The sequence below is a fragment of the Amblyraja radiata genome, chromosome 4, assembly GCF_010909765.2.
Source record: "Amblyraja radiata isolate CabotCenter1 chromosome 4, sAmbRad1.1.pri, whole genome shotgun sequence".
Taxonomy (NCBI): Eukaryota; Metazoa; Chordata; class Chondrichthyes; order Rajiformes; family Rajidae; genus Amblyraja; species Amblyraja radiata.
Genome location: NC_045959.1, coordinates 93,722,486 through 94,010,843, shown reverse-complemented (window position 1 = coordinate 94,010,843; position 288,358 = coordinate 93,722,486).

Here is a 288,358-nt window from a genome sequence, read left to right as displayed (position 1 = left end):
GACATCTTTGCGAAGTACGAAGAAATAGAAGCAACTGAGGAAACTAAGTAGTCTCACACAGAATGTCCAAACACCACAGAGGCAGTATGCAAGATATGATTCAAATCATTTGACCTAAAATCCTTGGACCTAAATTAGTAACTGATAAGAAAGGAATTTTGTGTGCAAAATTTATGAGAGGAATAGATTGGGTAAATGCACAGTGTCTTTAGCTCAGAGTAGGGGAATCGAGAACCAGAGGACATAGGTTTAAGGTTGGGAAGGAAGGATTTGATACAAACCTAAGGGGATACTTTATTACATGAAGGGTAGTAGGTATATGGAGTGACCTGTCGGAGGAGGTCGTTGAGGTAGCTACTATTGCGACATTTAAGACATTTTTAAACAAGTACAAGGATAGGAATAGGTTTAGAAGGATATGGGCCAAATGCAGGCAGATGGGACTCGTGTAGATGTGGCATGTTAGACGGCGTGGGCAAGTTGGGCCAAAGGGATTGTTTCCATGCTGTATGACTCAATGACTCAAAATATTGCCTCTTCTGGAATTCTGTTGTAACTTCATCCATTAAGGCAAGTGAAGAGTTTGCCAACATAGTCTGGATTTGCACCTTGCAAATTATTGAGATATTTGAGGGGGAAATCAGGTGTCTATGCAACTTAATTTTCTTAGTTATTCATATTTTTTAATTTTTTGTCTGAACCTATCAACATAATAAATTATGTCAGGATTAATAACTATATTTTGATAATCTTTCATCAAACCCACTTAGGAATGATGACAATGTGGACATATGCAATACATCACCACACCAGTTTAACTGCCACTGGGTAGGGCATTATAGATAATATTCCAGATAGAGGTATTGGATAACACAATCTTGTCTGCCTGTGTCTGTTTCAACTCTGCACTGATGCCTCTGAGATTTTAGTGATGACTAGACTAAGTGGGACCCGTTGGGTCCCATGTTCAGATGGGAGGGCTGGTCCCCCGACACAATATTCCACCTCTCCTCCAATTCCAATATTGGTGGCCAGTGGGGGGGGGGGGCTTTCTGGAGTGCTGGTATGCGTTCTTGGGGTGGCTCCCTCAAGCCTGATCTGCTGGCAGCTCACTCACGGTTGGTGGGCTAGCAGTTGACTCATGACTATTCCTTGAAATTCCATTTCAAGCAGGGTGCAAGGCCACCAAATTCAAATCCATGTTCCTACCATTCCAAGCAGGGTGCAAGGCCACCAAACTCAAGTGCAGTTTCCAACCACTTCAAGCAGGGTGCAAGGCCACCAAATTCAAGTGCAGTTTCATACCACTTCAAGCTGGGTCCAAGGCCACCAAATTCAAGTGCAGTTTCATACCACTTCAAGCTGGATCCAAGGCCACCAAATTCAAGTGCAGTTTCATACCACTTTCAGCAGGGTGCAAGGCCACCAAATTCAGTGCAGTTTCATACCACTTCAAGCAGGATGCAAGGCCGCCAAATTCAAGTGCAGTTTCATTCCACTTCAAGCAGGGTCCAAGGCCACCAAATTCAAATGCAGCTTCATACCATTTCATGCAGGGTGAAACCATCATAAAACCACACAAAACACCAAACTCACAGTTCAGTAGACATTCAGTGTGTTCAATTGATTCACAGCTCTGACAGAGTCATGACCTCTCCCTCCCCCATCATGCAGAGACTGAGCCACACCCACACTTCCGGGTTTTATAACCCGTCCCCCTCCCACCGGAAAAGGAGTGGCTTTCAGGGCGTGATTGACAAGAGAGAGATTTTCAACATTTTTTAAACACTAATAACACTTTTATTTTTCATTGATGGGAAGAATTCTCTGCACCTGCTCAGCGGAAGGGGGACTGAGTAAGATGGCAAAAAAAATCACAGCTGTAAGTGGTAGCGTTTTATCTAAAATCAATATAGAGTGCAGGCAGGAAGTAAGTGCATTTGCAGTGGTGCCTTTCAACTTCAAGCCAAAGCACCCAAGCCACCATTTGCAGTAAGTAGTGCCTTTCAACTTCAAGCCAAACCACCCAAGCCACCATTTGCAGTAAGTAGTGCATTTCAACTTCAAGCCAAAGCACCCAAGCCACCATTTGCCGTAAGTAATGCCTTTCACTTCAAGCCAAAGCACCCAAGCCACCATTTGCAGTAAGTAGTGCCTTTCAACTTCAAGCCACATCACCCAAGCCACCATTTTCAGTAAGTAGTGCCTTTCAACTTCAAGCCAAAGCACCCAAGCCACCATTTGCTGTAAGTAGTGCCTTTCAACTTCAAGCCAAAGCACCCAAGCCACCATTTGCAGTAAATAGTGCCTTTCAACTTCAAGCCAAAGCACCCAAGCCACCATTTGCAGTAAGTAGTGCCTTTCAACTTAAAGCCAAAGCACCCAAGCCACTATTTGCGGTAAGTAGTGCCTTTCAACTTCATGCCACCATTTGCAGTAAGTACTGCCTTTCAACTTCAAGCCAAAGCACACAAGCCACCATTTGCAGTAAGTAGTGCCTTTCAACTTCAAGCCAAAGCACCCAAGCCACCATTTGCTGTAAGTAGTGCCTTTCAATTTCAAGCCAAACCACCCTAGCCACCATTTGCAGTAAGTAGTGCCTTTCAACTTCAAGCCAAAGCACCCAAGCCACCATTTGCAGTAAATAGTGCCTTTCAACTCCAAGCCAAAGCACCCAAGCCACCATTTTCAGTAAGTAGTGCCTTTCAACTTCAAGCCAAATCACTCAAGCCATCATTTGCAGTAAGTAGTGCCATTCAACTGCAAGCCAAAGCACCCAAGCCACCATTTGCAGTAAGTAGTGCCTTTCAACTTCAAGCAAAGCACCCAAGCCACCATTTTCAGTAAGTAGTGCCTTTCAACCTCAAGCCAAAGCACCCAAGCCACCATTTGCAGTAAGTGGTGCCTTTCAACTTCATGCCACCATTTGCAGTAAGTAGTGCCATTCAACTTCAAGCCAATGCACCCTAAGCCACCATTTGCAGTAAGAAGTGCCTTTCAACTTCAAGCCAAGGCACCCAAGCCACCATTTGCCATAAGTAGTGCCTTTCAAATTCAAGCCAAAAACCCAAGTCACCAGTAAGTAGTGCCTTTCAACTTCAAACCAAAGCACCCGGCACCATTTGCAGTAAGTAGTGCCTATCATCTTCAAGCCACATCACCCAAGCCACCATTTGCAGTAAGTAGTGCCTTTCAACTTCATGCCACCATTTGCAGTAAGTGGTGCCATTCAACTTCAAGCCAAGGCACCAAGCCACCATTTGCCTTAAGTAGTGCCTTTCAAATTCAAGCCAAAAACCCAAGTCACCAGTAAGTAGTGCCTTTCAACTTCAAACCAAAGCACCCGCCACCATTTGCAGTAAGTAGTGCCTATCATCTTCAAGCCATATCACCCACGCCACCATTTGCAGTAAGTAGTGCCTTTCAACTTCAAGCCAAAGCACCCAAGCCACCATTTGCAGTAAGTGGTGCCATTCAACTTCAAGCCAAAGCGCCCAAGCAACCATTAGCAGTAAGTAGTGCCTTTCAACTTCAAGCAAAGCACCCAAGCCACCATTTGCAGTAAGTAGTGCCTTTCAACTTCAAGCCAAAGCACCCAAGCCACCACTTGCAGTAAGTAGTGCCTTTCAATTTCAAGCCAAAGCACCCAAGCCAACATCAGCGGTACGTAGTGCCTTTCAACTTCATGCCACCATTTGCAGTAAATAGTGCCTTTCAACTTCAAGCCAAAGCACCCAAGCCACCATTTGCAGTAAGTAGTGCCGTTCAACCTCATGCCACTATTTGCAGTTAGTGCCTTTCAACTTCAAGCCAAAGCACCCAAGCCACCATTTTCAGTAAGAAGTGCCTTTCAACTTCAAGCCAAATCACACAAGCCATCATTTGCAGTAAGTAGTGCCTTTCAACTTCAAGCCAAAGCACCCAAGCCACCATTTGCAATAAGTAGTGCCTTTCAACTTCAAGCAAAGCACCCAAGCCACAATTTTCAGTAAGTAGTGCCTTTCAATCTCAAGCCAAAGCACCCAAGCCACCATTTGCAGTAAGTGGTGCCTTTCAACTTCATGGCACCATTTGCAGTAAATAGTGCCTTTCAACTTCAAGCCAAAGCACCCAAGCCACCATTTGCAGTAAGTAGTGCCGTTCAACTTCATGCCACTATTTACAGTTAGTGCCTTTCAACTCCAAGCCAAAGCACCCAAGCCACCATTTTCAGTAAGAAGTGCCTTTCAACTTCATGGCACCATTTGTAGTAAGTAGTGCCATTCAACTTCAAGCCAATGCACCCAAGCCAACATTTGCAGTAAAAAGTGCCTTTCAACTTCAAGCCAAAGCACCCGCCACCATTTGCCATAAGTAGTGCCTTTCAAATTCAAGCCAAAAACCCAAGCCACCATTTGCAGTAAGTAGTGCCTTTCAAATTCAAGCCAAAGCACCTGTCACCATTTGCAGTAAGTAGTGCCTATCAACTTCAAGCCACATCACCCAAGCCACCATTTGCAGTAAGTAGTGCCTTTCAACTTCATGCCACCATTTGCAGCAAGTGGTGCCAATCAACTTCAAGCCAATGCAACCACGCCACCATTTGCAGTAAGTAGTGCCTTTCAACTTCAAGCCAAAGCACTCAAGCCACCATTTGCTGTAAGTAGTGCCTTTCAACTTCAAGCCAAAGCACCCAAGCAACCATTTGCATTAAGTAGTGCCTTTCAACTTCAAGCCAAAGCACCCAAGCCACCATTTGCAGTATGTAGTGCCTTTCAATTTCAAGCCAAAGCACCCAACCAATCATTTGCGGTAAGTAGTGCCTTTCAACTTCATGCCACCATTTGCAGTAAGTAGTGCCTTTCAACTTCAAGCCAAAGCGCCCAAGCAACCATTTGCAGTAAGTAGTGCCTTTCAACTTAAAGCCAAAGCACCCAAGCCACTATTTGCGGTAAGTAGTGCCTTTCAACTTCATGCCACCATTTGCAGTAAGTACTGCCTTTCAACTTCAAGCCAAAGCACACAAGCCACCATTTGCAGTAAGTAGTGCCTTTCAACTTCAAGCCAAAGCACCCAAGCCACCATTTGCTGTAAGTAGTGCCTTTCAATTTCAAGCCAAACCACCCTAGCCACCATTTGCAGTAAGTAGTGCCTTTCAACTTCAAGCCAAAGCACCCAAGCCACCATTTGCAGTAAATAGTGCCTTTCAACTCCAAGCCAAAGCACCCAAGCCACCATTTTCAGTAAGAAGTGCCTTTCAACTTCAAGCCAAATCACTCAAGCCATCATTTGCAGTAAGTAGTGCCATTCAACTGCAAGCCAAAGCACCCAAGCCACCATTTGCAGTAAGTAGTGCCTTTCAACTTCAAGCAAAGCACCCAAGCCACCATTTTCAGTAAGTAGTGCCTTTCAACCTCAAGCCAAAGTACCCAAGCCACCATTTGCAGTAAGTGGTGCCTTTCAACTTCATGCCACCATTTGCAGTAAGTAGTGCCATTCAACTTCAAGCCAATGCACCCAAGCCACCATTTGCAGTAAGAAGTGCCTTTCAACTTCAAGCCAAGGCACCCAAGCCACCATTTGCCATAAGTAGTGCCTTTCAAATTCAAGCCAAAAACCCAAGTCACCAGTAAGTAGTGCCTTTCAACTTCAAACCAAAGCACCCGGCACCATTTGCAGTAAGTAGTGCCTATCATCTTCAAGCCACATCACCCAAGCCACCATTTGCAGTAAGTAGTGCCTTTCAACTTCATGCCACCATTTGCAGTAAGTGGTGCCATTCAACTTCAAGCCAAGGCACCCAAGCCACCATTTGCCTTAAGTAGTGCCTTTCAAATTCAAGCCAAAAACCCAAGTCACCAGTAAGTAGTGCCTTTCAACTTCAAACCAAAGCACCCGCCACCATTTGCAGTAAGTAGTGCCTATCATCTTCAAGCCACATCACCCACGCCACCATTTGCAGTAAGTAGTGCCTTTCAACTTCAAGCCAAAGCACCCAAGCCACCATTTGCAGTAAGTGGTGCCATTCAACTTCAAGCCAAAGCGCCCAAGCAACCATTAGCAGTAAGTAGTGCCTTTCAACTTCAAGCAAAGCACCCAAGCCACCATTTGCAGTAAGTAGTGCCTTTCAACTTCAAGCCAAAACACCCAAGCCACCACTTGCAGTAAGTAGTGCCTTTCAATTTCAAGCCAAAGCACCCAAGCCAACATCAGCGGTACGTAGTGCCTTTCAACTTCATGCCACCATTTGCAGTAAATAGTGCCTTTCAACTTCAAGCCAAAGCACCCAAGCCACCATTTGCAGTAAGTAGTGCCGTTCAACCTCATGCCACTATTTGCAGTTAGTGCCTTTCAACTTCAAGCCAAAGCACCCAAGCCACCATTTTCAGTAAGAAGTGCCTTTCAACTTCAAGCCAAATCACACAAGCCATCATTTGCAGTAAGTAGTGCCTTTCAACTTCAAGCCAAAGCACCCAAGCCACCATTTGCAATAGTAGTGCCTTTCAACTTCAAGCAAAGCACCCAAGCCACCATTTTCAGTAAGTAGTGCCTTTCAATCTCAAGCCAAAGCACCCAAGCCACCATTTGCAGTAAGTGGTGCCTTTCAACTTCATGGCACCATTTGCAGTAAATAGTGCCTTTCAACTTCAAGCCAAAGCACCCAAGCCACCATTTGCAGTAAGTAGTGCCGTTCAACTTCATGCCACTATTTACAGTTAGTGCCTTTCAACTCCAAGCCAAAGCACCCAAGCCACCATTTTCAGTAAGAAGTGCCTTTCAACTTCATGGCACCATTTGCCATAAGTAGTGCCTTTCAAATTCAAGCCAAAAACCCAAGCCACCATTTGCAGTAAGTAGTGCCTTTCAAATTCAAGCCAAAGCACCTGTCACCATTTGCAGTAAGTAGTGCCTATCAACTTCAAGCCACATCACCCAAGCCACCATTTGCAGTAAGTAGTGCCTTTCAACTTCATGCCACCATTTGCAGCAAGTGGTGCCAATCAACTTCAAGCCAATGCACCCACGCCACCATTTGCAGTAAGTAGTGCCTTTCAACTTCAAGCCAAAGCACTCAAGCCACCATTTGCTGTAAGTAGTGCCTTTCAACTTCAAGCCAAAGCACCCAAGCAACCATTTGCATTAAGTAGTGCCTTTCAACTTCAAGCCAAAGCACCCAAGCCACCATTTGCAGTATGTAGTGCCTTTCAATTTCAAGCCAAAGCACCCAACCAATCATTTGCGGTAAGTAGTGCCTTTCAACTTCATGCCACCATTTGCAGTAAGTAGTGCCTTTCAACTTCAAGCCAAAGCGCCCAAGCAACCATTTGCAGTAAGTAGTGCCTTTCAACTTAAAGCCAAAGCACCCAAGCCACTATTTGCGGTAAGTAGTGCCTTTCAACTTCATGCCACCATTTGCAGTAAGTACTGCCTTTCAACTTCAAGCCAAAGCACACAAGCCACCATTTGCAGTAAGTAGTGCCTTTCAACTTCAAGCCAAAGCACCCAAGCAACCATTTGCATTAAGTAGTGCCTTTCAACTTCAAGCCAAAGCACCCAAGCCACCATTTGCAGTATGTAGTGCCTTTCAATTTCAAGCCAAAGCACCCAACCAATCATTTGCGGTAAGTAGTGCCTTTCAACTTCATGCCACCATTTGCAGTAAGTAGTGCCTTTCAACTTCAAGCCAAAGCGCCCAAGCAACCATTTGCAGTAAGTAGTGCCTTTCAACTTCAAGCCAAAGCACCCAAGCCACCATTTGCAGTAAGTAGTGCCTTTCAACTTTAAGCCAAAGCACCCAAGCCACCATTTGCTGTAAGTAGTGCCTTTCAACTTCAAGCTAAGCACCCAAGCCACCATTTTCAGTAAGTAGTGCCTTTCAACCTCAAGCCAAAGCACCCAAGCCACCATTTGCAGTAAGAAGTGCCTTTCAACCTCATGCCACCATTTGCAGTAAGTAGTGCCATTCAACTTCAAGCCAATGCACCCAAGCCACCATTTGCAGTAAGAATTGCCTTTCAACTTCAAGCTAAAGCACCCAAGCCACCATTTGCAGTATGAAGTGCCTTTCAACCGCAAGCCAAAGCACCCAAGCCCCCATTTGCAGTAAGTAGTGCCGTTCAACTTCAAGCTAAAGCACCCAAGCCACCACTTGCAGTATGTAGTGCCTTTCAACCGCAAGCCAAAGCACCCAAGCCACCATTTGCAGTAAGTAGTGCCTTTCAAATTCAAGCCAAAGCACCTGTCACCATTTGCAGTAAGTAGTGCCTATCAACTTCAAGCCACATCACCCAAGCCACCATTTGCAGTAAGTAGTGCCTTTCAACTTCATGCCACCATTTGCAGCAAGTGGTGCCAATCAACTTCAAGCCAATGCACCCACGCCACCATTTGCAGTTAGTGCCTTTCAACTTCAAGCCAAAGCACTCAAGCCACCATTTGCTGTAAGTAGTGCCTTTCAACTTCAAGCCAAAGCACCCAAGCAACCATTTGCAGTAAGTAGTGCCTTTCAACTTCAAGCCAAAGCACCCAAGCCACCATTTGCAGTAAGTAGTGCCTTTCAACTTCAAGCTAAAGAACCCAAGACACCATTTGCAGTATGTAGTGCCTTTCAATTTCAAGCCAAAGCACCCAAGCCATCATTTGCGGTAAGTAGTGCCTTTCAACTTCATGCCACCATTTGCAGTAAGTAGTGCCTTTCAACTTCAAGCCAAAGCGCCCAAGCAACCATTTGCAGTAAGTAGTGCCTTTCAACTTCAAGCCAAAGCACCCAAGCCACCATTTGCAGTAAGTAGTGCCTTTCAACTTTAAGCCAAAGCACCCAAGCCACCATTTGCTGTAAGTAGTGCCTTTCAACTTCAAGCTAAGCACCCAAGCCACCATTTTCAGTAAGTAGTGCCTTTCAACCTCAAGCCAAAGCACCCAAGCCACCATTTGCAGTAAGAAGTGCCTTTCAACCTCATGCCACCATTTGCAGTAAGTAGTGCCATTCAACTTCAAGCCAATGCACCCAAGCCACCATTTGCAGTAAGAAGTGCCTTTCAACTTCAAGCCAAAGCACCCAAGCCCCCATTTGCAGTAAGTAGTGCCTTTCAACCTCAAGCCAAAGCACCCAAGCCCCCATTTGCAGTAATTAGTGCATTTCAACTTCATGACACCATTTGCAGTAAGTGGTGCCTTTCAACTTCAAGCCAAAGCACCCAAGCCACCATTTGCAGGAAGAAGTGCCTTTCAACTTCATGCCAAATCACCCCCCCCCCCACCACCACCATTTGCAGTAAGTAGTGCCTTTCAACTTCAAGCCAAAGCACCCAAGCCACCATTTGCAGTAAGTAGTGCCTTTCAATTTCAAGCCAAAGCACCCAAGCCACCAGTTGCGGTAAGAAGTGCCTTTCAACTTCAAATCAAAGCACCCAAGCAACCATTTGCTGTAAGTAGTGCCTTTCAACTCCAAGCCAAAGCACCCAAGCCACCATTTGCTGTAAGAAGTGCCTTTCAACTTCAAGCCAAAGCACCCAAGCAACCATTTGCTGTAAGTAGTGCCTTTCAACTCCAAGCCAAAGCACCCAAGCCACCATTTGCTGTAAGTAGTGCCTTTCAATTTCAAGCCAAAGCACCCAAACAACCATTTGCTGTAAGTAGTGCCTTTCAATTTCAAGCCAAAGCACCCAAGCCACCATTTGCGGTAAGTAGTGCCTTTCAACTTAATGCCACCATTTGCAGTAAATAGTGCCTTTCAACTTCGCCGAAGTACCCAAGCCACCATTTGCAGTAAGTAGTGCTGTTTAACTTCATGACACCATTTGCAGTAAGTGATGCCTTTCAACTTCAAGCCAAATCACCCAATCCACCATTTGCAGTAAGTAATGCCTTTCAACCTCAAGCCAAAGCACCCAAGCCCCCATTTGCAGTAAGTAGTGCATTTCAACTTCATGACACCATTTGCAGTAAGTGGTGCCTTTCAACTTCAAGCCACCATTTGCAGTAAGTAGTGCCATTCAACTTCAAGCCAATGCACCCAAGCCACCATTTGCAGTAAGAAGTGCCTTTCAACTTCAAGCCAAAGCACCCAAGCCACCATTTGCAGTAAGTAGTGCCTTTCAACCGCAAGCCAAAGCACCCAAGCCCCCATTTGCAGTAAGTAGTGCCTTTCAACCTCAAGCCAAAGCACCCAAGCCACCATTTGCAGTAAGTGGTGCCTTTCAACTTCAAGCCAAAGCACCCAAGCCACCATTTGCAGGAAGAAGTGCCTTTCAAATTCAAGCCAAATCACCCCCCCCCCACCACCACCATTTGCAGTAAGTAGTGCCTTTCAACTTCAAGCCAAAGCACCCAAGCCACCATTTGCAGTAAGTAGTGCCTTTCAATTTCAAGCCAACGCACCCAAGCCACCATTTGCGGTAAGAAGTGCCTTTCAACTTCAAGCCAAAGCACCCAAGCAACCATTTGCTGTAAGTAGTGCCTTTCAATTTCATGCCAAAGCACCCAAGCAACCATTTGCTGTAAGCAGCGCCTTTCAACTTCAAGCCAAAGCACCCAAGCCACCATTTGCTGAAAATAGTGCCTTTCTACTTCAAGCCAAAGCACCCAAGCCACCATTTGCAGTAAGTAGTGTCTTTCAATTTCAAGTCAAAGCACCCAAGCCACCATTTGCAGTTAGTAGTGCCTTTCAACTTCAAGCCAAAGCACCCAAGCCACCATTTGCGGTAAGTAGTGCTTTTCAACTTCATGCCACCATTTGCAGTAAATAGTGCCTTTCAACTTCGCCGAAGCACCCAAGCCACCATTTGCAGTAAGTAGTGCTGTTCAACTTCATGACACCATTTGCAGTAAGTGGTGCCTTTCAACTTCAAGCCAAATCACCCAATCCACCATTTGCAGTAAGTAGTGCCTTTCAACCTCAAGCCAAAGCACCCAAGCCCCCATTTGCAGTAAGTAGTGCATTTCCACTTCATGACACCATTTGCAGTAAGTGGTGCCTTTCAACTTCAAGCCAAATCACCCCCCCCCCCCCCCCACCACCACAAATTCCAGCTCAGACAAAAAGAGGTACCCTACATATGTCATCTGCTCACGGCCGAGGGACTGAGGGTTGACCCGGAGAAAGTACGGGCAATCAGAGAGATGCCAAGGCCAACGGACGTGAAAGGGGTACAGAGATTAGTTGGGATGGTCAACTATCTTTCTAAGTTCTATGACCACCTTTCAGATGACTCTGAGATTCTGAGACAACTCACGCTCAAGGAGAACATGTGGGAATGGACGGACATCCAAGAAGGGGCGTTTCAAAGACTGAAAGTCAAAATCGCTAAAGCACCAGTTCTACAGTACTACAACAAGGAAAAGGAGTTGACACTTCAGTGTGATGCATCTGACACGGGACTGGGGGCTGCCCTGACACAGAAAGGTAAACCGGTAGCATTTGGTAGTAGGGCACTCACACCAACTGAATGGGGCTATGCCCAAATAGAGAAAGAATGCTTAGCCATAGTGTTTGGGATGGAAAAGTTACATCAGTATACTTATGGTAGAGAGGTCACAGTACAAAGCGACCACAAGCCTCTAGAAAATATACACAGAAAGCCATTACTTAGTGCACCTAAGAGACTGCAGAGAATGCTACTCAGGCTGCAGCAGTATGATATCAGTGTGACCTATGTTCCAGGCAGGGACATGCTACTTGCAGACACGCTGAGTAGAGCATACTTACCAGAGAGCACTAAGGGAGAGAGTGAGACAGATATAGAGACTGTGAACATGGTCAGCTACCTATCCATTTCAGCAGAGAGGCTGAGTGCCATCAGGGCTGCAACACAAGATGACACAAAGTTTCAGAGTGTGGCAAACATAATACTGGCAGGGTGGCCCAAGAGAAAAAAGGACTTACCAAGTGACATCAGGCACTACCACACTTTCCAAGATGAACTGAGTTACCAGGACGGCATAGTGTTCCGAGGAGACGGAGCCGTGATACCTGACGCACTCAGGGTGGACATCACTCACAGGATCCACTCCTCTCGCCTGGGAGTAGAAGGATGTCTGAGGCGAGCGAGGGAGTGTGTATACTGGCTTGGAATGAACGAGGAGATCAAGACCTTCATCGCCAAATGTGACATATGTAGGTCAGTGGACCCAAAGCAACAAAGAGAGACACTACATCCACATGACATTGCTAGCAGACCCTGGGCCAAGGTAGGAACGGACCTTTTCTCCTTTCACAATAAAGACTATCTGATAACAGTAGATTATTATTCAAACTTTTGGGAGGTCGATTATCTACCTGACACTAAGAGCAACACAGTGATCAAAACACTCAAGGCCCACTTTGCCCGACAGGGGATTCCTGACGTTGTTATCTCGGATAACGGACCCCAGTATGCATCACAAGAGTTTCAGCACTTCAGCCAGAAGTGAGGCTTTGAACACAGGACATCATCGCCGGGATACCCGCAGAGTAATGGGAAGGCGGAGTCAGCGGTAAAGACAGCCAAGCGCCTGATGCTGAAGGCTGCAGCAGCGAGACAGGATCCGTACTTGGCAATGCTGGATCATCGCAACACACCGATCCAGGGCCTTCAACACAAGCCCGGCACAGAGACTCCTAAGCAGGAGGACCAGGACCCTGCTTCCCACAAAGGACACTCTGCTGAAGCCAGAGGTGACACACGACGAACAGGGACTGAAATACAACAGACAGAGACAGGAAAAGTACTACAACCGCACAGCAAAAGACATGGACACTCTGAAAAGAGAGGACAGTGTGAGAGTACAGCCCTGTGACACACACAAGGGCTGGAGACCAGCGAGAGTGGTCCAACAGGTGAGCCATAGATCGCATGAGGTGGAGTTAGAGTCAGGAGGTGTTCTGAGACGAAATCGTCGCCACCTCAGACACAATCTCACCACGCTCACACCAACACAAAACACACCCACACCAACAGTGACTGAGGCGGCCATACCGCCAGAGGGCCCAGCAGAGAACCAAGACACGGTCACCAGGTCAGGTCGACAAGTTGTCAGACCCCGCTACCTGACAGACTATACTCAGTGATTAGAGTATGGACTATGGAAAAAAAAAAAAAAAAAAAATGAAAATGAAAATGTGTTGTTGATGCACTTGTTGGAAAAAGGATGTTTTGAACTGTTGATTTATTATTGCTTATGTTGTTAGATCTGTTGTAAATGAGCAGAACATATGGTACAAGTTTGTTGCACTAGAATACCTAAGGGAAAGAGACTAACTTGAAAAAAGAAAAAGAAAGATGTAACAATAGGATTGTTTATTTAAGTACTGTTGTACGGGGGACTGTTTTAGAGGTGACACCGGGCTCGTGACACAGTTCGGATGATGACTGCACAAAGACAATAAAGGTCTAGTAAGCAAGACTGCTTTAATCGTCCATTATGTATAGTCCAGAAAGAGCCGGAACATAATGAAACACCTTTCAACTTCAAGCAAAGCACCCAAGCCACCATTTGCAGTAAGTGGTGACTTTGAACTTCAAGCCAAAGCACCCAAGCTACCATTTGCAGTAAGTAGTGCCTTTAAACTTCAAGCAAAGCACCCAAGCCACCATTTTCAGTAAGTAGTGCCTTTCAACCTCAAGCCAAAGCACCCAAGCCACGATTTGCAGTAAGTAGCGCCTTTCAACTTCAAGCCAAAGTACCCAAGCCACCTTTTGCAGTAAGTAGTTCATTTCAACTACATGCCACCATTTGCAGTAAGTAGTGCCTTTCAACTTCATGCCACCATTTGCAGTAAGTAGTACCTTTCAACTTCAAGCCAAAGCACCCAAGCCACCATTTGCAGTAAGTAGTGCCTTTCAACTTCAAGCCAAAGCTCCCAAGCCAGCATTTTCAGTAAGTAGTGCCTTTCAACTTCAAGCCAAAACACCCAAGCCACCATTTGCAGTAAGTAGTGCCTTTCAACTTCAAGCCAAAGCTCCCAAGCTCCCATTTGCAGTAAGCATTGCCTTTCAACTTTAAACCAAAGCTCCCAAGCCACCATTTGCAGTAAGTAGTGCCTTTCAACTTCAAGTCAAAGCACCCAAGCCACCATTTGCTGTAAGTAGTGCCTTTCAACCTCAAGCCAAAGCACCCAAGCCACCATTTGCAGTAAGTAGTGTCTTTCAACTTCATGCCACCATTTGCAGTAAGTAGTACCTTTCATCTTCAAGCCAAAGCACCCAAGCCACCATTTGTAGTAAGTAGTGCCTTTCAACCTCAAGCCAAAGCACCCAAGCCACCATTTGCAGTAAGTAGCGCCTTTCAACTTCAAGCCAAAGTACCCAAGCCACCTTTTGCAGTAAGTAGTTCATTTCAACTACATGCCACCATTTGCAGTAAGTAGTGCCTTTCAACTTCAAGCCAAAGAACCCAAGCCACCATTTGCAGTAAGGAGTGCCTTTCAACCTCAAGCCAAAGCACCCAAGCCATCATTTGCAGTAAGTAGTGCCTTTCATCTTCAAGCAAAGCACCAAGCCACCGCCACCATTTGCAGTAAGTAGTGCATTTCAACTTCAAGCCAAAGCACCAAAGCCACCTTTTGCAGTAAGTAGTGCATTTCAACTTCATGCCACCATTTGCAGTAAGTAATGCCTTTCAACTTGAAGCCAAAGCACCCAAGCCACCATTTGCAGTAAGAAGTGCCTTTCAACTTCAAGCCTAATCACCCGCCAACATTTGCAGTAAGTAGTGCCTTTCAACTTCAAGCCAAAGCACCCAAACAACCATTTGCAGGCAGTGCCTTTTTACCTCAAACAAACCATATTTTCATTTTCAAACCACATTAAGGGTACTCACAGTTGTGCAGACATTCGTTCAGTGTTATTCAGAGCTCAGAAAGACGTGACCCTTGGCTTCATCCATCTTGCAGAGAGTGAGTGAGGCACACCACTTCCTGGTTTTATAGTCCCTCCCACTCCCTCCAGCAGGGGCAGCAGAGAGAATGGTGAATTAAAAAAAAACATTAATATCTCTCTGATTTGTCATCAATGGGAAAAATCCTCCGCACCCGTAAGGCAGAGGGGGGCTCTGAACGAGGTGGCCAAAAATGACGGCCGTAGGTGGCGGAGTTATGTCGGAAATCACAGCACAGTGGGCCAAATGCGGTCAAGATCAGAGATTTAGTAATATAGATAATCTGTTACTAAATGACTGCACAAGCATTTAAAATCAAAAACAATTGATTGGACAAAAGCATTCAATTAGCTTGACCTTTCATCTGCATTTTAAGAACCTCTCCCTTCTGCAAGCACCCATCCTTGTACCATTCTTTGGAAACTATTTTATTTATGACTTTTCCTGTCCAATTAAGAAAAGATCCTTCTGTGTGCATTCCAGATTAAAAGCTTTGCAGCTCAAATAGTTCTACAATTGGTGTGAATACCAATTGTGCTTTTAATTACAGTTGAATTTCAGTAGAAAGAAGGTAGCTGCTGTGCTTATTGAGTCCAGCTGCAGCAAAGGGTTGGCTGCAGCAGCAGTGAGTTTAATTTTTAATTAATAATGATCTTCATTGTATTTCTTTAAAAACGGGACATTGGAGTACAGGGATGGGTTTTACACATTATTCATTAGTTCAAGGAAGAGTAGGCTGCAGCTCAGTGTGAATTAATACCCTGGAGGAACGAAGGTGCTCAGCACCAGAAACCAGTTAATTTGAGAAGGGAGGCTCAAAGCAGAATATGTAAATAAGGTGTTGCTCAGCTTCGCTTCAGCCTGCATATAAATCAGAGGATTGATGGGAGAAAGTAATGAAGCCTTATTTTACGATCCCCTTCGTGAGAGGTGATCATTTCTCTCCCTTCTTAACATGAAAATACTAACGTGGACAGATCTGCATCACCTCACCCAAACACACATTACCATATAATAACCATATAACAATTGCAGCACGGAAACAGGCCATCTCGGCCCTTCTAGTCCGTGCCGAACACTTATTCTCCCCTAGTCCCATCTACCTGCACACAGACCATAACCCTCCATTCCTTTCCCGTCCATATACCTATCCAATTTATATTTATATTATAAAATCGAACCTGCCTCCACCACTTCCACTGGAAGCTCATTCCACACAGCTACCACTCTCTGAGTAAAGAAGTTTCCCCTCATGTTACCCCTAATCTTCTGTCCCTTAATTCTCAAATCATGTCCTCTTGTTTGAATCTTCCCTACTCTCAATGGAAAAAGCTTATCTACGTCAACTCTGTCTATCCCTCTCATCATTTTAAAGACCTCTATCAAGTCCCCCCTTAACCTTCTGCGCTTCAAAGAATAAAGACCTAACTTGTTCAACCTTTCTCTGTAACTTAGTTGCTGAAACCCAGCCAACATTCTAGTAAATTACCTCTGTATTCTCTATTTTGGTGACATCTTTCCTATAATTTGGCAACCAAAATTGTACACCATACTCCAGAATTGGCCTCACCAATGCCTTGTACATTTTTAACATTACATCCCAACCTCTATACTCAATGCTCTGATTTATAAAGGCCAGCACACCAAAAGCTGTCTTTACCACCCTATCTGCATGAGATTCCACCTTCAGGGAACTATGCACAGTTATTCCTAGATCCCTCTGTTCAACTGCATTCCTCAATTCGCTACCATTTACCATGTATGTCCTATTTTGATTTGTCCTGCCAAGATGTAGCACCTCACACTTATCAGTATAAAACTCCATCTGCCATCTTTCAGCCCACTCTTCCAAATGGCCTAAATCTCTCTGTAGACTTTGAAAATCTACTTCATTATCCACAACACCGCCTATCTTAGTATTTTCTGCATACTTACTAATCCAATTTACCACACCATCATCCAGATCATTGATGTATATGACAAACAACAGTGGACCCGATACAGATCTCTGAGGCACCCCACTAGTCACCGGTCTCCAACCTGACAAACAGCCATCCACCATTACTCTCTGGCATCTCCCATTCAGCCACTGTTGAATCCATCTTGCTACTCCACCATTAATACCCAACAATTGAACCTTCTTAACAACCTTCCATGTGGAATCTTGTCAAAGGCCTTACTGAAATCCATGTAGACAACATCCACTGCTTTACCCTCATCAATTTCCCTGGTAACCTCTTCAAAAGATTCCAGAAGTTTAATCAAACAAGACCTTCCAGGCACAAATCCATGTTGACTGTTCCTAATCAGACCCTGTTTATCCAGATGCTTATATATATTATCTTTAAGTATCATTTCCATTAATTTTCCCACCACTGACGTCAAACTAACACATCTATAATTGCTAGGTTTACTCTTAGAACCCTTTTTAAACAATGGAACAACATGCGCAGTACGCCAATCCTCCGGCACCATTCCTGTTTCTAATGACATTTGAAATATTTCTGTCATAGCCCCTGCTATTTCTACACTAACTTCCCTCAATGTCCTAGGGAATATCCTGTCAGGACCTGGAGACTTATCCACTTTTATATTTTTCAAAAGTGTCAGTACTTCCTCTTCTTTGAATCTCATAGTTTCCATAGCTACTCTACTTGTTTCCCTTACCTCACATAATTCAATATCTTTCTCCTTGGTGAATACCGAAGAGAATAAATTGTTCAATATCTCCCCCATCTCTTTTGGCTCTGCAGATAGCTGTCCACTCTAACTCTCTAATGGACCAATTTTATCCCTTGTTATCCTTTTGCTATTAATATAGCTGTAGAAACCCTTTGGATTTACTTTCACCTTACTTGCCAAAGCAACCTCATATCTTCTTTTAGCTTTTCTAATTTATTTCTTAAGATTCTTTTTACATTCTTTATACTCCTCAAGCACCTCATTTACTCCATGCTGCCTATAATTATTGAAGATCTCTCTCTTTTTCCGAACCAAGTGTCCAATTTCCATTGAAAATCATGGGTCTTTCCAATTAGTACTATTTCCTTTCAACCGAACAAGGACATAAAGATTCTGTACTCTTAAAATTTCACCTTTAAATGTCCTCCATTTCTCTTCCACATCCTTCCCATAAAACAAAATGGCCCAATTCACTCCTTTTAAATCCTTTCGCATCTCCTCAAAGTTAGTGTTTCTCCAATCAAAAATCTCAAGCCTTGGTCCAGTTCTGACCCTCCATAATTATATTGAAACTAATGGCATTGTGATCACTGGACCCGAAGTGCTCCCCAACACATACCTCCCCCACCTGACCTGTCTCATTTCCTAACAGGAGGTCCAGCAATGCCCCTTCTCTAGTAGGTACCTCTATGTATTGCTGCAAAAAACTATCCTGCACACATTTTACAAACTCCAAACCATCCAACTCTTTTACAGAATGTGTTTCCCAGTCTATGTGTGGAAAATTGAAATTTCCCACAATCACTACCTTGTGCTTACTACTAATATCCGCTATCTCCTTACATATTTGTTCTTCCAATTCTCGCTCCACATTAGGCGGTCTATAATACACCCCTATAAGTTTTGCTACACCTTTCCCATTTCTCAGTTCCACCCAAATAGCCTCCCTCGACGAGCCCTCTAATCTATCCTGCCAAAGCACTGCTGTAATATCTTCCCTGACAAGCAATGCAACACCTCCAGCTCTTGCCCCTCCAATTCTATCACACCTGAAGCAACGAAACCCTGGAACATTTAGTTTCTAATCACAGCCATCCTGCAACCATGTTTCACAAATCGCCACAAAATCATACTTCCAGGCTCTAAGCTCGTCCACCTTTATAACAATGCTCCTAGCATTAAAATATATACATTTAAGAAACCCACCACCTCTTATTCTCTTTATTCTCTTTTTCTTCTTTCTCCCCTACATGTTGGGTCTGAGTGCTTCCCTTCTCTGCCTCCTGCCTCACACACTGTCTACTAGCTTTCTCTATTTGAGTCCCTCCTATCTGTTGAGACTAAACAGCATTTAACAATTCAAAGCAGAGCCTCACCCGTTGTCTGTTGGTAACTCATCTGTTTTAGGTGAATGGTAACAATCAATATTCACAATCTCTTCTCTATTTTTGTTATCCTCCTCCCAGTTCACAGTACACCCCCTGAAGCTCTGCCTGCTCAGATTTGATAACAGTACCAACCATGAATTAAATCTAGGATCTCTTGTTCTTGATGATTTTGTACTCGCAGGAGAGTGTCTTTATCTGCGAAAGCACTGGTTTTATTTTTGGCAGTAAATGTTATGCTTGATTGCAAAGAACTACAGTTATATAGATTTCTATGACCTCAGAATGTTTCTTGATGCGAATGAAATATGTTTGGATGTAGTTTTTGCTGTAACTCAAAAATTACCACAGAATGATTATAACACAGAAGGAAGCTATTTGGCTCCCTGAGTTAATGCTGGCTAAACTTTAAACAATCCAAGCCGTCTTGTTCCCCTGTTTTGTCTATGTAGCCTTTCAAATATACTCCTGATGTGCCTATCCAAATAGAAACATAGAAAATAGGTGCAGGAGTAGGCCATTCAGCCCTTCGAGCCTGCACCGCCATTCAATATGATCATGGCTGATCCACATTCCACATTCCAAATTCCACATAAAAATCATCGTACTCTATTTCCACCGTCTTAGTAAGTAGTGAGTTCCTGGACGTATGCTAAAATATCAATTTCTCAATACTTTCCTGTGTCTTGCCTAAAATTTAAAATATAAGTTTCCTGGTTCTTGCTTCATCTGCTAATGGGACAAGCTTTGTTAGTTTAGTTTAGTATAGAGATACAGCATGGAAACAGGTCCTTCGGCCCACCGAGTCTGCACCGACTGGCGATTACCCATACACTAGTTCCATCCTACACACCAGGAACAATTTACAGAAGCCAATTAACTAACAAACCTGCAGGTCTTTGGAATTTGCTAGGGAACTGGAGCACCCGGAGAAAACCCAAGTGGTCACAAGAAGAACGTACAAACTGAAGTCTGGATCGAATCCGGGTCTCTGACACTGTAAGGCAGCATAGCTACCGCTGTACCACTATTCTGACCTCACAGTTTCTTTGTCTACATTATTAAAACGGTCATAACGTGTGCTCCTCTAATGTGTGCTGCTATATTTAAATGCAGGAATAAAGATGCCAAGGTAGAATTATAAAGGTTCTTGGTGATGATGCGCTTTTTGTTTCCTTGCCTATAAAAAGGATAGGCTTGCTATAGAGCGAATGCGGTGAAGATTCACTAGACTAGTTCTAGGGATGGAGAGTTTTACTACACTAGACCCATATTTTCTTCAGTACCACCAGGGGTGCCGTATGATTGGCAGCCCCGCCAACAGTCAGTGTGTTTTTTTTGTCTTTTTTCTATTTTTATTGTGTGTTAAAATTGTAAATGTTCTCTGGTTTGTTTTATGTGGGGGGGGGGGGGGGGGGGAGGGGGGGGGGGGAAGGGTCGGGGGAAACATTTTTTTTCAGTTTCTTACCTTGCTGGAGCTGCGATTACTTTTCGCATTGCATCTCCGGGCGCTCTGCAGCCTACCATTGATGGAGTTGGAGGCCTCCTCGGACTGACTTTGAGCCTCACGGCGGGGCGTGGACTTACATCGGAGCTGATCCCTTGCCTGGGATCGCTCCAAGCGCGGTCTGCGGACTTACCATCAAGAGCTCGCAGTCTCGAGAGAGGCTAGTACAACGACGCAGAGGCTCGACCAGCACTGACGAGGGGCCCAATTGTCCGGTGCGGGGGAGCTGACATCCCTCCGATGCAGGTGCTGATCGCCTCGATGCGGAGGACTCAAAAGCCACTGGCTACATCCCGTCAACGGAGGGCTCGAGGTCCCCCTCCACAGGAGAGCTAAGGGAGGAGATTTGAACTTTTTTTCGCCTTCCATCACAGTGAGGAATGCGGAGGAGGCAATGTGGTGGATGTTTATGTTAAAATGTATTTTGTGCATTCCGTTGCTTTTTATTTGTATGACTGACTTGACAAATTAAATTCCTCATATGTTACAAAACATACTTGACTAATAAAGTATTATTGTGATTGTGATTGTGAGATTTGAAGAATGGGGAAATTATTATGAGGACAAGGGAATGGCAGAAGAGTTGAACAGGTACTTTGGTTCTGTCTTCACTTAGGAAGACACAAACAATCTCCCAGATGTACGAGAGGACAGAGGATCTAGGGAGACAGAGGAACTGAAAGAAATTTGCATTAAGCGAGAAATAGTGTAGGGGTAGACTGATGGGACTGAAGGCTGATAAATCCCCAGGGCCTGATGGTCTGCATCCCAGGGTACTTAAGGAAGTGGCTCTAGAAATTGTGGATGCATTGGTGATCATTTTCCATCGTTCTAGAGATTCAGGATCAGTTCCTGTGGATTGGAGGGTAGATAAGGTTATCCCACTTTTCAAGAAAGGAGTGAAGAGAAAACAGGGAAGTATAGACCAGTTTGCCTAACATCGGTGGTGGGGAAGAAGCTGGAGTCAATTATAAAAGATGAAATAGCCACACATTTGGATAGCAGTAACAGGATCAGTTCGAGTCAGCATGAATTTACGAAGGGGAAATCATGCTTGACTAATCTTCTTGAATTTTTTGAGGATATAACTAGGAAAATGGACAAGGGAGAGCTAGTGGATGTAGTTTACCTGGAATTTCAGAAATCATTTGATAAGGTCCCACAGAGGACATTAGTGGGCAAAATTAGGGCACGTGGGGGTAGACTGCTGACATGGATAGAAAAATGGTTTACGGACAGGAAACAAAGAGTAGGGATTCAGCATCTGCAGTTCCTTCTTAAACAAAGAGTAGGGATTAATGGGTCCCTTTCAGAATGGCAGGCAGTGACTAGTGGGGGTACCGCAAGGCTCGGTGCTGGGGCTGCAGCTATTTACAATATACATCAATGATTTGGATGAAGGGATTCAAAGTAACATTAGAAAATTTGCAGATACCACAAAGCTGGGTAGCAGTGTGAACTGTGAGGAGGATGCTATGAGATTGCAGGGTGACTTGGACAGGTTGGGGGAGTGGGCAGATGCATGGCAGATGAACTTTAATGTGGATAAATGTGAGGTTATCCACTTTGGTAACAAAACAGGATTACTATCTAAATGGCGTCATGTTGGGAAAAGGGGAAGCACAACGGGATCTGGGGTCCATGTTCATCAGTCTATGAAAGTAAGCATGCAGGTACAGCAGGCAGTGAAGAAAGCGAATGGCATGTTGGCCTTTAAATCAAGAGGAGTCGAGTATAGGAGCAAAGAGGTCCTTCTACAGCTGTACAGGGCCCTAGTGAGACCACACCCGGAGTATTGTGTGCAGTTTTGACCCCCTAATTTTAGGAAGGACATTCTTGCTATTGAGGGAGTGCAGCGAAGGTTTACAAACTTAATTCCCAGGATGGCAGGACTGTCATATGCTGAGAGAATGGAGCAGCTGGGCTTGTACACTCTGGAGTTTAGAAGGATGAGAAAGGATCTTATTGAAACATATAAGATTGTTAAAGGTTTGGACACGCTAGAGGCAGGAAACATATTCCAGATGTTGGGGGAGACCAGAACCAGGGGCCACAGTTTAAGAATAAGGGGTAAGCCATTTAGAATGGAGACGAGGAAACACTTTTTCTCACAGGGAGTTGTGAGTCTGTGGAATTCTCTGCCTCAGAGGGCGTTGGAGGCCGGTTCTCTGGATACTTTCAAGAGAGAACTAGATAGGGCTCTTAAAGATAGCGGAGCCAGGTGATATGGGGAGAACGCAGGAACGGGGTACTGATTGGTGATGATCAGCCATGATCACATTCAATGGCGGTGCTGGCTCGAAGGGCCGAATGGCCTACTCCTGCACCTATTGTCTTTTGTCTATTGTCTATTGAGAAGGCAGACACGGTTACGGATCATGGATGATCAGCCATGATCACAATGAATGGCGGTGCTGGCTTGAAGGGCTGTTTGGCCTCCCCCTGCACCTATTTTCTATATTTTTATGTTTCTAATATTACAATCTTATCATATTGGTTGAAACAAGAATGTTTTCCCTAGCTAAGGGGGTCACGATCTGAGAATAAGGTTAGAGCCTTGAGGACTAAAATGGGGGGAAAAAAAGTTATTTATGCAGAGGGGTGGTGAATCTTTGGAACTCTCTACACTGGAGGGCTCTGGGGACTGGGTCATTAAATTCATTCAAATCGGGTCAATATATTTTTGGAGATTAAAGGCATCAAGGAATATGGCTTGTGTTGCCCATTTCTCTACTGGTCATAAAACAAAAGTGCTGTAATGAGTTGGGAGCTCGGTTTAATTCTATCACAATTCTTATTCCCATGAACTTCCATAGAAATAAATATTGGAAGATGTATAAAGTGGACTGCTGACACCATTACCACTGAATACCATCTTGTGTTATCGTAGAAAATGAAGATCTACTACGTTGCATGCAGAAATGTTAAGTCTACTGGGCATCTTTGAACTAGCTATAGTACATTATCACCTTCACATTTTCTAAGAATTTTCCATCCTGATGTGATATTTTAAACTTCCCAAACTTATATTTGTTGTTTTTTTCAGAATTTGATAAATAATACCTCTCCCAGGCATCAAGCAATAACATCAAGCCCTCTGAGCTCATTAAATGTCTTCTATTCTGCCCCAACAACATATGTGAGCCCCAAATCCTGAAGTGATCGCTTTACTGCAATGTGCCAGAGTTTTCCCATTCCTGAATTTTAAAGGACGGCATGGTGGTACAGTGGTAGAGTTGCTGCCTTACAGTGCTTGCAGCGTCAGACACCTGGGTTCGATCCCGACCACAGGTATTGTCTGTACAGAGTTTGTACGTTCTTTCCATGACCGCGTGGGTTTTCTCCAAGATATTCGGTTTCCTCCCACGCTCCAAAGACGTACAGGTTTGTCGGTGAATTGGGCTTAGTGCAAGTGTAATTGTCCTTAGTGTGTGTATCTTAGTGTTAATGAGCGGGGATCACTGATCGGTACAGACTCGGTGGCCCGAAGGGCCAGTTTCCACACTGCATCTCCAATCTAAACTAAATTAAAACTACAATATCCTCCGCCTTGAGTTATGCTTGTGATGTCCACTGATTAACAGCACATTCAGGGCAGTTCAAAGCCATGGGCCCATGAAGCTCTTATCACCAATTACTGTACTGCCGTCCATCTCCTTAAAGCCATTTAATTTTACAGGGTGAAGATAAAACTACACATACTGGAAACTGGTATGTTGAAAATATTCCACACATCTGTCTGGAGCTGAGAGCAAAACATGAGTGGCACAGGGGTATCAATTCAGCTCTGATAAATGATGAAACCCCTTGAGGTGGATGTAAACAAAAATTAGCCCTGGTACACCAAGGTAAGAAGAAATTGCATTTATGTAGTACTTTCCATAAGTTTACAGTCCCAAAGGAATATAACAAAATTTAGATTTTCAAAGCCACTGATTAAATATTAATATTTATTTTTATTAAATCCTGTAATTGACCAATTAAACCAACATAATCAGTGAGATAAGTATACAATAGGTCATTCAACTAAGACCCAGAGCAGATATTTAGCTAACATTTATTACTTTTGATGCAACAAAAATTGGGGTGGGGGTGGGGGTGGGAGTGGGAGACTGAAAATTAAATCAAACATTTAAACAAAGTGAAAGGTGGGGGGAAGGGGGAGTAGGGTGGAAGCTGTGCAGAAACTGAGTGCCCTGCAATATGACCTGTTTCCTGACTTCCCAAAGTCTAATATGTGCAGGCTAGGAGCATAATAAAGTACTCTCTACTTGTGTGGTTGGGTGCAACTAAATAAAAATGGATAAAATCCAGAATCAAAATACTGCATTTGATTTTCATCTGTTTCATCACCTACATATTAGGGGCAATTTACAGCGGCCATTTAACCAATCGACCTGAACATCCTTGGCATGTGGGAGGAAACCAGGGCAAACAGCGGAAACCCATGATATCACAGGAAGAACATGCAAACTCCACACAGACAGCACCTAAGGTTAGAATTAAACCTGGGCCCCTGACACAGTGAGATAGTGGCACTACTAGCTGCAGACCCTCAAAAACTTACTGTTGACTTCCTAAAATTTATTTTTCCAGTTTAGATCTTTTTATCTATCTTCTATATTATTACTAAAAGTCTCATCTTGCCCACTTCCTGTCTATGTTGTAAATACATTTTAGAAAAAACACTACCCTATATCGCTATGATTTTTTTTGCCATCTTACTCACCATCCTCCTCTCCTCCAACTGCCCCAAGGTTTTTTCCGATCGGTGAAATAATAAAAAAGTTATGAATGTTTAAACAATCGTGAGATCAGCAGATTGGTCTTCTCGCCTGCCAGTCACCATGAAGGTAACGCCCCTTTCGGCACCCGAATAAAGTCTCGGAGGCGGGGCTGAGTCTGTGAGCTGCGTGCGAGCAGAGAGCAAGTTGAACCTGAAGCCTCTGAGTGAAGTCGGAGTGGGACCGGGGAGCTGTGCGTGAGGCTGAAAGCTGAAGGTGCGGGCTGAGCTGCATCTGCTGCGACAACCCCCTCCCCTTCCCATCTGTGTTCGCGGGCTAGAGTTCGTCTCAACTATGATTAATACAACCAGAGTACCCTCACCTGCTTCAGTTGAAATTAGAAAAATAAGTTAAATACTGGAAAAAATTTAATTGTGTTTAGTTTAATTTAGTTTAGTTTAATGTAGAGATACAGCACAGAACCACCCACTCACCCACACCCCGCTTCCCCACAACCCGTCCCCAGAGTGCTGGAACATTGCTTTGGGGAAACAGGTTGCATTGAGGGAACAGGTGAGTGGTGGAATATTGCGTTGGGGAATCGGTTGCGTTGAGGGGGACCAGACCTCCCGTGTGACTGGGACCCAACTTGGTCTTGTATAATTTAAACTTCTCAAATATCTGAAATTTCAACCTCCTTCACCAAATAAATTGGTATGGTGGCATGGTGGCCCATCGATAGAGTTGCTGCCTCACAGTAACAGGTTCAATCCAGACTATGGGTGTTGTCTGTACGAAGTTCGCCCGTTCTCCCCGTGACCTGCATGGGTTTTCTTCGGGAGCTCCGGTTTCTTCCCACACTCAAAGACATACAGATTTGTAGGTTGATTGGCTTGGTAAAAATTGTAAATTGACCTTAGTGTGTGTAGAATAGCGTTAATGTGTGGGGATCGCTGGTTGGTGGGCTGAAGGGCATGTTTCTGTGCTGTATCTCTAAATTAAACTAAACTAAACTAAATTTTTTCCAGTATTTAACTTTATTTCTAAATAAATTTTCAACTGAAGCAGGTGAGGGTATTCTGGTTGTATTAATCATAGTTGAAACAAACTCTAGCATGGGCAGGCTGGTATAGAAATGTATGTTCATGCCTCAGTAATTAAAAAGAAAGCCATCCACGTTTCAGGCTGGGTTCAGGCAGGAAAGCAAACAATGTAGAAATTGAATTCTGTTCCACGTTGAATTGAATCCTAAATGTAAATACAGAATATCAAATTCAAATCAAATTGGAAAATTAATTTACTGCAAAAGTTAATGTAGACACAAGCTGCCTTCAAATCTTACTGTCTTTTTCTGCAGCGCTACTTATTTATATCATTCAATTTATTCTTTTCATGTATATGATCGTCACTGACCAATCTAGTATTTATTGCCCATCCTCAGGTGAATAAGGATTGGGCCTCCTCAAAAAGCCATTAAGAATCAACCATGAAGTTGTGTATTTGCAATCAGATTTAGGCTTCACTTTTAGACATTAGAAATGCAGCCTGGAAGCAGACCCTTCCGTTCACTGAGTTCACGCTGACCAGCAATCACTCCATACACTAACACTATCCTACACATTAGGGATAAGTTACAATTTTACCAAAGCCATTAACCTACAAACCTATACATCTTTGGAGAGTGGGAGGAAACCACAGAGAAAACTCATTTGGACATAGGGAGAATGTACAGCTCTGTACAGCACCCTCGGTCAGGATCGAACCCGGGCTTCTTGCGCTGGAAGGCAGCAACTCTACATGCTGTGTCACTGTGCCACTGTTGCCTATACTGATTAAGGATAATACATGTCCTCTCCGAAGGACACTAGTGAACCAAATATATTTTTACTGCAATCTCGCAGCCTTATTATTATGAATACTAGCTATTTGTTATCTAATTAATCAAATTTAAATATCTACGCTGATGTTATAGGATTCAAACTCATCTCTTTGGATCAAGACACTGGGCTGCCTTATTTATTATGGAGAAACATTTGTAGATGGTAAAGCAAAAGGAACAAATGGAAGATGTAGTTTAGTTTGGTTTAGTTTATTATTGTCATGTGTACTTTGGTGCAGTGAAAAGCTTTTATTTGTGTGCTATCCAGTCAAAGAAACAGCTCTACATGGAATACAATCATGTCGTCCACAGTAAACAGCCGTCTACAGCCGTCAATGTAAAATTTTGTGGAGCAATTTAGATAATAATTGAAGAAAATATTTAGAGGAGGATATTGACACGAGGACAATCGGTAAGAAGGAGATGTATCTGGGAAGATAGTTCCAGCTGAATTCCTCTATTAATTCTTTAATGGATGTAAATTATTCATGTGCAATAAGGATTGCCTGGGAATAATCTATAAATTAAGTTATCTGGTCAGTGAGCTGAGAGGCGTTAGGGAAAGGAAACACTGGCCTTTATTTGTTAAAGTTATGAAATGGTGGCAGTTAACGAGGAAGTTCACAGATAAAGGTTGGGAACTGAAGGGACACAGAATATACTCAGCAAGTAAGGCTGAGGAGATAACAAAGATCTAATGTCATGGATGGATGTCCTAGCTCATTCTGGCTATAATATGGAAAGTAAAATACTTGAAGTTTTAGATTTCAGTAATAAGCTTGAAAGGCTGCATTATGTGTTGCTGGACACTGAGAGGCTGTTTCTCAATCTTACGTTGGGCCTTGCTATAACAAAGCAGGTGGTCACGGGGTGGGGATGGAGAATTTAAGTAGTAGGCCACAGAAATCATAGTTGCCCCAATGGACTGAACATGGGTGTCCCACAAAGTGGCCAAAGTGTGTTTGGTCTCTCCAATGTGGAGGAGATAACATTAGCATAAATGCAGGATACAAGATGGGATGAAATGGAATTGAATCTCTGCTTCACCTGAAATTACTGTTTGGATCCTTGGATTGTGGGAATGGAAACGATAAAGGAATAGGCATTTCATAGGAAAGTGCCAGAGGTTAGGGAGCACAGTATTATACCACAGCAACCCTGACAACATTAATATCTTCATCATCAGCAATCTCATAATAATTGTCCGCGTCTAGATTTTAAGCCTTGTAATTGATTGGTGTAAAGAGCTTCAATAACGCACTGTTGTCTTTACTACTTTTATTAGTAACTCACAAACAATACTGCACTAGCTGTACGTGGTCCGTCACACGAGCTAGAGAGAGATCAAGGGGTGGGGAGGTTACATTTATACTTGTGATATAGGGAGTGGTTAGTAGTGGTGAGGTCACTATGTTAAAGGCACATCTACATCCTTTCCTTTGGAAACAAACAATACAGTAGTGACATAGCGACCACGTCTCATGCGCTACGAGCAGGTAGGCAAACAGTTAAACAAGCAGAGGAGCATACAGCTAAGCAAATTCACCATAACGGACAGGCGGCTTAACCAGTCGGCCGGACCGGGTCCGCAGCTCGCCATCTCCTCCCTCTGCAGGAAGAGCAGTAGCCGGAGCGGTGGAAGGAGCCGGGGAACCCGGAGGAGAAAGAGCCGGCGGAGGCAGAGGCGGGGACATAGTGGTGGAATCGGGTGGACGGGCAGGCGAGCCAGGGGAAGCAGGCGGCGAGTGAGGCTGAAAGAGCTGGGAAGGCAGGGACCGAGGCATTCGCGGGGCGGCAGGCAGTGTTTCGTTCAGGGGAGGGGAGAAAGGGACGGCAGGCGGCGGAGGAGGCTCGTTGACAGGCCGAAGATGTTGGCGGGTCCGCCGGTAAATGGTCCCGTCGTGGTTGACCAGGTAGGAGCGTGGCGATCCCGCATCACCGACAACGGTGGCAAGCTTAGAGGGACCTGAGGGGGACTGCATCCGGACGACTTGGCCGGGGAACAGACGCGGAAGGGGGCGGCAGGACTGGTCGTGGGAGCGCTTCTGCACTTCGTGCTTGTGAGCAATACGCTCCTGGACAGCAGCAGGCTGGAGGGCAGAGGGCACGAGGGACCGCTGGGTCACAGGGAGCGGAGGTCTCGTGGTGTGAGACATCAGCCGTTTGGCTGGCGAGCCCAGGGCAGTGTCGCGGGAGATGTTACGGATATTAAGAAGGACTAAGTAAAAATCGGATTCGGACAGTCTACAATGTTCCAGCAAGTCCTTGGCACTGCGGACAGCGCGCTCCGCCAGGCCGTTACTCTGCGGGTACTCTGGACTGCTGGTGTAATGACGAAAGTTCCAGCTGGCAGCGAATCCCCGGAACTCGGCACTGGTGAACTGGCTGCCGTTGTCAGATTGGAGGGTCGCCGGGGAGCCGAAGGTTGCGAAGTGGCGGCGCAGCTTGCCAATGACGGCCGAAGAGGAGAGGGAGTGCAGCTGATCAACTTCGAACCAGCTGGAATAAGAATCAACAAGGACCAGAAAGTGCTTGCCACGCCACTCGAAAATGTCAGTGGCGAGGGCCATCCATGGAAGTTCAGGGGCAGGCTGTTGCAGAAGTGGCTGGCGTTGCGGACGGGGAGCGAGGCTATTGCAGGTAGCGCAGGCGGAGACCCTGTCCCGGATGTCTTCGGCCATGCCAGGCCAGTAGAATTGACTCTGGGCGTGTGACAGAGTGGCTTCGGCCCCAGGATGACCGCGGTGGGCGGATTCGAAATAGTGAGCGTGCAGCGCAGCGGGCACGACCACCTTGTGTCCCTTCACCACCACGCCGTCGTGCAGGACAAGCTCATCGCGGACCAGGAAGTACGGATCAGCACCGGCAAGTAGAGATGAACGACGGTCTGGCCAGCCCTGCCTGATGACGTCGGCAAGCTGCTGCAGGGCAGGATCCAGGGCAGTGTGCTTGACCAGGGATTGCATCTGCTGAGAAGGCACAATGTTAAGGTTAAGCACCATCAGGTCGGACGACTCATATGGGTGTTGGGCAGTGGATAGCAGGGGTGCCCGGGACAGCGTATCGGCCACAAACATGTCCTTGCCTTTGCGGTACACAATTTGAAAGGTGAAGCGTTGGAGCTGCAGCATCATACGCTGCAGGCGGGATGAGGCAGCGTGTATCGGCTTGTTCAGGTTGGTGACCAGCGGCTGGTGGTCAGTCTCGATAACGAAGTTGTTGCCTAGGATGCAATCCTTGAACTTCGAGCAGGCAAACACCACGGCAAGGAGCTCCTTCTCGATCTGAGCATAACGCTGCTCAGCAGAGGTCATGGTGCGGGAAGCGTAGGAGACGGGTAGCTGCAGCTTGTCGTAGAGCTGCAGGCAGGCGGCACCGAGGCCGAACTTCGAGGTATCGCAAGTGAGGACGATGGGGCGCTTCAGGTCGAAAAATTTGAGAGTGGGTGCTCGGACCAACTGGGACTTCAGGGCTTCGAAAGCCGACTGATGGTGCGGGAACCAAACCCAGGCGGCGTCCTTCTTGGTCAGTTCCCTCAAAGGCGCGCTCATTTCGCTGAGGTCGGGGATGAACTTCCCCAGGTAATTAACCATGCCCAGGAAACGCTGCAGGCTGGGCACATCGGTGGGCGAAGACATGCTGGAGACGGCAGCCGTTTTCTGCGGGTCGGGCTTCAGACCCGAGGCAGTGAAAATGTGCCCCACGTACGTGACCTCCGGGACGCGGAAACGGCACTTCTTGGGGTTGAGCTTGAGGTTTATATCACGAGCCCGGTCGAGGACCTGGCGGAGGTGGAGGTCATGCTCGGCTACGTCCTTCCCATAGACCAGGATGTCGTCCACGATTATGGCACACGGCAGACCGGCAAACAGCTGCTCCATGGTCCGCTGGAACACCTCGCTGGCGGCAAGCTGCAGAGAAATGGTTTAATTTCCTGCAAAAATTACATGTCTTTCCCAAAGCTGGGCACACATTAAACTGGTGGGAGGAAAAGTTGCAGTTGGGGCAACGCCGTGGGCTGCCGACGCCGGGTGCAGGTGAGACCTGTTGCCGTGGCGGGCCAGTGTACTGCCGGCGGGCAGCAGCACTGGCAAAGTTAATGTCATGACCGGCAGGCGACGATGCCGAGGCGACAGCCTCAGCCATGCGGGCGGCGTGTAGAGCCTCGTCTAAGGACAGGTCGGGCTTCCGCAGAAGTTCAGCCCTAAGCTTATAATCTAAAAGGCCATACACAAGAATATCCCTGGTAACTTGGTCTGGTGTGAGAGCGTCCAGGCGACAACGTCTGGCCATGTGTCGCAACGCGGCGATGTAGTTGTCAACGGACTCGTCAATGATCTGACGCCGATTGAACAGTTTGAACCGCTCTAGAATACAGTTAGTGGGGATGTCGCACATCGCGGTGAACTTAGCCATAAGACATACCGGGTCTCGCGCATCTTCACCTGCAGCATAGACAAACGACTCGGATCGTTCCAGGGCAGCGGGGCCGGCTATGTTGAGGAGGAGAGACGCCCGCATCTCGGCGGTGGCTGCGGGATGGGCAATCGTCACGTAGTGCTGAAAGTCGCGTCTAAAGACATCCCAACGGTGGGCAATGTCCGAGTCGAAGACAAGAGGATCTGGTTTGCGGCACGAGGTAGCCATGGCACGGGAGATAGAAAAGGGATAGGGAACTGGGTCAAATAAAAAAACAGGAACACAGGAGGCGCAGTCACGTTTCTGACACCATGTAAAGATTTCAATAACGCACTGTTGTCTTTGCTACTTTTATTAGTAACTCACAAACAATACTGCACTAGCTGTACGTGGTCCGTCACATGAGCTAGAGAGAGATCAATGGGTGGGGAGGTTACATTTATACTTGTGATATAGGGAGTGGTTAGTAGTGGTGAGGTCACTATGTTAAAGGCACATCTACAATTGGATACAATTTTATTTCAGACGAGACTAAGTGGGACCCGTTGGGTCCTATTCTCATATGGGAGGCCTGGTTCCCCAATGCAATATTCCACCACTCACCCATAGCCCCCAACTGCGCAGGCGCGGCTGACTCACAGCTTTCTGGACACTCACTCACTGAATTACGGATTTCTGACATTCACTCAGTGACTCACAGCTTTCTGGGCTCAATCACTTGGGTGGGGTGGGGTGGCATTGGGTGGGGTGGGGCAGCGTTGGGGGGTGGGGAGGCATTGGAGTGGTGTTGGGGGGGTGGGGTGGTGTTGCATTGGGGGGGTGGGGGGGAGGAACGGGGGAGTGATAAAGGGGGATTATGGGTGTGTTGGGGGAGGGGTGGTGTGTGTGTGTGTGGATGAGGGGGAGGGGGGAAGGGGAGAGGGGGAGGGTTGAAAGGGAGAGGGGGAAGGGAGAGGGAATGCACAGCGGCCATTGGCCGCAGCACCACACTGCAACTTTCCCGACACCACACAGCGACTTTCCCGACTACACTCTTGCGGGCTCAATCAGCACTTGTTTCATCAGCCCCGCCTCCGGGACTTTATTCTCCAGCGGGTGCCGGAAGGGGCATTATCTTCACGGTAAAAGACAGGCGAGAAGACCAATCTGCTGATCTCACGATTTGTTAAACCATAACTTTTGTATAATTCCACCGATCGGAACAAAACTTGGTGGGTGGGAGTAGAGAATGGTGAGTAAGGTGGCGAAAATATCCTATTGTTAAAAGGTGCCGTTTTTGCGCAAATTTAAAAAAAAAGCAAACTGGAAGTGGTCAAGATGAGAGTTTTAGTAATAGTATGGAAGGTATATTTATTTATGGACAACCTTGCTCCTTGAATGTGCTATGTTTTAACAGAATGATCTATTAACTTAGCCATTTGAAATTGTTACTGGGGCTCAATTGGTAATTATTATTTGTTAATATTTGGCAAAAGAAACCAAAACATGAGCAATATTTTAAAATATCTAATGTGCAGGTATTATTTATTAGTAATTTGGAGTTTGTACGCACTCTGTGTGGGTAGGTTTTCTCCTGGTGCTCTGGTTTCCTCCCACTTTCGAATGACATGCAGCTTTGTAGGCTGAAGATAGACACAAAATGCTGGAGTAACTCAGCGGGACAGGCAGCATCTCTGGAGAAAAGGAATGGGTGACTTTTTAGGTCGAGACCCCTTCCTCAGAAGGACTGAAGAAAGGTCTCGACTTGAAACATCACCCAGTCCTTCTCTCCAGAGATGCTGCCTGTCCTGCTGAGTTCCTCCAGCATTTTGTGTCTATCTTTGGTTTAAACCAGCATCTGCAGTTCCTTCCTACACAGGTTGTAAGCTGATTGGCTTCACTCAAATGTCCCTAATGTGTAGGATAGAATTACTGTATAGATGATTGATGGTTGGCATGGATTCGATGGGCTGAAGGACGTGTTTCTAACCTGTATTTCTAAACTAAACTAAACTAAACTAAAAAAAGCTGGTCATATTAGCATATGATTCAAAAACTAGGATACACTAATGCCGTAAGAATTTGTCTCTGAACAAAATAATGATGTTATCGTTTTGGTTTAATTTAAGTTCGCTATAGTCCATTGATCGAGAATGGAAGGTATTTTCTTAATTGATGTTACAAACATGGATTAGGATCCATTTCACATTGGTTGTCATCTGTGTCTTGCCTAAGAGGTCTCTCACAATTCCACAGAATAATCCGTGCACAAGAACACAGTATGACAATGACTTCAACTATCAAGCGAAACTGTTCAACAAGAACGATTTATATTGTTCTTCTTCACAAAAGTCAAGATGTCACAAAGTACTTAATGACTAATGAAGTAATTATGTTAATGAAATGCTATCATGGTTGAATTGTAGTAAACATGGCAGCTACGTACTGAAAGGGCGCAGCAAAGGGATAAATAAATGGAACCTCTGGTTTTACAAGGGATCAATATTGGGCCTTGACTTAACATTTTGTAGCAAGACAGCACCTCTGAAGGTGCAGGATCCTGTCACTGACTGAAGTTTCAGAACACATAATACGATAAATGCTGGCCTTCCCAGCACTGCCCACATCCTGAAAAATCAATGAAGATAAGTCCCTGGGTAGGAATTTAAAGCTTCAAACATCTGACTCCTGAGTGCTACTGCTGAGACTGGATTGATTCTAAATAACATCAGGGACAGTTTTGTTTGTGTTTGTTTCACCCCTGATTTGACCAGGGTGAAGAGGAGGGGGAGAAAACACCCTATCTAGAATCTGCGCCTCTACTTTGCTCATCCAAGAAAGATGAGGAATCAAGCCTAACACTTACTGACTTTGTTAATGAGCTGTCAGGTGAGTCATTGCTTAAAATAGACTTGAAGCTGTGAGACACTTGTACGTGATGCAGTCTGCAAGCGTGGTGTGCATTACGACTTTGGATGTTGTTTGCAGAGATTACATTCCTGGACCAGTTATATTGAAGCAATAGCCAAGAAAACACACCTATTTCCTTAGAAGGCTTAGGAGTTTCGGCATGTCTCCAACAATTCTCACCAACTTCTACAGATGCGCTGCAGACAGCATTTAATCGGGATGCATCTGAACATGGTTTGGGAACAGTTCCATCCAAGACCGCAAGAAATTGCCGAGAAATGTAGACGCAGCCTAGACCATCACGCAAATCAACCTCCCTTCTATTGACTCCATCTACACTTTACGCAGCCTTGGCAAGGTCACAAGCATAATCAAGGACAAATCTCAACCCGATCATTCCTTCATCTCCCCTCTCACACCAGGCAAGAGTCAAAGAAGTGGGAAAACACATACGTACCTCCAGATTCACGGACAGTTTCTTACCAGCTCATTATTATCATCATTATCATCATCATCATCATCGTTGAAAACATTAGCGATGCAGTGGTGCTGGTTTTCAATGGGAACGTTGATGGACGCACCACACACCTTTGTCCTCCAGTTCCTGCAGACTTCAGCCGCTGGATGTATAGGATTTTGGTGTGTGTGCTTTATCATCATTCCTTACAATGCTATGTACGACAGTGATTGCAACTTCCACTGAAGTGTGGATGGCCGTTGGCTCGCTAGAATCTCATCCGCCCTTTGACAGGTCTTGTTTTTGGTCCTGCTGGGGGTCCACAGTCCCCTCCTCACCTGGCAAACCAGGTAGAGGAGACGGTTTAGTCAATGACTATCCGACCATGCAGCAGGTGGCCATCAGGAATTAGCATGATCAACATTTGATGACTGTAAGCATTTGTTTGCTCCTGAAATATTTAGGCGGTCCCTGGAGAGAATGAAATAACATAGAGGGAACAGAGATACATCATCACTGGTCTATGCATATATTTTCTGTACTTCTGTATTTTGGCAGCATGGTGTCATAGTGATAGAGCTACTGCAGCACTAGAGACCCGGGTTCAATCCTGACTACAGGTACTTGTCTGTACAGAGTTTGTACGTTCTCCCCGTGACCTGCGTGAATTTTCTCCGAGATCTTCGGTTTTCTCCCACTCTCCAAACAAGTACAGGTTCGTAGGTTAATTGGCTTGGTATTAATGTAAAATTGTACCTAGTGGGTAGGATAGGGTTAATGTGCAGGGATCGTTGGTCGATGAGGAGTGGATGGGCTGAAGGGCCTGTTTCACGCTGTATCTCTAAACTAAACTAAACTAAACTAAACTAAACTAAACTTGGAGTCTGTTCAAGGTTCCTTGGCAAAAGTCTGCTTTGATCTGTGTTTTCACAACCTACCCTTGCATATCTCTATGTCTCCCTCTCCCCAGACTCTCAGTCTGAAGAAGGGTCTCGACCTGAAACGTCACCCATTCCTTCTCTCCAGAGATGTTGCCTGTCCCGCTGAGCTACTCCAGCATTTTGTGACTTATCACAAATGTCTTGTTGCAACATTTATTACATTAGCTTGCATATTTATCCAGAGAGGTATTGTTTAAAACACTTTCCTCTTCACATTTAGAAGCCAGAAACTGTTGTTGCTGATATTACAGAATCAAACTGCGAAACTTTGCACTTCCCCATCTTTTTCTTCCTCCTGTGGGCTTCTGAAAGTCAGCACGACAGCTTTATCAAAAAAAAGTGTTTTGTTATTGTTATAATAAAAAATAAGCTGGAAATACCAGTTCTGATGAAAGGTCATTGAATTGAACGGTTGATTCGGTTTCTCTCTCCACAGAAACTTGTTAGTTAGTTTATTTATTTTCACATGTACAGAAATAAAGTGAAATGTTTGTTCTGCAGACTAAAAAATGGTTCAATGGTGCATTATTATCATGTGTACCATGGTACAATGAAATTATTTTTTGCGTACAGATTAGTAAGATTATCGCCGCACATAAGTATAATCCCTGATATAGTGCAGAAAGCATAGAAACAGCCCACTGAGTCCACAAGCAAGTGTCGCCAGGATTTGGCGCCAGTTTCAAAGTCCCAGCTGCAGCTGGCCATGAAGGCCCATTGCTACTGTTGCCTCCTTCCAGATCGCCAGTGAGCCATCGTCCCTCGCCTTCAGCCTTCGTGCCCCAGGAGGTGCTTCCCATAGCCGACCTTGAGGTGGTGGAAGTTAAGACTCCCAGTTGTTTTACCGGCCCTTAGTCCAGTATTCGCTGCCGTCACCGACTCGTTGCACCCTCCGGTTGCCGGTTCTCGGAGGCGAGCAGGAGACGAGCTGCAGACCGATTCCAGGCATGTTCCCTGTTTCCGCAGCGGGCGAGCCAGGCCTACTGCCAGCCGGGGTATGGCAGTGACTCAGGGCCCGTCGACAGCTTCGAATCAGACGGAACGTGAGCACAATAGATCCTGGTTGTGAACAGCTTGCAGAGTGTCACCACATACCGGCGCCATCACACAACTTTCAAGTCTCTGAAGAGCCAGATCTTGGCCAAAGGAGATATGCGATTTCTTACATTCTGAATTTAATGCTTGGCGTCCTGGTGGCACTGGATCAGGTGCTGTCTGTGTGGAGTTTGCATGTTCTCACTGTGACTGCATGGGGTTTCTCCCGGTGATCTTGTTTTCTCTGACATTCCAAAGAGTTTGGAAAAATATTTTAAACAGAGAAAAATACAGGTCTCTGAATAGAAGTCAGCAGGATTAGTTTTAATTGGTTCCATGCGTATCTATTTCACACACCCGGGCAAAAAACAAAGCATCATTTTACAGCACATCAAGTTTTCTGGGCTGTAGTTATTTAATATGGTGGCCACATTCTATTTAATGACATTTACTTTAATATCTAACCCATAGGCATACTGAACTTTAATAAGTAGCTTACATAGGTTAGTACGGATGTCAGGGGTTATGGGGAAAAGGCAGGAGAATGGGGTTGAGAGGGATAGATAGTTCAGCCATGATTGAACAGTGGTGTAGACTTGATGGGCCAAATGGCCTTATTCTGCTTCTATGAACTTATAACCTTATGCTAAATTCTGCACATCTCATTCTGTGAAACCAGAACAGATGTGATGAGTCTGAGGTGTCTATCTTTCTTCTCTGTTGATGACCTACCCATCCCATCTCCAACCTGCCATGTTAGTTTCCTTAGGCAAGCTCTTAACAATGAATCCACTCAAGATAGAGCAGGTTTAGCTGTAAGCTTGTGGCAATGTAGCTGGCAAGCTGGTTGAGGGAATTCAAGTCCCCTGTGAAAGATTTCTAATTCTTCCTTTATTATTCTCCCAATTACCCTCAGTTTATGTACCCTTGTTACCAATTCTCTTAGCAGTAGAACCGATCTTTCCCTATTTACCAACTGACATGGCCATTAGATCCTCTGTCAGGCTTCTCGTTCTGACAGAAAAGCCCAATTTATTTTTCACCTTTTCATCAGAGCAGTTAATCTCTCTTCCCTTGTACCACTTAGAAACTGGAGGGGACCAAAGGGATTTAGGTGTTCATGTCGAGAAATCACTAAAAGCTACCGGACAGGTACAACAAAGTAATCAGAAAGACTAATGGAATGGTGGATTTTACAATATCTCAAGAGTGTTGGAATCCAAGAGGGTGAAAGTTATGCTTCAGTTGTACAGTGCCCTGGTGTATCCCATCTGACAAACTACATTCAGTATTAGGCATTGCAGCTCAGGCAAGCATTTATTGGGTGTAACACAATCATCCTAAATGTCAGAGTGCTTAAACGGTTTAGGCTTAGGTTTATTATAGTTACGTGTTTAGCATGCTATCGAAGCAGATCAGATGTTACCATACCATCAAGTCACACTCAAGTGCAATACATAAAGCAAAGGGGAAGATACAGAGTGCAGAATATATTCTCAGCATTGTAGTGCATCAGTTCCATAGACAAAGACCAATGTCCACTATGGATCAAAGATCATTCAGATGGTCCCCTAGATTATGGAAGGACCTTTCAGAAATATGATAACAGAAGGGAAGATGCTGTTCTATATTTTGGCAGTGCTCACTTTTAAGATTTTGTACCTTCTGCCGGACGGAAGCAGGGAGATGAAGGAATGAGCGGGGAAGGGGTGGGGGGAGGGGGGAGGGGGTGGGAGGTTGGGGGTGAGTGACATTTCTTTGATTGTGTTGGCTGCTTTTCAGAAACAACATGTAGTATTACATGTATAGTTTGGATTGGGTTTCTTTGAATTTAGAAGTGTTGATCTATTGATGAGTTAAACATGATAAAAGAATTTGAATTAATATCTACAAAATTTGAAGGAAAATGGGCCAAATGCAGATAAATGGGACTAGCTTCGATGGGAATCTTGTTTGACGTGGCAAGTTGGGCAAAAGGGCCTGTTGCTGTACTGTATGACTCTATGAGTCTCCAATTGAATCATATCATCATGCCCCATCTATACTAGTCCCACCTGCCTGCGCTTGGGTCATATCCCTCTAAACTGAACCTATTCATGTACCTGTCCAAATGTCTCTTAAACGTTATGATTGTACATACCTCAATGAACTCCTCTGACAGCTAGTTCCATAGAGGCACACATAAATTATTTCTTCCATTGAAAAGAGGGTAGTATCTTAAAAATAGGGACGCATGTGAGAAATGTCGGTCGGCAGTTTATGCACAAAGGGTTGTGGAAATTTACAACTCTATCTCCGAAAAGTGGGATGGTGATAGTGGGATATTTTATTTTTTCCAACTGGGATAACTTGCTCTTTGTTAGATGAGAGTATTAAAGGGCAAAGATCAGAAAAGGGTATCTGGAACTCTGGCACAGATCACGTGCATTTCATGAATTGCAGAATGGCTTCCTCTTGTTTCTGTGTTTCCAATTTCAAATCAATTCCACTGGTTTTTCCTTGTTAATTATATGCTTCCCATAATGGATTACCCATTTCCACTTTCCATGTGCAAATTATAGCCTAACTACGGGTCTTACATAGATTCACCTTCACAAAATGGTGAGTCTAATTCCTCTTTTTATCATCTTTTATCTTTTCCACTGCTACCTTGAATGATTGGTGTATTGCTACTCTCAGGTCACGAAATACACCATTCTATTTGGAATAAATAAAATGCATCCTAATAATAAAATTCTAAAATTATTTATGTTTCGCTGAATTGGAGTGTCTCTTCCACTTATCTGCCCAATCTTTCGTCTGTTTGTGTACAGCAGCATTCTCCAGACATCTCATTTGGGATCACCAAGACTATTATCATTCTGTGGACTTTGTTGTCCATATAAGTAAAGAGTGGTGAAAATGAACCAGAACAGGTCACTGGAAACGCATGACTTAAACATGACTTAAACATGTCCCAACAATTTGCCTCTTCTCATTCCTTTCTATCCATGGTTAGATTCTTATTTGTCTTTATTTTTCACAACAGGTTTACTGATTGTTCCTTAGCCTGTCTTTCTGAAAATCTAGATGTACTACATCCTTTGTATTCCCTTCATGAAGAGAACAGATAGAGTGAATGCATAACCTTTTACCCAGGGTAGGGGAGTCAAGAACCTAGTTTAAGCTGAAATAGGCAAGATTTAATACAAACTTGAGGGGCAACTTTTTTACTTAGAGAGGAGGTAGTTGAGGTAGATGCTACAGCAGTGTTTAAAAGATAATACTTGGAAAGATACATGGATAGGAAAGGTTCAGAGGAATATGGGCCAAATGGGACTAGCTTAGATGGGGAGTCTTGGTCGGCATGAACAAGTTAGGTCAAAGGGCCTGATTCCATGCTGCATGACTCTGACTGTTATCCTTACACACCATCTGAGCCAGAATTCTACAAGTGCTTGCTACAAGATATTTACAAGATGATGCAGAAGATAACAGTTTCAATTTCGAATAACTTTATAGGGCGTCACGATGGTGAAGCAGCGCTGCCTTATGCCCCTGTCCCACTTAGGTGATTTTTTAGGCGACTACAGGTGACTAGGCTGTTGCCACATGGTCGCTGGGATGTCGCCTGTAAGGTCTTCTCAGTCGCCCAAAGATGCGTAGCGTTTTTCTGGTTGTCACTGGATTTTGAAATGTTCGACAGTCGGCAACCATGTGGTTATCATAGCTTGACTTCTGCTGACGTAGGTGCTGTCGTAGGTTGTCACCAGGATGACGTAGGTTGTCGCCAGGATGACCTAGGTTGTCACCGGTGCTGACTTCGGTGAATACCATTGTCGACAACCTACGTCAACCAGCAACATGTACCGGTGACTGAATTGTCCTACCTTGTCGTAGCTTGTCGCGGGTGGACGTAGGTTGTCGTAGGTGTGGTCGTAGGTGGACGGCCTAATGGGTCCCTGGTTGTCGGTAGCTTGCCGTAGCTTAACGTCGAGTAGGTGGTAGGTTGTTGTAGACATTGTCGTAAGGGGGTCGCCTTTTCTTCAGCGACCTGCTACGCCTATGGCAGTCGCTGGCAATCGCCGAAAAAAAATCGCTTAAGTGGGATAGGCCCATTACAGTGACAGAGACCCGGGTTCGATCCTGACTATGGGTGCTTGTCTGTATGGTTTGAACGTTCTCACCATGACCTGTGTTAGTTTTTTCCAGTATCTCCGGTTTTCTCCTACACTCCAAAGACGTACAGGTTTGTAGGCTTCTTGGCTTGGTATAATTGTAAATTATCCCTAGTTTGTGTGTGATAGTGTTAGTGTGCGAGCATCACTGCTTGGTGCAGAGTAGTGGGCCGAAGAGCCTGTTTCCACACTGTATCTCTAAATTAAGCTAAACTAAAAAAAAGATACAATTTTAAAGAGAGGTTGGTAGCTATGTTAAGAAATTATGATACATTCATATCAGGATGCATTTTAATAATTTCATTAATTCCTTCCAAAATCTTTCCCCTGTGTATTAAACATTTTCAAATTGTGTAAGGAATGAAAGAATAAGAAAACAGGCCAGTTTTGAGGTTCTGGAATTGAATGGGTCATATTTTTGGAAATACAGGCGCCTGCAGACACTGGAATCTGATGCAAAAAAAACAAGTTAGTGGGAGAACTCAGTGGGTTGAGCAGCCTCTGTGGAGGCAAATGATTAGCATACATTTCAAGTTGCAAAGCCCTGATGCAGGGTCTCGACCCAAAATGTCAACCACACCTTTACCTCCACAGACGCTGCTTGATCCATGGAATGCTCCAGCGGTTTACTTTTTGTGTCATATTTCAATTGATTAGAGACGTGTTCTCATGATAATGTTGGTAAGTAAGTGCGTAGGAAGAAACTGCAGATGCCGGTTTAAACTGAAGATAGACACAATATGCTGGAGTAACTCAGCGGGACAGACAGCATCTCTGGAGAGAAGGAATGGGTGACGTATCGGTTAAAGACCCTTCTTCATGTAAGTAAGTGTTTGATTCATAAGATGTCAACAAAATAATAAACTCAGGGGATATCTTGACTTATTTAAAGTATAATTCTGCAAATAAGATTAAGTATTTTGGAATTAATCAAACATGAATCAGGGAAATAAGTGTACAGTTCAGCTGAATAAAAGTCGTTGTTGTTGCGAGCAGATCTTGCTCGTTTGGTAGCATCCTCTGTTCTGAATCAGAGGTTACGAGCTGTCCAATCCAACAGCTTGAGCATAGTACCGTTCCTGTTTCTTGCTGTACCCCTGATTCATTCTCAAGTTACATTTCCTCCCATTCTCTTCCACCATGACCATGGTGTCAGTCATGCAGGCTTCACAGCTCGCAAGGTGCATGATATTAATACATTTCCAATGAATTATCTTGACAACAACTGACAATGTTGGGTTAATATTTTTTCAAGATTTTTTACAATGTCCTTGCAAGAGATTTTGTTTGTGTTTCATGTCATTCATGGATTCACATTTAAAACTATTCTGTCAGTAATAATATCCCTTTCCACTCTTTGCCTGTCAACAGTTCTTTGTTCTATTTCCTTTCTTGGGACATCAATTATGTTGTTCGCCTTAAAGAACAACTGCAGCAGGTGCATTTATGGCTGACTGTGCTTGTGCCTCTTACACCTCAGTGTACTGCAGTCATCGATTTACTGCTTTACTCACCGCAAGTCCTCTTGCTCAAAAACCCACTCTTTTGTTACACAGGATCTCTAATGGGGCTTTTTCACGGGGCGAGTTGACGCAAGATGTCACCAGAGTGAAGTGGTCGTGGTCCAGCACGAGTCTCGCACGATATAACGGGGGGTAGATAAAGAGTTCTCACGGTACTCGGCATTTCTGTTATTTGTGCGAGTGACTTGTCCGTCTCCCGAGCTTTCTCGTTAAATCTTGAATGAACATCGTGAACTACACGTGACACAAATGATGTAACTTTTTTTTTCACACACTATAAATATCCTCCCTTGGTTGAATTGGCTCATTTGGAGACATGTTTTACTGTGTATGTGGGAGACACAGATGGACTGAGCACAGTACCTCGGTCTTACTGTGTGTGGGAGAGGGGGAGAAAGAGACGTACACTCACAGAGGCAGAGTCTCTCAGCCTGTGTAAGAGGGAGGGAGAGAGAGAGAGAGGCACGCACAAGGTGGATGTGAAATCTCACCTGCCTGTTTCAGTGACAGACACCCGCCGCCAGTAAATGAAGACACCCCCATCTGTCTCCCCCTCCTCTCCCTCGACTATAATCTTTAAAAGGGACTTTAAAAGGGACTTTACTGAAAGGTTACGCATTTATCGACCATAGGCAGCATATCAGAAGGGTCTCGATATCTCTGGAGAAAAAGAATAGGTGGCGATTCGAATCGGAACCCTTCTTCAGACATCCTAATCGGAATTGAGTCTGAAGATGTGTCTCGTCCCGAAACATCAGCTATTTTTCTCCAGAGATGCTGCTTGACTCGCTGAGTTACTCCAGCGTTTTGTGTCTGTCTTCGGTTTAAACCAGCATGTGCAGTTCACTCCTTACACGGGTCTCTGGAGAACATTGATTGGTAGCGTTCCGGACCCTGCTTCGGAAAGGCATCGATCGCTAGTCGGCGAGGACTCCGAGCTGTATCTCTCAACGAAGTACATGTGAAAAATTTCTCACGGACCATAAAAATGCGGGACCTTTCAGTAAAGTCCCTTTTAAAGTCCCTTTTAAAGATTATAGTTATTTTCTTGAATCTCATTAACATACATCATGAATAAGTTGATGTCCATATGCGGATGCAAATCTTTATTTTTATTTATTTTTTAAATTCAATCCCACAGAAGACAATTTTCAGTCACCTTCTGTCCCCTCTGTCCAGCTTCCGGGTTCACCGTTCGCAGGAGTTCCCACGGTAACCGCAAGAGTTATTACGGATATCGCACTGGCCACTACGTCCATATAATGTTGCAATACTCAACCACAAGTGTACAAGTCACTCTTGGAGAAATTCAAACTTTCTTGAATTTTCTCCCGAGTGACCAAGATACACGATTACCTGCCGTTAGCGCTACGGTGGTCCATGGTGGTCCACGAATGCCGTACTGTTACCGCACGAGATTCCCACGATGTTAAACTCTGGTTAACTCTTGTGTCAAGTCGCCCCGTGAAAATGCCGCTTAACTCTGCCATCCTCACGAGCAGCAGAATTCCAAACCCATCATCAATACCCTGCCCATTGTCGTTTTCAGCGTTGCTGCAAAAACCTTTTGTTTAATTTGGCCAGAGCTCCAAACACATTCTATTTTATTCTGACTCCAATTTTTGGGCAAAACAGCAGCGTCTGGTGCAACAGTGTCTGATATCCAGGTTGAACCACATGGTACACTTAGTTCTTAAATATGATTTAGTTCTTAAATATGTTTATATTTTGTTTATATGCAGCTGCAATGCTTCTCTCTCTCTCCCTCCCCCCCAATCTCCTGAATTAGGTTGCAGAATTGGCTCTTTTACACATTTGTTACAAAATACACAAGATGTTTTAGTTCTTTGGAGATGCAACGTGACAACAGGCCCTAGGTAGGGCCCATCGAGTCCACGCTGACCATCTATCACCTATTCACAAGTTCTCTCATACACACCAGTGACAAGTTTACAGCAGCCAATTAAACTGCATACCTGAACATTGTTGGAATGTGGGAGGCAACGAGCACATGGTGAACACCCACACGGTCACATGGAGAATGTACAAACTCCGTCGAAATGAGCACCCAGAGTCAGGATTGAGGTATCTGCCGCTGCGAGGCAGCAAAGTTACAGAGACTTTGATGACTCTGGGGAAATACTTCAAGTCAAGCAATAAAGAATCGAGCAGACTGCGCTGTGATATTTCTGGAGTGACTGCATAAGACTGCAAGGGGTTTTTGATACACAAGAGACTGCAGATGCTGGAATCTTGAGGAAAAAGCAAACGTTGGGGGAACTCAGTGAGTCAGGTAGCATCTGTGGAGGGAATGGACAGGTGACGATTTGGGTTGGGACCCTCCTTTAGACTGAAGAGGGATTCACATCAGAAACGGGTCTGAAGAAGGGTTCTAACCTGAATCATTGTCTATTCATTCCCTCCACAGTTGCTGCCTGACCCACTGAATTCCTCCAGCACTTTGTCTTTTGTTCAAGAGGGTTTTTGTATTTGTATTTGTCTCTGAACTAGAAGGTTTTTAATTTTTAACAACTGCAACATCAAGTGTGCGTATATGGTTTGGTAGTTGGAACAGATTAAGTGGCAGAGAAAGAATTGCAGGCTTCTATGCATGTACATGGTTCTGAACTTTGCCCTGGTTATCCAGGATTGCATATTCGAAGTTGGATACAAATGACTGAGTTCCCAAGAGTGCCTTTAAGGGTTGTAAACTGGTATTTTACCATGCAGGGACACTTTTAGTAGTGACAGCCACTTAAAATATCGGGTGCCAGCTGAGATATTTAGCCAATGAACAGCGTGGTTAGTGCTGGCTACCTGCAGTAAAAATTGTAAATGAGCAGGGATATCAAAACTGTCACACAACCTGTGTCCTGGGCTCATCATACACTGCAAAGTGCAAACCAGTTATTTGATGTGGATCTATTTAGCTCCCTTTGACTCTGCTGCAGGTAATAAGCAAAATTAGACAAACTCAGCATTTATAACTTGTATTACTTAAATTAAGAACATATAATTAAAATGTAATTTAATCTTACATTTTTAAGCAGAAACAACAATTTCACAAGTGTTGTGAAAATGCATGGTCATTAAGTTCTGTTGTAGAGGTTTATATAATTACTAGACTAAGTGGGGCCCATTGGGCCCACACGGGACTGCTAGTCCCCCAACGCAATATTCCACCTCTCCACCAATTCCAATATTGGTGGCCAGTGGGGGGAGCTTTCTGGAGTGCTAGTATAGGTGTTGTGGGCTGAAGGGACTGGTTTCCAGATGGCTAGTATGGACATCGTGGGCCAAATGGATTCTTGGGTTGGCAGCTCAGTCACTCAAGCCTGATGTGCTGGCAGCTCTCTCACGGCTGGTGGGCTGGCAGTTGACTCACGGCTATTCCTTGAAATTCCATTTCAAGCAGGGTGCAAGGCCACCAAATTCAAATGTATTTTCCTACCATTTCAAGCAGGGTGCAAGTCCACCAAATTCAAGTGCAGTTTCTTACCACTTCAAGCAGGGTGTAAGGCCACCAAATTCAATTGCAGTTTCATACCACTTCAAGCAGGGTGCAAGGCCACCAAATTCAAGTTCAGTTTCATGCCATTTAAAGCAGGGTGCAAGGCAATCAAATTCAAGTGCAGTTTCATACCACTTCAAGCAGGGTGCAAGGCCACCAAATTCAAATGCAGTTTTATATCATTTGATGCAGGGTGCAAGGCCACCACATTCAAATGCAGTTTCATGCCATTTCAAGCAGGGTGAAACCACCTTAAAACCCACACAAAACACCACATAAACACCACACTCACAGTTCAGTTGACATTCAGTGTGTTCAGTTGATTCACAGCGCAGACAGAGTCGTGACCTCTCCCTTTCCCATCTTGCAGAGACTGAGCCACACCCACACTTCCGGCTTTATTTCAAACCAGCCACCACCAAGAACCATTTGCTGTGCTTTATTTCAAACCAACCACCACCAACAATCATTTGCTGTGCTTTATTTCAAACCAACCACCACCAACAACCATTTGCTGTGCTTTATTTCAAACCAACCACCACCAACAACCATTTGCTGTGCTTTATTTCAAACCAACCACCACCAACAACAATTTGCTGTGCTTTATTTCAAACCAACCACCACCAACAAGCATTTGCTGTGCTTTATTTCAAACCAACCACCACCAACAACCATTTGCTGTGCTTTATTTAAAACCACCCACATTTTCATTTTCGAACCACATTAAGGGCACTCAAGGTCACTCACAGTTTAGTAGAAATGTGTTCAGTGTTATTCACAGCTCAGACTGAGAGACGTGACCCTCTCTCTACCCCATCTTGCAGAGACTGACTGAGGCACTCGACACTTCTGGGTTGTATAGTCCCTCCGGAAGGGGCGTGGCCTTCAGGAGAGAGAATCTCAACATTTCTTAAACACTAATAACTCTTTTATTTTTCATCGATGGAAAAAATCCCGGAAAAGGGCCTCTGAGTAAGATGGCCAAAAATCACAGCCGTAAGTGGCAGCGTTTTTTCTAAAATCAATACACAGAACAACAGAAAGTGGTCAAGATCAGACTTTTAGTAATATAGATGAGAGGCATAGAAAAGGTAGATAGTCAGAATCTTTTTCCCAGAGTGGAAATGTCAAAGACTAGAGGGCATAGCTTTAAGGTGAGAGGGGCAAAGTTTAAAGTTTGTATGGGGGCAAGTCATTTTAGACAGATAGTGGTGGGTTCCTGGAACTCCAGGCTTGGTGGTGAAGGCAGATATGATCGTGGCATTTAGAATGGTTTTCAGGTTTGATGACAGGACCTTTAAGGAATATAAAAGGAGGAGGAATCATCTCAAACAATGGGAAGGGCCAAAAGGGGCCCCAAAATGGTGGATTAATGAAAATCTCAAAGCTTTTCATACCTACATCAAAAACAGGAGGATAACCATGGAGAAGGTAGGGCCACTTAAGGATAAATTAGAAAATTTGTGCTTAGAGTCAGGGAATGTACTAAAATGACCACTTTGCATCTATTTTCAGTCTGGAGTTGAACAGTGAAATCAATGTGGAGAATACTGATATGCAAGGGGAGTTTGAGATTAAGGAGGGGGAGGTATTGGGTCTCTTGAAGAGCATTAGGATGGATAAATTTGCAGGACCTGATGGGATCTATCCTAGGTTATTGAGAGAGAGGCAAGAGAGGAAATGGATGGAGCCTTGACGAAGATCTTTGCATCTTCTCTAGTTACAGGCAAAGTCCCGCAGCACTGGAGGGTTGCTGCAGTTGTTCCTTTGTTTAAGAAGGGAAGTGCAGAGTATCCAGATAATTATAGACCAGTGAGCCTCATGTTAGTGACAGGAACGTTATTGTAGAGAATTCTTCAGGACAGGATTTACTCCCATTTGAGGAGATTGAGTTATTTAGGACAGTTAACATGGCTTTGTACAATGAATGGCAGATTGTGCTTAATAACTTGATAGAGATTTTTGAGTGATATGTGTGTGTGTGTGTGTGTGTGTGTGTGTGTGTGTGTGTGTGTGTGTGTGTGTGTGTGTGTGTGTGTGTGTGTGTGTGTGTGTGTGTGTGTGTGTGTGTGTGTGTGTGTGTGTGTGTGTGTGTGTGTGTGTGTGTGTACAATATAAATACCCACACACACACACAATTTCCCTCCTGGGATTAATAAAGTTCTTTCGTATAGTATTGTGTGTGTAGGAAGGAACTGCCGATGCTGGTTTAAACTGAAGATAGACACAAAAAGCTGGAGTAACTCAACAGGTCAGACAGAATCTCTGGACAAAAGGTGAATATTACGTTTTGGTTTGGGTCTGAAATAGATTCCTGCACACCTTTGTAATGTGGAAGGAAACAAGAGAACCCGGAGAAAACCCATGTGATTAAAGGGAAAAGGAGCAAACACCATACAGACAGCACCCATATTCAGGATCAATTCCGGATCACTGGCACTTTTAGGCAGCAAATGTATGGCCAATGTACTGCCCCATAGTCTTGAACTGAATTAAAACATACAGTAGTTGTAAAGGGGGACATGGCGTCACTTAGAGATTTAAAATTGAAAATTGATATTTTCACTTTTTTAGTAACCAAAGTTGTCAATGTATATTTTTTCATGTGTTGGAAAACCAAATATAGTGGCACAGCTGGTGGACTTGCTGCCTCACACGCCAGAGATCTTTGTTCGATCCTGTCCTCGGGCACTGTCTGTGTTGAATTTGCACATTCTCCCTGCAAGCATGTGGGTTTCCTCCCACATCCCAAAGACGCATTGGCCTTGTAGGTTATCTTGTCTCTGTAAAATTGCCCCTAATGTGTAGGGAGTGGGTGAGGAAAGTGGGATAACAGAACTTGTGTGAATGGATAGACAAAAATGCTGGAGAAACTCAGCGGGTGAGGCAGCATCTATGGAGCGAAGAAAATAGGCGACGTTTTGGGTCGAGACCCTTCTTCAGACTGATGTGAGGGTGGGGGGGACGGGAAGAAGAAAGGAAGAGGCGGAGACAGTGGGCTGAGGGAGAGCTGGGAATGGTAGGAGAAAGCAGGGACTACCTGAAATTGGAGGTCAATGTTCATACCGCTGGGGTGTAAACCGCCCAAGCGAAATATGAGGTGCTGCTCCTCCAATTTACGGAGGGCCTCACTCTGGCCATGGAAGAGGCCCAGGACAGATAGGTCAGATTCAGAATGGGAGGGGTAGTTGAAGTGCTGAGCCACCGGGTAATCAGGATGGTTATTGTGAACCGAGCGAAGGTGTTGGGCGAAGCGATCGCCAAACCTGCGCTTGGTCTCACCGAGGTTGATCATATGCTGAATAATCCAACCACATTTTTGTTTGGAAGTGGAAATAAATAATAGAAATTGCATTCATTGCAACGTGCAAAAAGAGTTGAGATACTGTATTATAATTTTGCTGCATCTCATTGTGGTATATATCATGTCTTGATTGGTGAATATGTTTAGTTTGTGACTTTATTTGAAGCAGAAATAATATGTGAATGCTTCATTGAGCATAATTCCGACTGGTAACTACGCACTTCGTCTGAGCACATTATCGCACGCGTCTTAAATGACCACCTAAACTGACATTTGGCAACCTAAAAAGCTGCCAACGTTGCCCGGCTGACAACAGAGAAAAAATATTAAGTGAGAGCCCTGCAAGGTGTATAATATTTTTGACACTGTCATAGGCCTTTATTACATATGCTCTCACAATGCACTGTAGTCTCTAAAAAACCCTTCGTAATTTTCCTTGCCCTCCATTTCAGAATAATAGTGTTTTGTGCCGATGACACTAGCACTGGCAATAAATAAACAAACAAAAAAGTGCAGCTTTCCAGCCCCTTATCTCATTGGCCACGCTCGGCTGCAAATCGGTGTCAATCTGGTGGACTTTTCAATCTTCCTCTAGTCATGGGGGTGGGGGATTGTGGGGGGCCTCACAAGTGGAACTGCCTAGGGCCTCTCTTCATCTAAATCCGGCACTGCATGGAATTTACTAAGGCATTTGATGAATTCCCCCATGGTAGGCTGCTCCAGAAGATTAAGATGCATGGAATTAATTGTGACTTGCTCGTATAGATTCAGAGCTGTCTTACTGTTAGATGACGGAGTTTTGGTGGAACAATATTCAGGCTGGAGGTCTGTGACCAGTGGAGTTCCACAGGGATCTGTACAGAGACTGCTGGTGTTTGCGATATAAATGGATGTAAACATAGTTGGGTTGGCTGGTCAATTTGCAGATGACACTAAGATTACTGGGGTCATGAACTGTGAGTAAGGTTGTCGAAGTATATAGTGGAATATGGATTAACTACAGAAATGGGCAGAGAAATGGCAAATGGAGTTTAATCCAAGTAAATGTGAGGTGTTGCACTTTGGGAGGTCAAATGAAAGTGAGAAAATATATAATTAATGGCATGACCTTCAACAGCATTGATGTACAGAGGGATCTTGGGGATTAAAACCCCAATCACAGGAAGTAAGAGGAAGCTTTGGAAAGGATGCAGAGGAGATGTACCAGAACAATGCTTAGATTATAGGGTATTCGCCACAGGGGGAGGCTGGACAAGCTTGGATTGTTTTCTTTGGAACATCGGTGGTTGCGGGGTGACCTGATTCAAGCATATCAAATTAGGAGAGGCATAGATAGGGTGGACAGTCAGAACCCTTTTCGTCGGATGGAAATATCCAATACAAGAGGCCATAGCTTTAAGGTAAGAGGGGTAAAATTTAAAGGAGATGAGTGGGGCAAGTTTTTAAACACTGACGACGGTGAGTGCATGCGGGACGTGGTGGTGGAGGCAGATATAATTGTGGCATTTGAGAGACTTTTGGACAGGCATATGCAGGGAATGCAGGCAGAGTTAATCTTAGCATCATGTTCAGCACAGACATTGTGGGCTGAATGGCCTGTCCCTGAACTGTACTGTTCAATATTCCATATTCCAGATAGGCACATGAAAGAATATGCAGGGTCTGAAGGGGTATGGATCATGGGATTTTGAGGCACTGTGGCGCAGTGGTACTGTTGAGGATTACAGTGCCAGAGACTCGGGTTCGATTCTGTCTACGGGCACTGTCTATACGAAGTTTGTATATTCTCCCTGTGATAGCATGGGTTTTCTCTGGGTCCTCTGATTTCCCCCCACATCCTAAAGACGTGCAGGTTTGTAGGTTAATTGGCTTCTGTAAATTGTCCCTAGCATGTAGGATATAACTAGTGTATGGGTAATCGCTGGTCAGCGCTGATTCAGTGGTTTGAAGGGCCTGTTTCCACGCTGTATCTATAAACTAAACTAAACTAAACATGCAGGTAGGTAAGATTATTTGAGATGGCATCATGTTCAGCATTGTGGGTAAAAGGGCCTGTTCCTGTGCAGTATTATTCTATGAATCTTCAAAATCATCACTGAAAATCTGAGTTAAACAAGCATTGCACAGATCCTTTTGTTTCATACCTTTGTGTTTTGTATGAACATCGAACAGCTAATTAATCATAATCAAAAGAGCTCAGGTTTTCATATAGTGAGCTGTAGTATTGCTCTGAATACCCCATGGAATCTTAATGGGAAGATAAATGCACATTAGAATCTTAGCTACTTTCACAGCATAATATCTGCAGCTGCAGTGGGTTGATTTGGAACCTTGCATTGGCTGATTTCCTGCATAATGGCAGGCTATTTTTGGCAAAAAATAAGAAAGAAAGCAGTCCTATCAGACACCAATCCATTAATAAACTGGTCACAAGCAAAGCTCCAGATACACCAATTTGCTTGCAGTTATTTGATACGACTTCACACGGCTAAGGACAATTCATTGCCTTTCAGAAGTCATTACAGGCTGCAATGCTTTGAAAGTTAAGCAGGCACAAATTTCACAATTTTTGACAGCGTTTGTGATGTAAACATATTATCCAACACAACATATTCTGTAATTACTTTGTATTGACGGCACAGCGGTAGAGTTGCTGCCTTAAAGCGCCAGAGACCCAGGTTCGATCCTGACTACAGGTGCTATCTGTATGAAATGTGTACATTCCCCCTGTGACCATGTGGGTTTTCTGCCGGTGCACTGGTTTCCTCCCACATTCGAAAGACTTGCGGATTTGTAGGCTGATCAGTTTCTATAAACTGCCCCTAGTGCGTAGGATAGAACAAGTGTACAAGTGATTATTGGTCGGTGTGGACTCGGTGGGTCAAAGAGCCTATTTAACTAAGCTAAACTAGATTTAATTTTTCTCCTGTCCTTCCCCTTTCCTCTTCTGAAGTTGCAGATGGGCTGAGTAATGCTTTTGCATACCAGTGGCATTTTCTGGTATATTGATTCAGTGGACATTATTCACTGGACATTTACTTCCATTTGGAGATTTTGGGTGAAGTTTAATCATACTTATTCTCTAAACTAACCCGAAAAATAACAATGGGGATTTGCTACTACTTCATGTGATGTCCGCTCCACTTGAAATTTAAAAATATTTGATGATGTGCAGCTGTAATTATCCTCAGATTATCAATTATCCTCAATTATACCCAGAGTAGGGGAATACAGGTGAGAGAGAAATATTTAATAGGAATGTGAGGGACAACATTTTCACAAAGAAGGAGATGGGTATATGGAACAAGCTGTAGTTGAGATATGTTCTATAACAACATTTAAAAGACATTGGATGGGTACATGGATAGGAAAGGTGTAGAGGAATATGGGGGCATGTGGGACTAGTGCAGATGAGTCACCTCATCGGCATTGGCAATCTAGGCCGAAGGGTCTGCTTTCATGCTGTATGACTCAATTAGTCCATGTACTTGTAGGTACTCTAATTAGTTAATGTACTTGTTGATTGCAGTTTCCACACAGTTGAGTAACCAAGATTAACAGTGACCTGGGTCATTTATCACTTGTCCCTTCACAGTTTGGAATTATCATTCCATTTCCAATGTATTTTTCTCTGGATGTTACTTGAGCATATTATCACTATTTAATGCAAACTTGTATCTCTCACTGCTGTTAATTAGAAAACATTAACTCTGGACTAGAAATCCAGAGGCCCGAACGACTGAACCTCAGACCCGAGTTCGAATCACAATGCAGTATCATTGTCTCGACACAGATGAAGGCACAGCCATCATAAAATTTCACCCTCTGTATAAATTCAATATTTTCTATTCTTTTGTGAACCAGTATCTGCAGTTCCTTCCATCTGCAAGCTTTATATTGCTCGGTATTTTTGATTTAAAAGCTCAGTCCTGGCTTATATCTGCTTCCTTTCTTTATGGCTGTTTCTGTCCATGATTATAATATAATCGTTTAGGTGGTAGAGTCTGATATCATGTCTCAGCCTGGAAAACACTTATGAAATGTTTTTACATTGTTTTATCTCCCCACATCTTTAAAAACCTCTTCTGAACCTTTCTCTGACTTCGCCTTCCATTACCCTCCCCATCTCTTCTCCCGATTTTTAGATCAGTGCCATCTTTCATTTCTGGTGACATACCATGGAAAGTAAATCATATTAATGGTGCCCTATAATTTCAGATGAATGTAACAGATAAGCAGATAAATTATTGATGCATTGTCTCGACACAGATGAAGGCACAGCCATCATAAAATTTCACCCTCAGTTTAAATACAATATTTTCAAATTATAATTTTGGTATCTGTGAATCTGAAACAGTATTTAGTTGCTTTCAAGGCTACATCTTTAAACTGAATCTTTTGCGTTATTAGAAAATTGAAAGTCTAAGGAGAGATAATAGCTTTGAAATTAGATAATTAAAAAAAATTTGTCTATTTATTATGCGTAATAAACGTACAAAACGTATCTTCAACATGCGTTGAAATATTTCAATTTATTTCTGTCGAAGTCCTACCCAGTGGGAAATTGTACTGTGCACGTACATATATTGTTATCAATGTATGTGCAAGTGTTTCTGACTTACCAACAGAAATTGGATCAGATGGTCATAACCTCGAGCCTCCATTGTCCACTGAGCACTGATAAAGATCATAACATTCTGCACCAGATACTGCAATCTATGGCCCTGATGATCCTTGTCGTGGTAACCTGATTATGGCAAGGGGCCTGATTACATGCTGGGGCCAATCCATTGGGTGGGTGCAGAAGTTTGAAGGGACCCATTGATCAATCCCTCCTCATAATTTTTCCCCTCTGCCTTCAGTCCCTCACCTCCTTTTCTGTTTTCCCTTCTTTGTTTTCTGCTCTTCCCCAACTCCCCGCACAATTTTGTCTTATCTGTCTTATCTGTGCGACTATTTTTACAGCACTGATCCATCTCCCTGGAGCAGCTTATGCTCATGATGGCTGCTGGAAAATCAGGCAGTAGCTACCATCCGTGGACCCTGTAGTTGACTTTTGGAAAGCAAGAATGCCTCTTTTTTTTCTGACACCTAATTTGATATAAAACAGCCCAGCACCCATTTAGTACAACTAAAAGGGGAGAAATCCCATTTCTGGACTAACATCAGTTAACCTCCATCATATTGACACTAACTCCCCTGTGCCACACATCCACGTTCCTTTCCTTAAATGGGCAAGTTTTACTGCAATGCTAAAGTACAAGTAATCCTCATGACAAAGAACAGCGGAAAGTTGTACAGAGGAGATTGAATACAAGGGAGGCGGGGATGGTAAATAAGGGCACGCATATAAAATAATTGGCAGGGAAACTGATGAATAATAGAGGAATTTTGTTACATCTTGAGTTATAGAGAATCCAACATGGAAACATGCCCTTCAACCCATTGACTCTAAACTGACCATCAGTCACCTATTTGCACTAATCTGACATTATTCCCATTTTTGATTCATCCCACATTCTGGTTAACTCTCCCAACATTATACCACTCATCTGCATACTAGGGTGATTTTCAGTGGCCAATAAACATATTAACCTGCACATCTTTTGGAGGAAACCAGGACACTTGAAGGAACCCATGCGGTCACAGGGAGAACATACAAAGTCTACACACTGTGTTTTTGATTTTCTGTTTTTGGATTGAATTCTGTTTTTAATTTGTGTCATTGTGATGTCTTTAATTACTTGTTTTACTCCGATTATATGTTTTTATTCCGATTACTATGTAAGGTGTCCTTGAGATGTCTGAAAGGCGCCCATTAAATAAAATTTATTATTATTATTATTACACAGACAACACTCACGATCAGGATTATACGTGGGCCTCTGATATTATGAGGCATCAGCTCTATTAGTTACACCACTCTGCAAACCTCGGAATACATTGTCCAGCAGTGTGCTGGAAGAGGATGCAATTACTGTATAACATTCAAAGGAAATGGAGGCAATTTTGCAGGACTTTTTAGAGTTTAGAGGAATGGCTTTAATATAACAGTTTTTTTAGAAGGGGGCTGGCATAAGCACACTGTTCAAATAGACATAAGTAATGTCTATGATGATTAATTCCATCAATTTCCACCCCATCTGTCCAGAAATAAAGCTGGAGGGCCATAAGCCCTTTGTTACCTGATCCAGTAAACCATCTGTTATGTGTGATGTTGAAAAGTGACAATAGCAAGACTCTTCACTGAAAGAGGGGGTGACATTACTCTTATTAAATACTTTATACCAACAATAAAATTATATTCCTCTGAAAGAGTGATTGAAAAGCAATCTGAATCATAACCAGGTTTTGACACAGTGTCATTGAAGGATTGATGATCTGTGTCATGAACAGGATTGTATGTGGCTTGCAGATGAGCCTGCAAATGATTATTTTCCCAAGACATTTCTGTTCTTCCTCTTTTTAGTACCAAAGGTTGTGAGTTAGAAGTTTGAGTTTTCAATCAAAATTAGGTTAGAGAGTTGTCGAGATGCATCCTAAACACTGTAGACACACTTTGTCAGTCGTTTAAAGACTAGGTTCTAATATTAGTATCAGATGTGCATGGTGTTCTGCCCTGGTTGGCAATGAACGTTTTGACCACAGTTGTAGCTACATTCATTGAGAATGGCGTTGAGAATCTTTAACCTCTTTAAATCATTGAATAATGTTAACCTTCTTTTAACAGAATGTGAACATTACAGTTTTGGGCATTTCAATTAGCTTCCTTAACAGTGGATTGATCTTAGTTTAGTTTAGTTTTGATATACAGCATGGATAAAGGGCCTTCAACTTCAAGTCCAAGCTGACCATCAATCGCCTATTCACACCAGTTTCATGTCATCCCACTTTCGCCTCCACTCTCTACACATTTGGGGTGATTTTACAGAGGCCAATTAGCCTACAAACCCAAACATCTTTGGTATGTGGGAGGAAACCGGAGAACCTGGAGGAAACCCATGGAAAATGTACAAATTCCGCACAGACATCACCCGAGGCGAGGATCGAATCCAGGTCTTTGACCCAGTGAGGCAGCAACTCTACTGGTTGTGCCACCATGCTACCTGCATTTGCATTTGCTAAGGAGTGGTCTACCTCAGCAATGGTTTAAGGACCACTCAGCAATATTGGTCAGGATTGAGAAAAGCAAACTTTGGGCATACTAATTTCAAGTTTTGAAGGAATTGATAATGATTTTCCTGTGTGGACTTTTCCCTATTTAATCTTGGCATATATTTTGAGAAATAACTGTCAGTGAAAATACTAATTGTGAGCAGTGTGTAACAGAAAATGTCATGTTAAATAAGGCAAGGCAAGGCAAGGCAAGGCAACTTTATTTATATAGCACATTTCATACACGAGGCAGACTCAAAGTGCTTCACATAAAAACATGTCATACAATAAAATGAAATAAAATAGAAGAATTAAAAGAAAAGAAAAGCAAAATTAAAAATGCATTATAAAAAGTGCAAACGTTAAAAGAGCAATGTAGTTAAGATTTAGCTGAAAGCTAAACATAAAAGTTTTCAGTCTTGTTTTAAAAGTGGTCAAAGTTTAGGCAAGTCTTAAATCTTCAGGAACTTTATTCCAGCTATTTGTTGCATAGTAACTAAATCCTGCTTTCCCATGTTTTGTATTTACTCTGGGAATCACTAACAGATTGGTTTCAGAAGATCTTAGCGGTCTAGAAGGCTTATATAGTGGAAGCATGTCAGTGATATACTTTGGTCCTAAACCATGTAGTGATTTATAGGTGAGCAGCAGGATTTTGAAATCAATTCTCTGACATACAGGGAGCCAATGTAAGGATTTAAGAATTGGTGTAATGTGTTCAAATTTTTTGGTCTTTGTTAGAACTCTAGCAATAGCGTTCTGAACAAGCTGTAGCTGCCTGACAGTTTTTTTTCGGAAGACCTGCAAGGAGACCGTTACAATAATCTAGCCTACTAGTAATAAAGGCATGTACAAGTTTTTCTAAGTCTTGAGCTGACATGAGTCCTCGTAATCTTGCTACGTTTTTGAGGTGATAGTAGGCCGATTTTGTTACTGATTTGATGTGACTGTCGAAATGTAAATCTGAATCCATAATAACCCCAAGATTTCTGGCTTTGTTTGAAGTTTTCAGGGACAGAGAGTGAAGGTGTTGGGTTACTTTAAGCCTTTCTTTTTTAGCACCAAAAACAATTATCTCCGTTTTGTCCTTATTTAGTTGGAGGAAATTTTGGCACATCCAGTCTTTGACTTGCTCAATGCACTGGCACAGCAGATCTATGGGGCGATAGTCATTTGGTGATAGCGCTACATAGATTTGAGTGTCATCGGCATAGCAGTGGTGGTCAATATTATTATTTCGCATGATTTGCCCTAGTGGGAGCATGTAGATGTTGAATAAAGAGGGCCCTAAGATCGAACCTTGCGGGACTCCACACGTCACGTTGGTTGGTTCTGATACAAAGTCGCCAATGGAAACAAAATAGTTCCTATCTTGTAGATATGACCTGAACCAACTTAAGACTGTGCCTGAAAGCCCCACCCATTTTTCCAACCTGTCCAAAAGTATTGAGTGATCAACACTGTCGAATGCAGCACTGAGGTCTAATAGCATTAATATTAAAACTTTGCCAGAGTCTGTGTTAAGACGGATGTCGTTTACAACTTTAATAAGGGCGGTCTCGGTGCTATGAAGAGGTCGAAATCCTGACTGGAAGTTGTCGTAGCAGCCAGTTGAAGCCAGGAAGTGATTAAGTTGCTGGAGGACAACTTTCTCAATGATTTTACTTATGAAAGATAAGTTTGGTATTGGTCTATAGTTGTTAATAATAGAGGCATCTAGCCTCCGCTTTTTTTTTTTTTTTTTTTTTTAATTATTTTTATTAGAAGTACGGCAAATTACAATAATACACAACACATATATCTTAATACATTTTTTGTACCGCTTCATTTTTTTGAGCTTTAAGAAAAAGATAGAAGTAAGGAAAGTAAAGAAAGTGCGCAAGAGTCGTGAAGTGCAAGAGAGTGTTGGGAAAAGAAAGCCCCTTAGAAAAGAAGTTAGAGAAGGAAGTAAAGTAAGAAAGTAGACCCTAGAAAAGAAAGAAAAAGAAAGTAGGAACAATCGCGCTATTATAACATTAACCTCCACAGAAAGGGGACTACCAACCAAGTCTGTTTTTGTTGTTTTACCTCCCATTGCCAGGTCCTGATACCATTTATTTATTTATTTATTTTTAAAATTACTATTGCACCTCATGCTTGTAATAGGTCCAGAAACGTAGACCACGTCTTTTGGAATTGGTCTGCTTTACCTGCTAAGAGGAATCTCATCTCTTCCAGATGTAATGTTTCAAACATATTTGATGTCCACATTTTTATTGTTGGTGTGGGCGCATTTTTCCAGAATTTAAGTATGAGCTTTTTTCCCATTATTAGCCCGTAATTGAATAAATTCTTCTGATACACGTTTAATTCAGGGATACCTTCCGATATTCCAAAAATGATCCATTCTGGTTTTGGTACCAGTTTTATTTTAATTAATTTTGAAAATATATCAAATATTTCATACCAGAATATTTGGATTTTTGTACAAAAAACAAAAGAATGCGCTATGGTAGCTTCTTGACACAGACATTTATCACAGATTGGTGAAACATTAGGAAAGTTTTTATTTAATTTAGTTTTTGAATAATATAGTCTATGTAATGTTTTCAATTGGATAAGCGTATGTCGTACGTTGATCGGACATTTATGCACCTGTAGTAAATGATTATCCCAGCTCTCTTTTGAAATTTTTATAGCTAATTCTTGTTCCCAGTCTCTTCTAATTCCATCTGTTGTGGGTATTTCTATGTTTAAAATGATATTATATAAGTACGATATTAGATTAGCTGATTCCGCCTTTGTCTTCATTGCTTCATCTAGTAAGACGGAAGGCATATTATGATAGTCTTTTGTGTATTTTTTCAGATAATCACGAATTTGAAGATATTTAAAATATTGGTTATTTTTCAAATTATATTTCAGTTGTAGTTGTTGAAATGATAATAATTTTCCCAATTCATACAGATCTTCAAGCGTTTTGATTCCCATTCTTTCCCATTGTATAAATGATTTGTCTATGATTGATGGTTTAAAACGATGGGTTATTGACTATTGGTATTGAGAGAGATAGGTTTCTTAATTTTAGATTCTGTTTTATTTGTTTCCATGTTCTAATTGTGCTATGTATAATTGGATTTTTATTATAATTTTTATTATTCAAATTTATTGGTGAGAGGATAATGGCTCCTATATTACTCGGGGAGCAGTCCCCTTTTTCCATTACAATCCAGTCCGCCTGCTGGGCAGAATTGTCCAGCAGGTGAATCATATTTTTAATATTTATTGCCCAATTATAATACATAAAGCTAGGGAGCGCTAGACCCCCCAACTCTTTTTGTTTATTAAGGTGCTTTTTTAAAAGAGGTTTAATAACTGCAGTTTTCAAGGCTTTTGGGAAATTGCCTGATTGAAGAGAGCTGTTAACTATTTGCAGTATGTCTATTGCTAGGCAGTCAAAAACATTCTTAAAGAAGTTGGTAGGTAAAGCATCAAGGCAACAGGTGGATGGCCTTAGTTGTGTCACCGTTTCCACAAGAGTTTTAGACATTAAAGCATGTCATCATTGCCACGTTACTTTTGCCTAAACAGGGTGGTGATCCAACATTTTTGTTTGAAGCGGAGATATTGATGGCACGTCTGATGCCTTCAATTTTATCAGTATAAAAGAATGCAAACTCATTGCATTTCTGCGTGGAATGGAGTTCAGGTGGTATTTGTGTTGGGGGGTTGGTCAGTCTGTCAACAGTTGCAAATAGGGTTTTTGCCTTATTAGTGTTGTTGTTAATGATATTGGAGAAAAATGTTTCTCTAGCACTTTTTAAGTCTAAATTGTAGGCACGGAGGCTCTCTTTATAGATGTCATGGTGAATATGAAGTTTTGTTTTCCGCCAGATGCGTTCAGCTTTCCGGCATTCTCTTTTCTGGGCTGTTACAAAAGCAGCTTTTCTCCAGGGTGCCTTTTGCTTACCAGAAATCGTTTTAACCGTAACAGGTGCAATGACATCTATAACTTTCACAATTTTGGAATTAAAGTTATCTACAAGATCATCAGCAGAACATGGGTTTAGAGGTGGTAACAAGGAGATGGCATTTTTAAAGAGTACATTAGAATGTTCATTTATATACCGTTTTTTGACAGTATTTGATTTTGTCTGTATGTCAGGAATAAAAGATATATTAAAGAAAACACAGAAGTGGTCAGACAATGAAGGATCAGTCACGAAAATATCAGAAACATTGAGACCCTTTGTGATAATCAAGTCCAGGGTGTGCCCCTTACAATGAGTGGCTCTTTCACATCTTGAGACTAAAATAGTAAAAAAATATTTTGCACCCTTGTCATTCAAATCATCAGTATGAAAATTAAAATCACCAGTTATAACTAGACAGTCAAAGTCAGTGGAGATGCTAGACAATAATTCTGTAAAGTCATCGAAAAAATTTGCATAATATTTAGGTGGCCTGTAAATAATTAATAAGAGAACTCTGGGGGAACATTTCAATACAGCACAAAGGTATTCGAATGATGGAAAATCACCAAGTGACATCTGTTTCCCCTGAAATACATTTTTAAATATAGCAGCAACCCCTCCACCTCTTTTTCCAGATCTACATACATCAAAAAAGTTATAGGTGGGAGGAGCTGTCTCGATCAGAATGGTTGCACTGTTATTTTGTTCTAGCCATGTTTCAGTTAAAAACATAAAATCCAGTTTAGAAGTGGTAATAAAATCGTTGACTAAAAGTGATTTGTTATTAAGAGACCTAACATTAAGCAGACCCTTCCTGATGGTATTATTGATAGGCTTTATGGTTGCTTTTGGTTTGGAGGTAATAGGTATTAGGTTTGTTAGGTGAAGAATGACTCTTTATGATCTTCATCATTACCAATATTCTATATCAATACTACAAATGTCCTCGGTTCCTCTTAAACAGCCACAACATGATTTTACATTAAAGCTATTTTTCTGACCTCACCTAGGTAAAATCAAGGCTGGAAAGTTCTTATATTAATTTGCTGGAAATATATCACAAGAATTTCTACTCCACTGCTTTTGTAATTTCAATGGTGAAGCAGGAAATGTGTGCCTTTGGGCTTGTGTATGCTAATTATCATTCTCAGGACAATGAAATTCAGACCATTGTTCTTCAACAACCTTCAGCTATTCCAACCCCGGATTTGACATAAATCAAGGTGCATTTTTAAAGTATGTTTACTGTTTGTTTACACCTTTCCTTCAGTCAAAAATAAACAGAGGAGATGGACAAAGAGGTAAGGGAAAAGGTATTAGACAGAATAACCAAAAAATTTGATAAAGAGGTAAGTTTTAAGGAGCGTCATAAATAGGAGAAAGTGAAGTAGAATGAGTTAGGGAGGAAAATCTGTAGCTTGGCATGAGTGCCTTGAATGTGTCTTTCAAGCATGCCATGACACTTTGATTTCCCTCAACATCTCAAGAACCTTTTCAAACTATGAGCTTTTGCTCCTTATCTTGGGTTCACTGGAAAAAAATATGCAGGTACATCACTGATTTTCCAGCACTCTTGGCACCAGAGGTGGTACTGTGGTGCAGCGGTAGAGTTGATGCCTTACTGAGTCAGAGACCCGGATTCCATCCTGACTATGGGTGCTTTTCTGTACGTTCCCACCATGACCTGCATGGGTTTTCTCCGTAATATCTGTCTTTTTTCCAACGACATACCGGTTTGTAGGTTAATTGGCTTGGTCTAATTGTAAATTGTCCCTTGTGTGTGTAGGATAGTGTAAGTGTGTGGAGATAGCTGGTCGGCACGGACTTGGTGGACCGAAGGGCCTGTTTCCACGCTATATCTCCAAACTGAACTAAACAGAGCCTTGCCGGATTATCCGTTTTGCCAGAACAATAGTCACATATTAACAATTCAACAATACGCCTCTGACCCACTAATTATACTCCCCCTGAGTCTCTAAAGCACCGTGGCATACTAGAAACTTAAATAAACCAAATATTAAATGTATATTAAATGTGAATTAAATGATTGATGAAATACATTGGTACAGGTTTATTAGTACAGTATAAATTAAAAAGGTTTATTCATTACTGTATTTGCAAAGAATGTTTCAGTAGTACTGTGACCAAAGTTGCAAATCTTAGTGGTACATGATCTGAAAGAGTGCAGCAACATACAATGCCATCTGTGCCCGCCTAGTGGTTGTGGGAATTTCAAATGCACCCTCATAATTTTGTTCGGATTGAAGGAGGTGCCAGACCATCACTGGAAAATCGTTGGTGTACCTGTACCATCAGGCTCTAACAATAGTTAACATTTACTACTTGTTGCTGATGTAGCTTTTGAACAGAATTTAATACCTTCTAATCATTGGCCAATTTCTATCTACTTTTTACTTGGAACTTGGCACTCCTTTCCTAATTTCACAATTCCCCAACCACTCCATATAAAGATAAACCTAGTTAGCAGTTTCTGCAGCCAGGAGGAACAGTTCCATTGTGAAGATTCTAAAAATACCTCGGTCCATAAAGCACAATTTCAAGCCAAGGTAATTATTCCGTTTTATTAACAAAGTCAAAGAAATTTCAGTGTTACTTAGATGTCAAAAAGTAAGCTTTGGAGGAAACCTTCTAAAAGACAGGCCAGGATGAGTAACAATTCAAGGAAGCTGAAGAGAAATGGAACAAATTTAGAGACACCGACAATTGCTGTGAAAGACATTTCAAATGTAAAAATTGGCATAAAGGCAATAAAGGTAAGCATTGTTAAATTGGAAAAATTGACATTTGACTACTTTTTCTCATTTATGCATGTCAAAGAATTAATTCGAATATTGAGATGGTTTGCTGGATCTTCTGCAAATTATCTAACTGAGGTCTGGGTGGTAAATGCATTGATTTACATGAGGTATTTGCTGATTCCGTAAAAAGGGTCTCGTAATGATAAATTTAAAATAGTTCATGGCTTGAATGACGAGCAAGGAACTGGGTGGACCTCAGCATTTATGTTTTGACATGATGATCTTGAATTCTCAAGTATTCAGTTTGCTGTTTCTACTGGAGTAGCATTTGTTAGCTTAATTTTTAAATGTTGAGGCCCTTTTCAGAAGCTTTAATGCCGGCAATTTTTGGGTGCCATCGGTAAACTGGTGGGTTAAGTCCAGCATTTATATAGATGTTCATTTATGCGACTTGCCTTTGCATTTGCCTTGCCTTTCTGTTTGTGCATTACAGATATCTTTATCTCTAATTTGGAACAGCTGGTATTCACACACTAAAATAAAACCCTCTGACACTGCTGAGGGCGGATTACTTTAAGAGTCTGATACCTAGACTAGAGTTTCACTTTTTATTGTGCCTATCGTTAACTAGAGAACATTAGATATGATTTCCTATTTTATTTAGTTTTATTGGTTTACCATTTCTTTCAGAACTGGAAACTTCAAAAGAAATAAAGATGTAAAAAATGTTTCCTTTCTTCCATTTAGAAACTAGGTTTAGTGCCAGATAAAAAATAAAGTCAACTTGTTTGTCCTTTTTTCCCTGATGCTAAGACGTAGACAATGTGAAGAATGTTTGGAAGATCAATGCCGCTGTCGATTAGATTCAGCAAATACGATTCTATCTACTGATGAAATGAACTATTGATCTTTTGACTGTGCAAGGTGTCCAATACCAATTACAAAATGGAGACATGGTGGAGACATGCTGCAATATTGTTACACATCCTTCATCTGCAATTACTTTCTGCACTATTCTGGCATGCAAGCCTGTTTTTTTATATCCTACAGTAAACAAATAGTACCAAGCTTACAGTACCCAAGTATTAACATAGATAATTCCTACACTCTGTAAAACGCATAAGAGCATTTTCATCAGCAATCCACATTTTCCTTTAGATTAATTGTAAATGAACATAGATACACATAGGTTTGATGGAGACCATTATTTGTGCTAAAGAAGAGGAGGAGTTTGCAAAGTCCATCTCTATTGCCTATCCCTGTTGATGATGGATTACCTTCAAGCCTGTGATAGCCTCATAAAATTGTTGTCGTTTGGTGGTATCAGATGGGATATTATAGGAGACAAAAGAGACTGGAGTCTTGACCCAAAAACATAATCCTGGTGAAACTCAGTGGGTCAGGCAGCTTCTACAGAGGGAAATGGACAGACAATGTTTCAGGTTGGCACCTTTCTTCACACTGATGAGTAGAGAAGAGCCAGCCGGTAGAAAGAGACCAGAGGAAAGGGTGGAACAAGAGCTGGCAAGTTTTGTAGGTTAATTCGCTTGATATAAATGTTAAAGAAATTGTCCCTAGTGTAGGGTAGTGTTAATGTGCGGGGATCGTTGGTTGGTGCAGACTCGGTGGGCCGAAGGGCCTGTTTCCGCACAGTATCTCTAAACTAAACTAAACTAAACTAAGTGACAGGTGGATCCAATTAGGAAGGGGTTGATTATCAGATAGGTCAGGTGGGGGAGAGTAAGGATAGATATATTAACTAAGGCCTTTGATAAGTGGAGAGGACAAAAGGGTGCAAATGGTGGAATCTAATAAGAAAGGAAGGTGATGAGTGATGTAGAACTGAAGGTAGGGACATTGCAGCAGAGGGACAGTCCCTATGGCCCACAAAGTCTGTGCCAAACATGGAACCAAGGAAAACTAACCTCCTCTGCCTGTACGTGATCCATATCCTTCCATTTCCTATATATCCATCTGCTTCTCTAAAAACCTATAAAATGCCACTCCTGCATCTGCTTCCACCAACCTCTGGCAATGTATTCCAGGCACCCACCCCTCTGCAAAAAAAATAAAATAACCTTGCCTCACACATCCCCTTATGCTGTATCTTTCCCTCTCTGATCTTAAAGCTGTGCTTCCTAGTCATTGACATTTCCACCTTCTGAAAATGTTGGTACATGCAGGTTTTTAGTATGTGGCCAGGTACACCATTGGGACGGGAGCTTTCCGAGTGTTCACCCACGTGAAGGATCTTCTGACATCAGCCTCAATGACTGAGACTACAGTGTCATTGGGGACTGTGGGGACCTGAGGGTAGATCGATGTTCTCCATTATGAAGTGAGTTTAGAAGCATTGAACTCATCTGGGAGTGAACATAAGCATGCAGGTACAGCAGGCAGTGGAGAAAGCTTATGGCATGTTGGCCTTCATAACGAGACAATTTGAGTATAGGAGCAAATAGGTCCTTTTGCAGCTGTACAGGGCCCTGGTGAGACCACATCTGGAGTATTGTGTGCAGTTTTGGTCTCCTAATTTGAGGAAAGACATTATTGCTATTGAGGGAGTGCAGCATAGGTTCACAAGGTCAATTCCCAGGATGGCGGGACTGTCATTTGATGAACAAATGTAATGACTGGGCTTGTATTCATTGGAATTTAGAAGGATGAGAGGATATCTTATAGAAATAAAATTACTAAGGGATTGGACAAGCTAGATGCAGGAAAGATGGTCCCGATGTTGGGGGAGCCCAAAACCAGGGGCCACTGTTTAAGAATAAGGGGTAGGCCATTTAGAACTGAGATGAGGAAAAACCTTTTCACCCAGAGAGTTGTAAATTTGTGTAATTCTCTGCCTCAGAGGGTAGTGGAGACCGACTCACTAGATGCATTCAAGAGAGTTACAGTAGACAGAGCTCTTAGGGATAGCGGAATCAAGGGATATGGGGATGGGGCAGGAACCGGGTACCGATGATCAGCCATGATCACATTGAATGACAGTACTGGCTTGAAGGGCTGAATGGCCTACTCCTGTACCTATTTTTTATGTTTCTATGATTCATAATTGTCACCTGTGTGACTAGTTTATTAAGTATAATTAGAAGTAATGGTGTGCATACCCTGCCACAGTTTTTGAACATCCGTCTGATCCTGCAGTTGAGATGAAAAGTATGACCCCATATGACCAGATTTGAAAGCTCAAGATCTTGTCTTCAGTGAGTGAACTGCAATCATGTGGCGGGCTGAGCCACTTTGGTCTCGAACCGTCGTTCGTTGAGCTCGAGCTCTCGCTTGGACCTGGCGTGATCTGGGCCGACCAATCAACGTCGACCTGGGTGTACAGCTGGCAGGGTGCAGCGGACAACGGAGCTAGTCAACACGTTAACACACAATCCCTGCCCTTTTGTACTAATTGTTGAACTGTATGATTTAAATATTAAACTGAATGTTTATACAATACATGAACCACTTCAATATAATAGTATGTAGCATATTGAAGACAATAGAAGGTACACAAAAATGCTGGAGAAACTCAGCGGGTGCAGCAGCATCTATGGAGCGAAGGAGATATGCAAGGTTTTGGGCCGAAACCCTTCTTCAGACTGATAGGGGGTGTGGGGAGGCAGGGAGAAGGACTGATAGGCGGTGGGGGGAGGCGGGGAGAAGACAATAGAGCCAGACTTCAGAAATGGAACAGAACACAAAACAGCTCTATGCAGTTGCTGTGATCAAGAACAAAGTTCAACCCAGTATATACCTGAATTTCATCTCAAATAAATGAAAGAGATAAAGTAAACCAGGATGTCAGCAGTTAAGTTGCCATCAAGAAACGCCTGACTTTAACTTTCTGCAACCAAACAATTCGAAGATTTACCGAATAATTTGAGAAAGGATTATGACAAAAAATAAAAAGTTTTGCTCGCAAATGAATCAGATTTCAGGTACTCTGAAGGCAAGGGTTATTTTATATGTGCATTTCAACTCGCGCAAATGGGCAGAATTATGATTTCCAATTGCTAACATGAGCTAAAAATAGATTATTGGACCTTGTGAATGACTCCGTTTAAGCCTTTATATGCCATCTTTGAAAGTCATAAAACAAGTTTGTGTTGTGGCTGCTGACTATTGAGAAGAAATCATTTAATTTTTGAAGGAAGAATAACCGAATAATTTCGGTATGTACTATAGTCTTCGATTTCTCAAAACCTTTCAGAGAAATGTAGAGTGGTAGCTCAATAAACGGTTGTCACATAAAATCAATATCAAAGTCTTTTGTCAGCAAGATTTTGTTGTGAAATTCTCCAGAGATTTAAGATGCTCTCTATTCTTATGAAAATTGGGTCATGGGCACAGTTCATTGAAGTTAGATTAATTTGCTGTACCTATCTTACATTGCTTTTAAATGGCATTTAATCAAATTTGGCAAAATAAGGCTATGCGTCATAGGGTCATACTTCACAGAAACAGGAACGTTGGTCCAACACGCCCATGCCTCACAAGAGGGTCACCTAAGCTAGTCACATTAACCCCATTTCACTCATATCCATCCAAAACCTTCCCTATCCATCAACCTGTCCAAATGTTCCTCAAATGTTTTATTATACCTGTTTCAACAACTTCCTCTGGCAGCTCGTTCCATATACATATCACTCTCTGTGTGAAAAAACATTGTCCTTCAGGTTCTGATTAAATCTTCTCCCACTTATCTTAAACCTATGCCTTCTAATTCTTGATTCTCTGCAGAAAAAGTCCATTCACCCTATTTAAGGTAAGGAGGGAAAGATTTAAAAATAACCTGAGGGGTAACTTTTTCACTCAAAGCGTGGTGGATGTATGGAATGAGCGGCTGGGGTAGTTGAGGCAGGTGCTATTGCAACGCTTAAGAAACATGTGTACAGGTACATGGATGTGACAGGTTTAGAGGGACATGGGCCAAATGCAGGCAGATGGGACTAGTGTAGATGGGACATATTGGCCGGTGTGGTCAAGTTGGGGCGAGGGGCCTGTTTCCATTCTGTAAGACTCTATAAAATATGACTATGCATCCTAGCATCATTCTTGTAATTCTTCCCTACACTTTTTTCCGGCTTAAAATCATCTTTCATGGCACAAAACACAAAATTCTGGAGTAACTCAATGGGTCAGGCAGAAGCTGTGAAAAGATAGCAAGATGACCAAAATTGAGTATAGTGCTCAAAGTGTAGCCTTACCAATAACTGCAACATAACATCACAACTTCTGTATTTAATGCCCTGACTGATGAAGGTCAGAGTGCCAAAAGCCGTCTTCATCACCCTGTCCACCTGTGCGTTCAGGGGACTATGTACTTGTACTCCTCAATCCCACTGTTCAATAACACTCCCCAGGGCACAAACATTCATTAGGAAAGTCCTACCCTACCCAAGTTCTATAGACGCACCGTAAAATACATTTTATCTGGATGCATCATAACTTGGTTTGGGAACAGCTCCATCCAAGACCACAAGAAATTGCAGCAAATTGTGGAAGCAGCACAGACCATCACATAAACCAACCTCCCTTCTATTGACTCCATTTATACCTCATGCTGCCTTGGCAAGGCCAGCAACATAATCAAAGACAAGTAGCACCCTGCCCACTCCCTCTTCTTCCCTCTCCCATCAGGCAAAAGGTATAGAAGTGTGAAAACGCACACCACCAAATTTGGGGACAGGTCAGGCAACTGAATCATCCTACCACAACCAGAGAGCAGTGCTGAACTAATATCTACCTCTTTGATGACCGTCGGACTATCCTTGATTGGACTTTGCTGGCTTTACCTTTCACTAAATATTATTCCCTTATCGTGTATCTATACACTGTAAATGGCTTGATTGTAATCATGCATTGTCTTTCTGCTGATTGGTTAGCACGCAACAAAAGCTTCTCACTGTATCTCGGTACACGTGCCAATAAACTAAACTAAACCCTGATTTGACTTCAGCTGCCAGGTGCAACTCCTCCTGCTTACCTGAATTAAACCTCAATAGCCACTCTTTGATCTAGTTACCTAGCTATCAAGATCCTGCTGTAATTCTTGATAAACTTCTTCACCGTCTCAGGCTACCATCTAGTTTAGTGTCATCTGCAAAGTTACCAACTATGTCTACATCTTTGATATAGATGATACGTAACAATGGGCCCAACTCTGATCCTTGTGGTACACCACTTGTCATGGGCCTCCACTCCAAAAACAAGCTTCCACCATCACCTTCTGCTTTCTACCATCAAGCCAATTATGTATCCAATTGGCTAGCCCTCCCTAGATCCAATACAATCTAACCTTCCAGTGCATCCTACCATGCGGAACCTTACCAAAGGCCTTGCTGAAGTCCATATAAACCGTTTCTACTGCCATGCCCTCATTGACCTTCTTGGCAACTCCTTCAAAATCCCAATCAAATTCGTGAGACATGATCTCCCATGCGAAGACTTATACCTGTATTCAAGAATTAGCTTCACAAATATCTTGATAAGCAGTCAATCACCCATTTGAAGACCCAGTCCTGAAATCTAATTTGTTCTGAGTTGAGAAGGTTGGATTACCAAGGATCTGCTGCTACAGAAAAAAAGCTGCTTTCTCTGAGCATTTTAACGTGTGACAGGGAAGAGCAGAGCGGTCACCCCAACATATTAGCATGGAGCAGGCTGCCGGTAGCACACAATTTAGTCTATCTTCCAATGCCAACCCCCACTTGCTCACAGGTTCTGAAGAATGCTGCTGTAATTACAGCAAATCCATTGTCCTAGTTGATGCGCAACTTCTTTGCGAACCTGCATGTGGTGGTGTCCCTGTGCATCTGTTATGCTTGTCATTTCTGATGATAGCACTCAAGCATTTGGGTAGTGTTGTGGCTCACGCAAGTAACTGCAGTGTGTTTTGTAAATCATACACAATGTACCCACTATGGTGGGAATGAACATTTAAGATGGTGGATGGGTCACAAATCAAGCTTCCAACTTTACTTCTCATAAGAACTACATTCCATTCTCCTAGTTCCCCTGGCTCTATTGCGCATGTTCCGATGATAACTTTTTTTTCTTAACAATGGGTAGAGCTTTAATTAAAATAACAAAAATCAAAATGATAATTTCATCAAAATTTAACTTTGTTTTCCTGAAGAACTGAAAACCTCAACATGATTCTTTCAAACAAAAATATCCTTTCATGGATTTCCTTATAAACAATGTTTTACTTTATTTTATTCTCCGGGATCAATAAATAGAAGTCATGAAAATGATTTCATAATCTTTTCTTCTGAAATAAGCAATTAGGGCGCCACAAGAAACTAGGATTTTACACTTTAGAGGAATAAGGGTGGAAGAGATTGAGTGCAATGGACTTGAACCAGCATCACTTCTGTGCCCTTACTATACAAGCTCAAGATAATCAGATTTCAGGAAAGCGATTACCAGCAACGTTTGCTCCAAGTCTTATTTTGACAGGTCAGTGATGCATTGAAAACTTGTCTGATCTTAGGCAAATACTGGATTCATTTTTGATTCCTGTGTGATATTAACTAAAGTATTTCATAGTTTAAATTTTCTGTCAGCTCTTTATGGTCTTCAAATCTCATTGTTAGTTTTGTTCTGTCTAATGAACAACATTCTTCATAATCTGTAATAACAACACAAGGGCTTTTTGAATTACAAACAGAAGCAATACAATTGCCCTTTTTATTTCATGGACCTATCTTGAAAACTAACTTAAACTGATGAGTTACCCAGTTCAGATCTGACCTTTGAATTTAGATTAGGCTAAAAATGACTAGCCTTTCTCTCCCCACTCCCCACCTTTTCAGCAGTAGAAGAATATATGAACATACAAATTACAAGCAGAAGTAGGCCATTCGGCTTCTCGAGTCTGCTATACCATCAAATAAGATCATGGCTGATCTGTTAGCTATGTAACCTAATCAAGATGCTGCCTAATTCTATCTTGAAATTATTCAAGGACTTTGCTCCCACTAACCTTTCACGAAGACGGTTCCAAAGACTCGTGACTTTCTAAAAGAAAAATCAATCTAATGTAAATTGACACCATCTTATTTTTTTTAAACAGGGACACCTGGTGCCAGATTCTTTCACAAGAGGAAATATTCCCTCCACATCAACCAGGTAAATACTCCTCAGGATTTTATGTTTCAATAATCACCATCTTAAATTATGTTTAAGATACTTTTAGATAGGCACATGGAAGTGCAGGGAATAGAAGGATACAGATCATGTGCAGGCAGATGAGATCTGTTTAAGTTGGTATCATGTTTGGCACAAATATTATGAGCAGAAAAGCCCGATCCTGTGCTGTACAATTCTATGTTTGATATTTTTCACTCTTTTTAACTCCAAGCCTGTCCACCCTTTCTTAATAAAACTACTTGCCCATTCCAGCCTTGGAGGTTTTCCCTGAATTGCTTCAAATAAGGGACTTACTGGTTCATCCGGTCAGGTTCAGTAATTCAAACGCTCAAGACAAAATGAGGCTACAAAAATGGTGGTGATTGCCCAGTTCATTGTGGGCACAGATGTTCCCACCATGAAAAAGATCTACACCATCATGGCCGCACCCTCATATTGCTGCTACCATCGGTATGAAGGTACAGGAGCCTGAAACCGTTACTTCCAGGTTTAATAACAGCTTCTTATTTTGAAGCACCAGGCTCTTGAACCACCTCAGCCCTACCACAATATGGAACTATTATGAACTTTGCACTATTAAGATTGAACTGCGTACTTTGGTCTGTATTATCGCAGTCTGGTTTATCGTGAATAACTGATAATTTATTGTGTATTTATTTGCTGTGTTGTTGCATTTGATGCTCCCTGTAAAGCTGCAACAAGTAAAAAATAATGTCATTGTGGTATCGCATGGAATATGACATTTAAATACTCTTGACTCCCCATTGTAGACAGTACTGCAGAAATGATCTCACCAATGCTCTATACATCTGAAATATGACCTCCCTACTTTTGTATTCATTTTTGCTTGCAACAAACAGTAACATTCTCTTAGCACTTGTAATTACTTGTACTGTACTGGGCAGCACAGTGGCACAGTGGTAAAGTTGCTGCCTTGCAAGGCCAAAGATCCGGGTTCGATCCTGACTACTGGTTCTGCCTGTATGGAGTTTGTACATTCGCCCATGTAGGTTTTTCCCGGGTACTCCAGTTTCTTCCTACATTCCAAAGACATGCAAGTTTGTAGGTTAATTGGCTTATGTAAATCGTCCCTAATGTGTAGGATAGAACTCGTGTTAGGGTGATTCATTTGTTGGTGCAGACACGGTCGGCTGAAGGGCCTGTTTTCATGTTGTATCTCTAGACTAATCTAATCTCGGAGCTCAGACACCTCATCTTTTAGATAATATGTTTAGTTCTTAATTTTCCTGCCAAAGTGTACAATTTTGTAGTTTTCCACATTATATGCCATTTGCCAAATCTTTGCCCACTCCTGCAATTTTCTATATCTCTTTGTAGCCGCCTATTGTACTCTTCACATGTCTGAGAAACTTGTATGCACTTAGCTGGGACCTGATGTGAATCCCACTGAGCTGTTCCGAAGGCTGTCACCACAATACAATTGATCCCGGAGAGAATCAGTGTACTCTTTTGTGACAGAATAGCTCCACAGGGAGTAGAACACTGTATAGATAATGCTTTAGCTTCATTGGATCTTGGAGGCATATCAAACAAACTAGCAAGACACTGCTTGCTTTGTTGAGCAGATTGGGATGAACTGATGGAATCTTGTGAGCACTGACAGACTACTGTTGATGCACAAATCATTCTACCCTAGGGAAATGGTATAGGATCTGTGGCTTGTGCTGCAGTGTACCTAGGATCAATTATATTGCCGTAACAGCCTTCAGAACACCTTAATAGCATTCATGTCAGGTCTTGACTGAGCGTATTCAAGTTTCTTCTTCTGCACTTTAACTTTGTAGCAGAGTTTCAGTAATGTGCAGTTCTATTATCTTCTGCAAGCAGAGAGACTTTGGATAAACTGAATTCTATATTGGTGTGCAAGAAGGAACTGCACATGTTGCTTTACACTGAAGATAGACACAAAAATGCTGGAGTAACTCAACGGGTCAGCGAGCATCTCTGGAGAATAGGAATAGGTGGCATTTCAAGTCAAGACCCTTCTTCAAACTGAGAATCAGGGGAGAGGGAAACTAGAGGTCAGAAAAGGTGCAACAAACAAATTAATGGAAGGTATCAAAAGAACAAATCAAAGTCAGCAATGATGGTCTAGGAAAGGCAGAGCCCACAATAGTCCATTGTTGGCTGTGGAAAAGCTGATAACCAGTGGATACAAACAGTGAAACCAAGCAGGACGGCAGTGGAACTTGGAGGACGACTAGGGTGAGGATGGGACGGAGAGAGGGGGAATTCAAGGGTTGCTTGAAATTAAAGAAATTAATATTGGTGTAGTTTGGTGCAATGCTGAAATTAAGTTCAGATATATTGTCTTTATTTACTAAGCCTGGCACACTATGATCTTGAGTGCATTGCCAATTTTTTTTTGGCATGGACTCTTCCCACATTTGGAAAGGTAACTGACACACAAAACAAGTCCATTCCCAGCCTCTGGAATACACCATCGGGTATGACAGAATCTAATAAGGCAACATTTCCTCCAAGGAGGGAGCTTACTTTTAATGAGTGAGTTGCATTTGTGAGAGGCTATAGTGGAGCAGCACACATACCATTAATATTGAAAGAGGATGACCCTAGTTGGGCTGTAAGCCACCATTTGCTAAAAGGACAGGACAAGATGCTTATTGAGATATATTTGACTGTTTATTCCTCTGCTTTTACTCAGTGGGAATACATTTACCACTTCGCACCTCAGGAATTTTGACAGTTTTGAAGTCTTTAAAAATGTGTTTTTTTAAAAAGCGCCTTTACTAAAAAAATAGAGTACAAAATAGGTCACAGCAAGCCATTTTTAGATACTTTTCCTCACATTAATAAAAAGATCTTTATTCATGAAGTTTATTTTATCCTCCTGTTTTGTAAGTTATTTCAAGTTACTTACCCTTAACGATTTCATTATGTTCTTTGTGCATGGTTGCTAATAAGATAAAAGCAATTGTTGCCTAAAACAAAACCCGCAATTGACACAAATTGAGGAACTGGTGCAGATATAGGCAATTACCTCTTTTAGAGCACTTCATTGTGATTGAAATTAGAGGTACTGAGATGTTGTTCTTGAGACAAGTCACTTTTCTCTTCTTGGGGACTGGAATAATGGAGATGTCCTTGAAGACAGTAAACTGAGAGGTTGCAGATGTTGGTGGAGACTGTGATAGGGACATAACTTCAGAACCTGTTCAGGGACTCGATTCAGGCTGTTTACTCTCGTGAAGGCAGGTCTGGCTTCTGCCACTCTGCCACTCAGCTTATATGATACAGTACAAAACAATAGGACTTTATTTATCCCAGGAGGGAAATTTATCAGCCAACAGTCATAAAACACAAGATACATGAAACATTAAATTAAAGTGACAAGTGAGAAGGATTGTGGGGGGGGGGGGTCAGTCTACCCCACAACAGCAGGGGAAGGATTTGTACAGTTTGATAGCCACAGGGAAAAAGGATCTCCTGTAGCATTCTGTAGCATTCTGTACTGCATCTTGGTGGAACCAGTCTGCTGCTGAAGGTACTCCTCAGGTTGACCAGTATGTCATGGAGGGGGTGAACTGTATTGTCCAAGATGCTCTGCAGTTTGAGGAGCATCTTCCTCTCCAAGACCACCTCCCATGAATCAAACTCCACCCCCCAGACAGAGCCAGCCTTCTGATAAACTTGGTAATCCTGTTAGCGTCCGCGGCCTTCGTCCTGCTGCCCCAGCACATGACAGCGGGAAATGGGGGAACATGCCTAGTTGGAATTTTTTTTGCCTGTTCAAAATGGGCATAAAGAACATCTGATAGAGATACGTCGTTACCAGAGATTGGTCCCGATGGCATTCAGACCCTGCTACAGTTGCCTGGCATTCATTTGATTGAATTGAGCCTCTAGCTTTGGAATCCTCTCTTGGCATCCCTGATAGTTTTGTGCAGTCTGAAGAAGCACTTTGTGTCCTTTCATGGAGTTCGTACTTGACTTTCTTGTACAGTGCCGGATCATACTTCTTGAAAGCCTTGGATCTGTAAGATAGCAGGGAGTAAATCTTCTTGTTCATCCAAGGTTTCTCAAACATTGATCCTAATTTTCTGTTGGAATGTAGTAGTTAATGAATTTCTCAACAAAACCATTGATGACTGAGGTGTATAATTCAGGCTGGATGGAATGGTTTTGGACATGTTTCAGTACACCAATTAAAGGCATTCCTAAAGTAGACCCTTGGCCTTCTCAGACCACTGCAATCCCCATCCATGCCCCCTGACGGCCACATTTCCTTGTTTTGTTAGTAGTCATGCTCCTCGACCTGAGCTCCTCGACCTGAGCTCCTCGACTCATCCTCCTCGACCTGAGCGCAGCCTTCGATACAGTGAACCATAACATCCTGCTCACCAGACTCAAAGACCTCGGCATTGAAGGCTCTGCACTCAGCTGGCTCCGTTCCTACCTTTCCAACAGATCCCACTTCATCTCTCTCCACAACCACACCTCTGCTACAGCCACAGTCACTCAAGGCGTTCCCCAAGGCTCCGTACTCGGCCCCCTCCTCTTCATCATCTACATACTCCCCCTTGGTCAGATACTCCGCCACTTCAACCTGGACTTCCACTGTTACGCCGATGACACCCAGATCTACCTCGGCACCAAATCCCCCCACAACCCCCCCCCCCCCCCCTCTCCCATATCAACTCCTGTTTGTCAGCTATAAAAACCTGGATGCAACATAACTTCCTCAAACTCAACAGCGATAAGACAGAATTCCTCCTCATAGGCTCCAAAGCCAATAACAGCAAAATCAATAACCCCACTCTCACCATCGACGGCACCACTGTCTCCCCATCTCCCAAGGCCCGCAACCTTGGCGTGATCTTTGATTCCACCCTCTCCCTTGAGCCTCACATCTGCCATGTCATTAAAACCTCCTTCTTTCATCTCCGCAACATTGCCAAACTCAGACCCTCTCTCACACCTCCCGCTGCTGAAAGACTCATCCATGCCTTCATCTCCTCCCGACAGGACTATTGCAACTCACTTCTCCTTGGCATCAGCTCCACCTACATCAACCGACTCCAACTGGTCCAGAACGCAGCCGCCCGACTCATCACCCACACCAAATCCTGGCATCACATCACTCCAGTCCTCAAACAACTTCACTGGCTTCCCATCTCCCACCGGATCACCTACAAAATCCTGATCCTCACCTACAAAGCCCTCCACCATCTGGCCCCCCCATATCTCACTGACCTCCTCTCCCCCTACCAACCCTCACGGTCCCTCAGATCCACATCAGCCGGTTTCCTCTCCATCCACAAGTCCAACCTCCGCAGTTTTGGGGACAGAGCCTTCTCCAGGGCAGCTCCCAGCCTCTGGAACTCCCTCCCCCAACTGATCCGCAATTCCGTGTCCCTCACCATCTTCCAGTCCCGCCTCAAGACACATCTCTTCACCTCTGCCTATCCTTAGCCCCACGTCCCCCTCCCTTTTCATCTGTGCATTAATTGCCTCATATTGTGTTTTGAATTGTATTCTGTCTTTACTTTGTGTACTAGTCATGTCTCTACTATTTATTTCATTCCACTTACATGTTTTTCCTCTACCTGCTAAATTTTTATAAGGTGTCCTTGAGACTCTTGGCCGCGTGCTTCATCGAGTCGCGGCCAAGAGGCTCCGGCCCTCAAGTCTCTGACCTCAGCTTCTCAGGGGCACCTCCCGAAGGCGTCTGCCGCAGTGGCACCTCTGGAAGGCGTCTTTTATATACTTCCTTTAGGTCACTCCTCAGCCTCTTTATCAAATCTCTCGCCATAACTAAGTCTTCCAGTACAGGCAATATTGTGGTAAATCACCTCGGGCTGATAGTGTGAATTGGTTGCGGCTGGAATCATGCTGTATCTTTCTCTGACTCTATCGTTCAGTTCCTTTATTTGACTTAAGAATTCTGGTAAAAGAACCAAAGGCAATAAAAGAGAACTGTGTCTATGCATCAAATTGTTATTATAGCAAATGGACTCAAAGGGTATTGGTAGCAAATTCCATAAGGACTTTCCAAAGGGAACTGGATAGTTGCTTGAAGGGAAAGAGCAGGGAAATGGACAATTAACTAGGTCAATCAAAGACCTAGGAGAATGTTTTTTTTTGTATCTTTGATAAACACAGAGTCAGAAGATTGTGGTTCAAGTACTACACCATAAACTTAAACGAACACATGGACTGACACTGCAGTGATTGGAGGAGTCATCTTCCAGGAGGTGCAGTAAACCAAGTCTAGGCCTTCTCTTCAGGTGAATGTAAAATCATCCCACTTTGAAGAAGTGCAGGGGAGTTATATTTGATGTTCCAGCAAACATTTGTCTCTCTCACTCAGCATCAGCAAAAATGTCCAGAATACCTGCAAATGTGCATTTTGAACATTGTGGGAGTTGCTGTGTACAATTTGGCTGCTGCATTTCTTGCGTTACACCACATTTCAGAAGTATTCCAATCTAGGTAAAGCACTTGGGATGTCCTAAGGTCATGGTTTCAATTTCAATTTCTTTCCGATTCTGATTTTGTACTGTACACTGTGAATGGTATTGAACCAGCTATTCAGAACAGATCTTTAATTATAGGAATGGCTGCCAGTGGTGCCTGCAATGATACATTTGGGATCTTTGCACAATATCTCTTTGCTGTTTTATTGAATGTTTATATGTCAGTACAATAGCAAACATGGGACTTTCATAAAATCAATGTATTTGCCTGCTAATATAGTTACCAATGTTTACGATAGAAGTGATTAGCAGACTTGCTGCTTGATATTTCTGATCACTGCAGAGTAGTTTTCAATAAAGGAGATCAAAGCAACATATTAATGCTGGGCTAGTGAAGTCTGAGTGTATACTAATATGGAGCTTTAGCTGCTGGGAATATCATTTGGTTGCATGAACATCAAAATTAATTTTTTTAACAAATGGAAGATCAGCTCAGTTATGTTGATGTGAAAAGGAACACAATGCTGGTGGACATATTTAAAGCATCAGTACAAAGATGTTTAGAGCTCTGATCAGGCTTGTGCCCCATCCAGTACCCAAACACATGGATACCCTGCAGAATTGATCCAAAGGAGTTGCTCACTGAGTCCTAGGGAGATTTGACGATGGAAAATGACGAGGGAAGTTTTAGTATGAGGGGAGAAATATGAGGGAAGGGGAGAGTCAAATCTGACATGATCAGCAGACAGAGGTGAGGAGGGGGTTGAGTGGCAGGTAGATGAAGTTAGTAATAAAGTTTGGGGATGAAATGGAGACAAAAGGGTGTCAGATAAGGAAAGGAGAGGAGGAGTGTATTGTAAAGCCAGAGGAAGGGATACTGGGTGGAGGGCAACGAGGGAGGGAGGGGGAGAATAAAAACAAAAAGGTGGAATGGGTGATGAGCGGAAGGAGGAAGTGAAAGGAACAGGGTGACCCGGTTAGTGGGAGAAAGTTGTGCGGATGGGGAGGGTGGGCAGAAAGACAAACAGGGTAGATGGGAAGAGGGATCAGCCAGCTTTTAGTGAGTACTACACTCGTTTACTTTTCTCTTAATATTTTGTGCATTTAGATAGCTTTGCTCTTACTACTTTGCTGAAAGTTCACAATGAGCAAAATAGTGTGGAGGAGAAGTGGCCTTTTGCGAAAACACAAAATCGGCAATAACAAGGGACATCACAGTGACACGTTTGGTAGAGCTACTGCCTCCCAGCACCAGAGACCCAGATTTGATCCTGACCTTGGGTACTGTCTGTGTGGAGTTGGCATGTTCTTTCTATGACCATGCGGATTTTTTCTGGCTGCTCCTTTTTCCCTCCCACATCCCAAAGGTCACAAACGTGTGGGTTTGTAGGGTAATTAGACTCTGTAAAATTGCCTCTAATGTGTAGGGAGTGGATCAGAAAGTGAGAACATAGAACTTGTGTGGATGGGAGATCGATAGCTGTTGTGGACTCAGTGGGTCGAAGGGCCTGTTTCCATGCTGTATCTCCAAACTGAACTAATGCAGCTGGTCCCATTGCAGATTAAGTAAGAACCGAGGCACTTGGATTTAAAATGTCAGTTTTCAGGATTTCAAATTTAAAACCTAAACTAAATTATATTAAAATAAACTAAACTAATCTGGAATTTATATGGCACCTACCCGAGAGAGCAAATTAAGAGAAAGGAATAGGGCAGAGTGTAACCTAAACGTTGTATTTGTTATTGCTCATTACATTTGGGCAATTTTATCCCAAACAACCCTGGTTCCACAGTATTACCCCATCTATCTACTCTGATTGTTCACCCCTATGTCTGTCACTTGCATCATTAGCTCTATATTCCCACAAACAGCACTGGGTCTCTCAGGACTGGGACCCATTCTTCCCAGATAATATGATTGTTCCTTTTTTTCATTTGGCAAGGCAAACAAAGTCAGTACTGCTTTAAATTATCATACTGCATTAAACATGCATTGAGTTCCTGTTGGCCTACTTATAGGCCATGTTCCATAGACCCAGAGAAAATCACAATGAAAGTAACAGCAGCAAAGAGACTTATATTGTAACATTAAAGTCAACCATTGCTCCCGCATGAACAAAAGGAGATAAATAAAATAAAAACTAAAGGATCCACCAAAACAAGCAAACCTACAAAATCGTGACTCTGGAGCTGAATGAATGTAACAGTAAAGGAGAAGTTGGACTCCAGCCAAATGATATATGCTGACACAGGAGTTATGTAAACACACAAAAAAGCCTCTGAATAAAATGACCAGAACTTCAGAGCTAAGGTAAACCAGAAGCAATAGAATGATTAACAGCCCCTCCTTCACTCACAGCAATAACCTTGGATTTGTTGAAAGTGCTTCTCCACTGTTGAAAATAATGACTAAATCAACAGATCAATAAGAAATGAACAGCTGTCAGGAAGGTGGTGGAAACAGACCCGCCAACAATATTTAAGAGGTATTCGGACCGGTTCATGAACAGGCAGGTAATGGAAGCATATAAGCAGGCAAATGCGATTAGTCTAAATTGTCATTTACACATGAAGCACACAGTCAAAAATCTACATATTGTAATGATAAATTCAACAATGACTGCAAAACAATTGCATGTTGTAAGGTTTTAGTGCAAAATCCGAGCAATGCAAAATAACAGAATAATTGAAGGTAGAGTTAAGAGTAAGGTTACGTGGTCGCACTTCTGCAAATGGAGTATGAAGAAAGGTGAAGGTTCCGGAGTTAGGTAGCAGAAGAAAGCTGTTCTTAATACTGGACATACAAGTTATCAAACTCCTGTATTTTCTCCCAGAAGGTAGAAGAGATAAAAGGGAATGGCCAGGGTGACAGGCCTAATTGATGATACTTCCAGCCATCCTGTTGCAACAATATATGAAGATGGAGTGGATGGAAGGACATGAGAAGCCTGTGATCGTCTGGGCTGTGTTCACCACTCTCTGCAGGTTCAGGCGGTCAAGAACAGAGCAATTGCTATACTGGGCTGAGAGGCATCCCATCAGAAAATTTTCCATAGCACCAAAGTTTGAAAGATTCCTTGTGAACATGCCGAACGTTCTCAGAAAGTATATATGCTGAGTTGCTTTCTTGGTCACTGCAGCAATATGAACAGTTCAGGTTAGATTGTTGATGACGTGGATGCCTGGAAATTTAAAGTTGTCAACCATTTCTACAGCAGCTCCATTGATATGGGTAGGTTTGTCTTCACTTCCTGCATCCTTAGGTCAATCGCTAACTCTTTGATCTTGCTGATGTTAGGGATTAGATTGTTGTTCTGACACCATAACACAATGTTCCTGGACTGTGTCCGATCATTGCTGTTGATCCAACCAACAATAGTGATATCATCAGGATTGGTGATGTACTTGGCCACATTGTCATGGATGTACAGGGAGTAGAGGAAGGGCTTGAGCACACAACACTACCGGTGTTGACGGTCAGGGTGGAGGAAATGTTATAATAATTTTAGCCGATTGCCGGTAAGGACATCCAGAAGCCAATTGCAGATGGATGCCCCAAGTCTGAAGTCCAGAGGTTTAGGGATGAACTTATTTTGTATTATGGTGTTGTATGCTGAACTTTAATCAATAAATAGCATCATGACATGGGTGGTCTTATTTTCAAGGTGATCCAAGTCTGAGTGTAGTACAAGAGAAATTACACCCTCCATAGACTTAGTTTTCCTGTATAGGGATTACAAGGCATCTAATGCTGCAAATGAGGGCAATTACTGATCTTTCAAAGCACTTAATTATGGTTGATGTTAGGTCTAGAGGCGTTAGTCATTGAGGAAGATTTTATGTTTCTTGGGGATTAAAATGATGTAGGTTTCTTCGAAGTAGGTGAGACAGAAGACTGTTGAAGTAAGAGGTTGCAGATGTTGGCGAAGACTGTGCCCAAGTGAATAGTACACGATTTCATAACCTGTCCAGCGACTCCATCCAGGCCGGTCACCTTCCGAGAGTTTACCCTCCTGAAAGCTTATCTGACTCTTGCCACCAAGATGTATGGGACAGAGCCAGTGGGGTGTAGATGAAAGTATTTGCTGCAGTTTTTTTAAACTTTTCATAATGGGTTTAAAAAGATCTTGAGTTCATATTGTAGAGATTTGTCATTGCGAGAAATTACCCCCAACTTTGGCTTGTAGCCTGTGATAGTATTATGCTAATATCAAGAAATGTGTAGACCCAGGTACAGAGAAGACACAGGAAGCAGGAGTAAGTTAAAGGATTTTACTAGAATCCTGAAAAACAAGAATACAAGGTTCAGCATGAGGAAATCCCAGACTGAGCAAAGACAGAGACAAACATCAGCACTTTAATTGGGAACTCAAGAGGTAACTTGACACACAGTTGAAAATACAAAAATAATTGAATAACGGACAATCTGTGCCACCCTCAATGGTCAGCAGAGGAATCGGTAGGCATTGTGACAGATACACAGGCCCTGCCACAGTTGTTCACCAATCACTTGATTACATTTAGTCTCTGTTTTGTTCTGGAATACTTTTTTTGGTGTCACTGACAGTCCTGCGGAGCAAGGTCATGTTGGGAGATTCACAAATATTCTCCAGAGAAGGCAGCCTGTTGAATTTGGATGTAAGGACGACTCTAGTTGAATGGTCCACAATACATATCACCACTCCGAGAGACCGGTGGTGGGTGTATGGAACGAGCTGCCAGAAGAGGTACTTGGGGCAGGTACTATTGCAATGTTTAAGAAACATTTAGACAGACACTTGGATAGGATGGGTTTAGAGGGATATGTGCCAAAAGCTGGAAGGGACTAGTGTTGATGGGGCATGTTAGTTGCTATGGGCAACTTGGGCTGAAGGGCCTGTTTCCACACTCTATGACTCTATGACCAGGAAATGTACTCAGTTTGTTCGTATAATTTGTTATTTGAGAAGTTGAATCCAAACCTCTCTCACCTTTTCAGGATAACGTTGCATGTACTTTTGCAGAATTTCCCATATTTTATTAACAGGAATAAACTGATGAAGAAAGAAGAAGTGGCATCCTAATACTTGCCATTGATTAAAATCGCCACTATGTAGGCGTATGGTTTTAAAATTCATCGGGGGAATGTTTTTGGTTGCCAGCACTAAACATATAGAAGAATAATGGTCATTGTAGTCCTCTCCACTGTTGCTAGGAAAAGTGATGATTTATACAGGAAGGCAATAAATGTCAAACCCTTCCCTGAAGAACCGTGCAAACAGAGAATGTAAGTAATTGAGTTCGGCAGGCAGGCAGGGTTCTCACGAGTACAACAAACAATTGTTATAATGATTGTGGAACTCAAAGCCCCATATGACAACCTCCTTAATTTTATGAATGTTCTCAGTCTACTTATATTCAGCTTGTGTATAACTTTGTTTTATTGAATGTGTGCACGGGATATTGATATTTGTTTTGCGCAACGGTCTACCACGGCAGACGCTTATTAGAATGGTTAATTGTACGATGAAGATTATCTCCTGTAGCCAGGCTTCACAATAACAGCAAGGATTTACAGTGTGAAGCAAGACAACAACATCAAGAGGCTTGCTACACAAGAAATGTCACAGAGCAGACAATAAGCTAAGGCTTGTTTTAAATGTCCTGAGAAATCTGATGCAGCACCTCAATGCAATCCTGGGAGAGTCACCAGAATCACTGTGGCTGGCTCTACATTTTTTAACAATGCAGCGGGGGAAAGTCTAGCACCTTTCCAAAGCTGAAGAGGATAATGATGAACACAGGATAATGAATATGTTGATTTGGAAGGTTGAACAGTTGTGCGGGAACATGGAATGGCAATAGCCAACCATCAGAAAAACATAAAAACATAGAAAATAGGTGCAGTATTACCCGCCCGCAGTGGGGCGGGCGGGTAAGTACCGGGCTCTGGGGGGGTGGGTGTGGGAGTCTACAGGGCAGCAAGCCCCAGCACCGCAGCAAACTCAGCCATGAGTAATCAACGCTAAACGCCAGGAGCGGGCAGGCGGGCCGTGTGTGAGTGGGGTGGGGGGTGGGGGATGGGGGGTGGGGGCGGTGGGGGGGGGGGGGGAGGGGTTGTGTTAACTGGTTCGGTGCTGAACAACAGCAGACCTGGTTGGAGGTTTGAGTCTGTGTTAACATTGGTGTTGGGGCAGTGGCTGACTGGCCAGAGTGTCAGCTTGCCCGATGGCAAGTGGGCACCTGATGAAGTGATAGCAAGTGATGGCAAGGGGGAGAGAGAGAGGGGGAGAGATGGAGAGAGAGAGGGGGGGGGGTTAGAGGGGGGGGGAGAGAGAGGGGAGAGAGGTGGGGGGGGGAGAGAGGGGGGAGAGAAGGGGGCGGGAGAGAGAGAGAGAGAGAGAGAATGGGAGAGAGAGAGAATGGGAGAGAGAGAGAGAGTTCTCCCTTCTGCCTCACCATCACTGTTGGCTGCCCTTTGTGAGATGATTGGAGACTAAAATCAGTTACCCTTTAGATTCCCTCTCCCTACCCCTTACTACCTCCATCCCCCTCCCTCTGCCTCCTTCTTTAGAGAGGGGGGGAGGGCGGAGGGGAGAGAGGAGTGTGCCTTGCTTGGTGGAGAAGAGGGATGTGGGAACGCTGTACGCAGGTGGTGACTCACTCTCACACTGGGATCCCCCCCTGTCATTGTGCAGTCTATCTGACTCCCTGCACCCCCCCCCCCATGGAGTGAAGGAAATATGCAACGTTTCGGGTCGAATCCCTTCTTCAGACGTTGGCTATTTCCTTCGCTCCATAGATGCTGCCTCAAATCCTGTCCCACTGTGCGAGTTCACCCAAGAGCTCTGCCGAGTTTAAAATCTCTGCGTAGCATCTCTGTCCCTATCTTCAAATTCCCACTTTGAAATCAAATACAACTTTCGACTTAAAAATAAGTTGAATCCCACGCATTTTCAATCATCGTTCGATTCAGTGTAATTTTCACACCTGGTTGATATAGTTTTTTTTAAAGATACAGTACATTAAAATAAATAGTTTCAAGCATACCCAGTACTAAATGCATGAACATTAAGGTGGTTACTGATGTTACAAACTTATAAATGAATATAATTTCAAAATGAAATAGCAGATTTCCGTGGAAAGAATATTTAACCAGAATATGGTGAGGTCGCTGCAAAATGCTTACTTAAAACAATATGCCGTCAACTCAGGATTGTTTCTTAGCCCTCTGACAGGTGTTTCAATCTCACATCGTAGCTCGTCATTAATCGATTCATAGATATTAATTTTCATTCCTGGTCCATATCGAACTTCTCCAAATGCAAACGCTTCACGTTACGCTTCTTGTGTGGTGGTAAGGGGGGGGGGGGGGGATGCTAGGATAAAATACCATATATTTGTATTTATATAGTGATCCTGCTGCGTAATTTTAAAGTCAAAAGTTGTATTTTATTTCAAAGTGGGAATTGGAAGATAGGGACATCAGCTGAGTAAAAGATCGGTCAAATGGTAGGTTCAATGAAGATCGGGCGAGGGGGATTGGGGGTGGGGGAAAAGTATCTATAGCTTGGGACTTGCCTAATGAGTACTGAGATGGATTATCATTCCACACTAAATTTCTTAGACAATAATACCTTTTATGCAATCATCACAATAGTTTATTGGATATGGATCAACGGACTCCATATGGTACATGCTCGTAAATTAGTAAAACAAATGTTCTTCTTTAAGTACTGTTGTTCTGGGATGGGGGTGACTGATAATAAATAACCTACATTCTATATTTTGTCATAATGTGGCTGAAACAATGTCATATTTTGTGATATTTATTGAGATAGAAAGATACAACTGAGTTTGGGCAAGATATTATCGTACAACATTCTGTACGTCTGATAGATATTGTGAAATGGAACTCAGAAATTATGGGAGGATTACATAAAACTACAATTCAAAGGTAATGAATATACAGAGTATTCTTATTTCCATCATGAACATACAATAGTGATATAGGACACCAGGTCCTACTACGGTAAACTCACGAGCTACTACGGTTTAACTATGTGTTAAAAAGTATCAATTTTTTAGATCCTGAGTATATTTTACATGTGGACATTTTTCAACATGTTGAAAAATCTTCACGAGTTACCACGTTTCCCGAGTACCTGCCGTTAGCGCTAAGAAATGGCATGTTGTCTTTATAACAAGAGGAATCGAATATAGGAGCAAAGAGGTCCTTCTGCAGTTGTACAGAGTTCTAGTGAGACCACACCTGGAGAATTGTGTGCAGTTTTGTTCTCCTAATTTGAGGAAGGACATTCTTGCTATTGAGGGAGTGCAGCGTAGGTTTACCAGGTTAATTCCCAGGATTGCTGGACTGTCATATGCTGAGAGAATGGAGCAGCTGGGCTTGTACACTCTGGAGTTTAGAAGGATGAGAGGGTTCTCATTGAAACATATAAGATTTGTTAAGGGCTTGGACACGCTAGAGGCAGGAAACATGTTCCCGATGTTGGGGGAGTCCAGAACCAGGGGCCACAGTTTAAGAATAAGGGGAAAGCCATTTAGAACGGAGACGAGGAAACACTTTTTTCTCACAGAGAGTGGTGAGTCTGTGGAATTCTCTGCCTCAGAGGGCGGTGGAGGCAGGTTCTCTGGATGCTCTCAAGAGAGAGCTAGATAGGGCTCTTAAAAATAGTTGAGTCAGGGGATATGGGGAGAAGGCAGGAACGGGGTAGTGATTGTGGATGATCAGCCATGATCACATTGAATGGCGGTGCTGGCTCGGAGGGCAAAATGGCCTACTCCTGAACCTATTGTTTATTGTCTATTGAAACGTCCTGAGCTCCGACGTACCCGCTACGTTCATTCTACGTGTTTACCACGAGTTTTGATTGTTTTTTAAAATCGGGAGAGTTTTTTTATTTTATTTTTTTTTATATGTATATATTTTTACCTTTTCTTATATATTTAAATTGCTCTTGTGAATCGCACCGTGGGATTGACTTTTAAATTTCGTTGTACCATGTGCAATGACAATAAAGAGATTCATTCATTCATTCTTGGGTGAACTCGCACAGTGGGACAGGGCTTCAGACCCGCTGAGTTTCTCCAGCATTTTTGTCTACCTTCGATTTTCCAGCATCTACAGTTCATTCTTAGACGTTTTGCGGTGATGGCTGCATCCGACCCTCTCCTTCTCAATGCTCCTTCCCTCCTCGCAACTTTACCCCTGACTAGACTCCCCACACGCTGTGAAAGGAACTCTCCCCCTGAATTGTCATGTTACTCACGAGACGTGACTCAATTATAATTATTTATTTACATTTCTACGAAATTTTTTCCCAATTAGGCCCCGCACCTCCTAAGGCCGGCCCTGCATGTGAGGTATATTATTTAAGACTACTCCTATGCTTTGGAGCTAAGCAGAGGTCCCCTGTCAATTCTCCCATCTATGTGAGCGGAACACCAGAGCAAACATTGCTATTTTGTCTCAGAAAAGTGAGTTATTAATTCAGCTAAAATTCCAAGTTGGGGGGGGGGGGGGGGGGGGGGGGGAGTGAGAGGGGGAGGTGGAGGGGGGGGGGGGGACCTGCTGAGCTCCTCCAGTAGTTTGTTCTTTGCTCTACATTCCAACTTTAGGAGATAGTTAATGAGGAAACATATATTTTTGCATTAAAATTGAACACATCCAGTTTTGGCCTTCTTACAGTAAGCTGTTTCCTATGAATGTAATACTATCCAATTTGTGACATCTATGTGTATAGAGATTAGTTAGGACACACATAATGGTGGAAATGGTGCCTCCATGAACCATTACTTTCCTGTGAGATGACTGCAAAATATATATGTGCAGATGATTTACTGTAATTGGCAGCATGCTAAAGGGCCTGTCCCACTATACGAGTTTAACCAAGAGCTCTCCCGAGTTAAAAAAAAAAAATCAAACTCGTGGTAAAAACGTAGAATGTACATAGCGGGTACGTCGGAGCTCGGGACGTCTCCTAGCAGCTCGTAACGCTAACGGCAGGTACTCGGGAAACGCGGTAAGCTCGTGAAGTTTTTTCAATGTTGAAAAATGTCCACGAGAGCCCCGAGTACCTGCGAGTGGCTATTACCGTAATTCTCCGAGTTCGAATCAGGGGAAACTCAGGAGAACTCTTGAATTACCCCGTACAGTGGGACAGGCCCTTAATGCATTTAGAATCCCCCCCCCATCACATCACATCATACTGCATTTCGTTGTCTCTGTACTGTACACTGACAATGACAATTAAAGTTGAATCTGAATCTGAATCTGAATAAGGTGAATGCACAGTCTTTTACCCAAGCTCGGAGGTTTAAGGTGAGAGGGGAAAGCTTTAATAGGAACCTGAGGGACAACCATTGCACTCACAGGGTGATGGGTATATGGAATGAGCTGCCAGAAGATGTAGTTGAGGCAGGTACAATTGTTAATATTGACTAAATTAGAGATTATAAAATGGAAGATCTTTGCATCTGCAGGGCCTGCTTGGCCTCTGTCTGTGAAAAGCTACAGGCTGTGAGTTGGTGCCAGCTAGTCTGAACCCTAGATTAATATGCAGGATGGGGAAAGATCCAGATGTCCTCTCTATTGTTAAAATGTATGAGGACTTTGCAGAAGAGCTCAAAGGTGTTGCAGATGCATCAGGATTGGCCCGCTGCAAAGGGATTGTAAATACTGTTAATATTGTTGCAAGGTGTCTGTGTTACTGTTTGATGATTGGCTGAAGTGTGAAGCCTTGTTTGAATTGTTTTACTCCCTGGGAGAATGTTGCATAACTTGATTAATTGACTTCCTTCCAGAAGCTTCTGTAGAAACATTGTAATGGGGTGCTTTGTAATTGGGTTAGGGAACTGTCAATGACACTTTAATGTAATCGATATCTGTGATTGGTTTGAAGGGGCAACCACCCCCATGTAGTTCTGCCCCGCAGGGTCCGATGACCTATAAAATGTAACCCCCAAGAGGATCGTTGTCGATCTTCTGGAGGAGCGCTTGGGACTGCGTAACCTTTTGGAGGTATCTGCTTGCACGAGGCTGAAGGGCTTGGACAAGCAGAGACAAGGATCGATCCCGCGGTGGTTAGGCATTGTACAGGGAGTTCGTTATTGTTTCATAAAATAAAGTTTAGTGGTCCAGTGCTTGACTCAGTGTTTTACTGAACTAGACTAAAGGGGTTCAGCTCTAGGAGCATAATTACACAATGACACCATTTAAAAGACACTTGGACGGGTGCATGAATGGGAAAGGTTTAGAGGGAAATGGGTCAAATGCGGGCAAATGGGACTAGCTGACATGGGGGATTTTGATCGACATGGATGAGTTGGGCTGAAGGGCCTGATTCCACGCTGTTTGACTGACTCTGTCACCCAATGACTCATAGAATTTATTTTGTGGCAAAAATCATTTGAATAATAGATGTTATTGCTGATTATGAACAAGACGTATCAATGACTGCATGATCTGACCAATGGATAGCCCCAGTTTAGTAGATGACCAACACCTGATAAGAAGTTCATTAAGTTCATTTATCAGAATAATTCAGTAGCATTGTTCATTTATTAATCGTCATCTACTAAATATTGCAGAAAAGTGAGTTCCCTTGGCCCTGTTCTGTTCATGAGGGATCTTGTTCTAGCTCCAACTCATTTTTGGTGCGTGTCAGTCTTTTAAAAAAATGTTTTTAGCACTGTTAGGGTATGACAGTGTAACAAAGCAGGGAAATGTTTTTTAGTTTCCTCATTAGCTTTCTCCAGTTATGTGCAGCTTCTTCAGTTTTATTAATGAAGTCAGAGAAAGACAAAATGTGACTGCTCTTCCTATATGGATATTTTTTTGATACTGGCATATCTTACATGCATATTATACACACCTTACCCATAGGACTACTGCATCAAAAGCCATTTTTTTCTGAAAGTTAATAGAAACATATTTCTACATTAAAATTGAACACATCCAGATTTGACCTACTTAGCTGTTTCTTGTGAATGCAACACAATCCAATTTGTTCCATCAATGTGCATTGAGATTGAGTAAAATATACATGATGGGGCGATTTTCCAACTTTACACTCACAATTGGGTGCTTTGTCCTGCCACCCTCCCTCGTTCCCTACCTCCCACTTTGCAGAGTTGATCACAAAACTTTGGGTACGGACTGTTTACAGGTGTTTGCATTTATTTAGCAAATCATCCCAAAATGCTTTACAGAAATATAGTCAGGCATATATTGACCTAACTAATGAAGGGGAGATTTAAGGTGGAGAACTAGCTTGGTCACTCATATAAAATTTGAGGTGAATGTTTGAAGAAATTGTTCACTTATGATGGCACATAGAGTTGCTATCTTGCAGTAACAGAGACCCGGGTTCTAAAATTATGCTGTCTGTGTGGAGTTTCCAGATTCTCCCTGTGACTGCGTGGGTTCCTTCTGAGTGCTCCAGATTCCACCCACATCCCAAAGTTGTGAGGGTTGGTTGGTTAATTGGCTTCTGTAAATTGCATCTAGAATGTAAAGAGAGGATGAGAAAGTGGGATAACATAGAATTAGTGTAAATGGGTGATCAATAGTCAGCGTGGACTCGGTGGGCTGTACGACTTGTTTCTATGCAGTTTCTCCAAACTGAACTGAAAGATGTGAAAGATGTTTGAATTGAAGGGATGTAAGTTTCTCAATAATTTATAAGCTTGAGGAAGTTACAGAGAGAGATTTTGAAGGACTGGAACCCAAGCTCACAAAGGAAAACTAAATCCAGATCCCAGATTTCTGATTGCCTTCCAAAAGGCCTCCATCCAGCAAGATCATCGCCACCAGAGGAATTCAGGGTCATTAACCAAGCACTGGTCTCATTACAGTGCTGGGCAGTATTTTCTTTCATAGAAACATAGAATCATAGAAAATAGGTGCAGGAGGAGGCCATTCGGCCCTTCAAGCCAGCACCGCCATTCATTGCGAACATGGCTGTTCGTCCCCAATCAACAACCCGTGCCTGCCTTCTCCCCATATCCCTCGATTCCACTAGCCCCTAGAGCTCTATCTAACTCCCTCTTAAATCCATCCAGTGATTTGGCCTCCACTGCCCTCGGTGACAGGGAATTCCACAAATTCCAACACCCAACACTGACTCCTCTCTGACTGGTAGATTACCTGCAACTCCCACCTTCAATGCAAGGTTTTCCATTGCATTTCCAGCAAAATCTAGGTTGGCATCGCAAAAGCAGCTCTGAGCTGCATATTTAATACTTCTCATACTTTAGCTTGAACTATTGCAGTCTGGTAACCCTTAATAACTGATAATTTATTGTTTAGATTATTGCATATTTATTTGTTGCAGTTGAATTATTGTGCCTGTAAAAGCTGCAGCAAATAAGAATTTCATAGATCCATTCCTCGTGCATATGACCATTAAACACTCTTGACTCTTAATATTTTCATTTTGATATACTTTTGTTTACCTCTATGTTTTTGCCTCTAGTTTTAAAACATACCATTTTGTTTGCATTCTCAATTATTGTTTCCTAGAGTCATAGAGTCATAGAGTGATACAGTGTGGAAACAGGCCATTTGACCCAACTTGCCCACACCGGCCAACATGTCCCAACTACACTGGTCCCATCTGCCTGTGTTTGGCCCATATCCCTCCAAACCTGTCCTATCCATGTACCTGTCTAACTGTTTCTTAAATGCTGGGATAGTCCCTGCCCTGACTACCTGCTCTGGCAGCTTGTTGCATACACCTACCAACCTAAGTGCGAAAAGGTTACTCCTCAGATTACTATTAAATCTTTTCCCCTTCACCTTAAACCTATGTCCTCTGGTCCTCGATTGACCTGCTCTGGGCAAGAGACTCTGTGCATCTACCCGACCTACTCATCTCATCATTTTATACACCTCTATAAGTTCACCTCTCATCCTCCTGTCATCCAAGGAATAGAGTCCCAGCCTTCTCAACCTCTCCAAATAGCTCAGACCTTCCAGTGCTGGCAATATCCTTGTAAATCTTCTCTGTACCCTTTCCAGCTTGACAATATCTTTCCTATAACATGGTACCCAGAACTGAACACAATACTCTAAATGCAGCCGCATCAACATCTTGTACAGCTGCAACATGACCTCCCAACTTTTATACTCAATACTCTGACTGATGAAGGCCAATGTGCCAAAATCCTTAATGACCACCCGATCTACCTGCTACTCGACCTTCAACCATGCAGCTGCATTCCTAGATCCCTCTGCTCTACAACACTTCCCAGAGCCCTACCATTCACTATGTAGGCCTGCCCTTGTTAGACTTCCCAAAATGCAACTCATCACATTTCTCTGTATTAAATTATATCAATCATTCCTCAGACCACCTGACCAATCGTTCAAGATCCTGTTTTCACAACCATTTGAAACCATTTTTCACAACCATCCTATTTACAAAATGTTTTTTTTTTTACATCTCCCACATATTGGTGCATTCTGTTATTCCTTATAATAGTAAGATTAAACGAGAACTTACCAATTTGAAGTTTGATCTTTATTTTATGAGGAGTTACGTTGGTGATTACGCGAAGAAGCCCGCCAGTGCGCATGCCAGTCAATCTTCAAAGCAGCGGTATACAATCACAGATAACAGAATATTTGAAGTAACGTAGTAAGATCAGCAAACATGAGAACTACCATATGACCTTTATGAGCGAGAGGGTTGGGCGTGGTGGGCACGTAATCACCAACGTAACTTCTCATAAAATAAAGATCAAACTTCAAACCGGTAAGTTCTCGTTTAATCTTAATATTTTACTTCGGAGTCACGTGAGTGATTCCGTGAAGATTTCAAAGCTCTGTGATTTCATGCCGCAGATTCAAATCCCGGCGTCTCACTGCATCGATTGACTCAGGATGAGTGAATAATCAACAATGCATTAACCATAACATTGATTCAAATGTATTAATGGCTTATGTGAATAAAGCAATCAATAGCAACCCCTCTATGTCAGGGGAGGCTAAAGTGAACGCAAAACAGAATGGGCAAACAGCCCGGATCGGCAATCAGCCTATGGTAAAAAAATCTTTTGAAAAATGCATTCACTTGACCATCCTGCGGTCACGAGGATATGGTCCATGGGAACGTCCATTCCGCCCTGATAGAATGAGATGTAAAATCATCAGTGTCAATATCTGCATAAACCAGAACCTGCTTCAGCCATCTTGAAATAGTCTGAACTGACTTTTTCTTGTGTGATTGTTTGTGGCTAAAAACAATGCTGATTCCACACCTCGTAGGGTTCTGGTGGCCTCGATATAATATAGCAAACCTGCCCTCACACATGGACGTGAGTCCGTGGGGTATGTCGAAATACGATCATAAATCCTGCCACTCTTGGTCTGCTCTGCTTGTGTAGATCAGAATGTAAAATGTAATGGCATCTGCAGCCACTTCCATCCTATCTAGCCGCAGCTTCTGCAATGCCTGCCCTCATTGTGCTGATCCTAGTGTCATAACTATGGATGTAGCTGGCTTTGGTGAAGTATTGATAACCCAATGTCAATATCCCATACTGCGTATGCGTGTACTGGGAGAACTTGTGTTAAAGACATTGTTTACAAACTCGATATCCGGGGTTGAAATAAAACCCGACTGGAAGACGTCAGTAATCTGTACCATATTAAATGTAACATGAAGATTAAACAAACCCCCTTCTCATCTCCTGAATAGGAAAGTATTGCTTTTCTGATGCTCTCCCTGCAATCTGCAGTGAGCACATGAATGGGTCGATGTGACAACCTGAGCCGTAAGGCAGTCCATTGAGAATGTGTAAATCAATAATTGTTTTATTATGCAAAGGCTGGTTTCCTGAACCAAAGTTTGAACCAGCAAAGTTTTTGTTTCTTTAGACTAACCTTATACGGTTGGATTATCATGCCCGACGGAAGCGGGAAGCATGTCTGCACAGCCAGTCAGACAGTACGAAAACTAAAGCGAGATCTTGCTGACTTTATTTCAAGACCCTACTGATGAGGCAAAATGGAGAAAGGTATAAAAGGACATTCCTCCTTCTTGTGGCGAGAATGTATCTCTCACCACTGTTATACCACATATTTTTGCAATCAGTGAAAAAGCATGAACCATATTTTCATAAATACTTTGTGATTCAACACTTATTCTATGTTGTCCTGAAACCTTTACTTGATTGCTATGTGACTAACATCTGCCCCCACCGTAGCATATCAACTTGAAGTTGGGCTTGTAGAATAGCCCTTTACCCATGGGATGCGTCTAGCGTCTTTAGCTAGTTGATACCTACAACTGAAGAATTGGCAACTCATGCAAATCTCCTGCACCTCCAACTAGAGATGACATTCGCAATCTTTCCCATCTTAGAGCACTTAGCTGGAGCAATGCTGAATACTGTTTGTTCATCATTGTGACTTGGCTAACTTTAGCTGTTCGAAGCATAAGCTTGTTAACAATCACCCACATGTCATTAGAGAGATTGCTACTTTCCTGACTTGCACAGCTGAGTAACAGCTACTATATTGCCAATACTCTAAATGAATAGAATTGAGCTTTAACAGGTTTCTATTAACTCCCATCTCGTGCCCCAAGGTGGAGTCATAACTAATCAATAGTTAAAGATAAATCCCAATGACCAACAAGTCAATTAGGTAACAACTTAAAGTTAGCTGGATGGCTGAGCCCAATTTCTCAAATATAGTTTGAGACTGAACCGGTGATTTTAACCAAAATACAGCGTTAGAATATCATCCAGACAAACATAACAAGTGTTTTCGAACTCCGAGTCGAAACACCAATTTTATAATTTGTTAAATAACCTGGGAATATAGTTTATCCCATTTTGCAATGTTTTACTGTTATTAATACAGTTAAACGGTATTTTTCATAATGAACAGGCCACTCCTGCCATCATTCCATGGGTGCTTTGCACGACAACTCTGCCCAATTTTCGAGCCTGTCTGGAAAACCGACAATTCTGGCTCTAATTCCAAACTTGTTTGGAATGCTAGCATTGTGCCCTCTAAGCAGATGACCATGCTTTTATCCTTTGTATGCTGTTCAAACAAGTGTAAATATTACCAACTTGTGAGTGGTCCACTTACCCATGTTTTTGAAATGCCAGACCCACCTTGTTGAGTAGGACTGGTAGGGTGCGTGGAACCTGTGCCCAGCTGTCATGCTGCCACCAGCTTCAGTGAACCGCCCACTGCCGATGAAGGCATCGGGTGCGTTGTCGCCAAATGATGAACTCTGCCGTTCACCCGTGGTCCCGCTGCAGAGCGCCAGCTGCGCATCTGCATTGATGGCCGGCTTGTTCCTGGTCCAAATCCGGAATCTGCACCCATCTTGTAAGGATTCCTTCTCAGATTTGCCGACCACCGGTGGCTTAACCTTGCTGCATCTCGGACAGCTGCCCTTTCTAGCAAACGCAGTCATTCCTGAGCCCAGCAGCATTTGTTGCAGCTTCATTTCCTGGGCACGCATGCCACGCCCATCTGGCCCCATATCAGCTGGTTCACTGCCGGCACCTTATGGCAATACGCAGTTCCCCGGGGTCTCGTATTTCTTTGCAGTCTCATCCATCGTGAGCTCCTGTAGCTGATGGGAGACTGAATAATTTATCGTGGACGCCAACTCATCTCCTAGTGGCTCTCCTGACTCTGACGGGACAGCGAATCGTACTGCCAGGGATGGGACATCTGGCTGCTGCCGTTCTTCGCCTGGATTGAACACACCGTCAGAGTCGGGGTCAGAACTAAGCTGACCCATGGCACGCGCCTCATCAATGAGGGTGCTATCGAGCAGCCCTTTACTAGGTGCTGCTGGCGTGGCCTCTTCTCCAGCCTACCACCGACACCACTCCCGCTCCTGGAGTGTGCCCTGGGGAAACAACCTCTGCAAGAGGTGCTCCAATTGGGATAACCGTTGAAAAAAACAGTATCCAGCCCCGGAGAGGAATTCTCCGCTCCTGACTCTGGCTAGTCAGTGGGCCTAACAGACTTGCTGGTGGCCTTACACCCGACAGGTTCTGGCTCTGGGCTTTGCAGGACCCAAGTCTGCAGTTGCCCCACTCCCAACCGGCGACTGTGCAGGGGTAAGAGGCTGCCATCACAGACCGCACTCCCGTGGCTGTCTACCAATTTTCTTGCGGCTTGCCTCTTTCCCTTGGTCGTCTTGTCCATGGCGTTGTCCTGGAAAAAAATACACAGCACAGCACCACAGCAAAACAACCCGAACTTCAGCTAAGTTTGTGGCAATTACCTGGAGATTTAAATCCTCACAGCCTCCGTGCGCCAATGCGACTGATGCGCTCACACACTATGCAGCCCTGTCCCAGGTGCTGCTGGCGCGGCCTGTACCATAGGCGCGTGCTCATACACTAAGCAGTCCTGTCCCAGGTGCTGCTGGCGCGGCCTGTAGAGTAAGCCCGTGCTCACACTCTAAGCAGCCCTGTCCCAGGCGCTGCTGGTGCGGCCTGTACCATGGGCCCGCGCTCACACTCTAAACAACCCTGTCCCAGGTGCTGCTGGCATGGCTTGTACCCTAGGCCCGCGCTGGTGCCTGTGAAGGATTAAAAAATAACAACAAAAAGCACACAAATACATACTTATTTCCCCAGCAGAAAAACCCGACATCACCCTACTATCCGCTCCGCGGTCAGCACCGGGGTCTCCCCACAGCCCATAGTCGGTCCACTCGCCGGACTTCGCCAAATCCAACAGAATACTTCTGTCAAGAGAAGTTCCTGCACGGATATCAACCCTGGTAAGTAATAAAACTCTTACCTGCATGTTTCAACTTACCATCAGCAGGGAGCGAAGCCCTGCACTTCCGGTGTCTAGCCATGCGAACAACGTAATGACTGGCATGTGCACTGGCGGGCTTCTTCACGGAATCACTCACGTGACTCCGAAGTAAAATTCACAATTGCAGCTTTTGGACTTCATCTGTGATCTCAATCTTCAATCTTTGTAGATTAATTAGTTAACCACATTCCTCCATAAATTATGCTGAAAGACTTTGAAAGTATAAATTCACCCTCACTGGCTTGTGCCGAACATCCAACTTCATTGTGGGCATGTGTTGTGCTTTGAGGCTGGTATTCAGCCCCATATCTTCAATGGAACTAAATGTCAAAAACAAAGGTAACCAAACTTCTAGCTTTCTTTCCAGTTTGAGCAATGGCTTCCAGTCAACACTCCTTCAAAATTCAATTTAAACCTATTCATTCCATGCTGTTGCCATTACATACATTTACCGAGGTGATCCAACAGCAAAATTCGGTGATCCAAATTCGTTCATCTATTTCCATCTATTTCCATCGCATTCAAGCCAATCTGAAAAGGTGATAAATCTGCAATACCTCTTAGAAAATCTGAAGAAGGGTCTCGACCCGAAACGTCGCCTATTCCTTCGCTCCATAGATGCTGCCTTACCCGCTGAATTTCACCAGCTTTTTTGTCTATCTTTGAAATATGTGCTCACTGCCTTGATTCCCTTATTTTGCCGTAATTAAAAAACCAGCTCATAATACAGGCAGAATAGTACTCACAGAAGAGTTGTGATTTTTATTAAGGCAAAGTGTGCCATCTGGAAAATGGTACTTGGAGTATACTGTATATAGATGGGAGGCATTTTAAAATGCAAATGATCAATTCTGCAGTGACTTCTCTCTCGACGGTTAATAAACATTGGAATGAAACTATGTCCCTTTTGGGTGATAATAATTCACAATGCAATTTTTAGCAGTAGAATTATTTCAAGTGACGATTAGGAAAAGGCATATTTGCAAAATTTGTTTATCTGTCTTAATGGTCAGGCTAAGGATCCATATGTTGACAGGATGAGAGAATAAAAATAATGTCTCCTGTAAAAGTGCAGTTTCTAATACTGGCAATAATTTCACGACAAAGTGTTATTTCTAGCAGAGCTCATTTGCTGGGAAATCGCAGCAGGTTCTTTGGCTGACCTTCCCCTCCACAGTCGAAGAATACTGAAAATGACACAGACTCTCACGGGAGATGGTGGAAGCAGTATTGATTCATTCAAATGTAAATTAGATAGATTCTTTCACAAAGTAACATTTTGAGATACAGTATATGAATAATTTGAAATTTTACTTCTGATAAATATAACATGCTTGGGTGGAAAACGTGACCCTTGTTCTATGGTTCCCACTAGGGCTTTCTTGTTCCTTTGCAGGGTCTGATGTAGATTACTTGATTGAAACTATTTAAACAACAACATATGATTCATCAACAATTCCATTATCATTTGTACAGTGTGACTAGCAGGATAGTAAAAACCAAACAAGGTCGACCCATAGTTTTTCTCAATATTCTGTTATAATAGTCCTAAATAAGCCAGGCACTATTCTAACGAGGTTTGAACTGCACCCTCATTTGTATAAAGTCACAGTCATACAGCATGGGAACAGGCCCTTCGGCCCAACTTTCCCACACCAACCAACGTGTCCCATCTATACTAGTCCCACCAAACTGCGTTTGGCCCATATCCCTCTACACCTGTCCTATCCATGCACCTGCCTCATTGTTTCTTAAATGTTGGCATAGTCCCTGCCTCAACTACATCCTCCGGCATCTCGTTCCATACACCCACGACCCTCTGTGTGAAAAAGTTATCCCTCAATTTTCTATTAAATCTTTTCCCCTCCTCACCTTAAACCTATATCTTCTGGTTCTTGATTCCCCTACTCAGGGCAAGAAACTCTGTCCGTCTACCCAATCTATTCCTCTCATGATTTTGTACACCTCTATAAGATATCCCCTCATCCTCCTGTGCTCCAAGGAATAGAGTCCTAGCCTTCTTAACCTCTCCCTATAACTCATGCCCTCGAGTCCTGGCTTTATCCTCATAAATTTTCTCTGCGCCCTTTTCAGCTTGACAATGTTTTTCCTAACATGGCGTCCAGAACTGAACACAATGCTCTAAATGCGGCCTTACCAAAGTCTTATATAACTACAACGTGACCTCCCAACATCTGTGCTTAATACTGAAGAAGGCCAATGTACCAAAAGTCTTTTTGACCACCATATGTACCTTTGGTGTCACTTTCAAGGAATTATGTACATGTACTCCCAAGATCTTTCTGCTCTACAATGCTCCCCAGAGACCTACCATTCACTGTGAGGGTCCTGTTCATGTTACTTCCCAAAATGTAACATCTCACTTTTCTCAGTATTAAATTGTAGTAAGTATATGTAAAAGATAAACAGTGCAGCTCAGGAACAGATGCCTCAGCCCATTATATCTGCTCTGAGAATGATGCCCATCTACATTAATGCCACATACCAGAACAAGTTCCTTTTCCCCCAATTCCATGTCTCCAAATGCTTCTATCTTAACATTAAACATAGATGACAGAGCACAAGACAAGTCCTACAGGCCCCAATGTCTGCTGAACATGATGCAAAAATAAACGTCACTATTCTATCTGTTCCCATCATCACCCGCCACCACAACTCAGAACTTGTGTTAAAAACATGTAGAACATTAGTAATGGTATTACTAATATGTAAAATATTGGAACTAATATCACCCAAGATATTACAAGAATATACAACAGATATCTGAAAGTTGGTAATAGTACCATTATTATGTAAATTACACCAACTAATATCACATAAAGTTATTACAAGAAGCTACACAGAATATCTGGCATGAGATTAGATGTACAGAAATGTTACAAGCTATAATAAAGTACCATGCATTGCTGCAGCTTTGGTACAACGTTTATCCATAGATTCTAACTCATAACTACTGCTCTCATGTATCCAATAGAACCACCTCCAACTCCAATTTTGGCCACAACCTTAAAGTGGTTCCTATCAGTACAGATGTTTCAGATCTGACTTTAGTTTCTGTAATAAGCTATCCATTCCTTTTCCATTATGACATGCTCCATCCTGTATAGAACATAAAACATGGTACAAAACAGCACATGAATAGGTGCCAATGATGATTGTGCTGGACACAATGCCAAATTAAACAAATCTCCATATTCTTCCATTCCCTGCATGTTCATGTGCCTATCTCAAAGCCTCTTGAACCTCACTGTCATAGATGCTTACATCACCACCCAAGGTAGCACCTTCCAGATACCTACCACTCTCTGTGTAACAATTTTCCACTACATCCTTAAAACTATGCCTCGAGCATTTGATATTTCCACCCTGAGCTAGTCTTTTTGTCTGCAATGGCCAATATCACACTCAGTTGTTTTGATTCATAACCCTGTCTAAATGTCTTTGAAATATTTTAAATGTACTCACTTCTACCTCTTCCACTGACATCTCATTCCATGTACCCGCCACCTTCTGCGTGAAAAATTACCCCTGTGGTCCCCTTTAAATCTTTCCCCTTTCACCCTTTCACCTTAACCTGTGTCCCCCTAGCTTTAGACTCTCCTACCCTGGGAAAAAGACTGTGTCCATCCACTTATAATTTACTATCGGGTTACCCCCTCAACGTCCTTCGCTCCAGAGAAAACAGTCCCAGACTACCCAGTTTCTCCTTATAACTTAAGCTAGCAACATCCTTATGATTTTTTTCTGCACCCACTCCACTTTACTCACAACAATATGGTAACCAGAGCTGCACACAGTTGTAACATGACTCTTGTACTCAGTATCCTGTCTGATGAAGGCAAGTGTGCCATATGACTTCTTCACTTCTCTTTCTCCCTCTGCTACCACTTTCAGGGAACTATGTACTTGTATCCCAAGTTCTATCTATTCAACAATACTCCCCAGGGCCCTAACATTTACTGTGTATGTCCAGCACTGGTTTAAATGTTCAAAACACATCACTTTGCACTTATCTTAGATAAATTCAATCTACCATTCCTGTTCCACTTTCCGAGTCAATCTAGATCCTGTTGTAACCTTAGACAGTTTTCTTCACTGTCCACCATACCACTAATTTTGGTGTTATCGGCAAACCGTAATCAGGCAACCTACATCCTCAATTAAATCATTGTTATATCTGGCACTCAAAATGGGACACTGCACTGATCTCTGTGGTGCACCACTCATCATAGGTCTCCAATATAAAAAACAACCCTGCCCTACCACTCACTAACTCCTTCCAACAAGCCAAATTTGTATCCAAATAGCAAGCTCATCCTGGATAATATGTGATCCGACCTCCAAGAGCAATCCACCACGTGAAACCTTGTCAAAATCCTTGGTAAAGCCTATGTAGACAACACGAAATGTGTTGATGGCAATGTGGGGAGAATTTGTGACAGCAAAACATAGTCTTAAAGGGTTGAAGCCGGGGGCTTTGACCTCGACTTCGGGAGAGGAATGGAGAGCAGGGGAGAGACAAGTCTTTGCCTTCCATCACAGTGAGGAGGAGACTCACTGTGATGGATGTTTATGTGAATTGAATTGTGTTGGTGTGTGTCTTGGTTCTTTTTTTGTATGGCTGCAGAAACCAAATTTCGTTTGAACCTCATGTGAGGTTCAAATGACAAATAAAAGGTATTGTATTGTATTGTATTGTATTGTATTGTATTGTATTGTATTGTAAATGACCATTTCCATGCCATAAAGAATTGTGGTAAAGGAAGTTCTATGCGTCCTGGTCAATAGATATCTCACAACAAACCATTAAAACAAGTAATTGTTGTATTCAAGAGAGAGTTAGGTATAGCTCTTAGGGCTAACAGAATCAAGGGATATGGGGAATAAGCAGGAATAGGGTACTGATTCTGGATGATCAGCCATGATCATATTGAATGCAAGGGCTGGCTCGAAGGGCCGAATGGCCTACTCCTGCACCTACTTTCTATGTTTCTATTTTCTAATTCATTTCAATGTTTTTCTTTCATTACAGCAGTGGCTTCATTTCCAAAGCCTTTCATGGGTATAAAAGTGCTTTGTGATCTTAAAGCAAATGTTTTCTTTGACTTGAAACATTAATTTTCTCTTTCTCCAGGTGTTGCCTGACATTTCTTCATTTCTTCACATGACGGCTTCTCACTCTTAAAAAGTGTTGTAATTTAATTTTTCTCTGTCCTTGATAAGACAGCAGTTCCATTTAAAATCCCCTGAAATGTGCAAACCGATCAGTAAATAAAAGAAAAAAAATCCTGATTTATACATAAACTGAATGTCATCCTTTGTAATCCTGCATGCAGACCAACAGTTTTGCAATTTGATCTGTGAGATCTTACAACAAGTATATCAAAACCTGCACAGGATTAAGTTTGTTTGGCATTCTCCTGAACATAAATCCAAGAGGATTTACAGTTTGCCTTGCAGGATGTATTCTAAAAACACATAAAACTTATTTCGTTTGATTGTAGCATATGCTAACCTTTCTATGGCTGCAATAAATTACATGCAGTTTCTTGTGAGGGAGAATTGTTTGAGATAGCCTGATGTGGGGTGGCTTCTTCCAATGGAAGTGACGAATGTCAAGGGTGGGGGGTGAGGTAGAGTGGGAACAGTATAATTTGCAGATGTTTGTTAGTTGTGTGCAGAATTAAGCATAATTTTGTGATGAGTTAATTGACCCATGTAAATTGCCCGTAAATGAACTCCCGACAGGCCATGTGCGACAGAATAATGAACTCCCGACAGGCCACGGTTGTAAGCCGTCAACAGGCCTGATTCACCCAACCGAGAACCTGCCTGGAGCCCGAGCTCGTCCTCTGCTCAACCTGAAGACTGGGAACCAATGGGGAGGTGAAGGCAGTCGTCAATGGCAGCGGATGCTGGACAAAGAACCCTGGTCTTACCCTCCAGGTCAGTTGCGGAAGGTGCCCCCGGGGCACAAAGGCTGAAGGTGGCTGGGCGAGGAAAGGGATGTTGGCTCTTGGGAATAGGATGGAGGCTGCTGGTACTTGGTGGGAAAACTTGGTGACTCATGCATATGGACTCATGCATATGGCTGTTTCTAGGCATTGCATAATTAATCGGGGATTGTACTTAATTATGACAATTACCTTACTGATCTGTATGCAAAAATGCAAAAAAAGAATTTCATTTTACCTTGGTACATGTGATAATAAAAAAACATGAAATCATTGGAGGTGTTTGATAGAATCCAAGGATTGGTGATACGAATGTGGGGAGAACAAATTGCATCATGGTAGGATCTGTTTAAAAAGTGGTGTTTGAGAGTCATCATGGACTCGGTGAGTCAAGAGTTCTGTTCCCATACTATATTTCTCTATTTTTGCATGAACCATGAGAGTGCAGAATCGAAACTGTTGAGCTAATTTCTACAGCACCCAGAGATACATTCAAGACAAGTCAAGGTTGTTGTCATATGCACGGTACAGTGAGGTACAAGTACAATAGAAATCGTGCTTGCAGCAATATCACAGGCATATAGACGCAGATAATGCCAAAAAAACATACGATACATAAATTACACAAAAATTCTACGCAAAAAAACAAGACTGATGTAAAACAAGTCCATGGTAGTGAAAGAGGTGGTCTGTATTGTTCTATTCCCAAGGTATGGATTAAGGTTGTGCAGTTTGGTTCAAGAACATGATGGTTATACAAAAGTAGCTGTTCCATAACCTAGTGATGTGGACTTCAGGCTTCGGTGCTTCCTCCTAATAATGGGTATGGCTCAGATGGTAGGGTCCTTGAGATTGATGTTGCCTTCTTGAGGCATCACCTCATGTAGATGCTTTAGTTGACTGGGATTCTCCTCAACCGTATCCACAGTAACCTCCATCAACTGATGACGACACCTCCACCCACTGACTTAATAGACAAAGCTCTACTTTTTCCTTACCTAAGTTCTGACCCTTCCTCCCCATCTCATAGCTTATCTCTGTTATGCCCCTGTCCCACTTAGGAAATCTGAACGGAAACCTCTGGTGACCTTGCGCCCCACCCAAGGTTTCCATGAGTTGCCAGAGGTTTTGGTCACTCGCCTGGAAAGTCTCGACCGAAGCGTGAGCTGCATCTACTGACCAAAGATCCTACAGGATCTTTGCTACCAACCTCACACACACACAAACACATCGCAAAGGTGGGGGCCAGGGACAGCGGAGGAGTGCTGTCTGCGCGATGAAGAGGAAGGTAAACAGCTGCCACAGAGCACGGTAAGTCCTTTAGAGAGCGCGGGAGGGAGGGAGAGAAGGGGAAAGAAGGGGAGAGAAGGACAGAGAAGAGGAGAGAAGGGGAGAGAAGGGGAGAGAGAAGGGGAGAGAAGGGGAGAGAAGGGGAGAGAGAAGGGGAGAGAAGGGGAGAGAAGGGGAGGGGGAGAGAAGGGGGGGGGGTGGGGGGAGAAGTAGTGGAGACAGTTTTAAGAAGTTTAATAAAGTTAAGAAAAGTTAGAAAGCTTTTTATCGGGATGCATCACAGCAAGGTTTGAGTATAGCTTCATCCAAGACCACAAGCAATTACAGAGAATTGTGGACCAGGCCATCATGCAAAGCAACCTCCCTTCCATTAACTCCATCTACACTTTACGCTGCCTTGGAAATGCTGTCAGCATAATCAAGTAGGTGTCGCACCCTAGCCACCCCCTCTGCTCCCCTCTTCCAACAGGCAAGAAGTACACAAGTGTGAAAACGCACACTTCCAGATTCAGGGACAATTTCTTCCCAGCTGTTTTCAGGCAACTGAAACATCCTATCAACAACTAGAGAGCGGTTCTAATTTAATTAATTAAATTATTAAAATTATTATTAAATTATTAAAAATTAAATTATGATTATTATTAAAAATTTCACTGTACCTCGGTACACATGACAATAAACTAAACTAAACTAAACCCAAAGATCTTGCAGATGAAACAAGGTAAGCTATGATATGGGTAGAAAAAGTCAGAGCTTCAGTTAGGAAATGGTAAGGCTTTGTTGATAAGTCAGGGGATGGGGGTATTGTAATCAGCTATTGTGAGTCAGTTACCATGGAATTGGTTGACGTCACAATTAAGGCAGGGTATGGTGTTATGGATTATGGGGATGCCTGTATTGAGTAGGAGGTGCTGTGTTAAATATAAAAGTTAAAGTGGACCCACTTGCAGGAGGATTCACATTGTGAATCAGGCCAAGCCCATGCCCTTTAGAATGGGCTGAACCAGGTGTTTCTCTCTTGTTTTGACCTTCTTCTTCATGAAGGTGGTGCCGTACGATGGCAGCCTCACCAATCGTCTGACTCGTCCTTTTCTTCTTTTGTTGTTTATAGTCTGTTAAATGTATGTTTTAGTGTATCTTTAGCTTTGTATTATGTGAGTGGTGGTGGGGGGTGGGGTTGGGGGAAACTTGTTTTAATCTCCTTCTTTGACGGAGATGCGATTTTTTCCCGTATCGTATCTCTGTCCGCACTGCGGCCTAACATCACGGAGCTGGCGGCCTCTTGCTCGGGATCGACTTCAAGAGCTCCAACCGCGGGAGCCTGCGGACTTAACATCATGGAGCTCGCGGTCCCTAGGTTAGGGACTGACTTCGGGAGCTCCAAGCCGCGGGATCTTCTCCCGCCCCGATCGCGGGAGCTTCGATCACCCCGACTGGATGGTTCAACTGCCCCGACCACAGGAGAAAAGGAGGGAAGAAGTTAGACTTTATTGTCTTCCATCACAGTGCGCTGTGATGGATGTTTATGTTAATTTTTATGTAGTTGTGTGTCTTGTTGCTTTTTGGTATGACTGTACTGCAAATCAAATTCCTTGTATGTTTATACATACTTGGCTAATAAATTAATTACAATGAATGGGCCACAACTCCACGGTTGTTGGACAATCTCATGAGGTTCTACACTGTGACTCATGTTTTGATTTCCATTGCAGCCAGGCACCCAACAATCCAGAATTCACATTCCTCAGATATATATTTTCAGAAGGAAGCTATTTGGCCCATTGAATCTATGGTATCTCTCAGAGCAGTTCTATTATTTTCTTTCACTTATTTTCCTGTAATATATTCTCCCTCACTTGGCCATCACCCTGACTTCACCCTGATTCTCTTATCACTTATCTACAGTGAGAGATGACTGACAGCATCCATTTATCCTTCTAGCCTGCATATTATTGTGAAATAAGAAAAAACCGAAACAGCTGGACAACATGCAAACTCTGCACAGACAGCACCAGAGGTCAGGATTAAACCTGTGTCACTGAAACTGTGAGGCATCAAGTGCATTCTGCAACACTACTAAGCCACACATACCACCCAAACCCCTCCTCCCCTCCCCCCTCCTCACCTCCACCCACATCATCAAGCTACTACCATGGATACCATAGGGTGGCACGGTGGCACAATGATTGAGTTGCTGCCTTACAGCGCCAGAGCCCCAGGTTAGATCCTGACTATGTGTGCTGTCTATATGGAGTCTGTACGTTCTCCCCGTGACCTACATGGGTTTTCTCCGAGATCTTCGGTTTCCTCCCACACTCCAAAGACGTACAGGTTTGCAGGTTAATTGGCTTGGTATAAATGTAGATTGTCTTTAGTGTGTGTAGGATGATGCTGGGAAGTACGGGAATTGTAAGCATGCACGTATGACGGGCAGTGAAGAAAGCTAATGGCATGTTGGCCTTCATTGTGAGAGGATTTGTGTTTAGGAGCAAGGAGGTCCTACTGCATTTCAAAAAGGTCCTGGTGAGACCCCACCTGGAGTATTGTGTGCAGTTTTGTTCGACTAATTTGAGAAGGACATTAATGAAGGAGTGTAGCGTAGGTTCACCAGGTTCATTCCCACGATGGCGGGACTGACATATGATGAAAGAATGGGTAACTGGGCTTGTATTCACTGGAATTTAGGATGAAAGAGATCTTATAAAAACATATAAAATTCTTAAAGGATTGGACAGGGTAGATGCAGGAAAAATGTTCCCGATGTTGGGGGAGTCCAGGACCAGGGGTCACAGTTTAAGAATAAGGGGTGGGAAATTTAGGACAGAGATGAGGAAAAACCATTTCAGCCAGAGTTGTGAATCTATGGAATTCTCTGCCACAGAAGGCAGTGGAGGCCAATTCACGGGATGTTTTCAAGAGAGAGTTAGATTTAGCTCTTAGGGCTAAAGGAAGCAAGGGATATGGGGAAAAAGCAGGTACGGGGTACTGATTTTAGATGATCAGCCATGATCATATTGAATGGCGGTGCTGGCTCGAAGGTCTGAATGGCCTACGCCTGCACCTATTTTCTATGTTTCTATGTTTCTATGATTGCTGGTCAGTGCGGACTCGGTAGGCCAAATGGCCTGTTTCCGCACTGTATCTCTAAATTAACTGAACTAGACCAAAGGGACTGACAGAATGGTGCACCATTCCTACAACAATATATAATAGAGGCATTGAATTTGATGAACAAAAGGATTACACAAAGTTGCTCTGTTAGCCTGGAAATCTATCGGGTCTGCCCCACTTCGGCGATTTCTTTGGTGACTGCTGTTAACTGTCACAGTCGTAGCAGGTCGCCGAAAAAGCGGTGACTGGACCCCCCCCCCCCTACGACAATGTCTACGGCAAGCTACGATAATCTACCACCTAGTTGACGTCAACCTACGGCAAGTTACCGACAACCGGCGACCCATTAGGAAGTTCACCGACGACCACACCTACGACAACCAAATTCAACCTACGTCCACTCACTACGACAAGCACCGACCCTGTCGGCAACAACTGGAGACAACTGAATTCAGTCGCCGGTGCCTGTAGGTACCTGTAGGTTGACGTAGGTTGACGTAGGTATTCGCCAATGGAATTCACCGGTCAGCACCCGGTGAAAACCAATGTCACCTGGCGACAACCTACGTCATCCTGGCGACAACCTACGACAGCACCTACGACAGCACCTACGACAGGAAAAAACAAGCTACGTCAAGCCCACAGTCGCCGAAAAGTTTTGAACATTTCAAAATCCAGCGGCGCCCAGAAAAATGTTACGACTCTTTTGGCGACTTGAGGAAACTACTCACGACCATACAGGCATCACCCCACGACTATGTGGCGAGAGCCTAGTCACCTGTGGTCGCCGAAAAAAATCACCAAAGTGGGACAGGGGCTTATGTCCAAATGGTATTGCTAAATGCACAACATAGTGACAATGACATGTTGCACACTGCCTCCAAAATTCATTGCAATTTCTACTGAAAATGGCAAGAGATTTGAAATGTAAAATACATTATATTAATCATAACTCAAATCACAACAGAAAGTAGGACATGTGAAAATATTAAAAAAGCAAAAAAGAGAAAAGGAGAAAGCTCCCACAAGGTTAGAAGGTTAATTAAAGTGTTGGAAAATGAGTGTGCTCCATCGTTGGCTTGTGGTGTCGGTTGCTGTATTTTCCTCGAAGCGCTCCATTTTAGAAAATCCCTTGGCTCCAGTGTTTAAGGGGAAACTATGTCAATTCATATTATCATACTGGGCATTTCAGTGCAACTGTTGGGGATAACTTTTGGTATGAGCTCTAAGGTGCAGAGTACAGGATGTAATGCTAAGGGTTTATAAGGCACTGTTCAGACCGCATTTGGAGTATTGTGAGCAATTCTGGACCCCATATCTGAGGAAGGGCGTGCTGGCACTGGAGAGGGTCCAGAAGAGGTTTTCTAGAATGATCCCAGGAAAGATTGGGTTAATGACGATTTAACTGCCCCCTCGACTCCATTCAAGGACCCAAGCAGTCGTTCCAGGTGAGACAGAGGTTCACCTGCACCTCCTCCAACCTCATCTATTGCATCTGCTGCTCTAGATGTCAGCTGATCTACATCGGTGAGACCAAGCATAGGCTTGGCAATCATTTTGCTGAACACCTCCGCACGGTCCGTATTAACCAACCTGATCTCCCTGTGGCTCAGCACTTCAACTCCCCCTCCCATTCCGAATCTGACCTTTCTGTCCTGGGCCTCCTCCATGGCCAGAGTGAACACCACCGGAAATTGGAGGAGCAGCACCACATATTCCGCTTGGGCAGTTTACACCCCAACGGCATGAACATTGACTTCTCTAATTTCCAGTAGCCCTTATTGTCTCCTCTCCTTCTCAGCTCTCCCTCAGCCCTCTGGCTCCTCCTCTTCCTTTCTTCTTACCACCCTCCCCACCCCACATCAGTCTGAAGAAGGGTTTCGGCCCGAAACGTTGCCTATTTCCTTCGCTCCATAGATGCTGCCGCATCCGCTGAGTTTCTGCAGCACTTTTGTCAACCTTAGATTTTCCAGCACCTGCAGTTCCTTCTTAAACAAGATTAAGTCAATATTGGATGAGCATATGAAGGCACTGGGCCCATACTTGCTGGAGTTCAAAAGGATGAAAGGGACCTCATTGAAACTTACCAAATAGTGAAAGGCCTGGATAGAGTGGATGTGGAGAGGATGTATTATGTGTGAAATGTTTTAAATTTAAATTTCATGTGCGATGTTCCGCTATTCCCAGGGAAATGTCTTTTCATTTTGCACTGTACAACTGTTGCTTGCAAGATGACATTAAAGGTTGATTGATTGATTGATTGATTGATGTTTCCAAAAGTGGGAGAGTCTAGGACCGAAGGCCATAGCCTCAGAATAAAAGGACATTCCTTTAGAAAGGAGTTGAGGAGGAATTTCCTTAGTCAGAGGATTGTGAATCTGTGGAATTCATTACCACAGATTCACCATCTGTGGAGGCCAAATCAGTGGATATTTTGAGGGAGAGATAGATAGATACTTGATTAGTATGGGTATCCAGCATTGTGGCAAGATGTCAGGAGAATGGGGTTGAGAGTAAGATAAATCAGCCATGATTGAATGGCAGACTTGATGGCCTAATTCTGCTCCTATCACTTATGAACATATGAAAGGCTATTCAGCCCATTACAGCTATGCCAGCTCTTTGAAATGTGATGAGAGTACTTGCCTTCTTTTATCCCACAAGCCTTTATTTTTTCCATTACAAATATAAATTGAATTATCTTTTGACAATAGCTATTGAAACCTCTCCCACCAACCTTCGACAGTGTATTCTGTTCCCTTGGCCATTACTTTAAAACAACATCCGTCAGTTATCAGTCCTGCCACAGAAACCAGTTATTCCTCATTTTATCAAAGCCCATCATAATTTTTTTAAAACATTTTGATCTCTCCATAAACTTCCCTTGACTTAAAAAAAACAAGTTTAAGTTTTACATCTCTCCATATACTGTAGTCATAGTCATAGAGCTATAGGGCTGTTTAGCCCATCTTATTTATGCCGACCAAGCTGGCATTCAGGCTAGTTCCATTTGCCTGCATTTGGCCCACATCTGGTTTGAGAATCCTCTAACCTGGAAAAAATGCGAAGAGCATTCTTTTTTTTTCATGTACCTCATTTTATAAACTTCAATAAGGTTACCCCTCAGACTCCTGGGTTTCACCGAGAAATGTCGATGTCGATTCAGTGCGATGCTTGCAGGATGTGGGAGGTCAAGGACACCGCTGGTGCCTCTGGCTGCTACAAGTGTGAGAAGTGCATCCAGGTACAGCTCCTGAAGGACCATGTTGGGGAACTGCAGAAGCAAGTGAATGACCTCAGGTTCGTCCGAGAGGCTGAGTTGTTCCTCGACGAGTCCTACAGCAAGATTGTTACACCTATGAGATTCAAAGAAGAGGAAGTACTGACACTTTTGAAATATATAAAAGTGGATAAGTCTCCAGGTCCTGACAGGATATTCCCTAGTACATTGAGGGAAGTTAGTGTGGAAATAGCAGGGGCTATGACAGAAATATTTCATATGTCATTAGAAACGGGAATGGTGCCGGAGGATTGGCGTACTGCGCATGTTGTTCCATTGTTTAAAAAGGTTTCTAAGAGTAAACCTAGCAATTATAGACCTGTTAGTTTGACGTCTGTGGTGGGCAAATTAATGGAAAGGATACTTAGAGATAATATATATAAACATCTGGATAAACAGGGTCTGATTAGGAATAGTCAACATGGATTTGTGCTTGGATGGTCATGTTTGACTAATCTTCTTGAATTATTTGAAGAGGTTACTAGGGAAATTGATGAGGGTAAAGTAGTGGATGTTGTCTATATGAACTTCAGTAAGGCCTTTGACAAGGTTCCACATGGAAGGTTGGTTAAGATGGTTCAATTGTTGGGTATTAATGGTGGAGTAGCAAGATGGATTCAACAGTGGCTTAATGGGAGATGCCAGAGATTAATGGTGGATGGCTGTTTGTCAGGTTGGAGACCAGTGACTAGTGGGGTGCCTCAGGGACCTGTATTGGGTCCACTGTTGTTTGTCATATACATCAGTGATCTGGATGATGGTGTGGTAAATTGGATTAGTAAGTATGTAGATGATACTAAGATAGGTGGTGTTGTGGATAATGAAGTAGATTTTCAAAGTCTACAGAGAGATTTAGGTCATTTGGAAGAGTGGGCTGAAAGATGGCAGATGGCAGAGAGAGTACAGAGGAGATTTACTAGAATGTTGCCTGAGTTACAGAGAAAGGTTGAACAAATTATGTCTTTATTCTTTGGAGCGCATAAGGTTAAGGGGGGTCTTGATAGCGGTCTTTAAAATGATGAGTGGGATAGACAGAGTTGACGTGGAAAAGCTTTTTCCATTGAGAGTAGGGAAGATTCAAACAAGAGGACATGATTTGAGAATTAAGGGACAGAAGTTTAGGGGTAACATGAGGGGGGAATTCTTTACTCAGAAAGTGGTAGCTGTGTGGAATGAGCTTCCAGTGGAAGTGGTGGAGGCAGGTTCGATTTTATCATTTAAAAATAAATTAGATAGGTATATGGACAGGAAAGGAATGGAGGGTTATGGTCTGAGTGCAGGTAGATGGGACTAGGGAAGAATAAGTGTTCGGCACGGACTAGAAGGGCCGAGATGGCCTGTTTTCTGTGCTGTAATTGTTATATGATTATAGATAGGGGGCGCTGCAGTGTCAGCAGCAGCTGTCAGCAGCGCGTTAGTTTTTTTTTCAACTTTTTTTATTTTTTTAGTATGTTTTAAAGTATGTTTTTGATGTTTCTCGGTGTGTTTTGTGTGGGGGGTGGTGTGGGGGGGTAAGGGGGAAACCGTTTCGGCCGCCTCCTCCACGGAGAGGCGACTTTTTCCAGGTCGCCTCCCCCGTGGCCTAACAGCTGGACCGGGGCAGCCGGCAGCCTGAAGCCACGGTCTGCACAGCTCCAGCTGGCACGGCGTCTACAGCCCGGGATACCTCGTGGGGGACCCGGGGGAAGAAGAAGCCATCACGGCCGGCCCGCGGCCAACTTCTACCGCGGGTCCGGCATGGACTTACCATCACCCCTGGAGGGGAGCTTCGACCACCGGCCCTGCGGTCTGCGGTGCTTCTGGCTGCGGCGGGAACCTTAAATCTTCGACCGCCGGCCTGCGGCCTACACCAGCCTGAAGCCGCGGTCTCCGGTGGGAAAGAGCCGATCTTGGGCTTACCTTGCCTTTGACTTTGTCCCTTACCATCTGGACGCCCGCAGCAACGGCTGCGGAGGGTGGAGGTCCCGACCACGGGGGAAAATGGAGGAGGTCTGGCCAAGTTCTGTGCCTTCCACCACAGTGATGAATGCTGTGGTGGATGTTTGTGTTACATTTTTATTGTGGTTGTGTGTTCTTTATTATTGTACCGCTGCTGACAACCCAAAATTCCACTGACCCTGGTTGTGTGGCAATAAATTGTATCAATCAATCAATCAATATGGTTATATGAAGGTACTGGAAGAGGGAACGTGGGTGACATAGAGAAATGCAAGTAAACATGGAATGCACAGGTCCCCGGGTCTTGTACCTCTTGTGAGCAGGTTCATGCACTTAAAAGCTGTCAGGACAGAAGACATTGACGCACTGAGCGGCGCACTGGTTTGCGATGCAAAAAGTGCTCTTGAACCAAAACCAAGGAGGCCGACATCAGTCAACACAGTTGGAGACTCCATTGTGAGAGGTACGGACAGGGGTTTCTGCGGTAACAGACAGGATTCGAAGATGGTGTGCTGCCTCCCGGGTGCCATGATCCAGGATGTCACGGACAGAGTGCAGAAAATCCTCAAGGGCGAAGGTGAACAGCCCGATGTTGACACAAATGATGTCGGAAAGAAGGGGATGAAGATTCGGAAGCGTGACTTTAGAGAGCTCGGGAAAGTGCTGAAAAGCAGGACCTCCAGGGTGGTTATTTCCGGTTTGCTTCCAGTTCCTTGTGCTGGCGAGAGCAGGAACAGGGAGATACAGGACCTGAACGTGTGGCTGAGGAACTGGTGCAGGGGGCAGAGATTTAGATTCTTAGACCACTGGGATCTGTTTTGGAGTAAGGTGGAACTGTACAAAAGGGACAGATTACACCTTAAAGTGGCTTTTTCACGGGGCGACTTGACGCAAGAGTGAACCAGAGTTTAACATCGTGGGAACCTCGTGCGATAACAGTACGGCATTCGTGGACCACCGTGGATCACCGTGGCGCTAACGGCAGGTAATCGTGTAACTTGGTCACTCGGGAGAAAATTCAAGAAAGTTTGAATTTCTCCAAGAGTGACTTGTACACTTGTGGTTGAGCATTGCAACATTGTATGAACAGTAGGCCAGTGCGATATCCGTGCGATATCCGTAATAACTCTTGCGGGTACCGTGGGAACTCCTGCGAACGGTGAGTAACTGAGCAGTTTGATTGTCAGTGCTTGTTTTACCTCATTGTTAAATAAATATATTTTTTACTATCAGATTGATGTCTGCAATTCTTCATTAACACATCACTACAAGATGAATGTTTCTAATGTTATAATCCCTCTCATGCTGAAACACAAAATAGTTGAAGGGAGGTGAAATAATCACATTTTCATTCTTTTTCATTTTTGAGTGTTCAGGTACCTCATTTGCTGAGCTATTTTACTCCAGCAGTTTGTGTCTCTTTTTGTCTAAAGCAGTTTCTAAGACTGTAGGAACTCCGCGGGCCAGGCAGCATCTACGGAGGGAAATGGACAGGCGACCCTTTCTTCAGGCTGCCTTATCTCTCTCCCCCCCCCACCCCCTACTCCCACCCACACACACAAATGCTGGAGAAACTCAGCGGGTGCAGCAGCATCTATGGAACGAAGGAAATAGGCAACGTTGCCTACTACCCTCTGTGTAAAGAAGCTGCTCCTCAGCTTTCTATTAAATCTTGCCCTCTCACCTTAAACCCGTGTTCTCTACTTTTTGATGCCCCGACCCTGAGTAAAAGTCTGTGCATTTCCCCTCGGTTATACACCTCCATTAGATCACCCTTCAGCCTCCTGCACTCCAAGTAACATAATCCTCGCCTGCCCAACCTCAGCGGGAGAAACTCAGCGGGTGCAGCAGCATCTATGGAACGAAGGAAATAGGCAACGTTGCCTGCTTCCTTCGCTCCATAGATGCTGCTGCACCCGCTGAGTTTCTCCAGCATTATTGTGTACCTTCGATTTTCCAGCATCTGCAGTTCCTTCTTAAACACAAATGCACCGAGTTCCTCCAGCATTTCGTGTTTTGTTCAGTATTCCAGCATCCGCTGTCTCCCGCGTCTCCAATAAAACAAAACTACTGTCAAAAGGGTGAAGAATTGGGGCAGAGATAGATACATTCCTGATTAGTGCGGCTGTCAGGAGGTTATGGGGAGAAGGCAAGAGAATGTGGTTGAGAGGGAGAGATAGATCAGCCGCGATTGAATGGCGGAGTGGACTTATTGGACCGAATGGCCTAATTTTGCTCCTATAACTAACAAAGATAGTAATTGTTAGGGAAATGTAGTTATTAAAGACGAGGGGGAGCAGAAATGGGCAGTCTGGGATGGCTCGCGAGATACTTGCATAGAGGCACAAAAGTTAAAGAACGGGCAGATAAACAGAGAGGGGGGGGGACTTCCCTCAGTGCCCATCTGTTACCATTAATTGGACAGTTCGGTCTGTGAAACGCAACACGCCAACCCCGACATCCAGCCCGGTGGTCAGTACTTTGAAGATAGACACCAGTTGCTTGGAGCAACTCAGCCGGACAGGCAGCAACTCTGGAGAGAAGGAACTGGTGGCGTTTCGGGTCGAGAGCCTTCTTCAGACTGAGGTCAATCCCCTGCATGGATAACAGGAGTCCCAGCCAACACGACAATCGCCCGCTGCAGTCTCGGAGCTTCCACTGCGAAAACGGTGCCTACATTTGAGCACTTATGTAACTGAACCATCCTAACACCAACCACAGACCATTCCTGAACTACTACCTACCTCATTCGAGACCCTCGGACTATCTTAGATCGTATACTCACTGGCGTTATCGAGTTACAGTGTGGAAACCGGCCCTTCGGCTCAACTTGCCCATACCTGGCCAAAATGTCCCATCGAAACTAGTCCCATCTGCCTGCGTCTGGTCCATATCCCTCCCAACCTGTCTTATCCATGTACCTGTCTAAATGTTTCTTAAATGTATGGATGGACCCAGCCTCAACTACCTCCTCTGGCAGCTTGTTCCATACACCCACCACCCTTTGTGCGAAAATGTTACCCCTCACTCAGATTCCTATTAGATCTTCCCCCCTCACCTTGAACCTATGCCCTCTGGTCCTCGAATCCCCTCTGTGGGCAAAGGACATATATTACCCTGGACTCTGTCTATTTCCCTGCCTGTTCGTCTCATGGTTTTGTACACCTCTCAGCCTCTGTCCCCAGTGTGGAGTTAAGGGCTTGTTTATGGGCGCCCTGGGCTGAGAACTCTGGAGGATGGGTTTTAGACTTTATCGGGAATCGAGATAGACCCCGTAATGCAGGAGCAAAGAATCGCAGATGCTAATCTGCATTGGAAAGACACAATATGCGGGAGTAACTCAGCGCTGAAGAAGAGTCCCGACCCGAAACATCATCTATCCATGTTGTCTAGCGATGCTGGCTGACCCGCTGAGTTGCTCCAGCGCTTTGTGTCTTTCCACTAGACCTGTAATAAGTCTCGGCTGGGTAGTTTACTGGGATCTCTGGTGTTTAATAGACGTCCTGATGTTGTTTTTGATCGGGTTTACTACTGACAGTATTTAATCAGATCCATATTAAATCATTTCCCCTTCACCTTAAACCTATGTAATCTGGTCCTCGATTCGCCTACTCTGGGCAAGAGACTGTGCATCTACCCGATCGATTCCTCGCATGATTTTAAACATTATCTTGCACACAGCGTTGTTCCCTTCACCATGTATACACCATTTATGGCTCGATTGTTACTATTTATTGTCTGTCTACTGACTGGTTAAACGTTTGAAAGTTTCACCTCTCAGTAGATAATAAAATAAGACAACCATCACGGTCAATGTGAGACAAAGTCTTTATTCCTATTTGACAAAATAAAAAGACGACTTCTTGCACATATTGAGAGAAGGTGCATCACACCAAATAACATTTGTCTAAAAAAAACTGATTATTCTTCAGCTCATTAAAGAGCTCGGGTGAAATTCTGACAAAGTTTGTGAATGCACTTTTATCCTCTTCGCACAGCACATTAAGCAGCTGATCATATTGTCCAAATTGAGGTCTCCGTTGAAAGATGGGCTTCACCCAGTGAGACTTCCTCTTATTTCTCTTTTTAATTAATCTCACCCTTCTGCCTTCACGCAAGCGTTCTCGATGCACATAGTGAGTATAGGCATGTCTCCAAATGAGCCAATTCAACCAAGGGAGGAATATAGTGTGTGAAAAAAACCAATATAGTGTGTGAAAACAAAGTAACATCATTTGTGCCACGTGATTAACAACACTACAGTTCACGATGTTCATTCAAGATTAACGGGAAAGCTCGGGAGACGGACAAGTCACTCGCACAAATAACAGAAATGCAGAGTACCGTGGGAACTCTTTATCTACCCCCCATTATATCGTGCGAAACTCGTGCTGGACCACGACCACTTCACTCTGGTGACATCTTGCGTCAACTCGCCCCGTGAAAAAGCCCCATAACAGGTGGGGGACCGGCATTCTGGCAGGCAGGTTTGCCACTGTGACACATGTGGTTTTAAACTAAATAAGGGGGGGGGGGGGGGGTGTCAAATGGGATAGTCTAGGACAGAGTTAAAGGGAAAGGGAGTAAAGGGATAGTTAATGATCCCAGAATTAACAGGAAAGAAATCTCACAAAGGGATAGAAGAGTATGGCCAAGTGTAGTAGGGATCGATGTGAATGGTGAGATGCGTAAGGAATTAAAAGTACTGTATTTGAATGCACGAAGTATAAGAAGTAAAGTAGATGAGCTTGGGGCTCAGATAGAGGTTGGTAGATATGAAATTGTGGGGATTACTGAGACGTGGCTGCAGGAGGATCGGGTCTGGGAACTTAATATTCAGGGTTATACATCCTATAGAAAGAACAGGCAGGTGGGCAGAGGAGGGGTGTTAGCTCTTCTGGTGAGGTATGGAATTCAGTCTCTTGCGAGGGAAGACATAGGGACTGACGAGGTAGAGTCACTGTGGATTGAGTTGAGGAATTGCGAAGGCAAGAAGACACTAATTGGTGTTATCTACAGACCCCCAAATAGTAGCCCAGATGTGGGGTGTAAGTTGCAGCAGGAGTTAAAACTGGCATGTAACAAAGGTAATGCCACTATGGTGATGGGGGATTTCAATATGCAGGTAGACTGGGAAAATCAGGTTGGTTCAGGACCCCAAATAGAGAGTTTGTAGAGTGCCTCTGAGATGGATTCTTGGAGCAGCTTGTAATGGAGCCGACCAGAGAAAAGGCAATTCTGGATTTAGTGTTTTCCAATTACCTAAATTTGATAAGAGAACTCGAGGTAGAGGTACCGCTGGAGGTAGTGATCATAATATGATTAGTTTTAATCTGCAATTTGAGAAGGAGACCGTTAAATCGGAAATGGCAGTGATGCAGCTGAACAAAGGGGACTATGAAGGCATGAGAGAGGAGCTGGCCAAGGTAGATTGGAAAAGGATACTAGCAGGAATGACAGTGGAACAGCAATGGCAGGAATTTCTGGGCATAATCCGGAAGACACAGGATCATTTCATTCCAAAAAGGAAGAAAGATTCTAAGGGGAGTAGGAGGCAACTATGGCTGACAAGAGAAGTTAGGGATAGAATAAAACTAAAAGGAAAGATGTATAACACAGCAAAGAGTAGCCAGAAGCCGGAGGATTGGGAAACTTTCATAGGACAACAGAAGGAAACAAAATGGGCAATACGGGCTGAAAAGATGAAGTACGAAGGGAAGCTGGCCAGGAATATAAAGAAGGACAGTAAAAGCTTCTTTAGATATGTTAAGTGAAAAACAGTAGCAAAGTCAAATGTGGGTCCCTTGAAGGCAGACACGGGTGAAATTATTATGGGGAACAAGGACATGGCAGAAGAGTTGAACAGGTACTTCAGATCTGTCTTCACTAAGGAAGACACAAACAATCTCCCAGAAGTACTGGAGGACAGGGGATCTAAGGGGGTCGAGGAACTGAAAGAAATTATCATTAGGCGAGAAATAGTATTGGGTAGGCTAATGGGACTAAAGGATGGACTGCATCCCAGGGTCCTGATGGACTGCATCCCAGGGTCCTCAGGGAGGTGGCTCTAGAAATAGTGGACGCATTGGTGATCATTTTCCAATGTTCAATAGATTCAGGATCAGTTCCTGTGGATTGGAGGATAGCTAATGTTACCCCACTTTTCAAGAAAGGAGCAAGAGAGAAAACAGGGAATTACAGACCAGTTAGCCTGACTTCAGTGGTGGGAAAGATGCTGGAGTCAATTATTAAAGAGGTAATAATGGGGCATTTGGATAGCAGTAAAACGATTAGTCCAAGTCAGCATGGATTTATGAAAGGAAAATCATGCTTGACTAATCTTCTGACGACCTCTCTTGGACCCACAATACCTCAACACTGATCAAGAAGGTTCACCAGCGTCTCTTCTTCCTGAGGAGACTTAAGAAGGTCCATCTTTCTCCTCAGATTCTGGTGAACCTCTACCGCTGCACCATCGAGAGCATCCTTACCAACTGTATCACAGTATGGTATGGCAACTGCTCTGTCTCCGACCGGAAAGCACTGCAGAGGGTGGTGAAAACTGCCCAACGTATCACCGGTTCCTCGCTCCCCTCCATTGTGTCTGTCCAGAGCAAGCGATGTCTGCGAAGGGCGCGCAGCATCGTCAAGGACTGCTCTCAACCCAGCCACAGAATGTTTACCCTCCTCCCATCCGGTAAGCACTACAGGTCTCTCCGTTGCCGGACCAGCAGGTTCAGGAACAGCTTCTTCCCTGCGGCTGTTACACAACTTAACTCTGCACCTTGGTGATTGCCAGTCACCCCCTCGGGCACTCATTCCCCCAGAAAAATTGCACTATTGCTAATGTATGTACATATATATATTTTGCTGTTCCATTATTCTATATTAGCTCTTCTGGGTGAGATGCTAACTGCATTTCATTGTCTCTGTACTGTACACTGCACAATGACAATAAAGATTGAATCTGAATCTGAATCTGAATCTTCAGTACTTTTTTGAGGATGTGACAAGTAAAATGGATGAAGGGGAGCCAGTGGATGTAGTGTATCTAGACTTTCAGAAAGCCTTGGATAAGGTCCCGCACGGGAGACTGGTGACTAAAATTAGACGACATGGTATTGGGGGTAGGATGTTGATGTAGATAGACATTTGTTTGGCAGACAGGAAGTAAAGAGTAGGAGTGAATGGGTCCTTTTCAGAATGGCAGGCTGTGGCGAGTGGAGTGCCGCAAGGCTCGGTGTTGGGGCCGCAACTGTTTATCATATATATTAATGATTTGGAAGAGGGAATTAGGAGCAACACTAGCAAGTTTGCGGATGACACAAAGCTGGGTGGCAGTGTGAACTGTGAAGAGGATGTTAGAAGGTTGCAGCGTGACCTGAACAGGTTGAGTGAGTGGGCAGATGCGTGGCAGATGCAGTATAATATAGATAAATGTGAGGGTATCCACTTTGGTGGCAAAAACAAGGGGGAAGATTACTATCTCAATGGGGTTAGAAACATAGAAACATAGAAAATAGGTGCAGGAGTAGGCCATTCGGCCCTTCGAGCATTCACCGCCATTCAATATGATCATGGCTGATCATCCAACTCAGTATCCTGTACCTGCCTTCTCTCCATACCCCCTGATCCCTTTAGCCACAAGGGCCACATCTAACTCCCTCTTAAATATAGCCAATGAACTGGCCTCAACTACCTTCTGTGGCAGAGAATTCCAGAGATTCACCACTCTCTGTGTGAAAAATGTTTTCCTCATCTCGGTTCTAAAAGATTTCCCCCTTATCAAACTGTGACCCCTTGTTCTGGACTTCCCCAACATCAGGAACAATCTTCCTGCATCTAGCCTGTCCAAGCCCTTAAGAATTTTGTAAGTTTCTATAAAATCCCCCCTCAATCTTCTAAATTCTAGCGAGTACAAGCCAAGTCTATCCAGTCTTTCTTCATATGAAAGTCCTGACATCCCAGGAATCAGTCTGGTGAACCTTCTCTGTACTCCCTCTATGGCAAGAATGTCTTTCCGCAGATTAGGAGACCAAAACTGATTAGGTTTGGTTAGGGGTGGTACAGCGAGACCTGGACAACCTTGTACACCGGTCACTGAAAGTTGGAGTGCAGGTACAGCAGGCAGTGAAGAAAGCTAATAGAATGTTGGCCTTCATAACAAGAGGATTTCAGTATAGGAGTAAAGAGGTTCTTCTGCAGTTGTTTTGGGCTCTGGTAAGACCACATCTGGTGTATTGTGTACAGTTTTGGTCTCCTAATTTGAGGAAGGACATCCTTGTGATTGAGGCAGTGCAGCATTGGTTCACAAGATTGATCCCTGGGATGGTGGGACTGTCATATGAGGAAAGATTGAAAAGACTAGGCTTGTATTCACTGGAGTTTAGAAGGATGAGGGGGTATCTTATAGAAACATATAAAATTATAAAAGGACTGGACAAGCTAGATGCCAGGAAAAATGTTCCCAATGTTGGGTGAGTCCAGAACCAGGGGCCATAGTCTTAGAATAAAGGGGAGGCCATTTAAGACTGAGGTGAGAAAAAACGTTTTCACCCAGAGAGTTGTGAATTTGTGGAATTCTCTGCCACGGAGGCCGAATCACTGGATGGATTTAAGAGAGAGTTTGATGGAGCTCTAGGGGCTAGTGGAATCAAGGAATATGGGGAGAAGGCAGGCACGGGTTATTGATTGGGGACGATCAGCCATGATCGCAATGAATGGCGGTGCTGGCTCGAAGGACCGAATGGCCTCCTCCTGCACCTATTTTCCATGTCTATTTTTCTATGTCCCTGCCTATTCAGTTTCTCCCTATAACTCAAGCCTGCAGTCCAGGTAACACCCTGGTGAATCTTTTTTGCGCCCTTTCCAACATAATAACAGCCTTCCCATAGTTGGGAGAGTGGAACTATGCGGAACTGGGGGGTATTGTAATATCCAACCTTATGGAACAGCGTGTGAAGAATACTGCTGGAATGACAAATTGTATATGTTTGTCATTGGAGAGAGCATATTTTTTTAATTTTCGATTTACGCTAGGTTATTTATTTGAAAACTGGGAAACTAAATCATACTTGCTTATATTCCTAGGAATATAGAAGCATGATTTTTGACTGTGCATTGGCAAACCATGTCACAATTCTGGCTGGCTGAGCTGTTAATTCTCAGGCAAACCTGCAGTCAAATCATTGTTCTTGTTACCAATGTCTTTTTCAGCCACAGAGTCTCTTTGAGGCATTACTCACTGGAGTCAGTACTGAGAAAACGTAATACTCTGTCTAGCTTCTGAGGAAATATGATCCCGTCAGGTTAAGACATGCCCCTAATTCTCATGTCAAGATTTACAGCTACCAGGAAACAGGCAGCAATTAAAGAAGCACCCTTTCCTTATCTTTTCCTTCCCGTCTTCTTGTTCTTCATCATCGGCTTCCAGGTAAATGACATTGCCAGCCTGCAATTGGATCAAGCTACATCTGTGCTGTAAGCAGCGTTTCAAAAGGAAAAATCGATACCTCTGACACTGCTAAGTGATTGTGTCCGAATGAAGTGAGTTGCAGAGGCTCCTTGCAGCGGATCAGTTACTTGTGGTACCAGGCACCTGGGCCAAAAGAGTTCTATGTTGTTTTCTCTCTTCCCTTTACACTGAAGAATATTTATCACTACTGTTTGCTTGCTATGCTTCTTGAAAGGCTCTTAATGTTATAAAGTGCAAGGATGTCATCAGAGGCAATGGCACAAAGTGGATACGGTATTAGCTTGGTTGTCCATTCAGCACATCAACTGATATTTAATCTCACTGACAGAGAGGGAGTTAAATATGATGCAGTGCCTATAACAACCAGACTAATCCAATATTCCTGTTACAAGCTGCTGCATGAGGTCTATTTATGTACTTGTGTTTAATGTCTCTCTCCCTTGTCCTCATCTGCTATAAATAAGGAAAATTTATACAAGAGATCTTTGCAATGGCATGGTGGTGGCATTTCTCTTCCATCAATAGGGTTTTTATCAACGGTTTGAATGCAAAGTATCCAACTGATACAAGGCGGTCTCTCTTCTAGGGCATCTAAAAAGTCACCATTGCAAAATGTTTGAGGAATTTTTCAATTGTGATGGAGAAGGCCATAGTTGGTTCTGAGATTCCTAAATCTAATAAAGGAAACAACAATGGTATGGGGCAAGTGTTGGTTAAATAGACGGTGGAACGTCACAGGCATGAATATCAGTGAATTGCCAATGACAGACATTTACAGATCTCATAGATGAACAACAACAATTTTTCATTCCATCTGGCACAAAAATATAACAGGAAGGGTAGTTCAACCTTGGTCAACAAGGGAAATTAGAGATGGCATTAGATCCAGAGAGGAGACATATAAATTGGCAAGCCTAAGTAAAGGGAACAGCTTAGAGCTCAGCAAAGGAAGACTAATAGATTAATTAAGGGAAAGAAGATATCATATGATACGAAGCTTGCTGGGAACTGACTGTAAAAGCTTCAGATACGTGAAGAGAAGAAGATTAATAAAGACAAATATAGACCCTAGTCAGAAATGTCAGAAGTGATGACAAACCAATGACAGTTCAATTGAACAAATTGTTTGGTTTTGTCTTCACAAAGATATGTGTTCTCCTAGAAATGTGAGAGAACTTGGTGTGTGGTTGGAGGGAGGATCTGAAGGAAATCAGCATGAATAGAGAAGTTGTATTAGGAAACTGGTGGAATTTAATTCCAGGGGCCAATAACATGCTTCTCAGTCTGCCTATGGAAGTTGCCCTAGAAATAGTGGATGCATTGGTTTTAGCTGTGTAAAAACACAGCATGATCCCACAAACAGGCATTCCAGCACAACTGGGGCGTGCAGGTGGAAAGAGCATGAATGCTTGTCACACACCTCAATTGTATTTTTCTTTTATTATACAGACAATATGACTCTCGGTAATTTTTGATGCACCTTCTAAAGATGCCACTAGCTTGCAGGTTTGGACTATGATTCTCAGTTAATTTTGCCAGCGTTTGTAGAAATAGGAAGTATGGTCACTGGCTTCTGTTGAGCTTTTTATGACTTCCTAACAACATGTGACATGCAATGATGAAATGTCTCTGACGAATTACTCCAATATAAGACTGGAATTCACATCTTATGGTGATGCCAAAAGGAGATTTATTGATTTTAAAAGGAGTTTCCACCACCAATGTCTGCATTATCATTGCAGGCTATAGGTAGGATGGAGAAGAGAAGTGCTCGGTAAATCTCAGGCAATGTCACTAACCGCTTTTCCTTCACGGCTTGAAGCTTGTCTGATTTCACACCCTCTTGTGATAATATATGGAGCATCAGGGAAAATAAATAAACAAGTGCCATTCCATCATAGGCTATTGCATGCACAAGGAACAAATAGTTGGGTGGGGTGTGGGAGTTGGGCGCATGATGGTTGCTAAGGAAACGGTAGGAATTAGATTAAAGTTGGCAACTCCAGTTGAACAGCAAGTATCCACACATGGAATAATATGGTTGCTTCTGTGCTGTTATATTCATGATTCAATAATTAACTGTTTCTGTTCACTGTGGGTTTCATGGTCAAAAGATGCTATGGCCAGTGTTTTGTGTTGCTTTTGGTAAACCAGCCTCTGCAGTTGTTCATGTCTGCCAACATTTACTGATAGACTTGATGGTAAAGCAAGAGAGACTACTTATGTTGTGCAGCTATGAGTCAACATAATTCACTCAAGCTAAGTCGAATTTATTGTCATATGCACAAGTATAGTGAGGTACAGGTACAATTAATACCTTGCTTGCCGTCAATACCTGATATGAATTAGGAAACAATATTTGTTCGCAAAGAGTCACATGAGTAAATAGGATTTTAGAGAATTGTTATTTAGAGAATTGTTAATTTCATCTTTGTGTGTTACTTGAAAGATATGTATCAAAAAAGAGATGACAGAATGGACATAAATTAAAACTGGACTGAACATGACAAAGATATTGACGGGCAGAGATAGAAATTAAAATAAATTCCCTGTTGGATAGACATTGGCCTTTTGAATCTTGTAGAAAATTACAATTTTGAATTGAAACATGTGAAGTGTAAATCTTAATTTAACTGTTGTATAAACTTGCCTGCGCTTTGTGTGACACTGCACCTTGACCTGCTGCCTCCTCTGTGTTCTTATAAAACCTTGAAATTCCCAACGGACTGAAAATAAAGAAAGGAAGCAGTGAGAAAAACACAAAAGAGGTTCAGGTCACAGAAGGGGCACGATATATTGTGGCATCCGTCTGAGTGGTGGACATATGTCTGAATACACCTTTGTGAATGTCACCCTCTCTGCACAGCAGGGCCTATGAGAGGGGGCTACAGGGAGTACATCGTACCCGTGCCCAGGGTCCAAAATGGGGCCCGGGAGCCAAAGGAGGGGGTCCGGGAATTTCCTGAAATCCCTGAAAATGTTTGCATATATTTTGTGAAGACTAGCATTCACATTTTGTGTGAGCCTACATAGTTTTATATATATTGTAATTCGTAGAAATTATGATCCATAATAAAGCGAGGAATTTTAACTAGCGGGTGTGTGGTCGGGGTAACCTGATTAAAAGAGTGAGGTTGCATCGTGGAGGTTGTGGACTTCATGCTGCGCCTTGAACTCTGATGAGGTGACGGCTCTGGCCCACTGGTGGCCAGTGGAGAGGTGAGGGTCAGCGGAGTCGCTGGTGGAGACCCGTGGGGGGCTGGGGTAGAGATACGGGCAGCAGCATCGGTGGCTTTCTGAAGTGGATGTCAATGACAGTGGCTGTGGTGGCCCCGCCCGGGGAGGTGGTCAGAGTCGGCAGCCCTGGGTGGCAGTTTCGGTGGTCTGGGCCTGAGTTTGGCCGGGAAGGCGGTGAGGATCGAAGGGGAGGAGGATGTTGTTGCTGCTCTTCGTGGTGTCCATCTCGGCCTCGTGGTGGTCGGGCAGGCGGCGCCGCGGTCCAGCGTTGGAGTGGGTGTGTGTGAGTGGTTGTGTGTGAGTGGGTGTGTGTGAGTGGGTGTGTGTGAGTGGGTGTGTGTGAGTGGGTGTGTGTGAGTGGGTGTGTGTGAGTGGGTGTGTGTGAGTGGGTGTGTGTGAGTGGGAGGGTGAATTTTGTAAATGCACAGTTAAAACCATTAGATCTGTTGAACTTGTTAGCAGAGTATAGACTTGGTGACCTGTTTCCAAATGTTTGTGTTCGCTTTAGAATACTATTAACAATTCCAGCAACAGTAGCTTCTATCGAGAGGTCATTTAGCAAACTCAAGCTGATTAAGAATTATTTAAGGTCTACAATGTCTCAGGAACGTCTTGTGGGTTTGGCCAGGCTAAGTATTGAATCAAACGTTGCCAGAACAATTAATTTTCATGCTGTGTTTTGACATTTTTCACGAAAAAGGCCAGGAAAGCTCTTTATTTAAAGTAAATACTAAGCCTATCTACCATTAAAAAAAACTTTTTACTAATAATTATGTCTTCTGATGATCTGATCTGCATTGAAATATAACAGGATGTTTCAATGTGAATTATTTCTCCTTATCTGTATTGCAGCATAAACAAAAATGTTCAAACAAATGTGCTTTCTTCCCTCTGATCCTTTTATGTTATTTATCTTTATCATGGAGTAGAGGAGCATAAGGACTCAAATGCAGAGAATCAACAGAGCGCTCCATTCCACCCCTCTCTCATCTTCCATACTCTTTATGGCCTTACAGGGCAACTACAGCTCATGGCATAAAACCATAGTGGATATAAACAGGATGACTAATGGAGAAGGGAATGGGGCCCGAAAGAAACTTTGTACCCACTGATAAAATTCCTCTCAGAGGCCCTGCTGCACAGCACCTGTGTGTGCTGTCTCTCTGGAATGTTTTGAGTAGAGATCTGAGGAACATGTCGGGTGGATGGTGTGACTGTTCAGAAGAGCCAAGAGACTGTTGCAGAAGAGAAACACAGTTTCAGGATTAAGGGGCCAGTTACTCAGAACTCAAAACGGTGAATGTTTTGACACAGAAGGTTGTAATCTTTGGAATGGATATTCCATAGCTAGTGTCTAAACTGAGATCAGTCGGTCACCAAGGGAATCGGAGGATCAGCAAGAAAGTGGATTTGGAAACAAGATCAGTCAAGACATTGAATGACAGAGCAGGCTTGAGCGACTAGTTGTTCTACTCCTGCTTCTGTTTCTAATGAGAACACCGGTTTCCTCTGTTGTTTTAATGGAAAAAAATATTTTGTAACAATGAGCACTCCATCCTAAAGTGAAGATTATGGAGATTATCTTCACGTTAGAAGTTTAAAGAAGGGTCTGAAGAAGGGTCTCGACCCGAAATGTCACCTATTCCTTCGCTCCATAGATGCTGCCTTTCTCCAGCATTTTTATCTACTATGGAGATTATTAATATCTGAAGCTAGCCAATCCTGGATCAGAGAATCGTTGGAAATTGTGACTAATTAAGAAAATATAGGCATGAGGATAAAGTCCCAGCGATTGAATAAAGACCTTCAAATCTTAATTTTTGTCTAGTGAAGTGATCTGATTGAAAGCCGAGCCTAAGCCCTTTGATTCCTTGATTAGTATTCACTGAAAATGCTGTTCATTGGTAGCATCATTCATTGCTGTAAACTAGACTAAGTGGGACCCGTTGGGTCCCAGCATCACACGGAGGGCTGGTCCCCCAACGCAATATTCCACCTCTCCACCAATTCCAATATTGGTGGCCAGTGGGGGGGCTCTCTGGAGCACTAGTATGGGTGTTGTGCGCTGAAAGGGCTGGTTTCCAGAGGGCTAGTATGGACATTGTGGGCCGAATGGATTATAGGGCTGGCAGCTCAGTCACTCAAGCCTGTTGTGCTGGCAGCTCACTCACGGCTGGTGGGCTCACAGTTGACTCACGGCTATTCCTTGAAAATCCATTTCAAGCAGGGTGCAAGGGCACCAAATTCAACTGCAGTTTCATACCATTTCAAGCAGGGTGCAAGGCCTCTCCCTCACCCATCTTACAGAGACTGAGCCACGCCCACATTTCCGGGTTTTATAGTCCCTCCCCCCTCCCACCAGAAGGGGCATGGCATTCATGGCGTGATTGACAGGAGAGAGAATCTCAACATTTTTTAAACACTAATAACTCTTATTTTTCATCGATGGGAAAAATCATCGGCACCTGATGAGCGGAGGGGGACTCTGAGTAAGATGGCGAGCAATCACAGCCGTACGAGGTAGCGTTTTTTTACTAAAATCTATATAAAGCGCAAACAGGAAGTGGTCAAGATTAGACTTTTAATTATATAGAAGGCAAGGCAGCTCTATTTATGCAAGGTAGCTCAAAGGCAGCACAGATTGCTTTAGCACTTTCAAAACCAAAGGCAACACAGCTTGCTTTAGCACTTTCAAAACCAAAGGCAACACAGCTTGCTTTAGCACTTTCAAAACCAAAGTCAACACAGCTTTAGCACTTTCAAACCAAAACACACTTTTGCATTTTCAAACCACATTAAGGGCACTGACAGGTCAGTAAAACCACTCACAGTTTAGTAGACATGTGTTCAGTGTTATTCACAGCTCAGACTGAGAATTGTGACCTCTCGCTTCCCCATCTTGCAGAGAACTGAGGCACCTCCACACTTCCGGGTTTTATAGTCCCTCCGGAAGGGGCGTGGCCTTCAGGAGAGCGAATCTCAACATTTTTTAAACACTAATAACTCTTCTTTTTTTCATCAATGGGAAAAATCATCTTGTCCTGCGCAGCGGAGGGGGACTCTGAGTAAGATGGCCAAAAATCACAGCCGTAAGTGACAGCATTTTTTTCTAAAATCAATATACAGAACAACAGGAAGTGGTCAAGATCAGACTTTTAGTAATATAGATAGATAACTATCAACCCAGACTGCCATTATGACAAGCACATAACAAATTTGATATCTAATATTTGATATTACATTGTATTATATTTCCGGAGGCTCACACAATGACTGAGTTGTTGAACAGGCCCAGGGAAAGGCTGGTCCCGTCTGTGTTGACCAATTCAGCTACACTGACCATTTTCTTCACTCTGACAAGGAGTTACCATTCCAATCTGAAGAAGGGTCTCGACCTGAAATGTCACCCATTCCTTCTCTCCAGAGATGATGCCTGTCCCGCTGAGTTACTCCAGCATTTTGTGTCTATCTTCAGTGTGATGTTACATGTAAGCAAAGTGTATTTTAGCCCCTCCTAGTGGTTGCTTAAAAGATTGCGGCCACCTAAATTCACTCTTGTTCTCCATTCGTTGCTTGTGATCACATGATTGGACTCATGGATGAGACAGGCCATTTTGTATTGGGATAGTGGACAGCAATGTGCTCTGAAGCCCTCTCTGTTAAATCCATTGCCATCTGCCCGTGTTGAGCCTTGGAGAAGCTTCGTTGTAAGTTTACATTTCATGTTTCTTGTTTAGGGATGACTATTGATGCATATTATGTAATGTTAAGTAGCTATTTATGTATTTACTTCATCTTTTACGTGGTTTAAGGAAGTTTTCTTCTGTCTTTAATTTCAGTTTCACAAAAAAAGAGTTATGGAAGCATTGTAAAAAGCAAGTTGATGAAGACAAACAAATAAATGAAATTCAACTTTATTTCCACGTCTAAGTCATCACTTAACCCTTTCAGTGCCAAGTACACCTGTTTAGCTATCTGTCACTTTGTGTACAGCCACACATGCAAGGGGACAGAATAGTGAAAAACGGCATCACGGCGGGTTCAACACAGCAATTCCTGTTAACAGAGACAGCTGCTCTTCTTTAGCTGCCCTGTTTCATCTTCACTGCACCCTCCACACCAAATAAGAGGTCTACAGCATACACAAGATGGACGACAAGGCAAACACAGAAGATCAACAGAAAGCTGAATCTGAAAATTCATCTGTAAAGTCATACATGACCAGATCTGTTGCTAGTTCTTCTAGCAGCTCTAGCAAATCTGCAGCAAGCTTAGCAGCAGCTAAAGCACGTGCCAGAGCTGAGGCAGTACGCGCTCGCTCCACCTTTGTTAAAAAAGAGACTGAGCTCATGGTTGAAAAGGCCCATCTAAAGCTAGAAGAGGCACGCATGGAAGCTGCACTAACCGCACTGAAGCAAGAGAAAGAGGTTGCAGCTGCCTTAGCCGAGGCAGAGGTTCTGGAATCTGCTGCCGCAGGATTGGAATCTAAAGCAAACTCTGTGGCAATGAGAATTGCAGCGATCCCCCATGACTCAGCTAAGAAAAGAACAACCGACTATGTTGAATGTCATTCTATAAGGAGTCAGCTACCAATGCCCAGTCTTGAGTCTCTCACCAAACCCGGTCAGCCACATGATGTCCTTCACGTTTTGCCACATCAAGAGAGAAAGCAACATCCCATTAGCACAGCTGCAGATGCACCAGACATCACTCCAGCTCACGTCAAGCAACATGCTAACTACCCCAGAGTACATAGCATGAATCTGCCAGCTGTCCAACATTATCCTGGGACCCATCCACACAGCTTCTCACTCATGAAGGGACCCCATAGCTTGGGATGCAAGCTACGTCATCTGCTCCTAATTACACACCTATGGATGATTTGGCCATATACATGGCTCGTTACCTCTGGGATGAACAAATTCGACGACCGTCCGGAAAATTATTGGGGTTGGAAATCCACCTTCATGAATGTCATAGAGGGACTGAGACTCACCTGTAATGAAGAGCTTAACCTTTTAACCAAATGGTTAGGCCCTCAATCATCGGAGCAGGTTAGGAGAATCAGAGCTGTTCATGTCTGTGATTCTGCCTCTGGGCTTATGACGGCATGGGCGCGTCTTGAGGAGTGCTATGGGGCACCAGAAACAATTGAGAAGGTTCTTTTGGACAAACTTGAGAGGTTCCCCAAGATTGGTAATAAGGATCCCCTCAAATGAAGGGAGCTGGGCGATCTGCTACGAGAGTTGGAGTCAGCAAAATCAGACGGTTATTTATCTGGGCTCGTCTACTTGGATACATCTCGGGGTGTTAATCCAATTGTAGAGAAACTGCCATATGGGCTACAAGAAAAGTGGATAACACAAGGCAGTTCATACAAGCTACAACATCAAGTCCAGTTTCCACCATTCTCCTTCTTCACCGATTTTGTCTGCAGAGAGGCCCAGACTCGTAATGATCCGAGTTTCACACTCAGCTCCTCTGGCATGACAGCAGGAAAACCAGACATTCCTGTGAAGAAGTACACTTATGCTAGAGGCCAAGTCTCATCCCACAAAACAGAGATCATGCCAGCACCTGCCACTAAGACTGCCTTTAACAAGTTGGATGTCGACGGACAGTGCCCGATTCACAATAAGCCTCATCCCCTTAAGCGATGCAGAGGCTTCCGAGCCAAGACACTAGAGGAACGCAAAACATTTCTTAAAGAGACAGGGATTTGTTTCAAATGCTGCTCCTCAACCAATCACATGGCTAAAGATTGCAAAATGACTATTCAGTGCAAAGAGTGTGACAGCAATAAACACGTCACAGCTCTTCATCCGGGACCAGCTCCATGGACCATCAAAGACCACGACTTTGTGGATGGCGGGGAGAAAAGGGAAGAGGTTTTTCCTGACATAATTTCCAAATGCACTGAAGTGTGTGGTGAAGCCAATCACTCCCGCTCTTGCTCAAAAATCTGCCTCATAAAGGTGCATCCTAAAGGACAACCAGACAGGTCAATGAGAGTCTATGCTGTACTTGACGACCAAAGTAATAGGTCTCTCGCTCGGTCAGAGTTCTTTGACCACTTTAACATCGGGGGCGCAAATTCTCCTTACACTCTGCGCACATGTGCTGGAGTAACAGAGATGTCTGGGAGAAGAGGAACCAGCTTTGTTGCTCAGTCTGTAGATGGGAGTCTCAGTGTGCATCTCCCCACACTCATCGAGTGCAACCATATGCCAGATGATAGATCAGAAATTCCTACTCCTGAGGCTGCCAAACACCACCCCACCTTGAGGCTATTGCTCACCTCATCCCTGAACTCGACCCTGGTGCACAAATTCTGCTCCTTCTTGGCCGAGATGTCTTGCAGGTCCACAAAGTAAGAGACCAACATAATGGGCCAAACAATGCTCCCTATGCCCAAAGACTCGACCTTGGCTGGGTCGTAGTTGGAGACGTTTGTTTGGGTGCTGCTCACAAACCAAAGGTAGTCACCACATATCGTACTAACATTCTGGAGAATGGCCGTCACTCTCACTTCAGCCCATGTCCCAACCATCTTGTTCTGAAAGAGAAGCTCACCGTAAGGACAGGCACAAACCCTCTCAGCTCCCAAAACCTACAACACTCTCATTTCTCTGGCAGCACAGTTCAGAAATCTGATGATTGTTCACTAGGAAGTGAGATCTTTGTAAGAACAGAGGATGACAACAAGGTTGCCCCATCTATTGAGGACAAACGGTTTATTCAGTTGATGGACAAGGAAATGTTCATGAATAATGTTGGGTGGCTCCTCTTCCCTTTCGTACACCAAGGCCACGGCTGCCCAACAACAGAGAACAAGCTCTGACCCGCTTCACCAGCCTCTGTCGTACTCTCGAACGAAAACCTGAAATGAAGAACCATTTTCTGGCTTTCATGCAGAAAATCTTTGACCAAGATCATGCTGAAGTGGCTCCACCATTACACGACGGAGAAGAATGCTGGTATCTTCCCAGTTTTGGTGTGTACCACCCACGTAAGCCTGGTCAAATCCGCGTCGTGTTTGACTCCAGTGCTCCACATCTTGGCGTCTCATTGAATGATGTGCTCTTGACAGGACCAGACTTAAACAACAGCTTGCTGGGAGTACTGATCAGATTCAGGTGTGAGCAAGTAGCTGTCACAGCGGATATTGAACAAATGTTCCACAGTTTTGTCGTCAGTGAGGACCACAAGAACGTTCTCCGATTCCTGTGGTTCAAAGACAACGACATCACCAAAGAAGTTGAGGAATATAGCATGAAAGTCCATGTATTCGACAATCGTCCCTCTCCGGCAGTTGCTACCTATGGACTACGACGAGCCGCTCTACATGGAGAGGACGAGTTTGGTGCAAATGCAAAGCAATTCATACACAGGGACTTCTATGTTGATGATGGACTAAAGTCACTGCCATCTGCAACTGAAGCCATCAATTTATTGAAAGCAGCCCAAGGTATGCTCGCCATCTCTAACTTGAGGCTTCGTAAGATAGCATCCAACTGCACAGTCGTCATGCAGGCATTTCCGTCAACGGACCATGCAAAGGACTTGAAAGACCTTGACTTAGACATTGACTCCCTTCCTGTACAACGTAGCCTAGGGCTAAGCTGGAACCTTGTAAATGACACCTTCACATTCCATGTTGCTAACAGTGAGAAGCCATTCACTCGAAGAGGAATGCTTGCAACCATTAATAGCCTATTCGATCCACTTGGTCTTGTGGCTCCTATTACCATCCAAGGTAAACTCTTACTACGTCAGCTCATGAGTGACGCCAGTGACTGGGATGCTCCCCTACCATCTGAAAAGGAAGCAGAATGGATTGCTTGGAGAGATTCACTGCAAGATCTCGAACAGTTTCAAACCCCTCGAGCAAACACCACATCTTCCCTTGCCGGTGCTCAACTTACAGAGATCCACATCTTTTCAGACGCTTCCATAAAGGCCATTGTAGCTGTGGCATACCTTAAGGTGGATGTTGAGGGGAAATGCCACATTGGTTTCATAATGGGTAAAGCCAAGCTAGCGCCCATGTCAGTTCACACTGTTCCCTGGCTTGAGTTAGGTGCTGCCGTTTTGGCAGTGGAGATTGCTGAGCTGGTTGTGAATGAACTGGACATCAACCCCAACAGTCTGAAGTTCTATACCGACAGTAAGGTGGTGTTGGGGTACATCTGTAATGAAATCAGGAGGTTTTATGTATACGTCAGCAACAGAGTGGAACGGATAAGAAAATCCACACGACCTGAACAGTGGCATTATGTTCACACAGGTCAGAACCCTGCAGATGTTGCTACCAGGTCAGTGTCTTCAGCCCAACTCTCCAACACCAACTGGCTCACCGGCCCAGATTTCCTGTTAAATCTTGTGGAGACAGACAAGGCAGAGGAGACATCCTATGACCTCATCGATCCAGAATCTGATCTGGAGGTCCGATGCCATGCTAACACAGCCACAGACTCCCACCAAGATATTGGTTCACATCGCTTTGAAAGGTTTTCCAAGTGGCAACCCCTTGTCAGAGCTATGGCTTCCCTCATCCACATCATTCACACCTTTAAGTCTAAGAAGGATAGCAGCACACAAGGTTGCAATGGTTGGAATTACTGTTCAAAAGCCCGCACAGTTGAAATACTGTCACAAGCAAAGGCTGTCATTATCAGATGTGTACAAAGAGAAGTATACCAAACTGAGGTGTCCTGTCTAGAGAAAGGAAGGAACATTCCCAAAAACAGTTCCCTAAAGAAGCTCAATCCGATCCTTGATGGTAATGGACTTGAGAATAGGAGGCCGGCTTCAGCATGCTCCACTTGAGATAGAGGAGAAACACACTCTCATCATTCCTGGTCGCAGCCATGTTGCGAGCTTACTTGTAAATCACTACCATGAGAGAGTTAGACATCAAGGCAGAATCTTCACCGAGGGAGCTATCCGCACAGATGGTATCTGGATTGTGGGAGCTAAGAGATGCATTGCCAGCAATCTGCATAGATGTGTCACATGTATCAAACTCCGTGGAAAGACAGCAGAACAGAACATGGCAGATCTTCCATCTGATCGTCTCAGCACAGAGCCCCCTTTTACAAACGTGGGTTTGGATGTGTTTGGCCCCTGGAATATCTCCACTCGCCGTACCCGAGGAGGTACAGCAAATAGCAAAAGGAGGGCTGTATTGTTCACATGCCTAAGCATATGTGCTGTTCATATCGAGCTGATTGAGTCGATGGACACATCAAGCTTCATCAATGCTCTACGACGCTTCTTTGCAGTGCGTGGTCCAGTAAAGGTGATCCGCTCTGACTGTGGGACGAATTTTAAGGGAGCCTGCAAAGAGCTGCAAATCATCCTACAAGATGAGAATAACATCTCAAAGTATCTTAATGAGGAAGGATGCACGTGGCTTTTCAACCCACCCCACTCTTCCCATATGGGGGGAGTGTGGGAAAGAATGATCGGGGTTTCAAGACGGATCCTTGACTCCATGCTTTCTCAGACTAGCTCCTCGCATCTTACTCACGAAGTGCTTTCGACTCTTATGGCTGAGGTTACCGCAATAATAAATGCAAGGCCTCTCGCACCTATCTCAGCTGATGCAGAATCACCCTTTCTTCTGACCCCAGCCACGATCCTGACACAGAAGGTCTGCACCACTTCTCCTCCACCAGGATCCTTTGAAAATGCAGATCTATATCGTCAGCAGTGGAAAAGAGTCCAGCCTTTGGCAAATGCCTTTTGGGAGAGATGGAGACAAGAATATCTCTCTACTCCACAGAGCCGAAGCAAGTGGCAAGACAGTCAGCCCAATGTCAAGGAAGGAGACTTGGTGCTGCTCAGAGACTCTCAGGTGAAAAGGAACCAATGGCCCATGGCTCTCATTACCAAGGCTCGCCCTGACGACGATGGTAAGGTCAGGAAGCTTGAGCTGAAGGTTACCAAAGGAGGGACTATTAAGACCTTCCTCAGGCCGGTAACTGAAGTAGTGGTGCTTATGCCATCCTAAGCCTCTACCATGGACAGTTCCTTGCTTATTTTGTTACTTGGTTGTAAATAGTTTGTAACTGACTGTAATTAGAGAATTGGTAGTGGTATTGTGGTCAATACCAGACGGGGAGTGTGATGTTACATGTAAGCAAAGTGTATTTTAGCCCCTCCTAGTGGTTGCTTAAAATATTGTGGCCACCTAAATTCACTCTTGTTCTCCATTCGTTGCTTGTGATCACATGATTGGACTCATGGATGAGACAGGCCATTTTGTATTGGGATAGTGGACAGCAATGTGCTCTGAAGCCCTCTCTGTTAAATCCATTGCCATCTGCCCGTGTTGAGCCTTGGAGAAGCTTTGTTGTAAGTTTACATTTCATGTTTCTTGTTTAGGGATGACTATTGATGCATATTATGTAATGTTAAAAAATGTGCTATATAAATAAAGAAATTTAAATTTTTAAGTAGCTATTTTTGTATTTACTTCATCTTTTACGTGGTTTAAGGAAGTTTTCTTCTGTCTTTAATTTCAGTTTCACAAAAAAGAGTTATGGAAGCATTGTAAAAAGCAAGTTGATGAAGACAAACAAATAAATGAAATTCAACTTTATTTCCACGTCTAAGTCATCACTTAACCCTTTCAGTGCCAAGTACACCTGTTTAGCTATCTGTCACTTCGTGTACAGCCACACATGCAAGGGGACAGAATATTCAGTTTAAACCAGCATCTGCAGTTCCTTCCTACCATTCCTTGTCAGGGTGAGGAAAACAATCCAAACCTTTCACTTGCAATTAATATGTACTGCAAATTTAGGTTGAAAGTGGTGCCCAAACAAATGAATATACATCGAAAACTCCTTGACAAGACTCTCACTGAACACAAGCAGTTGGCTGAAAGAAACGTAGAGCAAACCACAATATAAAACCACGGAGCAGCAATAGATTATCAGTGTCAAGCGAGGCAGGAAAGGAATGAGTGGGAATTTGAAGATAAAGGATGAGAATAATGACTCACAGTACAAAATGAAGTGTTTATTGAATTGAATACATTTTATTAGCCAAGTATGTATCTTAATCCTGGCTGAAATCGAGCAGCCGTAGTACCCATACTTTAATAAGGACTTTTTATTGCTAGGCCATTTTGGTCAAGTCTGGTGTGCTCTGTAGAAATAGGACAAGCTTCTGAATGGTGCCAGCAAGTCTGTGGCCCAAGGAAGCCCAATATTTAGCAGGATGGACAGACCTTTTTTGGTACAGAATCACAGCATTCCTCTCAGCCCTCTCATGTTCTTAACCCTTATAGCGCTTTCTCACGGGGCGACTTGACGCAAGAGTTAACCAGAGTTGAACATCGTGGGAACCTCTTGCGATAACCGTACGGCATTCGTTGACCACCGTGGACCACCGTGGCGCTAACGGCAGGTACTCGTGTAACTTGGTGACTCGGGAGAAAATTCAAACAAGCTTGAATTTCTCCAAGAGTGACTTGTACACTTGTGGTTGAACATTGCAACATTATATGCACGTAGTGGCCAGTGCGATATCCGTATTGACTCTTGCGTGTACCGTGGGAACTCCTGCGAACGGTGAACCCGGAAGCTGGACAGAGGGGACAGAAGGTGAGTAAAAATTGTCTTCTGTGGGATTGAATTTAAAAAATAAAGATTTGCATCCGCATATGGACATCAACTTATTCATGAGTTATGTTAATGAGATTCAAGAAAATAACTATAATCTTTAAAAGGGACTTTACTGAAAGGTCCCGCATTTTTATGGTCCGTGAGAAATTTTTCACATGTACTTCTTTGAGAGATACAGCTCGGAGTCCTCGCCGACTAGCGATCGATGCCTTTCCGAAGCAGGGTCCGGAACGCTACCGATCAATGTTCTCCAGAGACCCATGTAAAGGAGTGAACTGCACATGCTGGTTTAAACCGAAGACAGACACAAAAAGCTGGAGTAAGTCAGCGAGTCAAGCAGCATCTCTGGAGAAAAATAGGTGATGTTTCGGGACGAGACACATCTTCAGACTCAATTCCGATTAGGATGTCTGAAGAAGGGTTCCGATTCGAATCGCCACCTATTCTTTTTCTCCAGAGATGCTGCCTGACCCGCTGACTTACTCCAGCTTTTCATGTTTTTCTTCCCAGATCTGACTTACCATTTTGTGTCCTTTTGTGCGTATTAACCAGCATCTGCAGTTCCTTTAGACATTACCTAACTTCAGATTTTAGAGATATAGCGCGGAAACAGGCCCTTCGGCCCACCGAGTCCGCGCCGACCACCTATTCTTATACACTCCAGGGACAATTTTACAATGTTACCGAAGCCGATTAACTTACAAACCTGTAATCTCTGGAGTGTGAGAGGAAACCGGTGCACCCATGGTCAGGATCGAACCCCGGTCTCTGGGGCTGTGAGGCAGCAACTCTACCACTGTGCCGCATGTAGTCAGATTTAATAAGTTGCTGGTGTTGCTTCCAAAGACAGAGGCACTGATAATATTAGATCAGAATTGCATCTTTCCGCTAATAGAGTCAATTATTAGTCAATTAATAATAGAATCAAATATTGTTGGTGACATTTCACCTACGAATATCAGACTATTTTCGCAGAGGTAAGGGCCAATTAGGCATAGCAAAAGGTATGAACACTTTTAAACATTTTTTCCCGACTATTTTGTCAAATGCAAATACAGGGAGAATGATCAAAGTGCTCACATGGCTCACTCTGTTAGAAGCGTTCTGAGTTTAAATGTTCCGTGTATTCCTTCTTAAAGTATAAATTTTTGTGTGGCCAGGGGTGCGATTGAGAACAGCTGGGAAAGGGCGGAGGGGGCGTCACGAATAGCAGCGTTTCCCTGGCCATATTATGGCCCATTCCCCAACCGTAACATTAATCAAGCTCTGTCTAACTCCGCCTTCACACCATCCCCCTGTGACATGGGTTAGTCATCGCTGGGCGGGCTGTGGGCCGAATGGCCTGCCAACGGGAGTCAGAGACTTGACACTGAGATTCATTGTGCAGGAAGGAACTGCGGATGCTGGTTTTTATCGAAGATAGACACAAACGCCACCTGTTCATTTTCTCCAGATATGTTGCCTGACCCATTGAGTTACTCCAACATTTTGTGTCTGTGTTCACTATGAACATTGAATTATTTAATTTTAGGTAACTTACACTCTCTCTCTCTCCCCCCCCCCCCCCCCCCCCCCCCCCCCCCCCCCCCCCCCCCCCCCCATGCAGTAAATGTCGGTTAACCAGTCCAAGGTTTGCAACGATGGTTCCCTCTTGGGATCACACTATCCCTAGCCAACAATTGGCCTATCAGGGAACCAAATATAGACATAAAGTGCTGGAGTGACTCAGTGGGTCAGGCAGCATCTCTGGAGGAAAGGGTTAGGCGACATTTCGGGTCGGGACCCCTCTTCAAAATACCCTGCTGAGGTCATCTGTTGTTGGCCCTGATTTGTCCCGGTCTTTTCTTGCTTCCAGTTCCCCCCTACAATCATCCCGAAGAAGTGTCCCGACCAAAAATGGAATCTATTCCTTTTCTCCAGAGATGCTGCTTGGCCCGCTGAGTTACTCCAGCATTTTGTGTCTAACTTGCTAATTCAGACAGTTTTTGATTATCAAGGATTCTGCGCTGACTCTTTACTCTGAAACACACGTTGGAAATTTAAACTTGGGCGCAACTAACATCGTCTTACTACCGTGGGAACTCTTTAACTCAGCAGGCAGGCAGCAGTTCATTGTTGCTCCCTTCAGTTTCCCAGGGGGTCGGGACGGGACTGGAGTTGGGAGCGAAAGGTGGGGGAGTCGAGGGAGAGGAGGGGGAGACAGATGGGGGTGTCTTCATTTACTGGCGGCGGGTGTCTGTCACTGAAACAGGCGGGTGAGATTTCACATCCACCTTGTGTGTGCCCCTCTCTCTCTCCCTCCCTCCCTCTCACACAGGCTGAGAGACTCTGCCTCTGTGAGTGTACGTCTCTTTCTCCCCCTCTCCCACACACAGTAAGACCGAGGTACTGTGCTCAGTCCATCTGTGTCTCCCACATACACAGTAAAACTCTGCTTTGTTTGTGTATATACGTCTCCCCTCATTTCTCTCTCTCCCTCCCACCCCTCTCTTTCTCCCCCTCCCCCACCTCTCTCTTTCTCCACCTCTCTCTTTCTCCCCCTCCCCACCTCTCTATTTCTCCCCCACACACAATAAGACCGATGTATTCTGCTTAGTCTCTCTTCGCTCCCACACACACAGATAGACCAAGGTCATGTGCGCTCTTTCTCTTCCGCCAGCCACCCCGAAGTACATCACACTGCCTCTGTGCCTCTCTCTCTGTCTCTCTCCCCCTCTCTCCTAAGTAATGTGGCATCTTCCTGCAGTAAAGTCATGGCATTAGTACAGGCATGTCTCCAAATGAGCCAATTCAACCAAGGGAGGATATTTATAGTGTGTGAAAAAAAAAGTGACATCCTTTGTGCCACGTGATGATTTAACTACAATTCACAGTTCACAATGTTCATTCAAGATTTAACGGGAAAGCTCGGGAGACGGACAAGTCACTCGCACAAATAACAGAAATGCCGAGTACCGTGGGAACTCTTTATCTACCCCCCCGTTATATCGTGTGATATCGTGCTAGACCACGACCACTTCACTCTGGTTACATCTTGCGTCAAGTCGCCCCGTGAGAAAGCGCTATAAGGCACCGTATGCAGCCTGTGAACAGGGCACTTGAGTGGAGTCAACGACATCTTCGACTCCACCCATTAAATTTAAACTTGAGATGGAGACATTGGGAAGGGATACTCTGGCAACAATTGTTTCATTGGCAAAGGATAGTGAATTGAGTCAGGGAGCCAGGAGTAAGGTTCCTTACAAGTCGGTGCCAGATCAACTGAAGCGAACAGTAGGAGAAGTAAAGGAATCATTTCTAAAACATAGAGATTCTTTTAGCAAAGGAGGTGGTATTTCTGGGGGTGAGATAATAGTGGGCTATGGGATAGCTGATCCTGTTATCGCTAATATCATGGAGACAGAACAAATTCTTGATGAATTAGAAATAGAACGGATTCCCCGTAGGCAATTCCCTACTAAGAAGGTGCCTCCTCCCACTTTAGATTTGGACATTGCAGTGGGTGCAGAAACCCAGTTCAACAACTATGACTGAAGACACAGATGGAAAGAGATCTACCTCATTTGGGGAGTATCTAAAACTTAATTTGTATGGACGGTACCCTGACTCTCGAGGTTTATGGGAGGCAGTGCAGCGACTTATTACCCCACAGGAATATAAGAAATTTCTGATGATTCTGGGATACCCTACTCCTGAAACCTTAATGGAGGGGGTAAAAAGAGAGAGGGATAGGGAAGAGACCATTTTTGCCGCTCTTATTAAATCCTTCCAGGAACTCATGAAATTAATACAATCAGATGCAAAGAAGAGGAAGAATTTAAGGCTTGGATCCCTCCAAGCCTTATCTCTTCATCTCTTACCTCAAAGGTTTCTCGACTAACATAGGCAACATAGGCAACACTTTCTCCTCCCCAGCTAATCTCTGCTGTGGGGTTCCACAAGGTTCCATCCTTGGCCCCATTCTCTTCTCCCTGTATATGCTCCCCTTAGGCCAAGTCATTGAAAGGCACGGCATTTCCTTCCATTGCTATGCACACGATACACAACTCTATCTCCCCCTGAAGCCCAAAAACCAATCAAATCTACTTAACCTTACCCGCTGCCTCGAGGATATAAAGTGCTGGATGGCCCAGAACTTCCTCCAACTAAATGAGAGTAAGTCTGAGGTCATCCTTCTCGGCCCCTCGGACTCAATCAAAATGATAGCAGGCAGTCTTGGAAGCCTTACCCCACTATTCAAACCTCAAGTCAAAAACCTCGGTGTGATATTTGACTCAGCACTGAAATTTGACAAACAAGTCAATGCCGTGGTAAAAGCTAGCTTCTTTCAGCTTTGGACGATAGCTAAAATAAAACAATTCCTCCACTTTGATGACCTCAAAAAGATCATCCACACATTTATCTCCTCCCGCCTAGATTACTACAACTCTCTTTACACTGGCATGAGCCAATCTTCCCTGCGCCGCCTGCAACTGGTCCAAAACGCCGCAGCGAGACTCCTGATGGGCACCCGAAAAAGGGACCACATCACACCGATCCTGGCCTCTCTCCACTGGCTCCCTGTGCGGTTCTGTATACATTTCAAGACCCTCCTCTATGTCTACAAAGCCCTCAATGGGCTTTCCCCCTCCTACATTAAACATCTTCTCACCCACCACTCCACCTCCAGGTCCCACAGATCGGCCGACTTGGGGCTGCTGAATATCCCGCGGTCTAGGCATAAACTTAGGGGCGACTGCACCTTTGCGGTTGCAGCTCCTAGACTGTGGAACAGCATTCCCCTTCCCATCAGAACTGCCCCCTCCATCGACTCCTTTAAGTCAAGACTAAAATCTTATCTATTCTCCCAAGTCTTTCCTGACGTCCACTGAGCGAGGGCTATATGTATATATGTATGTAGTTTGTTTGTTTATACTATTCTTATAACAAATGTAAAGCACTTTGGCCAACGAGAGTTGCTTTTTAAATGTGCTATATAAATAAATGTGACTTGACTTGACTCGACTCCAGACTACCTTAGGGACATGCCTATTCGAGAGCCTAATTATCCTCAATTTTTCGGGAAAGGGTATAAGACTGTTAGAAAACATAACATTGACAATAACTATTGAAACCTCTCCCACCAACCCTCGACAGTGTATTCTGTTCTCTTGGCCATTACTTTACAATAACATCCCTCAGTTATCAGTCCTGCCACAGAAAACAGTTACTCCTCATTTTATCAAAGCCCGTCATAATTAAAAAAAAACATTTTGATCTCTCCATAAACTTCCCTTCATAGAGCTATAAGGCTGTTTAGCCCATCTTGTTTATGCCAACCAAGCTGGCATTCAGGCTAGTTCCATTTACCTGCATTTGGCCCACATCTGGTTTGAGAATCCTCTACCCTGGAAAAAATGCGAATAGCATTCTTTTTTTTTCATGTACCTCATTTTATATACTTCAATAAGGTTACCCCTCAGACTCCTGGACTTCAAAGAGAAATGTTGATGTCGATTCAGTGCGATGCTTGCAGTATGTGGGAGGTCAAGGACACCGCTGGTGCCTCTGGCTGCTACAAGTGTGAGAAGTGCACCAGGTACAGCTCCTGAAGGACCGTGTTGGGGAACTGGAGAAGCAAGTGGATGATCTCAGGTTCGTCCGAGAGGCTGAGTCGTTCCTCCACGAGTCCTACAGCAAGATTGTTGCACCGAAGGTACTGGAAGAGGGAAGGTGGGTGACAGAGAGAAACGGAAGTAAACATGGAATGCACAGGTCCCCGGGTGTTGTACCTCTTGTGAACAGGTTCACCCACTTAAAAGCTGTCAGGACATAGAAACATAGAAAATAGGTGCAGGAGTGACCTGAACAGGTTGAGTGAGTGGGCAGATGTGTGGCAGATGCAGTATAATATAGATAAATGTGAGGGTATCCACTTTGGTGGCAAAAACAAGGGGGCAAATTACTATCTCAATGGAGTTAGAAACATAGAAACATAGAAAATAGGTGGAGGAGTAGGCCATTCGGCCCTTCGAGCCTGCACCGCCATTCAATATGATCATGGCTGATCATCCAACTCAGTATCCTGTACCTGCCTTCTCTCCATACCTCCTGATCCCTTTAGCCACAAGGGCCACATCTAACTCCCTCTTAAATATAGCCAATGAACTGGCCTCAACTACCTTCTGTGGCAGAGAATTCCAGAGATTCACCACTCTCTGTGTGAAAAATGTTTTCCTCATATCGGTCCTAAAAGATTTCCCCCTTATCCTTAAACTGTTGGGCCAGACCAGTGTTATGTGTGCGGAGAGAGCGGGCATTGGAGCAGAGCTTGCCCCATAAGAGATCAGAGAGGAGAGTGCAGTCAAAGAAAAGGGTCAAGAGGTCACAGAAGTCGGTGGATCCCTAGGGGATATAGGGATACTTGGGACCCTGAAGATCGAAGGCGAGGACACTGGCCAGAGGATCAGGGGGCGGGAGGTCAATCACCCTTCTCACAGCCAAATCCATTTTTATAGTCCTGATCTGCCAGTTAATCCAGTGCGGATGGAGTAACCTGACACCTGCCTCAGAAAAATAGAAATGTTTCTGAGAAGATAAAATACCCACCTCATAACACTGGGATGGTCCAAGGGAAAATAGTAACAATCGGAATTAGAACAAAAAGAAACCTTTGCCAATACCTGGAGGGAAGTAAAAAGAGAGAAGGTAACAATTCTGTGTCGAATCAGGATCAAGAACATTCCATTGATGAAAAGGAGCAAAATTAAGGGAACCAAGAAGGAGACAAAGTAGCTGGTGTCAGAAGATAACGTACAAATTCAAAGAAACTTAGATAGGTACTAGGGAAGGAAGGAAAATAATATATTGCGCAGAAGGTGTGGGAGTGAATTGTGAACTTGTTTAATATTTTTTGTAAAGTTGTTGTGCCTTCAGGACAGTATTACCTATGAAGAAAGGTAACTTTGAGGGTATGAGACGTGAATTGGCCAAGATTGACTGGCAATTGATTCTTAAAGGGTTGGATATGCAATGGAAGGCATTTAAAGACTGCATGGATGAACTACAACAATTGTTCATCCCAGTTTGGCAAAGGAATAAATCAGGGAAGGTAGTTCATCCGTGCATAACAAGGGAAATCAGGGATAGTATCAAAACAAACGATGAAGCGTACAAATTAGCCAGAAAAAGCAGCCTACCAGAGGACTGGGAGAAGTTCAGAGTCCGGCAGAGGAGGACAAAGGGCTTAATTAGGAAAGGGAAAATAGATTATGAAAGAAAACTGGCAGGGTACATAAAAACTGTTTTTATAGATATGTGAAGAGAAAGAGATTAGTTAAAACAAATGTAGGTCCCTTGCAGTCAGAAACAAGTGAATTGATCATGGGGAACAAGGACATGGCAGACCAATTCAATAACTACTTTGGTTCTGTCTTCACTAAGGAAGACATAAATAATCTGCCGGAAATAGCGGGGGACCGCGGGTCAAATGAGATGGAGGAACTGAGTGAAATCCAGGTTAGCCGGGAAATGGTGTTAGGTAAATTGAATGGATTAAAAGCCGATAAATCTCCAGGGACAGATAGGCTGCATACCAGAGTACTTAAGGAGGTAGCCCCAGAAATAGTGGATGCATTGGTGATAATTTTTCAAAACTCCTTAGATTCTGGAGTAGTTCCTGAGGATTGGAGGGTAGCTAATGTAACCCCACTTTTTAAAAAGGGAGCGAGAGAGAAAACGGGGAATTACAGACCAGTTAGTCTAACATCGGTAGTGGGGAAACTGCTCGAGTCAGTTATTAAAGATGGGATAGCAGCGTATTTGGAAAGTGATGAAATCATTGGACAAAATCAGCATGGGTTTATGAAAGGTAAATCATGTCTGACGAATCTTATAGAATTTTTCGAGGATGTAACTAGTAGAGTAGATAAGGGAGAACCAGTGGATGTGTTATATCTGGACTTTCAGGAGGCTTTCGACAAGGTCCCACATAAGATATTAGTATACAAAGCACACGTTATTGGGGGTTCAGTATTAATGTGGATGGCGAACTGGCTGACAAACAGTAAGCAAAGAGTAGGAGTAAACGGGTCCTTTTCAGAATGGCAGGCAGTGACTAGTGGGGTACCGCAAGGCTCAGTGCTGGGACCACAGCTATTTACAATATATATTAATGATTTGGATGAGGGAATTGAATGCAACATCTCCAAGTTTGCGGATGACACGAAGCTGGGGGGCAGTGTTAGCTGTGAGGCGGATGCTAGGAGGCTGCAAGGTGACTTGGATAGGGTGGGTGAGTGGGCAAATGCATGGCAGATGCAGTATAATGTGGATAAATGTGAGGTTATCCACTTTGTTGGCAAAAACTGGAAAGTAGACTATTATCTAAATGGTGGCCGATTAGGAAAAGGGGAGATGCAACGAGACCTGGGTGTCATGGTACACCAGTCATTGAAAGTAGGCATGCAGGTCCAGCAGGCAGTGAAGAAAGCAGATGGTATGTTAGCATTCATAGCAAAAGGATTTGAGTAAAGGAGCAGGGAGGTTCTACTGCAGTTGTACAGGGTCTTGGTGAGGCCACACCTGGAGTATTGCGTACAGTTTTGGTCTCCAAATCTGAGGAAAGACATTCTTGCCATAGAGGGAGTACAGAGAAGGTTCACCTGACTGATTTCTGGGATGTCAGGACTTTCATGTGAAGAAAGACTGGATAGACTTGGCTTGTACTCGCTAGAATTTAGAAGATTGAGGGGGGATCTTATAGAAACTTACAAAATTCTTAAGGGGTTGGACAGGCTAGATGCAGGAAGGTTGTTCCCGATGTTGGGGAAGTCCAGGACAAGGGGTCACAGTTTAAGGATAAAGGGGAAATCCTTTAGGACCGAGATGAGAAAAAAAAAATTTCACACAGAGAGTGGTGAATCTCTGGAACTCTCTGCCACAGAAGGTAGTTGAGGCCAGTTCATTGGTTATATTTAAGAGGGAGTCAGATGTGGCCCTTGTGGCTAAAGGGATCGTGGGTATGGATAGAAGGCAGGCACAGGATACTGAGTTGGATGATGAGCCATGATCATATTGAATGGCGGTGCAGGCTCGAAGGACCAAATGGCCTACTCCTGCACCTATTTTCTATGTTTCTATGTTTCTATGAAATGCCGTTACCTGGGGAGTGAGGTAAAAAGAGTATGTGGACCCTGAAGAACGGGCAGAAGACACAGCTCAGGTAGGATGTGTAATCATCATTTCCATCCAGGTAGCTTCCCAGAGACAGAAACAAACAGAAAGGAAGAATTGATACTGTCCTGTCCCTTTAACATCTACCATCTGGGGAAGGCCATCAGAAAAAGAAGGCTGCTCCTCGGTATTCCTATTCCTACAAATTTGGAAGAAGATCTCACACATAACCTAGTGCCCAACTGTACCAACATAACATAATAATGGACACCAGTGAAAAGGAAGAACGTCTCAAGAATTCAAGGAATTTTAGACAGCCTCTAAAGACCATTGAGGCAAGCTCCAGCTTAACAATTAAAAGATGAAAACCTGGGAATGAACATTCCTCTGTGATTCGGGGACATCTACTTCGTGCCTCAATTTAGCTGGTAGGAATGAATTGACAAAATTCTGAATTAGATCTCTAAATTGTGTGCTGATGTATTGAAAGGAATTAAAAATGTGAGATTTGGAAATGGGTTATGGGATATGGCTTAGGAGTACTTTGAAATTTGAAGATTAACCTGGTATTTATATTGTCTCACCCTCAGACAGACAGCCAAGGATGGGAAGGATTGGTAACAGTCATGAAGGGAAGAATAGAACTTGACAAAAATCCGGTATTAATATATGAAATTTCAGAGAACATGAGAGGTGGTGAAAAAGAACAGGGAATGAGAAAGTGCAAGGACAAAGCTTCCCTACAAGGAATCAAGGCTAGCCACCTAGAGAAGAGTTACTGGAGAAGAAAGGGGTGACTGAATTGGAAGAAGCACCAGGGGAGTAGGTACTTGTTGTCAGAGTCAATGTATTTGACTGGTAGATCAAAATGTATCCAACCCTTGATAATAAAGAGACTACTGTTATCAAGGCATAAAGAAAATTGTCCCTAGATTCGATATTCTTAATTGGCTTGATTTGAAATAATGGTCCACAACAAATGGAAATTAATTGATGAAATTAAACAGCTGGGAATTCCACAGAAATTGGATTGAATTGTGTTATCAACTGCAAGCTGTGGATTAGAAAAGGGTAAGACAGACCCTGAAAGTCAAAATAGTAAATTAAAGGCTGAGACTGAATTTGGCTGAATTGAAGCCTTCCCCGTGGTTGTTTGAATAAGAGTCATGCCTGTAAGGGAATCTGGACTGAACCCAGCTGAAACTAATATGAGAAACCTTCATTAGAGGTACATTGGGAACCACCATGTGACTGCAGAGATAGCTGATTACTTGTTAGTGTTGGGAAAGATTATATCACAGTGTAGGAATAGTATATAGAAAAGGGCTTTTGGTTCATAGTGAATGATAGGAATGGATGGGAAAGCATCAGTGAAAGTATGGAGTGTAACATACTTCATCCCAAGTTCTCTTAGGAATTATAGGTTCAACTATGGATCAAGTACAGGGGGATTGACAACACAGATGGAAGGGATTCACGCCTATGAAAACTCGGGAGGTGAAGACTCATCAGACAGGAATTATGAAGCTATGCCCATGAAAACTCGGGAAGCTTGATGAGACTGAGAAGAAACATCATCATCTTGTTGTTAATTTGTTTGATAATGTACCAGTCACCAATGTATATTTGGTTATCATAAATGATGGTTATCAATATTTGATAAAAGGGAGGAGTGGTAATCCTGGCTGAAATCGAGCAGCCAGAGTACCCACACTTTAATAAGGACTTGTGTATTGCTAGGCCATTTTGGTCAAGTCTGGTGTGCTCTGTAGAAATGGGACAAGCTTCTGAATGGTGCCAGCAAGTCTGTGGCCCAGACCAGTGTTGCATATTCAATTGACAGATGGATGGGATTTTTGCAGAATGTAAAATGTAAAATGCATTGGATAAATGCAAACTAAGTGTTTGCATTTTTGTAAATAATTATAGTTATTGTAAATAATGTTGCGAGACAGTTACCATGTTAAGTGTTGATTGGTTGAAATGTTAAGCCCTGTCTTGTTTGTTTGAAATCCAGGGTAAGTGTTGCATTATTCAAGGTTCTGTTAGCCTCTTCTGGAAGCTTCACCTGCAACAATGTAAGAAGATTCTGTAATTGGCCTGTGTAAGTGTCAATAATGTATTATTGTAATTTGTTATACTTGATGGGATTGTAAATATACCACCCCTCTGGAGTTCGGCCCCTCAAGGTTCGGGGACCTATAAAAGGCAGCCCCAACAAGGTCCTTTGTCGATATTCTGGAAGAGCGCTTGGGACTGCGTGACCTTTTGGAGTGTTTCTGCTTGCACGAGGCTAAAGGGCTTGGCCAGGCAGATACAAGGGTCAAACCTGCAGTGGATTAGGTATCGTTTAGGGTGATTTGTTGTGCTTTCTAAAAATAAAGTTTAGTTCCAGTGCTTGAATTAGTGATTTATTGACTGAACTAGACTGGGAGGAAGCTTATAAAGAGCTTATTTAAATGTATCCATACAAGGAATTTGCCTTATTGTTGCATAGTTAAATAGAACCTAGCAATATTAAATAAATTCAATTCATGAGAATATTGCAAAGTGAGTTGTATGGTACAATGCCATAAGATAATAAACCCCAAATGGAACATTTGCAAAAGCATTTCACAAGGTTATGAAGCAGAAGGAGCACCTTGGCTAACAAAATATTGAGAGCACATTTTAGCCCTTCAGCCCAAATGGTCCATGCCAACCAAATTGGCACTCTGGATTAGTCCCATTTGCCTGCATTTGGCCCATAGCGCTTGAAACTCTTCCTATCTATATATCTGTCCAATTGTTTTTTGAAAGGCATATTAAAAGATATAAGAACATTAACAGAGGAGATTTACTAGAATGTTGCCTGGGTTTCAGCAACTAAGTTACAGAGAAAGGTTGAACAAGTTAGGGCTTTATTCTTTGAAGCGCAGAAGGTTAAGGGGGGACTTGATAGAGGTTTTTAAAATGATGAGAGGGATAGACAGAGTTGACGTGGAAAAGCTTTTCCCACTGAGAGCAGGGAAGATTCAAACAAGGGAATTAAGGGACTGAAGTTTAGGGGTAACATGAGGGGGAACTTCTTTACTCAGAGAGTGGTAGCTGTGTGGAATGAGCTTCCAGTGAAGGTGGTGGAGGCAGGTTCGTTTTTATCATTTAAAAATAAATTGGATAGTTATATGGATGGGAAAGGAATGAAGGGTTATGGTCTGAGCGCAGGTATATGGGACTAGGGGAGATTATGTGTTCGGCACGGACTAGAAGGGTCGAGATGGCCTGTTTCCGTGCTGTAATTGTTATATGGTTAGCTATAAAAGTAGGAGTTGGCCAATCAGCCCTTCATGCCTGCTACTCCAGTCAGTCAGGTCATAGATGAACTGTTACCTCAGTACCACTTTGCTGTAATAATACTATTTCCTCTGATTCACAATATCTTAAAATGATGATAAAAGCAAATATCCTTATGTCCTACTGGGATTTATTTTAAGGTCAAACTTTGGTCAATGATTTCAGCTAAAGTAGGAAACAATATAGGACTGTGTTACAAAGGAAGTAATTCAAGTTCCATTTAAGGAGAGTGAAAGGACAGTATTTTTGAGCAAACATAAGCGTACAAAAGGTCATTTCACCAAACAAGTTAATCGAATGCTTTGAGGATGTATCAAAATTGGTGGTTTTGTACAATGCAAAGGATATCACATATCTAAAACTTTCAGAAGATATTTGAAACCATGCTTCTCCGGAGCTATGTGGCTAAAGTGAGAGCTCTTGGGGATAAAATAGGAAGAGATAAATAGGATAATAAATTGCTAGGATATCAAAGAAGGTAGTAATCAATTGCTGCACCGTTTTGGAGATTGGAGCTGGTGGAGAATGCTGGTAGTCGATTTTGTGCCTTCCAAAAATATTTAAGAAGATTTAAGTAAATGTGTAAATGATCTGAAAAGAAGGTATTAAAACTGAATATTTAATCTTGCAACTAATTCTAATTTATCAGAAGATAAATGCAGTTGGAGAAAACATATAAATCTATTCCCGGTAGTCCAACACAGGCATTTATCGAAGGTAGACAAAAGTGCTGGAGAAACTCAGCGGGTGCAGCAGCATCTATCGAGCGAAGGAAATAGGCAACATTTTGGGTCGAAACCCTTCTTCAGACTGATCAGACATTTAGCCATTTAGACATTTATCGTATGGATCAGAATCCAATATGCATATTCGAAGAAGGTTTAGTTGTTAATTGTTGAGAAAGATGATAAATCTCTTCCTATAAATTTAGAGAATGGATATGTTACAATCCATTTTAAATCACAGACTTAGTTGAGCAGGAATGCTTGCGATAACTGGTTGTAAATGGGATACCTGGAAGGAAGATAATAGACAATAGACAATAGGTGCAGGAATAGGCCATTTGAGCCTTCGAGCCAGCACCGCCATTCAATGTAATCATGGCTGATCATCCCCAAACAGTACCCCATTCCTGCCTTCTCCCCATATCCCCTGACTCCACTATTTTTTAAGAGCCCTATTTACCTCTCTCTTGAAAGCATCCAGAGAACCTGCCTCCACCGCCCTCTGAGGCAGAGAATTCCACAGACTCACCACTCTTTGTGAGAAAAAGTGTTTCCTCTACTGCGTTCTAAATAGCTTACTCCTTATTCTTAAACTGTGGCCCCTGGTTCTGGACTCCCCCAACATCGGGAACATGTTTCCTGCCTCTAGCGTGTCCAAGCCCTTAACAATCTTATATGTTTCAATGAGATGCCCTCTCATCCTTCTAAACTCCAGAGTGTACAAGCCCAGCTGCTCCATTCTCACAGCATATGACAGTCCCGCCATCCCGGGAATTAACCTTGTAAATTTATGCTGCACTCCCTCAATAGCAAGAATGTCCTTCCTCAAATTAGGGGACCAAAACGGCACACAATACTCCAGGTGTGGTCTCACTAGGGCTCTGTACAACTGCAGAAGGACCTCTTTGCTCCTATATTCAATTCCTCTTGTTATAAAGGCCAACATGCCATTCGCTTTCTTCACTGCCTGCTGTACCTGCATGCTTACTTTCATAGACTGATGTACAAGGACCCCCAGATCCTGTTGTCCTTCCCCGTTTCCCAACTTGGCGCCATTTAGATGGTAATCTGCCTTCCTGTTTTTGCTACCAAAGTGGATAACCTCACATTTATCCGCATTAAACTTGATCTGCCATGCATCTGCCCACTCCCCCAACCTGTCCAAGTCACCCTGCATTCTCATAGCACCCTCCTCACAGTTCACACTGCCATCCAGCTATTGTTCCACATCAGGAGCATGATGCCAAAAGTGGGACATGCATGTAGTTGACACAAAAATATATTTTCCATTTTGACACCATCTTCTCTTGGGCTCTGTCTAGGGATAAGATAGAATCATAGGTTCAAATCTCTGCTGCACCAACCAATTGTACCTGGAAAATTATGTACCAAAAAAAACTGGGGCAAACAAATGTCCTTAGTACCAATTACTCTAATCCTTTGTGAGAAATCCGTTGGCTATATTTCAATATAGTGTAGACATATGCCTGCAGCAAAAAGGCAAATCTGACAGTAAACTAAAAATTGACCAAAAGATCGAACAAAACTCCACCTCAACGTTCTGTGAAGCCCCTGTGACCACAAGGAAAGGAAATCCTGATGTATTTATTTAAAAGACAAACTTTTTGTCTTGATCTATGCTATATGACAATGTTACCAAAATAGCAAGTTTTCCCATAAATAACAAGATGGGTTTAGTGCGTATAGCGCTGTCCTCACCCATTTATAGATGTAAATATTAATGGTAATATTTGTTAGTAAGTTGTAGGTGGGAAATGAATTTAAAAAATAACTTTTATCCATCAAAACATCTTGGCTGGTTCTGTACCTTCTCATACTTCTAGTTTCTCTCTCCCTGACACTCTGTCTGATGAAGAGTCTCGACTCGAAACGTCACCTATTATTTTTCCTGGCCCACCGAGTTACCAAGTGTAAACCAGCATCTCCAGTTCCTTCTTACACAAAACATCTTGGTTGTGCTAATGCTTGGACATCAACCATTCAAGTGTCAAAGTCAATAGTGTTTAATTCTCATATGTACTGGCCATGGAACAATGAAATTCTTACGCAGCAGCATAACAGGCCGCTAAACACGATACACATAGATCATATACAGTATAGTAACCAAACGTGCAATAAATTAATAACTCCACTACTAGTGCAAAAAACTCCTAAGTCCTCAGTGAAAACAAAGACGTTCAATGTTGATGTTAGTGTAGTGTGCAAGAGCCTAATGATGGTTGTTGGGAAGAAGCCACTCTTGAACATGGTGGCCATGTTTTACAGTCTCCTATTGTGAAATGAGAGCTTGGCCGGGGTGATGTGAATCCTTGATGATATTGTCTGCCTTTTTGAGGCAGTGACTCCTATCGATCCCTTTGATGATGGATTTACTGCTCTTTGTAATCTCCTTTATTCCTGAGTGTTTGAGTTGCCATACCAGGCTGTGATGCAACTAGTCAATATGCTCTCTACCGTACACCTGTAGAAGTTCAAGAGAGTGTTCTGCACTGACAATTTAATAACTCTTGCACTGGCCACTCAAATTAGCTGCCCTGGACATTTTAATGACTGATTTTACTGTATTTTAATGTTGCTGTTTAACCTGCTTTTAAATATTTATACTGTTTCATCAGAGACTGGATTGTTTTTATTGTTTATTATGTGTGAAATGCTTAAGATTTATGTGCGATGCTCCGGTATTCCTTGGGAAACGTCTTCTCATTTTGCACTGTACAATTGTTGCTTTGCAAGATGACAATAAAGGTTGGTTGATTGATTGATTGTTGACAAACCAAATCTCCTCCGTCTTCTAAGGAATTAAAGGCGTTGATGGGCTGAGTGCACTCTGGCACTTGAAGTTATCTCTCTCGCCCATGAAGATAGATCCATGGAACATCGGCTTTCCCCTTCTAGGGTCAACAATTAGCTCCTTGGTCTTGCTGATGTTGAAAGCAGGATTGTTGTTCTGATACCGTTCAATCAGATTTTCAAGCACCTGCCTATATTCTGACATCATTGCGTGTGATTTATTCAAAAATGACGGTGTTGTCAGAAAATATAAAGATGGTATTGAAACAGTGTATGGCTACACGGTTATGGTTATAGAGTGAGTAGACCAGGGACTGAGCACACAGCACTGAGGTGCTCCTGTGCTAGATGGTTATCGAGGAGGAAGCTTTGTTGCAAATTTGTACTGAACACGCTATTCATTCCTGCATGGAACAAACAGGACGGAGGTCGCACAATCAAAGGGGAAGGTTATGTTAATCAAATTATCACTGGTGTGGATTTTGGATTATAAATAAAGAGTACTAAGAGAGTGAGAAGCAGCTACAGTTATGTGGTAGAATGTTGTAAGGGACACTTTGCAGGAAGTCAGGAGCAGAATTACCGCATGGTCATCGTGTTGAAATCTATCTGAAGACATTTATAGTTAGAGAATAAATTATGTTCAGAGTTGATATGGTAGCTTGTAAGGCAACTGCAATCTGCATTGACCCCCTACAGGGAGTGGGAGAGAGGGAGAGAGAGGAAGGGGAGAGGTGGAGAGAAGGAGAGAGGGGGGGTGGGGGGGGAGAGGGAGAGAGAGGGAGAGGGAGAGAGAGCATACAGAGGTTAAATAGAGTACAATATTTTACAATATTTTGTATCGTGTAACATTGTAGTGCTTGTATTTTTGTTACTTTACTGGTGACATTTGTTCTGTTTAAAAGTTTTCTGAGATCTGATGCCGATTTTTACCACCCAAATGGGTTTGGACCAAAGTCAACGAAAATAGCTGTAGGAGAAACTATTTCACTGGCATAGCTTAGAAGTAATTCTCTCAAGTGTAGTTACTATATTACTCATTAAAAGAAAACCAATTAAGTTGTACCTTTTTATACTGTAATCTGTTAAAGCTGGAACGGAGTTGAAGAATATTAAGGTCAACTATACTAATTCAGTGTTTTTGCAATTCTGAGAAATTTGCTGGGAAAATCTTTAAAAAATACTTTTTAAAATATACTAGACTAAGTGGGACCTGTTGGGTCCCAGCATCAGATTCAGATTCATATTCAGATTCAGATTCAAATTTATTGTCATTGTGCAGTGTACAGTACAGAGACAACGAAATGCAGTTAGCATCTCCCTAGAAGAGCGACATAGAATATGAGCAATACATAAATATATTTGCGTGGGGGGTGGTGGTTGGCAATCACCGAGGTACAGTGTTGAGTAATGTAACAGCCGCAGGGAAGAAGCTGTTCCTGGACCTGCTGGTCCGGCATCGTAGAGACTTGTAGCGCGTCCCGGATGGTAGGAGGGTAAACAGTCTATGGTTGGGGTGAGAGCAGTCTTTAAAGATGCTGAGCGCCCTTCGCAGACATTGCTTGCTTTGGACAGACTGAATGGAGGGGAGTGAGGAACCGGTGATGCATTGGGCAATTTTCACCACCCTCTGCAGTGCTTTCCGGTCGGAGACAGAGCAGTTCCCATACCATACTGTGATACAGTTGGTAAGGATGCTCTCGATGGTGCAGCGGTAGAAGTTCACCAGAATCTCAGGAGACAGGTGGACCTTCTTTGGTCTCCTCAGGAAGAAGAGACGTTGGTGAGTCTTCTTGACCAGAGTTGAGGTATTGTGGGTCCAAGAGAGGTCATCGGAGATGTTGACTCCCAGAAACCTGAAACTGGAAACACGTTCCACCTCTGTCCCGTTAATGTGGATGGGGGTGTGCATGCCGCCCCTAGACTTTCTGAAGTCTACAACGGGAGGGCTGGTCCCCCCAACGCAATATTCCACCTCTCCACCAATTCCAATATTGCTGGCCAGTGGAGGGGGGGCTTTCTGGAGCGCTAGTATGGGTGTTATGGGTTGAAAGGACTGGTTTCCAGAGGGTTAGTATGGACATTGTGGGCCAAATGGATTCTTAGGCTGGCGGTTTTGTCACTCAAGCCTGTTGTGCTGGCAGCTCACTCACTCACGGCTGGTGGGCTGGCAGTTAATTCACAGCTATTCCTTGAAATTACATTTCAAGCAGGGTGCAAGGCCACCAAATACAAGTGCAGTTTCTTACCACTTCAACCATGGTGCAAGGCCACCAAATTCAAGTGCAGTTTCATACCGTTCCAAGCAGGGTGCAAGGCCACTAAAGACAGCGAGTCCTGACCTCTCCCTCCTCCATCTTGCAGAGACTGAGACACGCCCACACTTCTGTATTTTATAGTCCCGCACCCCCACCAGAACGGGCGTGGCCTTCATGGTGTGATTGACAGGAGAGAGAATCTCAACATTACTTAAACACTAAAACTCTTTTATTTTTCATCAATGGGAAAAATCCTCAGCACCTGATGAGCGGGGGACTCTGAGTAAGATTGCCAAAAATCACAGCCGTACATGGTGGCATTTCTTTCTAAAATCATTACAAAGCGCAAACAGATCAAGATTAGACTTTTAATTATATAGAAGGCAAGGCAACTTTAATTATGCAAGGCAACTTTAATTAGGCAAGGCAACGTTAATTAGGCAAGGCAACTTTAATTTGGCAAGGCAACTTTAATTAGGCAAGGCAACGTTAATTAGGCAAGGCAACTTTAATTAGGCAAGGCAACGTTAATTAGTCAACGCAGCTTTAGCATTTCCAAACCAAAGGCAATACAGCTTTAGCATTTCCAAACCAAAGGCAACACAGCTTTCGCATTGCCAAACCAAAGGCAACACAGCTTTAGAATTTCCAAACCAAAGGCAACACATCATTAGCATTTCCAAACCAAAGGCAACACAGCTTTAGCATTTCCAAACCAAAAGCAACACAGCTTTAGCATTTCCAAACCAAAGGCAACACAGCTTTAGCATTTCCAAACCAAAGGCAACACAGCTTTAGCATTTCCAAACCAAAGGCAACACAGCTTTAGCGTTTCCAAACTATATTTTCACACCACATTAAGGGCACTGACAGGTCTGTAAAACCACTCACAGTTTAGTAGACATGTGTTCAGTGTTATTCCCAGCTCAGACTAAGGGACATGACCCTCTCGCTCCCCCCATCTTGCAGAGACTGACTGAGGCACTCAACACTTCCGGGTTTTATAGTCCTACCGGAAGAGGCGTGGCCTTCAGGAGAGAGAATCTCAACATTTTTTAAACACTAATAACTCGATTAAAATCCTCTTGTCCAGCGCAACGGAGGGGGACTCTGAGTAAGATGGCCAAAAATCACAGCCGTAAGTGGCAGCGTTTTATCTAAAATCAATATACAGAACAACAGGAAGTGATCAAGATCAGACTTTTAGTAATATAGATTTCAGGCAACAGTTTGGAAAAAGTAGTTTTAAAAAATATTTTGTGCAGAGGAAAATAAAACAGAAGAAGTTTGTTTTTTGAGTTTCTAGTCAATGATGACTGTGCAGCGGCACCTAGTGGTGGCCTGGGGAATCACAAACTCTCGCTATTGGCTGGCGCAGTCACGTGATCATGGGAGTGATTTTGTAGAACATTCATTCAAGCTGCACCCTGTTAGAAGGAGTTTCGTATTTTTGGCTCTTCTAAACGCGTTTGAGTAAATCGCTTTATTGTAATTCAAAAATAAAGAATCTTACTTTACTCAATCGACTCGACTCGCCAAAGTGTTGACCCGAATCGGAATTAAAATTGGATTTAAAATTGAAAATTAAAATGTGAATTGAAATTGAAATTGAAATTAGAATTGGAAATGGTCAAAAGAGGAACTGTGAGCAGCAGTTCCCTTTAAGAGACCGGACTAAGGAATTATTCAGTAGTTAAGAACTAGTATAAGCAAACACCCCTAGACAGAGAACAAAGCCAATAGAGTAAAGAGTCAATATAGTAAAGAGCCAACAAAATAGAGAATCAACACAGCAACAAGTTACCATAGTGAGAAGACATACATAAATAAGAAGAGGTACTGAAGGAGAGACTTAGTGCATTAGCGGGGAAAACTTGAATAGGTATTGAGAATAGCAGAGCCGATGCATATTTGACCGATGGATTTGAATTGTTTAACACTTGATGGTAAAGCGGCTTCTATTATCAGGGTGGGAAGAAATTGTCCCTGGATTCGGCAGTTTTGATTGGATTTATGATGAAATTGACAGCATATGGAAATTGATTGTTTAAATTTGAACAGCTGGGAATTCCACAGGAATTGGAATGGAATTGTATTCTCGGCTACAATGCTGTGGAATGAGAAGGATGAGATGGACACTAAAATTTGAAATAGTAAATTGAAGGCTGAGACTGAATTTGGTTAAATTGAAATATTTATCATGGTTTGCTTTAAATTAGTCACGCCTGTAGGGAAATCTGGACTGAACCCAGCTGAAATTTATATGAGAACCCGTCATCAGATATACATATTATAACATTGTGTGAATATGAAGAGGGCTGATTAGTGTTGATCCTAGGAATAAAGACTATATTATGGAATAGTAATACAGTGATAGAGCAAAATATAATAGGTTCGAGTGAAATGGAACAGGGATAGTGTTGCAAAATTATAGTGAATGTATGGGAAAGCATGGGTGCATGATGGTAACTTGCTTTGTCCCATGTTTTTCAGGAATTATAGGTTATAGGTTTGACTGTGGAAAGGGATGGAAGAATGAGAAGCTACACGGATGGAGGGAATTCGCGCCCACAAAAACTCGGGAGGTGAAGACTCATCAGATGGAAATTGTGAAGCTATGCCCATGAAAACTCGGGACGCTTGTCAAGATTCTGGGAAGAAACATCATCATCTTGTGTTGCTGATAGATGAAAAATGTAATGGACACACTTATGTATATCTGGTTAGTTGATTATTGAACTATTTGGTTATCATAAATGATGGGTTATCATATATGATAAAAAGGAAGAAATGTTAATCCTGGCCAGATTGGAGAGGCTAGGACTTTAAAATGGGATAACAGCTTCAGGGCTGCTGGGAGATTTGGTCAAATTGGAATTGCTCTCTGCAGAACGGGGACAAGCCGCGGAGTGGTGCCAGTGTGTCTAGTGCCTCGATACAAGTTGCAAGAAAAGAATAAGAACATCTGAAGACCCTGTCAACTAGGTGCAAAATGCATGGAATGGATTGGATGGCTGCAAACCAGACATACACCTTGTAAACAATTGTAAATAATTGTAAATAATGTTGCAGAGTTCTACTTTGCCGAATGTTGATTGAGCCTTGTCCAGGTTTCTTGCAAATCATGGTAAACGTTTCCAAGTTGGCTTCCTTGAGAAGTCCTGTTTGAATACAATGTATTGAGCTGCTGTATTATTGGGTTAGGGAAATGTCTGTTATGTATGGGGTTAATCAATATCTGTAATTGGATGTTTAAGAGACCACCCCCATGTGGTTCGGCCCCTCAAGGTCCCGGGTCCTATAAAAGTCCGGTGCCACGAGGTCCAGCGTTGATCTTCTGGGACAGCGCTTGGGACTGCGTGACCTTCTGGAGTGTCTCTGTTTGAGCGAGGCCTAGAGGGCTTGATCAGGCAGATACGAGGATTTAACTCGCAGTGGGATAGGTACAGTAGTTGAACTGTAATTGTGGTTTGTTAAAATAAAGATTAGTTGTTCAAGTGCTTGATTCAGTGTTTTTGACTGAAACTAGACTGGGGGAAGCTTAGAACGAGCAATTTACAACCGCACATTTACACGGTCTACATACACTGAGGACAATTTACATTTATACCAAGCCAATTGACCTAGAAACCTGTACTTCTCTAGAGTGTGGGAGGAAACTGAAGTTCTTGGAGAAAACCCACACAGGTCACGGGGAGAACGTGGTCAGGATCGAACTCGGAACCCTGGGCTCTGGCTCTGTAAGGCAGTAACATTAGCGTTGTGCCACTGTGCCATCTCTCGGAATCAACTGATTTCCACTTTAAGCAGAATTGGGCACCTGTGTTCAGTCTGTCGGGGCAACTGTGAGCTCTTTCCACTCCCACTAACTCTTTCTGACTCCCACTATCAACTGTAACCTCATGCACTTGGCAAATTGACCCTATACTCAGTCTGAGCATGCTGCAGCCTTCTGATTCAATACTGAATTCAACACATCACTATGTGTCAGAACTGGCCAGATTTTCCTCTCTCCACTGACACTGTCTGATTTGAGTTTAATTTAGTTTAGTTTAGGGACACAGCATGAAACAAGCCCTTTACCCACTGAGCTTACCCTGACCATCGATCACCGGCTCACATTAGTTCTATATTATCCACTTTCTCATCTACAATTCCTACAATTTTTATAGAAGCCAATTAACCTACAAACCAGCATGTCTTTTCTTCTGGTAGACACAAAAGGCTGGAGTAACTCAGTGGGACAGGCAGCATCTCCGGAGAGAAGGTATGGGTGACGTTTTGAGTTGAGACCCTTCTTTGGAATCTTTTCTTTTCTTTTGTTTCCTTTCTTTTCCTGCCTTTTCTTCTGCTTTGATCAGCATTTCATAGGATTTAGATCTTTGTTTGTTGGTTTCCTCTTACCAATTCATCCTATCTTGAGTAAAGTACTAATCCCCGCCAACACACATGGCATTAACACATTAATACAAATTGTGTATACAATCTGTACACCAATGCTTTAAAAGAATATATATATACCCAACCCTACCTGAACCAAATACATGCAGTCAGGTCTGATCAGGTAGCCAAGTTAAAATGAAATATTTTCTAGAATAAATAACATTATGGAATTTGAAAGTCCCAGTGAGAATGCACAAAACAATGATATACTGGAGCATAAGAACGTTATCTGTTGATTCCAATGGGTTCAGAAATATTATTGTGTTAATGTGTTTGTAAAGCTGCAGCAAGTAAGAATTTTATTGTTCCGCTCCCAGTGCTTATGACAATTAAATGCTCTTGTCTCTTGATTCCACAAATGATCACAGTTATATTCTGTCGCAAATGCACAGAAAACTCAGATTACAATTGAGGCTATTTCAGCTGGTTCATGAGGGGGGATTGGGAAAGAAGCTGATGAGAGGAAAATTAAGCTTCTTTTTAAGTGATCCCAGTGCGATGGTTACCATCAGTAGCTCCCTTATCCCACACATTCACCAATTATATCTCCAGCCATGGACGGAAATATTTCAAACAACTTGATAGACTTTGTGATAATACGAGTTAATAGGTCTGACATCTGGAGAAGGGATATTGGACTGATAGGTGAAGTACATGGTAAAAAGAGATGCTGTTGGAAAAGAGAAGGCAGAAGTGTACACTTAAGTAACTTAATTCCTGAGAGACAAACAAGGGAATATTGAAAAATTATGCAATGTTAGGTGTTCCAACAGTCAATCCAGTGAAGGTTGTGCAAAGAATTGACCCACGGTTTTAATTAATTAAGGAAGGACACCTTCCTCCTGTTAAGAAGTGGATAGAACACCAAATACACGTTCCTTTCAGAAGACCAACAGATTCATAAATCCTGCAGGGGATTTAATGTGTAAATAATGTGAATATATGAATTGCTCCTTTCAAAATGGGAAAAGCAGTGTTGAGTATGCAACTGAGTAATGTAAATGTGTAACTTCTATGTACATGCACAGGGTAGTTAACAGAAGCAGAGTAAACAAGAGACTTGTATTTTAGAAGTTCTTCATGTCTCTATGTGATTCATTACATTGTTAGCACTGCACGCTTTTGGAATAGGAACCCCCATGTACATTTTATACAGGGTTGTGAATCTTTGGAATAAGCTACTCTAGGGAGCGATGAATGCTGTTGTTCAGTATATTCAAGGCTTGCATAGATTTTTTTGGATGATAGGGGAATTAATGTTTATAGGAACAGGGTAGGAAGGTGAGATTGAAGCCGAAGATAAGTTTGGCTGTGATCCTACTTGAATTGTGTATCAGGCTTTAGGGAGTCTATGGTCTACTACTGCACAGGTGTCCTTTGTTCTAATGCATGTTTGACATTTATTTTGTAGAAGATTTGAGAAAAATGGTTTGATAATTGATTTCCAGCGGGCTTCATTAATCTGGCTGAAAGAGAGAGGATGAAGCTAAAGGGCATTTCCTCAATTGCTTCCAATCATTTTTATTGATGTAGGCGAATGAGGTATATTACTGAAAGCTTCTTTATATTTTTGCCTTGGTACTATTCAGATCTTTCCTGTTTCGATTAGGCTGGCATTGCTTAAACTGTGCTCTCAAGTATGCTTTTTTTTAAATTGCACTCTGTGCTATATTTTCTTTCTTCCCCACTCACTTAAGAAAGAATGGACCACTATCTGACCAAACTCTGGAATCATCAGATTAAATTTAGATCCTCAAACGGTAGAACTTATTTTAGTTTAGTTTAGTTTAGAGATATAATGCGGAAACAGACCCTTCGGCCCAACAGGTCCACACCGACCAGCGATCCCCGCACATTAACACTATCCTACACACACTATTACCAAGCCAATTTACACTTATACCAAGCCAATTTACCTACATATATGTATGTCTTTGGAGTGTGGGAGGAAACCGAAGATCTCAGAGAAAGCCCATGCGGTCATGGGGAGAACATACAGAAAGCACCCGTAATTGGGATCCAATCCGGGTCTCCAGTGCTGCAAGTGCTGTAAGGCAGCATCTCTACTGCTGTGCCACTGTGTCATTATCTTGTGATACAACATGAATAAGAAGTATAAAAGTATTACCATGAACATTCCCCATCTCCCAATGAGTCCTAATGACATTTTCTCAAATCTTTCCCCTTTATCATAGCACATGGCACAGTACAACCCATAATGTCTGTGTCAAATACAATGCCAAGTTCTCGTTTAATCTTTCTATTTTATTTCGAAGTCACGTGAGTGACTACGTGAAGACTTCAAAGCTCTGTGGTTTCATGCAGTAACCCAATCTGTGTGTGAAACACTTAAACAGATAAACCATAAATGGTAGGAAAAACATGGGTTATTAATATCATGATGCTAACTTGCATACATGCCATTGTTCTTAACCGGACCGTAGTCCCAATAGACTGTTGAGTTAGACAATAACTCATGCAACACTGCAAAATTCTATCTGCAAATACCCAGACATATTCAACCAAATTTTATAATTTATTAACACGCAGTATGTAAGCCTCTTGCTGTATGATGAAAGGGAAAATCCATTCTATTGGCTGCTAATGAGTCATCAGCAATATCTTGAGACTATTGAATAACAAAAAAGAAACTATCTTTCATCACACTGAGATATCTTTGTCAGGTCTCTCCCAAGCCTACAACCTCCAGAACCAAGAGAAGCAAGAGCATCTGATTCATAGGAACATTACTGTCTTCAATTCCTCTTCCTAATCGTAGAATGCCCATATACATGACATTACTTTATTTTCATTATCATTTTATTTAAACCCATTCAATGTATGTCTTGACTCTAGTTTTTATTATTTTTCTTTAGCTGTGTATATGTGGGAGGTGGGGGAGGGGGGGGTGGGGGACCGTTAGTCTCTTCCCTGTACGGGGACCCGACTTTTTCACTGTCGGGTCTCCAATGTCATTGGGCCTAACATTGTGGAGCCGGCGGCGGCTTCCAGCCGGGACCAGCCTGAAGGCTCCAGTCACGGAGCCTGCGGACCTGACATCGCGGAGCTGGCCATCTTCGGAGCGGGAAGAGCTGTGGTGGTGCAGCGGCTGCAGCCTGACTTTGGAGCTTCGGAGTCTCCGGCCGCAGGACCAATGGACAGGAACATTGGGAGCTCGCAGGTCCCTGGTGGGAGACCGCTTTTCGGAGCTCCCGCAACGGCAACTTCCACCGCTGGAATCGCGGGGTTTAAAGGACTCGGAGCGGTGCCTAACATTGCCCCACGCGGCTTAAACGGCCACGGGACTTACTATCCATTCTATTCTATTCTATTCTATTCAGAAGTTTTTCCTAACAATGTTGTTGGGACATTATCTTACGGGCTGTGAGTTGCAGATGGATCTTGTGGTGGATAGTAAAAGCCGGCTGTGCCCCCAATGCTTATATTCCAGAAATGAATTTGTGAAAAACATTTGAAACCATCGTCTGCTTCTTACAATCTACCATGCAAATGTTAAAGCATTCAGGGTGTGCCAAGTATTTAAATGGCAGTAAACACAAGAACACAAGACAGTCGAGGGAAGGAGTATGCCACTATACCCCTCAAGCTTGCCCCACCATTCGATGACATTGTGGCTGATCTAAGCTTGCTTCAACTCCTCTTCTGTACCAGTTCCCCATAACCCTCATTTCCTCAATCTGTCAAATATGTATCTGTCTCCACCTTAAATATATCTAATTATTTGATTTCCACCACCTGGGAAGGTGCAGAGAATTCCAGAGATTCGTCACCCTTTAAGAGAAGAAATGTTGATACACTTTAGTTTCGACTGATTGCCCCCTTATTTTGTAACTATGTTACCTTGTCTGTGATACTCCCATTAAAGAAACCATTGCAACATCTATCCTGTCAAGCCCCATTAGGATCTTAGATTCTGAATAAGATCAATCTTGATTCTCCTAATCTCCAAAGAATGCCGGCCCAAACTATCTGGCCACTCTTGATAGGACAATGCTATCACCCCAGGAATTAGCCTGATGAATCTCCTTTGAACTGCCCACAATGCTACAATATCCATTTCTTAAGGAATTTCACCAAAACTGTGCACAGTTTTGCAAATGTGCTTCACCAACACGGTAGAACTGAAACAAAACACCTGTATTCATAAACTCCATTCACCTTGGCCATAAAGGCCAACATGCCATTTGGCTCTGAACTACTTGCTGGATCTGCCTGTTAACCTTCTGTGATTCATGATTCATATGGTAGATTAGCTTGATCCTTATGAACTTCACTCATTTGCAATTTTTAGTTAAGTTTAGTTTAGAGATACAGCATGGAAACAGGCCCTTCGGCCCTCCGAGTCTGCACTGATAACAATCACCCATACACTAGTCCTTCCTACACACCAGGAACAATTTACAAAGCACATTAACCTACAAACCTGAACGTCTTTGGAATGTGGGAGGAAGCTGGAGCACCCGGAGAAAACCCATGCGGTCATGAGGAGAATGTACAGGATCAGGATCGAACCCAGGTCTCTGGTGATGTAAGGCAGCAGCTTTACCGCTAATTTCTTCAATTACCTAGAATTAATCTACCTTCTGACACCTCATCCTTTCCCGCACATGCTTTGAATTTCAAAGCTTTTGAAACATCCTCAGGCGAGGAAACGTGCCATACAAATACAAATCATATTTTTAAAATATATACCTCAATATCACCAATCATATCCTTATCTATCCCTATACTTATAAAACTCTGATCTTAGATGTGTGTGTGTGTGTGTGTGTGTGTGTGTGTGTATGTGTGTGTGTGTGTGTGTGTAAACATACTGCTTGAAAAAACGACGCACTGACGGTAAATTTTTAACATATAGGCTGTAGGCCGAGCATCAAAAATGTGTCTAGAAATCAGTTTTCGTGACCCAAGTCACCAAACTACATGAAATTTTTCACAGATTTAGATTAAATGTAATTGAGAAGGAAGTCATAACTCGTCATTGCCGAAAGTTGCACATTAATTAATTAAACTAATTAGAAAATGAGATCGGGAAAGTAAGCATCATCTAGTGGCCAATGCCCACATTACACGATGGGCAGCCTATTTCCGTGTTGCAGTCCATTTAAACTATATATTATTATACCTATATATATTCCAGATAGTAATATAGGTATAATAATATAATGTATTATTATACCTATATATATTCCAGATAGTAATATAGGTACAATAATATAATATATATATAATAATATAATAATAATATAATAATATAATATATTATTATAACTATATCTATTCCAGATAGTAATATAGGTATAATAATATAATATATTATTATACCTATATATATTCCAGAGTAATATAGGTATAATAATATTATATAATATTATAGTAATATATATATTATATATATATCATATTATTGTACCTATATTACTATCTGGAATATATATAGGTATAATAATATAATGTTATTATACCTAAATATAATATTATTATACCTATATTACTATCTGGAATATATATAGGTATAATAATACATTATATTATTATACCTATATTACTATCTGGAATATATATAGGTATAATGATATATAGTTTAAATGGACTGCAACACGGAAATAGGCTGCCCATCGTGTAATGTGGGCATTGGCCACTAGATGATGCTTACTTTCCCGATCTCATTTTCTAATTAGTTTAATTAATTAATGTGCAACTTTCGGCAATGACGAGTTATGACTTCCTTCTCAATGCGTGAGTGGATAGGGCGGGGATGGGGTAAAAGGAACAAATTAATAATATTAATATAATATCAAGGGGGATGATTAGTGTGTGTGTGTGTGTGGATAGTGTGTGTGTGTGTGTGTGTGTGTGTGTGTGTGTGTGTGTGTGTGTGTGTGTGTGTGTGTGTGTGTGTGTGTGTGTGTGTGTGTGGATAGTGTGTGTGTGTGTGTGTGTGTGTGTGTGTGTGTGTGTGTGTGTGTGTGTGTGTGTGTGTGTGTGTGTGTGTGTGTGTGTGTGTGTGTGTGTGTGTGTGTGTGTGTGTGTGTGTGTGTGTGTGTGTTTGTGGGGGGGGTAGTTAGTACGTGTGTGATGCCGCAGGTCGCCCCCCACCCTCCCTCAACCGCTTGTTGAGGGGACGGGATCCAACGGGTCCCACTTGGTCTCGTATAACTATAAAACTCGGATCTTGTATGTGGATTTGTGGATTTGTTTGTGTGTGATCACATCTTCTCGAAAAAACGACGCGCTAACGGTAAGATTTTTACATATTCCAGTAGAGAAAATCGCCTTTTCTGAAAAATTCATGCTTTATTTCTCGAGTTATTTATCAAAATGTTCACAAATCTGAAATAACTTTGAAAATAAACCGGCTCTTTCACTGATGATGTCACAATGGATCTGCTTTATGCGGCCTGCACTGTGTTCACGCGCTGTGAGTGACATCACCCCCCGACCACTCCTCCCCGTACTGCAACCGGGAGCCTGCAGCGACCAGCCAGGAGCAAAGGATTATTGCGTTCGGGAACCTGCCCTCCCCCGTGATGACCCCTCCCCCCAGGCTCTGGATTGAAGCCCCTGATCTTGCAGTCCTTTGGTTGATGCCCGCCCCACTGCCCGCTCCCCGCTGCAAACCCCCCTCTCCCTGCTCCTTTCCTCCTCTCCGCCTCCTCCTCCTCCTCGTCCCCTCATCCTCCTCCTCCTCCTCCTCCTCCTCCTCCTCCTCCTCCTCCTCCTCCTCCTCCTCCTCCTCCTCCTCCTCCTCCTCCTCCTCCTCCTCCTCCTCCTCCTCCTCCTCCTCCTCCTCCTCCTCCTCCTCCTCCTCCTCCTCCTCCTCCTCCTCCTCCTCCTCCTCCTCCTCCTCCTCCTCCTCCTCCTCCTCCTCCTCCTCCTCCCCCCCTCTCTCCATCCCCTGTCTCACCTCCCCTCCTCTCTCTCGCTCCCTCCTCTTTCTCCCCCAAACTCTCTCTCCCCCCTCCTCCTTAATAGTACAGCTCGCATTCATCAACATCAAGAACTTGGCAAGTCATACTACTTTGCTTTACAAAATACTGGGGAGAAAAATAATCTATTATTCCCAATGCATCTCCTGATCAGTCTTTTGTCAAACTGGTCCTAAGAATCCCATAGCACAAAGAAGAGCAGAGATTTCTCAAAGTCAAGGATATATTTATACTCAAACTGGCATCATTAAAATATACAGGTGATCATCTTGCTACTTGTGAGAGTTGGTTTGTGCAAACAGATTGCTGCTTTTCTGATATTTTGATCATAAAGACAACTTCCAATGGAGATGTCAGGAAAGTGCAATAACTTTGAAAGAGGCATAGGAGATAGAAACATGTGGAAAGGCAATTCAATCTGGGAAATAAGGGGCGGTAAGGTGGCGCAGCGTTTGGGTTGATGCCTTAGAGCACCTGGAATCCGGGTTCGATCCTGACTATGGGTGCTGTCTGTAAGGAGTTTCTACGTTTTCCCTGTGGCCACATGGATTTTCTATGGGTGTTCTGGCTTCTTCCCACATTCCAGAGACGTAAAGGTTTGTAGGTTAATTGGCTTCAGTAAAATTGTAAATTGAACCTAGTGTGTAGGATTGTGTTTTTGTACGGGGATTGCTGATTGGTGCAGGCTCCGTAGGCTGAAGGGCCTGTTTCCATGCTGTATCTCTAAACTAAATTAAAATTGTATTATTAAAGCCCAAGAGAGGTTAAAAATGTCACATATTTGCAATTACTAACGCAGTACTGAGTTTTACTATTCTCTTCACATTGCTCTCTAAGCTTGATATAAATTTACCCATTAGACTTACAAGACCAGATATGCCCTGCTGTACCACAGGCTCCCTATTGCTTTATCCTATTGAATACAGCATTAATAACTTTTGCAGAATATAGCCTGGAGCAGTTGACCCATTTACATGTTTCCAAGCAAATGGTCTTTTCTTTTGAGAAATCACGCACTCACAGAGGTGCTAAGAATACATGGCAGAATACACAGTTAACAATAAAATCTTTATATCTTCTTATCACTTGTAATGTATAATATTTCTTGTACACATTGAGCCAAATGGATGATGTCTGAAGAGTACATGAAATATGTAATCAACATCAGTTAATACATTGAGAGCAAGAAAGTAAAGACTTTTTCAAGATGATTAACTGTGCAATGGACAAATCCAGCTCCACAGTGATTAAATTTTGCTAAATACAAATATATGTCTAATTAGAAGGTGTAGCCATGAGCACATAACAGGCTTGAATCCGTTATTCGGATCAGGCAGTCTATGTAAAGAATAATTCTAACTGGGGTGGGATTTGTGTGGTGATATGTAATTCAAGACTTCAGTTGGATTAATGGACACATGAGATAATACAAAAGACTGTGAACTTGAGGAATATGAGCGAAGATAATATTCTGGAGCGTCGTTTGATTACTCAAACATTATTACGATACTGTATGTTTGGCAATGTGATTGTGAAATGATATACTGAATTTATAGATGAAATGTTGATGGAAGTAAAATAATTGAGTAGTTATGTGTTGGACCACATTCAAAATACAATGGAGGGGGTGCTATTGGTCTGAAAGAATATTAAGGTGAGTAAATCCCCAGAGTCTGACCAAATGTATCCTTGAAGCTTGTGGTAAGGGAGGTAAGGGAGAAATTGCTGGGCCCTTGCAGAGATACTTCCATCTTCTTTTGCCATGTGCAGGTACTGGAAGACTGCAGGGTGACTAATGTCGCAGGGTGCTATTTTAAGGTGGGCTGCAAGGACAAGCTAGGGAATTATGGTGAATGTGATTTCATTATTGGGTAAATTACTGGAGGGGATTATGAGCAACAAGATCTACCAGTGTTTGGATAGGCAAGGACAGATGAGGAATTGTCAGCATTACTTAGTGCGTGGAAAATAATGTCTCTCAAATTTGATAGTTTAAAAAAAATTCATCATAAAGAGGATTGATGAGGACAGGGTGGTGGATGGAGTCTGTTTGAACTTTCGCAAAACTTTTGACAAGGTCCCGCATGGTAGGCTGTTCCAGAATGTGAGGTACATGGGATACATTGTGAGCAGCTAACTGGATTAAAAAATGGCTTGGTGGAAGGAGTCACAGAGTGGTGGTAGAGGGTTGTTTTTCTGTAAGGAGGTCTGTGATCAGTGATGGGCCACAGGGATCTGAGCTGGGCCCAATGTTATTCATTATTTGGATGAGAATGTAGTTAACATGGCCAGTAGATGACACCAAAAATAGTTATATGGAGAACAGTGCAGAAGGCTTTCTATGTGTTCAAAAGGATCTGGCTCAACTAGGAAAATGGGCTAGAGAATGGCAGATGGAATTTAACTCAGACAAGTGTGAGATGATGCATATTGCAAGCCAGGATAGGATTTGCACAGTAAATGTAGGTCCCTGGAGAGTGTTGTAGAACAGCGACCTTATTGTTCAATGAAAATGGTGACAAAGATAAACAGGATGGTGAAGTAAGCATTTGGCATGCTTGTCTTCATTGGTGAGGATATTGAGTGCAGGAGTTGGGATGTTAAGTTATTGCTGTACAAAATATTGTTGAGACCAAATTTAGGGAATTATGTGCAATTCTGTGTGCCCTGCAGGAGGAAGGATGTCATTAAGGTGAAAAAGGTGCAGAAAAGATACACCAGAATATTAACAGGATTCAAGGGCTTGAGTTATATGGACGGGTTGAATAAGCTGGAACATTTCTGTCCTGGAGAATTGGAAGCTGAGGAGTGACGCTAGAAGGATTTTACAATGTTGTGAGAAGCATGGATAAGATGAATAGTTATGTATTTTTAATTTGGTAATGATTTATGATTAATTCGTGAATCAGGCAATTGTGTTACAAACTCTGCTTGTACCATTTTAACATTAAGTCCATTCAAAAACTAATGCATATGTGATTGCACTGCTGGTTTACAAATATTATTCTGGAAACCTTTTTACCTTTCTGTATCACTTTTAACCTGCAAACCAAGATCCTCATTTTTTAACCAAAATCTCCCCACAAAAACGTCCTTAGTGACTGTGCTGCTTTTGCCTCTTTAAAATGTGTTCTCTTTGATAATAGCCCTTTGAAGAGAACATATGCTAATGCATCAACACACCCATTTTTCTTGTCATAAGATCAAAGTGATAATAGCAGAATTAGGCCATTCGGCCTATCAAGCCTACTCCGCCATTCAATCACGGATGATCTATCTTTCCCTCCTAATCCCATTATCCTGCCTTATCCCCTTTACTATATTATCCCTACATTATCTACAAAATGTATTTTTAATCAACATTAAAAAATATCAGCTTTGACATTTACATTTGTACTTGGCCGAATGAGGTGAGATAAAAGCTTACAAATTAGGAATAAGAGCAGGACATTCAGCCTTGCACGTCTGCTCTGCAATTTAATGAGATCATAATACAGATTGTAAAATGAACTCGGCATTCTTGCATGTCTGTGGTAACCTTTCACCCTTTTGCACAACAAAGATCTATCCATATCTGCTACAAAGTGTTCAAAGACTTTACTCACACTCCTACCTCACTGCTGCTTTAAATAGAATGTTCTTCATGTTTAAACAGTGAACCCTAGTTCTAGATTTGCAGAGGTCTTCAATCACTCACCATTGAAATAAAATCCTCTCAATATCTGCACTGCCAAGATTCCTCGGTGTACCTCAGGAACTTATATGTTTCAATCAAGTCCCTGCGTACTCTTCAAAAACCTAGCAGTCACAAACTCAGCCTTCTCCAGACTGAGGAATGGTCTTGACCCAAAAAATCACCTGTCTTTAGACACAAAATGCTGGAATAACTCAGCAGGCCAGGCAGCATCTCTGGATAGAAGGAATGGGTGACGTTTCAGGTTGAGACTCTTTTTGTGTCTATCTTCGGTTTAAACCAGCATCTGCAGTTCCTTCCTGCACATCACCTGTCTTTATTCTCTTGAGATGCTGCCTGACCTGCTGAGTTACTCCAGCACTTTGTGTCCTTTCGTATATTAAACAACATCTGTAGTTCATTTTTACTACATTCATCCATTCCAACCTTTCCTTATAAGATGATCCACTCACTTTAGGCATTAGTCTCCTATACTTTCACTGGATGGTTTCTAAAACATGAAGCTTCTTCCTTAAGTAAGGTGCTGAACAAATTTTTGGAATCAGTTTTTGAGACCAGTATAATCTACCAGTTAGAAAGGCAGATTAATCACGGACAGACAACATGGATTCATTGAAGAAAATATGTTTATGATTAATTTCCAGCAGCAATAAGTAGAGATAAGAAGAGCTCATTTCATTTAGTCTCTGTGGCAAAGCTTTTGAAACGAGCCCACTTGGCAGGTGGATCAAAGAAAGTATAAAAGCCCAGGGGATCCCAGAGAGAGTGTCAAATTGGATCCAAAATTAGCTCAGTGGAGGAAGCAAAGGGCAATGATTAATCTGCCTTTCCATGCGCCAATTTATACTTCAAAATAGTTTCCAAACAATTGTCCACTACCAGTGTGAGATTAACTGGCTGGTAATAGAAACATAGAAACATAGAAATTAGGTGCAGGAGTAGGCCATTCGGCCCTTCGAGCCTGCACCGCCATTCAATATGATCATGGCTGATCATCCAACTCAGTATCCCGTACCTGCCTTCTCTCCATACCCTCTGATCCCCTTAGCCACAAGGGCGACATCTAACTCCCTCTTAAATATAGCCAATGAACTGGCCTCGACTACCCTCTGTGGCAGAGAGTTCCAGAGATTCACCACTCTCTGTGTGAAAAAAGTTCTTCTCATCTCGGTTTTAAAGGATTTCCCCCTTATCCTTAAGCTGTGACCCCTTGTCCTGGACTTCCCCAACATCGGGAGCAATCTTCCTGCATCTAGCCTGTCCAACCCCTTAAGAATTTTGTAAGTTTCTATAAGATCCCCTCTCAATCTCCTAAATTCTAGAGAGTATAAACCAAGTCTATCCAGTCTTTCTTCATAAGACAGTCCTGACATCCCAGGAATCAGTCTGGTGAACCTTCTCTGCACTCCCTCTATGGCAATAATGTCCTTCCTCAGATTTGGAGACCAAAACTGTACGCAATACTCCAGGCGTGGTCTCACCAAGACCCTGTACAACTGCAGTAGAACCTCCCTGCTCCTATACTCAAATCCTTTTGCTATGAAAGCTAACATACCATTCGCTTTCTTCACTGCCTGCTGCACCTGCATGCCCACTTTCAATGACTGGTGTACCATGACACCCAGGTCTCGCTGCATCTCCCCTTTTCCTAGTCGGCCACCATTTAGATAATAGTCTGCTTTCCTGTTTTTGCCACCAAAATGGATAACCTCACATTTATCCACATTATACTGCATCTGCCAAACATTTGCCCACTCACCCAGCCTATCCAAGTCACCTTGCAGTCTCCTAGCATCCTCCTCACAGCTAACACTGCCCCCCAGCTTAGTGTCATCCGCAAACTTGGAGATATTGCCTTCAATTCCCTCATCCAGATCATTAATATACATTGTAAATAGCTGGGGTCCCAGCACTGAGCCTTGCGGTACCCCACTAGTCACTGCCTGCCATTGTGAAAAGGTCCCGTTTACTCCTACTCTTTGCTTCCTGTTTGCCAGCCAGTTCTCTATCCACATCAATACTGAACCCCCAATGCCGTGTGCTTTAAGTTTGTATACTAATCTCTTATGTGGGACCTTGTCGAAAGCCTTCTGGAAGTCCAGATACACCACATCCACTGGTTCTCCCCTATCCACGCTACTAGTTACATCCTCGAAAAATTCTATAAGATTCGTCAGACATGATTTACCTTTTGTAAATCCATGCTGACTTTGTCCAATGATTTCACCACTTTCCAAATGTGCTGCTATCCCATCTTTAATAACTGACTCTAGCAGTTTCCCCACTACCGATGTTAGACTAACTGGTCTGTAATTCCCCGTTTTCTCTCTCCCTCCCTTCTTAAAAAGTGGGGTTACGTTTGCTACCCGCCAATCCTCAGGAACTACTCCAGAATCTAAAGAGTTTTGAAAGATTATTACTAATGCATCCACTATTTCTGGAGCTACTTCCTTAAGTACTCTGGGATGCAGCCTATCTGGCCCTGGGGATTTATCGGCCTTTAATCCATTCAATTTACCCAACACCACTTCCCGGCTAACCTGGATTTCACTCAATTCCTCCAACTCCTTTGACCCGCGGTCCCCTGCTATTTCCGGCAGATTATTTATGTCTTCCTTAGTGAAGACGGAACCAAAGTAGTTATTCAATTGGTCCGCCATATCCTTGTTCCCCATGATCAACTCGCCTGTTTCTGACTGCAAGGGACCTACATTTGTTTTAACTAATCTCTTTCTTTTCACATATCTATAAAAACTTTTGCAGTCAGTTTTTATGTTCCCTGCCAGTTTTCTTTCATAATCTATTTTTCCTTTCCTAATTAAGCCCTTTGTCCTCCTCTGCTGGTCTCTGAATTTCTCCCAGTCCTCCGGTATGCTGCTTTTTCTGGCTAATTTGTACGCATCATCCTTCGCTTTGATACTATCCCTGATTTCCATTGTCCACGGATGCACTACCTTCCCTGATTTATTATTTTGCCAAACTGGGATGAACAATTTTTGTAGTTCATCCATGCAGTCTTTAAATGTCTTCCATTGCATATCCACCGTCAACCCTTTTAGAATTACTTAGCTCGTCTCATTACTGCAATACCTACAATCCTCCAAAATCACCCTTAGAATGAGGGAGGATTAAGAAATATTAGTTAGAGCCTCCACTAATTTCTTTCCTGCTTCCTTTAACCACATTAGTATACTTCATCCAGGCCTGTTAACTTATCCACTTTCAAAGATGCTGAGCTTCTAACTAATTCACCTATTATTATCTTCAGTCCAATCAATACTTGACATTCTTCTGCCTTTACCACATCATTATTTACCACCCCCTTATTAGTGAAGGCAGTGATCAGATATTATTAAGATTCTCATCTCCTATCTTTGTCTCAAAGTCCAGGTTATATTGTTGAACCCTAATAGTCCCTACCCATTCCATAAATATCTTTGCACAGGAGCGCTGAGAACTGTATTTGCTGTACCTATTGTACGTCAGTTTGTGTACTGCAGAACTGCAGATGCTGGTTTACACAGAAGATAGACACAAAAAGCTGGAGTAACTCAGCGGGTCAGGCAGCATCTCTGGAGAAAGGGAATAGGTGACATTTTCTTGACCCGAAAAGTCACATATTCCTTTTCTCCAGAGATGCTGCCTGATCCGTTGAGTTACTCCAGCTTTTTGCGTCGTACATCAGTTTTGTTTTTGTTTTTAATTTTATTTTATTAGAAGTAAGTACAATCATATGGCACCAAAGTGCCTAATATATATTTTCATAATACATTTTATGTACAGCTTCTTTTTTGTTGTTGTTATATTAAAGAAAGTTTAGAATAAGAAAAAGAAGTTAGATAGTAAAGGATAGAAAGGCGTGAGATATATAGTGTGCGAAGAAAAAGAAAAAAGACGAATGAGTGAAGAAAGTTGAGAAAAAGAAAATAGAAAAAAGAGAATAAAACATAAAAAAAAAAAAAAGTAAGGAGATCATTGTTTATAATCTTGACCATCCCTCGTCCAGTCCTGAAATAGTTATTTATTACAATTGTGTTGCACCATATGATTCCAAAAAAATGACAAATGGAGACCAACTCGTTATGAATTGGTCTGATTTATCCATTAGGAGGAATCGCACTTCCTCAAGATGTGCGGTGTCCAACATGCTTGCAATCCACATTTTAAGCGTTGGTACTGATGTATTTTTCCAAAATTTAAGTATTAATTATTTTGCTATTATTAAACCATAGTTAAAAAATAAATTTTGAGATGTGTTCAATTTATTCCCATCTTCCATTACGCCAAATATAATCATTTCAGTATCAGGTTCCATTCTTATCTTGAATAATTTTGTAAATATTTCGAAAATATCACTCCAAAATCTATAAAGTTTTATGCAGGAAACTAAGGAGTGTGTTATAGTTGCATTTTGGGATAGACATTTATCACAAATGGCGGATATATTTGGATAAAATTTGTTCAATCTTGTTTTTGAATAATATAATCTGTGTAAAATTTTAAATTGAATTAGATTATGTCTTACATTAATCGAACATTTGTGAATATATATCAAGTACTTTTCCTATGTAACCTTCGTAATTTTTATCATTAGTTCCCATTCCTACTCTTCTCTAAGTACCTCTGTCGATGGTAGGTCTATATTTAGAATACTATTATATAAATATGATATTAATTTTTGTGAGTCAGCTTCAATATTCATTGCTTCTTCCAATAATTCAGGAGTTATTTTTTGATATCCTTGTATATATTTATTCATGAAATCGCAAATCTGAAGATATTTAAAATATTGGTTGTTTTTCAGTTTAAATTTTAATTGTAGTTGTTGGAATGATAGTAGGTTTCCAATTTCGTACATATCCCCGATCCTTCTAATTCTGACTTTCCCATTGGTTATATGTCTTATCAATAAGAGATGGTTTAAATAAAGGGTTATTCGCTATTGGCATTAACAATGATAGATTTTTTAATTTTAAAGATAATTTTATTAGTTTCCAAATTCTTATTGTACCATATATAATTGGGTTCTTCTTATATATTGTGTTATTCAGTTTTTTCGGGGAGAAGAGGATCGTTCCTATATTACAAGGATGACAATCCTCTTTCTCCATTTTTATCCATTTTTCTGTTGGGTAGAACTATCCAGCCAGTAAATTATATTCTTAATATGCACTGCCCAGTAATAATACATAAAATTCAGAAGTGAAAGTCCCCCGACTTTTGGTTTACATAAGTGTTTTTTTGTAATTCTATGTGATCTATAGTCCCAAATAAAATTAGTAATATTAGAGTCTTATGTTTTTTTAAATATTTTGGTATATATACCGGTATAGACTGAAATAGGTATAGTAATTGTGGTAGGAAGATCATTTTTATTGCATCTATTCTACCTAATAGTGATAAAGGAGTGTTTTCCAAATTTTAACCAGCGTATTAAGTTTATTTAATAAAGGTATACAATTAGCGTTGAATAATGCTTTATATTTTCAAGTAATCTGAATACCCAAATATTTAAATTTTTCAGTTGCGATTTTAAAGGGGAACTTCAATAAGTGTGTAGGTTCTTGAGGTTTTAATGTCATGATTTCACTTTTATTCCAGTTTATTCTATATCCAGAAAAAGACCCAAATTCCTCTATTAAATTTAATAAATTTGGTATGCTCGTTTGTGACTGTAATATATAAAAGTATATCATCTGCATATAATGAGATTTTATTCTTTGAGTCCCTGGTATTATAGCCCTGAATATTCAGATGAATTCTTATACTTTCAGCCAGGGGATCTATCATAAGGGCAAATAGCAGGGGTGATAATGCACAACCCTGCCTATTACCCCTTGATAGTTGAAATTTTTGAGATAATATGTTATTAGTTAAAATTCTTGCCATCGGTTTATCATACAATAATTTTACCCATGTTATAAAATTCTCTCCCATATTAAATTTTTGCAGTACTTTATATAAGTATTGCCACTCTACCTGATCAAAAGCTTTCTCTGCATCCAAAGAAATAATGTAATTTGAGCTCCAAGTTCCTCTTGTTCCTAAAGGTCCAGTGTTGGAAGATTACAGTTATCTAAAAACATTTTAATTTTACTATCTTCTATTTTAATTTTAGATGTGTATAAATGTTGGTAAAATTGAGCAAATATATTATTAATATCTTTAGGTAATATTAGTAATTCACCTTTCCCTGATTTAATTTTGGTTATAGTATTTTCTTTTTCTTGTTTTTTCAATTGGCGAGCTAAAAGCTTATGTGGTTTGTCACCAAACTCAAAATGTTCCTGTTTTGTAATTTGGAATAGTCTTATTACTCTTGCCGATAAAATTCGATTAGATTAGATTAGATTTAGATTATTCCTTTAATAATCCTTTTCAGGAAATTACAGTGCCACGACAGCTTCAAGACAAACATAACACCACGCTTTCATACATAACAAGTTAAAATACGTTAAAATACAAGTTAAAATACAATTAATTTAAAAAAAAAGTGCAGTTATTTATGCTCATTATAAAGTCTTATAGCAGCTGGTAAACAGGACTTCCTGTATCTCTCCGTTTTGCACATTGGTGCAATCAGCCTCTGACTGAAGATGCTGCTCTTGATCACCTTCAGGGCATGGAGTGGGTGAGTGGGGTTTGTCATTATAGAACCTAGTTTATTTAGAGTTCTGGCCTCTGCCACCTGCTGGACCGTTCGTTGCTCAGCCCCGACCACTGAGCCGGCCTTCCTGATTAGTTTGTCCAGTCTGTTTTTATCCGCTATACGGGCGCCATCTCCCCAACAGGCCACAGCAAAAAACAGAGCACTGGCCACCACTGAATGGTAGACACTGCACAGTAGGGGTTGGCAGATATTAAATGACCTCAGCCTCCTTAAAAAATACAGTCGGCTTTGTCCCTTCCTGTACACCGCCTCCATATGACACTTCCAGTTCAGCTCACTGTCAAGCTGCACCCCAAGGTACCTGTGATTAGCGACCACCTCCACCTCAGTGCCCTTAATGGTGATCGGCGTTGCTTGAGTCCTCCTCCTCCCCCTCCTGAAGTCCACCACTATCTCCTTTGTTTTTTTGGTGTTAAGATGGAGGTTATTGTGTGCGCTCCACTCCACAAAGTTACTTTAAGTTTAAGATTAAGTTTAAATTTCAGTAATATTATCTTATTGTGTTTATCTGTCGTGGAATCTTTAGCATTATCTAACTCTAACTGTCTGATTTCTTGTTCTAACAACATTTGTTCTATCTTATTCTTTTTATTTTGAAAACTTTGATATGAAATTATAATTCCTCTAATAAATGCCTTAAAAGTTTCCCATAATAAAGAAGGCGAAGTACCTGGTGTATCATTTGTATCAAAAAAAATATTAATTTGTTGTTTTAAATATTGATAGCCTTGCAAGTCATTTAAAATATGTGTATTAAACCTCCAAAAAGATTTTTTACCCGGCGTTCCCTCACATTTTACTGAAAATGTCAACGGAGAGTGATCTGAGATACTACTAATGTGGTATGTTGGATTGTTTGTATATGGCATTAATTTCATATCCACTAAAAAATAATCAATTCATGAATAAGTTTTATGTACCGAAGAGTAAAACGAGTATTCCCTTCCAACTGGATTAGCAGATCTCCATACATCTATTATATTAGTATTTTTTATATATGTATTTAGAAGTTCACTAGTCTTAGATTTTAAATTACCTCCTTTGTTTTGCTGATTTATCTAGATATGAATCTAAAACACAGTTAAAGTCCCCACCTATTATCACATTTTGGTAATTAAACTGATATTATATCTATAATTTTATCAAAAAATTGGGGGTTATCAAAATTCGGAGCGTAAATATTTATCATAGTTAGTGGGTTGCATAAATTTCTCCCGAAACTATAATATATCTTCCCTCTTTATCTGATATAGTATTCTTTATTTTATCGTACATCAGTTTGACTTGATTATATTTATGTATTATTTAAGAAAGAGCTGCAGATGCTGGTAAAATCGAAGGTAGACCAAAAATTGCTGGAGAAACTCAGAGGGTGAGGCAGCATCTATGGAGAGAAGGAATTGGCGACGTTTCGGGTCGAGACCCTTCTTCAGTATTGGCTGATTGGATAGCATTAACTCCATACACTTCACGCTGTCTTGGTAAGGCCGTCAGCATAATCAAGGACCAGTCTCACCCAATCACTCCTTGTTCTCCCCTCGCCTTTCAGTAAATTGTTGTACTTGTTGATAATGTTACCTTTATCAAATAAGATACATAGGACCCAAACCCCTTTGATACAGTCAGAAGGAAAACATAAGGAATACAATGGGAAACAAGGCTGATCATTCTTGCCTGGTAATTAATTCAAAAATTTAAGTTTGAAAATTTGATAGGAAGGCTCCCTCTAAGAATCCAAAGGGAGTAGAAATTAATCTTGATAAAAGTGAACTAAACAAAAGTAGGTAACATATTAAGATTTCCAGTTGGAAAATGAAAGAATATGTTAACATGATGGTGAAAATAGGTTAGCCAGGGAATCCCTTAAAACATAAATGTAATTAAAAAGTCAAACAATTCTTCTAAAACCCATTTTAATTTAAACAATCCGTACTTTGTCAGGGAGCTGGGATCTAGGCAGCAACATTCAGTGTAATGCGGCTTTTACACGGGGCGACTTGACGCAAGAGTTAACCAGAGTTCAACATCGTGGGAACCTCGTGCGATAACAGTGCGGCATTCGTGGACCACCGTGGACCACCGTAGCGCTAACGGCAGGTCATCGTGTAACTTGGTCACTCGGGAGAAAATTCAAGAAAATTGGAATTTCTCCAAGAGTGACTTGTACACTTGTGGTTGAGTATTGCAACATTATATGAACGTAGTGGCCAGTGCGATATCCGTGCGATATCCGTAATAACTCTTGCGGGTACCGTGGGAACTCCTGCGAACGGTGAACCCGGAAGCTGGACAGAGGGGACAGAAGGTGATTAAAAAAGGTGGTCTCAAAAGGACACATGGGAACATGTGTCCTTCGAGGACGTCCCACCTAATTGTCATTGTTGGATAATCTTTTTAACAGGAACACTTGCAGAGATGGCTCCCAGAAAATCTCAAAGGAAGGGGGAAAAGCGGGTCAGAGATGTTTTTGCCATGCAGGAGAATGAGGAGGAGACGCAGCAAGAGAGACAGGTGGAGAGGCAACAGGAGATGCCACAGATAACACTGCCTGTGGGCTCCTTGGAGCAGGGAGAGGGTGAGCAAGGTGCAATTCAGATTGCCTCCCCAGTAGCCGTTGTAGGAATAGCCTCTACAGACGCTTATGTAAAGGGAAGATGGCAGAAGGTAAAGCCATATAACTTCACCAGGGAACAAGAGGGGGAACTTGTAGAATGGTTCCAATTTAACGAGATTCTGTACGATAAATCCAGAGAGGATTATAGAAACAGGGAGAGGAAAAGGAACCTGCTGGAGACGAAGGCTGCCGAGTTTCCCGAGTGCTCATGTGAGTTTATATAACGATATATAAGTTCATCAAGAGGAGAACCATTTAATGTTATCCAAGATTTTAAAACATACATTGCTATTGATGTAAAAGTTCTGTGTTTGCAGTAAACTTAAACTTCTCTTATAAGTCTGTCTGTCTGCCCTGCAGCTGCAAAGTAAAAAAGTCGCAGACAGCTTTTACACCCTCTGTGTTTGAAGTTTAAAGAGCCATAAAAAGAATTATGCATGAGGGCAGGCAATTCTCACTTGTAATGCTTGCCTTTAAAAAGGCCATCTGTATTTACCAACTTGTGCTCAGGTATCCAAGAAGCACAAGAAATAGCACATTAAATGCGGAGGGCAGGCTCTATTTACTGTTCAGAACTTTTAATATAACGGAATACATCCAATGCTTGAAGTTCTATTTAATTCCACCACTCTACTGTAATGCAGATGACCAACTCATGCAATGGTTCACTAATCAGAGGACCGTCTATGGAAAGGTCACCGCACTTGGGACCAAAACAGGGTCAGCTGTCAGTCTTCTTCAGCAGAGGTCCCAAATTATTCTTTAACTCATTAAAGAGCTCGGGTGAAATTCTGACAAAGTTTTTGAATGCACTTGTATCCTCTTCGCACAGCACATTAAGCAGTTGCTCATATTGTCCAAATTGAGCTCTCCGTTGAAAGATGGGCTTCACCCAGTGAGACTTCCTCTTAATTCTCTTTTTAATTAATTTCTCCCTTCTGCCTTCAAGCAAACGTTTTCGATGCACATAGTGGGCAGCTGCATGCAGCGCGACAATGAAAAAAACCAACATCCTGTACTCGAAATTATTTCGTAAAGGCATGTCTCCAAATGAGCCGATTCAACCAAGGGAGGATATATATAGTGTGTGAAAAAAAAAGTTACATCATTTGTGTCACGTGTAGTTCACGATGTTCATTCAAGATTTAACGCGACTGCTCGGGAAACGGCCAAGTAACTCGCACGAATAACATAAATGCCGAGTACCGTGGGAACTCTTTATCTACTGCCGTTATATCGTGCGAGACTCGTGCTGGACCACGACCTCTTCACTCTGGTGACATCTTGCGTCAACTCGCCCCGTGAAAAGGGGGTTTAAGCAGTTACAGTCTGAAGCTAGTCTTGTCATTTCATTCAAATTTCTTTAATTTATTACCTTTGATCTTTCTCTCCCAAAATGAACAGCAGGCAGTCTATTTATTCGATTCCATCTCATTTCTTTGCTACAAACTCTTGCTGGAGCCTGCAGCAACTTTAATCCTGTGCAATGAAAAGTGCTCCCCAGGGTGTCGTGGAAGGTGGTAGACATCTATGGGAACATATGCAGAAAATGCTGGAAACATTCAGGAGATCAGTCAGTGTGGGCAGAGAAGCATAATCAACATTAGAGGCTGAAAAATAAATTGAGTTATAGAGTCAGAGTAATACGGTGCGGAAACAGGCCCTTCAGCCCAACTTACCCACACCGAAGAACCTGCCTGCGTTTGGCCCTTATCATTCTAAACCTATCCTACCAATGTACCTATCCAAATGTTTATTAAACGTTGAATGAATGTTTCAAGTCGATGTTCCCTCAACCTGCAACATTACCTCTGTTTCTCTTTCTACATTTGCTGCCTAACCTGTTGAGTGTTTCCAGCATTTATTGTGTATCAAAATAAGAGTATCAAAGGTTACTGGGAGAAGACAGGAGAATAGGGTTGAGGGTAAAAATTGATCACCCATGATCGAATGGCAGAGTAGGCTTGATGGGCCGATAGACCTAATTCTACTCCAATGTCTTATGGTATTTTTCCATCATCTGCAGTTTGAAATTTTAATCTACAGGAATATAGCAGTCAGTCCCAGATTAAACCTTTTAGCAGACAGTATCACGTTATCTTCCCTCTCCTCTTCAGAAGCAAATAGAAAATTTACAAAGCTGCATTAAAAGAACCAAGCCAATTCTGGAAGATCCCCATTGTACAACCGCTGATAAACACAGCTATTTCTAAATTATCTCTGTCTCCAAATATTATAGCATGGGACTAAATTGTTCCATAACTCATGCACTGAACTGTGCTTGTGAGGATTATTTTATTTCTGAAATATGTAAAAAGAAAATCAAAAAATAAAAGTAATGTACCAGAGCCAATTTCATCAACTATCCATCATGCACTTGTTTGCTTACTTGCTTATTATTAGTTAATTGAATGTGAGCATTGCGGAATGAATCTGCAAGAAAATATTTCATTGGGTTCCCTGGAGGTGGGCAAAGTTAGGTTTGATTAATTGCCTTTATTTTTATCATTTCAATTATAGCTATTAGGCGTGTTGCTCAAAAAGGTAAAAAATGAGGGATTTGATAAATCGTAGAAACAATGAAAATATACGCAAGAAGGAGGCCATTCAGCCTGTTGTATACATGCTATTCTAATCACAACTTCCAGAACCTGGTCCACAGGCCTGACGTTCATATCCAAGTATACTTTAATGTCTCCAGGGTTCACAGGCACTACCATCCTTTTAGGCAATAATTTCCAGATCTAACTGTGATCAGGGGGTCAGAGAAGATCAGGGTCACATCCAACATTGCTGAGCAGTAAACCAATGGGAAATGTGCCCAGCCGCAACTCCTGATAGATCGCATGAAGAAATTGGAGCTGCAGCTGGATGTACTGAGGACCGAGGATGTTTGGGGCTTTACAGATAAGTGTTTTAGTGAGGGCGACAGCAGCAGAGTTGCAACCTTACAGCACAAGAGACACTGGTGTGATCCCGACTACGGGAGCTGTCTGTACGGAGTTTGTATGTTCTCCCTGTACCTGTGTGGGTTTTTTCCGGGATCTCTGGTTTCCTCCCAAACTCCAAAACGTGCAGGTTTGTAGGTTAATTGACTTGGTATAATTGTAAATTGGCCCTAGTCTGTGTCGTCGTGGCTATCCCTCGAGGTCGTGGATGATGGTCTACGTTCTGTTGTTTTTATGGACTCTCATGGAGCTTATGAGTCCAATCCTGGCTTTGAAAGTTCTTCGACATTCAGGACAGGTAATTCCAGATGGCAGATCAGGCTTTACTGATCAGGGTTGTTGCTGCCTCTCTTTCCGTTTTCTTCTCTTTTCTTCTAATTCTGCGCATCTCTCGGCTTCGAAGGTCACTGTTCCTTCTTGGATGATGGTTCGCCAGAGTTTCCTGTCCTTGTCATTGGTTTCCCAATTGTTGATGTCGATTGCACATTTCTTCATGCTGGCTTTTCAGGCATCTTTAAATCTCTTATTTTGACCACTTTTCCATTTGCCTTCTTTAAGCTGGGAGTAGAAGGTATGCTTTGGTAGACGGAAGACAAAAGTGCTGGAGAAACTCAGCGGGTGCAGCAGCATCTATGAAGCGAAGGAAATAGGCAACGTTTCGGGCCGAGACCTTTCTTTAGACTGATGCAGGGTGGGGGGGGGGGGGGGGGGGGAGACTGGGAGAAGAAATGAGAAAGGAAGAGGAGGATCCAGAGGGCTGAGGGAGAGCTGAGAAGGGGAGAAGACTGCAAAGGATACCGGAAATTGGAGAAGTCAATGTTTTTGCCGCTAGGGTGCAAACTGCCCAAGCGGAATATGAGGTGCTGTTCCTCCAATTTCCAGTGTTGCTCACTCTGGCCATGGAGGAGACCCAGGACAGAAAGGTAGGATTCAGAATGGGAGGGGGAGTTGAAGTGCTGAGCCACAGGGAGATCAGGTTGGTTAATGCGGACCGAACGGAAGTGTTCGGCGAAACGATCGCCAAGCCTACGCTTGGTCTCAACAATGTAGATCAGCTGACATCTAGAGCCGCGGATGCAATAGATGAGGTTGGAGGAGATGCAGGTGAACTTCTGTCGCACCTGGAACGACTGCTTGGGTCCTTGAATGGAGTCGAGGGGGGAGGTAAAGCGACAAGTGTAGCATCTCTTGTGGTTGCAAGGGAAAGTGCCCGGGGAGGGGGTGGCGCAGGGGGGAAGGGAAGAATTGACCAGGGAGTTACGGAGGGAGTGGTCTTTGCGGAAAGCAGACAGGCGGGGAGATGGGAAGATGTGGCAAATGGTGGGGTCATGTTGGAAGTGGCGAAAATGACGGAGGACTATTTGTTGTATGTGACGCCTCGTAGGGTGAAAGGTGAGGACTAGGGGGACTCTGCCCTTGTTACGAGTGGGGGGATGGGGAGAGAGAGCAGTGTTACGGGGTATAGAAGAGACTCTGGTGAGAGCCTCATCTATGGTGGGGGAGAGGAACCCCCGTTCCCTGAAGGGTATTGAAAAGACCCTGGTGAGAGCCTCAACTATAGTGGGGGAAAGGAATCCCTGAATTGCTTTGGTAGACGCTCGTCTTCCATCCGAACAATGATGAAGGCTTCGATGCTGGATGTTTTTGCTTCATTCAGAATGCTGACATTGGTGTTTCTGTCTTCCCAACTGATATTTAAGCTGCTTCGAAGACATCATTGATGCAACATTTCAAGTGTTTTCAGATGGCGTCAGTATGTTGTCCAGGTTTCTGATGCATACAGGAGCGTTGGAATCACCACTGCCTTGTACACTAACATTTTGGTGTCTGTTCACAATTTTGAAAGACTCTCAGTCGAAGACGTCCAAAAGCTGTTCCAGCACACTTAAGACTATGTTGGATCTCGTCATCAAGGTCGACATTGGAGAAGAGGTAACTTCCAAGGTACGGAAAGTGATCCAGATTTTCTAGGATAGTGTTAAAATGTGGGGATCGCTAATTGGCGCTGACTTGGTGGGCTGGAGGGCCTGTTTCCATGCAGTATTTCCAAACTAAGTAAACTCAAAGGTGGTCATACCCAAGTTGCAGGCAGAAAGTAGATGGATGACCACCAGAAAAGGGAAGGAGGGAGTAGGTAGAGAGCGCAAGAATCCCCTGTTGTCATTACCTTTGAAAACATTACACCCTTTTGGATACTGTGAGGAGGAATGACTGTTCAATGGAAAGCAGCAGTAGTGGTCGGCTCTGTGGCATCAGGTCTGGCTCTTAGGCACAGCAGAGAAGGGGAAGTCAAACAGGGCTATGATGATGCGAGACTGGATTAGTTAGGGGACAAACAGAAGAATCTGTGGCTTTAAGCAGGATGATCCAGAATGGTATCTCGGTTCCCTGGTGCCTGGGTCTAGGATGCCCCAGAACAGCTGTAGAACATTCTCAAGGGGGAGGGTGAGCAGCCAAAAGTAATTCTACGCATTGACACAAATTATATAGATAGGAAAAGGGGTGTGGTCCTGCAGAGTGAGAACCTCAGAGTCCTGTAAAAGTGTAAAATGTAAGATCTCGAGGGTATAATAACCATGGGATTAGTCCAAGTCCCACGCGCTAATGAGGATAGGAATAGGAAGATAAAACAGATGATTATATGGCTGAGGAGGTGCAAGGGGTTTCTTCAATCTGAAGAAGGGTTTCGACCTGAAACTTCACCTATCTATGTTCTCCAGAGATGCTCCCTGACCCGCTGAGTTACACTGGCACTTTGTGTCCTTTTGGACATTAGTGAGGCTGCACTTGGAATATTGTGTTCAGTTTGGATCACCTTGCTATAGAAAAGATGCCAATAAGCTGGAAAGAGCACAGAGAAGATTTACAAAGCTGTTGCTAGAATTCAAGAGCATGAGCTATAGCGAGAGACTGGGACTTCATTATTTGGCATGCAGGAGGGGTGATCATATAGAAGTGTATTAAATCTTGAAGGACATAGATAGGATGAATGCACATAGTCTTTTTTCTAGGATAGGAGAATCAGGAGCAAGGGAGCATTGATCTTTATCATAATAGGAACCTAAAGGGCAACTGTTTCACACAGAAGGTGGCCAGTATTGGAATGAGCTGCAAGAGGAAGTACCTGCAGCTGGTTCAATCACAGCATTTAAGTAATTTGGACATGCATATGGATAAGAAAGGATTAGATGGTTATGCAGGCACATAGAACTGGCTAAAATGGGCATGGAATAACCTGTTTATGTGTAATTTGACTATAATCTCTTCCACCATCTTTATGAAAATGTTTTTCCTCATATCCATTCTAATTTTCCCATCAAAGACAGTACTTTAAACTTATGTTCTCTCACCTATTTATCTCTGCCCCTCCAAATTTTACGCAACTCAGTTAAGTCAATCCTCAGCCTCCTCTGTTGCAAAGAACACAATTCTAGTTCTTCATCACACCTGAGCTATTCCAGCAAGGCATCATAATAACCATTTTCTGTTCCCTCCAGATGTAATACTACAGTAGTGCAGTAACCAGATCTGTATGCAGTATTTAAACTATTGGCCAGTGCAGTTCCAATATAAACTCCCTGCTCTTGTATCCCATGTCTCAGTTAATAAAGCATAGGATCTCACATATCTTTTTAACCACTTTACTGAACTGCCTTCTACATTTAAAGATCTGTGGACATACACTGCAAAGTCCCTTTGATCCTCCACACCACTCAATATCTTTCTATTAACTTTGTATTCTCTAGCCTGGCTACAGCTTCCCAAATGCAGTGTCACATGCTTATCTAGATTAAATTCCACTTGCCAGCTTTATGCTCAGACCGTCTTCATATCCCGGCAATCTAAAACATTTTTTCCTCACAGTCAATCACACAATCAAACTTTGCTACATCTACAACATTTGTCATTATGCATTATGCATAATTATGCATTATGGATCTCAAGAGTCAAGAGTATTTTATTGTCATATGTCCCAGATAGAACAATAAAATTCTTACTTGCTGCAGCACAACTGAATATGTAAACATGGTACATAAATGAGATAAAAAGTTCAGTGTGTATACACATACACACATACTCAAAAAAACCCAACAATTATAGTGCAATAATAATAATAGTCGGGTGCAGTTCAGAGCTTATTTGTTGTTGTGTTTAATAGCCTGATAGCTGAAGGGAAGAAGCTGTTCCTGAACCTGGACGTACAGTTTTCAGGCTCCTGTACCTTCTTCCCGATGGCAGTTGTGAAATGAGTGTGTGGCCAGGATGGTGTGGGTCTCGGATGATGCTGGCTGCCTTTTTGAGGCAGCGACTCCAATAAATCCCTTCAATGGTGGGGAGGTCAGAGCCGGTGATGGACGGGGCAGCGGTCACAACTTTTTGCAGTCTTTTCTGCTCCTGGACGTTCAAGTTGCCAAACCAGGCCATGATGCAACCAGAATCCTCTTTGACATATAAAATTCTTAAAGGATTGGACAGACTATATGCAGGAAAAATGTTCCTGATGTTGGGGGAGTCCAGAACCAGGGCTGACAGTTTAAGAATAAGGGGTAGACCATTTAGGACTAAGATGAGGAAAAACATTTTCACCCAGAGAGTTGTGAATCTGTGGAATTCTCTGCCATAGATGGCAATGGAGGCCAATTCACTGGATGCTTTCAAGAGAGTTCGAATTAGCTCTTTGGGCTAAAGGAATAAATGGATATGGGAAAAAAGCATGAACGGGGTACTGATTCTGGATGATCAGCCATGATCATATTGAATGGCGGTGCTGGCTCAAAGGGCCAAATGGCCCACTCCTGCACCTATTTTCTTTGTTTCTACGCATCCCTATACTTAAGTCTCAGTTTAACTATCTCACTATAGCAAAGGACTTAAAACCGAGATCTATGGATCTCCACTGGTAATAGCCTACACTGACTAATGGGCCTGTTCCACTTAGGCGATTTTTCAGTGGACTGCCGGCAATCGTCAAGTTCTCGCCACACACACAAACACATTGCAAAGGCGGGGGCCAGGGAAAGCGGGGGAGCGCTGTCTGAAATTCACACGGTGCTAAGCCAAGGTGATACAGACACACACCGTGGTGAACAGGAAGGTTAAGACGGCTAGCACAGTGTACGGTAAGTCCTTTAAAAGTGGGGGGGGGGGGGGAGGGGAGAAGGAGGGGGGGAGAATGGGGGAGAAGGGGGGAGAAGGGGGGGAGAAGGAGTGGAGACAGAGTGGAGATGGAGTGGAGACACTTTTAAGAAGCCAGACACCTTTTAATAAGCCAGAGATAGATAGCTGTGAAATATGGCGGGCATTTAACATTACCGGTCAGTTATCCTTGGTTCTGAAAACTCATGCTTAAGTTTTTTTCCCTCAATGAACCAATGAAAATGCCGGGTCAGCAAAGACGATTAACTAAAACTACCTATGACTACCTCGACTAAGTATAACTACATGGCGACCCCACTACAACTGCACCTACGACTGCAGGATTATAGAAGGAGACTCACCAGAGACCACCAGCGAACATGTGGCGACCATGTGATGGTCATGAGGCGAGTGCAGAGTCATCTGCACTCGCCTTAAAAGTTGCCTAAGTGGGACAGGCCCTTTAACATGGCAGTTGGTAGTATCACTGTTCGCAATAGTGGCTTTGACAAACTATGTTATGTGGGAGAGGCTCCATTCCTTTTCTTCAAACTCAATGAGTTGGAGTGCTATCCTAAATCAAACATACAGAAGTAATCACAGTAATAAAATAGAGAATCCTGAGGGATATCAAGGTGGATATAATGAAAATCAAAACTGGATCTAAGCGATATTGTCTGTGTTTCTAAAAAAAGATCTTTTGATGCTCTCATAAATCAGGTTTCGTTAAGGGCCTGTCCCACTTAGACAGGCGTAGCAGGTTGCTAAAAAAGCAGCGATTGAACCCCCCCTGCGACAATGCTTATGACAAGCTATGACAACCTACCACCTCGTCGATGTCAACCTATGGGAAGCTACCGACAATCAACGACCTATTAGGACGTCCACTTACAACCACACCTATGACAACATACCACCCCACAGGTGACAACCTACGACAACCGAAATCAACCTACGTCCACCCGCGACAAGCTATGACAAACAACGACCCTCTCGGCGACAACTGAAGACAACTGAAGACAATTCAGTCGCCGGTACCTGTCGTCGGTTGACATAAGTTGACGTAGGTAGTTGCCAATGGGATTCACCGAAGTCAGCACCCAGGGACAACCAACGTCACCTGGCGACAACCTGCATCATCCTGGCGACAACCTACGACAGCACCTACGACAGGAGAAATCAAGCCCACAGTCACCGAAAAGTTCAAAATCCAGCGGCGACCAGAAAAACATTTCGACTCTTTAGGCAACTTGAGGAGACTACTCACAACCATACAGGCGTTACCTCGCGACCATATGGCGACTGCCTAGTCGCATGTAGTCGCCAAAAAAAATTGCCTATGTGAGACAGGGGCTTTACCACTTTGTAGCCTAAAAAATGGGTTGATTCGCATCATTTTTCATGTTTATATTGCTCGTACATTTGAAGTATTGTGTGCAGCTCCGGTTGTCACATTACAGGAAGGGTGTGGGTGATTTTACAGAGGGTGCAGAAGTGGTTTACCAGAATGCTACCTGAATTAGAGGATACTAGCTATAAGGAGAGGTTGAAAAAACTTGAAATGTTTTCTCTGGAGCATCGAAGGCTGAGGGGGGATTTGATAGAAGTATCTAAAATTATGAGAGGCAATTGTAGGGTAAACATTTGCAGAAAGAGAAACAGAGTTCATGTTGCAGGAAGCCTGGAGAAAAATAACATTGTGTTTGTCATCTCTGCTTTGGTGAGAGAGTCACCATGGCATCTGTCTGTCCATGCATTAGAGAAGTCTACTCACAAGAGATACTCCTCTGTTTGTGGTAAAAGTTGCTAAAGTGTAGGATCACTTTGCTCCTGTAGGATTGCAAGTTGCTCTGGATAGTATCCACATGTCTGGTGAGAGGAGGAATGTTGTCAGGAATGACATTTCTCTGCCCAGTTACAATGTTGAGCCGCTCCCTTGTGTTATGTTACTGTTTCTTAAGAGCTTTGCTACTCCTGTGTGGCCGGGACCAGGTCTCTATCTGAATTAGAATAAGGCTGCAGGGAAGGAGCCAGACATCATGTGACATTTGTCCATGCCTCTACTGTAACTCTCAATCAGCAGTTGTTCAGTACAAGGGATGGTTATAGATACCCAGGAAAGGAGGTGAAAGAGGGGCAGAGGTGCTCAGTGTGGAGATCATGGCCCATTGCTTCTGTACAACTTCTCATGAGGGTTTGGAAAGGTATGTTGATTCTTCTTTCCATCTCCTGCATTCAGAGTGTCTGGCTTGACAATTCATTAACCATGTCACATCAGTTTAGCCGTGAAGGAACTTCAACCATGACCATGACCTGAGGTATTTGTATGCTTGTACAAACCCTGCTTCCAACGTGTTGCACACCAGATTCCTTATGCTGCATTCCAGACACTGACCATTTGATGCTTAGTTTATCTAGCAATGGCTCATGTCCCTCTAATCTGATCTAATCTGCACATCCTTTGCAGTGGCCAGTGTTCCTTTGTGGACCATTGCATCATCATCATCTTCATCACCATCATCAAACCTCATCTCCTCTCCCTCCAGTGTTCTGTTCTATTGCTTCGCCATTTCTGGGGATGACAATGAAACAACAAAAAAATGCTTTTTGTAAACTATAGCAAGAATTGGTGGGAATGTACCAAGACAGATGAAGATTAGATATCTAATGGTGTTCGAATCAAAGGGACGTGGGGATCATAGTGAAACATTATTAGAGAACACAATTGACAGATTGTAGATTATACTTGTTCCAAAGATGTTTCAGAGTTCAATAACTCTTCTACACAAGGTGCACAATAGCCTCTTCTGTATGGCGATAGGTTACACATGTGAGCCCTTCTCACTTCCTCACTTTTGTAATCTAAATGGAGGTTTGACCTTTGTGTGAAAGATGCCATGCTCTTTGAATAGTGGCACAAATGTCTCCTGGCCTCCACTGGACTTTGACATCACTCAGAAACATAGATCCCTCTCCATTTTTCTTTTAGTGTCGCTCCTCCACAACAGTTATAGAATGTGCTGCTGCTGACTGGCTGATAAAGGGAGTGTGCCTTTCCAATTTCCAGGAATTTAATTACAGCCTCTGGGAAAGAATACAATCACGACTGCATCTGCCAATCTAATAAGTCCAGATCCGGACATTTGATTGATTGATTGAAGTTAATGCTGGAAATTAGAAATCAGGAAAACAATCTTTTGAATAATTTAGAGCTTTGAAATTACATTTATGCATTTTCCCACCATTTCCTGCCTTGTTTGGCTCCAGTTCCCTTGATCAACAGAGCTATTAAAGAGAACGGGAGGTGGGGGGGAGTATTTGTAAAAATATTTGCCAACTATTTCACTCTGTGGGACTTCCCACATTTCGTGGTACCTTCACTTTGAGTATACGTTGCAGCTCAGGCCATTGCAAGGGATTCAAGAGTGGGGGCAAAGACTGACTTTCCTTCTTTCTCAGAGGATAGTTGTGGAGATCCAGCGACTGCTGTAATCTGGACCTTCCCTCTCCTTTATAGCTCAGCTACAGTGAGTAGCTTTTGTTTTGAAAATGACACATTGTGGACAGAACCATATAAATATTTCATATTTACTACCATCTGCTTTGTCTGTACTCCAATACATTGGGAAAAGAGCCTGCATGAACTGGATGGGAGACAGTGCAAAAAGGCCAAACAAACAGGAGGATAGAGGACAAGTGGTGATTGTTTGAACATAAGCATGAGGAACAGGCAAGAGTGAGGCAAGGATTGGAGGAGCATGGGTGCCAATATTTATTGGATGAAGAGGGAAGGGTGCAGATATGTACTGGAGGAAAAATGGAGACTGCAATGTAAAGGACTGGTTGAGATTGGGGGAACAGAATGACATGAGCTCAGGGTCAAATGGAAGCTGTGGTAGCAAGAACTGTTGGAGACAGGGAGAGAATCACAACATCAAATACAGAAGGGAGGGAAAATTAAACAGTACTGATTGAATTGAATTGAATAAATGTTATTAGCCAAGTATGTATATATACAAGGAATTTGCCTTGGTGCTTTGCTCGCAAGTAACAACACGATATACAGTAAACAATTACGAATAAAAGATTATAATTTAAACATGCGAAGAATGAAATAAATACCAGAGCAAATGATAACTGCAGACTTTTGGTTATTGAGTAGAGGTACTGTTCGTATAAAAAAGCTGTTTTAATGTCTGGCTGTGGCGGCTTTGACAGTCCAGAGTCGCCTTGTAGAGGGAAGTGTTTCAAAGATTTTGTGGCCAGTGTGAGAGGGGTCAGAGATGATCTTACCCACTCACTTCCTGGCCCTTGTAGTGTACAGTTCGTCGATGGGGGGAAGGTTGCAGCCACCAACCTTCTCGGCTGATCGAACAATGCGCTGCAGCCTCCGGATGTCATGCTTGGTGGCTGAGCCAAACCAACCATGATGGAGAAGGTGAGGACAGACTCTATGACGACAGTTTAAAACTGGATCATCATTGCCTGTGACAGATTGTGTTTTCTCTGCTGCCACTGGAAGTACATCCTCTTAAGTGTAATTATGAATGGATGTGAGGAAACTGGGAGATGATATCAACAGGCTCTGAGCCTGCACTTGCTGGAGTTTGGAAGGATGAGTGGGGGGAGGGGGGGGCGGGATCTTAATGAATAATGAAAGGCCTGGATAGAGTGGATGTGGAGAGATGTGTACAGGTGTCAGAGGTTATGGGGAGAAGGCAGGAAAATGAGATTAGGAGGGAGAGATAGTTCAGCCATCATTCAGCCATAGACATGATGGGCCAAATGGCCTAATTCTGCTCCTATCACTTATGAACATGAGAATCTATCCAAGAGAGGGAGAGCCTTGGACCAGGGGGCACAGCCTCAGAATAAAAGGACATACCTTTAGAATGGAGATGAGGAGCAATTTCTTTAGCCAGAGGGTGGTTATTCTGTGGAAGTCATTGGCAGAGGAGGCAAAATGTATGGGTATTTTTTAAAGCGGTGATTGATAGGTTCTTGATTAGTAAGGGTGTCAAAGGTTACGGGGAGAAGGCAGCAAAATGGGGACGAGAGGGAAATATAGATTAGCCATGATCACATAGACTCGATGGGTGGAATGGGCTAATTCTGCGCCTGTTTTATGATGATCTTATGATGATAGTTCCCATGCGTGTGGGGGGAGAGGGTAGAGGAATCATTCAAAAACATCAATGGACAACTGTATAAAACAATAATGAAGCCAATCTTCCATGAACAATATTAAATCCAATGGGAGCTAATCTTTAGCAAACAAGGGAAAATTCCAACAATGTTTGTCCAGAGTTTTTGCCAAACAGATGGCAAAATGTAATGTATATTTGCAAATGTGGTGTCTTGTATTCTATTGCATTCAAGTTTTGTTACATGTGGTATCATGCTTTTGGGTTTGGAATGATGTTTATGTTATTTTTATTTCAAAGTGTCAATTTTTACTAGTTTCTCTTGTATGTGAGAAAGCATGAATGCAGCGTAAAGCTGGCATAGGACAGTCTAACAATGTTCTCTGGGATTATTCATGTTGAAGAAGCTATATAGTAATTCCCTTCCCCACGTGGCCTTGGGCACCACTGAAGTTTAGTCCAGCCAGTAACTGTCCAATATCCTGTAAAGTCCCAGGAACACAAATTCAATATTTCAAACAGTCATGTAATTTTCTTCCCCTCATGTTTGTATGCATTTGTCTTTAAATCACCCCTGAGCATTTTCTCCCCAAGTAGTTCAAAACAGAATTAATAATGGTATTATTATGATATGATATTATGATATGGATAAGCAAAATCCTTTTGCTAAGGCACAAAAAGATAGGGAAAAAAAGGAAACAATACTTTGCTTGTTAACAGCAGTGAACTCAGTTGTGTTTTCTTCTATTACTGTTGCAGATCTTTATTGCGGGTTCACACTAGTTTCAAAAAAGTAGATAAGGCTCTTGCAGTTCTTTTGCCTGGAATAGAAAACAGATGGAGTTGCCTACACTGATGGATGGACATTTCCCAAATGCTCATTCCAAACATGTTTAGTTGCTTCATCTTTGATCTTCCATCCACATGAGATCAGGAATGAATGGTGTGCTAACAATTTCACACTGTTCAGCTCTCTGCACATTTCCCCTGATGACAAAATCATGCTAACCTGTATTTTATAGTGGCTAGTGGCAAGTAACATTTACACCATTCAAGTAATTAATGATGACCATCTTGAACAAAAGAAAAATCAGCGTGTTCCCCCTCCACATAATTTATACTCAATACTAAAGTAGCTTTAAATGTGACTGCCATTACACTTTCTCCAGTGTAACAAAGAGCAAACTATGAGCATGAGCTTCACATGCTGCTCCCTTTGTTAACTGATCAGAACTTGTTTTAAGGTAGACAAAAATCCTGGAGAAACTCAATGGGTGAGGCAGCATCTATGGAGCAAAGGAAATAGGTGACATTTCGGGATCCTTCTTCAGACTGATGTGGGGGTGGGGGGGGGGACGGGAAGAAGAAAGGAAGATGCGGAGACAGTGGGCTGTGGGAGAGCTGGAAAGGGGAGGGGAAAGAAGGAGAAAGCAGGGACTACCTAAAATTGGCGAAGTCAATGTTCATACCGCTGGGGTGTAAAGTACCCGAGCGAAATATGAGGTGCTGCTCGTACAATTTACGGTGGGCCTCACTCTGTTTTAAGATATGTTTTAAGAACTTGTTTTAAGATACGATTCTGAATGTAAACCTACTGTAATTTTGGACAATTATGTTATTTTTTTTGTTGAGGATCTAATTGGATGTTAGACCAATTTGCATTAAGCATTTCTTTTTTTTTCTTTTAGAGAGACAGCGCGGAAACAGTCCGCCTCAATCAGCGATCCCCGCACACTAATACTCTCCTACACACACCAGGGACAATTTACAATTTTGTCAAGCCAATTAACAAATCTGTATGTCTTTGGAGTGTGGGAGGAAACAGGAGATCCCGAAGAAAACCCACGCAGATCACAAGGTGAATGTACAAACCGTACAGACAGCACCCATAATCAGGATCAAACCCGGCTCTGGCGTCTAAGGCAGCAACTCTATCACTATGCCACCTTGCCACCCATAGTACACTATGTACTATGCGCTTAGTACACCAAAAAAGGGGTTAAAGTTTATTTTCGGGTGCTTGGCAAATAATATTAAACAGAAACAGACTAAACCAAGTATTCAAGTGTCCGTGCAGAGTTTGTACTTTCTCCCTGCGACCGCATAGGTTTTTTCCTGGTGTTCTGGATTTTTCTACATTCCAAAGTATCCATTCATTTTATTCATTCATTCATGATAAGGCTATGTATCTATGGCCAGGACAGATGCTGTATATTCTGCATTGGGCGGATTACCTCATGACTCTTCAAGGCCTCTCTATATCTATTACCCTAGACTAAGTGGGACCTGTTGGGTCCCAGTCACACGGGAGGCCTGGACCCCCAACGCAACTTAGAATAAAGGGGAGGTCATTTAAGACTGAGGTGAGAAAAAACTTTTTCACGCAGAGAGTTGTGTATTTATGGAATTCCATGCCACAGAGGGCAGTGGAGGCCAAATCACTGGATAGATTTAAGAGAGAGTTAGATAGAGCTCTAGGGGATATGGGAAGAAGGCAGGCACGGGTTATTGATAGGGGACGATTACAGCCATGATCACAATGAATGGTGGTGCTGGCTCGAAGGGCCGAATGGCATCCACCTGCACCTATTTTCTATGTTTCTATGCTACCCATTCCCCAACACAATATTCTACCACTCACCCGTTCCCCCAACGCAATCTGTTCCTCCAACGCAATACTCCGGCACTCACCCATGGCCCCTCGCAGCTCATTCCCCCTCATCCCCGAGCACTCCCTCCCCCTCCTCTTCATGTGTTGGAGGGGACGAGGATTGAGGGGAGGGGGGAGGGAAGTGGGTTGTGTGGCAGGGCGGGGTGTGGGGTGGGGGGGAGGAGGGGTGTGTGTGGATGGGGAGGCGTAGGGGGGGAAGAGTATGGTGTGGATGGAGGGGGTTGTGGGGGGGATGGGTGTGCGGGCAGAGGGGTTGTAGGGGAGAGAGGTGTGCGAGCGGGGGGAGGGGGTGCGGGGGCGGGGTTTGTGGGGGCACGGGGGTTGTGGAGGGGGGGTTTGGGGTGTTTGTGGGGGAGGGGGTTGTGGGGCGTTGTGTTGGGAGGGGGGTTGTGGGGGTGGGGTGCTTGTGGAGGAGGGGGGTTGTGTATGGGTGGGATGGTGTGTGCGCAGGGGGGCTTGTGGGGGGAGGGGTGTGTGGGCGGGGGGGGGAGTGAGCAGGGAGAAAAGACGGGGGAAAAGCCATGGGGGAGAGGGGCATCATGGGGGAGGAGCCAGTGAGGGAGACCAGAGGGGTAGTGGCTGGAATTGACGGTGCAATGGGGTCTCACAGCGGGCGCAGGTCATTCTCCTCCGCCGGGATTAGAGTCTCTCCTTTCCGTTTGGCGACATCTCCGACTCCGGGCTGGGCTGGGTCTCTGACTCTGGGCTGGGTCAAGTCTCTGACGCTGGGCTGCTGCTTGGGGCTGGGCTGCTTCGGGTCTTCCAAAAGTCCGGTTGGAAACCTCTGCCGGCCATCTTCAACTCCAGTAAAGACGCAATGGCGCAGGATGGGGTGGAACATCCCGGGGAGTGACAGGGGAAGAGACTAATCTGCACGGCGCTGACTGGCAGGAGAAGAGATTGATCTGCGCACGCACATTTTTTAAGATTCTTAAACCTCGCTAACTTTTACAACATTCAACCGATCAGAACAAAACTTGGTGCACTCACGGCACAGAAGAACGGTGAGTGAACTTGTGAAAAATCGTATCGCAAACCGTTTTTTCGCAAATAGAAAGACCGCCAAACTGGAAGATAAGCAAGGATGGACAGACAGACAGACAGACAGACAGACAGACAGACAGACAGACAGACAGACAGACAGACAGACAGACAGATTCTCAACCGGAAGTGTGATGGAATACTTGCCTTGATATCGGAAAATCCACAAAGACAACATCAAGAGAAGAAAGATTAGCTTAGTTAATACCACAGCTTCAGGACTCAATAATCATGCACATCATTGCTGCAGTAACCACATGGTGCACTGCAGCAACTCTCCAAAATGACTCCTTCTCCATTGACCTATAGTACTAAGAGCAAGGGTAGCAATCGGATTTCTTCTTCAGGTCAAGTACGATTCGAATTATCACTTCTCACTAATGATTATTTCCATCAAGTCACTGTTCATTATTTTAGTACTTTGTAACAATGTGAGCATTAATATTTTGAAGTATTGCATAATCATCATAGAGGATCAACACCTCAAGGGTGGCACAGTGGTACAATGGTAGAGCTGCTGCCTCAGGATCAGAGACCTGGGTTCAATAAAGACCGTTGTTGTGTAGATTTTGCACTTTCTTCCTGTGACCACGTGGATTTTCTCTGGGTGCTCCAGTTTCCTCCTATATCCCAAAGACATGTGGGTTTATAGGTTAATTGGCCTCCGCAAACTCCCCCTGTGTAGGGAATTGATGTGAAAATGGGATAACATAGAACTAGTGTGATCAATAATTGGCAAGGATTTCATGGGCCAATCGGCTTGTTTCCATGATGCATATTTTAATCAATAAATTAATTCAATTAATCAATCAAAAATACATTAGTATAATGGGAAATTAATAATGAATACAGTTCTACTGGTACTTTGTTGGCTAATAAATGTGGCTGCATCAATTAGACATATCTTTAAATAAATTAAAGCAGTCACATGTTGGGTGTTCCCATAAACAAATAACCCACTTCTGTTGAATCCCAAGACATTATAGCAAAAGTTTACAATCCTCAAGAAAAGTCTAAAATGAGAAGGCGACCTAGGCCATTGATGTTGGCATATGTGAAAACTGTCTCGACTTCTCTGATCTTATTTCCAAGCATTTAGAATGACTCAAGTAAAGTCATTAGAAGAGCCAAATCTATTGCTGTGACACACTGCACAAAGCCCCAGGGATTCCAGGCTTTGGATCTATTGAACAAGGTTTCTTCTAAGTTTGTTTCCTGAAGCAAATGCATTGTACACAGGAACATGGAGAGAGGAGTAGGCCACTCATCTCTTAACTTTGCTCTAGCATTCAATTAGATCACAGTTGATCTGTAGCTCAACTTCATTTGCCCAAATTTGATCCTCTTACTTAACCCTCATCTCGTGCCACATGAATCATTTAAAAGTTAATCAATAATGCATTAGTTGCTCTTTGTTGGTGCTTCATTGCACAAAACTATGACTCAACCTTACTTGAAACGTATTATTTCTGAGTATGTGACATTGAATTTTAAAATCAGGCAGATGTTGGGGCTGTATTTTAATTATAATCACCAACTATTCCTGGTTTGTGGAGTTAGCGGCAGGGTTGTTATCCAGTTTGGCTCAAGTTGTTCTGATCGAAGGAGGGATACGCAAATTAAACAGGTCTTCTGCTTTCTAATGCTACCACACCCTTTCTGCAGTGTGGTGACCAAAACAGTGCGTGATACTCTAAGGTTAGTCTAATCAATGCTTTATACTAGTGAAACATGACATCCTCAATCCCAAGGGAATCCTTAAGAAGAAAACAAATTATTGGCTTGGTAGATGTTTCCAAAACAGTTAAATAATTTGAGAAAGTAAACCATCATTTGTCAGCTAGTTTAAAGAAATAGTGTGGTATGACAATTAACAACTTTTCTTTCATGTTTCCTCATAACATGCTTAAGCCTTTATTTGTAAGAATAATGAACTTTCCTTTAATCACATAATCTGTTGCAGGCTTGCCATTATAGATGGCATTCCAATCTCAATTTTTATAACAATTTCACATCAGCATTCTGGAACGGAACTGCAGTCAGCACCCTTGTCCTGTCAGCAGAGCTGATGTAATGTGTATCAAAAAACATTGATTGGAAATGCACCTTAAACGGACAAGTCTTAACATGCATAGCCTTTACCGAAATACCACTCCCAGCTTCCAACATGATAGGAAGTTATCCTTACTGTGTTGGAATATGGATCTGTAATATTGATGTGCTTCTAACTGACTTTCTGTAAGGCAGGTAGTGAACACAGCCGATTTAAGACAAATAACTCTGAGAACAATGTCAGCCTGTTCTCCAAGAATGTCGTACTGGTTATTTAAAGAGTATCACGGGGAGTTTAATAACTTCACGAGTAAAATCACTGCCCTTTGACCCTGTGTCCTGCGGAGGGTGGCATGGTGGTGCAGCAGTAGAGTTGCTGCCTTACAGCGCCAGAGACCCAGGTTTGATCTTGATTATTGGGTGGTGTCTGTACGGAGTTCTCCCCGTGACCTGAGTGGGTTTTCTCTGTGATCTTTGGTTTCCTCCCACACTCCAAAGACATACAGGTTTGTAGGTTAATTGAGTTGCAATAAATGTAAAAATTGTCACTAGTGTGTGTAAGATAGTGTTAATGTGCGGGGATTACCGGTCGGCGTGGACTCGGTGGGCCGAAAGGCCTGTTTCCACGGTGTATCTTGAAACTAAATCAAATTAAACAGCGATTCTCCATGTTTTAAGAAGGTATGAGTGAACTAATCCCAACCAAAAGTTAAGAACAATTCAGTAGATTTCAGGAAAAATAACACAATCAATTACTTTTTCCCTTCCACCAATATCTTTTCCTCTGGCTTCACATTTTTACCCCTCTTCTCTCTTTAATTTACAGGTCATCACTGGTCTTTGCCCACCCTCGACCAATCTGCAGATTCTATAAAATCATTTAAAAGACATTTGGACAGGTACATCAATAGGAAAGGTTTAGAGGGATATGAGCCATTCACAGGCAGATGGGATTAGTGTGGATGGGGCATCTTGGTTGGCAAAGGCAAGTTGGGCCGAAGGGCCTGTTTCCATACTGTATGACTCTAAAACTCCATGAAAAAACCCCCGTCTCCTGCATTCACCTATCACTTGCCTGGCTTTGTCCTGTGCCCACCTCTTTTCCAGCTTTTTCTCCTCCTACTCCAATTAATCTGAAGAAGTGTCCCAACATCATCTATCCATGTCTTCCAGAGATGCTGTCTGATCCACTGAGTTACTCTAGCATTTTGTGTGTTTTTTTCAATTAAATTACATGCCATTTACTGTTACCCGATGATTCCAGCTGTTTTGTGTGAACGTATGTTAGGGTACTTCAGCATCTGGATGAGAAGCAATATATTTATGTGACTAGTCCACCAGTAATAAATGCACAATGCACATGTACAAAGCATGATTTGTTGATGAGATTTTGGAAAAGGTTACCATCCGTGAATATAAGAGGAAAAGAGTACAGGGCAATTGATAAGTATGTTTAGTTTAGTTTAGGTTATTGTCACATGTACAGTGTAAAGTTTTTGTTGCATACTAACCATTCAGCGGAAAGACAAGGCATGATTACAATCGAGCCATTTACTGTGTATAGATACATGATAAGGGAATAACAATTAGTGCAAGGTAAAGCCAGTAAAGTCCAATGAAAGATAGTCTGAGGGTCGCCAATGGGGTAGCTAGTAGTACATGACTGCTCTTTAGTTGTGGTAGGATGATTCAGTTGCCTGATAACAGCTGGGAAGACACTACTCCAAAACCTGGAGGAGTAAAAAAGAGAGCCCTGGGAAGATGAAGAAAGCCAAGTCTGTTGACTCTTGAATGAGAAAGAATATATATCATTGGGAGAGCACAAAAGGAATAAGATGTGTGGTATTTTAAGTAGGGAAAATGCTTTCTGAGACTTTTACCTGATCAAAATAAATAAATGGCTCCACTTGTTACAATTATGTCATAAAACAAATCTTACACTATAATCACCAATCTTTAAAAATATCTACATTGGTTAATATACGAACAATTTGAACAAAAACTCCCTAATTATTGACATTTATTCTTACCAAGAATAAGGTAACTTACAAAATACAATGAGCTGCTCTCTTGCGAAAGCTTGTTTGGCTTCTTCAAAATAATTTAGTTCCGTGCATGATGATACATAAGAATAAAGTGATGTGTTAAATCGGAGCTGCTTTTTCCAGATCACTTGGTTTTATTCCTCACCTCAGACTTCCATTATCAATCCCTTCTGATCGCTTGCCGAAGGAAAACGCAGATTTGTGAGGCAGATGTGTAAAAATGTGAGGGTTTCAGCAGAAATGATATACAAGAAAGGAGACAGATGTTGCAAAACTGATAACTCCCTCGATGCCTGAGTTTACTTCCAGTAAGCTCTAAAATATTCTGCTGAGGATATCTTCAAGTCCCTGGACCTTTGCAGGTCCCTAAGCTTGTGAGCTAGTTCATCCGCATCGATCTGCTGCCACAACTATCCAACTTTGTTCTTTTTGAAATAAAAAAGATGACCTTTCTTAATCTTAAATTCTGTCACCTTGGTAACAGCAGACGTGATAAAAAGGGATTTTTAAATGTTTACTTGACCAGTTCCTGATTTTTTTTTCTATTATGCAAAACCCCTAAATCTTATTTAACCAATTTATTTTGATCACCTTCTCTGGAAAGGCATCTCTTCTAACCTTTGTTTTCTTTCAGTGACAATAACATCCTATGTGGGTTTAGCTCCAGAATACATCACTCCAGCTCTACAAACATCAAATCCAGTTAAAGAGAGAATTAAAATAAACAGGCTTTGTACTCATATCATTTCATGTTTCTCCCCTTATGGAAAAGTTGAATTTAAAAAATCCTCTATTTAACCAATTTAGCCTATCCAGAAAGGGAACCTATAAAGGAATAAATAATATTCCAGGTTTGCTCATTATGTAGGAGTTTAAGTATCAAAATGTATAACACAGATGAAGTTGGCTTGATGCTCTTCTTCTATTTGGCATTGCAAATTATGGCACCATTATGAAGAACATAAGAGATTTTGTAATCAAGATGATAACATTTGGTTTATTACCTCAGTTCTATCCAAAGTTCACATTGACTTTGCTGTGTTAAATGATGAATTTTCCACTTGGGCATTCCTGACATGAATGCATGCACACCAACAACACATATTGGAAAATTGTGCACTTGAAACCTGTCACTGGATGGAAAATCAGTGAGTGCGTGTGTGCAGTTTCCCAATATGTTCTCCTGAAGGATTTAGTACCACACTGTTTGCACTGAAGGAAAACATATATCTTTATCTTCCTTCTTAAAAGTAATTTCTCTGTAAAAGAGACAAACAGTCTTTGGTAATAGAGCAGCTGGAATACTATGGCTGGGAGGAGAATACCAGCTGCTCTCTCGCTAGAGCCTGGTTGTCTCCTTTCCAGGGTAGGCTCCAAGGGGAATCAGCAACACTGAATAGAAGAGAGGATTTGAGCTGTACAAGAAGTCACTGCAGATCAAGAACAGTCACAAATATTGCTAGTACAAAGTCAGGGGTTTATAGCACAAAACCAAAGAGGCCAACGTCAGGCAACGCCATTGTAGTTGGAGACTCCATTGTGAGAGGTACGGACAGGGGTTTCTGCGGCAACAGATGGGATTCGAGGATGGTGTGCTGCCTTCCTGGTGCCAGGATCCAGGATGTCACGGACAGAGTGCAGAAAATCCTCAAGGGCGAAGGTGAACAGCCGGAAGTGGTAGTGCATGTCGGCACAAACGATGTTGGAAAGAAGGGGATGAATATTCTGAAGCGTGACTTTAGAGAGCTCGGAAAAATGCTGAAAAGCAGGACCTCCAGGGTTGTTATCTCTGGTTTGCTTCCAGTTCCTCATGCTGGCAAGAGCAGGAACAGGGAGATACGGGACCTGAATGTGTGACTGAGGAACTGGTGCAGGGGGCAGGGATTTAGATTCTTACATCACTGGGATCTGCTTTGGAGTAAGGGGGGACTGTACAAAAGGGACGGATTGCATCTTAACAGGTGGGGGACCAGCATTCTGGCAGGCAGGTTTGCCACTGCTTCACGGGTGGTTTTAAACTGAATAAGGGGGGTGGGGTGTCAAAGGTATTATTCAGTATTTACTTTAATGTCATTTTAACTGAGTACTTACATATACAGATGAAACGAAAAATTGTTTCTCAATCAGTTCCCGTCAGTGCAGTTAATAAAAACAGAATAAATACATATAGCTTTAAAAATTAAAATTACCATATCTAAAATAGGCCTAATAATTGAAATAAAAACAGACATTCAGACAGAACAGTGGCTTTGCTTTGACAGGTGCCTAGCTGTCTTTCTTCATGGCAGCTGGGGATTTCAACCAGGCAAGCCTTACATCTGTTCTGCCTAAATTCTACCAGCATGTGAGTATTGCAACCAGGGGAAAGAACACACTTGACCTGGAGTAGACAAACATCAAAGATTCATATAGAGCAGCCCCCCTCCCCCATATCGGCAACTCTGACCACCTGGCAGTTATGCTCACACCTGCATACAGACCCAGGGTGAAACAGGAAAGGCCAATGGTCAAAGAAGTCAGAATATGGCCACAGGGAGCTACCGCAGCACTGCAAGACTGTTTTGAAACCACACAGTGGGCCATTTTCAGAGAGGCAGCAACATGTGACAGCGGCATTGACCTCCAAGAATATACAGAGTCCGTCATCGGATACATTAATAAATGCATTGATAATGTGACGGTGGTTAAAACCATCAAGAGGCGTGCCAATCAGAAACCTTGGCTAACTGGGGAAATTGGTTCTCTATTGAGAGCCCGGAATGCTGCATTCAAATCTGGGGACAATGCAGCATACAAACTGGCATGGAGTAACCTGTCCCGGGGGGATCAGGGAAGCGAAGAGGCGGTATGTACACAAACTCAACAGCCACTTCACAAATGACAAAGACACATGTCGCTTGTGGCAGGGATTTCATACCATTACTGACTACAAGCCCCCCCCCCCCCCCCCCCCCCCCCCGCTGCGGATATGCCAAAATGACCCCTCTCTACCAGATCAATTGAACGAGTTTTACGCACATTTTGAGGCAAAAAATACCACCCAGATACAAGCACTCCTGCCATCACCCAGCGACCAGTCACTCAGGTTGTCCACAGCCGGAGTTAAAAAGGCCTTTGCCAGCGTCAATCCACACAAAGCTGCAGGGCCGGATAACATCCCTGGACACGTTTTAAGGGATAGGTGCAGAGCAACTAAAAGCTGTCTTTGCAGACATTTTTAACATCTCACTCAGCCAAGCAGTAGCCAGTAGCCAGCCAGCAAATGGGATAGTCGAGGACGGAGTTAAAGGGAAATAGAGTAAAGGGATGATTAATGACCCCATAATTAACGGGAAAGGAAGCTCACAAAGGGATAGGAGAGTATGGCCAAGTGTAATAGCGATCGATGTGAAAGGTGAGATGCGTAAGGAATTAAAAGTATTGTATATGAATGCGCGAAGTATAAGAAGTAAAGTAGATGAGCTTGAGGCTCAGTTAGAGGTTGGTAGATATGACATTGTGGGGATTACTGAGACGTGGCTGCAGGAGAATCGGGCCTGGGAACTTAATATTCAGGATTATACATCCTATAGAAAGGCAGGTGGGCAGAGGAGGGGGGATAGTTCTGCTGGTGAGGGATGGAATTCAGTCCCTTGCGAGGGAAGACATAGGGACTGACGAGGTAGAGTCACTGTGGATTGAGTTGAGGAATTGTAAAGGCAAGAAGACACTAATTGGTGTTATCTACAGACCCCCAAATAGTAGCCCGGATGTAGGGTGTAAGTTGCAGCAGGTTAAAAATGGCATGTAACAAAGGTAATGCCACTGTGGTGATGGGGGATTTCAATATGTAGGTAGACTGGGAAAATCAGGTTGGTTCAGGACCCCACAAAAGAGAATTTGTGGAGTGCCTCCGAGATGGATTCTTAGAGCAGCTTGTAATGGAGTCGACCGGAGAAAAGGCAATTCTGGATTTAGTGTTGTCCAATGAACCAGATATGATAAGAGAACTCGAGGTAAAGGAACCACTTGGAGGTAGTGATCATAATATGATTAGTTTTAATGTGCAATTTGAGAAGGAGAAGGTTAAATCGGAAGTGTCAATGATGCAGTTGAACAAAGGGGACTATGAAGGCATGAGAGGGGAGCTGGCCAAGGTAGACTGGAAAGGGATCCTAGCAGGAATGACGGTGGAACAGCAATGGCAGGAATATCTGAGCAGTAAAAGGATTAGTCCAAGTCAACATGGATTTATGAAAGGGAAATCATGCTTGACTAATCTTCTGGAATTTTTTGAGGATGTGACAAGTAAAATGGATGAAGGATGCCAGTGGATGTAGTGTATCTAGACTTTCAAAAAGCCTTTGATAACGTCCCGCACGGGAGACTGGTGACTAAAATTAGAGCACATGGTATTGGGGGTAGGGTGTTGACATGGATAGAAAATTGTGCCTCCAGCCATTGCCTTCCTTGGACATGTGGATCAACCAGGGAACTGACATCCCTCTCCTTGCCTGACCATTGTTGTGCCCTGGGAGCACCTACTGCAGCCAACCTTGAGTGCGCAGTAGGCCAGACCCCAGTTCCTCTCCTACCAGCCTTTCTCCACGCCTGTCGTGTCTGTCGACGTCGCCGGCTCCATTTACCCATCCCTGGGTTTGGGGGGACGAGCAGGGGCTAGCTCAATGGCCTCTCCCCAACAGACCGTGGCCCAACAGGTCTTGCGTTTGGCCATGGGGACAAGCAGGGGCCGGCTTACAGGCCGCGTGGAAACAGGACTGAGAGCTTCTGCCATACGGCAAGCTGGGATGTTAAACTGTGAGAGTTCACCTTCCCTTTCCGGAGGAGGTAAATGATCTCACACAGACATTCATCACAGAAACAAGCCCTTCGGCCTAACTCATGCATGTCGACAAAGATGCCCCATAAAAGCTAGTTCCACTAAATTTTGGTCCCTATCCCTCTAAACCTTTCCCATCATGATCCATTCAAAGACGAGTGAAGACATTCACCACATTTTTATGCCAGTCTTTGTCACAGTATCATGGAGTAGATACAGATCACGACCAGGCAAAAAAATCTCTTCATGTCCCTTGTGGAAAATATATATTCAATCAATACCACTAAACACATTAACTAGTCATTTATCCCCATTGGTGTATGTGGGCCTTGCTGCCTACAAATTGGCTGACAAATTAGCCCATCCTTCAGTCAGTACAATTTAAAAGTACTTAGTTAGATATTTGTGACCAAGAGAAAATGCTAGTTTTTTCTTATCTTTCAGTAAAAACTGGCTTTACTACTTTGGAGCTCCCAACACACATTGAAAGTAGATATCAGCTAATTGCACCCACTGCCCATGAACATTTATCCAATTAATCATAATCTGGAGTATTTGTTTTACCGGTACATTCGTCCAATAATCCCTGGGGAATACATGCGAAAACATTGCACAATAATTCTTCCTGGTGTCTGAAACAAACTAGTTAGCAAAGTTATATTATCCGTTAGATGGATCAGAAATTAAAATGATCTGATCTGTGTATACAATACTGAGAAAATGTAAAGTGTAGGAATTCTTCTTAAATGATTGAAATCCAGAGATTTTGCTGGCATTTATAATTTCCTACTGGTTACCTCCAAGTATCATCCCTCAGATGATGAATCACTACTCCTCTATCTTGCGCATCACTTGGAAGAATTTCTGATGGTAGGGAAGACACAGTCTGGACTCTGAGGTGAGGATTTCAATATTAATTTAGAAATGGCTGTGGAACAGCAGGAATTTTCTGGAATAATTCGGAAGACACATGATCTTTCATTCCAAAAAGGAAGAAAGATTCTAAGGAGAGAATGAGGTGACCGTGGCTGACAAGGGAAGTCAAAGACAGCATAAAACTGAAAGAGAAGGCATATAACATTGCAAAGATTAGTGTGAAGCAAGAGGATTGGGAAGCTTTTAAAAAACAACAGAAGGTGGCTAGAACGGCAATACAGGGAGAAAAGATGAAATATGAAAGTAAGCTGGTCAATAATATAAATGGGGGTAGCAAACGTTTCTTCAGATATATAAAGAATAAGAAAGAGGCAAGAGTGGATGTTGGACTGCTGGAGAATGTTGCTGGAGAAGTGATAATGGAGAATAAGGAAATGGCTGATAAATTCGATATGTTTTTTGCATCAGTCTTCATAGTGGAATACACCAGCAATGTGTCTGAAATTCAAGAGAGCCAGGGGATGGAGGTTAGTGGAGTGGCTATTACTAAGCAGAAGATGCTTGGGAAGCTGAAAAGTCTGAAGGTGGTTAAGTCACCTGGACCAGATGGACTGCACCACAGGATTCTGAAAGAAGTTGTCTTTAGAGCTGGAGGCTCTAAAGTGGAGTGGAGGCATTAGTAGTGATCTTTCAAGAATCACTAGAGTGGTTCCAGATGATTTGAAATTTGAAAATGTTTCAAGAAGGGAACAAAGCAGAAAGTGGAACCTATAGGCCAGTTAGACTGACTTCGGTGGTTGGTAAGATTTTAGAGTCCATTATAAAGGATGAGGTCTCTGAGTACTTAGAAGCACATGATAAAAAGGCAGAAGCAAGCATGGTTTTGTGAAAGAGAGATCTTGCCTGATAAATGTGCTGGAATAAGATTGTGGAAGGTAAAAAAGATTTAAACTTACAAAATAGATTCAGCTGAAACTAAGACAAGCTTTCACCTTCTCCTATTAAATTGCAAAGCCAGCAAAATGCACGAACCTTTGCTTTCAGTAACAAAGCTAACAAACTGTTAATGTACCTTTCTCCAATAACAAGCGAGATAACAAGCACAACTTCATGAATGTCTCCTCTATAATATAAACATTTAGAGGGAATTCAGACTATAAGATTATATTATGCGTCATAAGTAGAAAAAAACAAAATGCTTGTTCTGCAGAAATATAGCCTTCTCATATAAGCATATATGGCTAACCCTTCCTCTGTCAGAAGAACCTGTCAATCTTAAGGAGCTGTCAATCTTAAGGATCTGTCAATCTTAAGAAGCAAGAGGCTGTACTATGCTCTGTAGATAAGGTATTGCTGAATCGTTGATTATTGGAGTATATATATGTAATTAGATCACTGCCCCTTGGTGTGGGGATGAGAACTCTGTATAGTCTGTAATCTGCATACTGTAAAGAGTTTTACCACACCCGCCTGGTGAAATAAAGATTGTACTGCTGGATCACTGATTTTATTTGCGTTTTTCTCTGTTTAATAACATTGTAACACAACATTGGTGTAGTCGAGCAGGTCTTGTTGGGAACAATCGGTGAAGACTGAGTAACAGGCTACAGTTTGGCCGGGGTCTCGAAGGGGGGAAGAAAGTGCACTATCAGACCCCTTGAGTCTGAACTCCTAAGAGTACCTGGGAACACTGTTGTCCTTCGTCCGAAGTGATCTGGTTTCCTGCCAAGATTTTTCAGAAGAGACAACGCAAGGTAAGACAATTTTTGGGATTGTTGAATCAGACTAAGTAAGCTGTCTGTAGTACTAAGCCGATATTGGGCCAGTAATGGGATAGGCTCGGGATAAGAGTAATTAAGGTGTTTTGGTATGTGGGAATTTCGGTATGTGGGAGCTTCGGTACATGTGGGAGTTTTGGTACGTGGGAGCTTCGGTACAGCATATGTGTTATTTCGATCCAGGGAAAACGTAAAGATTGCATAATGAATAAAAAAAGAAGAATATGGTTGGATAACATAATATTAAACAATTGGTATGTAAAAATGGAAACCTAAGGAAAATATCCCCGGGGACCCCTTGTCTGACATAGCGACTTTGTTTACAGAGAGAGGGGGGATAAGGAACAAATTTGGGGAGGGAAACAATTGGAAATAGTGTAGACTACCTCCCCCATGCCCTGGCCATCAGTCACTAACAGCAGGAGCTACGACACTAAGACCCCGTGAAGAGGAAGGTACGCCTACTGGGAAGGGCACCCCCAGAAGAAGGAAGAACAGATAAGGAAGATGAGGAAGAAGAAGGAAGAGGGCTTAGGCAGAAGAGGAAGAGCAGTGAGAGAGCTAAACAACACAGAGCACCAGGAAACTGAAAGAGCAAATAAATAAGAAGATTGAAAAGATAAAGCAGGATGTCAAGCTGGTGGCTTTCGAGGCACTGTACCTTAACTACCCCGCAAGAATCAAGGCTGCTCACTTTTGCCCCAAGAACTTTAACATTTTGCAGCCAACAATCGGTACAGTTAAAAACTTGAAACAAAAGATTCTGACCTGTTTGAAAACAGAACACATCTCCCTGGTGGAGAGAGAGCGGAAAGTCTGTGAGTAATTAGACTAATCCCATTTCGGGGCTTGGTTAATTTCTACCGACAGTGGTTACATTGGTGTCTCCACCAGGACACAACAGCTATTCTTTCTACCTCTCTCACTCCAACTAGAAGAAGACTTTCGCAACTTAAAAACGGAACTTGCTACTGCACCAGCTACTCCATGCCTTAACTCTCCCAGCACTTGCTACTGCACCAGCTACTGCATGCCTTAACACTCCCAAGCAGCCACAACGAAGTCTCCCTCTGACATTATTGCCCACACAGCAGATTACAAATTCTGCACATTGGTCGCCACAGAACCAAAGATTCTAGTAGACATAATGGCTCTTTCAGACAAGGGAATGTAAAGTTAATTAATTATGTTGTTAGGATTGTTGTGAATTGTAAAGAAACAGCAAAATGTGCTTCAATTTGCTTCTTTGGAAAATGTAAATCAATGTAAATTTGCGACAATTGAAATTTATTTTAGCAGGGATAATAAAGGGGGATGCAGGAGGAGCTGAGAAATGTTATTACATAATTATGCCTTCCTGCAACTTTCATGTTAAATTTGTATTGATACGGAGGGAAGAGAATGTGGAAAGAAGCTTACACTTTGAAGCTTTTAATGAAATGACCTGTGTTCAAGAGAGAGTCCAGAATGTGTTTTGAGTTGAGACCTGTTTTTCCGGAGCTCCCGCAACAACAGCTTCGTCCGCTGGACTGGAGGGTGGCAGCTTCGGCAGCTTCGACCACCCCGGGCCGCGGAGTTTGTACCGGCCCGTTCGCGGAGCACGGTTGAGCCGCGGGACTTACTTATCATCACCCGGTGGGGTCACAACATCGGAGGCCTGGATCGTCTTAGCGCAGAGGGAGAGCAAGGAGGGAAGAGACAAAGACTTTAAGATTTTTGCCTTCCATCACAGTGAGGAGGTGTCTGGTGAACTCACTGTGGTGGATGTTAAATTTGTGTTTATTGTGTGTTTTGTTATTTTATTATATGTATGACTGCAAGGCAACAAAATTTCGTTCAGACTAAAAGGTCTGAATGACAATAAAGGATACTTTGACTTTGACTTTGACTTCTTCAGTATGTGTTGTATTTATGAACAAGTATGAACATTTTTGGTGAATGGCTGGCTGACAAATATGTATGAATCCTGTCTACAGAACAGATATCTTATTGTTTTTCTTAAATTATATTTAAGAAGTATATGGCTTCTGTTTTATAATTCTCCAAATCTAGCTTGGTCAAGGTTAGCAACACAACACCACAAGACATAGTACCTTTGCCTGATAATATCATAAATTAAAATGTAAATTTCTCATTTTTGTGTGTTTCAAAGTTTTGCATGATTTCCTTGAGGAATACATGAATGTGTTTTACTCTTGAGTGAGAATTGTATTGCTTTAACGTGTGTGAATATCTGAGATTTAGCATATTGCATGAGGTGTGGAAATTTTTAAGTGAATGGCACAGAAAGATGGTGTAGAGTGAGTGAGTTTAAAGACTCTTACTTGTTTGTGGAACCAGTTCTGGGTGAATGTTGAATTAAACATATAATTAAAATGAAATAGGAAGTCATTGAATGAGCTTGCTATTTACGTGATCAATCTTAGTAGAATCTCATGTGTTTTAAAAGGTAGTGTCTCTTTAAGAATTTGCAGCTGTACGGGCGTTGAGCTTGGGACAAAGTTATTTTCTTTTCCTTTGCTCTTTGAAAATGTATTGGTTATCCATGTAGAAATTAACTGTGTATTCTCTGCCTTCTCAACTTTTATTAAACAGGGGATGTGGCTCAGCAAAGAGTGTTCATTTCGTCGCTGCATAACCTGGCATTAGGATTGGTGATAAACAAAAATGCTGGAGAAACTCAGCGGGCGAGGCAGCATCTATGGAGCGAAGGAAATGGGCAACGTTTCGGGTCGAAACCCTTCTTCAGACTGGATTGGGGACCTTGTCGGTATTTTAAGTTTGATTTCTTCCTATTTCTTTCCTTTTGAATTGAATTCAAGAGATCTGAATTACGCACTGGCCATGTGAAATTCAGATTGACGTGTTGGATGAGAATTGGGAATAATTGTTTTTTCTTTATAGTGACCTATTTTCAAAGGGTATGCCTTGTAAGTAGTTTAAGAGTTTAAGTAAAGCCTTGGCTGAGACTGGACAGGACCTTAGTGTGAATTAATTACATATTCACAGCAATTGACCAGAACCTCGTCAGTCTCACAGAAACCACTGAACCAGAGAAATGCAGAAACCACTATCAGCTGATCATAACGGGGAATCCTTACAACCAGGAAATCACAAACTGATAAGAAATTGGGATCGGAGGAAATTGGGAGAATGGTGGAAGGAGCCCTTCCCAGTACTACTGACTACACCTACCTACAGTGAAGGTCGAAAATAATCCTTGTTGGATACACCTAACTTATTGCGAAATAATTGGAAACTGGAAACTGGAAAAAGGAAGTATGAAGTTGGATGTCCTTCTGCAAGACTGGAGATAAAAGGAAGACATGCACACAAATAAATGTATTTACAGTATCTTGTTAAAACCACCCATGAACATAAGCGAATGCACTACACTGAATTATATACATGCCTCATTAATCCCGGATACTTGGAACGAGTCTCCTCCTGGTTGAATAAATTTGAACAATTAACAGTGACCCTTTATTTGTTCTTTGGGGTCCTGGGATTAGGATAAAACCAAAGGAATCGATTTCAAATGAGAGCCACCTCTGAGTCACACTTAATCTAACTACTCGACCTCCAGCAACAGCGAAAGAAGTAGGAAAAATTATAAATGGCTGAAGGACAAACAGACAATTCATTTTTTAAAGTTGCCAGTGACACAGAAGGAAAGATCACATGGGTCAAAAAGGAATGGGACACTATGAAAAGCAACAGCTGCCTACTATGGCTCTGGTCCAAGTACCCTACGAACTATGGGCAAAGCATAAGAATCATGTGGGATGAGTGTATTCAGCCCCTGAACATAAACTGACTATAAAAAAGGTGGGCTGCTTTGCCATGAATTAAAACAATATTGACTGGCCCCGGAGGCTGAAGAAGAGATAGCTATAGTCTTTATGATTGACATGATTGTCTTTATTGCAACGAGCACTATTGGTGAAAATGCAAAGTCTGAGTAATAATCCCAAAAGTGGGGGAACGTAATGACGTATTATTGATTTATCTATAATGACAAAATCGGACACCTTAATTGTACAGTACTTGTTCAGCCTTTTACACCATATTCCTGCATAAAGACCGATAGCCTATTGTTCCATGGATTGGCCAGCAGTGCTGGTTAACATGCCAGCCTGCTTAAGCGCTGTAATGGTGAAGGGCTCCAATTATAGAATGTTAAGCAGTGAACTAGCTGCTGTAAGGTAAACAAGCTTCTTTATCTGATTAGGATTTTGGGTTTGTGCCATAACCCCTTACGAGCTCAGGGACAGATTCAAAACCACATTACAATCAGACACATGGTGCTTCTAGTAATGGTATCTTGTAACATTGAATTTATGGATGTTAATCTCTTAAAGAAGCTAAAAACTAATCTGCAGATCCCACAGTCATGGATAAATGGCTTGAAGCAATTAAAGGGGAAATTTGTATAAGAGTTAACGGTAACAGACTGAAACGTATGAATTATAAATATTACTCTTCATTATTTTTATAAGCTCTGCATAAAGATAGTTGACAGCTCCATTCTCAATTCTTGATAATCTTTGTATGTAATCGTGTTAACTGTTTAACGACTATTGTATATTAAATAAAACTTTCTTACTATGAAATAAGTATTGATCATAAAGATCCTCAAAGAGCAACCTGTATTATTATAAGAAGAGTGTTGTGCCTAGATCCCTGATGAATCCTCTAATATAAATGACCTTGCTACCCACATTTCCCAAGAAATTGAGAAAATCCATAAGGTTGACAGTGACATGCATGGTTACAATGAAGTAAAATAGTAAGATTAAACGAGAACTTACCAGTTTGAAGTTTGATCTTTATTTTATGAGGAGTAACGTTGAGGGATTACATGAAGAACCTGCCAGGACGCATGCGTGTCATTCTTCAAAGCAGCGGTGTGAAATCACAGATAACAGTAATGAACTGAACATAGTAAGATTAGAGAAATAGGATACCAGTTGAACTTTATGATCGAGGGTGGGAGCGGAGGGCACGTAATCCCTCAACGTTACTCCTCATAAAATAAAGATCAAACTTCAAACTGGTAAGTTCTCGTTTAATCTTACTATTTTACTTCGGAGTCACGTGAGTGACTACGTGAAGATTTTAAAGCTCTGTGATTTCATGCCGTGGAATCGAGTCCATGCCTCACGTCTGCCTTAATTGACTAAGGGAGGAATTGTGTTAACGTATTCAAACATGAATCCGACATTGAAACCCATGATGAATTTATTAACAACAAAATTATAGCCCCTATCTTATGGGGTAAATCATGATACAGAACTTAAAATTGATTCTGCAAATGTCACAGGTTTAACCACTGGTTTATTGTAATATAGTTGAAAAGTTTTCTCTTTTGACCATCCTGCTGTCCCCAGGATTTGGTCCATAGGTACGTCCAATTCCATTGCTGCAGATGTAGCTGCAGCCCTGGTGGAATGAGATTTGAATATGTTAGTATCCACCCCAGCAGCCGTTAAAACCTGTTTCAGCCATCTGGAAATTGTTTGTACAGATACCCTATTATGGGGCTGTTTGTGGCTGATCAGTAATGCCATCTCATTGCCTCTGAGCTGTTTAGTGTTCTCTATGTATAATAATAAATGCCTCATAATGCATAGACGATCATCTATTGGGTATGCTCTGAATTCTATTTTGAGATCTGACGACCCCGGTCTGTTCTGTTTAACTAATTCGTGGATGTAAAAGGTTATTTTACTCGTTGAAGTGGTCATACTATCCAGCCTTAATTTATGTAATGACTGAACTCTTTGCGCTGAGACCAATGCCATCAGCATTACTATTTTATGTGTTAGTCTTAGCAGGGACAGAGCTGTTGCTGGTGACCAATTCCTCAGTAACGTTAGGACTACGCCCACATCCCATATTTGGGAATACCTTGTCCTTGGGGAATTAATATTAAAAATTCCCCTCATAAGTTTAGTTACCAGGGGGTGAGTCCCGATAGAATGACGCTCTGATCCTTGCCACAGGTACGCTGAAAGGGCACTTCTGGCGCAGTTTATGGCACTATAACTGAGCCCCTCATCATAGTGGAGGCTAGCCAGGAATTCCAGAACAGAAGTTATGTTCGTCGTACAGTAAGTGATGTTGTTCCTAGAACAATATATCTCCCACTTCCTGATGTAGACCAGATATTGTTTCTTGGTGGACTGCCTGTGAGCCGCTGTGATTATGTTCATTGTTCGGTCCGTCAGCCCCAGGTCCAGAAGTGGTTTCTGTAGATTCTACAAATCAACAAATTTGTCCTATTATGGCACGGATGGCTTTCCCCCGTTATGGGATGAACCAACAAATCTGGTTGTTTCGGAACGGAGATGCATGGTTCTAAAACCATATTGAGAATCACGGGGAACCATGGTTGAGTAGGCCAATCGGGCACTACCAAAATACCAGACGCCGAGTCTTGTTGTATTTAGCGTAATACCCGACTGATGAGGCAGAAAGGGGGGAATGCATAGAAAAACAATTTCCCCCAATGCAGCGAGAATGCAACCATCGCTGATGCCCCAGGGTCTGGTTCCCAAGAAACATAGTTTTGCAACTGGTGATTAAGCCGAGATGCAAATAGATCGATATCTGGTGTTCCATATCGTGCTACAATATCAGCAAACACTTTGCGGTCCAACATCCATTCGATGTTGTCATTGAATTTGCGTGACCTGGTGTCTGCCACTGAATTGAGGTTACCTGGTAGGTAACTAGCTGATATCCAAATATTTTTCTGAATACACCATTGCCAAATTGTGTTAGCCAGATTATCACATGATACCGAATTGATTCCACCCATATAGGGTGGTGTTATCAATCTGTAGTCTAACATGCAGGTGATGCATTTCTGAACAGTATGATTTTAGACCATAGAACGCACCCAACATTTCCAAGTAGTTTATGCCATGTGTCTGAAGTAATGATGCCTCTTGTGCATCCCATCTACCTCCACAACTAGAGATGGAATTAGTAGCACCCCAACCATGAGCACTGGCATCAGTTTGTAGCACCACTGAAGGGTTGCTGACAATGATAGGGCTGGAACAATGCCGAATGTTTTCCCTCCACCATTGTAATTCCGTAATTGCTTTGATTGGTAACTTCATTGGCCTATAAAAATGACCAGTATTGATTTTGAGTGCTTGTACCTTTGCCCTTTGTAAATTTTGGTAATACAAAGGTCCAAACTGTGTGGCTGGAAAAGCAGCCACAATTTTGCCAATTACCCTTGCTACCAGTCGAATAGATGGTTCACTGATGTCAATGAGGTTGTTGCAGGCCTCAGTTAAGTCTGTTGCCTTGTCCTTAGGTAAAGTCACCGACATGTGAACCGAGTCAATGGTGAACCCCAAGTAATCCATAGTGGTGGAAGGCGTTAGCTTAGATTTAACTGGATGGATGATAAACCCCAGTTTCTCAAACAATTGTTTGGTGGCTGATACAGCTATTTTGGCTAATTCCAAAGTTTTCCCCACAATTAATATGTCATCTAGGTAAGCCATGACCATATGTTTTTGTTTCCGAAGAAACGCTAGGGCTGGTTTCAAAATGTTGGTAAATAGTCTGGGGGCGGATGTTAAACCATTAGGTAGAGCTCTATACTGTCAGTGCTGCCCCATCCAGTTAAATTTTAAATAACGTCTGTGATCCTTCTGTATAGGCACCGAATAGTAAGCATCTTTTAAATTGATGCAAGCCATGAAGTAGCCTTTGGAAATCAATTGTTTGGCAGTAACAAAGGTTTCCCTTTTGAAATGAATATACTGCACAAATGTATTCAGTTTGGTCAAATCTAAAATGATGCGGCAACCACCATCTTTTTTGTTTTTTGTAAAGATATTTGACACGAATTCCAGAGAGTCGTGTTGGGTTTTTTCAATGACCCCCTTAGCATATAGACTCTCCAGTTCAGCATGCGCTTCCAGTTTTTCTTTTCGTGAAAGCACAAACGTTCGGTTCGGTACATGCTGAACCGGAGGATAGTTTTTGTGCACAAATTCAATTGTATATCCCTGAATACTATGTAGGATATAAGTGTCAGTAGTTATTGCACTCCATGCCTCCCAAAAAAAGTGTAATCTACCACCAATTTGTGTATTATTTACACTTCCTGTTTTTTGGAAGGAACCAGACCCACCTACCTCCATGGTTACCAGTGGAAAGTTTATTTCTTCCTGTGAAGTCGCCATAGAGGTTGAGGCGCCGGAGTGCGGGGTTTGCGCATCTTCCACGAAGGCCGGTCTGGGCCATGGCCTAAGAAAGACCTCTGTCCTGTGCCCGGCCTTTGAGCTTTCACCAGCTTCTGTGTGTCTTGCTCTCCTGGTGGGTGCGTAGGGGTGCTGTCGTCATGTGTAGGAGGTCCTCCCTGTTGCCGCCTTTATGAGCCCCAAGGTTTTAGCCTCCTCATCGAGCTCTTTTACCTGTTTTGACAGGTTGCCCCCAAATAGTAATATTGGTGGTTTAGTACCTCCAGGTCTGCACAGCTCTGCAAACTTAAGGTTTAAGGCTGGGTGGATGGCGTTCTTCCTGAGACTATTAATCTCGTATTGCGTATTGCAGAATAATGCCAGAGCGTCTTGCTGTTGTTCTGACATCTCTTTTCCATCCACTGTCCGGGCAAATGCTGTGATCCCTGCAGTCAACAATTTTAGGATTTTCTGAAGCTTAACATCCTGGCTTCTGAATCCCGCTCCAATGTGTTTCCAGATGCAACTGTTCACCACGGGAACATTGAGGGATACACAATTTACCGGTGCCAAATATTTGGCAGTGGTGTCCATTACAGCCTGTTCCTGTAGTTGTTTAAATGAGAGATAATCAATACTGGATGCTAATTTTAGTTCTAATTGCAGTCCAGTCTGTTCTGGCTGTACAAATTTGGACACCATTTCCAGGAGGTTTACTTGTTCTTGCACCCCCTGCCCACTGGTTTTCTCTTCAGCAAACCCCCCTTCAGAGCCAGCCCAGAATTGGCTCCCAGTACTCCACTCTGTCGAGGGAGATACACTGTGCAGCCCTGGATAAGGTGCTGCCATGGGTATATTATATGACCCATGGTGACTAGCCTCCATCTCCCAGAGTCTGTCACGGTGGAGCATCTGCTCCATAAACCGCTTCATTCGGCTCCAGCAATCACGGTCACTGGCCCCCCGCGGCATTTCCTCGCAGTCCGACTCGTCAGAGTAAACGGCTCTGTTAGTCTTCCGTTTTGCCTTCCCGCCCGGCCGTGGTGTTGATCTGGCCAGCGCAGTTGCCAAGTCGGGCACAGCTGATCGCACTAATGGTGATTCAGGTGCCGTCAGCCGCTGCTGGCTGCCCGCAATTCCGCGGTTCTGCCCAGCCAGCTTAGACGCAGCCCTTGTGGATTTCTTTGTTTTGTCCATAGTTTCCCCCTGTGAAACAGCACGGGAAACAAAAAACGACCGCAGAGTCATTCACTTACCTGTCGGTCTCGGTTTTAAACTTACCGCTGCGGGGGAACGCTCCGTCCCGCCTGTTGTTTCGCAATGCATGAAGCGATATGGCACGCATGCGTCCTGGCGGGTTCTTCACGTAGTCACTCATGTGACACCGAAGTAAAGTAGGAGATGCTGATCATTCAGTTGGCGTTATTGACTTTGGAATACTATATTACACTGTGGCTCTATCGTTTTAGTAATCATTGCTCTAATTTTTATTGTTAATTGCTTGCTACCATTATGTACCTACCGGGGATTGTGAATGTTATCATAAACTGGTAAAGGAGAAGGAATGTGGAAGTTAAAAAAGATTTAAATTTACAAAATTGATTCAGCTGAAACTAGGATAAGCTTTCACCTTCTCCTATTAAATTGCAAAGCCAGCAAAACACACTAACCTTTGCTTTCATAGCTAACAAACTGTTGATGTTCTTTTTCACCAATAACAAGTGACATAACAAGCACAGCTTCATGAATGTCTCCTCTATAATATAAACATTTAGAGGGAATTCAGACTATAAGATTATAATGTGCGTCATAAGTAGAAAAAAACAAAATGATTGTTCTGCAGAAATATAGCTTCTCATATAACCATATATGGCTAACCCTTCCTCTGTCAGAAGAACCTGTCAATCTTAAGAAGCTGTCAATCTTAAGGATCTGTCATTCTTAAGAAGCAAGAGGCTGTACCATGCTCTGTAGATAAGGTATTGCTGAATTGTTGATTATTGGAGTATATATATGTAATTAGATCACTGCCCCTTGGTGTGGGGATGAGAACTCTGTATAGTCTGTTATCAAGTTCAAGTTCAAGTTTATTGTCATGTGTCCTTGATAGGACAATGAAATTCTTGCTTTGCTTCAGCACACAGAACATAGTAGGCATTTACTACAAAACAGATCAGTGTGTCCAGATACTCTGGCCAACACCGACACGGTGAACACCTGCAATGGTCTAAGTGCCTGCTGACCTCCAATGCTGCACACATGTTTTGGTCCGACACGACGCCAACTGCCGACCTCTTCAGCACGCATATGCTGGCCTTACCAAGTCATCCAACACCTACCCAAAAGTTTTGTGATCTATCGGAATGGAAAAACTGACACCATATCCGTCGACCGGTGATATCCAGCAGACATCGAGAACAAACAGACTACCTCAGCCACCGAATTGGCAAAATCACAAGACCCCAACACTTCCTGTCAAAGACCCCCCACACTGCAGTACCAAACATGATTAGGCCGTAAAATCAACCCACCAGACCGGTACGGGGCAAGACAAAGCCAGGCAGTTGCCACCTTGTATGACTCGGTGGCTGATGGGTGAGCTGTGACGCCTTCACGCCCACGTGAAGGCTGTTTTGCATATAGCCTCTCACCGCTGGCGACTCGCCAGCAGCCTCAGGAGAAGGTCCAGCCACAAGAGCTTGATAACAACTCCAAGGTCAGATGCACTAATTGGCCTTATCTGCACATGGGTTATGATTGGTGAGAATGTTGGTGAAAGGGGCTTCTAAAATAAATGAGACACAAGGTGTCTGGCTCAGTTAAGTGTCATTTGTTCTTTGCTTTCTGTCGTGGGATTCAGTAGATCCTACAGACCGAAGAAAGGTCTCGACACGAAACCTCATTCCTTCTCTCCAGAGATGCTGCCAGTCCCGCTGAGTTACTGCAGCATTTTGTGTCTACCTTCACTAGTGGACCAAACAAGTTGATAGAATGTGAGCCTTTGATTAAAACCAGACAATGTTCAAGCAGTCTACCACTGCTCGTGGAAGACTAATTAGCAATCAGATACCCTGATTAGATTTAGGCAGCTGTGCTTCCAGCAAACAACTAAAGGTGCACAATATAGGGGTACTCCTGCACGGAATTAATGGTGAACTACTTATTATGAATAATTGAATACTCCCACCCTTTATCTGCCAGGTGATTGGTTTAGGTGCAAAACATGCTTCCCTGTCAAGTTAGAGTATTTTTCTTCTAATTTCTAACAGTGTTCAATGGTTCTATATCATCACATGTACAGACATACAGTGAAATTATTTTTTTGCATACAGTTCAGTTTTGCCATACCTGAGCTCTATCTCCTTGTTTAAAAATACGCGCACTGTGAATAAATGCCAGATTTGCAAGGTTTTGGCGCCATTTACAAAATCTAGTCCAGTCCGCGCACTCGGTCTTCTGGAGCGGTGCCCGATCCAGGTGAACCTAAAGCTGCTGCAAAGACTTCAGCCACCGCCTCCATCTGGATGGTCCAGCGAACCATTGTCCCTCTCCTTGCCTGGCCACTTTCAGTCTATGTGCCCTGAGATGTCTCCTGCAGCCGACCTTGAGGGGGTGAAGGTAAGATCCCGATTTACTCTCTTACCAGGCCTTGCTCTTACGTTCACCATCCCCGCACCTCCGTCCCCATCGTCTCTTCTCCGGTCCTCGGGGGATGAGCGGCGGATGAAAAGGGGCCAGCTTGGTGGCTTTCCTCTATAGACCATGGCCCGCCGGATGTGCCTTCTGACTGCACCACTGATCTTGAATAGCTGATAATGTAGAAAACTATTGTAAGGCCTACCTTGGTGATGGACTAATGGTGGTTGACCAATGTAACATATTTAATGTTTTGAGTATTCACACGATTCAAGTAACAGTGTGTAGTGTGGAGCATTGTGCTCTGGGAGAGGTGAGGATGAATGGAAATGGCAGTGATGGCATATTTGATTTCCATTACTCCATTATAATAAAGATATTAAGAGCCCAAGGAGGCAGAGAAAATTAAATCAATGGCTAAGTGATGTGGTAGGTGTATCTATACTAATTGGAGGTCAATAACATGGATTTGGTTCCTGAAAGTAAATAATTATTCACTTTGTAGATATGGTTTATTGACTGAGGCCGGCAAAGACATGTTTAGATTCATTACTCCATCATATATTTAATATTAAGATTCATCAGCTTTTTTGCAGGCTTGCTCCTCCATTTTATTCCATTTTGCCACTTTGGTTGCAAAAACAAGGGGGCAGATTATTATCTCAATGGGGTTAAGTTAGGTAACGGGGAGGTACAGCGAGACCTGGGTCCTTGTACACCAGTCACTGAAAGTTGGCGTGCAGGTACAGCAGGCAGTGAAGAAAGCTAATGGAATGTTGGCCTTCATAACAAGAGGATTTCAGTATAGGAGTAGAGAGGTTCTTCTGCAGTTGTATAGGGCTCTGGTAAGACCACATCTGGAGTATTGCGTACAGTTTTGGTCACCTAATTTGAGGAAGGACATCCTTGTGATTGAGGTAGGTTCATGAGATTGATCCCTGGGATGGCGGGACTGTCATATGAGGAAAGATTGAAAAGACTAGACTTGTATTCACTGGAGTTTAGAAGAATGAGGGGGGATCTTATAGAAACAAATAAAATTATAAAAGGACTGGACAAGCTAGATGCAGATAAATGTTCTCAATGTTGGGCGAGTCCAGAACCAGGGGCCACAGTCTTAGAATAAAGGGGAGGGCATTTAAGGCTGAGGTGAGAAAAAAACATTTTCACCCAGAGAGTTGTGAATTTGTGGAATTCCCTGCCACAGAGGGCAGTGGAGGCCAAATCACTGGATGGATTTAAGGGAGAGTTAGATAGAGCTCTAGGGGCTAGTGGAATCAAGGGATATGGGGAGAAGGCAGGCACGGGTTATTGATTGGGGACGATCAGCCATGATCACAATGGCCTCCTCCTGCACATATTTTCTATGTTTCTATGTTTCTAGAACACTTCATTCATGGAGTGGCCAGCTTGAGAGGGGATGCTTTAAAGTCAAAGTGTTGCTGGGAGACTTTAGAGTAAACTAGGCTTCAGTGAAGAGGGCGAGTAGCAACAAGGAAAGGTGGTTAATGTTTACTTTTCCATAGGTCCACACCTTTATTTTATCTTGTGGACAAAATCATGAGAGAGGTAGATGCACAGATTCTCTTGCCCAGAGTAGGGGAATCGAGGACCAGAGGACATAGGTTCAAGGTGAAGGGGAAAAGATTTAATACGAATCTGAGGGGTAACTTTTTCACAGAAAGGGTGGTGGGTGTATGGAACAAGCTGCCAGAGGAGGTAGTTGAGGCTGGGACTAAACGTTTAAGAAACAGTTAGACATGCACATGGATAGGACAGGTTTGGAGGGATATGGACCAAGCATAGGCAGGAGGGACCAGTGTAGCTGGGACATGTTGGCCAGTGTGGGCAAGTTGGGACGAAGTGCCTGTTTCAAACACTGTATCACTCTATAACTCTATGACAGTTATGACAGTCATTGAAGAGGTTGCTTCTCCTGGCCAGTGTGACAAATGTGAGCTGTCACGTTTAGTCCTCTTAGACCGCATGGATTGATTGGAGAGGCAGTTGAGGATCATACAGGAAGCAGAGAGGCTCATAGACAGCAGTTTTGGGAAGGTGATCGCTTCAAAGATTCAGCAGACAGAAGGGTGACTGCCAGGCAGGTGGTGCAAGATTCTCATATGCCGACCCCCATCTCAAAGAAACCGTTCTGTACTATTTTAGGGGGGGGGTGGTGGTCTTTCAGTAGCAGTAACAGGCAGAATAGCGCAGCATGTCTGGCTGTGCTGTATAGCAGAGGAGAACTAGATCTAGTCGAGCAATAGTGAATGGGGACTCTGGAGTCATTGGTGAACCCCAAGTGAGACTCCAGGATGGTGTATTGCCTCCCTGGTGCCAAGATGTCTTGGTGTCAGGATGGTGCATGGAATTAGGAGGTCCAAAATAGACCATGAAAGTAAGTCAGCAAGTACGATTAAAGATAATCCAATGCATTTTATACATAGATCAAAACAAGAGGTCAGAATCACTCATGGATAAATGAGAGGATTTATGCTTGGTGTCAGAGGAGGAGTTACTGAATTCTACTACCAAATGAGTTATTTGCATTGGTATACACCAAGGAGAAGCATATGGGGAAAGTGGGATCAGTGTGGGATATACTAACATGTTAGGGTATTTTGTGATCAAGAAGGAAGTTGTATTTGGTCTCATTAAGCTGGATAGGTCCCTGATTGGATCTATCCCAGGTTATTGAGAGAGGTAAGAGTGAAGATTGATGTGGCCTTCATGAATATATTTGTATCCTTTCTAGTCACATGTGAGATTGAAAAGATTAAGAGATGAAAAGCTCAAGTTCCTCTTATCTGTATTTATCTTTACCGAACTAGCGTCAGAAGCCTTTAATTGTGTTGTCTCGTTCTTATTGCATATTTTAAAATAGTGGAGATTTCATTTCATCTTTTCCCTAACCCTACTCCATGTTTAGTGAAGCAGAGAAAACAACTTGAAGGTAAATTATAATCAGAAAGTCCATTGAAAGAAAAAATATGAATTTGGACTTGTGCTATTTGTGGTGTGATCTGTTTGACATTCAAGATTCAGATGCAGGCTCTTTCTTTAACAATATTTCAATTTTGGTACGGTCACATTATGTTAGTCATCCCTGCTTTACGAGGAAATACAGAGGTTCATAAGGACCATAAAGGAAGGTCCCACAAACCCCTAATGTTTGCGTTGTTTTGGTGGTATTGAGTGAAGGATAAATGTCAGTTTCAACACCAATGGATTTAATTCTGCAATTAAATCTGCATGACAAACATACATATATTTGGTGTCCAGTACACATATACACATGATGATGAATAGGTTTATTGGCCAAGTATATACATATACAAGGCATTTGCCCTGGTGCTCTGCTCGCAAGTAACAACATGACATATAGTAAACAGTTAAGAATAAAACATAAAATATTAAAACATTAAGAATAAAACATTATAGCTTAAACATGTGAATGAAATAAAATACCAGAGAAAAAGGAGGTTACAGACTTTTGGTTATTGAGTAGAGCTAATGCTCGTGGAAAAAAACTGTTTTTATATCTGGCTGTGGCGGCTTTGACAGTCCGGAGTCGCCTTCCAGAGGGAAGTGCTTCAGAGTTTGTGACCAGGGTGAGAGGGGTCAGAGATAATCTTACCCGCTCGCTTCCTGGCCCTTGCAGTGTACAGTTCGTCAATTGGGGGGGGGGGGGGGGTAGTTTGCAGCCAACAACCTGCAGCCTCCAGGTGTGGTGCTTGGTGGCTGAGCCAAACCAGACCATGATGGAGAAGGTGAGAACAGACTCTACGATGGCCGTGTAGAATTGGACCATCATTGCCTGTGGCAAATTGTGCTTCCTCAGCTGCCACAGGAAGTACATCCTCTGTTGTGCCTTTTTGACTGTGGAGTCGATGGTAGGCCCCCACTTAAGGTCCTTGGAGATGATGGTTCCCAGGAACTTAAAAGACTCCACAGATGTGACTGGTGTTGTTGATGGTGAGTGTCGCGAGGGGAGGGGGAGCTCTCCTAAAGTCTACAATCAATTCCACTGTCTTAAGAACATTGAGCTCCAGGTTGTTGTGACGGCACCAGGATGCCAGCTGTTACACTTCCTGTCTGTAGGCAGATTCCTCCCCATCCTGGATCAGTCCAATCAGGGTTGTGTCGTTCACAAACTTGAGAAGCTTGACAGAGGTGTCTGTGGAGGTGCAGTCGTTGGTGTAGAGAGAGTAGAGTAGAGGAGAGAGTACGCAGCCTTGGGGTGCTCCTATGCTGAGCGTTTGCGGGTCCGAGATGTGCTTTCTCAGCCTCACATGCTGCTTCCTGTCTGTCAGGAAGTTGGTGATCCACTGACAGAGGGGTTCAGGCACAGTCAACTCGGAAAGTTTGGAGTGTAGTAGCCCTGGCACAATGGTGTTGAATGCAGACCTAAAATCAACAAACAGGATCCACCACCCACCATCTTCACCACCCACATTTACGTCAGACGAGATGTGTAGGAAGGAACTGCAGATGCTGGTTTAAACCGAAGATAGACACAAAAAGCTGGAGTAACTCAGCGGGTCAGATAGCATCTCTGGAGAAAAGATGATATCTTACTATATCTATATTGTTCTACTAGACAAAGTGGGACCTGTTGGGTCCCAGGTTCACACGGGAGGGCTGGTCCCCCAACGCAATATTCCACTTCTCCACCAATTCCAATATTGGTGGCCAGTGGGGGGAGGGGGTTCTGGAGCGCTAGCATGGATGTTGTGGGTCAAGTCAAGTCAAGCACAGTGAGTGCAGGGCCAACAATCCATTTCAATCCATTTCATGTCAAGTCAATCCATTTCAAGTCGTCAAGTCAAGCACAGGGCATGCGGGGCCAGCCATCAATATAATCCATTTGCTTTCATTTCAGGTGAGGTCAAGCAAAGCAAAGGCAAAGCAAAAGCACAGGGCAGGCGGGGCCAGCCAACAATACAATCCATTTGCTTTCATTTCAGGCGAGGTCAAACAAAGCAAAGGCAAAGTAAAAGCAAAAGCACAGGGCAGGCGGGGCCAGCCAACAATATAATCCATTTGCTTTCATTTCAGGTGAGCTCAAGCAAAGCAAAGGCAAAGCAAAAGCACAGGGCAGGCCAAACAACTCATTTAATTTCATTAAGTGCTAACAAATAATTTATTGCAAGCACATTAAGGGTTAACAAATCATCATTCATTGCAAGCACATTGCTGGCTAACATTATTTATTGCAAGCACATTAAGGGTTAACAAATCATCATTCATTGCAAGCACATTGCTGGCTAACAAATCATTTATTGCAAGCACATTAAGAGTTAACAAATCTTCATTCATTGCAAGCACATTGCTGGCTAACAAATCATTTATTGCAAGCGACTAAATGGTTAACCACATAAAGCACATAAAGGGTAGACTCACAGTTCAGTAGACTCACAGTTCAGTAGACTCACAGGAGAATCAGAGTTGTGGCTTCTCCCTCAAGATCTTTCAGAGTGACTGACTCACGTCCAGGCATCCGGGGTTTTATAGTCCTGCCCTCCCACGGAAGATGCGTTACCTTCATAGAAACATAGAAAATAGGTGCAGGAGTAGGCCATTCGGCCCTTCGAGCCTGCACCGCCATTCGATATGATCATGGCTGATCATCCAACTCAGTATCCCATCCCTGCCTACTCTCCATACCCCCTGATCCCTTTAGCCACAAGGGCCACATCTAACTACCTCTTAAATATAGCCAATGAACTGGCCTCAACTACCTTCTGTGGCAGAGAATTCCACAGATTCACCACTCTCTGTGTGAAAAATGTTTTCCCATCTCGGTCCTAAAAGATTTTCCCCTTATCCTTAAACTGTGACCCCTTGTTCTGGGCTTCCCCAACATCAGGAACAAGCTTCCTGCATTTAGCCTGTCCAATCCCTTAAGAATTTTGTAAGTTTCTATAAGATCCCCCCTCAATCTTCTAAATTCTAGCGAGTACAAGCCAAGTCTATCCAGTCTTTCTTCATATGAAAGTCCTGACATCCCAGGAATCAGTCTGGTGAACCTTCTCTGCACTCCCTCTATGGCAAGAATGTCTTTCCTCAGATTAGGAGAACAAAACTGTATGCAATACTCCAGGTGTGGTCTCACCAAGACCCTGTACAACTGCAGTAGAACCTCCCTGCTCTTATACTCAAATCCTTTTGCTATGAATGCTAACATACCATTTGCTTTCTTCACTGCCTGCTGTACCTGCATTCCTACTTTCAATGACTGGTGTACCATGACACCCAGGTCTCGTTGCATTTCCCCTTTTCCTAATCGGCCACTCGGCAGTGGTGAGTGACTGGCGAGAGGACCAATCAGCTGATCTCAAGACTTTTTAAACACTAATAACTTTTTTATTTTTCATCGATCGGAAAAATCCTGTGTTGAATTATGTTGTGTATTGTGTACTTTCTTTAAATTGTAACGCTGCATGGTAAATTACATTTCACTGCACTTCACGGTGCACGTGACAAATAAATTTGAACTTGAACTATATCTCTTGTTTCCCTTTCCCCTGACTCTCAGTCAGAAGAAGGGTCTCGACCTGAAACGTTGCCTATTACTTTTCTCCAGAGATATTGTCTTGACCCGCTGAGTTACTCCAACTTTTTGTGACTATTTTCACTTTTGTGTCATCTACATCTTAGAAATACTATTTAAATGCAAATATTTCTCCCCAGCCTTATTTTTTTTTAAACCTGTTAAAAATAAAATCCCTTAATACTTGATAATCTTTTGTGAGTTGAATGGCAGCAACAACAAAAAAAAAGAAAGAAGTAGAAACACTTCATCTGAGCACATGGAATTTCTGAGGAGATTCCTTTGATTTGCTGCTTGATTTTGTCAGATAATTGTTATATGATCAGATGATGTACATCATAGATGAACAAAATCACAAGTTTACACAACTTTTCCAGGATTACCTTTGATTAATTTGTTATTTTCACAGCAGCATATTGACACAACATACAAATATTATTAAGAAGATTTATAAGAAGAGTGCAATGCCCATTGGCCTCCTCCCCACAATAAACCAGTGTCCAAGTATCTGGGAAGACCCAGGCTTGAATGGAAAGTATTTTAGACTATAATTCATTGAAATCTGTCACATGCTGGCACATGATCACTTAAACTTCAGCTGACACACTCTTTCTGTCCAAGAATCAAGCCATTAAGCTGAACATTTGTTTCACATTAAAGAGACAAATGGATGCCTCTCATTACAAATAGTATATTCACAGTAATTTCAGACATAACAATTCGTGAAAAAGACAAATCAACAAAGATTTTTCAACATTAAACTGATCCTCAAAATCCTAACATGGTGAATTACTCACATGGAGCTAAGGTCAAGATGCCTTCTGGAGGTGCCGCTGCGGCAGACGCCTTCCGGAGGCCGCTGAGAAACCGAGGCAGGAGCTTTGCGGAATGGAGCCTCGTAGGTTGAAGCCTCATAGATCGACGAAGCCCCGCGGCCAATGGCCCCTGGGTCTGCGGAGCCCATGGCTGGGGCCTGGGTCAGTGCCATGGAGGCCTCAGGAGATGCTCCGGTGGCAATAGTGGAGAGGTCAGCGTGGCGGTAGATGATGGTGCCGGTAGACGGTTGAGGATGAACCTGTGAAAGTAAGGACACCACTGCCGGGGGAAGGAAGGAAGGAGGACCCGGCATAGGGGGACCACCGTGAGGAAGGGGAGGGGTGGAGAACTGGCGGGGGGGAACTGACGCGGGGGAACATTGTAACTTTGTAAGCGCCCTTTATGGGCGATTATCAAATAAATTTACTGTGATTTGTCATATGTGACAATAAATTATTCAATTCAATTCAACGTTCGACTAACAAGTGAGCAGAGAGCAAAAAGCCAAAGATAAAACTTCATAGAGAAAATAAAGAATAATATTAGTGTTACTTACATGATGATCTCCAGATACTCCAACTTGCCTTCCAACTAATGAAGAACAGCTTCTATTATATTGCAAGCGAAAGTAGCAGACTGGTACTTTTATTCAAAAAGGGCATCATAAGTAAGTCTTTTATCAGTGACAAGTAATGTATAGAAAAGAATGATATAACCTTAGGAAGAATAGAGGAACACGGTACCAGTGCAAGGATGCTTGAGGGCCGAAGCACCGGTAGATAAGAAGCAGAGAGGATTTGTCCAAACTAGAAAGAGAAGACATGTAAGAGCAGAGAGGTCATGCTGCAATTACATAAAACACCAGTCAGACTGTTGGAGTACTGCATGCATTCCTGCGTATCACATTATTGGAGAGAGGTGATTGAATTAGAAAGGGTGCAGAGGAGATTCACCAGGACAAGGGTGCAGAGGAGATTCACCTGGAATGAAGCATTTCAATTATGGGGAGTGAATGGATGGGCTACATTTATTTTTTTAGGAGAGGGCTGAGGAGAGACCCAGTTGAGGTTGAAAAATATTTGTGAAATGCATAATGTGGATAGTGAGGAACTTTTACCTATTGTAGAGGTATCTAAAAACAGAGGCATTGTTCTAAGTTATGGGATGGAAGGCTTTGAGGGGATGTGAAGAATCCTATCATGCAAAGAGTGGTTTGACTGCTGGAGACAGGGCCGGATTTATGTATAAGCTTCATAAGCTTAAGCTTAGGGCCTCGAGATCTAGGGGGGCCTCGGCCTCGCTCCGCCAAGGTGTATACAACTTTTGACATAGTGACGTTGTTACAAAACCTACCATCGGTGGCGCTGTGCGATAATGGCGTTGTTACAAAACCTACCATCAGTGGCGCTGTGCTTGCGATTCCGGAGGCTTTGGTGGTGCGGGGGGGGGGGGGGGGCGAGATTAAAATGCAGGTGAGGTTTATTTTCGTTGTCAGAGAGGAATTTTCTCCAAAGATCCTTGGATCTTTGACCTCCCCGCCGCACCAGAGCCTACCCACATTGCCGCCACACCGGGGCCTACCCACCTCGCCGTCTCACTGGGCCCGCCAAACATCGGTGCCGCACCGGGCCCATCGAACAACGCCGCCGCACTGGGCCTGTCGAACAATGCCGCCGCACTGGGCCTGCCGAACCTCGCCGCTGCACTGGGCCCATCGAACATCAACCCATATTTTGATTATTTTACCACTTACATCAGGGATGACATACAGTAACTAATTAACAATAGACAATAGGTGCAGGAGTAGGCCATTCGGCCCTTCGAGCCAGCACCGCCATTCAATGTGATCATGGCTGATCATCCCCAATCAGTACCCCGTTCCTGCCTCCCCATATCCCCTGACTCTGCTATTTTTAAGAGCCCTATCTAACTCTCTTTTGAAAGAATCCAGAGAACCTGCCTCCACCGCCCTCTGAGGCTGAGAATTCCACAGACTCACCATTCTTTGTGAGAAAAAGTGTTTCCTCATCTCTGTTCTAAATGGCTTACTCCTTATTCTTAAACTGTGGCCCCTGGTTCTGCTCTCCCCCAACATCGGGAATATGTTTCCTGCCTCTAGCGTGTCCAAGCCCTAAACAATCTTATATGTTTCAATGAGATCCCCTCTCAACCTTCTAAACTCCAGAGTGTACAAGCCAGCTGCTCCATTCTCTCAGCATATGACAGTCCCTCCATCCCGGGAATTAACCTTGTAAACCTACGTTGCACTCCCTCAATAGCAAGAATGTCCTTCCTCAAATTAGGGGACCAAAACTGCACACAATACTCCACTCCACCTAGTGGTCTCACTAGGGCTCTGTACAACTGCAGAAGGACCTCTTTGCTCCTATATTCGATTCCTCTTGTTATAAAGGCCAACATGCCATTCGCTTTCTTCACTGCCTGCTGTACCTGCATGCTTACTTTCAAAGACTGATGTACAAGGACCCCCCGATCCTGTTGTACTTCACCTTTTCCCAACTTGACGCCATTTAGATAGTAATCAGCCTTCCTGTTTTTGCTACCAAAGTGGATTACCTCACATTTATCCGGCTTAAACTTCATCTGCAATGCATCTGCCCACTCCATCAACCTGTCCAAGTCACCCTGCATTCTCATAGCATCCTCCTCACAGTTCACACTGCCACCCAGCTTTGAGTCATCTGCAAATTTGCTAATGTTACTTTGAATCCCTTCATCCAAATCATTGATGTATGTTGTAAATAACTGCAGTCCCAGCATCGAGCCTTGCGGTACCCTACTAGTCACTGCCTGCCATTCTGAAAGGGACCCGTTAATCCCTACTCTGTTTCCTGTCTGCCAACCACTTCTCTATCCATGTCAGCACTCTACCCCCAATACCATGCCCTAATTTAGCCCACTAATCTCCTATGTGGAACCTTATCAAATGCTTTCTGAAAGTCCAGGTACACTACATCCACTGGCTCTCCCTTGTCCATTTTCCTAGTTACATCTTCAAGCAATTCCAGAAGATTAGTCAAGCATGATTTCCCCTTCGTAAATCCATGCTGACTCGGACCCATCCTGATACTGCTATCCAAATGTTCGGCTATTTCATCTTTTAAAATTGACTCCAGCATCTTCCCCACCACCGATGTCAGACTAACTGGTCTATAATTCCCTGTTTTCTCTCTCCCGCCTTTCTTAAAAAGTGGGATAACATTAGCTACCCTCCAATCCATAGGAACTGATCCTGAGTCTACAGAACATTGGAAAGTTATCACCAATGCATCCACGATTTCTAGAGCCACTTCCGTAAGTAACCTGGGATGCAGACCATCAGGCCCTGGGGATTTATCAGCCTTCAGTCGCAACAGTCTATCCAACACCATTTCCTGCCTAATGTGGATTTCCTTCAGTTCCTCTGTCACCCCAGATCCTCTGGCCATTACTATATCAGGAAGATTGTTTGTGTCTCCTTAGTGAAGATAGATCCAAAGTACCTGTTCAACTCATCTGCCATTTCCTTGTTCCCCATGATAAATTCACCTTTTTCGGCCTTCAAGGGTCCAACTTTGGTCTTAACTAATTTTTTCCTGTTCACATACCTAAAGAACCTTTTACTATCCTGCTTTATATTCTTGGCTAGCCTACCTTCGTACCTCATCTTTTCTCCCCGTATTGTCTTTTTAGTTATCTTCTGTTGTTCTTTAAACATTACCCAATCCTCTTGCTTCCCGATCATCTTTTTTACGTTGTACTTCTTCGCTTTAATTTGTATACTGTCCCTGACGTCCCTTGTCAGCCATGGTTGTCCCTTTCACCCCTTGGAATCTTTCTTCCTCCTCGGAATGAACTGATCCTGCACCTTCTCTATTATTCCTAGAAACACCTGCCATTTTTGTTCCACTGTCATCCCTGCTAGTGTATCTTTCCAGTCAACTTTGGCCAGCTCCTCCCTCATGGCCCCACAGTCCCCTTTATTCAACTGCAACACTGACACCTCCGATCTACTCTTCTCCCTCTCCAATTGTAGATTAAACCTGACCATGTTATGTTCTCTGCCTCCTAATGGCTCATTAACCTCGAGGTCCTTTATCAAATCCGGTTCATTACATAACACTAAATCCAGAATTGCCTTCTCCATGGTAGGCTCCAATACAAGCTGTTCTATGAATCCATCACAAAGGTACTCTACAAAGTCCCTTTCTTGGGGTCCAGTACCAACCTGATTTTCCCAGTCTACCTGCATGTTGAAATCTCCCATAACCACCACAGCATTACTTTTACTACATGCCAATTTTAACTCCTGATTCAACTTGCGCCCTATGTCCAGGCTACTGTTTGGGGGCCTGTAGATGAGTCATGTTGGGGTCTTTTTACCTTTACAATTACTTAGTTCTATCCATACTGACTCCACATCTCCTGTTTCAATGTCACCCCTTGCAAGGGACTGAATTTCATTCCTCACCAACAGTGCAACCCCACCCCCTCTGCCCACCTGTCTGTCTTTTTGATAGGAAGTATACCCTTGAATATTCAGTTCCCAACCCTGGCCCTCTTGCAGCCATGTCTCAGTAATTCCCACAACATCATACTTGCCAGTTTCTAACTGAGCCTCAAACTCGTCCACTTTATTCCTTATACTTCGTGCATTCATATACAGCACTTTGACCTCCGTATTCACTTCCCCCCTCGAACCGCTCGCAATTGGCCCTGACCTTACTCTGTTGTCTATTCTCGAGATTTCCTTCCCATTAATTCGAGTATCTTTTGTAATTTTTCCTGCAGCCACTTCCCCTTCAACTCCATCTTTATACTCCCAATTTGTCAATCCCTCCTCCCCACTATTTAGTTTAAACCCTCACATGTAGCCCTAGCAAACCTGCCTGCCAGAATGTCGGTCCCCCTCCAGTTAATGTGTAACCCATCCCTTTTGTACAGGTCACCCCTACCCCAGAAGAGATCCTAGTGGTCAATAAATCTAAATCCTTGCTCCCTGCTCCAGCCCCTCAGCCATACATTCATATCCCCTATTTCCCTGTTCCTGTCCTCACTAGCACGAGGTACAGGAAGCAATCCAGAGATAACCACCCTAGAAGTCCGGCATTTCAGTCTTCTTCCACATCTCTGAAGTCATGTTGGAGAACCTCCTTCCTCTTCTTCCCAATGTCGTTTGTGCCTACGTGCACAACTACTGCCGGCTGTTCACCTTCTCTCTCTCTCGAGGTTGTTCAGAATTCAGCTTGTGACATCCTGAACCCTGGCACCAGGGAGGCAACAGACCATCCTCGCATCTCGTCTGCCGCCACAGAAACTCCTGTCCTCTCCTCGGACAATGAAGTCACCCACCACTAGGGCTCTGCCCGATGTCGGTCTCGTTGGTCGAATCCCATCTCTAGGATTGGAGCCACCGACTTGTCCGCTGCTCGGGCTGGAAACATCATCTCCCCGGACAGTTCCCAAGGTGGCGTACCTGTTTTCATTAGGCACAGCCACCTGAGTCTTCTGCACTCCACGATTTCCACCCTTTCTCTCCGTCACACACCTTGGTTTTTCCCGTATCCTCGGCGCGACTACCTCACTGTAGGTCCTGTCCAGAAAACTCTCATTTTCATGGATGGCCCTGAGGTCATCCAGCTGCTTCTCCAGTGCCCCAACACGGTCCTTTAGGAGCTGAAGCTGGACGCACTTGCCTCAGTTGTAGCAGCCAGAGGCTCCATCTGTGTCCCTGGGCTCCCACATTCTGCAAGCCTCACTGCATTCTGTCCTCTCGAGCTTTATGCGTAGCCTCCTCCCCTCAGCTTCCTCACCGAAGACTCTCGAGCCAAAGACTCACACTTTACTCACAAGGCCGCTCACTCACTGCCGCTCCCTAAGAGCTGTCCTGCTTATATTGACTGATAAATTGCCTCATTTACCAATCTAGAAACCAAACTCCTCAGTTTTAAACTGTTTTCCCCCTCTGACTCACTTCAAATTCTCCTCCCACTCGGGCTAGAGCCAACCAGTGCTTTTTCCTGCTTCTCTTTGCTGCTGTTTCTTCAAAATCTACGGGAGCTCTGAGTTGCTCTTTCTGTACATTCAGGCACAGAATTCGCTATCAAAATATGGAGGGGACCGGGGGACAGGGGGGACACAATTTCTTGGCGGCCGTGGCTCAATCCAGCGCTAAATGCAGCTCAACTCTGCCTGTCTCGCCGGGTTAACCTACAGCCCTGCCTGGACTGATGGGACACCAGCGCTGCTTCTCCGCGCTGGCTGTAAACCTGGGCCATATTTCCCGCAAGCCCAGGCAGGGCTGTAGGTTAACCTGGCGGGACAGGCAGAGTTGAGCTGGGTTATGTGCTGCTTCTCTGCGCTGGCTATGGGCCTGGGGGTACAGCTCCCGTCTGACTCTCGACCTCTCCGGCCACCTGTGGGGGGGGGGGGGGAAGGCACTCGGGTGGGGACGGGACAGCACCGGAGAGCCGAGATCGATCCTTGCTACGGATGAGGCTTCGCGCTGAATCATCATGTCCCGCCCCCATTGCCTGCTGACCGACGTCTCTCTCATCTAATCGGCGCCCTCGATCAGCAGTCCCACCCCAACTGTCTCGTGGAAAGCGGAGATTTCACCAGTTTTTAAAATTACAAAAACTTGGGGGATCATCCCCCACGTCTCAAAACAGAGGGGGGACGTGTCCCTCCTTGTCACCCCGGGATTTACGCCCCTGTGTACACTGGTAGGAAACCTATGAGCATGTATTTCAAAGTAAATTGTAGTACCTAGGGGGAACTGAAAGTTGCCAGAAGTCAGCATCAAACCATATCACTGGAGCAGGGACTCAGCAGCACTAGCTTTTGATAATGCCACACTAACCTTTTTTTAATTAAGATTGTTAGTATTGAGCCACGGTTGATATTTTAAATTACATCTTCCCAGCTATATGACAGAAGTTTTACAAGCGGTCATTGCCCCATTTTGAATTATAACCTTAATCGATCTATTCCTTTCAAATAAAAGTGTAATCAAAGTCACAATGTTGAAAATAGCCAAAGAAAATCAATTTGATAGTTCTGAATGGAATGTTCAGTTAATTGATTTCAATGTTTTAAATGAAGAGTTAGGAAGGTCGCCTTTTAGGGACAAGACTGTACACCAAAATCAAAGAACTGCTTGTGCTATACACATAATCTCTGAGTTGCACTGAATGGTGAATACTAGACCAGGCTATTTTGTATATTTCCTACCAGTGTACAGAAAGAGCAAGAGCTGCAATATGTGTTATAAGTTTCAATAAATCAATTAATTCTCCAATGTAGACAAAAGAACATTATTTTTAGTACAACGAGCAGGAAGCCAATGTCATTTTATTGCATGTACAATCACATTGGAATTAAATGCATCTCTATCAATTTGACACACCTTCAGTTTTCAATGGAAGCATCATTGCTGATTACATGTAGAGGTGTTGCTGTGAAAAATGAATCCACCAGTTTTTCATTCACAGGTAAAAGCTGTGATGGATATCTTTTTATGCCAGGGAAGTTAAGATACAGAGGGAGGAATTTTGCGGAAAGTAAGGTTTACCCAAAAGGCATAAATCTCATGAAGGGATCAAGATAAATATGAAGAAACAAAGAACTGCAGTTGCTGGTTTATACCAAAGATCAACATGGTGCTGGAGTAACTCAGTTGGTCAGGCAACATGTCTGTAGAAAAAGGTTAAGTGATGTTTTGGGTTGGAAACCTTCTTCAGTGACTGAAGTAATGCGGCTTTTACACGGGGCGACTTGACGCAAGAGTTAACCAGAGTTCAACATCGTGGGAACCTCGTGCGATAACAGTGCGGCATTCGTGGACCACCGTGGACCACCGTAGCGCTAACGGCAGGTCATCGTGTAACTTGGTCACTCGGGAGAAAATTCAAGAAAATTGGAATTTCTCCAAGAGTGACTTGTACACTTGTGGTTGAGTATTGCAACATTATATGAACGTAGTGGCCAGTGCGATATCCGTGCGATATCCGTAATAACTCTTGCGGGTACCGTGGGAACTCCTGCGAACGGTGAACCCGGAAGCTGGACAGAGGGGACAGAAGGTGATTACATATTATCTTCAGTGGGATTGAATTTAAAAAATAAATAAAAATAAAGATTTACATCCGCATATGGACATCAACTTATTCATGAGTTATGTTAATGAGATTCAAGAAAATAACTATAATCTTTAAAAGGGACTTTAAAAGGGACTTTACTGAAAGGTTACGCATTTTTATGGTCCGTGAGATATTTTTCACATGTACTTCTTTGAGAGATACAGGTCGGAGTCCTCGGGTCCAGGGGTCCGGAACGCTACCAATCAATGTTGTGCAGAGACCCGTGTAAGGAGTGAACTGCACATGCTGGTTTAAACCGAAGACAGACACAAAAAGCTGGAGTAACTCAGCGAGTCAAGCAGCATCTCTGGAGAAAAAAAGCTGATGTTTCGGGACGAGACACATCTTCAGACTCAATTCCGATTAGGATGTCTGAAGAAGGGCTCCGATTCGAATCGTCACCTATTCTTTTTCTCCAGAGATGATGCCTGACCCGCTGACTTACTCCAGCTTTTTAAGCTTTTCTTCCCAGATCTGACTTACCTGCTGAGTTACACCAACATTTTGTGTCCTTCTGTGCATATTAACCAGCATTAACCAGCGTCTGCAGTTCCTTTAGACATTACATAACTTCAGATTTTAGAGATATAGCGCGTGGGAACTCCTGCGAACGGTAAACCCGGAAGCTGGACAGAGGGGACAGAGGGTGACTAAAAAAGGTGGTCTCAAAAGGACACATGGGAACATGTGTCCTTCGAGGACGTCCCACCTAATTGTCATTGTTGGATAATCTTTTTAACAGGAACACTTGCAGAGATGGCTCCCAGAAAATCTCAAAGGAAGGGGGTAAAGCTGGTCAGAGATGTTTTTGCCATGCAGGAGAATGAGGAGGAGACGCAGCAAGAGAGACAGGTGGAGAGGCAACAGGAGATGCCACAGATAACACTGCCTGTGGGCTCCTTGGAGCAGGGAGAGGGTGAGCAAGGTTCGGCAGCCTGGCCAGCTGTTCGACCTTTAGACTTTCGCTTACCGCCGACACCTCCAGCCCTCCTTCTCATGGCCGATCATCGGTTCATGAGTTGGATGGGGTGCCGAATATTCTCCGGTGCCCGGGCCAAAACTCCTCAGCTGGCCCACCGGCTCGGTCAACGAATTGCCGTCGGCAAATTTGTCCCTTATTTTGACCCTTTGACCCTTATTTAGGAGTGAGAAAGTTGTCAACCCTAGTTGGCGTGGGCAAGTTGGGCCGAAGGGCTTGCTTCCGTGCCCAATTACTTCATGACTTTGCACAAATATGGTTAGAATTCTCAATTAATGCAGATAACTGTCTTGCTCTTCCGACCCCTGTGCATGCCTGGCACGCTTGCCAGATGTGGGCTTGGCGTGCAAGCGGCTGAGCAAATAGGGACCCATCTAGCAAGCCAGAAGGAGCTCAGAGGGTGGGTGGTCCACCGAAAGGGTCAAGTGGGGAGAAGGGGGGGGGCGGTTGATTGACAGCGGAGGCGACCATTCGCAGGCAGGCGGCGACAACGTCACAAAGGGAGGGGTCGGGGAGGGAGCGGGCGGGCCAATGGGAGCGGGCGAGGTGGGCGGGACCATGCCCCCTTTGTTACTGTAGCGAGGGAGGAGCCGTGGGCGCGGGGGCAGCAGCAGCAGCGGCGCCGCGGCAACAACAACAACAACAACAACAGCAGCAGCAGCAGCAGCGGCAGCAGCGGCAGGAGATGCCTCTGGTTGCACTGCTTGTGCTGCTGCGCCCTGCTCTTCCTCCTTGTGACTCTGCAGGTCAGGCACTTTCTTGCTGCTCTGTCCCATTTGGAGACAGAGGCCCTATTGCCACCTCCCTACCCCCCTAGTCTGATCGGAGCAGATCACGGTGCAGGGATGGATCATCTGCGAGGCAGCAGTAAACACCCTCTCTGTAAAAGGTCATGTCCTTCCTTCACATCGTTTTTGCATTCACGTCCACGTTTTTAATGCAAGCTCCGAGTAAACTTGCACATTCCTGCCAATGGGTCTCTGCCCATATACTGCCAATGAACTTGCATTTACGTGGCGCCTTTCACCACCTTGGAAGATCATAAAGTGCAATTCGGCCAGTAAGTTAGGTTTGAAGCATTACAAATCAAAGCAAGTACTGGAATCACAGCATCTGTGGTTACTACTGGATAGATTAATAAAGGCACTCCCGTTATAAAAGTAAAACGAATTCACGAATTGAAAAGTTGACTGGTAAATGTGTGCACATGTAAGATTTTTATATGCATATGTGCAAGCTTCGTCTTTATGAATAGCGCCTGGGATAAACCATAGTTTAGACATTTAAATGATCGCCATACAAAAGTTATTAATTTATAAAAACTATTTTCCTCCATTTAAAAGTTTCCCATTCATTTAAAATCCAGTTGCAAACATTTTGATGGCTACGTTGCAATTTACTTTCTTGCCATAATACAGAAGACATTTGAGCCGATTCAACCAAGGGAGGATATATATAGTGTGTGAAAAAAAAAGTTACATCATTTGTGTCACGTGTAGTTCACGATGTTCATTCAAGATTTAACGCGACAGCTCGGGAAACGGCCAAGTAACTCGCACGAATAACATAAATGCCGAGTACCGTGGGAACTCTTTATCTACTGCCGTTATATCGTGCGAGACTCGTGCTGGACCACGACCTCTTCACTCTGGTGACATCTTGCGTCAACTCGCCCCGTGAAAAGGCCCTTTAAGAGAGGCTGTCTGACCTGATGACGTACTCCAGCACTTTGTGTCGATCTTTAAGATAAACGAGACCAAGAGGGACCCGTTGGGTCCCGTCCGCTCAATGCATGGTTGCAGAGTGGAGGGGAGGCCTTTGGCATCACACACACACTAAACACCCCCCACACACACTAACCCCCCCATAATATTATATTAATATTATTCATTGGCTCCTTTTACCCCATCCCCCATCCTATCAACTCACGCATAACCCCCAACTGCGCAGGCGCGGCTATAGAGGGGAGGTGGAGAGGGAGGGGAGGAGGGTAGAGAGGGAGAGGGAGGGGGGTAGATATTTAGGGATGGGGGGGCATGGCATCACAGGGGAGGGGTGGTTCCTGAAGGCAATACTCCACCATTCACCCGTAGGTCCCAATATTCACCACTCCCTAGAGAGGGAGGGGGGGACAGAGAGGGAGGGAGGGGGGGTGCAGAGAGGCAGGGGGGCAGAGAGGGTGGGAGGGGCAGAGAGGGAGGGGGGCAGAGAGGGGGGGGGGGGCAGGGAGGAAGGGCCCCCTTCTCCCCTCTCCTCCTCCCTCTCCCCTCTCACCTCTCACCCTCCTCCCCCCTCTCCTCCCCCTCTCGCCCCCCTCTTCACCCCCCCCCCCATCTCCATCCCCCCCTCCACCCATCCCTCTCCCCCTCCCCGTCTCCCTCCACCCCCCCTCTCTCCCCCTATCTCCCCATCTCTCCCATCTCTCTTTCTCTGCCCGGAGAAGGGGTAGAGAGGGAGGGGGTAGAGGCAAAATCTCTCCAGGTTGTAGAGCAGAAGCCTCCCCATCAGGCGCCGGGCCCGAGCTAGGCTGTGGCCGGTGTGAACCAGAGCGAAGCTCGGAGCGATCTGAGGACAGTGAAAAGCAGCAGAGGGCCAGCCGATCGTGGCGAGGGTAAGTCCACCCACCAGCGTGACAGATGATCGGGCGGGTTAGACAGAGAGGAGGTCGTCCCCTGTGATGGCCGCCATGGCCACTTTTCCACTGCGTTTGTCTGTGCCCGCACTGCGATAACAACTGCCGCCGCCGCCATGTTGTAGAACTTGAAGGAGCCCAGCAGAGCGCGCAGTATGACTTGATCACATGTTCAACGGCTTAAATCCAGAGCCCGGTGGGGTGTGGGTGGTGGGCGGCTGGGCCACGTAACTCGCAGCTCATGGAAAACAGTGCCCCTGCGCATTGAAAATCCTGCACAGCTTGCCGCGAGGAGCAAAGGCATTGTGACGTCATTCAGCTCGCTCCAGCACGTTAGATTTTAAAAAGATGTCAGATTGGTGAACAATTTTAGTAAAAAACAAGAAATAATGAATCAAATTATCAGATGAGAGGATTTTTGAAATCATGAGGTAAATCTCTACCGGAATATGTTAAAATGTCACCGTTACGGCGTCGGTTTTCGAGGAGATGTGAATGAAAGAAAAAGTGCAAGGAAGCAAGCAAGCCCACTAAACATCCAAGATCTGACTTTTATAAGTTATATGAAATGAAACCCGACTTAGAGGCATTGTTTCTCATATTAACACAAGACACGAGAGTAAGGAAACTTGAGATAAAACTTGAGATAGGACAATTTAAGATGAACACCTGGAAGACTTGAGATATTACAAAAATGGTTAGGATGTCCTATGGGGAGGGATACACTATAAAACAACCCCTGAATTATAGAAATCTAAATTAAAATAAAATATTGAAAGATTAACAGTTCTTAAGGAAATTCAGATATGGAAAAAGGGAAAAGATATTGAAGGGACAGGCTAACAAATGGGCCCACACAATTAGGAATATCAATGGTTAACTGCTGGCACAATTTGGTTGGTTAGCTGTACTGCTTCTTTACTTTATTTTAGACTTAAGAGATACAGTGCAGAAACAGTCCCTTCAGACCCGACCAGTTATCACCCCATACCCTAGCACTATCCTACACACTGGGAACCATTTATCAGTTACATAAGCCAATAAACCTACAAACCTGTATGCCGTTGAAGTGTGGGATGATACCGGAGCACCCGGAGAAAACCTATGTGGTCACATGAAGAATGGACAAACTCGGTACGGATAACACCCGTAGTCAGGATCGAACCCCCGACTTTGGTGCAGAAAGGAGCTGCATACCATGGTCAAGAAACACCAGACCACATATCGGACACCTTTCCTATCATAGCCGGGGAATTCAACAAGGCCAGCTCGAAGAAATCACTCCCTAATTACCACCAGCATGTGTCCTGCAGCATCAGATCATCAAACACCCTCAACCACTGTTATTCCACCGTCAAAGATGCCCATCACTCCAACCTAAGCCATCACTTTGGGAATTCCAACCACTTAGCTGTTCTCCTTCCTGCATATGGGCAGTGACTGAAGAGTGTAGCCTCAGCGGCGAGGACTGCATAGAGCTGGCCAAGGGTGACAGAGGAACGTCTCCGGGGTTAGAGCTGGTAGACTGAATAATGTTCAAGATTCGCCAACGGACCTGAACGGAAACGATATTGGTTGTTGGCCACTTCTTCGAGAAATGTGTGGAGGAGTGTCCACGCGTGAAAAATATACGAATGTTCCCCAACAAGAAACCTTGGATGAACCAGGATCCAGGGCACTTGTCTGGTGACACAGATGCATATAAGAAGTCCAGGCAAGACATCATAAGGCCATCAAAAAGGCTAAGAGGGACTTTCTCTCCAAATTGCAGGATGTGACAGACGTTTGGCATGTGTGGCAGGGCTTGCACGCCATCATTTTCTACAAGGCAAAATCAAGTGGCAGCTCATACCTCAGGAAAGTACACTCCTGGATAAGCTCAACGCATTCGACACATGGTTCGGCAGGGAGATAACTGATGTGTCTGTCGGATGGTCGCCCCCGATGGTATTGTAATCTCAGTCACCAAGATCGACATCAGAAGATTCTTCAGGAGGTTGACCTGAGGGTGTATCTATTCATGTTCTTAAAACCCATGCAGACCAACTGGCTGGAGTTTTGCGGACATCTTCAACCTCTCATTACCAAGGTCTGAGCTTCCCTCCTGCTTTAAAAGGGCATCAAGAAATCCAGTGCCCAAGAAGAGTAAGATGACGTGCCTCAATGACTCCTGCATTGTGGCACTAATATCCATGGTCATGAAGTGCTTCAAGAGGTTAGTTATGGAACAGGTATACTCCTACTTCAGCAAGATCAACGGGGGGATGTGATCTCGCTAGCTCTACACTGCACTGGAATACTTGGACAGTAAAAAAACATACATCTGGCTATTGTTCATAGACTACAGCTTGGCATTCAACACCTTCATTCCCTCCAAGCCTGTTACCAAGGTCAGGGAACTGGATCTCTGTACATTAGTTTACAAATGGATCCCCAACTTCCTCATTAACAGAACACTTTCTCATCGAGAATCATCAGCAGAGGGGCACCTCAAGGCTGTGTGCTCACCTTGTGTGTTCTATTCACTCACCCATGACTGTGTAGCCAGACAGTTCCAACTCAATCTTTGAATTCACTGATGACACTACCATTGTTGGATGGATTATGGATAATGACCAGTTAGAGTATAAGAGGGAGATCAATCATCTGATTGAACGTTGGCAGAACAACAATTTTGGTATCAACATCAATAAAACCAAGGAAGTGATTGTTGACTTTAGAAGAGGAAGGCAGAGGATCCACAAAGTTGTTCATCAACAGGTCGATGGCGGAGAGAGTCAACAACTTTAAGTTCCTGGGTGTGCATATCTCTTAAGATCTGTCCTGGACCCAGCTCACTGATGCAATCATATAGAAAGGTCATCAAAACCTCTACTTCTTTAGAAGATTGAGGAGATTCGATATGTCAATTCTCTCTTGAACTTCTACAGTTGTATGGTAGAGAGCATATTGACTAGTTGCATCATATCCTGGTTCAGCAACTTGAATGCAGAGGAATGAAGGAGATTTCAATCCTGTCATCAGTAATAAAATATAGGAGTCTGAAAACTGTAATGTCCAGTTTCAGGAACAGCTTCTTCGCAACAATCGTAAGACTATTGAACACTACGAACTCCAACTAAACTCTGAATAATGAACGTCTTGGTTGCAATAGAGACCTTGGGCTTTGGTTTGGTTTGCACTACATTGTTTTTTTATTTATTGAACTTCAAATCTTTACGTTATCTATTGAGTACTGTGTGTACAAACCAGTTGTTTGCAACTAACACGAGGGGCAACGGTACGATTGGCAGCCTCGCCAACAGTCTGTCTGCTTTTTCATCTTTTTTTGTGATTTATTGTGTGTTTTGAAAGTGTGTTCTAATGTTCTCTGGTTTGTTTTATGTGGCGGAGGGGGAGGGGGTCAGGGGAGACTTTAAAAAAAATCTCATACTCTGCCGGAGATACGATTACTTTCCAGGTCATATCTCCGGTCACTCTGCGGCCTAACATCTTGGAGCTGGAGGCCTCGTCGGGACTGACTTTGAGCCCCACCGCAAGGCGGTGGACTGACCAACGGAGCCGATCCCTTGCCTAGGATCTCTCCAACCATGGCCTTCGGACTTTACCATCGAGAGCTTGCAGTCTCGGAAGAGACCGTGGATGTTGGGGACTCCAACGACACAGAAGGTTCAATCAGCCCAGACCCGGGGTCCGATTGCTCAGTGTGGGGGAGCTGAGAATCTCTCCCGATGTAGGAGTGATCGTTCCGACGCAGAGGGCCCGAATGCCACCGGCTAAGGGAGTAAGATCGTTCCGTCAATGGAATGCTCGAAACCCCGACCGTAGGAGGACAAAGAAGGGAAGAGATCAAACTTTTTTTTCGCCTTCCATCACAGTGAGGAATGTGGAGGCGTCACTGTGGTGGATGTTTATGTTAAAATTTATTTTGTGTGTTCTGTTGCTTTTTATATGTTGATATATAAATATGTTGATATATAAATGAAATTCCTCGTTTGTTGCAAAACATACTTGGCTAATAAACTATTATTGTATTACATAGAAACATAGAAAATAGGTGCAGGAGTAGGCCATCGGCCCTTCAAGCCTGCACCGCCATTCGATATGATTATGGCTGATCATCCAACTCAGTATCCCATCCCTGCCTTCTCTCCATACCCCCTGATCCCTTTAGCCACAAGGGCCACATCTAACTCCCTCTTAAATATAGCCAATGAACTGGCCTCAACTACCTTCTGTGGCAGAGAATTCCACAGATTCACCACTCTCTGTGTAAAAAATGATTTTCTCATCTCGGTCCTAAAAGACTTCCCTCTTATCCTTAAACTGTGACCCCTAGTTCTGGACTTTCCCAACATCAGGAATAATCTTCCTGCATCTAGCCTGTCCAATCCCTTAAGAATTTTGTAAGTTTCTATAAGAACCCCCCTCAATCTTCTAAATTCTAGCGTGTACAAGCCAATCTTCTAAATTCTAGCGTGTACCAGTCTTTCTTCATATGAAAGTCCTGCCATCCCAGGAATCAGTCTGGTGAACCTTCTCTGTACCCCCTCTATGGCAAGAATGTCTTTCCTCAGATTAGGAGACCAAAACTGTACGCAATACTCCAGGTGTGATATCACCAAGACCCTGTACAACTGCTGTAGAACCTCCCTGCTCTTATAGTCAAATCCTTTTGCTATGAATGCTAACATACCATTTGCTTTCTTCACTGCCTGCTGCACCTGCATTCCTACTTTCAATGACTGGTGTACCATGTCACCCAGGTCTCGTTGCATCTCTCCTTTTCCTAATCAGCCACCATTCAGATAATAGTCTACTTTCCTGTTTTTGCCACCAAAGTGGATAACCTCACATTTATCCACATTATACTGCATCTGCCATGCATTTGCCCACTCACCCAACCTATCCAAGTCACCTTGCAGCCTCCTAGCATCCTCCTCACAGCTAACACTGCCCCACAGCTTTGTGTCAACTTGGAGATGTTGCATTCAATTCCCTCATCCAGATCATTAATATATATTGTAAATAGCTGGGGTCCCAGCACTGAGCCTTGCAGTACCCCACTAGTCACTGCCTGCCATTCTGAAAAGGACCCGTTTATTCCTACTCTTTGCTTCCTGTCTGCCAGCCAGTTCTCTATCCACATCAATACTGAACCCCCAATACCATGTGCTTTAAGTTTGTATACTAATCTCTTATGTGGGACCTTGTCGAAAGCCTTCTGAAAGTCCAGATATAACACATCCACTGGTTTTCCCTTATCCACTCTACTAGTTACATCCTCGAAAAATTCTATAAGATTCGTCCGACATGATTTACCTTTCATAAATCCCTGCTGACTTTGTCCAATGAATTCACCACTTTCCAAATGTGCTGCTATCCCATCTTTAATAACTGACTCCAGAATTTTCCCCACCACCGATGTTCGACTAGCTGGTCTATAATTCACTGTTTTCTCTCTCCCTCCATTTATAAAAAGTGGGGTTACATTAGCTACCCTCCAGTATTCAGGAACTACTCCAGAATCTAAAGACTTTCGAAAAATTATCACTAATGCATCCACTATTGCTGCGGCTACTTCCTTAAGTACTCTGGGATGCAACTTATCTGGCCCTGGGGATTTATCGGTCTTTAATCCATTCAATTTACCAAACACCACTTCCCGGCTAACCTGGATTTCACTCAGTTCCTCCATCTCATTTAACCCCTGGTCCCTTGCTATTTCCGTCAGATTATTTATGTCTTCCTTAGTGAAGACAGTACAAAAGTAGTTATTCAATTGGTCTGCCATGTCCTTGTTCCCCATGATCAATTCGCCTGTTTCTGACTGCAAGGGACCTACATTTGTTTTAACTAATCTTTTCCTCTTCACAAATCTATAAAAACTTTTGCAGTCAGTTTTTATGTTCCCTGCCAGTTTTCTTTCATAATCTATTTTACCCTTTCCTAATTAAGCCTTTTGTCTTTCTCTGCTGGACTCTGAATTTCTCCCAGTCCTCTGGTAGGCTGCTTTTTCTGGCTAATTTGTACGCTTCGTCTTTTGTTTTGATACTATCCCTGTATTGTATTATTGTATTGTATTGTGCTTCTGCAAGTAAGAATTTCATTGTTCCGTTTCTGTACATATGACAATAAAACACTTTTGTCTCAAAAATCAATCTGACAATGCAACTATTCGTACAGCAATTAATTGCTGGATAAAACTTAACAGTAATATTGCAATTCTTTAAACACATTCTTTTTGGTATTTCAAAAAGAATGTGATGGTATTTCACTCTCAGTCACAGAGGCCGACATCAGGAAATCCTTCAGAGGGGTGAACCCCTGAAAAGCGCCTGGACCTGATAGTGTACCCGGTCGTGTTCTAAAAACCTGTGCGGACCAACTGGCTGGAATTGTTACGGACATTTTCAACCTCTCACTTCTGAGGTCTGAGGTCCCCACCTGCTTTAAAAGGGCATCAATTATACCAGTACCCAAGAAGAGTAAGGTGATGTGCCTCAATGACTATCGACCAGTGACACTAACACCGGAGGTGATGAAGTGCTTTGAGAGGTTCAACTCCTACCTCGACAAAAACCTGGACCCACTGCAGTTCACTTACCGCCACAACAGATCAACGGTGGATGTGATCTCGCTGGCCCTCCACTCTGCTCTGGACCACTTGGACAACAAAAACTCATATGTCAGGCTGTTATTCAGTGATTACAGCTCGGCATTTAACACAATCATCCCCTCCAAGCTGGTTACCAAACTCGCAGAACTGGGTCTCTGCACATCCCTCTGCAATTGGATCCTCGACTTCCTCATTCACAGACCACAGTCTGTTCGTATTGGTGGAAATGTGTCAGCCTCGAAAACAAACAGCACGGGAGCACCTCAAGGCTGCGGGCTCAGCCCCCTGCTGTACTCCCTCTATACTCATGACTGCGTAGCCGGTCACAGTGCGAACCCCATCATCAAGTTTCCGGAGAGCTAGTATGGACATTGTGGGTGAATTGATTTTTCTTGGGATAGTTCAGGTGTTATGGGCTAAATGGACTGCAGCTGGTGACCGGGATGGCTTCAGGGGGGGGGCCGGCGGGAGTGTTCTATAGCGGGGAGGGTGACGGCTTCAGGTGGGGTGCATCCTGCAGCCAAGGGAGCGGGATGGCTTCAGGCGGGGCCTGTCGGGGCCAGTGTGGTGGGGGAACGCTGCCGTACCCTACCGCTGCCTCTGTCTACCTCTGCCCTGGCCTAACGCTGCCATGGCCTACCGCTGCCACTGCCTACGCCAGCCATGGCCTGCTGCTGCCCTGGCCTATTGCTGTCGTGGCCTATCGCTGTCGTGGCCTATCGCTGTCGTGGTCTACCTCTGCCATGGCCTGCCGCTGCCGTTGCCTACTGGTGGCACTGCCTACCCCTGCCGCAGCCTGCCGTTGTCATGGCCTATCGCTGTTGTGGCCTTCTGCTGCCATGGCCTACCGCTGCAGCTCCTCGCCGACTTCAGGCGGGGACTGGTGGGAAGCATCCTACAGTCGGGGGAGGGGGGCAGCTTCAAGCAGGGGTCGGCAGGAGCATTCTGTTGCCGGGGGACAGGGACGGCTTCAGGCGGGGGCTGTCTCGGGCTGGTGCGGGGTGGAGCGTACTACAGCCGGGGGAGGAAGACAGCTTCAGGCACGGCCGGTGGAGGAGGGAGAGCATCCTGCAGTTGGGGGAAGGTAATGGCTTCAGGCGGGGGCAGATAGGAGTGAGGAGGCGCGTCCTGCAGCCGGCGGAGGGCGACGGCTTCAGACGGGGGGTGTCGTGGGCCAGTGGAGGAGGGGGGAGTGTCGTGCAGCCGGGGGAGGTGGACGGCTTCAAGCAGAGGCTGCCCGGGGACAGGTGGGGGGCAGCTTCCTGCAGCTATCGGAGGGGATGGCTTAAGGTGGGACTGTCGAGGGCCGGCGTAGGGGAGAAAGCATCTTGCAGCTGGGGGAGGAGGATGGCTTCAGGTGGGGGCTGGTTGGGCCGGTGGGGGGAGGGGGGGTGGGAGAGTCCGCGTGAGGAGGACGGCTACAGGTGGGCGGGGGGGGGAGCATCCTGTAGCCGACGGAGGGGGATGGCTTCTGGTGGGGGCTGTTGAGGGCCGGTGGGGTGGGGGTGGGGCAGTTGGAGCGCTGCCGTGGCCTAGAGCATTCGCAGGAGGGAGACGGCTTCAGGCAGGGGATGTTGGGGGCCGGTGGGGGGAGCGGAGGGCGTCCTGCAGCTGGGGGCGGGGGACGGGAGGGAAGGGTGTCAGCCGGTGGCTGGTGGGGGAGGGACTTTCTGGTGGGCTAATTCTTGGGCTAGTATGGTGTTGTGGGCCGAATGGACTGCAGTGGGGACAGGGGGCAGTTTCAGGTGGGGGCCAGCGGGAGCGTCCTGCAGCCAGGGGATGGGTATGGCTTCAGGCGGGAGCGTTCTGGAGCTGGGGACTGCTTTAGGTGGTGGGGGGAAGAGCATCCTGCAGCCAGGGAGGGGTACGGTTTCAGGGGAGGCCTGTCGGGGGCCGGTGGGGCAAAGCGCTGACATGGCCTACCGATGCTGTGGCCTACCGGTGCCGTAGCCTGTTGCTGCCGCTCCCCACCGGCCTCACACTGCGGCTTCCTGGCTGGGCTGGGCTGGGCGGCTCTCGAGTCGGGCTGGGCAGCTCTCGGGCTGGGCTGGGCGGCTCTCTGGCTGGGCTGGGCGGCTCTCTGGCTGGGCTGGGCTGGGCGGCTCTTGGGCTGGGCTGGGCGGCTCTCTGGCTGGGCTGGGCTGGGCTGGGCTGGGCTGGGCTGGGCTGGGCTGGGCTGGGCTGGGCTGGGCTGGGCTGGGCTGGGCTGGGCTGGGCTGGGCTGGGCGACTCTTGGGCTGGGCTGGGCGGCTCTCTGGCTGGGCTGGGCTGGGCGGCTCTTGGGCTGGGCTGGGGTGGGCTGGGCTGGGCGGCTCTTGGGCTGGGCGGGTCTTGGGCTGGGCTGGGCTGGGCTGGGCTGGGCGGCTCTCTGGCTGGACTGGGCGGCTCTCTGGCTGGGCTGGGCTGGGCTGGGCTGGGCTGGGCTGGGCTGGGCTGGGCTGGGCTGGGCTGGGCTGGGCTGGGCTGGGCTGGGCGGCTCTTGGGCTGGGCTGGGCTGGGCTGGGCTGGGCGGCTCTCTGGCTGGGCTGGGCGGCTCTCTGGCTGGGCTGGGGTGGGCTGGGCGGCTCTCGGGGTGGGCTGGGCTGGGCGGCTGTTGGGCTGGGCTGGGCTGGGCTGGGCGGCTCTCGGGGTGGGCTGGGCTGGGCTGGGCGGCTCTCGGGGTGGGCTGGGCTGGGCTGGGCGGCTCCCGGGCTGGGCTGGGCGGCTCCCGGGCTGGCCGGGTCTCGGGCTGGGCGGCTGTCCAGCTGGGTGTGGTAGTCATCCACACCCTGCTCACGCCGCTGCTTCAGCTTTATTCTCCTCGCTGCTGGTGATTGACAGTGGGTGCCGGAGGTGGCGGGTACCGGAAGATCAAAAACCTTAATAACTTTTGTAATATTCCACCGAGTGGATCAAAACTTGGTGCACTTGCAGCACAGGAGAATGGCGAATAAGAGCGGTGACAAATCGTCACGCTATTGGGTACCGATTTTGCGCAAATGTAAAAACAATGCAAACCGGAAGAGGACAAGATGAGAGTTTTAGTTAAGTATAGATAGATAGAAGATAGATATAGATAGATTGCTAATTTACAAACCTATTAGACATTGAACTCTTTTCTGGTAAATGTTGTTTCCAGCACAATTTTGAATCATATCCTTTCTTATGTACTTGCTTCATAATACTTCTTTTTAGATAATCTACAAATTAATTCAGATCACTTGTAAGTATTGTTGCCAGCTCAGGTGGACCGACAGCCTAGGTCCTCTGTTGACCACAGCTGTCCAATTAGAACCACTAAGCATTGATCATTGTCCTGCACTTCCTGATATTTAGCCAACTCATTAACCATTCTTTCTCCTCCAGAGATCTCAGTACAGCCACAAATCTATTAAGGTTCACTGTATCACATATCTTCTGTATGTTTATAGATATAATTATCCTTTACAGTTATTTCACCAATAAATTCTTCAACACCTAATATATCTGATTAATTTTATTGCCAACAAATATATCAACTTGCAGTAGTACGAAATGTGCTAATAAGTAACACTGCACGTTCTATTTAAAAGTGACGTAGAATGCACAGCTATTGCTATATCTTAAGAACTATTGACGAAGGAGAGGTTTATAGGCAATCATGTAGGTATGTTACAAAACTTACCTTCAGCGGCGCTACAGTTCTGCCATTGGCTTGTGCGTGACTTTGGCGCCTTTGAGGGGGGGGCGGGTTTAAAATGCCGTTTTCTCCTACCTGTCCTGGATTATATTTTGTCTGAGTGCAAGCTTTTGCTGAAGAATTGTTCCGACGACCGTTCTGTGAATTTTTTTTTTTTAAATCACCCGACAAGTTCATCACTGGAGTAATTTAAAAATCAGCTTCTAAAGCCGTCAACGGGGATGGATTTCACGTACGGGACAGGTAAAGGAAAGCCGTTTATTTTATGTATAAATGTGTTTCTTAAGATGCCTTTAATCCACATTTTACTTTGTGAAACGGTGATTTAGTCCCCATACGAACCGGCAGTATATTTCCTGCCGATATGGGGTTTAAATTCACCGCAACGTTCCAAATGATTGCGTTCCAGAAAAACCCACTCGCAAGATGATTAAAATGGCCATTAATTTACGGGAATTAAACACTAAATTCCTTCCATTTGTCCTATAAATCCATGACAATGAGATTTTAAAATTATGTTATATTGTGAATTCTTGTGTGAATGTTATTTGGACACATAGGCTATTTAAAAATGTTAATATTTTCTTAAGAAATGGATAGATGTTTAGATCTAGTCATTGAATTTTGTAATTAGCTACAATTGGGTAACTAACTAATTATATGCTTTAATTTCAGGTCATCAAAGTAAGATTCTTTCATATTTGTTTCAGAATGCTTCAATCTTTAATAACTGAAAATTTATTTCAGTTCTCTTAATTTTTAAGAAAGTTATGGGCTTTTGACTGTCCACGACCACAGCTTTTGTGTTAAGTCAATGGAAAAGCAATAGGGAACCAGATGCTAATTTACGAGTATGAAAATGGCCATACCTTTTTTAATACTGAAACTATGAAAGTGAATTAGGTGTCAAATTAAACTTATTTTTATGCTTTATCTGATGGGATAAATTGCAGACTTGATTTTTTAAATCTCAAAATTTTGTAACATTGCTAAATTATGCACTGATACAGCAATACCGCCATAAAGTGGAAATGAGGAAATGAGAAACAGCAAGAACATTTTCTTTGTTTATTTATGTTAACGTTAATTTTCTTGGATCTTGAATACAGCCACCTCTCCTGTTACAGTTATGTGGAAAGCAGTGCGTATCTCAAAAATGCATAAATTAAACATATATTTCTTCCTTAAGAATGTATGTAAATGGTACGTTTGGCAAAAAATCATATAATAGTTTACATCACACAATAAAATAGGAAATTTATGACCATCATTATTCTTTTACCTTAGTCATTAATAAAGTCTAAATCGTTAGTAAAGAAAAATAACAACAGTAACTGGTGCAGCAACATCACGGTACTGTAAAATTTCTGCTCTCCCAACCTAGAATTCCTCTTTATAACCTGCAAACCCTTCAACTCTCCGAGGGAATTGAACTCCTTTATTCCCGTTGAAGTTTACATTCCCCTCCAAGCCTGCGTACGTGAGGTGCAAATGCAACTCGCTGACCAGGTAATGAGGGTAGAGAGTGACTTCCCAAACTCCTTGGTCATTGTTTTGGGGGACTTTAACAAAGCTAACCTCAGCCGTGACCTTCCAAAATACAGACCTCATGTTACCTGCCCCACCAGAGGTGAGAGAGAGAACACTCGATCACTGTTATACGACAATCAAGAACGTATATCGCTCTGTTCCCCGGGCGGGTCTGGGTCTCTCTGATTGTCTAGTTCACCTTATTCCGACCTACAGGCAGAAACTAATTGCTGCTAAACCTGTGGTCAGAACAACGAAAAGGTGGACAAGCGAGGGCATTGAGAACCTACAATCCTGCTTTGACTGCATGGATTGGAATGTGTTCAGGGAAGCAACCACAAGCCTCGATGAGTATACGGACACTGTATCATCATATGTCAGCTTTTGCGAGGACAGTTGCTTTCCAACTAAAACCCGGTTCAACAACAACAAGCCCTGGTTCACTGCAAAACTCAGACCTCTACAGGCAGGCCAAGTATAAGCTGAGAAGAGGAATCAGAGCTGCCAAGGAAAGGTACTCTGAGAAGTTGAGGAGCAAGTTTTCAGCTAGTGACTCTTCTTCAGTTTGGAAGGGCTTGCAAGAAATTACCAGCTACAAGAGGAAAGCCCCCCGCTCTTTGGACAATCGTCCGCTGACCAACGACCTGAATGAGTTTTACTGCAGGTTTGAAAATCAGAAACGTAACCCTGGTATCCCCTCCCCCCTTTCCCCAACCAACACTGCCAGACCCCAGTCTACAACGAATGGACCCTGCACTGTCTCCTTCCCATTCACCACTTCACATCTACTTAAGGCAAGACTCCAGTATGAGAAGACCGGACCATTTCCCATCCCAACAAACACTTCAGACCCACTCACAGCCTGACCTCCGTCTGCAAAGACTGGGCCCTTCTACACCCACCCCCCCCTCCAATCACCACTTCACACCCAATCACCCACACCCTCTGTGCTGGATAACATCACTTATCCAATATCAACAATAAAAATAGAGGAGGTGGGGAGGCTTTTCAGAGGACAAAAAAGCTGGAAATCTCCAGGACCTGACAACGTTTCCCCCTCTACTCTTAAGCTCTGTACCAAATAGCTGGCACCGGTCTATACAGACATTTTTAACCAGTCCCTGAAAACATGTATTGTCCCTGCCTGCTTCAAATTCTCCACTATTGTCCTTGTACCCAAAAAGGCAAGGATTACTTGTCTTAATGACTACAGGCCTGTCACACTGAACTCTGTAGTCTCGAAAGGTTTGTGCTGACCAAGCTGAAAAATATCACAAACTCCCTGCTGGACCCTCTGCAGTTTGCATTTCGATCTCTGCATTCTCTGCATTCAACAGCATTGTGCCAGAGCTAATAGACTCCAAATTTTCCGAGTTGACTGTGCCTGAACCCCTCTGTCAGTGGATCACCGGCTTCCTGACAGACAGGAAGCAGCATGTGAGGCTGGGAAAGCACATCTCGGACCTGCAAACGCTCAGCATATGAGCACCGCAAGGCTGCGTACTCTCTCCTCTCCTCTCCTCTCTCTACACCAACGACTGCAGTTCCACAGACACCTCTGTCAAGCTTCTCAAGTTTGCAGATGACACAACCCTGATTGGACTGATCCAGGATGGGGAGGAATCTGCCTACAGACAGGAAGTGTCACAGCTGGCATCCTGGTGCCGTCACAACAACCTAGAGCCCAATGCTCTTAAGACAGTGGAGTTGATTGTAGACTTTAGGAGAGCTCCCCCTCCCCTCACCCCACTCACCATCAACAACACCACAGCCACATCTGTAGGGTCTATTAAGTTCCTGAGAACCATTGTCTCCAAGGACCTTAAGTGGGGGGCTACCATCGACTCCACGTCAAAAAGGCACAACAGAGGATGTACTTCCTACGGCAGCTGAGGAAGCACAATCTTCCACAGGCAATGATGGTCCAATTCTACACGGCCATCATAGAGTCTGTTCTCACCTTTGTCATCATGGTCTGGTTCGGCTCAGCCAGCAAGCACGACACCTGGAGGCTGCAGCGAATCGTCCGATCAGCAGAGAAGGTTATTGGTTGTAACCTTCCCTCCATTGATGAACTGTACACTGTAAGGGCCAGAAAGTGAGCTGGCAAGATCATCTCTGACCCCTCTGACCCTGGCCACAAACTCTTTGACTCACTTCCCTCTGGAAGGCGACTCCGGATTGTCAAAGCTGCCACAGCCAGACATAAAAACAGTTTTTATCCACGAGTAGTTGCTCTACTCAACAGCCAAAAATCTGTAGCCTCCCTTTGACCTGGTATTTTGTTGGTTCACATGCTTGATCAATGGTGTTTTATCATTAATGTTTTATTATTATTAATGTTTAGTGTTTTCTGAGTCATTCGTAACTGTCACTGTATATCATGTTGTTACTTGTGGGCGGAGCACCAAGGCAAATTCCTTGTATGTGAATACTTGGCCAATAAACTTACTTACTTATAAATATTGTTTATTTAAAAATCTCTTTTTGAATGTAAATGCTAACATTTGCATTGATGACTGGTGATTTCTGCTTGCCCAAGGTGGTGTAGATAGAGTTGAGGAGGGAGGCTACTAGAAGTGGAGGCCCTCCACATCAGCTAATGAAATCGGAGGCAGAGGCAGAGCTGAGGGCATGGGTGAGCCAGTGGTTAAGGCAGTGGTGGGCTGAGGTCAGAAGATACCAGATGTTGATGGCTGAGATTCATCTTTGCCAGATATTGGATTAAATCGCAATGTTTTTGAGCAATGCGATAACGGGTGGCACGGTGGCACTGCAGTCGAGTTGCTGCCTTAAAGTGCAAGAGACCCAGGTTTGATCCTGACTACAGGTGCTGTCTGTATGGAGTATGTACATTCTCCCCATGACCGCATCGGTTTTCCCGGGTTATGAATATTGATTTCTCTAACTTCAAGTAACACTTGCTTCCCTCTCTCTCCGTCCCTCCCCCACCCTAGTTCTCCAACTAGTTTTACTGTCCTCCTGATTAATTTTACTGTTTGTCTGCCTCATTGTCAACTTTCCTTCAGCCATCAATGAACCATTGTACATTTCCTTGATCATCTTCTGTTTGATCTGTCCTTTTCACACCTTACATGTTCTTTGTACTCTTCCATTTCTCTAGCTTCCCTTTCCCCTGACTCTCAGTCTGAAGAAGGGACTCAATCCAAAATGTCATCTATTCCTTCTCTTCAGAGATACTGCCTGTCCCGCTGTTACTCCAGCATTTTGAGTATTTTTGGTGTAAACCAGCATCTGCAGTTCCCTCCGACACATTTAGTGGCTTTGATTGATTTAATCCATGCACAGGACCTCACTATCAAAATTCAGTATTTTGTTCAATTGTCATGTTTATAAAGGGTGGAAGACGTGAAATGTAATCTCCAGTACAATCATAACATTCCCAATTGTAACAAAGGCAGGTACCATAAAATGGAAATAAACGGGACCTGATAGAAGTGCATAAAATTATGAGAGACATAGATAGGGAAGACAGTCAGAACCTTTTCCCCTAGGGTGGAAATGTCAAAGACTAGAGAGCATAACTTCAAAGTAAGAGGGGCAAAGTTTAAAGGAGATGTGTAGGGTGAGTCTTTTACACAGAATATCCACTGGAAACATCTTTTTTCCTTTCAAATTATTTATTTTCAGGCAATATTTTGGGAGCTTTTTCAGTATTCTTTAAAACCTCCCGGGTATGAATCAAGCACTATTAGCTCCTGAAAATGATAATATGTTTCAGTATTCATCACATGCTGGCTATGGATGCGAGATTCAAATTTGTCACAGGAGAATACAATGGAGATTCTTTCTTAATCTGCGTGCATCCGAGATCTGCGATTGTTAGTTTTATGACCAAGATCCTGCATCATCATTGCTCCAAGTCCTGACTGGGAAGGTTGGAATTGAAATATTCCTCATGGTAACAATACCTAAGAAGTGTCACAATGCAAGTTACTGTAATTGCTACTTTGATTCACTGGAGATGCAATTTTTGTGAATCTCCTCAGAACTGTTTGGTGCATTTCTGATTAACTATTTGAGCGATGATTCTGCCTCAGAAACATAAACGACATTGAGAAAGTCAAAGCAAATCGTACATCTTAACTTTGACTGGAACTACACAATGCAGGCACGTGCCGTGAGTAATTACTCAGGGTAGGCCGTCAGTCGGCTTTAAAAAACTCTTAAACCGCGCATGCGCAGATCGTTCTCTCCGTAAGCTGTCAGTCGACTTTTATAAAGTCTTCAAAACCCAAATCTCTTAATAAAGTACCGTATTTCCCAGCAATGAAAACGCACCTCCATTTAGAGTTTTTTAATTTTGAAAGAAGGCTGGTGGGACATAGAATTTCTCACGCTCAAAGTAATAAAAATAAAGAAAGCAATTTACCCAAGGCTTCCAAATCTCCTTCATTCTGAATTACTGAATGGGTGGGGTGTGGAGGGTGACAGCAGGTGGGAAAAACAGGAGCACACCGGGACAAATTGAATCAGTTCTGATCTTATTGAATGACGATACTTGTTCAAGGGACCAATTGGGGGGAGAGTTCCTTTCACAGCATGTGGGGAGTCTGTGCCAGGGGTAAAGTTGTGGGGAGGCAGGAGCATTGAGAAGGAGGGGGTCGGGTTTTTTTGTTGGGTATTTACTATTTGTTTTAGCGTTTAACTTTATCATTTCTACCTTTTTTTCCTAAAACTGCAAATAATAACTTGTTCCTGTCAATGCTGTTCAGTGTTTTTTTTCCTTTATATTTTAAACAGATGTCTCCGAAGAAGAAATGCAAAATTGTCAATACAAATGCTCAGCAAAAAAGACAGCATTCGCAGAGATTATCCGAATTTGGACTACTCCAAATGTGATGATCTACAGGACATTCTTAATGGGAAAGTAGTGGGCAGAAAGGCATGTCATGCATGGTTTGAAGAGCAAAAGCCTGTTTACAATGCCAAAATTGAAAAGTTGAGGAAAAACAAGGTGTTGTTTATTGGTTACAATCTAAGGAGTATGATAATGCTACTGATTATGATATGCCAATGTACCAGCTAGCTACTATTCTTCTCCATAAAAACTTGGTCTATTGCTAGAAAATGTAATTTATTTACCTATCTGTTATGGACTTACAGCATATAATACAATATTAAAGTTATGATCTTGTAAATATCACATTTTTAAATTTTCAAGGCAGTCTGGGTGTTTATTACTATTTCCGTCACAATGGTTAATTTTGTAATTAGCTACAATTAGGTTAACTAATTATATGGTTTAATTTCAGGTCATCCAAGTAAGATGTTTTATATTTGCTTCAGAATGCTTCAATCTATAATAACTGAAAATGTCATTGTTCTCTTAATTTTTAAGAAAGTTATGGGCTTTTGACTGTTCTCGATCACAGCATTTAAGTCAATGGAAAAGCAATAGGGAACAAGGTGCTAATTTCCGAGTATGAAAATAGCCATAATTTTTTAATACTGAAGATATGAAAGTGAATTAGGTATCAAATTAAAGTTCTTTTTATGCTTTATCTGATGGGATAAATTACAGGCTTGATTTTTTAAATCTCAAAATGTTGTAACATTCCTACATATAGCACCAAGAAATTTACTTAATGATAATAATAATGGATGGGATTTATATAGCGCCTTTCTAATACTCAAGGCGCTTTACATCGCATTATTCATTCACTTCTCAGTCACACTCGGTGGTGGTAAGCTACTTCTGTAGCCACAGCTGCCCTGGGGCAGACTGACGGAAGCGTGGCTGCCATTCTGCGCCTACGATCCCTCCGACCACCACCAATCACTCACACATAATTCGCACACATTCACACACAGGCAAAGGTGGGTGAAGTGTCTTGCCCAAGGACACAACGACAGTATGCACTCCAAGCGGGATTCGAACCGGCCACCTTCCGGTCGCCAGCCGAACACTTAGCCCATTGTGCCATCTATCGACCACATCATTTGTACACAAACTCCATTCTTCTCTCTTTGTTTCTTAAGATACTCTTAAGATAATGGCAATCCATGTTTGAAAAACCCGCCAAGAAACTTGCGCTGCGCATGCGCAGTACTGCAAAGGCAGAATTTCAGCTGGAAATTGACGGCTTGAAGCATCGTCGACGGCACATGGGCTGCACAGACCTTCGCGTGTTACATGCACTGCGGATGAAAGGCACAGAGAATTATGCCTACCTTTTAAAAAAAATTTTTTATTGTACTTCCGGTGGCACTGGTGCCAGCAGCCTCCACCTACAGCCCGGTATCTTTTTGTTTTTTTGTTTATTTAGTTATGTAAAAGTGTGTTTTTTTTGTGTTTTTATGTGGGGGAAGATGGTACGGTGCGGGGGATACCGTCCTTCAGCCGCTTCCTGGTGAAGACGCGACTATAATTCGAGTCGCGTCCTCGCCCCCCCCCCCCCCCCCAGCGGCCTACCTACTGGATTGGCGCGGCGTTTCCTGCCGGGATCGACCAGAGCTCCAGCAGCGGCGGGACAGCGCTGAAACATCGCGGGGCTGGCGATGCCTTACCGGGGGTCGCCGTCTGGAGCCCGGAGTGCTGGACCTGCTGCACCGACATCATGGAGCTGCGGTTTGCGGGCTCCCAACGCGGGCGGCGCTGATGGACAGCGCGGGGTCCTGCGACTCTGCCCGGCTCGGCCGCTGCGGACTCGGGAGCTGCGGACTCCGGCTGCGGGAGGCGGCTGATCAGGAGGTCCGGGCCGCTGAGGAGGAGGAGGATGTTCACCGTCGGGCTTCGGCGTCGGCGTTCCACCAGCCCGGCGTGAGGGCCTGAACATCGGGCCACCTGGTGCGGCGACTGCGGGTGCTAGGAAGGCCTCGACCACGAGTGAACATCTGGGAAGAACGGGGGGAGGCTGGCTGGACTATGGTGCCTTCCTCACCTTGGTGCCACTGTGTTATGTTGTGTCGTGGACTTTCAGTGTTTGTGCTTTTTTTTAAATTCTATTTTATTTTTTATATGTTTTATTTTTTATTATTATTTATTTATTTTTATTTTTATGATACTGCCTGTAAGGGAAATTCATTTCGTTGTCTCTAACTGAGACAATGACAATAAATTTGAATACAATACAATACAATACAAAGATCGATCTCTTAGGAAGGCATTATTCTCCCATGCCTTTTCTATTTATATTTAATAATTACCATTTTATAATTTTAGTCAGGGTAGGCAGTGCCTACCTTGCATACCCTGATGGCACGTGCCTGACACAATGTCATAGTCTCCACCCGAAATGCCACCAATCCCTACTCTCTAGAGATGCTGCCTGTCTCGCTGAGTTACTCCAGCATTTTGTGTCTAACTACAGAATGTCAACCTTGGTTTGTAACGTATCTAATAAAAAGGCACCTTTTACCCAGAAAATTACATTTTATCAATGTTTAATTCTAGTCCATGATCTGGGTATTTATCTAATTCTCAATTTGTGGAAGGTCTGCAGCTAAATCAGCACAGTTGTTGGCCTGAAGGAGGGTAAGACACAGGAAAGAGTAATTGTAATTGCCCAGAATAGAAGACCTAAAGCCATTTGACTGACTTGCTGTTTCTATCCCTTTTTATAACCTTCTGTAAGAACATAAGAAATAGAACATGATTGATTCAGGCCCCTGTTCTAAAATCCAATAAAATTGCACCTCATATTTTGCTGTATCTATTTTCCCATCCAATTCTGTATATCAAAATTGTCTATGTCAAAAACACCTTTGATCTTAGAGTGGGATAAATTGAATACCTGAACATCCATAGCTTCCTTAAGTAGAGAAATGTTGCCTAAAGAATTTTCCCCTCATCTCAGTCTCAAATAACCAACCCTCTAGCTAAAAACTTGCCCTGCAGTCTTGGATTCTCAGCCAATCAATCCTTCTATGCTACAATACAAGTGCATCATACTCTTCTACGCTCCAGAGAATATATGATAATCATACTTAATTTCCTTTGTGAGGGGAACCCTGCATCCCCAAAATCAATTTAGGGCACCCATATTGTACTGAATGCAGGGGAAGAATGTCCTTCTTCAGTAGTCCAGATGAGATCTTCCAATCTTATAGCGCTTTCTCACGGGGCGACTTGACGCAAGAGTTAACCAGAGTTGAACATCGTGGGAACCTCTTGCGATAACCGCACGGCATTCGTTGACCACCGTGGACCACCGTGGCGCTAACGGCAGGTACTCGTGTAACTTGGTGACTCGGGAGAAAATTCAAACAAGCTTGAATTTCTCCAAGAGTGACTTGTACACTTGTGGTTGAAGATTGCAACATTATATGCACGTAGTGGCCAGTGCGATATCCGTATTGACTCTTGCGTGTACCGTGGGAACTCCTGCGAACGGTGAACCCGGAAGCTGGACAGAGGGGACAGAAGGTGAGTAAAAATTGTCTTCTGTGGGATTGAATTTAAAAAATAAAGATTTGTATCCGCATATGGACATCAACTTATTCATGAGTTATTTTAATGAGATTCAAGAAAATAACTATAATCTTTAAAAGGGACTTTACTGAAAGGTCCCGCATTTTTATGGTCCATGAGAAATTTTTCACATGTACTTCTTTGAGAGATACAGCTCGGAGTCCTCGCCGACTAGCGATCGATGCCTTTCCGAAGCAGGGTCCGGAACGCTACCAATCAATGTTCTCCAGAGACCCGTGTAAAGGAGTGAACTGCACATGCTGGTTTAAACCGAAGACAGACACAAAAAGCTGGAGTAACTCAGCGAGTCAAGCAGCATCTCTGGAGAAAAATAGGTGATGTTTCGGGACGAGACACTTCAGACTCAATTCCGATTAGGATGTCTGAAGAAGGGTTCCGATTCGAATCGCCACCTATTCTTTTTCTCCAGAGATGCTGCCTGACCCGCTGACTTACTCCAGCTTTTTATGTTTTTCTTCCCAGATCTGACTTACCTGCTGAGTTACACCAACATTTTGTGTCCTTTTGTGCATATTAACCAGCATCTGCAGTTCCTTTAGACATTATCTAACTTCAGATTTTAGAGATATAGCGCGGAAACAGGCCCTTTGGCCCACCGAGTCCGCGCCGACCACCTATTCTTATACACTCCAGGGACAATTTTACAATGTTACCGAAGCCGATTAACTTACAAACCTGTAATCTCTGGAGTGTGAGAGGAAACCGGTGCACCCATGGTCAGGATCGAACCCCGGTCTCTGGGGCTGTGAGGCAGCAACTCTACCACTGTGCCGCATGTAGTCAGATTTAATAAATTGCTGGTGTTGCTTCCAAAGACAGAGGCACTGATAATATTAGATCAGAATTGCATCTTTCCGCTAATAGAGTCAATTGTTAGTCAATTAATAATAGAATCAATTATTGTTGGTGACATTTCACCTACGAATATCAGACTATTTTCGCAGAGGTAAGGGCCAATTAGGCATAGCAAAAGGTATGAACACTTTTAAACATTTTTTTCCGACTATTTTGTCAAATGCAAATACAGGGAGAATGATCAAAGTGCTCACATGGCTCACTCTGTTAGAAGCGTTCTGAGTTTAAATGTTCCGTGTATTCCTTCTTAAAGTATAAATTTTTGTGTGGCCAGGGGTGCGATTGAGAACAGCTGGGAAAGGGCGGAGGGGGCGTCACGAATAACAGCGTTTCCCTGGCCATATTATGGTCCATTCCACAACCGTAACATTAATCAAGCTCTGTCTAACTCCGCCTTCACACCATCCCCCTGTGACATGGGTTAGTCATCGCTGGGCGGGCTGTGGGCCGAATGGCCTGCCAACGGGAGTCAGAGACTTGACACTGAGATCCATTGTGCAGGAAGGAACTGCAGATGCTGGTTTTTACCGAAGATAGACACAAACGCCACCTGTTCATTTTCTCCAGATATGTTGCCTGACCCATTGAGTTACTCCAACATTTTGTGTCTGTGTTCACTATGAACATTGAATTATTTAATTTTAGGTAACTTACACTCTCTCTCTCTCCCCCGCCCACCCCCTCCTGCCCCCTCCTGCCCCCCCCCCCCCCTCCCCCATGCAGTAAATGTCGGTTAACCAGTCCAAGGTTTGCAACGATGGTTCCCTCTTGGGATCACACTATCCCTAGCCAACAATTGGCCTATCAGGGAACCAAATATAGACATAAAGTGCTGGAGTGACTCAGTGGGTCAGGCAGCATCTCTGGAGGAAAGGGTTAGGCGACATTTCGGGTCGGGGCCCCTCTTCAAAATACCCTGCTGAGGTCATCTGTTGTTGGCCCTGATTTGTCTCGGTCTTTTCTTGCTTCCAGTTCCCCCCTACAATCATCCCGAAGAAGTGTTCGACCAAAAATGGAACCTATTCCTTTTCTCCAGAGATGCTACTTGGCCCGCTGAGTTACTCCAGCATTTTGTGTCTAACTTGCTGATTCAGACAGTTTTTGATTATCAAGGATTCTGCGCTGACTCTTTACTCTGAAACACACGTTGGAAATTTAAACTTGGGCGCAACTAACGTCGTCTTACTACCGTGGGAACTCTTTAACTCAGCGGGCAGGCAGCAGTTCATTGTTGTTCCCTTCAGTTTCCTAGGGGGTCAGGACGGGACTGGAGTTGGGAGGGAAAGGTGGGGGAGTCGAGGGAGAGGAGGGGGAGACAGATGGGGGTGCCTTCATTTACTGGCAGCGGGTGTCTGTCACTGAAACAGGCAGGTGAGATTTCACATCCACCTTGTGTGTGCCTCTCTCTCTCTCCCTCCCTCCCTCTCACACAGGCTGAGAGACTCTGCCTCTGTGAGTGTACATCTCTTTCTCCCCCTCTCCCACACACAGTAAGACCGAGGTACTGTGCTCAGTCCATCTGTGTCTCCCACATACACAGTAAAACTCTGCTTTGTGTGTGTATATACGTCTCCCCTCATTTCTCTCTCTCCCCCCCACCCCTCTCTTTCTCCCCTTCCCCCACCTCTCTCTTTCTCTCCCTCCCCCACCTCTCTCTTTCTCCCCCTCCCCCACCTCTCTCTTTCTCCCCCCACACACAATAAGACCGATGTATTCTGCTTAGTCTCTCTTCGCTCCCACACACAGATAGACCAAGGTCATGTGCGCTCTTTCTCTTCCGCCAGTCACCCCGCAGTACATCACACTGCCTCTGTGCCTCTCTCTCTGTCTCTCTCCCCCTCTCTCCTAAGTAATGTGGCATCTTCCTGCAGTAAAGTCACGGCATTAGTACAGGCATGTCTCCAAATGAGCCAATTCAACCAAGGGAGGATATTTATAGTGTGTGAAAAAAAAAGTTTCATCATTTGTGCCACGTGATGATTTAACTACACTTCACAGTTCACAATGTTCATTCAAGATTTAACGGGAAAGCTCGGGAGACGGACAAGTCACTCGCACAAATAACAGAAATGTCGAGTACCGTGGGAACTCTTTATCTACCCCCTCGTTATATCGTGTGATATCGTGCTAGACCACGACCACTTCACTCTGGTAACATCTTGCGTCAAGTCGCCCCGTGAGAAAGTGCTATAAGCATGACATTCTTCCTTTGTTCATCAGTTTCCTTGCAAAAAAAGTAAACAAACCATTTTGCTTTCTGTATGTTTAGCCATCGATCTAACCTATTTTTTAACTTTGAAGTGGTCTCTTCACACCTTTTATTAGGAGTTTATACTCTTGTTTATTATTACACTTATATCTTTTGCCTGTGTCCCTTGTTCTGGGCCACATAATAACTGGCAATGATCGGTTCCATTCATATCTTCCCCAACACTTTCACAAAATTAAACACCTCAATCTGCTTCCTCTAACAGAATACAAGTAATATGCAAAGGCGTGGAATTTATTTAAGTTAATTTCCACCAAGGTAAATTTACACAAAAGAATATGAATCAGGAATGCTGGAATTTTGAGCAAAACACAAAGTGCTGGAAAAACTGATCAGGTCAGGCAGCATCTGGGAAAGAAATGGACAAGCGACCTTTTGGGTTGGGATCTTTCTTCAGATGGATATAGAACTTTATTTCCAGAAATAAATATTTCTTTCTGGCTTCTAATTATAATGGAGTATATCTCTTAGATAATAATCTACAATACAGTTTATGTTTAAGAAAGAACTGCGGATGCTGGAAAAATCGAAGGTAGACAAAAATGCTGGAGAAACTCAGCGGGTGATGCAGCATCTATGGAGCGAAGGAATAGGTGACGTTTGAAGAAAGGTCTCGACCCGAAACGTCACCTATTCCTTCGCTCCATAAATGCTGCATCACACGCTGAGTTTCACCAGCATTTTTGTCTACTTACAGTTTATGTTGGTACTCTGTGTTGCATCAATGATATTTCTATCTCAACATGTCTGAAACCATTATCACTTATGAAATAGTCAGCAACTTGCACTTCCACTAACTTATTTAATTACCCACAAGAGAATAATCATGGGTAAAATGCCAAGCAGCACATAAATAGGGGTTGGACAGGCTAGATGCAGGAAGATTGTTCCCGATGTTGGGGAAGTCCAGAACAAGGGGTCACAGTTTAAGGATAAGGGGGAAATCTTTTAGGACCGAGATGAGGAAAACATTTTTTACACAGAGAGTGGTGAACCTCTGGAATTCTCTGCCACAGAAGGTAGTTGAGGCCAGTTCATTGGCTATATTTAAGAGGGAGTTAGATGTGGCCCTTGTGGCTAAAGGGATCAGGGGGTATGGAGAGAAGGCAGGTACAGGGTACTGAGTTGGATGATCAGCCATGATCATATTGAATGGCGGTGCAGGCTCGAAGGGCCGAATTACCTACTCCTGCACCTATTTTCTATGTTTCTATGTTTCTGGAACAGAGGAGCAGGAGCAAGCAACTGTGTCATCAGTATATGTTCTTTCATTCAATGAGATCATGCCTTCTCTGAAGTTTTGCTTTATTTAACTCCCTTTGGCTCAGTAGCCCCCTAATAAACAATTCCTGTTAAAAATCTAGCAATCCCAGTAATTAATCTTTCAATCAGCCCAAGCCACACCTCTTTTGATTAAGGGATTCCAGATTTCCACCACTGTCTCCTTCATCCAATGCAGAGCAGCCCGATTATAACATTAAAGTATGTAGGAAGGAACTGCAGATGCTGGTTTACACCAAAGATAGACACAAATAGCTGGAGTGACTCAGCGGGTCAGGCAGCATCTCTGGAGAAAAAGAACAGGTGACGTTTTGGTTCGAAACCTTTTTTCCGACTAAGTGTCAGAAGAAAGGGAAATGAGGGATATAGAAGGTAAATCGAACATAGCAGCATCTCTGGAGAAAAGCAACAGGCGATGTTTCAGGTTGAAACATTCCTTCAGGAAGTTCATTACCTTGGTCTATCCTGTCACAATTTTTAATCATCTTAAGCCCTTCGATAATATCACAACAATTTTTAATACTCGAGAGGGTACAAATCTAATCAATAAACATGGAAGATTTCCCCACTTAACCATCTAGGAAGCTTAAAAGGGTTAGAAGGGTTAGAAGGATTAAGAAGGGTTTCGACCCGAAACTTTTTTCCTATTTCCTTTGCTCCACAGATGCTGCTGCACCCGCTGAGTTTCTCCAGCATTTTTGTGTACCTTAAAATGTATATCTCAGTGAGAGCAGAAGGAGAAACCTTTTTTATTTTGAGAGTTGTGGTGCTCTGGCATGCACTATCTGGAGGTTGGCAAACAGATTCAATTGTAATTTTCAAAAGGAAATGTTTCGATGAAACCAGTTGGCACCTCATCTTTCATTCTGTGCAGGGACACAATGCTACCAAAATCCAAATGAATTATTGTAACATTCTCCATACCATACACTGCATTACAGAAATCTGTGCATTTAAATGTATTTGCTCATATTGTGATAAAATTGCTGAACTGCACTGCGTGAAGGTGCACATAGGATACATATACTTGTGTTTGGACAAGGTGAACTATTAGCAGTGCAAGTTGTAAAACTGCCCCTATATTCCATTCATTTCAAAACACCATTTAATAAATAACTCGTTCATCCATTTTAATGTCAAAATAAGGCAAATGGTTATCTTCCAAATGGTGAAAAATTGGATCAGAGTGCACAGGCATAATTCAGTCTCCATTTTAAAGTCACAGTGTGTCCTTATTTTTATTATTCTACTAGACTAAGTGGGACCCGTTGGGTCGCATGTTCACACGGGAGGGCTGGTCCCCCAACGCAATATTCCACCTCTCCACCAATTCCAATATTGGTGGCCAGTGCGGGGGTGGGGGGGGGGCTTTCTGGAGCGCGAGCATAAGTATTGTGGGCTGAAGGGACTGGTTTCCAGAAGGCTAGTATGGACATTGTGGGCCAAATGGATTCTTGGGGTGGCAGATCAGTCACTCAAGCCAAATTCAAGTGCAGTTTCTTACCACTTAAAGCAGGGTGCAAGGCCACTGAATTCAAGTGCAGTTTCCGACCACTTCAACCAGGGTGCAAGGCCACCGAATTCAAGTGCTGTTTCATACCACCTCAAGCAGGGTGCAGGGCCACCAAACTCAAGTGCAGTTTCCTACCACTTCAAGCAGGATGCAAGGCCACCAAATTCAAGTGCAGTTTCATGCCATTTCAAGCAGGGTGCAAGGCCACCAAATGCTAGTGCTGTTTCATGCCATTTCAAGCAGGGTGCAAGGCCATCAAATTCAAGTGCAGTTTCATACCACTTCAAGCAGGGTGCAAGACAACCAAATTGAAGTGCCGTTTCATACCATTTCAAGCAGGGTGCAAGGCCACCAAATTCAAGTGCAGTTTCATACTGTTTCATACCATTTCATGCAGGGTGCAAGGCCACCACATTCAAATGCAGCTTCATTCCATTTCAGGCAGGGTGAAACCACCATAAAACCCACACAAAACACCACATAAACACCACACACAGTTCAGTAGACATTCAGTGTGTTCAGTTGATTCACAGTTCAGACAGTCATGACCTCTCCCTCCCCCATCTTGCAGAGACTGAGCCACACCCACATTTCCTGGTTTTATAACCCCCTCCCCCAGGAAGGGGCGTGGCCTTCATGGCATGATTGACTGGTGAGAGATTCTCAACATTTTTTTAAACACTAATAACACTTTTATTTTTCATTGATGAGAAGAATCGTCTGCACCTGATGAGTGGAGGGGGACTGAGAAAGCTGGACAAAAATCACAGCCATAAGTGGTAGCGTTTTATCTAAAATCAATATAGAGTGCAAACAGGAAGTTATCAAGTTTAGACTTTCAACCATTTGCAGTGCAGCATTTCAAAGCAACCACCACCAACAACCATTTGCAGTGCAGCATTTCAAAGCAACCACCACCAACAACCATTTGCAGTGCAGTATTTCAAAGCAACCACCACCAACAACCATTTGCAGTGCAGAATTTCAAAGCGACCACCACGAACAACCATTTGCAGTGCAGCATTTCAAAGCAACCACATTTTCATTTTCAAACCACATTAAGGGCGCTCAGTGTCGAGTAGACATGTGTTCAGTGTTATTCACAGCTCAGAGAGACGTGACCCTTTTGCTTCCTCCATCTTGCAGAGGCTGACTGAGGAACAACACTTCCGGGTTTTATAGTCCCTCCCCCCTCCCACCAGCAGGGGCAGCAGAGAGAATCTTAACATTTTTAAAACATTAATAACTCTTTTATTTTTAATCGATGGGAAAATCCTCTTGTCCTGCGCAGCGGAGGGGGACTCTGAGTAGGATGGCTAAAAATCACAGCCGTAAGTGGCACCTTTTTTTCTAAAAACATGAAACAGAAAAACAGGAAGTGGTCAAGATCAGACTTTTAGTAATATAGATTATGAATTATTTCCAATGGAATCACAATGTAAATTGTCACTGCTTCCAACAATGATACTACTTTGTCTAGCGAACAGGAGGAAGCAATGTGTGCAGTACAAGTGTATTTGTAATGGACTTTTATGTTTTCTAAAACTCCTGAACTTTTCCATGAATGCTGTTAAAAATAGTATTCTGGCATTCAGGATTTTTCTGTTCAAGAAGTTGCTGTAACCTAAAAAAAAGATGTTTGGGGACTTGCATGCCCTTCAGAAATGTCAGATTTTAATAATGATGAAGTGTTCTAAGGGACTGCACTTGTAAATTATGTGCGCATTGTGGTTATTGAAAAAGTTTTGTTCTTATAATCATACATAGCTGAGAGTTTGTTCATGGCTCTCTCATCAGTTTCCTGTTGCAGCCTCTTGCCTGTCTGGTTCAGCATCAAGGGATCCGGGTGCTGATTGTTTCTCCATGCCTGGATATTCAATTTCCAGGCCTTTTGGAGGAACAAATTGTGCAAGGTGCAGAAGTAACCACTCTTTGGAATACAACATTTGGGCTACACTGGAGGGAGCCTCCTGGAATTATTCAAAACTGAAACTGTCCTCCTTAACATACCACTGGCATGCACAGTTTTAATTTGTCAGTCAAGGCTCAGTAGGTAGCACACGCACCTCTGAATCAAACCCAACTTCAGAGATTTGAGTTAAAAAATCTAGGCTAATATTCCACTGCTGTGTGGACCGATGCATTTCAAATGAAATATTAACTTGAGGTCTCATCTGTTTTAGAAGGTAGACATGATATTTGTTAGGGAAGATATCTGGGCTAATATTTATCCCTAACCGCTATCACTAAAAATAAATTATGTGGTTATTATCACATTGCTGTCTGTGGGACTGTATAGCATTGCTATAATTCAATGCATAGAGAGACATAATGATTCATTTATCCTTTCATGGCTTAATGCCCTGAACAATATGCACTGGCAGGCTTCTTGCAAACATTACAATAGACGATAGACAATAGGTGCAGGAGTAGGCCATTCGGCCCTTCGACTAACTAATGGTATTCGAGTAAACAATGAGTGACTAATGGTAGAGTGAAAGTAAATATTGAAATGAAGGACAACCAGTGATGCAAAGAAACATGATAATGACTTGCTAATAATGACTTGCTGCTTTTCCTTTTATTTATTTATTTTTTTATAATATTATTTATTAGAAGTACAGTACATTACGATAATACAAGCCAAGTATAACATTACATTTATTGTACCACTTCATTTTTTAAGCTTGAGAAAGAGAGAAAAGTAAAGAAAGTAGAGAAAAAATCGTGATATTGTGAAAAGTGATCAGAAAGAAAGACCTATTAAGCAAAGAGTTAGGGATAAAAGTTAAGAAATAGGCCGTAAAAAAGAAAAAAGAGAACAAGAAACAAAAGCTCTCTTATGAAGACAGAGCAGTAAGGGAAATACCAACTTCGTATTTTTCATCCCCCCTTACCAGATCCTGAAACCATTTCTTTTTAAAGACTTGCTGCTTTTCACAATCCCAAAATGTTTACCACCAATGAAGTACCTGCTCTATGTAGTCGCTGCAGTGATGTTGGAAACACAGTTGCTAATTTGTGCACAGCTCGATGAATTCAATGCCGAGCCCAGGCGATCATAGTAAGCTGGTACTCTAATGGAAGTTAATGGCTCGCTCACTGAATTATTTTGTCCCTGTGTCAGTTGTAATGAGCAAGGTTGCCTTAGTAAATGCGACTCTGAACACTTGTATTCTGCAAGACTGGACATCAAACTGACTGATTTTGCTAAAGCTGTCTGTAACTACCATACATAAACAAATGTTGAATTTAGTGAAAAGTTGCCATTTTGCAGCCTATTTTGGAGCCACTTTAGGAAAACTGCCCACACAAAGAATGAGTCTTGATGGAGACCTTGAGACAAGCTTAAAGTCTGTAAAATCAACACACAATAATGCTCCTGAGAGGTTTTTTTAAGGTACACCATAAATCCAGACAGATGCTGATGTATAATATTCAGGCCATCTTAACTGTATATTGCTAGAAAGGTCAAGGCCTCTTGCAATAGAGCCTTGTCAGTCCAGCCTCTTCTGTGGTGTCTTCCTCAAAATGTATCACAACAAAAGTAATCTCTGTTGGGAAATGGATGGTAAACATAAACTAACCATAAACTTTAGGAAATATTCTTGCCCAAAAAATTGGTCCTTTTGGAGAATTTCAAAGTTTAGAACTGCTAAAATAAACATTTCCACGCATGGAATAATAAAGCGGTCAATTCTTCTTCTTCTTTCGAGTTCATCTTGTTACAAATGTTGACCTCGCTGTCATCGTCCGTCCTGAAAAGGACGCAAGCTTCCGACGATAATCAGTGGGAGCCATCACTTGTATCAATAGATGATGGTGGTAGCAGAATTAGCTCAGGATACTTCCAGTTTCCTGCCCCGTGACGTGGTTGCTTCTGCTATGGGGCCAATTGTCAATTTATGTCAGGAGAAATGAATCATCTCTTGCCAGGAATCACAAAACCTGACACAATAATACTAGCCATGGAGTCATACAGCTTGGAAACAGGCCCTTTGGCCTGGTTTGTCCATGATGCCAAGATGCCCATCTCGGGTAGTCCCATTTACCTGCATTTGACCCATAGCCCTCTAAACTTTCCTATCCATGTATCTAGCCAAATGTCTTTTAAATGTTGTTATGGCAGTTCATTCCAGATATGTACCACCCTCTTGTCCGAAAAAGTTGCCCCTCAAATTTCTAATAAATCTTTCCCCTCTCACCTTAAGCCCATGCCATCTAGTTCTTTTATTCCGCAACCCTGAGAAAAAGACTCTGCTTCACACTATCTATTCCCCTCAAGATTTTATACTCCCCAATACGATCACCCTTCATTCTCCTATGCTCCAAGGTATAAAGTCCTAGCTTATCCAACCTCTACTTGTAACTCAGACCCTCGAGTCCTGACACAGCCCCTCAATGCAGGCAGCAAGGTTATAATAGATCTGATAATGGCATAGTAAATAGGGCATTTGCCCTTTAGGACTGCAAGAATTAATTCTACTGCTGGCAGTTGACAATACGATGAGCAGAGGTATTTAAATTTTGTGTTCTAAAAACCTGTGCGGACCAACTGGCGGGAGTTTTTACGGGCATTTTCAACCTCTCACTTCTGAGGTCTGAGGTCCCCACCTGCTTTAAAAGGGCATCAATTATACCGGTGCCCAAGAAGAGTAAGGTGACGTGCCTCAATGACTATCGACCAGTGGCACTAACGCCGGTGGTGATGAAGTGCTTTGAGAGGCTGATCATGGAGCAAATCAACTCCTACCTCGAAAAAAACCTGGACCCACTGCAGTTCGCTTACCGCCACAACAGATCAACGGTGGATGCGATCTCGCTGGCCCTCCACTCCTCACTGGACCACTTGGACAACAAAAACTCATATGTCAGGCTGTTATTCATCGATTACAGCTCGGCATTCAACACAATCATCCCCTCCAAACTGGTTACCAAATTCGCAGAACTGAGTCTCTGCGCATCGCTCTGCAACTGGATCCTCGACTTCCTCATCCATAGACCACAGTCTGTTCGTATTGGTGGAAATGTGTCAGCCTCGATAACAATCAGCACGGGAGCACCTCAAGGCTGCGTGCTCAGCCCCCTGCTGTACTCACTCTATACCCATGACTGCGTAGCCAACCACAGTGCGAACTCCATCATCAAGTTCGCTGACGACACCACTGTTGTGGGACGTATCACTGATGGGGATGAGTCAGAGTACAGAAGAGAGATCGAGCAACTGTCCATATGGTGCCAGCGCAATAACCTGGCCCTCAACACCAGCAAAACCAAGGAACTGATTGTGGACTTTGGAAGGAGTAGGAGGGGGACCCACAGCCCCATTTATATCAACGGGTCGATGGTTGAAAGGGTCAAGAACTTCAAATTCCTGGGCGTGCACATCTATGAAGATCTTTCCTGGTCCGAGAACACTAACGCAATTATCAAAAAGTTCATCAGCGCCTCTACTTCCTGAGAAGATTACGGAGAGTCGGTTTGTCAAGGAAGACTCTCTCTAACTTCTACAGGTGCACAGTAGAGAGCATGCTGACCGGTTGCATCGTGGCTTGGTTCGTCAATTTGAGCGCCCTGGAGAGGAAAAGACTACAAAAAGTAGTAAACACTGCCCAGTCCATCATCGGCTCTGACCTTCCTTCCATCGTGGGGATTTATCGCAGTCGCTGCCTCAAAAAGGCTGGCAGTATCATCAAAGACCCACACCATCCTGGCCACACACTCATCTCCCTGCTACCTTCAGGTAGAAGGTACAGGAGCCTGAAGACTGCAACAACCAGGTTCAGGAAACCTGGTTCGGACAAAACTTTGATTATTAATAACCACTTTCTGCTATTTGCACTTTATCAGTTTATTTATTCATGTGTGTATATATTTATATCATGGTATATGGACACATTTATCTGTTTTGTAGTAAATGCCTACTATTTTCTGTGTGCTTAAGCAAAGCAAGAATTTCATTGTCCTATACAGGGACACATGACAATAAACTCACTTGAACTTGAACTTGAATTTCAGATAAATGACATAATCTTGGCCTTAATCTTGCTGTAGAGTTGTGCATTAGTTAGGATACCTGCATCTAAAAATCTAACGCATTTCCTGTGGACTTTAAGGCAGAACTTTAATAGCTTTTAATTGCACTTTCAGTCTAAAGAAGGGCCCCGACCAGAAACGTTACCTGTCTTTTCCCTCCAAAGATGCTGCCTGATCTGTTGAATTATGCCAACCCTTTGTGTCTATCCTTGGTCTGAACTAGCATCTGCAGTGCTCTGCTTCTACATTTAATGGGCATAAAATTACAATATGTCTCCTAAATCTAAAATTCAATTTCCCGCACCCTTCTATCTCCAACAACCTAGTGGCCAGACTGAACTCTTTGGATTTAACTCTCACTGAGCTATTGAAATATTAGAATCACTCCTGTCTGCTAGCTTATTCCATCTCGATTACATTCTCATTTACTCACCAACCTCCATATCGTTACACTTCTCTTAAATGTTAAAGGCCCTGCCCCACGATGCGAGTTTACCCAAGAGCTCTCCCGAGTTTAAAAAAAAATCAAACTCGTGGTATTCTATGAACTCCTACGACCTTCCACGAGTATGTTCACAAACTCCTACGAGCTCCTACGAGTATGTCTACGTATTCCATTGACTTCTCATTCTACGGTCTCCTACGTTCCTCTCCCGAGATACTCTTGAACCAACTACGAGTAGCCACAATTGGAAAATTGATCACATGATTCCCCCTCCACTTTAAAGGCAGCGTTTTGCTCCCCATATCCTCCATCCCTTTGGACCCCAAGAGAGATGATCGCAGCGGGGAGAGAAAGAGCGCAACATGCCTTTCCAAATCAACAATTCGTTCCATGCTTGTGTTTCTCGCTGCCGTTCCCAGTCCGGTTACATTCACACTTGTAAACCACACACCGCCGGGGACTAGGGGAGAAATGTTTTAGATTTTAAATGTTTTAGGGGGAGGGGGAGGGGGAGGGGGAGGGGGAGGGTGAGGGGGAGGGGGAGGGGGAGGGTGCGGGGGCGGGGGAGGGTGAGGGGGAGGGGGCGGGGGAGGGGGAGGGGAGGGGGCGGGGGAGGGGGAGGGGGAGGGGAGGGGGAGGGGGAGGGGGAGGGGGAGGGGGAGGGGGAGGGGGAGGGGGAGGGAGAGGGAGAGGGAGAGGGAGAGGGAGAGGGAGAGGGAGAGGGAGAGGGAGAGGGAGAGGGAGAGGGAGAGGGAGAGGGAGAGGGAGAGGGAGAGGGAGAGGGAGAGGGAGAGGGAGAGGGAGAGGGAGAGGGAGAGGGAGAGGGAGAGGGAGAGGGAGAGGGAGAGGGAGAGGGAGAGGGAGAGGGAGAGGGAGAGGGAGAGGGAGAGGGAGAGGGAGAGGGAGAGGGAGAGGGAGAGGGAGAGGGAGAGGGAGAGGGAGAGGGAGAGGGAGAGGGAGAGGAGAGGGAGAGGGAGAGGGAGAGGGAGAGGGAGAGGGAGAGGGAGAGGGAGAGGGAGAGAAGGAGAGTGGTAGAGGTCGAGAGAGAGAGAGAGAGAGAGAGAGAGAGAGAGAGAGAGAGAGAGAGAGAGAGAGAGAGAGAGAGAGATAGATGACACCTTTCCACACAAGTACCGTGTGTGCTTGCTTTAAATTCTGGCTGTGACAGGTCAACTTTGCACTGCTGTGATTTACACTGGGAATATATCTGGAGTGTGAGGAAAAGTATTTTCTGTTTCACAAACTCTCAACGACAGACAGGGCCACCCTTCGGATCAAGAGGTGGCATGGATCAGATGCCCCATTTCTTCTTCTTGACAAACAAAGGAGACAGCTCTTGGTGGTGGAATCACCCAGTTTTATTGGCTGTTTCCATTTCCCATTCCGCCTCGGGCGAAACAAGACTGAGCAAAAGGCCAGAACCCAGGAGCGTCGTACCGCAGTGCGCTGCCCTGAGCGCAAAAAACCCACCGGAGATGGGGTTTTTTCTGGAAACATTTCAATCTGTGGTCTTTGCTTTTCTTCTCACCTCACAAACCCTTCCACCACAGCTCCAACCCCACACCCCCGTCACTTTAACACACACACACACACACACACACACACACACACACACACACACACACACACACACACACACACACACACACACACACACACACACACTTACATACATACACACATTATCCACACAAATACATATATATACAGACACACAATCATAGGCACACACTCATATATATATATTCTTCACATACTCATATATATATATTCATTTCACTTGCACTTTATGTGTAATGTGACGAATTAAACCGTATTGTATTGTATTGTATTGTATATACTCACACACTCATATATAGACTCACACACACACACTATATATACAAATCATGACTCCCAGGTGACTAGTTTTTATCGGTGCTGACATTAGCTGATTAAAACCCCTGTTCCACGGTACGAGTTCATTCCAAGAGTTCTCTCGAGTTTGCCCTGATTCGAACTTGGAGATTTACGGTAATGGCCACTCGTTGGTACTCGGGGGTTCTCGTGGACATTTTTCATCATGTTGAAAAATCTTCACGAGTCTTCCTGTGCTTACCTGCCGTTAGCAGGTCTTCCTGAGTACCTGCCATTAGCGCTAAGAGACGTCCCCGAGCTCCGACGTACCCGCTACGTTCATTCTCCGTGTTTACCACGAGTTTGATTTTTTTTAAACTTGGGAGAGCTCTTGGAATGAACGCGTACCGTGGGTCAGGGCTCTAAGGCATCTGTTCCATTGTACTCATGGCAACTGGACAGAAAACAACCCTTTCTCCTCAGTATCTGTAGGCCTGACAGACTAAAGGCAAGTGATTTTTAAATGAGTGAACAGTGTCATTTTTCATCTAATTTTAAAAGCACATTGGGTGGAATTCTTATGTTTTTCTCTTCGTTGACGGCGAATTATCTATGAGTCTACTACGGTCTGCCCACGAAGTAACTAAGAATAAAAAGTAACCATTTTTTTCATCATGAGTATTTTTTTTACTCATGGACATTTTTCACAGTGTTGAAAAAAACTTCACGTGTTACCGGGTTTCCCGAGTACCTGCCGTTAGCATTACGCGCTGCTACGAGACATCCACGAACTCCTACTGACATTATACGGACATTCTACGAGTTCGAATCAGGGGAAAACTCGTGAGAACTCGTGAATTACCTCGTACAGTGGGACAGGGGCTTAAGGCAACCTGCAAGGTTGAATTTAAGCTGATCCATGCTGTGGAAAATTAATGAGACTATATTATTCCCTATCTAGTTGTATTATTCCCTATCTAGTATGATTTGGACCTTTTTGGTGTTTCTCAAAAATATATTTTACATTAATAAAGGATTAGAAATAAATATGTCCTTTTGGTTATCACAATTATATGAGCAAAAGCTGCCAAACAGATAATGCTTGGAGATTAAGAAAAATGCTCCATCAAAACAGACAACTGAATGATGCTGATGGAGCTTTAGAAATTAGGACATTCATTCGCCCTGACTGCTCATACAAGTTTAATTCATAAAGACACAGCTGTTAGAAAAACATTGTAATGAACCCTCGGCCTTTGTGAACGTTTAACTTCTTCAAGTACAATCATGAATAAGGTATCAATTCACTGGACAATTTTAATCTTCATGTTATGAAACACATAATTGTAACAATCTTTATTTCATTGTCCTTATTTTGAATAATGCACATTTTAAATACCAAAAAGAGTAGCTGAAAAAATGTTACCAAGTATAACTGTAAAGATCTAATGGCCAGAATGGATGGATCCGTGAATTTCTACAGCAAAACTCCAGAATAAGTAAGCACGTAGAAGTTGAAGGTGAAATTGCAGAAGTATCACAAGATGTTCACAGTTCATAATTGCAATAACATTTAAATCATGCAATTAGATATTTAATACAATTCTCCCTAGGTTTCAGCAGAATTCCGTTCCTGAGAACCTGACTAGTTCGCAACATGTAAATATAGCCATGAACTGGGTTCCTGCCCAGCTGAAGACGACTACAGCAGCTGGTAAACCTATCCTGCTACTCTCCCAAATGTTCAAACATATTTAGGAGCTGTTGATGTTGAGCATTTGTAAGCTGCGGAGGACTTGTATTCGAGGGCTTTGAGATAATCTGGCTTTATTTTCAAAGAAAATGTCGAAAGCTCAGTTCCACTGAGTTTCCTTTAGAATACAACAATAACGCAGTTATTTGTTTGAGTGGTATTGAAGTTGCAGGCAGAATCTTTAAAGATACTACAGTTTGCAGGGCCGGTGGCAACCTCTAAGATTTGTTGCCTCTGTATCCTGGTGTGTAAACATTCAGTTCAGGGTTACTCTTGAACATTCACATCAATTCACATCACAAAGGATGAAAGATCCAAACTAACCTGCATCCACCTCAACCAATGTTCACAGATTGTTTCTGTTACATTGGAGAAACCAAATGCAGCTTGGGTGACCATTTTGCAGAATGGAGTACCTTGTATTTAATCCACAAGGACAACTGAGCATTATGTTGTTTGCCTCTTTAATTCTTCATAACAATTTCACACTGACCCAAGCGTCTCTGAATTTATAAAGGGCCTGTCCCACTAACGCGACTTTTCAGCAACTGTCTTCGACCTTCAAGCTCGAGGGCACTCGCCTGAAAAACCTCGAGCTGGATCGACCGTCAGCGATGGAACCGTGAGCTGCCTTCTGTGGCAGAGAATTCCACAGATTCACAACTCTCTGGGTGAAAAAGTTTTTCCTCGTCTCAGTCCTAAATAGCCTACCTCTTATTCTTAAACTGTGACCCCTAGTTCTGGCCTTCTCGACAGTTTGCTAATTCAGGGAACTATAGATGAAATTAAGTGCATACTCATTTGCAATCAAGAGTGCAGACTTACGGGCAAAGAAGAATAACCATGAATGTAAACATTAGTGATACCATTGTAACTGTGTATAGGTCACACTAGACTGAAGCTGGTAGATGTAAAAGACCTTTATTCATCCCAACCAGATCTTCTGATGAATCTATTTCTCTTCTCCTGACACTCAACAGTATGTTTTATACTATTAACGACAATGATAAGAATAATGGGCCTGTCCCACTTACGCGACTTTTTCGTTGAAAATCCAGTGGCGACCAGAACAGGCGTCTGGGCGTCGCCTGTATGATCGTGAGTAGTCTCCTCAGTCGCCCGAAGAGTCGTAGCGTCTTTCTGATCGCCGCTGGATTTACAACATGTTGAAAATTTTCGGCGACCTGCAACGACCTATGACGGGTGCCGGCAGTCACTTAAAATGTCGCATAAGTGGGAAAGGCCCATGAGCGATTAATTACAGTTTTGTTTGCCAAATACACAAATCTGGTGAGGTATAGGTACAGTGAAAATCTTGCTTGCAGTAAGATCTGCAATCACAGGCACATAGACATAAATGTACGAAAATATAAATTATACATAAATTATATGCACAATTCCACACAGCAGTGAAAAGAAAAGAAAAGGACTGTGCAGAAATTAAGATGTTAGTACAAAAATACACAATTAGAAAACAAATCTATGATAGTGCAAGAGGTGCTCCATAGTGTTACATTGCTGAGGTAGGAAACCCTTCGACTGAACCCCTTTGAATATTCAAATACCAGTGGTTGCTTCAAGTGGATTTAAGCACAGAACACCAGAACCTCTCTTGCATGTGGGAAGGCTACCAGAATATGCAAAAAGCCAGAATATTAATTGACAAAATAACACATTATTAAAAACAATGTTAAAGACACATCCCTTCCACTGCGTATTAAGTAGCAGGGGTATGGAAACGTATAAACCGAAAATAGGTGCAGGAGTAGGCCATTTGGCCCTTCAATGTGATCATGGCTGATCATTCACAATCAGTACCCCGTTCCTGCCTCCTCTCCATATCCCTTAACTCCGCTATCCCTAAGAGCTCTAACTAACTCTCTCTTGAAAGCATCCAGAAAACCAGCCTCCACCACTCAATGAGGCAGAGAATTCCACACACTCATAACTCTCTGTGTGAAAAAGTTTTTCCTCATCTCCGTTCTAAATGGCTTACACTTATTCTTAAACTATGGCCCCTGGTTCTGAACTCCCACAACATTGGGAACATGTTTCCTGCCTCTAGCATGTCCAAACCCTTAATATTCTTATATGTTTCAATAAGATCCCCTCTAATCCTTCTAAATTCCAGAGTATACAAACCCAACCGCTTCAATCTATCAACATATGACAGTTCTGCCATCCCGGGAACCTACGCTACATTCCCTCAATAGCAAGAAAGTCTTTCCTCAAGTTTGGAGTAAAACTGCACACAATACTCCAGGTGTGGTCTCACTAGGGCCCTGTACAACTGCAGGACGACCTATTTGCTCCTATACTCAACGCCTCTTGTTATGAAGGCCAACATGCCATTCACTTTCTTCACTGTCTGCTGTACCTGCATACTTACTTTCAGTGACTGATGAACAAGGACCCCCCAGATCCCGTTGCACTTCCCCTTTTCCCAACTTGACAAAATTTAGATAATAATCTGCCTTCCTGTTTTTGCCACCAACGTGGATAACCTCACATTTATCCACATTAAACTGCATCTGCCATGCATCTTGGACCCAATTTGTCCAAGTCACCCTGCATCCTCATAGCATCCTACTCACAGTTCACACTGGCACCCAAAATGGTTCTGAACTCTCCCAACATTGGGGAAAAAAGTCCTGCATCTAGCCCATACAATCACGTAAAAATGTTATATATTTCTATAAGATCCTCTCTCATCCTTCTAAATTCCAGTGAATATAAGCCCGTCGTTCCATTCTTTCATCATATGTCAGTCTGGGAATTAACCTGGTTAACCTACGCTGCACTCTCTCAATAGCATGAATGTCTTTAACAATGTGTTAATATAGAGATGGCCACTTAATGCCTTCCCTGATCTCACCATGGGGGGTACAGTGAGGGCTGATTAACACAAATATTTACTTAAATCGCAAAACGCTGGAGTAACTCAGCAGGTCAGGCAGCATTTCTTCATGACAACAATTTGGTTTGGGACTCTTTTTCAATCTGAGGAAGGGTCCCAATCTGAAATTGGTCCCATCACCAAGTCCTCCAGACTTGCTGCAGGACATACTGAGTTACTCCAGCACCTTGTGTGTTCCAGCATCCGCAGTTCCTTGTGCCAACAAATACAGAATCAGAACATACTACACTCGATGGCCTTCAATGCCCTTACATACAATATCACTAATAGTGTTAATGAAAGTAATTGTCTTGTCATTATCCAAACCAAATCTCTTAAGTGGCTTCCCATGGTAATCTAGCACTCTGCAATTTTAAAGGGACATTGCCTGTTTGATTACTGCAGGGAGGTTACATTTTTTTTAAGACAAGTTCCTGTTTGAATTATCAAGTTGCCCCTATATTTTGTACCTCCTGAAGATATCCCAAATGATTCCGAACAAATATTGTAACCAATCTAAGCAATTAAATTACAGCAATTACCCAAGGTTGGATGAAATACAACTAAAGTTTTGTTTACCATTTCTCAAGGTCATTGTCACTTTTAAATATTAGGCTCAAATGATGTGGCCCAATCATGACCTGACACTTCTTTTCCATGAAAAGAGTTTCAGAACAAACTATTTAAAATAAATTATCATTGTGTAAATTTAAAAACCCTTTGAGATGATGGGAGAAGAGAAAGAGATTTCTGGGTCAGATTGGGGTTGAGGTTTAATTGGAAAGGTCCCCAAAATGACCAAGAACATTAATCAAGAGAAAAATATGTTGTCATGCATTATGGTGGGGATGGTTTGATTTATGTGAACTGAGTATGTTCAGGTGTCTGCTAGAAATATGCTCTTGGGATTGTTAGCCTTCTATTTGTAAAATCAGGGAAAGAAAAAAATAGGAAATATACATGGCAGACAGTCAACCTTTAAAGTAAGGAAGCCAACAAAAGGAGCCTAATATGTGATTTATTAATTTTATTCCCCGAGTATTGGTAACTAAATAAATGTAGCTGATGGAAGCAAGTCACTTTCAGCTATGGCTCTTATCTGTAAAATAAAGCAGTTTAATGATTCACATTGAAAGAGGTTTCTATCTGCCTTTTGAAAGATTGTGGAATTGTATCTGCAGCCATAAAACAACAAATTTAAATCGTAAAGGGATTCTACTGTTACACGCACAGTATTTTAAAATTGTAATTAGATATTGGAGAGTAAGAGCACATTCAGAAGTTGAAATCTGATCCTTGGCCAGTGTTCTGCATCCTTCTGCAGTTGTACAGGGCCAGGTGAGTCCACATTGTGTGCAGTTTTGGTCTCCAAATTTGAGGAAAGACATTCTTGCTATTGTGGGAGTGCAGCGTATGTTCACAAGCTTAATTCCCGGGATGGCGGGACTGTCAAATGTTGAGAGAATGGAGCGACTGGGCTTGTATACACTGGAATTTAGAAGGATGAGAGGAGATCTTGTTGAAACATATAAGATTATTAAGGGATTGGACACGCTAGAGGCATGAAACATGTTCCCAATGATGGGGGAGTCCAGAACCAAGGGGCACAGTTTAAGAATAAGGGATAAGCCATTTAGAACGGAGATGAGGAAAATCTTTTTCACCCAGAGAGTTGTGAATCTGTGGAATTCTCTGCCTCGGAAGGCAGTGGAGGCCATTTCTCTGGATGCTTTCAAGAGAGAGTTAGATAGAGCTCTTAAAGATAGCAGAGTCAAGGGAAATGGTCAAGGCAGGAACGGGGTTCTGATTGTGGGCGATCAGCCATGATCACAGTGAATGGTGGTGCTGGCTTGAAGAGCCGAATGGCCTACTCCTGCACCTATTGTCTATTGTCTATTGTTGTTATTATCACTGAAACTTTAAAGAATAAAGACTTTTTTCACTTACTTGTACTCCTAACCTACCTCCTTTTTTTTACCTTGGAACTTTGCAGCCCTACACTCCTTTGTTGAATTATATAATCAAAAGCACAGATCAAGTCATGGTGATTAATGTAAAATACACCAAATGGCTAATTGAGTCTATGTCCTATATGAAATAGTATTTTCTTTAGTTCTCGCTCTGTCCTCATAGCTGAATGTGTATTTCTCTCAAGTGACTATCAAAAATCTTTTTGAAATTGTTTATTGTCTTTCCTTTTATCACCCTCAGACAAAGCGAATTTCAAGTCAGGACTGCCGATGTTTCTGGCACACCTCCGAATCTCTTGTCCTAAAGCGTAAACCAGCATCTCTATGCATTTACTATTTGTGTTTCTTGTAATCTATCCTCATCTGCTCCTATCTTTAATGATACTATTTCCTTTTCTGTTTCTATCCAACTCTGTCACTCCTTAATGCAACTTACAGCATATTGAACCAACAGCAGCTTTTTGAAAACTATCACATTCATCCCACTTACTTAGCATTTCCCGATTCCTCTCCAAATATTTGCTTTGTAATTACATATAATCTGCAAAAATATTTATACCTTTGAAAGTTACTATTGAATCATATGTCACCCATCTTTCAAGCAACAAATTCCAGTTCATAATAATTTGCTGTATAAAGATCTAATCTTCCCCTTAATTTTAAAGCCAATATCTTTAAATTGTGTATTTTTATTACTAACTTTAATTTTAATTTTAATTCTAGTTACTTGCTCTCTCAAAACTAACTATATAATCTGGAAACACCCCCAAAAACAATATTGGATAAGCAAAAGTAATAAAAAAAAGTATATTGCATGCATAGATCTTAGACAAACACAAAACCCCTCCATTAATTATAGATAGAATTTCTAAAAGAAAGAAGGTAGTGCAAAAAAAAAAGACATTACTGCAATACACTGTTAGTAATAAATAACAAGTCCATTGTAGTGCAAGAGGTTTATAATGCTCCATTGTCGAGGTAGGTTGTGAGGGTTAGTTCAAGGCCTCTTTGGTGTAAGAAAGTAACTGTTTCTGCATCTGGTGGTGTGCACTTTCAAGCTCATGCCCAATGGTAGTAGCGAGAAGAGAGCTTGGCACAGGTAGCCTGTCTTCTTGACGTAGCGTGTCATGTAGATGCTTTTAATAGATGGGAGGCCTGTGCCCGTGATGCCCAAGAGGCCACCACTCTCTGCAGTCTCCTGTGCATTGGAATAGGCATGCCCGCCCATGAATCAACATGTCAGGACACTTTCTACAGTACATCTGTCGAAGTTTGTAAGAGTATTTGGTGAAATGTTCAATCTCTTTAAACTTCTAAGAAAATAGAGGTACAGATGTGCCATCTTCATGGTTATATAGATGTGTTGGGCTGAGGACAGTTCATCTGAGATGTTTACGTCCAGCAATTTCACATGGATGAGATTTATCAAAGAAACTTCATTCTAGTGACAAAATTGAGCCACATTAAAAATTGAAAGCCTTATTGGATTAGTTTACCTTACATACAAAAAATGTTCTCATTTAATTGTTAGCATATTAATGTAAAAATGGACATAGATAAGCGTACAACTATGCTAATGATCAAAGTCCCAAGGGAACAACAGATCCATATCAACATGCCTCTCCTCTGAATCTTAAAAATTACATTTTCAACTAATTTAATCACCATTTATGCTTGTAGTGCAAATCGTGTAATCCGAGAAGGCTTTCAATTTTTAATGTGACTCATTTTTGGCATTTGAATCAATTCTAAGATGTTACTGGGCATGGAATAGGGATTATAAATTAAAAAGAACTCAAGAAAGCTAATGGTAAAATACAATAAAATGGCTGTTATCAACAAATTAAAACACATTTGGAAGAACTTCTACTTGAAAATCAGCAGCTTAGCCAATTTATAAGTGGAGAGTAGTCTGGTGGGGGAGTTTGATGGAAGTTCACAAAAAGTTAAAGTACCTGGGAACACTGCAGTTACGTGTGTAAGTTACTTACATTCAAAATGCCATCTTTTATGCCATGTTATTGATTGACACCTAGGTATATAGCGTGTATCTATACACAACTGAGGAGGAATTTTCATTGTGTCATTTGAAATATTGCCTTTGAAACTGGCAATATATGCTACAATCTGCCACTATACTTCACCAATGAGAACCAGTCAAAATCAGTTTACAAATATATCAGTTTTATGAAAGCATTTTTCTGTTAAGCATACTTGTCCGACTGTCACTGATAACATCTTCAGTGTTGTTTCCCAGCACACTGCTTCATCTGGCCAATCTAATTTATCAAGAAATCTTACTACTCCTCACACGAGATATGCTACACTGCCACAAATGTTTCTTGACAACAAACCAGCTTTGAAGATGCAAGGGAACAAAAATCAATGCTCATAAAAATGTAATTGACAGAGTATTATGCAAAACATGCAGCTGTTTCAAGATCACAATCTTTTAGTATTTGGTTGACAAGGTAACTGCTATTACATTGCATCAAAACAGTGTTTCTGTGAGAAAACAAGACACTCATGCTTCATAATGCTGAATCTTCTCCATGAAAAAGTTGAAGAATTTGAAAATGTTTGATAAAGGATGTCATATTTTATTAGGAATAGATTCAATATGTCTTTCTGTTCTGGAAACTCAGGCTCTTGAAATTGTTGCTTTATGGTAGGGAGAAGCAAATTTAGTTCTCTGTGTGGATCAAAGTAAAGCCATCTCCAGAAGGGATAGGTAGGAAAAGGTATAAAACTCAACAAGTACATCACTCTTACTAAACCTCAACCCAACTTGTTAGTTTATTGCTAATTTTACCTGCCCAGAAACAAGCCAATTGCAGCTTGAATCTACAAATGCCTTACTCATTGAACCCAATTCCATTCACCTTTGACAACCTGACGTACCTTTCCACTTGAGAGAAGACACAGTGCTGGAGTAGTTCAGTGGATTAGGCAGCATCCCAGGAGAATATGGATAGGTGACATTTCAGGTGGGGAACTTTCTTCAAACTCCCTCTTCTTACCTTCCCAAAGTGTGTCTCTTCCAAATTTAACAGCAAAATCTCACACCGATGCAACTAAAATTTACATCAGTGTCTCTCATGGCTTATGATCCACTTCTCAACAGGTAAGGTCATGTTTTACAAAACTGTTTCAGGTCTTTGAGATTGTAACTAGCAGAATGGATAAGGAAAGATCAGTGGATATGGTATGGTTTGGACTTCATTATATAAATTTAGAACATTTACATAGGAGATAGCACACTAGCCTGGTTTGAAGATTAGGATTAGTTAATGGAGGAGGGGAATTAGGACATTTTCACATTGAGAAGCTGTGACTAGTGGAGGGCCACAGATATTTGATGTGGGGAATCTATATTAATGATTTGGATGAAAAGATCAAATGTAATATACCTGAGTTTGCCAATGATTCTGTGGATTATGAGAAGGATCAGAGAAGGTGATGCAGATGGTCTAATAAGATAGATGAGGACAGAGTAGGTGGAATTCAATTTTGGCAAATATGATCTCATTTTCTCGGAAAGATAAAAAAGTGAAAGATCAAAAAGTGTGAAGGGAATGCAATGAAGGCGTACTTGATTATAGGTGGATATATGCTACAATCTGCCATATCAGAATAATCTATATTTTCTATGTTTCTATGTTTCTAATTCTTGATTTTTATACTGTGTTCATTTGCATTACAAGTAACGATGGCCAACTGATTCAGGATTTTCTCAATGCAATTCAATGAAAAAATCCTAATGGAATTGAAATGAATTGAATACGTTAATGTCACATGGGACAAGTCACAATGAAATTCTTTGCTTCATTCCCAAGATATGCAAATATGCACCCATAAAGAGCACTTACAAAGTTATGAAGTACAAAGTACCTGCACACCTGCACCCTTTGTTCTCCCCCCTCCCCCTTCTCACGGCAGTCCTTCACGTGGGGTCCTCCATTTTGGCAACCCCATTCAGATCCCAAAAAACATTGTCTTTGGAGACACATAAGACTGCAGATGCTGGAATCTGAAACGCTAAACAAATTAGTGGAGGAACTGAATGGATGATGCAGTATTTGTGGATGTATAGTGAGTGATAAGTGGAAGTAAATGAATGGGTAAATGGAACCAGGCAGAGAGAGGGGAGGGCACAATTGCAGACAGAGTCTATAAGTTGATAAGTGGCACGAGATAAAGAAGGAAGGATGGACTGATGGAACTATGTGGAAAAGGGTAACAAATTTAGGTAATGGAGTGGGGATGGGTGGGGTTAGAAAAGATGAATAAAATGAGAGGAAACTTAAAAGGGCTGATTGGAGTTGAAAAGAAACAAAGGTGGGAGTTGTTCGCAGAAATGAGCCTTCATCTATACACGGAAAAGTGTGGATGACCCCACACTTAAGTATTGTTGGATAACTTTTCATATGCATATAATATCATTTGTGGGAGAGAGCCATTTGCTGAAAGCATGTAAGGAAAGAAAAAGGTAAACAATTATTTTCAGAGAGAGGAAAAAATTTTAAACAAAAGAAAATGGATGAACAAAATGCGCATTCACTCTATTAGACTTGCTCTATGGTCAGGTGCCATTGGGCAAAGAAACTCCTAAACCCTCAATTTCCTGAATGAGATGAACGTACCTTTAAAATCAATATGAAGTGAATTCTACATCTTGCGTTGAGTCACATGGAACTGCATATGTGGGATTGTTTAGCAAAGTGCTAAAGGAACTCAACGGGCCAAGCAATATCTCTGAGGAAATGAATAGCTGGTGTTTTGGGTTAGGTCCCTACTTCAGACTGAGGAAGAAGAGTCACAACCCAATTTCTTCCACAGATATTGTCTGACCTGCTAAGTTCTTCTAGAATTTTGTGTTTTGCTCTATATTTTGCATTGTTTAGTCCTAACTGTTGAATGGTAGGCTTTCCATGATGCACAAGATAGCTATGAACATCCCGCTGCCAGTACAACAGGCTTGAGTGACTGAGCCACCAGCCCAAGAATCCATTCGGCCCACAATGTCCATACTAGCCCTCTGGAAACCAGTCCCTTCAGCCCACAACACCCATACTAGTATTACAGAAAGCCCTCCCCCACTGGACACCAATATTAGAATTGGTGGAGAGGTGGAATATTGCGTTGGGGGACCAGCCCTCCCGTGTGATGCTGGGACCCAACGGGTTCCACTTAGTCTAGTCTATTATAAATTCATGGGCAGCACAGTGGCACAGCAGTAGAGATGCTGCCTTACAGCGCCAGAGACCCGGGTTTGATTCTGACCACGGGTGCTGTCTGCAAGGGGCTTCTACTTTTTCCCTGTGACCGCGTGGGTTTTCTGTGGGTGCTCAGGTTTCCTCCCACATTCCAATGATATGCAGGTTTGTAGAATAATTGGCTTCTACAAAATTGCCCATAGTGTGTTGGATCCGAAACTGGGATAGCATAGAACTAATGAATGGGTGATCGTTGGTCGGTGCTGGCTCACACTGTATCTCTAAACTAAATTAGAATGTGCCAAATTAAAATATCCTGATCAGACCACGTGAGGATGGCAGGTGTTTAATCTTACAGAGCTTGAGTTAATCAGTTAGTTTCCTCCACCAACACAACAGCTTGGCTTTTAGTTTAGTTCAGTTTAGTTTAAAGATACAGCGCGGAAACAAGCTCTTCAGCCCACCGGGTCTGTGCTGACCAGCGATCCCTGCACACTAACCCACTAGGGACAATTTTTACATTTACCAAACCAATTAACCTACAAACCTGTACGTCTTTGGAGTGTGGGAGGAAACTGAAGATTTTGGAGAAAACCCATGCAGGTCACGGGGAGAACGTACAAACTCCATACAGACAACACCTGTAGTTGGGATCGAACTCGGGACTCCGGTGCTGCATTCGCTGTAAAGTGGCAACTCTACTGCTGCGCCACCATGACCGTCCTAAAGTTCCGTTAGCAACTTTTTAAATACCATTTTTTTTCCAAATAGAACAAAACAAAATCATATTACCATGATAAACAATAGACAATAGACAATAGGTGCAGGAGTAGGCCATTTGGCCCTTCGAGCCAGCACCGCCATTCAATGTGATCATGGCTGATCATCCCCAATCAGTACCCCGTTCCTGCCTTCTCCCCATATCCCCTGATTCCACTATTTTTAAGAGCCCTATCTAGCTCTCTCTTGTAAGCAACCGGAGAACCTGCCTCCACCGCCCTCTGAGGCAGAGAATTCCACAGACTCACAACTCTCTGTGAGAAAAAGTGTTTCCTCGTTTCCGTTCTAAATGGCTTACTCCTTATTCTTAAACTGTGGCCCCTGGTTCAGGACTCCCCCAACATCTGGAACATGTTTCCTGCCTCCAGCGTGTCCAAGCCCTTAACAATCTTATATGTTTCAATGAGATACCCTCTCATCCTTCTAAACTCCAGAGTGTAAAAGCCCAGCTGCTCCATTCTCTCAGCATATGACAGTCCCTCCATCCCGGGAATTAACCTTGTAAACCTACGCTGCACTCCCTCAATAGCAAGAATGTCCTTCCTCAAATTAGGGGACCAAAACTGCACACAATACTCCAGGTGTGGTCTCACTAGGGCTCTGTACAACTGTAGAAAGACCTCTTTGCTCCTATATTCGATTCCTCTTGTTATAAAGGACAACATGCCAAGATGACTCGATTATTTCTACAACGGGATGTGCAGACATCCGAGAGTAAGTAATGGGGGAGGATTATCTTTGGGGTATTCCAAGTCTGAATATCCTAGAATACCCAACAATGGTCACTTTAGAAGTCTGATGCAGAAATTACGTCAGACTCATAAGTGAAACTCACGTTGGGAAATGTCTGGGCAAATTTCCAGAATGACAAGAAATGATCCTGAAATAGTAATTATCGTTTCCACTTGAGAATAACATGGTATTGAAACAACATTACTGCAGAATCAAATTTCTAGACAACTGATTTTTAGCAATGAGATTTTCTGAAACCTATCTCCATGGGAGACACCAAGGAGAATGACTATGTGATATTATTCAACATTATGTTGGATATTGTTTGCTTAGAAAACAAATAATCTTAAAATAAGCTATTATAAAGAGGAATGGCAGTGAAAACTCAATGTGCCATGAAAATATATGCGTCTGCTGGCTTGGACAGGAGGTCATTGATAAGCTATGGGTGTGTGGAGGTTTGTGCCTAATGGATCAGCTTTGTTTTGGGCTACAGTTCATTACCTCATGCTACACACTGCAAGTGATTCCTCATTCCCGTGAAACATTTTACATTGGGAATATCAGAACAAGGTCTTGGATTTTTGGATGGCCCCCACGTCTGCCATTTTGATAACTCTGTACAGAGTTTGTTACAGCATTAACTAAAGACAGCGAAAATCTTAACGTTGAATTGCCTTGTAGTTAACTGTCTGGTATCAATCAGGAACCATATTTTGGGTGGATAGAGGTTAAGCAGAAAACTGACCCCAAGTATGTGAATCTAGTTTCTTGTCACTATCTAATGATGATGACACATACAGATAAACACATGAACACTGGAACAGAGACCCAATCAATTACCTTCTACTATACTCTCCTCTGCCTGGCAGAACTTGTCCTCACCCTCAAAAACTTTGCTTACGACTCCTCTCTTTCTCCAAGTTACAGTGTAACCATTGGCATTTGCATGGGCCCCAGCTAAATGTCTTTTTGTTGGTTACGTCAAACAGTCTATGTCTCAAGCATACACTGGCACTGTCCCCCAACTCTCTCTCTGCTGCATTGACAACTGCATTGGAGCTGCCTCTGGCACCCATGCAGAACTTGGTGAATTCATGAACTTCACTACTAACTTTCACTCTGCCCTCCAATTCACCTGGACTATCTCCGATAACTCTCTCCCTTTATTCCGTCTCCATCATAGGGGACAGACTATCGACTGGCGTCTACTACAAACTTGCCAACCCACATTTATCTGGACTACACTTCCTCCCACTCTGCAAAGACGCTACCCACGATTCTCAATTCCTCCTTCTCCTCCGCATTTGCTCCCAAGATGAGGCTTTCTATTCGAGCACATCTTGGATGTCCTCGTTCTTTAGTAAACATGGTTTCCCCCCTTCTGTCATAGATGGAATCTTTACCTGTGTCTCCTCTGTGTCCCGTAGGTCTGCTCTTGTTCCCCTTCCACCAGGCACACAAAGCCCAGGTTCTTAGCTTTCACCCTGCCAGCCAGATCAACCAATACATATCCTCTGACATTTCCAATGCCTCTAATGTTATCCCACCTTCCGTCACAACTTCCCATCTCCACCACTTTCCGCATTCTGCTAAGAAGGTTCCCACCCCAACTCCTTGGTTCACTCATCCCTTCCAACCAAAAACCACCCCCTCCCTGGGTACTTTCCCCTGCAACTGCAAGAGATAAACACCTTGTCCCTATACCTCCTCCCTCGTCTCCATCCAGTGACCATGGCAGTCCGTCCAGAAAAAACAGAGGTTCATGTGCCTTCATTCAACCTCATTTAATGCATCTGGTGTTCCCTGATATTGCCTCCTAAACATCAGCGAGATCAAGCATAGACTTGGTGACCGTTTTGCCGAAAATGCACTTGGTCTACAGGTTCTGTGGGAACTCTTGGTT